The sequence below is a fragment of the Dermochelys coriacea genome, chromosome 3 (assembly GCF_009764565.3).
Source record: "Dermochelys coriacea isolate rDerCor1 chromosome 3, rDerCor1.pri.v4, whole genome shotgun sequence".
NCBI lineage: Eukaryota > Metazoa > Chordata > Testudines > Dermochelyidae > Dermochelys > Dermochelys coriacea.
The window spans coordinates 83,837,418-84,125,775 of NC_050070.1; the positions used below are offsets into that span (position 1 = coordinate 83,837,418).

At 41.3% G+C, this 288,358-nt stretch overlaps 1 protein-coding gene across 3 annotated transcripts; it reads left to right on the forward strand.

Moving 5' to 3' along the window:
* The first annotated feature begins 38,219 nt into the window (after window positions 1-38,219).
* Window positions 38,220-196,460, forward strand: FOXO3 (forkhead box O3). 3 transcript variants are annotated; one of them, XR_006279903.1, is made up of 5 exons: window positions 38,220-40,084; window positions 164,624-166,065; window positions 181,143-181,322; window positions 186,779-186,912; window positions 191,474-196,460. XR_006279903.1 is itself a non-coding variant. In XM_038394570.2 (3 exons), the coding sequence occupies exons 1-2, from the start codon at window positions 39,527-39,529 to the stop codon at window positions 166,028-166,030; spliced, it is 1,965 nt and encodes a 654-aa protein (XP_038250498.1). In that variant the 5' UTR covers window positions 38,220-39,526; the 3' UTR covers window positions 166,031-166,065; window positions 191,474-196,460. The 3 variants fall into 3 exon arrangements, 1 of the variants encoding a protein (XP_038250498.1); XR_006279902.1 differs by lacking the exon at window positions 186,779-186,912; XM_038394570.2 differs by lacking the exons at window positions 181,143-181,322; window positions 186,779-186,912.
* The last annotated feature ends 91,898 nt before the right edge of the window (window positions 196,461-288,358 follow it).

Genomic DNA, 288,358 nt, shown 5'->3' on the forward strand with positions numbered 1-288,358 from the left:
AGACACAGGCAATGAAGCATTAAAAGTGTTCCTCCTCTTTGCATTAATATATCTTAGGAAAGCTGCCTTTTGCAATGTTTGAGATCAAGACAAAGCATAAAAACTGTGTGCAAATTAACAGCATCGATAGATCCTTAGATATCTAGTTACCATTTATTCAATACTCCAAGTACACTGGTCTGCAAAAGGAAAATTGCATTTGGCAAATGTTTTGAATACGAATAAGTGTCATCAACTTGTTGCACATTGCTAATCTGAGTAAAGATAATTATCTTTCAGTGCAAGAAAAAATCCACACAAACATGTCCTGGATGTTCTGAAGAGGTCCATACTTTAACAGAAAAGCTTTAAGACCATATATAATATTTCTCCACAAAAAAGTGACACATTCATTTTAGTGATGGTTAATATTGAATTTTTTGTATGATTGCGCTTACATTTATGGTTTACCTATATTTCCTAAATAAATAGTAATTTTTAACATAAGAATGGCAATACTGGGTCAGACCAACGGTCCATCTAGCCCAATATCCTGTCTCTGAAAGTAGCCAGTGCCACGTACTTCTGAGGGAAGGAACAGAAATGGGCAACTTTGAGAGATCAGTCCCCTTTTATCCAGTCCCAGCTTCTGGCAGTTAGAGGCTTGGGGACACCTGATGTGTGGGGTTGCATCTCTGACCATCTGGGCTAATAGCCATTGATGAATCTATCCTACATGAACTCATCTAGTTCTTTTTTTAACCCAATTGTATGTTTGACCTTCACCACCTCCCATGACAATGAGTTCCACGGGTTGACTGTATCTTTCGTTTATTTTAAACCTGCTGCCTGTTAATTTAATCAAATGACCTCTGGTTTTTGTGTCATGTGAAGGGGTCAATAACACTTCCCTATTCACTTTCTCCACACCACTCATGATTTTAGAGACCTCTATCCTATCCCCCGAGTCGTCTCTTTTCTAAGATGAACAGCCCCAGTCTTTTTAATCTCTCCTCATATGGAAGCTGTTCTGTACCCATAACCATTTTTTTGCCCTTCTTTGCACCTTTTCCAATTCTAATATATCTTTTTTTGAGTTGGGGAGACCTGATCCGCACACCGTATTCAAGACGTGGGTGTACCATGGATTTATATAGTGGCATTATAATATTTTCTGTCTTATCTATCCCTTTCCCAAGGTTTCCTAACATTGTTGGCTTTTTTGACTGCCACTGAACATTGAGCCGATGTTTTCTGAGAACTATACATGATAACTAGTGAATTATTGATAAAACAATAATAAAACAGGATGCTGTGTACGAGCACTGAACCAACAATACAGAAACTGATATTTGCTAAGCAAGTTCAAGTATCATGTTAGAAAAAGTGATTGTCCTTTATGTTATTACATAAAATAGTTAGGTATCAAAGTGAAATGTCTCCAATTCCCTTCTGCTCTGTATAAGGATACTAGTGTTCCTTGGTGCCACCTGCTCCCATTGCCTTTCATTCTCAACCTCTCTCTACTATCTAGGGTCAAAACGTACCTTATCACTCCTAATGTTTATTCCCGTTAGATTAAAGGAAAATAAATCAAAGAGAAACTCTGGTATGACATCTGCTATTCAAGAGTGGAAACCAGCTTTCATTTTATAGGAATACTGCACATGTTCTGTGTTGAACTTCTTCAGATCTTTCAGTAGCCATTTTTACAGCAACGGTTTTTCTTCTTTCAAGATGTCTTCTTTTGGGGGGTGGGGGGGAGAGTTCCATTTCTGTGAGTTCAAAACACTATGCTTATCCCAAGGCATTCCATGGTCTGCTGTTCTTATACTTTGGAGTGTTTTATATTTATGAACTCTCACCACCAATGGGCATCACCAAAGTCTACCACTCAGCACTCTAATGCTGCCTTACTCTGTTGCCAGCTGGAGCTGCAGAACTTGACTGGAGGATAAGCATGAATAGAATGTGTTGCAAGGGTTTTCCTCCCTTCTGCTATGAAACCAAACCAGTACACACAGAGGCTGCTGCTTTTTGCCTTATGCTGTGTAAAGGGCTCAGTCAGCACTTTGTTTGTACAGTTCCCTTTGTACGGCCACTTTTGAAATCTGCATTCAAGCACACCCTCTGCTGATAGTCTGCTGGTCTTGCAGTGATTACTAAAAATTGTACTGTAAGTTAGTAATTTTTTGTGTTACAGTAACAGCTGGAGACCCCAGTCAGGGTTGAGACTCCTTTGTACTAGGTATGGTAAAACACTTCTGTGGTTCCAACAATCAGATGTAACTGCACTGTAATATTCCCTCAAGATTACACTACAAACTGTCCAAGGGAAGAGGAAGGGTGAGCGAGTGGTAAAGGGACTAAACCAGGGACTTGGGAGACCTGGGTTCAATTCTCTGCTGTGCCTCAGCCTTCCCGTGTGACCTTGGGCAACTCACCCTGTGCCTCAGTTCCCCATGCACAAAATGGGGAGAACAACCCGCCCCTACCTCCCTTGGGTGTAGGAGAATAAGTACATTATAGATTGTAAGGCGCTCAGATCCTACAGTACCAGGCCAGATAGCGGCCTGAGCCACATAGAAATAACACTTAAATTATGGCTCTAACCCCATAACCAAAGAAATCTAGGCTTGGAGCTGAAATTCTTTTCTTAATATGCCCTGCCCTGCCCACAGGTGTTTGACTTTAGTACTAAAGTCATAGATTTATATGTGTAAATTAAATTAAATACAGAAAAACTCTCAGTGGAGGCATGCAAGACACTAAATTGCATTACATTCATCCTCCGACATCAGCAAAGTTACAAGTGAATTGACTGTGCTTACGACACTATCTGTCGCTGTATACGCAGGCTCTTTCACATGCATTGATGACTTGATTTACTAATGGCTAATACAGAGCTGTTATAGCATATTATGTGTGTATACTCAGAGACCTTTTAATGGGATTTAGTGTCTTCATGGACAGTAATTGCTTCCATAGGCTTGAGTTACAGTTTCATTAAGGGACTCTAATCTGTTGATTCTTGAAATTAGTTATTGACACAGCAAAGTGATTTGAGTGATACTTGATACCTTAGTCAGGTCAGACTGACCCTAATAATAGCCTGACATGGTGCACTGTCGGTACTTTATAAAGCACAAAGTTCAATACCTTCTGTGCCTTGATTGCGGCAGCGTCAATCTCCCCGATAGTAAAGACAACCCCTCAGTGCTTAAAGGGCCCTAGGGTGAAATGGGCCACAGACCTGGGAAATATTTTCTAAAAAATGAGTTGGGTTGGTGAGGGGACTCATGATTTTCATACCGCCTGTGGGACAACACCCTCTGACTGGTTGCTTTCCCTAGCTGTCCCCCACATCCTGAGGTAGAGCAGCCAATCAGAGCTGCTGCAGAGCTCTCTCTCTCTCCCCCCCCCATCTGAAGCCAAGACTATTTTCATGCTGGGGAGGGGGAGCAGAAAGAGCTCAGAGCAGCTCTTCTCCCCCCTCCCCGTGAGGAATGGGATGGCTCTGCTGCTCCTCCCCTACACTGCAAAGCAGGGACTCTGCTGCAGGCCTGGGGAGGGAGATGAAGAATTTCAGAAGCTGCAGGAGAAGTGAGGTTGGGAGGTGCTGAATTCATAAGAAGATGGGGGGGGGACCAAACTGATGGGAGGGAGGAACTGATTTGAGGCTTAGGAGTAGAATTAATTACTGGCCGGGGGATGGGCAGATTGTGGGGGTGATGAGCCCTCCCCTTTGTTCAGATCACTTTAAGAACTAAAATTACTGACTCACCATCATACAGGAATTCTCTAACCACAGTGTGCAAATTCCTGCTCACTCATTCTCTCCTGCCTTAGAATCGCTCTCCCTATGGCCACAACTATGCTGACTGCCTCAACTTTCATTTTACCCTGCTGAAAAGAAGAAAAATGTCAGCTTTTCCTACCGTTAGAAGTAAACATTTTAAACCCAACTTTCTCTTATTTAATAATGAAATGGTACAGTTTTATATCTAGCAATAGCCTCATGGTGCTTGGACTTCAGCATTTACTTAGTCTATAGCTATTAGGTAAAATTTTCAAAAGCAGCTCAATGACTTGAGTCATTTTCAAAAGTGACTTAGGCTGCTACATCATCTTGACATTCAATGAGATTTACGTTCCTTAGGGCCTAAGTGACTCATGAAAATGGGACTCTGGCTCTTAAGTCTCTTAGTTGCTTTTGAAGATTTTACCCATTGCCTTTTAAACAGGAAGATCATTCAATGTAACATGTCTAGGTCTGTGTGTGTGATCAGGGGTTAAAGTAAGGAAGAGGGGGTGGAGCCTAGCTTCTCCCTTCTCTGCTAAAAGCAGAAGAGAGCTCTCCCATGCCCCTTCTTCCTGGCATTGGTTATTCACTGGTCCCCTCCCCCTGGTGCAGTGAGATCACCTCTCCTGGTTCAAGCTGTTTGAACCACACTGTGAAAATATTAGACCATACAAAGTATATGTGGAAATATTTACATGTGCGATTGTATCTGATTTAAAAAACATTCATATTTTGCTTGGGCTATAACATTCACAACTTATTAAAGAAAGAAAGCATGGTACTGGGAATCAGAAGGTAAGGGTCTTATTTGTGGCTCCCCACACTGAATCAGTGTGTGACCATCAGCAAATTACTTCAGCATCATGCCAAGACTGTGCTTTCACAGAGGGATGTGTAAGGTTAATTAATTAAAATCCATAGTAAACCTGATAGTTTCAGATGAAAGATGCTACAGAAATTCAAAGTAATAGAAGCTGGGTAGCATTAGGGGCTTCTAAACGTAAACTTTGCTACTAGTTTTATTTTTCATAACTTTCACCTAAGGAAAATTGACTTCTGAAAAAAATAAATGCATGCTGGTTGGTGTGTTTTCTTTACTTTTTTGACCTTTTCATCACTGGCATGTCAGATCAGGAATAGTATTCTATACTGTATTTAAAAGTTAATTTATATAGTATAATTCAATAATCCAGTGAAAATGTAGGATTAAACATTTCAAGATAAAATAGTGCATGTGGTATGCTATCATGTAGGACTGAAAGCCATGAATAGGTAGTTAGTCCCTCATGGTTGTAAAAAACATTTTTACTTTGGGTATATATGTTATTTTTCATAGTCATCATCTAGCTCCACCAAGTGTTGAGATCAATCTTTCTGCAGTGGGGGAAGAGGAGAAGATACTCTTTATTTCTAACCCCATTACATACCAACTGGCCCATAAAAGTACCCTTTTTAAACCTCTAAATATTTTAATATATTCAATATACATTGTACACATAAATTAAATGCATCATCCAGTGTGCTTCCTTAACACTTCAGAGAGAAATGTACTCTCTGCAATCGGGTCTTATCCTCTAGTTTTCCACAGACATTCTGTAGGAATATGCACCTGAAAAACATGCTCATTCCTGCTGCACTAATGGCAGGAAAATTGTGAGGTAGGCCTGCTGGTTTCTGGTTGTGTTTGGACTCTGAGAGAGCCATGTTTTTAGAAGTAAGGTATCAGACTTCTGTAAGAACTTGTCATATACAAAGCTTACATCACTGGGCTTTGCTGCTTCTTCCCCTTCAAACTTTGGAACCTGATTCACTCCCATATCCACCCACCTCCCACAGGGATGCTGGGGATATTCCCTTTGTGCCCATAGAGACTTCAATGCAATTCACAGCACCCCACAGAGACTGCCTGAACTTCCCTTCCATCCTTTTCAATGCACAAGTCTGACCTTGTCCACCATCCAAGGGAGCATGTCATTTTGAAATAATAGAATTAAACTTAAAAGAACATAATCAACTTAAAAAAAAAGCACTCGTCTTTCTGAAAATCTTCTACCTGCTATTGTTACAAGTAACACCTAACATTTACTATGACTGAAGTAGAGAAAAGAGAACAAAACATTTCTCTCCCCTCCCATCCCAGTTTGTTTGTGCACTTGGTGGCACTTTGTATATAATCAGAACTGTCCCAAAGTTCAATTGTATGGAGCAGGAGTTTGGTACTGACTCATCTCTATATGCATGTGACATTTTGGAATGCTTGGGTTACCTACGAGGAAGGCCATGCTACCCACAATTGATGACTATGGGAGCTACAGGTGCTGGGCATATCTGACCATCAGGCCCCTGGCAACTGAGACTAGGCACCCAAAAGTTGAAGAACCCAAAACAAGCCACCACTTGTGAAAATTTTGTCCTAGGTATTTGCCTTTTTTTCCAAAACTTTTTTAATGTATTTCCCGTTTTCAACATTTTGATATTATTTAAAAGTGTCACTTTTAAATGAAGAGAAAGAGCCTGACTACATTTTGCTAATAACAATGATCAAATGTTTATCTTAAAGAATGGAGAAGGAATTTTGTTGACTGGTTGCAAAAGGAACCATGGTTAAATCCAAAACACAATTGTATTTAATGAATTTTAAGAGTACAAAAATAAAATCTCCTTTTATTTCAATATCTAGAGCCTTTGTTATTTACAGGTATTTGATAACTGATTAAAAAATTCTATCCTATAGAGGTTCTTATACAGCCCTCCTCATGGTAGCTTTCCATAGTGCATTAAGCAACGTGACTACCGTATATCATGTGTGTAGTTTGAACTCTCTCTCATGGGAAGAACTGTGTATGCAGTGGAGAGTATTGTTTTGGTAGTATTTTATTGTTTTTTAAAAGTACACACTGCTCTGTGTTTGTTAGAGAAGGCAGGTACAAGTGCACCTTACACTTGGAGCGCAGGGTGGTGAGGTTTGTGCTATGGGAGTTGCCTTCCACCATATAGGACAACATTTTCAAAAACAGCCGCCTATTTTGGGTACTCGAGTTAGTGTCTTTCCTGACTTTTACAGATAAGGCCTGATTTTCAGAAGTGCTACACACCCATAATTCTAAGTACAGTCAGTGAGAGTTACTGGTGCTCTGAAAAATTGTCTGTTTATCCTTTAATTACACGTTTACCACTTATAGAAGGGCTGTGTATATTGTGATGGTGCCTATGGCCTCTTCCTTCTCTTATTTTCAAATAAGTTTTTTTCAAAATTTAAAAGAACCAGTAAGAAATTTATGGAAAAGGAGGATTATGTTACATTCCATGCTTTTCATTGGAATTTGCCTGCAAGTATGTTTAAGACCACAAGATGGCATAATCAGATCATTGAATATAGGGTATTAATATTTCTGATTTTAAACAGCTGGGAAGGAAGTGACTTCTTTCACTAGCCTGCAAACTTAATGGAAGATATTTCTTCTTATTCCTAACAAGTGAGAAAAACCATGCTGGGACCTTCCCTCTCTACTTCAGACTGCAAATAAAGGAAAACAAATGTATTGCATAATCATATTCCATTCTTTCCTGCATATACAAATTCTGTCTAGTGAGCACTACTGATGTGGTGACTGTAGCAGTATTATTGCAACAGTGGAATGTGTGTGTCAGACAGTATTGAGTGATGTGTGATATTGGCAGAGTATACAGGAGAAGTAAAGGGGAGTATTCCCATTGTCCCAAAAATAGACATTGCAACATGGATATCAGCATTGTTTCTTGTTGCTATGTATGGATATATGAAACAAGAGGTGAAGCCAAATGACTCTCTATATTTTAAATACTGAATTTTAGCATCTATAACACTTTGCAAACTAATTATCATACACATCCTTCTTCCAAGGAAGATAAATACTATTTAGTTTTCTCATCTGTAAAATGGGATGGTAGGGTGGTAAGATAGCTTGACCAAAACAGGGCATCACTGTCAGAGCCAGGATTGGAATATAGCAGTCCCTTGCTCCCAGACTTGTGCTTAAATCCACTAGATCATGCTGACTCTCCCAACAGTGACCTCTCTCTCCTTGTGACTTTGATGTCAGCATAGGAAATGGCCCAGCTACAGAACATGCAGTGCACAGTGTCATCAGCTGCAACAAGTTGACACAGCTGCAAGGTGGTGTGAGCTTCTCTCAAAAATTGAGGTATCTTTGGCCATGGGTTTAACAGACTCCCAAATCCAATCCAAGGCTGTGGTCTTTAGGAATAAGGTCAGTGACAAACTTTCAACCATAGTGATTAGTTTATATTTTCAATGTTACATTTGCCAGGAAAAGGACCATAAATTTATTTTAAAAACTGAGATTTGCCCTGACTTCATTATATTCAGTCCCAGAATTCCAGGGATCTACAGCTCTGGGCGAGGAGGGAAGAGATGAACAGTTATGAACAGGTTGGGCCTATATGTATGAATTATTTTAATAGAGCCAATGGTGGGCTAGGCACTTTACATCAGATGTTAAAACAAGTGTTGAGCTTTCCAAAGCCAACTTGGGTATTTAACCATGCAGCCCCAATGTCATTAATGGGAACGGAGTGGCTAAGTCACTTAGCCAGCTTTGAAAACCTCAACAAAGGTCCTTATCCTATTCTATGTACAATCTAAATAAGGCTGATCCAGGTAGGAAGTGTTTCAGGTGACCACAAAGGAACCACTCAACTTGCTGAAAGGCTAATGCAAACTCCAGGGAAAAGTTAATACTAGGAGATACATGTAGGAAGGGGAGAGTGAAAGCAGGCATAGGGAAGTCTACCTATAGAAGGGAAGTCTACCCATAGAAGCCCTTAGAGAGAAATGAAAATAGCTGAAATAAGTAGATGAGTGAACAAGGAAACATGACTTTGTGTATACTTTGTGTAAACAAACAAAATTACACCAATAATATACTTGACTTATATAATCAATATCTGATTCTAATGGAAATGACCCTGCAAGGCACTGAGTATTGGCTAACTGCTCAGGCCAAAGGAGGAAACAGAAACAAATTATTAGCACGCGTGCGCGCACATGCACACACACACACAAAGCTTTTAGACCTAACTTACGAGAAAACAAAACCAGGTGAAAATACTGTATTCTCAAACTGGTCCCTTTTGCCCCTTTGGTGGCTTGCCCACAAGGAAAAGTACCTTTGCGGGTTTTTCAAACCACAACAATTCTGTAAAAATTCTCCATGATTCAGAAATATAAACACACACAAAACATACTTAAGGGTCATGTAGTGAAAGGAATATTGCTGGAAAGCCTCACTGTTAGGAAGAATCTGCCACAACAGAGGTCTAATATTGTCTAAAAACAAGGAAAACACTTTTTAAAAAGGCAGGACTAAAAATAAAAAGGGGTAGAAAATGCAATATTTTGGCAGGCAAGAAAGATGGTCAAACTAAATCGAAGGCGAAATAAAGAAAAAACACAACTAAAGATGTGAAACAATAACTCTCTTTATAGGGCATCTTTGAGGAAAACAAGGATTCCAATGCTGCGAAAGAGCCTGAGACTGAACATCAGATAATACTAAATTCTATTAAAATAGAAAAGAGGCACATTAACAAAACAAAAAGAAAAGGAGTACTTGTGGCACCTTAGAGACTAACAAATTTATTAGAGCATAAGCTTTCGTGAGCTACAGCTCACTTCGAAGTGAGCTGTAGCTCACGAAAGCTTATGCTCTAATAAATTTGTTAGTCTCTAAGGTGCCACAAGTACTCCTTTTCTTTTTGCGAATACAGACTAACACGGCTGCTACTCTGAAACCTGTCATTAACAAAACAAGTCAATGAATTTTGAGAGAATTGATTTCCCCAGATAATTAGCTGCATTGCTGGGGTAACCAGATTGGAAAGGCCAAGGAACACAAATCAGCACACCGAGGGATGTAGAGATCTGCTACAAACTTGTATGGACATCAAAAAATTAAGACAAACTTGCTGTCCCAGAAAACAGGTTTCACTTTAACAACGTCTGTTTGCTGGACTCTGTGGTATCATGGAAGTATTTCTGCAACAACTGATTACTAGTGCTAATGTTCCGAGACCTGGAGGGCTTTCCACACCACTCAAAATAGAAAGGGACCTCACAATGCTGGCCCAAGAACTGGATCTAAGCCAACTGGGCCGAGCTATCATTTCTCAGTGATACATCAATTCCTCAGTGATACATTATTGTAAGAGTGACTGAAACCTGTGAACACCATGCAGAAAAAAAAACAGCATTGAGGAACCAACCACTTATTTTACCCCAGCTTTAACACTAAGGTACAAAGAGAGAGAGAGAGATAAGCCAAGAGGAAACTGAAGGAATGAAACAGTATGCTAAATTCCAGCCTAGACAGCAGAGGGGGGTATATTTTAACACCCAGAGGAAATCTTTACCCACCTGGAAACTAGAGATGGGCTCAACCAACAAGGCTGAGTTCCCAATTAAAAATTTCCCACTGTTTGGGCAGATTTCAGATTCATGGTTTTGGTTTGATTCCAGATCTAGAAATAGGGACCCAGTCATAAAATTACAGAGCTGAATGTCCCCTAAAGAATAGAAAATTTGAGTCTGGTTTGGATCACTCTACTGAAGACCCATGCAAGCCAACATATAAGAATGGCAGAAACCCTAGGCAGGACTTTACCAGGAGTTTAATAAATCTGTTTCTTTCCCTCTGTTCACAAATCCTACAGCCAGGGTGATCTGTTCTGTTTCCCCAGTTTGGAGGCTTATGGAGACAAAACATTGTCTTGCCACTCTCCAGTGCTAGGATCTTATATGTACCTAAACACGGGCATCTTAAATACCATGTCATTAACAGACCCAGGCCACAATACATTTGTAGGAGGGAGAACTGATGCATTTTGTCAAACAAATTATGAGAAAGAAACAGAGCCTGCTCCCAGAATTTGCTCTGGGAAACATCTAAGGCTTACCATGCCAGAGCTTATTGATAGACGGGAGATAGACAGCCTTTTTTATTTGGGGGAGGAGGCTAGAGTTAAAAAATAATAGCTGCTGAATATTACTGGAGTAATTTTGTACCATAACTAAATTCGTTCTCTTTTAATAAGTGAGATAAATGAGCTTCAGAACCAAACTCAGTGTTTCATTTATTTATTAATGCAGTCCCTAATTATTTGTGGGGGAGGGCAGGGGGAGCTAGAGCCCCAAATTGTTTATGCCCATGAATAATACAGTATATTCAGCTTGAGAGTAGAAGGAAAGTAAGGATACACTAGTTCCTAGGGAAATTAGGAAGTCTAGAGTACAGGCTGTTCCAAGTCTCTAGGAGATGAAATAAGAACAATCCAAAGGGAGACCACTCATACTCCAACATAGAAAAGAAGGGAACTCATGAATCTGAGAAAAAGGTTATATTAGAAAACAGATGAGGATAGTGACAGCAGAGCAGCATGGGGCTACCAGATGGGCTGCTAAGCATGGTGCCTTTTACACTCAATCCAATAAAATGAAAGAAGCTGAAGCCAATTGGCACAGGGTTTGTGGACTGGGAAAGAACTCTGTGCTCAGCATATATTATAAGGCACTGAACAAGTAGCTGTAAAAGATACACCTTTCTTAGAAACTTTGGACACATTTCTGTGTCAGTGTTTGGCCTTCACGTTGACTGTTTTCTTTCACTTTCATCTAAGTGCAGCTCTTCGATAGAGTTTAAGACCAGAGACCATTAGATCATGTGCTTGTATATTACATTTCATTCAGTTGCCCCTGTACGGGGTGCAATAAGTTGTATTGACTAAATCATAACTCATATTTGGCTAAAGCATATCTTCCACTCTTGATCTGGTAGTTCGTTCCTTTGATTTTTAGTCATCCTCCCTATTAGAAATGTGTGCCTAATTTCTATTTTGAATTTGTCTGGCTTCAGCTTCTGGCCATTAGTTCTTGTTAGGCCTTTCTCTGACAGATTAGAGAGCCCTTTAGTACCTGCTGTTTTCTTCCTGTGAAGATACTTGTATATTGTCTTGGCCAGAATTCAGGTTCTTTAACCTCTCTTAAGAGTGTCTTGTATGGTACTGAAAGGAACCCATTTCCTGTGAATACATTTTCCTATGATACTACTTTCATAGCTAGTTGTCTTTCTGTCTCTCTATGGCACACCTCCTCTTTAAGAGACCAAGCACCTCACGTGTGTATGCCCAAGACTGGTTGCTTGCTTCTGTGTACCACCACAAACTCTTGTTTTATCATTTTTCATTTGTAGTTAAGTGTCAGTGTGTTCTCTGGAATTGTTCCTCCATTATAGTCTTTCACGGACACTTTTGACTCTTCCACTTTTATGTGCTCCTTACATCTTTGCCTCTCCAGGCTTTTCTGACCCCAACTCTTCAGCTAAAAAAGTTCAGTACCCCTTCTGGGGTGTATCAAAGTTCAGGCCACTTTCCCAGTGGCTGGTGGGGCGGGCCCACATTCTACTCCGGGTCCCAGCCCAGGGACCCTATAGATAACAGCTGTCCACTACATCCCTTTAAATAAACAGCATTGCTGCTACAATTCCCTAAGCCACTTCCCTGTGGCCCAGCACATTCTTCACCTTTACCTCAGAGCCTTGTCCTATTTGAGTTCCAGCAGCCAGTCCAGAGCTCCTTCATGTTCCCCCCGGCCTCTGCCAGCACTGCTCTGTCCAAGGTTCTGTAGCTCCCTCAGTCAGTCAGGCGCACCATCCACTCTCCTCCACCTCTAGCAAGGAACTGATCTCTGCTCTGCTTCTTTTATATGGGCCTGCCGGGCCCAGACTGGCTGCTCCCTGCAGCCCTTCTGACTGGCTACATCCCACACAGCCAGTATAGGCAGCTTGGAGGACCCACTCCACTGCCCTTTTCTGGGGTGGAGTGTGGCAGAGTTGCAAGGCCTCCCGCAAAGGGGCCTCAGAGCCTAGCCCACCCCGTCAAAGACACACAAGAGTCTTTGGCCAACAAGCTAGCTGTCTATGAAAATACATGAATGGCAGCAGGTGAGTAGTTCATCCACAGAGATGACACTGTAATGAAGTCTAAAACAGAAGTTGTGCATTTGTTCTGAGGTAAGGTATCCAGCTAAAGGGATATAATAACTCCAATCTGCCCTCCTTTTAATGTGTGGGAAATATAAAGAGTCTCCTATTTATGTAAGTTATGTACAAGATGCTTTCCTTCTTGAATGGAGCACAGCATAACACTGAAAATGTAGCAGTTTGCTGTTAGCCATAGATGGCAATAAGATGTGACCATCATGAGCTAGAAATACCTGTTAACAGAACTTTGGCAAACACTAACAGCAAACCTTGTATCCTTTCCTTTTAAGAGCCACTAATTCAGGGTTTCTCTGCTTGAAGTGCAAGAATTTGACTCCTCTGTATAAATCCTTTAATAAAGTAGATCTGTTTTCTATTCCTTCTTACACCTCACAATTTAGACCAATATGGCACTTCCTGTCTGGGTCTACTACCTACCTCTGATCTAGTTTTAACCACTACAATAAGTCAGGAAAAGCTAGAATTGGGTGCATTCAGCAAAGCTTACTGTGACGGGGCAAGGCCAGATGGCTATAGAAAAGTAGTGGGAGATAGATATATTAGCTCCAGGCTAAACAAATCCCTGGTATCAGGATAAGTGATATGGAAGCTGCTCCAGGTCAATTAAGACACCTGGGGCTAATTAAGAACTTTCCAGAAGGCAGGGAGAAGGCTATGTTGATTGGGACATCTGAAGCCAATCAGGGGCTGGCTGAAACTAGTTGAAAGCCTCCCAGTCAGTCAGGTGGGTGTGCATGTCAGGAGCTGTGGGAAGAAGTTGCGCTGTTGTAGAAGCTGAGTAGTACACACCATATCAGGCACAAGGAAAGAGGCCCTGAGGTAAGGGTGAAGTGGAGCTTGAGGAAGTGAGGGCTGCTGTGGGGGAAGTAGCCCAGGGTATTGTACATGTCATGTTTCTAAAAGGTCAGCTACCATAGCTGATATACTATTAGGGTCCTTGGGCTGGAGCCTGGAGTAGAGGGTGGGCCCGGGCTCCCCCCCCACCTTTGCCCCCTGTTTAATCACTGAGACTGGGAGACAACAGAGACTGTGCAAGGAAGGATAACTTCTCCTCACCTCCCTCGCTGGCTTATGATGAAAATGACTCAGTAGACTGTGACCCTTGTCTCTAGAGAAAGAAGGGTTACGTGGAGGGTCACAGTGACCCTCTGAGGCTAGCGAAATCTGCCAGGAAACGCGGACCCTCGGAGGCAAGGACAGAGCTTTGTCACAACTGGTGTCAAAAGTGGGATTTTGTTCACAGCGTGGTGGAAGAAAGAGGTTTAAAAAAAAAGAAGAAAGTGCACTGGGGTTTTGGATTTTTTTTTGTTTTGGTTTTTGTTTGTTTGCTTTGTACCACAATGGAGGAGGTGGTAAGAGCTCTGGTACAAGCCACGGCAGCCCAGCAGTAGGCCACCCAGGTTCAGGCAATGGCACAACAGGAGTCTATGTGGCTACAGCAGAAAACCAACCAATTATTGATGAGCCAGGCACCCCAAGATCGTGCCCTCTTAAGAGAGGTGGTGGATCAGTTGAAGAGCCTCACCACCCAGGCCCGGGGGTCCGACGGGACACGAACCCTGAGGGCCACTGGTTGTCTGCCAAAGATGACATCAGGAGATGACGTAGAGGCATATCTCCTCTCATTCGAAAGGACTGATCAGCGTGAGGCATGGTCCCAGGAGCAGTGGGCCAGCATCCTCACCCCTTTTTTGTGTGGAGAGGCCCAGAAGGCCTACTTTGACTTGCCTGCCACGGATGCCACTGACTATACCCGTCTGAAGGCAGAGATCCTAGCACGATCAGGGTAACGGCAGTAGTAAGAGCCCAGAGGTTCTATGAGTGGAAATACCAGGAGAACAAACTCCCGAGGTCCCAGCTATTCGACCTCATACACCTCACACGGAAGTGGTTACAGCCCGAGGTGTGCAGGCCAGAGGAGATTTTGGAGACCCAGGTCATAGACCATTACATGCGGGGACTGCTGCCAGATCTCCGCAAATGGGTAAGCCAGAACGATCTGTCCACGTACGATGAGATGATCACACTGGTAGAAAGATGGATGACAGCCAGGGAACTGACCCAACTACCCAAGGAAGGCCCCTTTTGAAGCAAGCACCCGACGCCAACCCTGGAAGGTTGGGCAGCCAAACCCCAGGGGAGTCCTAGGTGGAAGAAGGTGGGGGGCCGAAAACCAGCGGGGACCTCAGAAAGAAGGGATTGGCCTGAGTGGGGGGAACCCTGGGACTAAACCCCCTCGGCCCCGGGATAGGGGAGTGATTAAAAGCAATTATAGATGTTATGCATGTGGGGAGTGGGGACACATAGCAGCACAGTGTCCCAGCACCGAGGAGCCTATGCAATGTAACTTGGGGGATTGGGAGGTCCCATGCTCCCTTATCCACCTCGCGGGGCTTGCATTAGCCCTGCATAATTACACCAGGCCAGTGAGGATAAATGGAGCAGAGACTACAGTGCTTGTGGACTCTGGGAGTGCTATCACCCTCATATCCTGGTAAGCTGGTAAAGAATAGTCAGCTGCTACAAGCCAAACACGTAGCAGTGACATGCGTGCATGGGGCTGTGTGCCATTATCCCACCATCCCAGTGGAGATAGAGGTTCAGGGAAATCCCACTGAGGTGACCATGGGCATAGTTCCTAAACTCCCATATCCTGTAGTCATTGGGAGAGACTATCCAGGGTTTGATAATTTACTCCCCCCCGGAGAGGCTGGAGGGAAGTGGGGACCCTGAGGACAGCGACTCGTCACCGGGGGAATGTCAACCCCCGATGTTCGCTGAGAATTCTCAGGATCTGTTCTCAGCCCCCCAAAAGACCCGGAAGACAAAAAAAGAGAGGAAGGCCGCGAAGGCCTTGAGAACCCGGATCCTGACCCAGGGCCAGAAGACCTTCCTAGTAGGCAGATGGACGCGAGCAGCCAACAGAGAAACTTCCACCACAGAAGGTGAGCCAGAAGCTGCCCCCAGCCATGACGGCGGCAAGCCATTGGAAGAAGCAGAAGCCGGCCCCTGGGAGCTTGGGCAGGTTAGTCCCGGGAGAGAGACTTTTGGGCGGGACCAGGCGGAGGACCCCAGATATGATAACGCCAGGAAAGAAGTGGCCAAGATCGATGGGATACCCGTGGATGGGAAGGTCCAGGGTCCCGGACCTTACTTTATAGTGAAGAAAGATCTCCTGTTCCGCATGGTGCAAATGCAGGAGCAAGAGATACAACAACTTCTGGTCCCACGAAAACATCAAAAAGCCATATTGAGTCTCGCCCACAGTCACCTGTTTGGAGGACACCTAGGGGTAGAGAAAACCCAGGCATGGATCCTGCAGAGGTTCTTCTGGCCAGGAGTTCATGAAGATGTCTGGCGATACTGCACCTCTTGTCCGGAGTGTCAGTTACATAGCCCTCACCTGCACTTGCGGGCTCCTTTGATACTTCTTCCAATAATAGAGGTTCCTTTTGAATGGATAGCCATGGATCTGGTAGGGCCCCTAGAGAAGATAGCTCGGGGCCACCAACATGTGCTTGTTGTACTGGACTATGCAACCCGGTACCCGGAAGCTGTTCCCCTGCGCAACACAGCTTCCAAGACAATAGCTAAGGAGCTAGTACAGATCTTTGCCCGGGTTGTGCTACCCAAGGAGATATTGACTGATCAAGGGACACCTTTCATGTCCAAGTTGATGAAAGATCTCTGTTCATTGCTCCATGTACAAGCCCTAGGACCTCTGTATACCACCCGCAAACAGATGGCCTTGTGGAAAGGTTCAATAGGACCCTCAAGGCCATGATCAGGAAAGTGGTGAGCTGGGATGGGAAAGACTGGGATACCCTATTGCCTTACCTCATGTTCGCCATCCAGGAGGTTCCGCAAGCCTCCACGGGTTTCTCTCCATTCGAACTACCATATGGGCGCCACCCTCGGGGCATATTGGATATAGCCAAAGAAGCCTGGGAAGAGGAGCCAAATCCCAGAAGGAACATAGTTGAGCATGTACTGCAGATGAGAGATCGGATAGCCCGAGTTACACCCATTGTACGGGAACACTTGGAGAGAGCACAGGAGACCCAACGAACCCATTATAACCACCAAGCGAAGCTTCGATGTTTCCAACCAGGGGATCAGGTACTGGTGCCCACAGCAGAAAGTAAATTGTTGGCCCAGTGGCAGGGACCTACAAAATAATCGAAGCCATGGGAGAGGTGAACTATAAGGTGCGGCAGCCAGGCCACCGGAAATCGGAGCAAATTTACCACATCAATCTTCTAAAACCTTGGCACGATCAAGAGACATGCTTAGTCATGCAGGAGACCCTTACCCAGGAGGATAACTTACATGAGCAAGTGAGAATATCATCCGACTTGACGCCGATCCAAAAGATTGAGGCAGCCGACTTGATTAATCGCAACAGAGATGTGTTCTCTACAATATCCTCACGATTCCCGGAGCCAAGGTAACACTGAGACCCTACCGAATCCCAGCAGCCAAAAGAGAGGAAATCAAGGCCAAAGTAAAGAAAATGTTAGAATTAGGGGTTATTGAAGAATCTTACAGACAGTGGTCCAGTCCAATTGTTCTAGTGCCTAAACCTGACGGTACCATGAGATTCTGTAATGACTTTCGCCGACTGAATGAAATATCCCAGTTTGATGCATACCCCATACCACACATCGATGAACTGGTTGACCAACTGGGTAGTGCCAGATTCTTGACTACACTGGATCTGACAAAAGGGTAGTGGCAGATTCCTCTGACCAAAGAAGCTAAAGAAAAGACAGCATTCTCCACCCCAGATGGGCTATTCCAGTACACCGTCCTCCCTTTTGGGCTATATGGGGCCCCAGCCACATTCCAGCGCCCCATGGATAAGCTGCTGCGCCCCCATACTAGTTATGCAGCTGCATACCTAGATGATGTCATCATCCATACGCCAGACTGGGGAACCCACTTAGAGAAAATTGAAGCAGTACTGCGTACCTTAAGGCGGGCTGGCCTCACTGCTAATCCTGCTAAATGCGCCATAGGGCTAGCAGAGGCTAGGTACCTGGGATATATTGTGGGAAGGGGCATAGTGAAGCCCCAAACGAATAAGCTAGAGGCAATTCAAAACTGGCCCTGGCTGACCCGAAAGAAGCAGGTCCGTGCATTCCTAGGCGTGGTAGGCTACTACCGACAGTTTATTCCCCACTTCGCCACTAGGGCAAGTCCCCTAACAGACCTGGTGAAGGCTCAAGGTCCAGACATGGTAACGTGGACCGACGCAGCAGAGGGGGCATTTACAGACCTTCGGACGGCCCTCTGTAATGACCCCGTACTCATAGCCCCAAACTTTAACAGGGAATTTATTTTACAAACAGACACTTCCGAGGTGGGGTTGGGAGCAGTTCTGTCGCAAATGGTGGTAGAAGAGGAACACCTGATCCTCTACCTAAGCAGAAAGCTTCTCCAAAGAGAACAGAAATATGCAGTAGTCGAGAGAGAATGCCTTGCTGTCAAATGGACTATGGAGACACTGCTTTATTACCTCTTAGGCGGCGATTTACTCTTGTGACGGACCATGCACCCCTCCAGTGGATGCAGCAGAATAAGGAAAAGAATGCAAGGGTCACCAGGTGGTTCTTATCCCTCCAACCATTCCAGTTCCGCATACAGCACAGGGCTGGATGCCACCATGGCAATGCTGATGGTCTGTCACGAGCATACTGCCTGGCGTCCCAAGTTGTCCAAATCTATGGTGTTGAGCGGGGGGTGGGGGGATATGTGATGGGGCAAGGCCAGATGGCTATAGAAAAGTAGTGGGAGATAGATATATTAGTTCCAGGCTAAACAAATCCCTGGTACCAGGATAAGTGAAATGGAAGCTGCTCCAGGTCAATTAAGACACCTGGGGCTAATTAAGAACTTTCCAGAAGGCAGGGAGAAGGCTATGTTGATTGGGACACCTGAAGCCAATCAGGGGCTGGCTGAAACTAGTTGAAAGCCTCCCAGTCAGTCAGGTGGGTGTGCATGTCAGGAGCTGTGGGAAGAAGTTGCGCTGTTGGAGAAGCTGAGTAGTACACATCATATCAGGCACAAGGAAGGAGGCCCTGAGGTAAGGGTGAAGTGGAGCTTGAGGAAGTGAGGACTGCTGTGGGGGAAGTAGCCCAGGGAATTGTATATGTCATGTTTCTAAAAGGTCAGCTACCATACCTGATACTATTAGGGTCCCTGGGCTGGAGCCTGGAGTAGAGGGTGGGCCCGGGCTCCCCCCCCCCACCTTTGCCCCCGTTTAATCATTGAGACTGGGAGAAAACAGAGACTGTGTAAGGAAGGATAACTTCTCCTCACCTCCCTCACTGGCTTATGATGAAAATGGCTCAGTAGACTGTGACCCTTGTCTCTAGAGAAAGAAGGGTTACGTGGAGGGTCACAGTGACCCTCTGAGGCTAGTGAAATCTGCCAGGAAACGCGGACCCTTGGAGGCAAGGACAGAGCTTTGTCACATTACTTTAATCCAGTTACATCCAGTTATTGGGTAGGTTATTTGTTTTAGACCCAAATATATCTGTATCTCATGGGTAAGTTTGGGCCTGCACAACACAATGCAATTCAAGTTTCTAATCCCACAAAACTTGTAGGGTTTTTAGATCCATTGTAGACATAGGAGACATCTGAGAAATCCAGAGCTGAGATCAAATTCCAAAGCCACAACTGCTTCCAATTTCAGGAATATTCAGATGAGGGAATGTTTTGAGACAAGATATCCCCCACCCATCTCACCATTAATTACTGGGTTAAGTTTTTTAAATCAGTCTTTTATTTTTACTATCTTATAAAAAGATATTTACATCTGGTCCAAGCCTCTCTCCCTTCCCACAGATGTTTTATTTTCCTGATATATTATTAATTTTTCTGTAAATTAGTGACATGAAAATGCTGAATCACAAACCCAAAGCTCAAAAAAAAAAAAAAAGCAATTCATACACTGAAGACCTGTGTCTTACCTCACTTCAGGCTTCCCTGTCTGCTCTTTGGTGTCATGTTCCTCATTATCGGCCTCTGTTGAAAGTTCATTTAATAGAACTGATCACTGACAAGTAATGAGAAATATGCTACATGATAGTTCAAATAGCTTCTCTCATATGAGAGGGCCCAACAGCAATGCAAGTGGAGCTGTTTCCAAAACGAGTCTGCAGCAAAAATTCAGTCATAGTACTATTTTTCAACCCATTCTCGAAATCAATATTCACCAGCATACCAGGATTCCATAGGCTGGGAATTACTGCAACAATGAAATGTTACTGCCACCTATAGGTAAGTAGTAGCATTAACATTCATAGAATCATAGAATCATAGAATATCAGGGTTGGAAGGGACCCCAGAAGGTCATCTAGTCCAACCCCCTGCTCAAAGCAGGACCAAGTCCCAGTTAAATCATCCCAGCTAGGGCTTTGTCAAGCCTGACCTTAAAAACCTCTAAGGAAGGAGATTCTACCACCTCCCTAGGTAACGCATTCCAGTGTTTCACCACCCTCTTAGTGAAAAAGTTTTTCCTAATATCCAATCTAAACCTCCCCCATTGCAACTTGAGACCATTACTCCTCGTTCTGTCATCTGCTACCATTGAGAACAGTCTAGAGCCATCCTCTTTGAAACCCCCTTTCAGGTAGTTGAAAGCAGCTATCAAATCCCCCCTCATTCTTCTCTTCTGCAGACTAAACAATCCCAGCTCCCTCAGCCTCTCCTCATAAGTCATGTGCTCTAGACCCCTAATCATTTTCGTTGCCCTTCGTTGTACTCTTTCCAATTTATCCACATCCTTCCTGTAGTGTGGGGCCCAAAACTGGACACAGTACTCCAGATGAGGCCTCACCAGTGTCGAATAGAGGGGAACGATCACGTCCCTCGATCTGCTCGCTATGCCCCTACTTATACAACCCAAAATGCCATTGGCCTTCTTGGCAACAAGGGCACACTGCTGACTCATATCCAGCTTCTCGTCCACTGTCACCCCTAGGTCCTTTTCCGCAGAACTGCTGCCGAGCCATTCGGTCCCTATAAAATTCATATTTTATAATGCAAAGTAGAAACATATATTGAACTGATCACATTCTGACTACAGTCAGGAAAGTTTTGGATTTTAAATAATTTTTTAAAATATCTTGTAACATCTAAGCTATATAATTTGAGGAAAACTAAATTAATTCCAGTAATTACTTCTGAAAGCGTTTGTTATAACATGAATTAAGTATTCACTTGAATGGCCTACTTTTGGCTGAACAACTATATTATGATGCTCACATGTCAACAATCTAGAGAAGTCTCATTATAAAGTCTAGAAAGACAAAACAAAAATAATAAAGTATGGACACAATGATCCTGTGTTTTGCTGTTTTAAACTAAAGATTTGAACTTACTCTTTGAAGTTACTCAGGTCCATTTTTGTTGTGATGTTTTAAGATGTTTGAAAGACACAAAACACTGACAAACATACCTCTGTCCTACATGATGGAGTAAATTTAACTTTTTTTTCTAAAATTTGCAGTAGGAACGAAGAGCCAATCAACTGGTTTATTGGTTGATGTGAAAACATATACATATCCCTTCCCCACTCCGCACCCCAAAATCTGTTCTGGTTCAAATGTAAAATGTAAAAATGAGTTTTAAACACCGCTCTTTTTCATTCATATTTGCCTTTAAGTAAGAATTTGGTGCTAATTCAGTAACTAGGTGGGTTGTATATGTATTATCTATCATTTTCTTCACTGAAATCTTTTAAAGAGAATTTTTTTTAGAAGTATAATTTCTGAAAGATATACAAAACAAAACTGAAGGCTCACGCTCACTGAGAGACTGTAGAGGTGACATTGCAAAAGAAGTCAAAATAACTCTACCATCAACAAACTAAAAATAAAACATGCTTTCTGTTAAAATCTAACTAGTCAGGCATCTACACCACACTCATCTCCATGCTATCGGATAATAAGGATTGGATAAGGCCACCCAACTGGTAAAGTTCTCTGCTGATACATTAGAGACTTGGGTCCATTTTTAGGTCCAAGCTATTGCTCTCCTGGCAGAAACTGTGAAGGGAAAATGCTCTGATCCTGAAGGCAAAGATTACCCCATGTCCTGTCACTCCACAGTGATTCAAATGGCTGAGACATCAGAGTGTTGACATGTCTGAAGGGAGACCTATCCAGGCTTATCTGGACAAGAAAGGTCACTGTAACACAGAACTGGGAGGGAGGAGCCGTAGAAATGATGTGTTAAAGACTGAAGAAAAATATTCCTCCATTGAGGTCAAAATCAAAGCAGACCTCTGGACAGCATTTCATAAAGAGGGAAGCAGAGGTAATTAAAAAAAATAGCATAAAATATGCAATTGAAATTATCACAAACTCATAAGCAAAAGACCCCTATTTGCTCATACAAATACCTTACTTTCATGCTTGGTTACAGTGACTGTACAAGTTGGCCTCTCCATTTGAAAACATAACCCTTGAAAGTTAAGGCATCTTAAATTCAAACCCATCAAGCCAAGTACTGTATCATTAGCACTGAATCTGTTTGTGTCTCAACCTTCAGATTATTTTAATATAGTTTGTTTCATACTAGTATATGTTGCATGTCCCATAAACACTATTTAGGAAAGTTTTTGTTGATGTGTGTACCATGTTTCCAAAGTTTTCCCACTTTATGGGCTTTTGTGTGTTGTCACAGTTTCATTGGTTCAGGGATGTCCCCTTTTTTTTCAACTGATTGATATAGGCAGTAATCTGAAACAGATTTGGTGACCCTATAGCGTTAAGTCATGCTTTGTGGTGCTTTATTCCTGCTTCAGAAGACTTTATGCATTAGTGGGTGTATAAAATTGCACCAGAGAAATTGAATACATACCGAAAAATAATACATAACTCCATATGGTCTTCATTTTTAAAAGTAGTACACTACTGTTTTAAAGCAATTTGTTTAATTTTCCAATTAAAAAGCTTTAAATAGATTTTCTAACACATGGACATGGACACACACACACTTCAAGAGTTCTCCCCAGTTGAGAGACTGGGTGAATTAACAGCTTTCATAGTTGAATGCTGTCCTTGGTCAGCTAGCTAGCAAGGATGCCATTAGCCTGGACAATTAATTTCTTCCTCCTTTTACTCAAAAACTGCTTGTGTCATCATTACTGCAAAGACACAGGACATAAAGCCTCTGCAAGCAAATTGAATAGCTTACACTCCTCCTTAAACCTCTTGTACTTGAACATATGTCAGCCCCAAACTACGCTCCCACCCTAGTTTTCCACTCTACTTTGCCAGGAAAAAAATCAATTTTGAAAAAGCAAGTCTTATATAATTCATCACTTATATATTTTAGGCTTAATGTCTATTTATATTATGAAATGTGAGCCTTTAGAAATGGCACCTTCTTTCTTGAAGAGACCTTTTCCCTGTGTATTTCGTTATATGCTCATCTCAATGACCAAAAACAAACAAAAAGGAAGAAGCAGTTGTCAGATTTTATTGTTTTTTATTCCTGTTAGCCCTTCATAGCTAAAACAGCTGAGAGTGAGCTGGATTATAGCTCTTTTTTGGTGCATTAACTATTGTTTACTAAATTGAAGGCAATAAGATTGCAGAGGTATCAATGAGGGCATAATGTGGTCTATAGAACCTTTATTATTGATAATGCACAAGAAAGGAAAAATTCAAGTTAATTAGCCAGATCCCAGGAAGAGTATGTAGGGCTGGCAATTAAACACACATACAAACCTATTCACTTCTAAATTAAGCACATTTAAAATGGAAGTCATTGAGGCACACAGAATAGATTCATAGATTCCAAGACTAGAAGGGCCACTGTGATCGTCTAGTCTGACTTCCTGTGTAACACAGGCCGCAGAATTCCCCAAAATAATTCCTACAGCAGATCTCTTAGAACAACATCCAATTGTGATTTAAAAAAATGTTAGTGATGGAGAATTCACTATCACCTTTGGTAAACTGTTCTAATGATTAATTACTCTCGCCATTAAAAAAAATCACCTTATTTCCAGTCTGAATTTGTCTAGCACAGTGGTTTTCAATCTTTTTTCATTTACGGACCCCTAAAAATTTTTGAAGGGAGGTGTAGACCCCTTTGGAAATCTTAGAAATAGTTTGCAGACCCCCATGGGTCTGTGGACCACTTGTTGAAAACCACTGGTCTAGCTTCAAATTCCAGCCATTGGATCATAGTATACCTTTCTCTGATAGACTGAAGGATCCACTATTCAATATTTGTTCCTCATGTAGATACTTCTTGATGGTAATCAAGTCACCACTTAACCTTATATTTATTAAGCTAAATAGATTAAGTTCTCTGAGTCATGTTATCTAATCATTTAATCATTCTTGCGGTTCTTCTCTGAACCATTTCCAATTTATCAACATCCTTCTTGAACTGTGAGCACCAGAACTGGACATGGTATTCCAGCACCAGTTGCATCAATGTCAAAGGTAGAGGAAATATAACCTCTCTATTTCTACTCAAGATTCCCTTTCATGCATCCCAAGATCACATTAGTTCTTTTGGCCACGTCACCCTGGGAGCTCAGGTTCAACTGACTATCCACCATGACTCCCATATCTTTTTCAGTCATTGCTAACAAGGATAGAGTCCTCCATCCTATAAGTATGGCCAATATTCTTTGTTTCTAGATGGATACACTTGCATTTAGATGTATTAAAATGCTTACACCCAGTTTACCAAGTGATCCAGATCGCTCTGAATCAGTGACTTGTCCTCTTCATTATTTACCATTCCCCCAATTTTTGTGTCATCTGCAAACTTTATCAGTGATGATTTTGTTTTTATTCCAGGTCAGGAATCCCCCTGGAAACACACCCTACTCAATGACTATTCCCTGTTTACAATTACATTTTGAGACCTATCACAAGTTTTTAACCCATTTAATGTGTGCCATTCCAGTATAACATTTTTTAATCAACTCAAACATCTTACAGAAGTCTAAGTATATTACAGCAACATTATTACCTTTATCAGCCAAACTTCTAATCTCATTAAAAATATTGAATTAGTTTGACATTTATTTTCTACAAATGCATTTTGTTTGCATTAATTACATTACTCCACTTTAATTATATATTTATCAAGTCCTGTATCAGTTGCTCCATTATCTTGCCCAGGATCCAGTTGAGGTTGATAGGCCTATAATTACACGGGTCATTCTGCTCACCCTTTTAAAAATCTGGTACATTTGCTTTCTTCCAGTATTCTGGAATTTTCTTCGTGCTCCAAGACTAACTGAAAATTATCTCTAATGGTTCAGCGAGCTGCTGATTTTAAAATGTCCAACCTTTGTAGCTTCTGTTTAACATCCTCCAGAGATATTAGTGGAATGGAAAGAGTGTTACCATCACTATATGATAAGACTATATCACCTGTTTTTACCTCAAATACAAAACAGAAATATTTATTGAACACATCTGCCTTTTCTGCATTATTATTGATAATTCTATAATTTCCATTTAACACCACTGTCAGGATTCTTTTTGTTCCTAATATCTTTTAAAAACTCCTTCTTATTGTCCTTAACTCTGCTGGCCATAGATTTCTCCTTGTAGTCTTCAGGGTAGTCTTCATTCAAATGTTTCCCTTATCAATTTTCTACAATTCCTAATGTCTAATTATGTTCATTACTATCAACTTCCCTTTTCTTCCATTTGTTATATATTGTTTTTTATAGCTACCTTCCTTTCCTCTTTAAGCTAGGTTGGTTTTTTAACCAGTATGGTCTTCTTTCTCAATTGTGGCTGTTTGGGCAACTAGTATGATGTTCTTAAATAATTCCCAAATATCTTTCACTCTTTTCTGATTGAATTCTTCCTCTGAGCTGATCTGGCTTGTAATTGTTTTCAGCCTTGTGAAACTGGCTTTATTAAAGCACCAAGTATATAACTGCTCTGGACTTTATTCTGTTATCACATTACAAATGTGATCAAGTCATGATGGTACCTAAGTTACCACTAATTTTTAATTCTGTGATCAGTTCCTCTTGTATCTATTATGACAGGGTCTAATGAAGAATTTCCCATGTTGGGGATCTCACACTCTCATTTTTACAGTCATTTTTCACAGGAGTAATACATTTTAAGTGGAATAGGAAAGTCACTGTTTCTTCCAAAAAAACCCCACAACAGATTTTGATTTCACTTGAAAAGATCAAGACATATTCATATCTATGAGACTGATCATGCTTCCATTATTTCAGTGAAAAGACTCCCACTGACTTCAGTGGGAGCTCAGCCAGGATTTTTAAGAATGACAGATTTACTGTATGTTCACTCAGAGCCCTAAATCCTCTCTCCATATTTCAGTGGTCAGACATTAAAGTTTAACTTTTCCCCTCGTTAAATATAATTACACTTTCAACATATATCACAAAACTTACAATCGTTTTAATAACACAACAACTAATACTGTAATTTCAAAACAAACCCCAACCATAACCAAATGAAAGATATAATATACAGTGAAGCATGTTTTAAGCAACTACACAAGGGACAAGCAAGCAGAGGATAGTCTTCATTCAAATGCTGAACAAAAATATACTAGAAACTCTGAGGGAAGCTTTAAAGTGTCCTGTTGAAGGTGGTCGTTAGTGCAAGTTTCCCTGTACTTTTAACATAGAATCATTTTCACTGTTACTATCACTAGGAATGGAATAAATCTTTTGCAGTAATTTACATAAACAGAGAGGTGCCTCATGTCTCCTTCAAATGGAGACTTTTATTTGGCAGTTAATTTTTAGGCAGTGTTTAAAGTCTCTCCTTTGAAGGATGAGAGAATTTTTCTGCAGGTGTTTCAATCAGAACAAGAAATGTGGTGGATTTACCCTCACTTGACGTCTTTAAATCAAGACTAAATGTCTAAAAGATATGCTTTAGCTGAACCACAAGTTATGGGGCTTCATGCAGAAATTACTGCATAGAAATTCTATGGCCTCTCTTATACCAGAAGTCAGACTAGATGATTATAATAATCTCTTCCGGTCTTAAAATCTATGAGACATTTAAAATATCCCTCATAATTTAATTCTCATTCTCCGTGTCCCAGCTGCCTAGTGGCCCTAAGCAGTATGCAGCCTCTTTCCTCTCTACATCTTGACTGTCATCTAAAAAAATCATCATAGTAACAGTTTGCTCTTTTTTTTTCCTTTTTGGCATCTAGTTAGCTAATTCCAGCAGTACTGCTGCCCCTTCAGTTAGAGCACCACCATCAGTACATCCCATTTAGAACAGGAACAGTCACAAGAGTAAAATGCCTGCAAGCTGCATTGAAACTATTTAAAAACACCATAATAGACACTCAAACTAAATGTATACTCAATTAAAAAAAAGGTAAGAGAACCAAAAAATGCCTCTATGACTAAACAACAGAGTAAAAGTGGCAGTGAGAGGCAAAAAAGCATCCTTTAAAAATTGGAAGTCAAATCCTACTGACAAATGTAAAAAGGAGCATAAACTCAGGCAACTCAAGTGTTAAAATATAATTAGGCAGGACAAAAAAGAATTTGAAGAGCAGCTAGCAAGACACAAACCCAGCAAAAAAATTTTAAGTGTATCAGAAGCAGGAAGCCTGCCAAACAGTCAGTGGGACCACTGGATAATTGAGGTGCTAAGGGAGCACTCAAGGAAGAAAAGATCATTGCAGAGAAGCTAAATAAATTCTTTGCGTTACTCTTCACTGTGGAACATATGATGGAGATTCCCACACCTGAGCCATCCTTTTTAGGTGACAAGTCTGAGGACTGTCCCAGATTGAGATGTCAGTAGAGGAGATTTTGGAACAAATTGGTAAATTAAATAGTAATAAGTCACCACAACCAGATGGTATTCACCCCAGTTCTGAAGGAACTCAGTAGTTCTGCAATTTCATATCTAATTGTGGTATGTAGCCATTACTTAAATCAGCCTCTGTATCAGATGACTGGAGGAGAGCTAATGTAATGCTGATTTTTAAAAAGGCTCCAGTGGTAATCCTGGCAATTACAGGCTGGAAGCTCTAACTTCAGTACCAGGCAAACTGGTTGAAACTGTTGTAAAGAACAGAATTGTCAGACACATAAATGAACATGATTTGTTGGAGAAGAATCAACACTGCTTTTGTAAAGGAAAATCATATCTCATCGCTCTATTAGAATTCTCTGAGGATGTCAACAAATATGTGGACTAGAGTGATTCAATGGATATAGTTGTACTTGGATTTCCAGAAAGCCTCTGACAAGGTCATACACCAAAGCAAATTAAGCAGTCATGGGATAAGAGGGAAGGTCCTCTCTTGGACCAATAACTGGTTAAAAGATAGGAAACAAAGAGTAGAAATAAATGGTCCATTTTCACAGTGGAAAACGGTAAATAGCAGGGTCTCCCAGGGATCTGTACTGGGACCAGTGCTATTCAACATATTCATAAATGATCTGGAAAAGGAGGTTAACAGTGAGGTGGCAAAGTCTGCAGATGATACAAAATTATTCAAGATAGTTAAGTCCAAAGCACATTGAGAAGTGTTACAAAGGGATCTCACAAACTCAGTGACTGGGCAACACATGGCAGATGAAATTCAATGTTGATAAAGTAATGCACACTGGAAAACATAATCCCAATTATACATAGAAAATGATGGGGGTCTAAATTCACTGTAATCACCCAAGAAAGAGCTCTTGGCATCATTATAGCTAGTTCTCTGAAAAGATCTGCTCCATACGCAGCAGCAGTCTAAAGCACTAACAGAACATTAGGAACCATTAAGAAAGGGAGAGATAAGACAGAAAATATCATAATGCCACTATATAAATCCATGGTACGCCTACCCCTTGAATACTGTGTGCAGTTCGGGTCACCCTATCTCAAAAAAGATATTAGAAATGGAAAAAGTACAGAGAAGGGGAATAAAAATGATTATGGGTGTGGAACAACTTCCATATGAGGAGAGATTAAAAAGACTGAGACTGCTCATCTTAGAAGAGAGATGACTAAGTGCGTATATGACAGAAGTCTATAAAATCATGAATGGTATTGAGAAAGTGAATAAGGAAGTGTGTGTTATCCTTTCACATAACACAAGAACTAAGGGTCATCCAATGAAATTAATAGGCAAGCAGGTTTAAAACAAACATAAGGAAATACTTCTTCGCACAACGCACTGCCAACCTGTGGAATTCATTGACACAGGGGTGTTGTAGGCCAAAAGTATAACTGGATTTAAAAAAGAATTAGCTAAGTTCATGGAGGATAGGTCCATCAATGGCTATTAGTCAAGATGGTCAGGGATGCAACCTCATGTTCTAGATGTCCCTAAACCTTTAACTGTTAGAGGTTAGGAATGGACAACAGGAGATGGCTCACTCAAACTTGCTGTTTTGTTTATTCTCTCTAAAATCTCTGGCACAAGCCACTGTCAGAACATAGAATACAACAGAATCTTACCATTACACCACCTCAGGAATGAAGGTTGTTTGTAACTCTGAAATGTTCACAATTCTCAAGAACAAAACGTTATGGTTCTTTCAAAGTTTACAACTGAACATTGACTTAATACAGCTTTGAAACTTTACTATGCGGAAGAAAAATGCTGCTTTCCTCTTTTTTTTCTTCAGTAATTTACATTTAGCACAGTACTGTACTGTATTTGCTTTTTATTTTTTACTCTCTCCTGCTGCCTGTAGTTCCGGTTCCAAATTAAGTGTGTGGTTGATGGGTCAGTTCGTAACTCTGGTGTTCGTAACTCTGAGATTCTACTGTACTGGGCTAAACGGCCCATTGGTTTGACCCAGTGTCGCCATTCTTATGTTCTTTATAAGAGTTAGGTATGCGTGTAAGGAGGTGCAAGTTGACTTGCAACAGCAGATGAACAGAGGCACATATGACTGATGTGTGCACCTCACCAGGTTAGTTGAGCATGCATTATACCTCTTACCCCAGTTAGGCCCCTTCTAGGATACCCTCCCCCCCCCATAGGGTTGCTAACTTTCTAATCAAACAAACCAAACACCCTTGCCCTACCCCCTGCCCCTTCTCTGAAGCCCTACCCCTTCTCCAAGGCTCTGCCCCCGCTCACTCCATCCCCCTCCCTCCGTCGCTCGCGGGCTGGGGCAGAGGGAGTGTGGGAGGGAGTACAGGCTCTGGGCTGGGGGTGCAGGCTCTGGAGTATGGCCTGAAATGAGGAAGGAGAGCAGCAGAATACAGACCCTTCAGAAAAACAGACTTTGACTCCCTCAGGAAACTGATGGGCAGGATCCCCTGGGAAGCTAATATGAGGGGGAAAGGCGTTCAGTAGAGCTGGCTATATTCTAAAGACGCCTTATTGAGGGCGCAGGAACAAACCATGTGCAGAAATAACAGCAAATATGGCAGACAACCAGCTTGGCTTAACAGAGAAATCTTCGGTTAGCTTAAACACAAAAAGGAAGCTTACAAGAACTGGAAACTTGGACAGATGACTAAGGAATACAGATATTGCTTGAGCATGCAGGGGCGTAATCAGGAAGGCCAATGCACAATTGGAGTTGCAGCTAGCAAGGGATGTGAAGCTAACAAGAAAGGTTTCTACAGGTATGTTTGCAAAAGAAGGTCAGGGAACATGTAGGACCCCTTAATGAACGGGGGAGGCAACCAAGTGACAGATGATGTGGAAAAAGCTGACTGCTCAATGCTTTTTTTGCCTCGGTCTTCCCAGAGAAGGTCAGCTCCAATAGGAGCCGCAGAGCCAGCGCTTGCCGGCCGGTCTCCACCTAGGAGCCCGAGACATGTGGGCCGCTTCCCGAGAGCCACACGGAGCCTGCCAGCCCTGCGCCAATTGGACTTTTAACAGCCTGCTCAGCGCTGCCAGGGTCCCTTTTTGACCTGACAACCCTACTCCCCCTCCCCCCCCCCAGTCACAAGCCTAGTTCACACAGGCGCCATCGCTCTCCTCCTCTCCCTCTTAAACACAGGCGGCTTAACCCGAAGGTTTCCACCTGCCCCTGCCTCTTCCCCCACCCCCAAGTTCTCTCAGGCACGGAGGTCTGCCCCGGCCCCGGCCCCGGCCCCGCCTCAGGCCGGTGGGCGCTGTACAGCCCCCCCCTCGGGCCCGGCCCACGCACCTCCCACAGACACAGCGCGGGGCCACCCTGCCCGCCCGGGGAACCTCCCCCTCCCCCGGGCCCTGCCACGTGCCCCACCCCGGCCCAACTGCCGCAGGGCCCCCAGCCCGCTCTGCCCGGGCCCCCTCCTCGGTCACCGCAGGGTCGCGGGCGGCAGCAGCGCAAGCTCGAGCCGCCTGCCCCCTCCCCTCGCCTAATGTTACTAGCTTGTTTATTATTTTGTAATGGGCGGGGGAGGGGGCGCCCCGCACGACCAATCAGGAACGCCGTTGCCTGGACGGACGGCAGTGTCCGGCCAATGCTGGGAGAGGGCGGGTCCCTGTGATCACGCGCTTATTTATAGCATGACATCATCTGTTTGCACGCCGCAGCCGAGCTTGGTGGGGAGAGGCGGGAAGGGGCGGAGCTGGCGGACGGGCTGGCAGGGGGAGGGGCCGACGAGAAGGCGGGGGTGGGAGGGGAAGGTGTGGATAGTTTGCAGTTCGGGTAGCTGGTGGCTCCTATAAAGCCCTGAGAGGGCTGTGAAGAGAGTTGCCCTGCACTGAGTACAGTTCCTACTCCATGCACTGCTGATGCAGCCATGCCTGGTACAGCATATTGTATACATCCCCCAAGAAAGTGTCCATGGACCTGCTGCTCAGGGGTCAGGAGACGGGTCAGGCCAGCAGCTTTTAACTCACTGCCTTGTACAGCAATGCTACTCAAAGTGGACCGGTCCGCGAGCCATTGGGTGCCGGTCTGCGCGCACGTTGGAAAAAAATATTGCCGGTCCCCCACATCAGATAGCTTGAGAAGCACTGTTGTACAGTCCACTTTGGCATCCTGCTCAGTTCTTTGCAAATAATTCTGCTGCATGGGGGAAAGGAGAGGAGAGGGGCAAAGGGTTCCTGAATGCACTTTTGAGCCTCTCAGGTGGAAGGTGCTTTATTTATGTTAATAATAATAAATACATTGTGATATTTGTTCTATACAGCACCTTTCTTGGAACCTCTCAAAATACTTTACAAACATTCATAAATAATACCTCGCAACACCTCTCTGAGGCAGATTGACTGTATGCGCCTAGGGCAGGGATCATATCTTCAAATATCTAGGTAAAGGGGCATGTTAAATTATACTAATATGGTAATTAAGTAATAAACAGGTATTATTCCTATATGCGGTAACTGAGGCATAAACAGGTTAAGTGACTTTCTGAAGGTTACACAAGTCAGAGCCAAGAGCAGAACCACATTTCCTGACTCATTAGAGGAGTCCTGGTGAAATGAATAAAGCACCCAACCAAGTGATCAGAGCTGTCAATCTGCGAAATATTGAGTTAAAAAATTGACATTTTTAAATGTCTCATTGAATAACATACACAGAGCAAAATCTTCCACCATAGAGGTGAAATACTTCAGATATTGCCTAAAAATTAGTGCAAAAAAGAAGGACTCTCCTTTTTAAAGGCTGGTAGGTTTTAGCAGCTTAGATTAATTCCACTATACAAACTGAACTATTGCAAACCCCCTAGTATTAAAAATCCACAAAACAGGCCCCCCCCCCACAAAATCATGAGCTGTTAAAAAAAAACCTACATGTGGGTTTCTTTCTATTTGACTTCTAGTTTTTGAACCCTTAGAATACACACAGACGACATTTTCAAGCTTTTCTCTGAAACCATAAGGTCTAGGACTGTACAGTTGTTTTAAATTAAAGGGGAGATTTCATTTAATAGGACTTTAGGGTCTGGGTCTTTAACGAAAAACACCAAATATTGCAAGACTCACAATGAAATTGTGAAAGCTGGCAACACAGCTATTGCTTAAATTATATACACTTTGGGGTTCTTGTTTTAAATAAAATAAATGGTTACAAATCTACTTGTCCCACCTAGTGGATGGTCCTTTTCTTGCAGTCCTTACTCAGTCCAAACACTATTTGAACTCAGTAAGAGTTTTTCTTGAGTAAAGACTACAAGATTGAGAGCTGTGGTAAACTCTGACAGTGCAACCCCAGCAGGTGGAAAGCAGACTGGACTGTAATTGGGAATTGTAGCGTAGAAGAGATCTTCTCACTTCTCCAGTCTGCTTTATAATTCCTTGCTGAGATTTATATCTTTTGGGCCTTCTGCAATAGATCTCTTTCCCTTAGATTGGTCAGCCTGTCTACTGGAGCCAGCAACTGCAGTCTCTGGGGCCTGCAGACTGTCGAAGGTGGCAGATACTTTCTACTGGATGCAGGCATATTTGAGTTTAAAACTGCCCAGTTTTAGGGCCAGCCCTAAATTGGTAAAGCCACCCCTGCCCCCCATAAGGATATTTGGTGAGTTAGTAATCCACAGTCAAAACCCACCCTTAGTCTTCCAAATCACAGTGTTCATTGTTCAGAGGGAATGTTTGTGGGGCACAGCTCCTGTAACCTTCTCTGGCGAACCCTGGGCTCATTCACTGCAAAATTGGACATCAGCTTTATTCAGCATGCATATTTGTTGTATGGTGTGCAATGAACGAGGCAGGCTGACACACATTAAAAATTAGGACAAAATAAAATTTTTAGAGCTGCCTCATTATATAACTCTATCGTTCTACAGAGCATAGGAGCAGCCATCCTAGGTCAGATCTGAAGTCCAGCTAGACCAGTATCCTACCTCTGACATCCTACCGGATGTTTCAGAGCAAATTGCAAGAAACCCTGCAGTAGACGGCTATGGAACAGCCTGCCCATAGGGACATTTTCTTCCTAATCTCCTCAGTTAGAGGTTGTCTTATGCCCTGAAACATGAGCATTTATATTCCTTCCAAAACTATCTGAGTGTTTTATTTTTTCAAACCTTACTGTTATAACTTGGGACAGCTATTCTAGTTATCTATGAAGATATCCAATCCTTTTTTGAATCATGATGAGTTCTTGGCCTCAATTATACCTTGTGCTAATGAGTTCCACATTCTAATTCTTCACTGTGTGAAAAAACATTTATTTTTATCTTTTTAAAATTGCTGCCTTTAGTTTTACTTACTGTTCCATTGTTCTTGTACATAAGACAGGGTGGTGAACTGAAGTTTCTGATCTACCTTCTTACCATTAGTTATTTTGCATAACTTCATCCTAAGCCCTTGTATTAGTCTCCTCGTGAAGGTAAAAACTGCTAGTCTTTCCAATTTTGTCTCATAAGGAAGTTTTTCTTTGTCTTTTATCATTCTTGTGACTTGTCACCCATCTTTGAATCCCCTCTATTTCTGCTTATCTTTTTTGAGTTGGGGTGCTCAAAACTGAACACAGTATCCAGGTGAGGGTGCACTATTGATTTAAATATATCTGTACATTTAAAGAGTTTCCCACAATGGAGGAGGCTCCACAAAATAGGTAATATAACATCAGGTTGATTTTTTTTTAATAAGTTCTGCTGGATGGAGACAAATTGCAGCCCTACCAGCTCTGCCCCCAACCAGTCCACTCCTCCCTACTCACTCACTGTATTCCCTCACCCATGCCAACCTCTGGATTTGTAGCTAGCCTTCTCCACAATTCAGGAAAGGGGATGTTGCCACAGAAGCTGCTGAATCCCACATTCCATGTGGGAAGAGTGGCATCACATACCTCTGTATAGAAGCATGACCCACCACAGTAAGTAGTTAGCTAGAGTGTGTGAAGATCATATGCAGAGAGAGCACCATACAGGAAAACATAGCTCTTCCTTGAAGAGTTTTCAATCTGAATAGACAAAATACACGGGTAGATTCTCAAAAGGTATCAGTGCTGGTCTAATTCTGCTTAGCCACTGAAGCCAATGATAAAACTCCTGTAAACTGAGCCCTTTTGAAAATCCTATCAATGGAGCTGAGGGAATGGATGCAACATGTGAGCAAAGTGAGTGAGCAGTTTTATGTTTGGCATGTGCCAAAGGACATGTGTGTGTGTGTGTGCGTGCGCATGTGTCTGTGTGTTTATGTTGTAATGAGAGATCCGTTAAGGATTTTGAGATGAGATATGGAAGAAGTGGTGAAGAAGTGAGTTTTAGGGAGAGACTTGAAGGAAGAGAGTGAGCAGATCATGAAGACTTTGGGCTAAATTCTATTCAGTTTACATGTTGAATTCAGTGGGTCTACTCCTGGGATTGTAATAAGCAGCTTTTAGCCCTTTAACTCCTTTTTTATATGGAGGTCTGTGCAGGTAAAAACTGTAGGTGTTAATTTAATTTTTCATTCTTCCTCTACACCGCAACAATGAAGACAATAAATTCTATGTGGAGCTATGAAGAACTGGTGAGTTGTAACTCCCTTTGGTAAAGACTATATGGCTGACATGTCAGTGGACTTTTAAAAGGAAGGATGATCTTGTGGTTAAGGCCCTGGATTGGGACTCAGGAAAATTAACTTTAGTTCCCAGCTCTGCCATAAACTTCCTGTGTGTCCTCAGAAAAATCACTTAATCTCTCTGTGCACTAGTTCTTCATCTATATAATAGCAATAATACTACTTCTTGTCTCCTATACTTTGTCTATCTTTCCCGTTTGGATGGTAAACTCTTTGGGACATTATCTGGCTCTTACCATCTATACATATTAGCATACATATATAGTGTATATAGCATCTAGCACAATGAGGCCAATCTCTTTTGGGGTGCCCAGCATGCCAGCATAACTATGCCTCCAAATACATTGGTAGGGCAGAGTCAAAGTTATCTCTGCTTCCTACCCTCTCCTATTCCACTGCACGAGCAAGGGACATAGCAGCTCTGCATAGCCTGCTACCTCTCCCCCCAACCCATGTGCAGGAAGTGGAGATACATCCCTTAGTGTTCTCACCATTCTCCATTAAATATGAATTTTCTTTACAACATATTTCTGTCTGATCTCTTTTGAAAGGTATTTATTGACGCAGAAGATGTGCCAGCCAATTTCGATTTTAACAAATAGTCTAGTTCATAGATTTCATAGAATTTAAGTACAGAAGGGACCATTTTAAAAAGAGATTCTAAGTAACTAAGCATTTCAGTCCATGCCAGGACTGTGCCCCGGTAGTCAAGAAGGAAGCCTGGTCTCTTCTTGTGATGTGAATCTGGGAAAAATGAAAGTGGGCCTAACTCTACTGGTAACTCTGGCAAATTAATTCCAACTATACAATGCTGGTCTCATTGAATACTGAGCTATATAAACTTTTCTTAAATAGGATAAATTATGTTTAAAAATCTCAGTACACACCTCAGTCACTCGATAGTCCAGGGGAGGGAGAGCCTATCACCTACAGGTCAATGGTTCCAGACTGTGAACTACTGAAGGCCCTTACCATTTAGTGACTGCTCAGAGATGAACTGGTGGGCTAAACTCTTTTTAGAGTGTCTAGCATCATGGGGTCCTGAACCATGATTGGGGATCCTAGGTGCTACCACATTATAAATAATACAAACTAATAATTAGCTTAGTTCTCAGCTGACAAATATCAGTATCACAACTGTACCCTTGGTGATATCCTTACCAGAGTCTGAACTACCCTTTAATTCCTGTAGGTGGCCTCTGCAGACATGCTCACAGAGTCAAATCTTGATGATCCTAAATGAGATGTGTGTTAACTGCATTGAAATTTCTCTTTGTTGTTGGAACCTATGTTTATCCCAATTAATTCAATGTCCCCATTCCATCAGGAAAATTGAGGATTACTTGTATTCATATTAAAATGTACTAAGTCTTGTAGTTGACATCTAAATTATATCCTATATCTGTTTAAGTTTTGTCCCCTATAATAAAATAATGGTGAAAGACTCCTAATGGGAGCCACTCAGATTTGCAATGGAGACAAAATACATAATTAGGGCCAAATTCTGAGCCATACCCAGTTTTGGCTTACTGAGAAAGGCATGCCGCATCAGAGCCTCACTTTTTTATAACCATTTAAAATCAAATTATTTCAGACACTACTGCTAATCCATAATTATAAATAAACCAAGGATAATTTTATTTCTCTTCTGAGCTAATTCTATTTTTTTCTTCTGCCATGAAACACATTAGAAGCAAACCTATTTTTCAATAGGCAGTTGTCTATAACTGGTACTTGGGAAGATGCTATTTTTGTATGAAATCGAATTTTAAAAAGTAAATACAAATCTCTGCAGTACTCATACATTTATGTTGCTATGTTGTATATTTATACCTACATTTATGTTACTAGTTCTATATCTGGTATTACCCATTGGCTTTGCCAAACTGTAGAAGTAATTAACAGAGCCTTCCACTGAGCTAGTTAGGAGTGGTTTCTATTACAGTATGTACTCCAAAGAGGAAGTCAAGTGGAATTATATGCATATACATACATGTCTGAACATGTTCCCCTAGTCACTCAAAGTGTGGAATGAAATTTTGAAAAGACACTGACATGTTATATTTGGCGTAAAATATAGGTTTTCTAAAAATAACTTTTAAAAGTTTAAAATCAAGAGAAACAATTCTATGAATGTAGAACAAATATTACAAAGAAAACAGTTTTTAAAACAAAACAAAACGAAAGCAAAACAAAACACAACAAAAAATACCTTTGTTGTGTTTACAACCCAATAGTGAAATGATTACAAACAATATTGAAATAATGTGTTAGTGGATGAGCACCTAAGTGAATGTGACTAAAATTAACTATAAACAGAAGTGACACTAATTAGTCTATTTACATTGTCCAAGATGAGATAAATGCAGAAAGTAAACAAACACTATAATAATAATAATACAAAAATACAACGTTGCACTTTTACAGCAAATTCTATATGACAATCTCAAAGGACTTTACAAAATAGTAATCAATTATACCCCATACCTTCATTATGAAGTAAATACATATAATCCCTATTTTACAGATGGGGAAACTGAGGTTCAGCAAAAGAAGTGACATCTTCAAGATCACACAGAGACTGTGGCAGAGTGGATTAATAAAAAAAAAAGTAAATTAGATGTTCTCCCATCCTCTAGTTTGAATAATTTAAGATGTTTGTCGCCAGGCACTGGGCTTTTAAATATTATATAGTTAATAGGGTGGTATCTCTTTAAGTCTGTATAGATTTGCAATGTGATAGAAACCTACCTGGCCTGATACCATATGACACACTCTGAATGTCCTGACTTTCGAGGAGTTAAAGACAGACTATTAACAGAGCAGTTGCTGTTGACAGAGACAGATCTATACGATAACACAGGTTTCTGTAGTAGCTTGGAAACTTGCCCCTCTGCTTGCGGCTTAGCTCATCAGCCCTCCCAGTGGGCGGGGACAAGGCGGCTGTCTGGTTAGGTTGAGTCTCGCTGCGTGCGTCTATAACTTTGTGTTGCTTGCTGCTGCTGGTGGTTAGGAGAAGGAATGTGGAAGTCAGTAGAGTGCAGGGTGACAGGCTGGTCGGGCGAGCTGCACCAGCAGCATTATTGCTCCCTGGCAGATCATTTGCTTTTCCCCTTCTGTTTACAGAGGTATCGTGCGGTTGTTTGCTTTCTCCTCCTTTGCCTTTAAAGGGAAGGCGACGAGAAGCTGAAGACGCAGCAGCAGGAGAATCAGGAAACCATGCACCAGCACTGCTTTTTCCTCCTGTGAATCTGGATCTTTATTTTTGCTGGAGAGGGTAGAGGTTGCTGCTGGTTCTTCCCCTTCCCTCCTTCCCCTGCCGATGTGTCTTCCTCTGTCTCTTTTGCCAGTGTTTTTTAAATGACTTGAGCGGAGGGGGGGGGGAACTGTCAAGATGGCAGCAGCAGGAGCAAGGAGGTTATGAATGTGGTGTTGATGCTGGAACAAAACCCATCCTCTTGGCAGCCCTACGGAGGGCTTAAAGCTTCTGGACCTGTTGGAAGACTGGTGATTTGATTTGTTTTTGTTTTGCTTTCCTCGCAAGAAGGGTAAAAAATCCAGAGTGGCTTTTTCTTCCCCTGTTCGATTGGTTGTGAAATTTAGTTTTGTATATATAGATCTATATATTTTTTGGAAAGTGGAATGCATAACTACGGCAAATGCTAGTGTGCAACTGGAGGTACATTAAGACTTCAGCTCCCTCTGGGGCGTTTTGAAGGAGGAAAAAGTCATCAATGTAATTTGAAGGACCCCTCTCTCTTTCCCCCGGACAGAGAGAGAAAAAGGAAAACGTCTGCCAGAGCAGCCGGGAGCAGGCTTGGTGGTGTTGGAGGGGTCTCTCTCCGATGGATACAGCGTGATTGCCAGTGGAGCGCTTCTGCAGCTGCATGGAGTGAAACATAAACAAACACACACCACTGAACTGCACCAACTCCACTGCGTTTGGGCTGCTGCTGGCGCCATCCCCCCACCCATCGGGATCCAGGGGCGCATCTGGAACCTCTGGCCTCGCCTGATCCCTTATTGATCGCCTTGTGATTAGTAGTAGTTGAGTGTGTGTGTGTGCGCGCGTGTGTGTGTGTGTGTGCACTGTCTGCTGGGAGAGGGGGCGGGGAAGGCAGGAGGCTGCAGGACTTTAATGGAGAGTGGCATGTTCACTCGCTCCCCCCTGCCTGGTAGGCACTGATCCGCAGCGGCAGGAGGAGGACTGGGGTCCGGACCCGTCTGTCCCATCGCAGCACCAGGAGCAGCAGCAGCGGGAGGAGGGGAAGCCAAGATGGCAGAGGCGTCTCCCGCTGCCCCCCTCTCCCCTCAGGACGTGGAGCTGGACCCCGAGTTCGAGCCCCAGAGCCGGCCCCGCTCCTGCACTTGGCCCCTACAGAGGCCTGAGTTGCAGGCGAGCCCGGCCAAGCCCTCGGGGGAAGCGGCCGCGGACGCCGCCTCCATGATCCCCGAGGAGGAGGACGAGGAGGAAGGGGGCAGCTCGCCCATGGCCATCGGCAGTGGCGGCGGAGGCGACGCGCTGGCCCCGGAGGAGGCGGCCCGGCTGCTGGCCCCGCTGCCCGGCGTCGGGACGGAGGGCTCGGGCCAGGCCCCCGGGGCAGCGGCCGGCGGGGGCGGCGGGCTGGGCGGGGGGCAGCCGGCGGCGGCGCCGCGGAAATGCTCGTCCCGGCGGAACGCGTGGGGCAACCTGTCCTACGCCGACCTGATCACCCGCGCCATCGAGAGCGCCCCGGACAAGCGGCTCACCCTGTCCCAGATCTACGACTGGATGGTGCGCTGCGTGCCCTACTTCAAGGATAAGGGCGATAGCAACAGCTCGGCCGGCTGGAAGGTGAGGGGGGCCCCGGGGCGCTGGAAGGGGGCCCCGGTGGAAGAGGGCAGGGGGCCGGGAGGCGCCCCGGGGGGCAGGAGCGGCACTGAGGACGGGGGCGAGGGAGGCTCTCAGGCGGCGGCCCCGGGGGAAGGGTCCAGAGAGGGTGCCCGGGAGGAGGCAGAGGGGGGTGGGGAGGGTCCCCGCGGGGGAGCGCGTGCGGGGAGGGGGAGGGGGAGGTGGGCCGCGCTCAGCCGGGGAAACCCAGTCGCCGGCCCATGTGCGGCGCGCTGGTGCGGAGGAGCTGGCGTGGGATGGGGCGGGCTGGCGCCCTGGCCGGAGGGGCGCCGTGTGAGCGAGGCGCTCTCGCCCGGAATTAAAGTAATTAGCGTAACGCTGAGGAGCCGCGTTTCAGTGCGGGGGCCCGTGGAGCACAACACTTCGCTCCCAGCCCCTGGCTTCGCGGGCAGCGGGCTCTTCCGCGTGCCGGCCGAGGGAGCGTGGGGAGAAGGTCTTCCCTGCCTGCGAAATGCAAGAAGCCGATACTCGCGAGAGACCTTGGACTCTTGGGCCTCTCAACCATGTCAGCTCCTCGTCTTGCCACCTTCCTCTTCCTTGGAGTGGCATCTGCCAGGCAAACTCTGCCTTGCACGGCTCTCCAGTTAAATATTAAACGCGGGCGGCACCGGAGTCCAATGAGCTTCCTGGAAAGCTCTGGTGAGACTCCTCTTCTTATTGCTTGGCTGGCCGGGCCCCAGCACCTGCTGCTGACTGCACCGGTAGCTGATGTTTGCTGATTTGAGAGTGACCCAGTCTGCCTCCACTATGTACTAGCGAAGCAGGCGGCTTCTCGGCTGGGAGAGGGGCTCTCTGTTTAGCTGAACTTGGCTGACTCCTCTCTGTTGGCCCATGTCAGTTTCTTTAATGCTCGTGGCACGTGGTTTAAAGGGGGTGTGTGGCGCGGCCTCTGAGATCACAGGTTTCAGAGTAGCCGCTTTCAGAGTAGCAGCCGTGTCAGTCTGTATTCGCAAAAAGAAAAGGAGGACTTGTGGCACCTTAGAGACTAACAAATTGCTTAGAGCATAAGCTTTCGTGAGCTACAGCTCACTTCATCGGATGCATTTGGTGGAAAAAACAGAGGAGTAGCCGCTGTGTTAGTCTGTATTGGCAAAAAAGAAAAGGAGTACTTGTGGCACCTTAGAGACTAATACATTTATTTGAGCATAAGCTTTCGTGAGTTACGGCTCACTTCATCAGATGCATCCGATGAAGTGAGCCGTAGCTCACGAAAGCTTGTGCTCAAATAAATTTGTTAGTCTCTAAGGTGCCACAAGTACTGCTTTTCTTTTTTTCTGAGATCACAGTGACCCTGCTGCAGCCAAATAAAATGCCCTGCTACGTTAACTGTTGGACGAATTGACTCGGTGTGCTTAGCCTGATGTGCTTAAATGGACACCGTCAACTTGAAATCTAGTCAGTTAAAAATGAGTTAAGAGTAATTGCAGGGACTGCATCTGCATTGGAATCCCCCTGTAGCTCATGAAAGCTTATGCTCAAATAAATTTGTTAGTCTCTAAGGTGCCACAAGTACTCCTTTTCTTTTTGCCAATACAGACTAACACGGCTGCTACTCTGAAACCTGTCAATTTTTGTGGTTTTACAATCGCATTTTCTGAATTTGGGGAAAAAAAAGTCCCCCCCCTTCCCTTGTTCTGCAGAAGACTCAGCCAGACCTGAAGAAGAGCTCTGTGCAAGCCCGAAAGCTTGTCCCTCTCACCAACAGAAGTTAGTCCAATAAAAGATATGACCTAACCCACCTTGTTTCTCACAGAAACAGTAAAATTAACTAAATACAGAGGAAACAGTGGGAAGACTATACACAGAATGCTGTCAAATGATCAAAACAACAAACTGAAAATAGACAAAAATATTTTCTTCAATTTTTTTCAATTATAGGAGTCTTAGCTGTTGCATGTGACAGTAGTAGGCCAAAAATACACAGATGCAAATCTCAGAGTTCAAATATAGAATTACTACTAGTTTGTCAAGAAAAATTCAAATTCATCCCTCCACCCAGAAAAAGCCAAGAAAGGTGTATGCTTTTCTTTATAAAGTTAAATTAATGGTGGAATTCTTTAAAGGGTGACTTCTCTGAATGTTTGGAATTTTTTTCCTGGTATGTTAGTGCATATAGGGACATCATCAATTGAAAAATCACACATATCTGAGAAATTTCTATTTACAGTTTTTACAGATCACACCTATGATTACTATAATGTAAAGACATTAGAGGAAAAAAACATTTTCCAGATTGTTTACTTTGTGCGTGTGAAAACACATTTATATAGTCAGGCTTTTGCTTTTGAAGATCACTTTTAAAATAAAGGTCTTACTAGTAGCTAATATTGGGTAGACAACATTTTAAAAGTACTTTACAAAAAGTGTTTGCTTTGGTATTGCATGCTCATCTGTTAGTATGCCATTTGCTAAAATGCTATTTATTTAAATGTTGCAGCTGCTTAGTAAGAATGGGCACTTGCACGATGTAGTGCTGTTTACAAAGGAGGGAAGACTGCTTCAGTTAAATTTCATCATGGTGCCACTATGTGCCATTTATGATTGAGCGTCTTAATGGATGATAGGAGGAGGATTCTTGAGGAAGTTTTAGCATACAGTAATATATAGACGTTAACTTTCCTGCTGAATCTCCTTATTTGATTCAAATAATAGAGAGCTTACATTATATAAAACAAATGAGTTGGAAATGTTGTATAAGCTGGAAAAGTCTCATATATTCTTATGCTAGTAACCCATTCTTATGTTTTGATTTCTGAGTAAGACATACCACTAGGAAATTAATTTGAATACAGATGCAGGATTTTCACCCTCCCAAATGGAGCATTACAGGAAAAATGTTTGCACTGCATTTGGCTCAGGCTAGGGAAATATTTTAAGGAAAAAGGCCAGTTGTTTAATTCAAGACTGATATCTTAAAAACAGATGCATTTTAAAATTGGATGCCTATTTTATATATTGAATTTGATGAGCTTCCACAAGCATGACAGAGAGTGTGATAAGGCTTAAATCTAATATGACAATCCTTGCTTTCAAATATATACCTATGCCCTTTGTGTTTCATACCTCAGCTGTTCTATCTTATCTGCTATGACAAATCCAGTCTTTTATTGAATACTTTGAGTTTTCAGTCAATGATATCAAATCAAATGGAACTAAACATTATAAAACAACCTATAATGTATAGGGTCGAATACTACTTCCATTGAATTTGGTGGCAAAATTCCTACTGACTTTAGTGGAAGTAGGATCTGGGCCATCATGCAAAGTGCTAACATTGATTAGTATGCTTAATACGCTTGCAGTTTTTCTGACAATTTATACTTTTAATTTGATATTGATTCCATTTCTGTGCAGTATTAACTGGTACTTGGAGCTAATTAAAATATTAAAAAACTTGGATCCTTTGAGATTTCACTGATATAATTTAGTTCAGAAGTTTCTCACTGGTCTCTAAAATGAGCTTCATCAGAAGATGAGGTCACATTAGAAGCTCAAAATCTTGTTTATGGTTGAGTGCAAGTTGTCTTTGAAACAGATAATAACATGTTTGATTTTCAAAAAGAAAAGGAGTACTTGTGGCACCTTAGAGACTAACAAATTTATTAGAGCATAAGCTTTCGTGAGCTACAGCTCACTTCATCGGATGCATCGGATGCTGTAGCTCACGAAAGCTTATGCTCTAATAAATTTGTTAGTCTCTAAGGTGCCACAAGTACTCCTTTTCTTTTTGCGAATACAGACTAACACGGCTGCTACTCTGAAATGTTTGATTTTGTTAGCAATCTGTGCATATGTGTGTGTGTGGCTGATAGGAATGTGATAAAGTAGGGGAAGGAGAGGTCAGGAGCTAATAATCTGCCAGGCATCCCAGAACAGAGATTTTAATTTCTGACAGGATTAGTGTTCTTTTTAAGGTGTGCATATGCACTTAAAACAGGGATCTTTCTGTTTCTTGACTGGAATATCAGTTACTTTATATGGAAAAAATCCTGTTAGACTTCATCTACATCTGAAAGGATTTGTTTCCACGGTAGCTTGGAGAGTGATTCCCAGCTCCTGTGTGCTAGCTCCACTTGAGCTAGCATCTAAATAAAGAAGAGTAGGTGCAGCCACAGAGGTGGTGTCTTGTGCTGGCTGCCTGAGTGAAGTCCTGCCCAGTGCCCTGGGAGTGTATTCAGATGGCTAGGCTGAACTGCTGCCCATTCTGCTGTGGCCACTCTGCTCTTTTTAGGCGCTAGCTCAAGCTGAGCTAAGGAGCATCTACTTGTGTTGGGAATTACACCTCCCAGCTGCTGTGTAGACATACTATTTGTATCTAAACCACAGTAAATGAATATACACTGTTTTATCATTTTATTTCCCTCATAAGTATGGGATATAACTGTTTAAAGGACATATGACTAAGCCTTTCACTTTGGACCTTGGGAAAAGTGACAGGGAAACTGAGATTTCAAAATGATAGAGATTTGTGTATGAGAAAGCCTTTTACCATAGTCTACAATTAATTTGTGTATGAGAAAGCTTTTTACCATAGTCTACAATTATTTTATTATATAGATAATTTGAGCTTCATAGACAAAGAACACATTTATCAGTGTTATTCCCCTTTTGCATCAAAAGGGGAAACTGTCATTTTAAATAAAGGTGAAAAAGATAACTTAGTTTTATTATCATACATATTATATATTAAATATTAATTTTGTTTCCAATGTAATCAGCAGAACATACTTCATAAAACTATCTTACATTATTCTCCCCCAGAACAATGACTTTAAAAGCTATAAATTAAAATTACAACTATCATTCAACTGCTTTATTTTTTTTTTTTGCCTAGGGCATTAAAGCAGAAATGAATATTCAGATGTGGTTAGGAAGACAACATTATGTTTCCTCTAATTCAGATAAGATTTGTCCAGTTCACACACCAACAGGCTGATTTGTCCTCCCCCTTCCTCCCCCCCGCAACCCATTGGAATGTTAGCTTATCTAACGGTGGTTGGCAGCTAACTAGTGCAGTAATATATAATAAATCGTCCTAGATGCAGCATACACTCTAGTATACTCACATGCAGGTCTTTTCAATACTGACCTATATGTTTCCAGACCACCCACAGTTATTTAGATATATGATTCAGTATCTGCTCACTGCTTTGAATGGTGATAAAAGTGAGTATTTTAGTATTTGATGTCTATGAAAAAAATGCTTTGATAGAAAGAGACTGTGCTTGCTCTGTTGTACAGAAGCACATGTCCTGATAGCGTCTTGTCAGTGCACAATATGTAAGACGAATCTTATCATTACTACCACAGAGGTTCCTGTTCACCAGACTTGCACGTGTTCAGTTTTGTAAATGAAAGTATCTAATGCCACATCAAAATGCTGCATTAGAAATATGCATTCACAAACTCTGTGTATTAGAACAGATTTTTATTAACTTTATACATTGTTCAGTAACTTTCTTTGCTCAATATTTTCCATCTGCCCTGAAATGGTATCTTCAGGCACCTTTGTATGTAGGTTGGAGGAATGTGCAGTTTCACTGTAACTTCTGTAAGTACTTTGGTGTCTCTTGCTATAGTATTATTTTGTAACTTCTTATGGCAATACTTTGTGAAACTCAATCCTTCCTCTACATGAAGAGTACACTAGAGGGACTATTTTCCTCTTTATTGAGCAGAATCCTAAGACTGTGAAATTGGTTCTTTATGAACATCTACCAGTAATTCCCGAGTTTAAATGTAGACCATTTGTTTTGTTTTATTTTTGTATCATGAGCCTAATAGTTTTCCACATGTTCGTTATGAAGAATAAAGACCAGTTACTAGTATGTGTAATTGTTTTTGGAAACTCTGTTTAAAAGGTGACACCAAACATGAATATACTATAATTCAGCTTTGTTTTTAGTGACTGTAAAACCTACTTAGATGTTGTAATTGTTAAATGTCACTGAGGGCTTGTCTACACATGGAGTTACTCCATAATAGCTATTCCTGATTAATTCCACACGTTGACACTCTTATTCTGCAATAAGCATGTTTCATTCCAAACTATTTTAATTCACTTCAAAGTGGATTAAGCTAATTCAGAATAAGGCACTCTTCTGTTAGAATAAGAACATCCATGAATGCAATTAATCAGGTATAGTAATTGGCAATAGTTAATAAATAGTTTAAATTTATATCCTGCCTTATTCTGGATTATTTTTTATGTGTAGACAGAGAGTCCCACACATCTTTGATATGAGCCTCCGTCTATGAGATTTAATTATCCATCTAGATATCTGGTAAATGTGCCAGGAATATGTAATCAAGAATAGCTGTTCTGGAATAACTCCCCATATAGACAAGCCCTCAGTGACATCCAAGGTCAGCACCGTTTTGGAAAGACTGTGGGGAGGCAGCAGCACCAGTCTCTTCCCTTCTCACTTCTCTTCCAGTAGGAACTGCACTTAGCTTCTCTAAGGGTATGTCTACACTACCCATGTTATAGCGTGGCCACGGCAGCACCCACGTTACAGCTCGGCCACAGCAGCGCTGTGACATGGGCAGTGTAGACACGCTTTATTGCCAGGGGAGAGCTCTCCCGGCGATTAAAAAAAAACCACCCCAAATGAGCAATAAAGTGCTGTCTATACTGGCACTTTTCAGCGCTAAAACTTTTGTTGCTCAGGGATGTGTTTTTTCACACCTCCGAATGACAAAAGTTTTAGTGCTGAAAGTGGAAATGTAGACACAGCCTAATAGGAGCAGCAGAATTAAATTTACCAGAATTGCATCAGTTGCACTCTGTGCACTACTTCCCTTTTCTGGGACCCAACTATCTAGAGTAATTGTTTTTCAGCTTTGTACTATATTCTTAATTTTTATGTGAAATCTAAAGTAGTTTAATGATTCATACAGAAGTGTGTGGACAAGGAACTGTAGTATGACTGTTTAGATAGCCATTTAGTAAAGCACTTAAGCATATGTTTAACTTTAAGCATGTGAGTAGCCCTTTGGGACTTCTGCGATATTACTCGGATGCTTAAAATACATGTTTCAGAGCTTTGCTAGATCAAAGCCTTAGTGTGTTGTGCTTCGGTGAAGTATTTAAGTGAGTTCGGTCAGTGTACTCAGAATTGAACAAAATAAAGAGACTACACAGTTCCTGCCCAAAATTCTAAATTGGCAGATTATACAGTTCTCATATCAGATGGATGGAAGATGATCGACTATTAAAATGGTAAATCTTTTTTGCTTTCTTTTTAACCTTCCAGCAGAAGTCAGAGGTAGGTAATAAGGCACATTAACTAATGGTCATGACCATCTTACATCCTTATTTCATCTTATATCTGTTAACTCATCTACCTATGCTTTAGATATCTGAATAAACTACATTAAAATTGCTCAGTTTCTCCAACATGTGCATCCATGTAGTAGCTATTGTAGGTGCGATGGAGCTATTTGACAGTGTTTCTCCAATCATGTTCAACTGAGGAATGCCTTTACTGAAGGGCCTTTCTGATACAGATGTGTCTGCCACCTCAGTTGATGTCGCTATCCCCAAATAATCACAGGTTCTGAAAATGTTAAGTGAGGCCCAAATAGCGTTCACAGCAGAGATAGTCAGAGCTCTTGATAAGTATGCAGAATGGGCCTACCTGATAACAGAACACTCTGGGGTTTGGGTTGCTTTCGGTATGACTACCGAAACGTATTGCTGTGTTTAGTAGCAACTTGTCAAGTTATGTGCAAAATCATTCAATTCAATACTGCTTGCTTAGCACCACTGCAGTTTAATGACAATTATTTATGCTATTTTATTTTTGTACACTTTCCTGACCATTACTACACGCTATAGTTCTCAGTCCTGTCTAGGCTAGGAAAATGTGGTGTGTTCAGCAAACATGATAGCTAACACGTGTTAATTAACATGTTTTAAACACCAGGTAGCACCTAGGGTAAACAAAGACAGGGGCCTAGTTTTCCTTTACCCCGTGGCCCCTTTTAGAGCTTAGAGAGATTAAGACTCTTTACACTCCCATAGAGATGTAAACCGGCCTTAATATAAACCAGAAACAGGCTCAGCAGTGTTTAAAAATGTGCTAGCAGGTTGTTGTGAACCCTAGATTCCTTTCTAGAGTTGACCATGACCAGCTAATATGTTACTGAACATATTTTGTATAGTGTTGTATAATGGTAGGTACAGAGTCATGTTTAAAAACTTGTTAGCTAACATGTTTGTTTTCAAACACAACTTATTTTCCTTGTCTAGACTGGACCTCTATTTACCTCTATATTGTTGTATATTTATCATTGTGTTCTACTCTGTTCTCATGCTATGGCAGGTTGGCCTCTGCTTTTCTACCACATGGAATAAATGATTAAGAATAAATTATTTAAATTGAATAATTTTGGAACATCGCTTTCATGATCTAAAGGCATTTGTTTATTTTAACTAGAAGACCTTCTGTATTAGTTTGATCTATATTCCTCTAACCGTACACCAGCATCCTTATAGGCTAAGAGCGTGCACTCGTTGTATGTCAGCATGGGACTCTAGCTCTAGACAGAGATTTCAGATCCTACAAAGGCCCCCCCCCCTTTTTTTTGGGCAAGGGTAGTTCTGGACCTGTTCGCCCACTTGATTACCTGTAAGTAGAGTTTTTCTTCTTTCTGGGTGCTCAGTCAGCACCTGTACCCCAACATTAACAGTCAAATTCAAACTTAAAATATTGTTTATTGAAGAACTTAAGAAAACAAGCAAGAGAAGAATCTGAGTGTAATTTTGTTTAGCTGTGAGAGATGAAAAGCCATGACAGTACAGACTTTGATGGTATGTCTACACTGCACAGTTAACTCATGTTCTTACCCGATTTATAGCATTAACTTCCTTTACTATGCACACAGAAAAACCTCTGGCCTGGGTTTGGGGTGATTTAAGCCCAGGCTAGCTTACCTGACTGGGGGTGCAGGTTAGAGCCCAGGCTTCACTTTATCTCAGTCTGGAATCCATCCATTTTTCAGTAAGGATGGATATAAAATCACTCAAATACTGATATTCCTCCAGTTCCCTTCCCAAATTCCTTTTCAATTGACACAGTTGACTGGGAAAGAATCCTAGAACATCTCAGCCCAAAGAGCCATGGATTATGCACTCAGATGCACATGAGTAAGTGCAGAAACAATGAGGACACAGTAACACAGGTAGACCTTTGCTATGGAAGTACCCAAACCTGGGCTATACTAACTTGGGTGCTCAGACCTGAGTGACAATCACCTGCGTTAACTGTGTGGTGTAGGCCTAGCCTGAGACTTAGTTTCAAAGCTAAAAGTTTGTAAATGTAGAATTTACTAACTATTTGCAAGCTCCTCCTCTCTCAGGGTGAAATTTCTCCCAGTGCTGAGGTTCAGCACAAGGCTCTATGCACTACCTAAGCCACACATAAGTCCTTAATATAAAATGTAAGTGATGTATAGAGCTTTATGAGTAGGGGCCTACTTAATTCTCGATTTTGCGGATTTCACTGAAATTGTGAAATACAGGATTGTTTGCTAAATTAACCTTCAAAATATAAATATGTATTATTCATAAATGTGCTGCAAAACTTCTGTGATTACCACAATGCACAAACAGTTGTCTATAATGCAATATCACTGCAAGCATCATAGTGTATAGTTGATTGAGAGTGTCTGTCAAGTTGCATGACGTAGACTAAAGTGAGCACGACAGTCATTATAGTAGATCGTAGATTGAGAGCGTGTCAACGTTTATGACAATAAGTGAGCACGAGAGTCATCAGGTTGAGTGAAAGGATCATTATTGCATATAAAGATGGCTGACAAATCAAAAAAAGGCAAAAAAATTTCTACTTTTGAGTCGTGTGAAGCAGTACCTAGTAAGAACCTTACATGCAGACGGTGGTGAATTGTTTTGTTCATCTTGCAACGTGACTCTAGGTTTGTTAAGAAAAAACACGATTGATCATCATTTTGATTCTGAATCACCTATGAACCAAAAAGCAGAGGCTACAGATCAGAACACAAAACTAGCGACGGTGGCCACAATGTTTAAAAGAACAACGGAAACTAGTTTAGGAAAAAGAAGCCTACAGTGGAGTTAGTGGAGGCCTTCACTGCTGCCAACATATCTTTAGAAACAAATGGATAATCTGAAATGAAGAGAGTACTTTAGAAAACACGTACCAAATGCTCCCATGTGCAAACAAATTTTGCCAAGGTTATCTAGAAGAAGTAATTGCAAAGCATGTTCAGTCTACAAAATCTGTGTTGGTGGAATATAATTCCATTTCAGTTGTAGCTGATGGAGAAAAAGATGCACAGGATATGTACTTACTCCACTTTTTATTTGTACCTGGCAGCTGGAAAGACGACTGTATGCCTGTTTTCCTAACAGAACCATTCAGCTTGAGCCGATAAATTTTTCAACTAAATCACAAGCTGTAGTAAAGGTTGTTGTAAACTATGGCTTAGATTTCAGCAAGGTCTCAGCATTTCTCTCTGACATGATGTACATGTGCAAAGCTTTCTCTGATGTACTACAAGGAACGATGTCCAGTGTAATTCATGTTACCTGTAATGCACATTTCCTTTTAATGGCCGTTGATCTCTTGTGCACACATTTCCTTCATGTGGATATGCTGGATTCTTCTTTTAAAAAAATATTCAAGCATTGTCTAAGCTGAAAACTACAATTCAAGGAGCCCATGGCCAATCAAAGTGGTAGCCAAGCAGTGATGCTTCCACCTGAAGTGATTACAAGGCAAAATTCATGGTTTAATGCAGTTGCTTATCACCATGCAAAGAATATTAAATACTACCAGCAGCACTTTATGTGTGAGGCGCTTGAAATCACATCAGGCACACAGTCTTTGCCTAAAGTCTCTGAGCAACGTTGAAGACCAGGTGAAGTTTGTGGCTGAGAATGCAGTCCAGTTCATGCAGTTTCTAACATGGTTTGAAAGCCGGCAGGTTTTGATTCACAAAGCATACAAGAAACTAATAGATCTGATCCGAGATATGGCATCGCAACAACTTTCAGACTGGCAAACTGAAAATAGCTGCAGGCAAGAAGTGTTCCAGTAAATAGCGGAAAAGTTAAACCACTACTACAGGTATGATCAGTCACTTCCACCTCTGTTTAAACAACCAGCTGCTTACTTTTTGAGTGCCGTTTGCTTTTTCAACCCAAATGAAGGGCCTTTTTTGTGTTTTGACCCTGAGGTAAAATTCAAGCAATTCCTGAGTGGGAGAAAGATAATGACAATGAATGTGCTTACCTGACCTTTGTCAAAGAATGCCAGATGCCAGTAAAAGTAACTGAGTTTTGGGACTCTGTTTCTGATTGGTTTCCAAATCTCTACAAGTTGGCAAAATGCTACCTTACAATTCCTACCAATTCTGTGGATGCAGAATGTGCAGTTTCAATGTATGGACAGGTATTCACCCCACTGAGACAGAAGAAATCAACTGTAACTGCTGGTGGATGCTGCATGCTGGTGTTTAACAATTAAAATGGACTATTTTATGTAAGTAAGCATATATATGTATTTCTAAGCTTTATATACAACTTTGTGTATTATACTTTATTATTACTAATTCATTTAGTATCCTTCTTTATTCAGGGCAACTTACAAAGGTGATAGTAAGTATAAGGGGGTAGCCGTGTTAGTCTGTATCCACAAAAACAACGAGGAGTCCGGTGGCACCTTAAAGACTAACAGATTTATTTGGGCATAAGCTTTCGTGGGTAAAAAGCCGACTTCTTCACTCCTTGTTGTAAAGGTGATAGTAGTACAGTACAATACTTGTTGTGTATATATACTGTATGAGCACACCCCTGAAATTTGCTATTTATGCCATGACCAAGTTGTGAAAAGTGTGTGATTTCTCTGCCATTTAAGTAGACCCTTACTTATGAGGGCTCCCAGGGTTGGGGTGAATTTCATCCTTGATACAGCTTGCAGCTTGGGTAGATAGTCAGGCATCTTCCAAAAATCAGAGGTTGTTTTTTTGGGGGGGCTGGGAAAGGGGGTTGGGGGAGTGTTTTGTCTTTTCCCCTTATCTTTATGGAGAGTTTTGCTGTACAAGATACCTGCACGGTTAAACTGTATAACAGTTTTCACCTGTATAGAACATTTTAGTTTTAGAAGAGGTAGAATCATCTGCCACAACTTCCTTTTTATTCAGAAGGAAGTAACCTATGTAAGTCCTCTTAACTTATTCTTCAGTATAGCTGTATAGTATATACAATTTCAGTCTGTGATTGTAAGTGTTGCTATTTCAAGGGCTCACTGTTATCCGTGCTGTGCTGAAAACTGTTTGATTACTCATTCTGACAATACAGTTCCCACCATCCCCTGTTTATCCACATAGATCAGAAGTCTCTGCCTGGGGGGAGCTGCTACAATTGGGTGCAAATTCTACTGTTGCTTCTTTGTACCCTGCTCAGTCATAGTTAACACCTGACAGGGAATCTGACCAATGTGCATGGTGTGTTCATAACCAGAAACATAGTAATGAGTCTCCAAAGTCTCCATAATTAATGTGCTTTGCTAAACTAGACTAATACTGAAAATAGTAGATTTACTTTTTCTGCAAGCATAAACATAGAGGGTTCAGAGGCTCTCTAGTGAATGCCATTTACAAATATCTCAAAGGAAATTTCAACTTGAAGTCAAAAGGAGCTTCCTGTGCTCAACTTCCGGTCCAAGCTGGGCACTGAAAAAACAGAGACATCCAAAATCAGTGGTCACTCTTGGAAATGTTGCCTTCAATCTATAAAGACACATTTGTGTTCTTTGTGGATCAGGTTGTATGGATTAGTCCACTCTTCACCATGACTACTACCACCAAGATATTTGATTTCCAATCTCTAGTACTAGCTATCCCCAGCACCATCCCTGCATTTCATCTAAACCCTTTCTCTGCATCTTTCTCTCATTCAGTTATAATTTTGATTCTGTCATCTGTATCTGTGCAAATTTGGAACGGTTGCTTTGTCCAGTATTATTCTGGCAATGCTATCAATTAGGTGGTATCAAAGAAAACACAGTCGTACTTGTGGGCATCACAACAAGGATTTACTGTTAATAAGCAAAGCATAGTTTACAATGGTCTGAAAAAAGTCAAGAGCTTTTAATATGTGTACTAGCAATATTTTCATTTAATTCAGAGGTGAATATTTCTTTTAAATTCTTCAAAGTTTAATCCATCAATCTGTCTTTTTATTGATAGTTTCCCCAGTACATCCTGATCCTCTAATCAGCTTCTTTCGGTATAACTGCAGCAGTCATGAACAAAATGCATCTACATCTGGATCTCTCCAGTTAAATCATTCAGTTTCAGAGATATTACAGAAAATGTTGGTTCATCCTTTCAGACAGCAGGATAGGTTTCATGTCAGTCTTTTTCTTCTTCGTCTTCCACTTTGTTGCTGAGAACCTCGCTTTAGTTTCTTGTGTCTACAAATTCAAGGACTTGTAGACATCCTTCTGCTTGGTGCTGTATTGGTCAGTGCTTCTCTCAGTTGTTTCCAACAGTCTCAGAATAAAACTCCAAATGACTGAGGCCCTAGTCATGCAATGAGAACAATGTATACACACCCTGGCACCTCTCTGGAGCCACATTATCTGTCCAAAACCATTTGGCAAGATCAAGGTCTTGGACTCTTGGAAGAATTTGTACTTAGCAGCTTGTACTTGAAAATTTCTCCCTGAGGGAGGTAGTGTTATGAAAATAATCCATCTGGAAGTGTGTAAGCAAGTTTTCCTTCCTCACCCCCACTGTTACCTCTTTTTCTGCCCATGTTTTTGAATAGAACAGTGCTCAAGTTTCTGCAGTTTTTATTCAGAATATTTGCTTCTGGTCTAACAGTTTGACCTAGAGTATTTATGGAAGTTGAATTTCCTGGTTCTTAAATTCTTGCTAAAGGATGGGCCTAGCAAGAATATAATTCAGATCAAAACTTTCCCAAAGTTTGTGCGAGTTGATGCCTGAAGTTCTTGTATAGACCCATCTCTAGCATAAATATATGTTTGCTGGCACCTCATGGAGGCAATTTACCTGTTGTATTCATTGGTTTCTTGATAAGCCCAGTACATAAAGCTGCCTTCTGATAAGAGGAGAATATTGCAATACAAACAATGTCTTTGTGAGGCTTTTAACAGGGCTCCTAAATTGTCACTTTTTCTCAGATTGGTCACGCTCTGGGCACAATGGTGTGATTTCTTGAAAGCCTCTCAACTGCCATTTGTTTTCCTAGACTGCTCTAGACTTCAGCTGACTTTCAGAAAATTTTCTAGGAATTTGCAAGAGGAGACAGTGCTGTTTCAAGTCATTGCACAAGATGTGTAAACTGAGACATGTAAACTCGCCATCCCAGTTTTATGCAACAAAATCTGTTCTACTAGAAGTTTCACTATATTCTGAAACTCAAAAACCATTTGTCAAACAGATCAGGTTTCCAACTGAATGGTAGTGTTTTATTCATCAAAATTATAATTTTATTTATTTCCCATAGCCACCTGCTACTTTTCAGTAGCTTGGGCTGTAAACATAATCAAATTAAAGAGGCATTTAATCTATCCAAGAGTGTAAAATTGAAATTGTCTCAGAGAGTTGAATGGCTAGGACAGGAGATTTCAAATTCTGTTTATGCAGTGACTAACATCTCAAAATCCAGCAGTATTATTGTTGCTGTTGTTGTTATGCTGACAGTATGTGCATCACTCTGTAAAGCATGTACAACTTAGCTCAGCCACAGAAAAAGCAGTTCAAATTAAAATAATATACTAGATGATTGCACATGTTTGCGATTGGTTAGAAATCCCATATGGGGTACTGTTTATTAAAAGTCTTTGGGGAAGGGAGTGTGTTTTAAGGAGGTATTTGAAGGGCAAAGGGAGACCATTTTCAATACAGGCAAAGTAAAGCTATTTGGGGCACAAGGAGGTAGTGATGTAGGAGGAGTGAGAAGAGGAGTATGAACTCGATGCAAAAAGTGATTAGCTATGAAGTGTCTATAAATCAGATATACTGGACCTGGAGGTGCAATTTAGAATACATGGCAGAATAAAATTGTTACCTAATCTAAAAAAGTAATTCCCCCAGTATCTTTAAAAATTCAAATATATTTAAAATATATGTTGAATGTCTCTCACCACCCACTCATGTCCTCCAAAATGCAAGTGTTCCTTGCCCCTGGTATTTTCTTCCCTCTCCTCTAGGACTCAACAACATATCAACCATCCTTGGTAGGTGAGTTGGTCATGCCAGCTGGACAGAACTTTTCCTGCACATACCCGTAAGACTTCATTACAATCTGTGGGAGAATGTGTACATTTTTTTCCTAATTTTGCCTGCCATTTCTGAATGTGGAAGAGGAATCCAAGAAGATAAATACTGTGCGTGAAATCCTAGTCCCAGTGAAGTCAGTGGAGCCAGGATTTCACTGCATGTGTGTATAATTTTAAAATGAGTACTGCTAGGTAGCAAAGCTAGGTCCGTGTATGGTAAGAACAGCTCCATTTCTACATTTTAGATCCTGGAGGGAAGAAGATGATGCTAATTGCAAGAAAAACTAGTTGACTGCTTTGTACTGTGTTTAAAATGAAGGGGAAATAACACTGATTGAATGACCTATTTTGGCTTCCTCAAGATTATTTTTTTCAATCTTTTCCTGTGCATTGTATGATACATATTTTGGATCTCGCATAAATTAGTACCTTTATTTACTAAGAATTTTGGTCTTAGAGCATTAACTGTGAAGTTTCCTCTGCCATGTGACACACTGGCAACAGTTTTCCTACTTCTGTGAAGACTCCTTGCCATGCAACACACTGACAATAGTTTTTTGTACAAAATAGTGACCTGTTAGGAATTGTATAAAATAGGGCAATGAAGGAGCCTAATTTAGAGGTAGTCAGAGCATAAATCAACACTTCTGTGTGCTTGCAACAGTAAAGGCCAACGTAGAGAAATATTTCCTACATGGTAAAATGACGCTTATAACATGGCCAATTTTTGCCTGTTTTTCATGCGAACAATAAAAAGCGTATCCCTGATACAAAGGCAACCTGCTACCAAATTTTTAAGTCAGGGACACTTAAAGCATGGGGACACTAGAGCTTCTCAAAAAAACTATTGTAAGATTATTATTTTTTTAACATGAGCAAAGCAATGTCTTTATCCCTGAAGTCATTGTCAGAAACAACTGAACAATTTTTGTTAAAACTTTAAAAACAAATTAAAAATATTACCTCAGCAGCTGCCAGCATGGGAAACTTTAGCTGTTAAAGTTTGGCATCGTTATAAGCAAGTGGAGACAGGGTTTTATAATGGGAAGTGTTGGGCAACCTTAAGTATAGGCAGAGCTACTAGTACCACCTATAATTTACAGTTTTACTTATGAGTAGTCCTGTTGCTTTACTTATGAAAATGTGTAGTTGCTTGAGTAGTTGTATCCATTTCATTTGAACTACTTGTATAAGTAACAAGGTGGATAAAAAACAATGAATTTTTAAAAATTGATTTTTAAAATTTAAATAGGATTTTTTATTTAAATACAGGTTTATATTTTTTAAAAAAGCAATTTATAATTAAATCTGAAATTTTGACAACCTGTGGTAAGGCCTAAATTTACTATCATCTATTAAAATAATTTAAATTAATTAGAGAATAATAATATTAAGCAGTACATGTTTGTTGCCAATTTTTTTTTAAAAAACAGACCACTGAACAGGGGAAGTCACTGGTTAAACACCTGGAACCAGGGTTTATTGAAGTGCTAAACCAGCTTTTCACAGCAGTAGCCTCTTTTGCAGGTGCAAAGAGAATAGATTTTTTATTTCAGTCTGTTAAACTAGTTCAGCTCAATTCAAATTTAGGAAATCAATGGGGAGTTGAAAAAGCAGGAAAGCCTGTTTTCCTCTTCCAATATACGAATAAAAACCAGGGGTGAGAAGATGAGATCTACTGGTTATAAAATCTTGAAGGGCATGGTGACCAGAAACAATTTGTTCTGTTCACTAACTACAGATAATACTTCCTTTGTTTAATAATTCATTTAGTTTTAAATGCAAAACATGTTTTGATAATCTTTTTGATAAACTTTTTTCTTATGAATCCAGAAAGGTAGTTTTATTTAACTAATACATAAATTAAAATGCTGTTTTTGTGCTTTTTAATTGAATTGTAATTTCTGTCCAAATAGAGCTCCACACAAATCACAAGTAAAAAAAAAATAATCATCCAGTAAATAAGAAATACATCATTCACCATTTTCTAACATAATACAAAGTTTAAAAATTAAAAAAAACAAGTAAATGTATGTTGTATAATTGCTGAAATAAATGTGTATGGATATAGTGTATTCTCCTGGTTAGCAGAAAGAAGCACCAAATCTAGTGTAAAAGCTATATTTATATTACAAATCAACATGTTTTTATGGGTACCAACTAATGAGAATCAGCTTTTCTTTAGGAAAATAACTAGGAAGTACAAATGCAAAAGAACATTAAAATGGATACAGTAAATCAAGGTTTCCTGTTTGCTGATTTAAATCATGATGTTAATGTCACTTTGATTTCAATCAAACCACCCTGGGAAGTAAGGATTGTTTGTATGAAGGATGCAGGATCAGGCCCTAAATATGCAGACTTAAATTTCTGTTTTGCTGCGGCTCTTCGCTAAACAGTGAAAATCATCTAGGATAGTACTTCAGTACTCACAGCTCAGAGTACAGAGCAGTAGTTAAACTATTGAGCAGTTAAAACAAAGTCTTAGAATTCTATTCCTTGTCTGCTTTGTGACAGATGGGAGTGAATTAATCATAGTTTCCTCCAACCTCCCCATAATTCTGGGATACATTTGTTAGTGAAGGGAAATACTTCAAGTAAAAACAGACTTAAAAACAACAGGTTTCAGAGTAGCAGCCGTGTTAGTCTGTATTCGCAAAAAGAAAAGGAGTACTTGTGGCACCTTAGAGACTAATAAATTTATTAGAGCATAAGCTTTCGTGAGCTACAGCTCACTTCATCGGATGCATTTGGTGGAAAAAAACAGAGGGGAGATTGATATACACATACAGAGAACATGAAACGATGGGTTTCATGAACCTATCCTTGCAACAAAGCCCGTTGCCAACTCTGTCCACATATCTATTCAGGGGACACCATCACAGGGCCTAATCACATCAGCCACACTATCAGAGGCTCGTTCACCTGCGCATCTACCAATATGATATATGCCATCATGTGCCAGCAATGCCCCTCTGCCATGTACATTGGTCAAACTGGACAGTCTCTACGTAAAAGAATGAATGGACACAAATCAGACGTCAAGAATTATAACATTCAAAAACCAGTTGGAGAACACTTCAATCTCTCTGGTCACTCAATTACAGACCTAAGAGTGGCTATCCTTCAACAAAAAAGCTTCAAAAACAGACTCCAACGAGAGACTGCTGAATTGGAATTAATTTGCAAACTGGGTACAATTAACTTAGGCTTGAATAGAGACTGGGAATGGATGAGTCATTACACAAAGTAAAACTATTTCCCCATGGTATTTCTCCCCCCCACCCCACCCCACCCCACCCCACCCCACTGTTTCTCAGATATTCTTGTTAACTGCTGGAAATAGCCTACCTTGCTTGTCACCATGAAAGGTTTTCCTCCTCCCCCTTCCCCCCCCCCTGCTGCTGGTGATGGCTTATCTTAAGTGATCACTCTCCTTACAGTGTGTATGATAAACCCATTGTTTCATGTTCTCTGTGTGTGTATATCAATCTCCCCTCTGTTTTTTCCACCAAATGCATCCGATGAAGTGAGCTGTAGCTCACGAAAGCTTATGCTCTAATAAGTTTGTTAGTCTCTAAGGTGCCACGAGTACTCATTTTCTTTTTCTAAAAAACAACAGGTTATAAGCTGAACTGCAGAAGCCCTCCATTTGCCACCCTCTTGCCTTAGCAAGGCCATAGGCAGCTGTCTTTGCTATTTTACCAAGTTAGTGAAAAGGACAAGTGAGAGTGGCAAGGCTTTGAAAGAGAGAAATCTACATAAATGGCCACTTGTGTCAATTCATAGTGATAGAGCCAAATGTGGCCTTAATGTAAGTGGGTGCCACAATGAAGTCAGCAGATTTTGTCTCATAAAAGCCCTCACCTACTTTGTCTGCTATGGTGTGTATTCACTGCAGAGTTACCTGGGCTCTTACTTTAGTGCAGCCCCCCAGTTCCCACACACTAACCTTTTATCTGGGTTTTAAACATCAAAGCCTAAAAAAGGTGACAAAATATGTTACATGTAACAATTGTTCTAATATCAATGGTGAGGGCTTTGTTTTCAAAAACAATTGGTGGGAAGAAAGAGTAAGAGGAAGGTCTTTGATAATATGCAAAGTATAAAGATATAGAGCCCATAGCCAATGCACAATCTATACCTCCCTTTAGCATATAGCCTTTTAGTCTGCATATTTGGAATAGGAAATACAAGGAGATTTTTTCCTGGCAACTTCCTGTTTTCCTGAACTCTTCAACCTCTCCTCCTACCCTTATGCACTTTCTTGATAAATACTACACATATGCATGAAAAACTGAGAGCAGTTTTTTGAGATAGGAAATACAGAGAGAGTCAGTCTGATCCCTTATCTAAACCTGCTAGGTGATGCTTAAATATGCAGCAATATACCCCATGTATTTGGGTACAGAATTTGTTCCTTTCTTTCTTAGGGCCTGACCCAACTCCTATTAGGCCATGGTTACATTAGAGAGTTTTCAGCTGTGCTGAAAGTGTACCAGTGTCTCCATGGCACTTTTATTGGTGTAATTTATGTCGCTCAGGGGGTGGTTTATTTACAATCCTGAGTGACATAATTATGCCGATGGAAGGTATAGTGTAGACAGGCCTTAGAGTCAAGATTCTTGTTGACTTTGTTGGGAGTTGGATCAAATCATTTAATGGTAAGATCAACCATTTATTTGCCTTTTTTTTTTTTTCAAGTACAGACAATTGCACAGAGTTTGCATGTTTTAAATCTCTTGTTTTGAATCTTTACGTACCTGTAACTTCATTCAGTTGAAATAGTGTGAATGAGCACATGCACAGGTATATACACAATTCAAAGTCAAAGCTGTTGTTTTCCCCCCTTAGTGTGAAATATATATTTTATTCGCTGTCAGTGCTCTCAAGGCCACTGTCATGGCTCCATAGGCTAAAGGGTTCACTTGTACTAACTGCTGTACTTCAGATGCTGTGCTTTAGCGCTCCAGACTATTGATAACAGCTGTTTAATCACATCTCTGGGTCATGATGTACTGGGATTTTCTTAGTGGCTGTGACCTTGGAGGGAGGGAAGGGAGGGAGGGATGTAATGCTTCCAAGAATTGGAGACACCCTGTGCAATTGAACATGCTGCTGGATCAATGACTAGCATTGGCGGGATTTTGCTGTAGGGGAATCTTACAGCTGCATCACAATCTTGTTATGAATGGGTGACTGTTAAGTGAGGTGGTTTACTGCAATATGGAGTCAGATACTTGTGCTTGGGAGGGAACTTAAACAGTAGATTTCTGCTAAGTATTTTCCTTGCAGTATTACAACACATACTCTAAAAGTTTTTTGCCATTTATATTTTTAGAAAAATATCATTGGGTCATCTGGAAATATAAACTTGGGATCTTGAAGCAAGCTAATTTGGGATAATGTTTAATCTACTATATTGCAGAAGTCCTTTACTTTTGATTCCAAGATGTTTTTAATGTTTGGTTTTGTAGTTTTGTACCATACATGTTTAAACTAAAGAAGGGAGAAAACGAACTTAAAAAAAGGGGGGGGGGAAGTTTTAGAAAATGCAGACTATAACAGTAACATCTTGTATTGTATTATAATGAAAATGATTAGAATCACTTCACATGAATATGTTCCGAGGGCCATGGTGACAGCAATAACCAATGCAGATGCTCTTGTCTTTTGGTAATGTGTGGGTGAATTTTTATCCTCTTAAAAATGAGGGACTAATAGCATTTTTGTGAACCACGCTATTACAAAGCAGGCCCTTTGCAAGTTTTTCTACACAAGTTTTACCAGTGTACCTCAATCTTTTATCTGCAGCACCACCGTCTATCCAGTCATTGCAAGTCTTGAGTAGGCTGCTAATCATGTGACATTGTGTGGTCATTTTGTAATGTACTAGGAAGACAGTACTAAGCTATTTTTAATTTATGACCTGACAGTTAGGTTACAAACTACTGCATTGACCACTATGCCCTATTAACTTTTCATGGTACATGTTTTTATAGTTGCACATGTTCGTTTTTTGCAGGTATATTGTGGAAATCTGACAGATCTATTAAGATGAGGTATTGTTTACATAAGCACTTTTGTAGTTTCTGAATTCCCAAGAAATCCCCTATGGAATTATAGTCCCATAATTCACAGTTGTCTGTTGTTTATTCTGTATGTAATTGACTGTCAAAACATTGCATTTAATTCAGGCACTAGTGGGATTTTCCTCAGAATGTCTTTGTAGTATTAAGCCAGTCAGGAGTTACAAATGTAAATATGTTTACATAGAAATGAGGAATGCATGAAAGCTGGCATTGCTTAAGCAGCCAAAAGCAGCATGATTAGATGCTGGAGGGACACTGAAAATGTAGGTTGCCTGTGTATGCCTCCAGAAGTAACTCCTAACAAGCAGTGCTTAAAATATTTTCCTTTCTAATATGCTATGTACTATGGCTATTTATACAAGAGGGTCAAAAAGATCACAGGATTAGTTTTGATAATAAAGCGGGCAGATGTTTCATTAAAAGGCTATCTTTTTTTCTCTGACAGTGAAACCTAAGGATTTTAAAATTGTTTTTAGGTAATTTATTGGATATAACAATGTAGCCATGGGCTTTAAAAAAATACTTAATCCATCTCTACTTTTCTCTTTGTGCTTAGAGAAATTTAGTCTGTATCTAAACTGGCCTTTGTTTTCAGTTTTCCTGAGCAGTAGCACTGTAGCCAACAATAACTGGGAGATCTCTGACGTATGTGTTTCATAACTGAAAGTTAGGCATTCTTCACAAACTATCATATTTAGTGCTGTGTGTATGGGTACACACACACAGAGAACATTGTTTACTTCCTCTGTAAGTACTGGGACATTCAGTACTAAGAAGTATGATATGCTTGCACAAACATTGGGCCAGATTTATCTCTAAATCCTATCTTTCCTTTCCAGTCTTGGAAAGTGATTAATCTGCAATACACAGTTTGTTCTTGGATTGCAGTGCATTAGTCTCTAATCATTTACAGTTTTACAAAACTATAGAACTAAGTTAAAGAAACATTTCTGTCATGTATCCAAGACTGGACTGAGGCTTTAGTAGTAACTAAAATTTGAGAAGCAGGAAATTCTTCTATAGACCTTTCTGTGATTTTAAAGCTATTTTGTTTTTCTTTGGATTGTTTGCCTGTACTTCGAGGGGTCCTTTTTTTACATACTTTTTTATAATGAAAAGATTCACTTTTAAACTGCAGATAAATTATTTCTGCTGTAATACTTAAATGAAGCCAATGTGTCCATGGAGAATACTGTGTAGATATTAAAACACAATCCAATTACTAGGATGTACCCACAGGTAATTTGTGTGTGTGTTTTAATAACTTCTATTTTCCAGCCTTCACACCGTGTATTGAAATTTATTCCAGTTCAAAAATGTTAACCTATTCAGCTATAAATATTACCACATCTGTGCAACGTCAAAGATCTGATACAACCAGAAAATCAAAGAAATTGAAAGTTGAACCAGAAAACCCACACTATCTCAGTGGTATTAATGCCTTCCATTGTGTCTTTTGTGTTTGTTTTAAATTCTGGTTCCAGGGCGCGGGAGGAAAGGTTTACAAACCAGAGTCAGCATACTATGGAATGAGATTAGAGCATCAAATGGGATTTTGAGTTTTAACTGTGAATTTCTATGTTGTAAACCAGTAGTTTTTCTTAAATAGTTAATGGCATGTAGACCACTCTGTTTTTGCAATAATTTTGCATCACTTTCCTACAGCCCAGAGAGATTTTTGTTAATGAACTTCGTAGAGTTGTCATGTAGAGTCTTTAATGATAAAGTCCAATGGAATTTACATGCAAGGAAAAGGAGCATTAAGGATCATGTAAAGTAGTTGCTTTTAGGAAAATTACAAACCTGTTTCTGTAAACATTGAGTTGTGAGTGTATTTATATACACATGTATCCTGCTGTATTTGATGGATTCAGTCCAAGAGGAGTGGAAGATAGCGTCTGGTGGTTTGAGAAGGATATTTGGCTTGATCCTGTGAAGTGCACGTACCTTCCACTGCTGTGGTGTTTAGCATTTTTCTGGATTTCGTTTTGTTAGCGTATTGGTACAGTAATAATATTTAGCAGTTATATAAGTAGCAATTGTGAATTGGCTCTTAATGTGGGTATTGGTGTAGTGAATATTTAGAGATAGTCAGCTGTACTAGAGAAACATTTCAGCTGCAGTAGCCACTGCATGCCACTTCAGGTACATCTACACCGCATACTTCTTTCAGTGGCATGTAGAGTACATACCCACAGAGCGTCTCCCACCTGCCCAAACGCGTATAGACAGCAGTGTAGCTGGTAAGTTTAGGCAAATAGAGTGAAGACATGCCAGAAGATGTAGGTGTATATGTGAGTATATACCCTGCCTGCTCTCTACTTGCCCAAACTATGTCCTGCTACTGGAGCCTTTCCCCGCCGCACTAAAAGTCTCCGGCAGAAGGGGCAGTGGAGAAAGGTTCTGCCAGCTCCCCGCTGCTGGAGCTGGAAGTGAAAGGTTGCCAGAGCCTTTCCTCGCTTCAGTGAAAAGCTCTGGCAGTGGAGAGTAGCTGAAGTTTTTCCCCGCTGTCTTCCGCCCCTGCCAGAGCCTTTCCCTGGCACAGGTAGCTACACACCACAGAGTGGATGTAGCAGGCTTTACACTGCAGTGTGTAGCTTCACATACCCTACACAGGTTTCAGAGTAGCAGCCGTGTTAGTCTGTATTCGCAAAAAGAAAAGAAGTACTTGTGGCACCTTAGAGACTAACAAATTTATTAGAGCATAAGCTTTCGTGAGCTACAGCTCACTTCATCAGATGCATTTCGATGAAGTGAGCTGTAGCTCACGAAAGCTTATGCTCTAATAAATTTGTTAGTTTCTAAGGTGTCACAAGTACTCCTTTTCTTTTTGCGAATACCCTACACACTGTCAGTATAGATTCAGCCTTCCCATTCAGCTGTGTCCACTTTATATCACATTAGAACTTGGTCTAAACCTCTGCTTCCTTATCACACTTTAGCTGTATGACACAGTTTGAGCCCTCAGATGAAGGCATTCAGCAGGACCACAGAGTCTCAGCATCAAGGTAGGGAAGGAGAGTTTAGAGTCTGAGTTCCTAGAGCCTGAAGTGCCAGAACTGGTACAGACACCAGTGGCTGGAAATCATTTCTGTACCTTACATGGGATCATTATGGCCCATAATTCAGTAGTAGATTGCATTTTGTTTTTTGGGAACCATTACATGTTACATTAACTTCTCTTGTGGTACACAGATAGAATCTGTCATTTAACCCTCTCCCTTCCCACTTTGGCATTCATAGCTGCCAAAGTGTGTGTACTCCTCTTTCCAGAAACAAAAAGTGGGTATTCTCTGGTTTCAGGCAGAGGTAAGAACCAGCTCTGTACACAGTGGTTTGCTGGTTTACACTGGGGTTTACACTGAGATTTGCTCCAATGTAGCTACACCAGCTGCTGGTCATCGATTAGATTAATAAGTTAATAGAATCATAGATTCCAAGACCAGACAGGACCATTGTGATTATCTAGTCAGACCTTTTGTAAAGCACAGGTTATAGAACTTCCCTCAAAATAATTCCTAGAGCATATCTTTTAGAAAAACATCCAATCTTGATGTAAAAATTGCCAGTGATGGAGAATCCACCAGGACCCTTGGTAAATTATTCCTATGGTTACTTACTCTCACTGTGGAAAAAAAACAAACACTTTTTTTACAGTCTGAATTTGTCTAGCTCTGTCTTCTAGCCATTGGATTGTGTTACTGTAATCGGGTCAAATCTCCAGTGTAGACAAGATCTGAGATACCCAATAAATTATCTAGCAACTCCAAAGAAGACCAGAGTTGTCATTCCTGATATTTCTAAGTTAAAGGGGGAAAAAAAACTTTAAAATGCCTTCAGCTTTTCTTTCTGCAACATAAAGAAGCAAAAATGACTGAAGCCTAATTTTTTTCAAGTGATTTATAGATCAGCCTTAAGGAAATTTGTTTTTTAATTATAAATGTCTAACCAGGTTAAAATTTAATTATGAAGGCTTCATGTCATATTAAAAGTTAGTTCTTTCTCGCTATGAGTCCAATCCTGAAAGGTGCTGAGCACCTTCTAAAGGATGCTGAATGGGGTTGAGATTGAGAAAATGAAATCAGAAATGCGGGAAAGTTACTTCAATTATAAATAGCTGTGGTAGGAAAGTAAATGTTTGTGTGTGTGATAGTACAGTACCTACCATGTGTATTTTAAGAGAATCAAAGAATAGCAGCTGCACTGAAATGCTTGACAGTAAAGTCCAATATATTCTAGAATTAAAAAAATCTCTGCAGACACTGGAATTCTCATCTGAAACCTATATGGTGTGAGGCACAGACTGTTCTGTACTATGAAGTGAAGACTGCAAGTGAGTCTAAGAACATGAAGCTCTGGTAACATGATACCTCCCGCACATATGGTTATATGCATTTCTAGCACCGCCCTTCCTCCCCCCCCAAAATGCCTCAAGAATTAGAAGAAGTTGGTAGTTCTGCTTCATTGCTGCATAAGTGGGGATTATAATTTATAAAGCTTTTTTGCTGTGTTGTGAGCTGTGTTCGTCCCAGGATATGAGAGACACAAGGTAGGTATTATCTTTCTTGGACCAACTTCTGCTGGTGAGAGAGATCAAGAAGAAGAGCTCTGAAGAAGAGCTCTGTGGAGCTCAGAAGCTTGTCTCTTTCACTAACACAAGTTGGTCCACTAAAAGATATTAACATTGTTTTACCCCAACGTACCTGTTGAATTTTAGATTTATAGAACCAGGAGACACCAAAGCTACAAGAAAACAAATTTCTCAGAAAACAAAATTCTTAATACATTGTGAGATCAAAAAGGATCAGAACCTAAACTAAAGTTTTGTCTAAAGTTCAGGTTTCGGTCACAAATTCAGGAAGTTGTACGTGAAAATCTGCCCGGACACCGTTTCCTCCATCAGTGTTCTTCAGCTAAAAATAATACCTTGAGCGATGGCCATGAATAATATAGCATGGGTTAAATTCTTGTCTTATATCTAATTAAATTGATACAACTTGTCAAAGTAGAGGGAAAGGATAAAGGTAGTAACATGAATGCACCTGAGGGATGTACAGCTTGCAGTGTTCAGTCAGAGTTTTTGGAACAGCACCCAATGCTGAATTGCAATCTAATTATTTAACTGGTAAAATTAAAAGAATGTGGATCTAGCGAGACTTTTAGTATTTCTTTTTTAAAATAAAAATTGGGGAAAATCCATGTCTGGTGAAAAGCCCATTGACTTTAGTAGAGTCACACCAGGGGTGGAATTGGTCTGTAATCTTTAAATGCAGAACAGAAGGATTTTCACTTGACATAAACTTTATTTTAAAGAAACTGTAGAATATATTTAAAAAATTTTGGTCAGTCATTTTACATTTGATGCAAGATATCTTCTCAGCTTCATGTGCTTTAGTTACTGTCTTATTCTAGCTTACTGAACAATGATCAGTGATTGCAAGCAACCTAACTTTTCACTGTAATTTTTTAAAGGAGTATTTGCCAGTAAAATAAAGTTACATAGTGGACAAAAAGAAAAGGAGTACTTGTGGCACCTTAGAGATTAACAAATTTATTTGAGCATAAGCTTTCGTGTTCTACAGTTCACTTCACTGCATCTGATGAAGTGAGCTGTAGTTCACAAAAGCTTATGCTCAAATAAATTTGTTAGTCTCTAAGGTGCCACAAGTATTCCTTTTCTTTTTGCGGATACAGACTAACACGGCTGCTACTCTGAAACAGTGGACAAAGTAACATGCTAAAGTTGGCAAGGGAAACTTTTTATATTGTTGGCCCAACTTTACAGAGTTCTTCGAAAACAGCATGGGGGAAGAGTGGTGCATGTGTTTATCCCTTGAACAATAACTAAGGACGCTAATAACTAGTGAGATAGTGTTTATCACACCTGTTTTAGTTTCTGTGTTACTAAACACAGAGAAGAGTTAAAATATTTTGGTACTAGGATTTATCAGCTACACCTGGGGCCTCTTATCAGAATTCACCATTTGTTGTGGATTTGAGAGGCCATATGAGAAACCATTTAAAGCAGCACAATTCCTAAAAGAGCTCTGATCATGGTGAGTGAAAGCAGTAATCTCAGAGACCTAAGGGGATAACAACAGTCAATAACATGGTGGCCAATCTTTAAGGTTAGTCATCACATGTTTAGGATTGAGACAGGGTTATTTTTTGTATCTGTTCATGTTGGAGAAAAAATTGATGTGTGCTAAATAGATTTTACAATGAAGTTAGCCTACATGTGTGATAAGTAATGTATACCACAATGAAATTAAGCTAAATGTGTGATAAGTAATACATATTGTAATGAAATTAGACTTCACAAAAAAAATGGAGAGACAGCTTTATTGTTCTTGTGATAATGATGCAATGCCATTGACACACTGGTAAAGGTTAGCACATTCTATGATAGCATATAACATATACAAATGTAACCAAACAAGTGTGGCATGAGCTAAAAGCTTTGTGTAGTTGGAAAATTTTACTTGGAGAAGATATTTGTACATAACAGCTTCAAAATATTTTTCAGGTTGCATTCAATTTTGATGGAAAGATGTTTGTAAAGACAGAAATTCGGGACCTAGTCTTGCAAAGTGTCTCAAGTGTCTACACCCTTAAATACGATTGCAGTCAATGAGTTGGTAAAATGTCATTCCTTGTTTTGTAAAATATTTTTGATTCGGACAGGCATTTTTAAATAGGCAAGATTTCAGATATGCCTTTCTTCAGAGCAGTACATGAGGAGGAAATGATTGTATGAAGTTAAGATATATTTATTACATCCATGTTTGTAATTTCTTCCAAATCTCCTCAGCATTTCCTGCCTTTTTAAGAGTGTCTGCTGTGAATTTTCATTTGTACAGATTTTTTTTCCCTATTCCAACTTCCGATTTCCTTGTGTGCTACTATACATGAGGGGTGGGGTTACAAAAAGGCCCTTCTGTTAAGTAATACATAGAAAATAGAAATCTAGTGTGCTTTTTAATTGTTTACTGAATGAATTTTTGAAGTTGTGTGCTGCCTTCCAAAAGTAGAATGAAGTATAAAAAAGATAATTTAAAACTAAAGAACATTTAAAATTAAAAGCTTAAGCACAATAGAGCAAAAATGAATCACTGTTTTTTTAATGGAATTAAATATTTGTTGGGGAGCAAGAAGAGAGTTTTTGTATGTGTGAGTGGGGGGTGTTTGTTTTAAAGAGATAAATGGATAGCAAATGCTTTTCAGTACATACAGAAAATATAGAGTAGGTTTGTGCAAAAACATGTTTTATAGAAGTTTTAGTACTGGAGAGAATTGCTAGATTGAGTGCACAGGAAATTGAAATATTTATTCACAGAATATGCAGAACAAAGGCAAACCACTTGACATTGTCCTGCCCCTATTCCTCAACTTTTATCTGAATGAATCATTTCTAGGAATGGAGGAAATTTAATCTCCATACCCCATTCAGTCCTCAGTCTTTTTGCTACAGTTGCCAATTACTGCCCAGTTATATTGAGTTTTGGGACAAGGATGCCTGTCTATCTTATATCTAAAGCTCTTGCTAACTTGGAATCAAAGCACCATCTACTGGAAACTGGATTAAAACAACCAACTCATTTTTTACAGGCCTCTGAACAGCTATCAGACAGTGACTAGCAGCAACCTGGCAGGATTTCATCTGATGCTCTAGAAATGAATAACTGTTCCATTATCAATTCCATCTCTTGACTCTGAACTTTGCAGTAGGTTCTGAACAAAAATATTATTTTACCCTTTTTTTTTTGAGGTCTGCAGTGCTAAGCAGAGCTACGCAGAAGGTGCAACATTAGATTTGGTTGAATTTGGTTTATATTTATTTTTGTGAAGAAATTTGTTGCATAAGAGTTCTTTGAGATTCCTTTTCAGTTTCCCACATGACTAGTTTAAAGTAGGTTGGTGTTCAGTAAGAGCCAGCTGTTTTTCCCCCTTCTTCTTAACTGCTAGGGCCATGCTGCTCTTGTTCTTACTGCCTCTTCCAGCTCTAAAAATACATAGAGCAAATCTGAGCTGTGCTGCATTGGCTGTTTTCCACAGGCTTCTGGTCATTCCCTCCCCCTCACCTCATTGGCCAACTGGTTTTAGCTTGGCTCAGCTGACTGGGAGTTAATATAGGTCAGTATAGCAATGTGGAATTGACTAGCTGTTCTCATTCCCAAATCCAGCTTTGTTTAATCTGGCATGTTTCCAGCTCTTTCTAAATACTACTCTACACTTAGAGCCTATGTGGCATGACAAGATTGAGCCACATAGGAATAAAGTGTAAATTTGTTGTGTCTTTTTCATTTAAATAAGTAGCATTAGAAAAAAATTAAAACCACTGTTCAGAAATATTTGTAAAGCCCCTTAAATAAGTGCAAGGCTCATAACTGTAATTGAGTGGAGTTGAGACATTAGCACAATACTTTCTGAATACACAAAATGAAGATATTGTGAGGAAATCTAAGAGTTCACAACCTGATTAGCAGAGATACTGAGCACCTGCAGTTTCCACTGATTTCAGGAACTCTGGCTGTTCAACACCTCTGAAAATCAGGACAATAGTTTGTACTTCAGTTTGAAGACATCAGGGATTGGGTGGATGTAATTGTAGGCAGAATTTGTTTCCTAGTAAGTAAAGCTAACAATTTCTGTAAATCTTGTGGATGGATGTACGAATATTTTTATGCTAAAAACTGAGTTTTAGTAAATCAAGACATCAGTATTTTTAATTGATTCTAAAAGATTCAGTGGGTAGTTTGAAGCTCATGTTTCTTTCAGTCTCTCTTATAGAGAGAGTGAACACATGTAGCATAATATTTTGCAGGCGGTCCTTGGTGTGGAATGCAAATTATTGTTTTTTTGTAGCAAGTGAAGGAGAGTAAGAAGGTTTTCACTAAAGCTGTCACCTTTGTGTTCTGCAATTAACCTACATTTAACAAATGGCTCGAGAGGGCTGACAAAGTTTTCTAAAAGTAATGTCTTTGGCTGTACAATTGTTGTGTGAAAATGCCATGACTGAATAGCTTTGATAGCCTGCATCTGTCAAACGACTGTATGCAGGGAAAGGTTTTTGTTATGTGTCTTCCCATTGTTTACTGCTGTCTCCTGTCACCCACCATCTCTATCCCTTTTGATAGTGCTTTTTGTAACTCTTTTTTGAAGGATGGATTGATTGTAAATCATCGATTTTTATCAACTTTTCTGTTTGTACTTCAGTTATTTTCTAAAGAAAGGTGCGGTCTCGGTTGACATAACCATTAAATCATACATTCTTAGTATGTTAGAAAATGGTGAATGATTTATTGCTTATTTACTCAATAATTAACTTTTTGCTCATGATTTATGTCAAGTTGCATTGGGACAGTAAATGGAATTTAATTAAACACACAAAAACAGCATATAAAAACAAGCCCTTCATACAATATATGACCTGTTGTGTCATATTTATAAAGCATGATCTCAAAAATTTCTGTTTCCCCAGATTTTTCTTTATGTAGAAAAGCAACCTTTAATTCAAAGTTTTTGATAGAGACTCATGGATTCAGCATATTTATCTCTTATTTAGATGTTTTAGGAGATTTTATGTTTAGGCCTTGACATATTTTGTATTAAATTCAAATTTCATTTTAAGCAGGTTTACTTTTAAAAAGAAAACCATATAATTTAAATAACTAAATAAAAAAATCTGATTTTTAATTTTTTTTTCAAAACAAATAATTTTTTATTATCACCCTACTTTTTTGTTATATGTGTAATTTAGAGTGCAAGTTCTGTGGGGCAGGGACCCTCTCTTATATGTCTGAAGAGGGCTGTGCATTCCAGTGGTGCTATCGGAACAGAGTTACCCAGGTCATTTACAGAGTCACTGTTTTGTTACTCTTTTTTGTTTGGTGTCTTTCACAGAAAACATACTTTATTCAAGAAATAATCTGCTGATATTGAGTCTGATAAAAAATGTTTCTCCAGCTTTGTATCATCTACTCTGGATACAGTCGTAACTCTTGGGTATTTCTGTTCATTCTAGTGGAATGGAGACAGAATTCCATTGTTCCTTTCAAAACTGAGACCTTGTCCTCGCCATTCTCTTTTTCTTAAGCTTTCCCATACTTTTCACTGCCAGTGTGGCTCTACCCACAGGTGTGCTAGTGTAGACAAGCTGTCAGTTTTTTAACCAATGTGTTTAATCTTAGCTTTAGCAAGGTTAGATGACATACTAGTTAGAACTAGCTCTTTCACTATTGCTAGCAATGGTAGGAAATTACAAGGGGAAAAAACAGTTGGTGCAAAGACATCCATAAAGCTCCTCCTGCTGGCATGTTTGCTGAACTGAGAACACTCTCCCCAGTAGGTCCCTCTTCATGGAAAAGAGCAGATGTTTCCACCTCTGTTCTCCTTGGGCTTAATCCTAGCCCCACTGAAACCAATGGAAAGATTTCCATTGACTTTCGTAGGTTTTGGATCAGGGTTAATGGGAACCTCTTACAAGGGATTCTTTTTCTCTTTGTTTTCCCCTAGCATTTTACATTTGGAATGGAGTGCAGTACTTGAGGCAGATTAGCTTTGCATTAGAAGTGTTCTTTCTGTGCTACCTCCACCAGCAGACTTCAGCAGTTCTTCACATGCCCCAGCAGCTGGTGATCAGTTTGGAGAGAGAAGCAGAGCAGTTTTTGAACTAATTCTGCCTGACTCCATAAAGTCACCAAATCTGTAAGAAAGTTCAGATAAGGGGAGGAAAGCTTCCTCAATGGGGTGCTGTACAGGCAACCATCAGAGTTGGCTTTGCGGAGGGCCTGCACACTTGTACTTGGTTTTTCCTTTTACTGTCTCCCCAATTCCTGGAAACAGTTACTCACACACTCCATGTACCCTCCATGCTGGATTGACTGACAGCTATCTGTCTGTAATCCAGTTATAAAGAGGAGACGGAACTCGGAATGTCCTGTGGTAGTGCTTGTGTACCTTGAACACTTAAGTCTAGGGTTACTTTAAAACAACAGGTCCCTAAGTGCAAAGTGGCTTATAAAGGAGGCAGGGCTCACGAGCAGACCTTCTGTATTCTTTCATTTTTACCATATTTACTTCCAATGTGCCTCATTATTCCTAAGCAAGACGATGTGTGGGGGTAGTAATATAGATAGTGTGCAGAAAATCAAGTAGTTGGCTCAGGATATGTCTTAGCACCAGGACTCTTTCACCTCATTGAAGCCCGGACCTTTCTGTCTTACAAATGGGCAAAACAATAATGAAAAAAAAACCCTCAGTCTTGAAATGGTGAACCAGAGTGATTTATGATAGCAAAATAATAACAAATTACTATTCTTTATTTCTCTCTCCTTGGGTCCTGCTCCTAGGGTAGCTTGTGTAATTCAATTTTCAGTGGGTATGTAAAGCTGTGAAGCAAGAGGTCTAGCAGTTTGTACCATACTGCCTGCCAGGAACTGTTGCTTCTTCTTAGCTGTATTCTGGCAGTAAAGAATGCGGCCTGACCAAACAAAAATATAAAATAAAGCATTATTTCTTAAGGTATATTGCAGTCAGAAGTAGATGTGTTTTTCACCAATCCTTTCCTGATCTTGAGACAGGTTCAATGGATGTTGCTCCCAATCTTTCACAGGGTTCTCCTAATAGGAATTGAAAATCTTCTAGGAAGACATCCAGGTCAGGGCTTGAGTCCAAACTAAGCCCCTGAAAAGGATGATCCTAAATAGATGTGATTCTCTGACCAAATGGTGCAGTTAAATACACTTATTGCTGTTTCAACTTGCCTCTTCCATCTAATCTCACCATTCAAAGTACTAAATACCAAGAGTTGGGGCCACATCAGTCGTCAAATAAGTAATCCTAGTCAAGGGTATAGGTACTCCCAAGGTCTCTGGAAAAAATAATAAAATTTGTGATACTTCAGAGCTTTCTGATTAAAAACAAACAAACAAACCTGCCTATTAAAAATCCTCTCCCTTTTTTCAAGGGGCTTAAACTGAAAGTATGTCTTTTCAGAGAAGGCCCTCAAGGATGTATCTTATCTGACTTCCTCATTATGATCCACTCTTCCTTCTGTGATGAACATCTCTTGTACAGTGTTTAGAGACAGTTCCCTCACCCACCCCACTTGAATTTTTTAGGACAATTCTATCCTTTTCAGCCACTTTGTTCATTTGGAGTTAGTGTTGCACTTTCATAAGATATATAACCAATTCAAATCCTTCTTCACCATCTCTGATATACAAAGCAGATTGGCTGGCTCTAAAGACAAGAGAAAACAAACGTGTTCCCTTTTCCTTCTGGGCCACTCCCGCTTTGACCAGACCATTTCAAAATGTCTTGTATATTCTAGAGTTTTTCATCTTCCCTTCTGAACTTAAATTTTGCTGGCATAAAGGACACAGAAGTTTAAGGACATATGGCATACATAATCATTTAAGTATTGTTGTCTAATATGGTGTGATCTTAATAGATCATTTAAAAGTGAAGGACATTTACAGTTAAAGGTGAGGGATCTTTACTGGCAGGGCCACTGACGGGTGGGTGTGGGTGTGTGTGTGTGTGTGTCTCGAAAGGGGTAGCTGCTCCAGGGCCAGTGAGTTTAAAAGGGCCTGGGGCTTCCGGTCACGGCTGGTGCTACCATGCCCCACCCCTTCCGTCCGAGGGCCCCCGCCTCCCCTCCCTGGAGGCGGTCCCCCTTACCGGTAAGAGTTTAATATTACTTTCACCCCTGTGTGTGGGGAAGCTCTATGATAGTTTGCTTGATCCAGAGCAGAGGCTTACTATAAGAGCTGTACAGGTCTTTAGAGCACAAGAACCTTTAAGCACCTTCTCTAGCATAGGTCCCTCAATGGGAAACCAAGTAGGTTCTATCCTACCAGGTGAGTAGTAGTTCTCTTCCAAGCCCTGTACATCCAGGCCAGGTCACTTTTTCTAACAGATTAGCTAAGTCAATAAGATCAAGCAGCTCCTAGAGGCTACTGATCATAGCTTTGCCAACGTCGAACAATGTACCTTTCCAACTATAGTGAACCTGATTTAATAGGATTCCGTTTTCTCCACTACTTGCAGTGTCTCACCTGAGACTTAAGTAAACTTTCACTTCTTGGTCTGAACCATTCAGAGGTTCTAGCTCCAGAGTGACCCTGGATAAAATATGATTCCTCTTTTTCTCCATGATGTTACCGTAAAATTCCGGTGTAGACATTTTTTTCCACAAGGTCTGAAAAGGAAGTCACTTAGGTTCAAGTCTCAGCACTACATACCATGCAACCTTTCCTCTTCTGCAGCAGTCTTCAGCTTCACCCAGCTATTTCTCACTGTTTTGTAGCTGTACCTCACAATTACTTACCTATAAGATAACATTGGAGCCCAGAATGCTCGAATGTGATATTACAAGTCCTCATTAAAACTTCAGTTGAATGTTTAAAAGAAACATTTTCATAGCTTACAATTCTAACTCTCCTGTCCCATGACTTTCAGTTCAGTAGGAGGGTTAAGTTTGTTGGATTATGTTGTTTCATTTGTAGGACCCTGTTTTCTGCTGTCTGGATAAGATGAGATCCATAGATCAGTCCTAGATTGTGCCGAAGGTGACCAGATGTCCCGATTTTATAGGGACAGTCCTGATATTTGGGGCTTTTTCTTACATAGGCTCCTATTACCACCCACCCCCGTCCTGATTTTTCATACTTGCTATCAGGTCACCCTAATTGTGCCCCACATACAAAAATGAGCTCATTTAAAGCAGTCATTTCCTTCTTTCAATCATAATCTTTTGACCACTTGGAAATATATTTTCATTCTCAGGAAAAAGTTTGTACAGTATCTTATATCTAAACCATTCTAATCTATGGAGGACGTTTCATGCCTTTCTCATGGTGTCTGGCAGTATCCTGAAAGGACTACATTATCCTCCAGGACTTACGTTGCCAGATGGATTAAATGACCCCATTATCCAGACATGGATGTCAACAATCCAGGAATCTCTGTTGACATTTTGTGACTAATTCTGCTGAAGCTTTGCAACATGATGGATGGATTAACTCTGGCCCTCTTTAGAGGAAACCCACAGTGTTTCTAAATGGCCTTCAAATACGTTCTTTTCCTGTGCATTACAAAATAGAATTGCTATTTTTGTATACAATTTTTGGGCAACAGATACTTCAAAATACTTAGTGCATTTGAGGATGAATATGTGTATTAATAATTATAATTACATCACAGTAGAGTGAATATTCTATAGAGATAGGTGAAATTATTTCTTCTGGATGGAAGTAATTTCTGCATTTAAATCTAATTGAATGAACTTTAGAACATCTTTTAAATCTAAGACTAATTCTAGAGAATTACTCAGTGGTTAGTTGTATTTGACCTACTGTCACCTTTCTGTTTTCTTTGTTTTTAAAGACAATTTTCATGTTTAACTATTTTATTAACCTCCTTATGTGGATTGAGGTCACAGTTCGCTACACTCCTTGAGTTATGACTTCTGTCCAGAGTAGTGAATTCAAAGCAGGAGAAAAGCAAAGGTTTTCTTGCTTGTAATTTTGACCTCTCCTACTGTGGATCCACTAGTATGACTCATCTAGAATTCAGTATATGTTTGATTAAAACAGGATACTCTTTTGCATCCTTTTAAGTCAAGACAAAAGGGCATGTCAAATGGGGCTAACATGCACCAATGACTTTAGTTATTTAGAATTTTAGACTCCACTTTTATTCAGGCTTTTCACAAGATTTTGGGGGAATCAATAGGAACAAACTAACAAATAGTCTCAAAAATGAAAGAAATTTATGAAAAAAATTGTTTTCCGCTACAGTCCTGCAAGCACTCACATGCTTAAAGTTAAGCGTGTGAGTAGTTCCATTGCAGTCATTTTGGTGTGATAAGGGAAGATAAATATGGGGGTACAAAATGAACTGGGGTAGGGCTAGCACCCCTTAGGAGCTTGGGGAATCCCTACCATTATATATTTTAAGTGACTTTAAGGATTTAGTTGCTTGGCACATGAAATTAAAGTGGCAATCTCAAGAGCTGCTCTAGTTAAGGATGGCCAGTATTAACACAAGAAACCACTCTCTTTCAAGGAGTTCATAATTAATCTTATTATAATTCAGTTGTGACAACTTAGTCCATGTTGGAACCTGGCATACAGAGTCTCAACCCAGAAGTGAATGTGTTTTAAATTGTTTATAATAAGGTATGGAGGCTCCTCCATAAATGTATGGGGTTTCTTATCCCCCTCCTATAGATTCCATTAGTGGAAAAGCCTGCCTCATAACAAAGATATTGTTACAAGTAAATACAAGTGGTATGTACGTTTACATGCTTGCATCTTGAGAGTATTCGATAGCTTCTCCTCCAGCTCCCCCCACCTTCTACAGTCTTAAAGTAAACCTTGAATTAATTGATTTAAATTGTCTTGGAAAAATTCCAGTGACTGGAATGTGCGTGTCTCTGTTTTTCTCTTCTCACTCAGAAATAATTGGACAATAATAATAAAAAAAAAAAAGAAAATGTATTGCCATTTGAAAGGTGCTGGTTTGACAGGCCTGGAGAATGAAGTCCTCTTGTCAGCAACAGGCCAGGTACAGCACATGCAGCAGCAGTGCAATGTTAGTCTTTAAAGTGTCACCGGACTCCTCGTTGTTTTTGTGGATACAGACTAACACGGCTACCCTTCTGATACTACATCTCCAGGAGTGAAAGGGTAGTTCAGTCTCCAAGGCAACTCCCTACTTGACATTTTTGATGAGATTGTCAACTATGGAAGGAGTTCTTATCAATCAGAGTCTTGTTTACTAGGAATGGAAATGAGGCCACCAACTCATTTCACACATACCACCACTAAAACTGCATTAAAGCATTACTATGTGTGTGGCAGGGGGCACTGAAATATCCATTGCAATGCATTGGCTGTGCTACTGGTTCATTTAATGGTAGATTATTAAATAGCCTGTCCTGGCTGGATGTAATAGCTCAGGTCTCGGGGTGAAAGATTCCCTATCCACCCATAGTTATCCAGTCTCCAAGTCAAATAAAATGGTTTAAGCTGAATCCACACAGCCTGTCTTAGCTCGAATGTCAGACTGTTCCCCCGACAGACCAACTGGCACTACCATTGTTGAGGTCAAAATTTTTGTATGTGGATGGGAGTCAGGTTAGGGGCAACACTCCAATAATAACTCAAGGTAACTTTGCAGTGAAGAAATAGCCTTAGTTTACCTTTTTGGCAATTTTTAATCATAAAAGGCTGTGTGCAGTTTGTGTTGAACAGCTGTAGTCTATTCCTATACCTTGCAATATCTAGGCACCAGAAAGTGAGTTTAGGATGTAGTTTGGGAGATAACTTCAATTTTTTTCTTTAATTCTTAATTCATTTGATATTTTGGTCGAGTGTAACATGGATATTTAGTATCATATCGATCTGTCTTATTTCCCAGACATCCCTGTCTCAGTCTAAATACGTTAATTTACCCTATTGAGTACAGAACCCAAAAAGCTCAAAATGTAATCAAAACCACAAAAAATTAGATCTTTAAAAGTGCTAATTTTAAAAGCATTTAATTGCTTATGTTAATAAAGCTGGTCACTATTTACTATCTCTTTACTTAAAACTTTGTTTTGTTTTGTTTTTTGCTTTCAGGAATCCCTGAATCGGCTGCAGCAGATTTCATAATATGTTATTGTATTGTGTACTTATCACTGCCTCCTGTGAACATTTTCAAAGTATCCATTAGTTAAAACCTTCTCTCCTCTTTTCCTTTGCACTGACTGTCCTAATGCAGTCTTGGGACACTTGATAAATCCTGGCGATTACTCACTTTCTTTTAGTTTATTTGTTTGGTTAGGCATTACATTTCTCAACAATGACCCCTCCCGTCTGAATAAGGAGTAAAGTTGACTGGCTCCAAAGCAGTTACATCCTTTTTTTTGGCTTGAAGGATAGTGACTATAATGTTGGACTTGAGAGTAAGGGTAAAATCCCCTTCTCTAGTAGTTTGTTATGATAACATTATTAAGATTTTTTTTTTAGAGTGGCAGGTAGTGAAGAGTCACAGGTGAGGAAGGATTTTTAATCAAATGGATCAGTTGTGGGTTTGCATGTGCTGCACACAGTGGTGTTTGTGGTGTCCGTGGTTAACTCTCTCAGAGCTTTGAGTTGAAATAGGTGGGAGCAATTTAGTAACTCAAATGTGACTAAAAACACTTTGTACTAAATAAAGTTGTGGTTTTGTTTTGTTTTTAATTTATCAATTGAGGCCTTCTCTAGCCATTTACACACACAAAGTTTTCCCAGTATGACCTGGATTGTTCTTTGGGTACAAGTTTTCCTTAAAAGTTGATATTATTGAGACCGTCAAACAAAGGCTGAAATCTTTAAGTAACAATGTTAGCAGCTTTTTGGCTGTTGTAGATAACCTTTTGCCCTTATTAGCTGATTGGGTAATTATTGCCGTAGGTCACCTTTTTGTGTCAGGGTTGTGGGTTTGGGTTTTGTTTTGTTTTTTTGGTGGAAGAGCCTGTCAAGCATAGAAGGAGTCTCCTTTCCATCTGCCATGCCCCTCATTCTGGAGAACAGGGGGAGGGCAGTTTCTTTTGTAAATACTGTGTGCATACACAAATCAATTCCAGTTCCAAATGCCTGTTTGCTAACTATGTATGGTTGGATTTTTTAGTTCTTTGGCTCTCCATAGTATTCTCAAATAATTGCCATGCCTTTAATGCCTTTAATTTTTTGCATCTTTTAAAAAATAGAGATTAATGTATTACTTACAGACAACTGTTGCAGACTGTACACTCAGAGTTCTCTTCTCACAAGCAACCTGAGCATTAAGCTAATTTAATCAGAAAATGAAAGCCATGTTCTTCTCACTGTTCAGGAAAATGGCTGGCCTGAACAAATCTGTTCATTAGCTCTGCAACTTGCTTTAATTTCCTCTCAGCCCAATTACTGGCTGAAAGAAAAACCCCATAAAATGGTCTCATTCACATTATCCAACTTTGCAGACTTAGTCTAGAAAGATTAAACTTTTGTTCTGGTATTTGCTGCCAAGGTATTGCAATTTAGTGGGGAAAAATAATTCTTTTATGATGGGTGTGAATTGAAAGCTATTTAGAAAGAGTGAAGTTTCTGTTACCTCTCCTGTATATGTGTGTTATGTGTAAAAAATGTGTATATACCAATTCTGGTTTTTAACACCCCCTCCCTTCTCAAAAAAAAAAGTTCATATGTAAATCAACACTGGCTTTATGAGATTTTTGAAACCACACAATAGCAGAAATGGCTCAAATTTAGCTGCTTTTCCTAGTGCTCCCTATGACCACCATTGGACAATAAGGGGGGAGATTTTTCAAATGCACAGTGAGTTAGGAGCCCAACTCACATTGACTTTTAGTGGAAGTTGGGCACCTATCTGCCCTTTGTGTTTTTGAAAATGTCTCCCTAAATGATTTGTCTCCGATTTAGTAATGGGGATGTATTTTGGGAAAGGCTTTTAGCTAGTACTTTCCTGAATTTCTTACCAGAACTAACAAGCAGAGCCGTACACTGATTTTGCAAGAGTATTTGACTGGGTTTAATTTTTGTTAATGCTTGTATTTGGTTTCTTCAGTTACAAATACCTGTATTCTCAGTTGACATTTGCCTGAGTAAATACTTGAAAAGTTATAAGGAATATTATGCTGGAACTCATGGACTGAGCTAGCCTGTTTCTCAGGTTTCACAAGGTTGAGGGTGGGGGAGGTGTGTGTGTGTTGGGGGGGGGGTTGGGGTTGGAGGTGTGTTGCTGGCTTTTTCTACCCATCCTATAAGGAAAGCAGTCTGAAGAGCTGTAGTCATTTAAAAAAGGAATCACAGTTAACTCTCCTAGGTCAGGACAGGTCCAAGTTGCCATCTCTTTTTCCAGAACTGCTTCAAGCACTGCTAAAATCAGACTTGATACCCAAAGAGAAATGCTTTATTTTACTATCATAAAGGGCCAGATTCTCATTTACACCAAGACTCCTTTGTTCTGTTCTGGCACAATAGAGGGGGCTTAAATTTTATATTCACTGCCAAAGCAGTGTAAAAAGGGGCCTTAGGGAAATGAGAATCAGGCCCAAAAGCATTTAACTCTTTATGCTGAGTGGTACATACTCACTTGAGTAGTGCCATCGATGGCAATGGGACTTTTCACATCACTACTACTTAACATGAGGATGTGATGCACAATTGTGTCCACTTTTTGAAATCTTCCTTACCCCTCTGCTCACCTTGTGTACCTTTATTGTTTATTTCTTCTCCATTTAGAAAATTCATCTGGAGAAGACAATTAGTAGGTGGTAGAATACTTTTATCTGCTCTTTACGGTATTTAAGACATATTGTGACTTCTTTTCCTTTACCAGAAGTGTCTATTGCTCTGTTTTAATGATAGATTAAAATCTACCACCCAAGGCTTTCATTTTGTTTCCTGTCTGAATTAACCAATAAATGTAGGGACTGCTCATGTTAGTAAAGTTACTCACATGCATAAGTATTTTCAGGATTGGAACCCAAGACAGAATTTCTACAGTGAATCCATCTCAGCAGGAAAAGAGACTAGTCTGTATTGGGGAAGGATAAGTAATGCAAACTAAATAAAGTCTAAATATTTTTTTCCAAGACTTCATAGTAGTCCAGTTATATGTGTCCTGGGAATTAAGATAGGTTTGAAAGCTCTAAATGACTTGTTTTGATGAGGCAAGGGAGGAAGAGAAGAAAGGAAATAATATGATTGGATATTTTCTTCTATACAGATCTGTTGCAAATTTTCCTACTGAAATAATGGATAATGGTTTTGGATTGTTGATGGGAGGTGTATACATGTGCAAAATCTGGAAAGAGTATTTTTGTTTTCTGTGTAAAAATCAATCTTTTGTTTGAAAGTGGCCATCTGAAGGAGTATGGCAAACAATGCTATCATAGTGCATCTTCTTTTTCTTTGGGTGCAGTTGTCACTAGAGATTTATAACTCTTTTCTTGGTTCATTGTTCCCTGGCCAGTGTGTACTCTCCATTCAGTGGTGCCAGAATTAAGATGAGGCCTGCCTGTTTCAATAAGGCTGCTTTGTTGTCAAGATGGCAGTACTTGTATAGAAATTGGATTGACTCCAACTGAGCTTGCACGATACACTGCAAAACTATTGTCATATGATCCTTTTATTACTAAGAAAAAGCTTGTTCTCTTAAAAAGAAAGAAAGGAATAATTATTTTTCTGTTTTCTTGTTAAGTGGAAAAAAAGTCACCAGAAAGATTTTCTATGAATAATTTACTGCAAATTTGAAAACCGTGCCTTATTATTGAGTATAATAAAGAGATCAGATTAAATGGACATTAATGTAGAAATATGATGGAATCATATATAGTTTATCTTATTGAACAAGAGCTTTGATTAAATAGAATCAAGTAACCAGTGTGTACACATATGCAGTTTAACCTCAGAAAGGAGGGGATGGGAGATGAGGTGTGTATGAGTGTTAAAGAGAGAGATCGAGAGATCAGTGTGTGCTATATGCCATTGGGGTCTCTGTGTAGTATAGTTCTTTTACCTATGTGTATATTACCAGTGGATACAAAAGGGGCATTGTCAATTTGCTTTAAGTGAGCTCTTTGGGGAAGGGACCATCTTTTTGCTGTGTGTGTTTATATAGCATCTAGCATAGTGGGGCCCTCATCCATGATTGGAGTTACCGCAGTACAAATAAATAATTAATAATAACAAAACAACAACAACAAAGTTTATTTTAAAAAGAGATATTACAAATTGGTAAATAGAATTAATTTCAATGAAAACAATTAAACAAAACTAAGCATATCCCCCTCATTGGAAATACAGACAATAGTATCAGGCTAGTGCATGAGAATCAGAAAGTGAAAGTGCTGACAAGTCTAGCTTTATTGTCCAAGCTGATTGCAAAGCAGAAAGTAACCATACAACATGCTCCGTAAAAAAAAAGTTAGATATTAAAATTCTGTCAGTCTTAACAATTGAAGTTCTCAATAACACAAATAAGGGATTTTGTTCTTTAAAAACATGGAGAGGGAAATCAGTACAGTACATATAAGTTAGTAGGAGTTCAACACATTTAAGGAGAACAAAATATCATTTGATAGCTAGATGGTATATTTTAAAATAGAACTCTCCCCTGACTTTTTATCTTTATCTATTCACAGTAAAAAAGTAAATGCACTTTGTACTGCAAAGCAATGTTAGCAAAAGAATAGTAAGTTACCATAGTGGTAATGCGAGGTGGAGAAATTACATTAGATTCACATGCATTTTGTTTCTGTGTCTTTTTGTTTTGGAATGATTAATGAACTCTTGTTGTCAGGAATCAGGGCCTGCAGCAGAGCCAGTCTCTGTGCAATCTAGCGAGCGCAGCTGGCCTGTAGTAGGCTGCCTGATTGGCTGGAAGAATCAACAGGCCGGCTCTTAATTCCAGCAGCACTTCACTGGCTTCTGAAAAGCATTCACTCATAGCTGCAATTGCCCATGCCTTGTTCACAGTCCTGCTTGCCTTGCCCTCACCCCTACATCCTGCTTTGATCCCAGCTTGCCCCTGCCTTGCCAAACTCCAGGTAACCTGACTCTTGGCCCTGATTTCAGCTTTGACCCTTAGCTCTGGTGCCTGTCCGCTGACTACTGCCCTAAACACTAGGCAAGACCGCCCACGTCCCAGGCACTGACACTTATATAATTGTTCAGGAGAATGCCTCCTTTCATGCCACGTTTGGTGATTCTAATGAAAGTTTCTTCTTTGGGTTTATGTTTACTGCAAAAGTGTGTGCAGTGAGTTCTGATAATGCATAGATGGGAGTTCATAGATTTTTAAAGCCCGAAGGAAAACGTATGATAATCTAGTCTGACTTCTTGTTTAACACAGACCATAGAATTTCACCCAGTAGCGTCTGCATCAGGACTATAACTTCTGATTGAGCTACTGCATATCTTTTAAAGACATCCAATCTCAAGTTGACAGCAAGTGATAGAGAATTGACCATATCCCTTGGCAAGTTGTACTGTTAGTTGATTCCATTTACTGGTAAAAGTTTGGACCTTATTTCCATTCTCAATTGGTCTAGCTTCTACTTCCAGCCATTGGATCTTGTTATACCTTTGTCTGCTAAATGAAAGAGACATGCTACTGTGAGAAATTTTCTCTTTGTGTAAGTAGTTATGGATCAGGATTGAGTGAGTCACTTCTCAATATTCTCTTAAATAATCTAGATAGATTGAATGTCTTAACTTCCTCACCGTGAGACAGGCCTTCTAGACCTTGAAATAATTCTTTTCTGAATTCCTTTCCAGTTTTTCAACATTGCGTGTACTTCTACATGTATGATTTATTATACTTTTGTTCTAAGCTTTTTTTAATAAACTGAAATGTCTGAAATCCTATTTATTCTTCCATTAATAAGTTACTACTTTCAAGTACATCTGTACACACAAGAAAGTATAATTTGTATTTGGCAGGCGTGGAGCGAATGTGTAATAGATGCTGTACAATTTTTAACTGATTTAGGAGTCAGGAAGTGTGTAATTCATGGTCATTAGGTAATGGGAAACTAATATGTGATGTTTTAAAAACTTGGGCCTAAACCATCCCCTCCAATAGGAGGAGAATAGTTATTTGGAGAAACTCCCACTAAGGGTAGATCTACACTGCACCCTCCTTACGGTGGCATATAGAGTACATCTGCTGCACACTCCCCTTGCACGGGTATGAATAGCAGTGGAGACAGTGAGGCATTGCTTGAGGGGATGAAAGAACCGCCTGAACCCAGTGAGTATGTACCCTACACACCCAAGCAATGCCTCCCCTGTCTAGACCGCTGTTCTTAGCAGTGTAGTGACTTGTTGCCAAAGCCTTTCCCCACGGTGGGGAAAGGCTGAGGCAGTGGGGAAAGGCTTTGGCAGCTCTTTGCTGCTGAGGCCTTTCCCTGCCAGAGAGCTGCTGAAGTCTTTCCCACCGAAGGGAAGGACTCTGGCAGCAGGGAAAGGCTCTGGCAGGCAGGGCCAGATTAATCTTTTGTGGGCACTGGTGCCCAGACCGTGGCCCTGCATCCCTGCGCTCTGCCCTGAGGCCCCGCTCCACTCCCCTTTGCTCCAAGCAGGGCCGGCCCTAGCCATTTTAGTGCCCTACGCAGCCCCGCAGGCCTTTGGGGGGGGGAGTATGGCCCCAGGCCTCCGGTGGGTGGGTAATCTGGCCTCCACGGGAGCAGAGGGCAGAGGGGCAAGGGGGAAACCGCCACCTGGCCCCAGCCCGCTCCGCTCTGCTCCCCTGGCTCTCAGCCTTGGGGGGGGGAGGGGGAACCGCCCCGCAGCACTTGCCGGCGGCGCGGCTGGGAGTCAGGGGAGCGGAGCAGGCTGGGGCCGGGTGGCTCCACTTACCACACGGTGAGTGCAGGCCCGACCCCTGCAGCAGTCCTCCGGGGAGCGGGAGCAGGGCTGGGAAGAGGCGGGGCGGGGGCTGGGCTGGGGTGGAGCAGCAGCAGCTGCGCAGGGCACCAGGAAATGTGGTGCCCCAAATTTCCTGGTGCCCTACGCAGCTGCATACTTTGCCTATAGGTAGGGATGGCCCTGGCTCCAAGACCCCAGCTCGGCCTCTTCCCCTTAAGGTCCTGCCTGCTACGCACAGGGGGAGGGGGTGGAGAGGAGCGAGGTGGGGAGGCGTCAGAGAGGAGCGAGTGGCGGGTAGGGGCTCAGGGGGAAGAGGCCGTGAAGGGGCCTCAGGGCAGAGCGCAGGCGGAGCGGGGGGGTGAGGCCACGGTGTGGGCGCCCGGGGCCCCTTTTGAGTGTGGGCTTGGCACCAGTGGTGCCATTGTAAACCCGGTACTGCTGGGAGGAGGAGGCCGCAGGGAAAAGCTCCAGTTCTCCGCTGTTGGGACATTTCCCTGCTTCCTCCCCGGGGCAGAGCCTTTCACTGACGCATATCGCTATACATCACAGTATGGCTGCAGCTTGCTTTTCACTGCAGCATGTAGCTACACATACCCTACATGCCGCCACCAGTGGTGTGCTGGGTAAACATACAGTGAATTATATGGAGTTCTAGACTCTTCATCCCCTTGTGGGGCAGTGGAAGGCACCTCCAGGCACATAGATGATGTGAATTGCAAGGAAATCTCTGGGTCTCTCAGCAACTACGTGGCTAGTAGAGTTGAGCGAAATTTGGGGGAAACTGATATTTCAACATTTGTTTTCATCTCAAAACAGTTGACATTTCAAAACTTTTTGTGGAATGGAAGTTCTGAAACATTACAGTTCAGAAATGTTGATACATTTTGTTTTGACATTTTTGATCAACACAAAACATTTCAGCATTTACAATGTTAAAATGTTTTGTTTCACTTTATTGAAATGTCCCAAAATGCTTTGTTTTGAGTCATTTCAACACTGAATTTACATTTCCTTATGGTGCATTATGGGAATTGTGATCCAGCCCCCATTCTGTTCTGTGGGCCAGGCTCCCTGGCCAAACTACATCTCCCATCGTGCACCATTTAGCTCCACCAGAAAGAAATCAGTGCGTTGCCTTACAGGAGATATAGTCCTCCTGGGAGTTTGGCCCACAGGAGAAAATGTGGGCTGGAACTACAACTCCCATAGAGAATTGAAGTTGAATGTTTTATGAAACTGATTTAAAGAAGATATGTCAGGTCAATTCAAAAATGAAATATGCTGATTGGGGTCAAATTGACCTGAAATGAAATATTTCATTTTGATTTTCCTGAAGAAAAATCAGATATTTTTGGCAAAATCAAAATTTTCCCATGGAAAAGGTCAATTTTCTGAAAACTGCATTTTCCTTTGGAATTTCATTCTTATGGAAAATTCCTGACCACATCTAATGGCAAGCTTTTTGACTTTGCTATAGGCTCTCTTGGAATATAGCTCACTGAGGAGTTGTGCTATGATTGACCTGCCCTTCCTTGTAGGGTTAGTGCTGAAACTCTCAGTATTATTTTCCTCTGGATTTTCCACTAGAAGGTCTGTGTGTTTGCTGGAGGATGATACAGTACAGACGAACTGTCCTCCAGCTCAACCCACCCTCTAGACTGACATGACACTCCCAATATATAGAACTACAACCATACAATATTCATGACTCTGAACTTCCGCCGCTGTTACGTTTGTCTTATTTGGCCAGTATATTCAGAAGATTCATTTCCTCTGTGCAATGCAGCAAAGAGCTGATATGGTCTTAGTTTTATGACATCACACCCATGAATTACAACTTTTGATTGAGGAGAATAGTGGAAAAGAAGTAATTCTAAAATCCATTTGCCCTCTGGACATGGCTTCTCTAATGATTATTCACACCAGCTTCATCTTCTTTGATTCTTGTCTGTCAGATCAACAGCTATGATGGGACCAAATTAAGGTTTTTTTCACCACTTTCTATATCGTACTAGCTTCATAGCTTCATTCATCTTTAAATCTTTTTGTTCTTTTCATTCTTCTCTGTATCCAACGCATCCCCAGTCTTCCTCTGTTTCTAATTCCTTGCACTCTGGTATGTATTGCCATATATGGTATCCTTTCTGGGTCCATTTATGAGATGCTGCTATCTTTCTTGAATCTTCTGTAAAAGTGTTGTTTACCGCCCCAGCTGTTTTCTTATCCCTTCTTTTTTATTTTCTGCAGTCATAGATTCATAAATTCATAGATACTAAGGTCAGAAGGGACCATTCTGATCATCTAGTCCGACCTCCTGCACAACGCAGACCACAGAATCTCATCCACCTACTCCTACGAAAAACCTCACCTATGTCTGAGCTATTGAAGTCCTCAGATCGTGGTTTAAAGACTTCAAGGAGCAGAGAATCCTCCCTGAAGTTATCCGTGCCCCATGCTACAGAGGAAGGCGAAAAACCTCCAGGGCCTCTTCCAATCTGCCCTGGAGGAAAATTCCTTCCCGACCCCAAATATGGTGATCAGCTAAACCCTGAGCATATGGGCAAGATTCACCAGCCAGATACTACAGAAAATTCTTTCCTGGGTAACTCGGATCCCATCCATCTAATATCCCATCTCAGGGGATTAGTCCTATTTACCCTGAATATTTAAAGATCAATTACTTACCACAATCACATTATCCCATCATACCATCTCCTCCATAAACTTATCGAGTAGAATCTTAAAGCCAGATAGATCTTTTGCCCCCACTGCTTCCCTTGGAAGGCTATTCCAAAACTTCACTCCTCTGATGGTTAGAAACCTTTGTCTAATTTCAAGTCTAAACTTCCTGGTGGCCAGTTTATACCCATTTGTTCTTGTGTCCACATTGGTGCTGAGCTGAAATAATTCCTCTCCCTCTCCTGTATTTATCCCTCTGATATATTTATAGAGAGCAATCATATCTCCCCTCAACCTTCTTTTAGTTAGGCTAAACAAGCAATGCTCCTTAAGTCTCCTTTCATAAGACAAGTTTTCCATTCGTCGGATCATCCTAGTAGCCCTTCTCTGTACCTGCTCCAGTCTGAATTCATCCTTTTTAAACATGGAAGATCAGAACTGCACACAGTATTCCAGGTGAGGTCTCACTAGTGCCTTGTATAATGGTACTAAAACCTCCTTATCCCTACTGGAAGTACCTCTCCTGATGCATCCCAAAACTGCATTAGCTTTTTTCACAGCCATATCACATTGGCAGTTCATAGTCATCCTATGATCAACCAATACTCCAAGGTCCTTCTCTTCTTCCATTACTTCTAATTGATGCGTCCCCAGCTTATAACTAAAATTCTTGTTATTAATCCCTAAATGCATAACCTTACACTTCTCACTATTAAATTTCATCCTATTACTATTACTCCAGTTTACAAGGTCATCCAGATCCTCCTGTATAATATGCCGATCCTTCTCTGAATTGGCAATACCTCCCAGCTTTGTATCATCTGCATACTTTATTAGCACACTCCCACTTTTTGTGCCGAGGTCAGTAATAAAAAGATTAAATAAGATTGGTCCCAAAACTGATCCCTGAGAAACTCCACTGGTAACCTCCCTCCAGCCCGACAGTTCGCCTTTCAGTAGGACCCGTTGTAGTCTCCCCTTTAACCAATTCCTTGTCCACCTTTTGATGTTCATATTGATCCCCATCTTTTCCAATTTAACTAATAATTCCCCATGTGGCATGGTATCAAACGCCTTACTGAAATCTAGGTAAATTAGATCCACTGCGTTTCCTTTGTCTAAAAAATCTGTTATTTTCTGAAAGAAGGAGATCAGTCTTGATACTCTCAGTATTCCCTTCTGCCAGTTCATTTCTGCAGTCAAAATCTTTCGTTCATTGCCTTTCTTCATACTCCAGCATTTCAACCCATACAGCAATATTGATATGATGGTTGTCTCAAATACAGTACACTGATTCTTGTTTTTATCAAAATGTCTTTAGCCTTCCAGATCTTGGCTAGCACCTAGTATGATTCTTCTTTTTATGTAATCTTCACAATTCGCATCCTTTGGTATTAGTCCTAGAACAATTTTCCACTTGATCTAGTTCTTTGTCTCCAAGTTTTATCTTTGCCTCTTTCTCTTGTCTTCCAATTTCCTTAATTTTTGTCTTCTCCATGCTATTCTTCACTCCTAATTTTCTGCTTTCCGAGTCTGCGATATCAATTATTCTCTGTAAATCCTCCTTGGTCAATGCGGTGACATCAATATCGTCTGCAAATCTAAGGTTATGCATTGTCTTACCACATAGCATGACTCCTCCCATTTCATCTCACAGTGCTGTAGACATTATTGCTTCCAGAACAAAGTTGAACAAATGTGATGATAGTGTGCATCCTTGTCTCACTTCTACAGTCCTGAACCATTCTGTCAGCTTCTTTTCTACTCTTATGGCACTCATTGACTTGCTATAGATGTTTTCTATCAGCTTGATCAATTTTGGGGGGATGCCATATGTTCTCAGAACTAGCCATAACCTTTTCTGCCAAATGCTATCAAAAGCCTATTTGAAGTCTGTAAGGTTGTAATAGCTTTGGCTGTGTTCTGTATACTTCTCTGATATCTGTCTTATCACAAGTAATTGATCTTTATATTTCATCCTGGTCTAAATCAGGCCTGGTTTTGTGCCAAAGGAACATACCCAGATTCATTTTTAATTCTTACCTAAAAGCTTTATGGTAGTCTTTCTTGCTCCTGATCAAACTTCTAAATGAAAACAAATATCTTTTAAAAATAATGCTATTATCTCATCTCATTTGAGGTTGGGCCTCAGCTTTGCTTCCAGCTGGGTGGAGGATCTGTTTTAATGGTGTGGCCTCAGCGATTAATAGACATAGTTGGATTCTCTTATTAGTGGTACATTTTCAGAAATGATTGAGTGGAACTGCTCAGCTGTTTCACCAGTAAACCTCTCTGGATATCTAACTGAACATCTTGATTATCTTTTGTCCTTAGTAATATATTGGCTCCTTAATGTCCCCTTTTTCTCTGCCATCTTTGAAGGTCACTTTGGTAGGTAGATGATCCACACCAGAGAAAGCTGGAAAGGAGGAAGCTAAAGAACAGATGATTGAAATTGCATTCTGAATCTGACTGATTGCAGAATAAAGAATTTTTGGAATCTTGTGTCAGAGCAGTGATAGAAGCAGAGAAAAGATTATTTTCCTCTGTTATGTCAGGCCTGAAATTCCCAGAAATTGAACTGTTCTGGATGGCAGACAGTTTGGTGCATCTGAACGGTCCCTCCTAAAATAGTGTCAAATATTTCTTGCTGCAAGGAGTTATCAGTCTACTTTATGAACAAGATGGCTTGGACTTGAGCCAGGTTTGCTTCTTCCATGAAGTCTGATATATGCCACTTCTGAATTGAATTCAGGCTGTTTTTCTTATTGAGGTACTAGAGGTGGATTTGGACCAATGGAGCCTGGTTGGCTGGTAAAATCATGCATGGGGAACTGAAGTGGACTTTTAGTAGACTGTTTAACACTCTTGGGAGCACAATTGTATCACTCAAATCATTGTTGACTATGACAATCTCAACAATTATTTTCTGTCTCTATGGTCATATATTGTTGAGTTTATGGTGAAGCAGTGTTGGCACTATCTTTACCTTTTATATTTCTTTTGACCCTTTGCAATGTGGTTCTTCGCCTGGATATAGTGCACAGACTGTTGATCTCATTGGCCAATTAATTCCTTTTTGGAACTGTACAAAGATCAAGTGTCCACACTGATTGTGTTAGAACCATTAGCTGCCTTGGATACTGTTGAAAATGCGTTGTTGATATGTTTGTGGACTCTGGCATGGATACACAAAGTTGCTTTTAATTGGTTCTATTAATTTCTCCCTACAAGGACCTAGAGGTTTTACCTTGAGGGCTCTGTTGTAAGGCATTCCATAGGCTGCTAGTGGGACATATATCAGGTCACCAGCAGAGATAGTGAGACATTTTGGGCTGCAGTGCCGCCAGTAGACTGATAAAAGTCAACTGTGCATCTATTTTAGATCCAGGAGGTATAGTCATTCAGCGTTCCCATAGTGTGTCTGAGCTAGAGGGTTGGACGATGAAAGTAAAATGACTGACACTCAATTCAGGTAAGACAAAGATGATGCTGGTCAGCTGGGAAGGGAACCAGAGGAGATCGTTATTTGAAAAGGGCATTGCAATATTCCAGCTGACCTCCTCCCCCCACACCGCCTCCAGAAATTAGTCTTCTGCTAAATGAAGATGGAAAAGGCTACTCAGCCATTGCTGTTATCTATACATCCACAAGCAGCTGAAGATCAAGTAAGAGCTATCTTTGCAATGAACTTCAGTAACAGAAATTGTCAGCTTTGATCAAGGAAATGAGGGCTAATTTTCTAAAATATAAACATGGAAAGTTAAATCGTTAATTGCTTTTGAAAATCATTATTGGGTGAATGTTCTTTCATGTCAAAATCTCAACTATTTATGAGAAGTGATAAATCTGGTTTGGAACAAAATGTTTAAAAGAGGTGGAGTAGTATCAGCAAATGGCTAATTCAGCATATTTTGCAGATCTGCAAGGTAAATAAGGATTCTGTCTGTTAGAGGCCAATCAAGCCCTGCTTCTTTAGTGTTGGGAATGTCTGTGTCAGATTATGACTAATTAGTACTCACAGCTAGAAATTCAGGAACTTTAGAGCTGGATTTCCTTGTGAAATAAAAGCTGCAAAACACCGTTTTTGTAATTTGTGTTGCAAATCGTCATATGTTAGTTTCTTTTTCACAGTTGCTAGATTGTAAATTAGTGATGCACTTTTGCAGCTCTGACTGAAAGGAAGGCTCTTAACAACCATTCTTTTGTAAATTGTGGTTTTTGTTTTATTTACCTCTCTTTTATGTTTGGTTTTGAATACAGTAATAGCAATGCAATAAAGGAAAATTATATTTTGTAAAGTTACGCTTATGAGTCATCATTGAACTGTATCTTAGTGGTTGTTAATATAACGCTATGAGAGATGTACAAAGTGCACTGACCAAAGTAGTCTAAAAATAAGATTTCTGCATTATTATAAAATATTGAGCTGTATGATCAGCATTTGTGGTAGCAGAGAAGGGAGGTAGTAAACTCAGAATGGTTCTCTGAGTTCTGACCATGAGTATAGCTATCAATCAGAATTTGTTATGATAATATGGAAAGGTAATGTAAAATAAGAAGGTATTAAATCTAAATACAGAAACTATTATTAGTAATAACTCTGTGTTCTATAAGCAAATGAACAATCAATGAGATTCAACATTACTATTAATTAACTTTCTTTATTATCATATCAATCCAAATAAATATTTTAAATAAATATTTAGTTGACATTTCCAGAGCTAAGCATTTGGTGAACAGAAAAAACTTTCAAAATCTTAAATTAAATACATATGAATATACACACTGAAATACTCTTTTAGTCCTCTTGATCTTTCAATGCCACTGTGATGCTAATATTCTTCTGTCTTCACCAACAAATAAAGAGGTCAATTTAATGTTTTAAGTTGATCCAAAGTTTGGTGGGGAACAGTAATTCTGTTTCCATGCCAGCATCTGGAAAGACTTGCTTCACTAGTCTGTGTTCAGCGGTGCTCCTCAGAATTTGAAAGGATGGAATTTTTCCCTGAGAGTTAAATTTCCTTTTGTCCTGTGGCCTTCAGAGTTCCCTCCCTGAGAATTACATTCAGTAGTCACTTTACAGTAATTGTTTCTCTTGATCACACTGCCACTGGACCACTGGACCTGACACACCAGTGTCAGGTAGCAATTTTCTGTGTAAGGAAAATCTTCTGTAGGGTTCATTTGTATTATAGCCTCAGTATCTTCCCTTTAAATAATAAAGGGGTCAGGAGGCTGCATGTGTGTCTATCTGTCTGTCCAGTATGGTCAATATATTATGGGCATGGGTCTGTTTGTCCAAAGTCTTCACTTACCTCCCTTACAGGGGATATAGAGAGAGACATTTTCTTTAGACTGAAATTTAGTTGTGAGAAGTGTAGCTTTTTAATTGGAAGAGTGTGGTTTTCATTTTCTTTGCAGTACACTTGATCCAGTTCTCTCCTCCAGCTTGTCCATTCAGGATAGTTTTGTTTATTATTCATTAGTCATTGAAGTTTATAACTTACCAGTTCTTGCCAGAATCAATTCAAGCAAGCTTTTCACCTACCCATATTTTCCCGAGAATGCTCCTTGTAACAGTCTGTGGGCGCAGCAGATGCTGCTTATCCAAGGCCAAAGAAGCTCCTCACTCCATCTTCTGCTTCTTCTTTATTCTTGCCTTTAGCTTGCAGTAGGTTGTGAGAATGGAGGTACAGTTGAAGAACTTGAGGAGGAGGATACTAAGGCCTGAAGTGGAAGAACCTCTTGCATGAAGTTGCAAGCGGTTTTGCCAACAACATTTTGACAGACTCTTCTGCCTTAGTGAGGACGTAAGAAATATCAAGGAAGGCAAAATACAATATAAGGTGATTTTTAGAAGTGGCAAAAAATACCAGTATTGGCTTTTGTATAGATTGAATCAGGCCCTCGCTCTCTGACCTTTCATTTTTTGTGTTTTTAAAAAGAGTTGAATCTGAATCAAAGCCTGCTAAGTGCCCTTTTATTTTAGCTAACTTCTTCCCTTTGTTTCATGAATGCAGCAAAGTTTAGCAGTTCTAATTGATAAGCTTATAGAGCAGGGGTGGGCAAACTTTTTGGCCCGAGGGCCACATCTGTGTATGGAAATTGTATGCAGGGCCATGAATGTAGGGGCAGGGGATTGGGGTAGAGGAGGGAGTGTGGTGTTTGGGGGGGGTGCGGTGTGCAGGAAGAGGCTCAAGGCAAGGGGTCAATGTGCAGGAGGGGGTGCGGCCTGGGGCTCAGGACAGGAGCTGGGAGCTCAAGGTGGGGTGTAGGAGGGGGTGCGGAGTACAGGAGGGGGCTCAGGGCAGGGAGTTGGGGTGCAGCAAGGAGCTCAAGGCAGGAGGTTAGGGGGCTCAGGCTGGGGTGTGGGATGCAGGAGGGGTTCAGGGTGTGGGCTTCGGCCTGGCGCCGCTTACCTCGAGGGGCACTGTGGTGGCAGCAGCGCACAGCGGGGCTGAGGCAGGCTCCCTGCCTGCCCCGGCCCCAGGGTGGATTTGATTTAAATCACTAGTCAGGAAGACTCTATTTAATCATGGATTTCTACATAAAAGTACATTCTTGTTGGTTGTTATAAACTTAATACATATTCTTCACAACTCAGAGATAGATGTAGGTTTCATTTTTAGAAAGTACACACCATATACTTTTTAAGTGATTTAAGTGAACTATTTCCAATTCAACAGGTTAATCATTAATATTTGGAGGACTTTCTTGCCATGCTATATTAGGAGGAGAACGTCACCAGACAGACATTTAAATTGTTTTATTTAACTAAAACAACAACAACGTTATGTATTCTGGATTTTTTTCTTCAACAGCAAACATATAATATTTTAACAAAACAAGCATGTGAATTTTTGAATTTAGTTAAACATTCAAGTTTTTAAAAATCAGGTTTGTTTTTGTTAAAATTGTTTTTAACTAAAATAGTTAAATGAAATATTTTATAAAAAAAAAAACAAAATTAAATCGACTATGTCAGCCAGGTCAACATGAGAAACTTAAAATATTGGCTTCTGCAGCTAACTCGGTTGTCTTCATCTTCATTTTCCTGTTTGGTCATAATCTGAAAAAGAAAAACAAGCTTTCCTGCTTTTTCAAGTCCCAAATGATTTCTCAATTTGGAATGAATTAGTCCAAAGGAAGAAAATATTCTTTCTACACCGGCAGAAGAAGCTACTGCTGTTAAAAGTGAGATTATCACTTCAACAGTTTCAGAATCTAAGTGCTTAAGTGACTTCCACCAATTCGCTGATGTGACTTTCTTTAAAACATCATCAGCAAACATATATTTCTTGAATGGTTCACCCTTAGTTCTGTAGTTTATTATACTTGGCATTATGAAGGGATGATTGCTGGATGTCCATATCATAGCCAACTCCTCTTCTTCAGCAGTTAAGGTTTGACCTTGGTACTGAGTATTGAGAATATTTGCAAGAAAATGAGCTGGAGATAGTGCTTGTCCCATTCGTTTTTTTAATGCTTGTAATTTAACTCTGTCATTGCATATTTCTCTTTTTAAGATCTCGCTCAGTTCCATCCAAATTTCAACAGCCATCAGCAATAAAACAGCTATTTCCCTGCATTTTGTTCAAGGCTACAGAAATAGGCTTCAGGGTACTCAGCATGTTTTCAACATTTCTCGTAAGCCCAATGTTGAGCACTTTGGCTGTGAGAGTGCCATCTATTTTTTCACGATTTTGTTCACAAACTGTCATCAGATTAGGCCAGTTCTTGATACAGTGCTCAAAACAGTCCACTACTGAGTTCCATCACACGTCTTGTGGGAGAGTTAGCTTGGTTCCTCCCACTTTTTTCAGAGCAACTGCTGCAAAGTGGTTGTTATGGAAGTATTTTGCAATTTCAACAACATTAGCCTTTATTTCTGGAACACTGAAGTCTTTGGCTAGGAGGTGCATCAAATGAGCACTGCAATGGTATGTTATTAGCTTGGGACTCTCTTCAGTCTCTTCTAAATAATTTCTTCTCATCTTGGATACATTTGCAGCATTGTCTGCGACCAAGCTGCATACTAGACGTTTGAATTTTTTTTCACAGTTTGTTATAGCTTTTACTGCTACATCTTGTAGGTATTCTGCTGTGTGTGCGCATTTCCTGATGTATCAATTGTTTCTGTAAGGTAGACATTCCCTTCTTCTGTTGTCACACAGGCACATACAATAGGATAATTGTGGACATTGCTCCACCCATCAAGACTCAGATTAACAATTTCACCCTCTAGATCCTTTTTACACTGCTCAATTGCTCTTTCATACACTTTATCCAGCAATTTGCCTGAGACATCTGCTCTGTTGGGTGGACTGTATCCTGGTCTTAATGATTGGACCATGTTAATGAAGTGTGGGTTCTCAATCATACGGAAAAGAGAGTTTGTTGCATAAACAAAACCAGGCTATTTTTTCATCATTTACCTCTTTTTGTAATCTGCTGGTTCTTATCACAAATTTATCTATGGTTGTTTCAGGATGATGGAGATTTTTTCTTCTTTTTGCTACAGGTGATATACTGTGGCTATGTGACATACATGATGTCACTGAAACACTATCATTGGCAGATAACTCTGAAACTGTAGAAAATGATGGTGATATTGAAGGTGGATAGTCTTCAGAATCCTGTATGTTGAGGATGGATGCTCCTAAACAAAATAAGTCAGTGCAGTTATTTAATTATTATTACCATATTACTCATTTAGTATTACTCATTGCACTTACTGATACTCAGTACTACTTTAAAGGTGAAATTGTAAAAGGAAAATCTGCCTATTTCAGCTATTTTTTTTTATCACAACTGCATCTAAAATTATAGTACTATAGAGTAACAACTATATTTTTTGCTCAAACATGAGAATTCAAGAATAGTCCAGAAGGAAGACAGGCAGTCCTTAAGAAAGAAGTATGAAATAAAAGTTTATCAATCTGAAGATCCTGCATGTTCAGACATGTTCCTTTCATCATTTTCAACTCGGCTTCCTCCTGAGAAGGAACACTTCTCATGATGTTTCATTCGGGCAACCAGGCCTTGCATTTCTTTGTTACACTGTTTGCATTTTGCACACATGCCTGTCTTACCCACAGGTAGAGGAACTTCATTAAAATATTCCCAAACTGGATCTCTTTTACGGCTTGCTGTCATTATAGGTTTCCCCATCTAGTGAGAGAATGGTATGGTAGATCTCAAATTAATGAAGGCTATACTCAGAAAGACCTCAACACTTCTGGAATATGCTCCTCAAGCAGTTTCACTTTTGTTTCTGCTGCCTGTCCCTCCCTTCTCACATTTATCTCCAGACTTCTTCTCCTTGTCCAGATCTATTCCACCCCCAACAATCTTCTATTCATTGAACTTTTTGAAACTTTGTACTTTTAGAGAGAGGTAAAGGATTGACTCTGTGTACACAAATTTGCAGAGGGACAATAAGGTTGAAGTCTGTTATTTCTCACCTCTATATATTATGTATTTATTTAAAAACATTTTTGCTGTTAATCAGCATGTTATCTCTGGAGACACAAATCCACAGTTTGAGAATTTCAAAACTAAGCATCTCTGATATCTTCTAGACTGAACACTGAGTCCCATTGGATATATAGAAAGATTAACCTAATAATCTATACAGAAGCCCTTGGATCCCCATAAGACTGGGTCCTTAATCCATGAATTATTGGAACTCATTTAAAAAACTTTTCTTAAACATTACATGAGTATGTTGTCTCATACTATAGAATTAGAATTTATAATCCCTGTTCCATGATGAGATATCTTTGAGATATAATGTATCTTAATTAAAACTATCTTTAGATAGGTTTTTTCCTCAAAAAGCATTTTATAAAAAAAAAATCGATTTTTTTTTTAATTTAAAAAAAATTGATTTTTATCCACCCTGCCTGGCCCCGCGTCACTCCTGGAAGTGACTAGCATGTCCAGCAGTGGCTCCTGGGGATGGTCTGTTCCCGGCCAATGGGAGCTGCGGGGGGGGGGGGGAGGACCTGCAGGCGAGGCCAGCGCATGGAGCCCTCTGCTCCCCCCACCTCCAGGGGCCACAGGGACTTGGTGCTGGCCGTTTCCGGGAGCGGCGTGGGGCCAAGGCAGGCAGGAGCCAGTCTTAGGCCCACTGTGCCACGGGGCTGGCAATCCCGTGGGCCGGATTGAAAGCTCTGATATGCCGGATGCTGTAGTTTGCCCTCCACTTTTATAGAGGGGCAAGGAGAATTTTGAAAAGAGAAATCACAAGGGTTAACTTCATACTTTACGCTTGTTTCCTCAGCACTAGAGATTCTGTTTATGCTGTCATTTATGGGTATAATTTGTTGAAAGCGAAGTATAGACATTGAACAGTTTATATGCAGTAATGGATATGACACTTCCAGCTGTAACTCAAAAAAGAGAGAAGCTTTCAAATTCTTTGCTTGGATAGTTTTTGAATATCATATACAGTATGTGAGAAACTCATGACAATTTTGGTTTGCTTGTGTCTTAATCCAAATCGACAGCTTTCCAAGTACATGACACAAGAGAGGTTACTACATGTCATTTAAAAGCAGTTTTCAGATTCAGTGCAGTTCCCATTTATTAGGGAGATGGGAGTGTAACAGGTAAACTGAGTAAATGGATTAGCTTTAAGCAGTACTATTGTTGGCACTGCCTGAAAATGGATTGTAAACCAAGAAGTCATTTCTAGCAAGTGCTATTCTTTCACTCTCTGATTAGAAATGAGTAACATAAATAGAATGGCATGTATGGAAATGATTCCTGCAGGAAAGTAGCATGTAAAATCAGTAGCGGCTATAGGTACTTGGGGCAAAATGTTCAAACATAATACCAGCCCCAAGAGAGGGGAAAGGGGGAGAAGCATTAAGCCAAGCGTGTCTCTGTCCATTTCTGACTGAATGCTTGAGATGTTACGGACAAATGACACCTTCCAGGCATGCAGCATTGCTATCTTCTTTTAAGACCTTCATGCAGCAGATTTTACCTTTAGCTGTTTTTAGTGGTTGGGTACTCTTGGCTTGAGGGGGAGTTACATGAAGAAGGTCATTTAGGAAAACGCCTCCTAATTACAAACACTATTGGTGAAGGGTAACCTATTTCTTGAGAGATGGGTTTTTTTTCTTATATGCTTCTTATAGAGTAACATTAATGCTAACATTCTTAGGGATAATATGATATTAACGTATAGCGACTGCCATTAAAAAGATAGTTTACACATATGTTCTCTACCGCAATAAGGATACCAGCCTTCTAGCACCCATTGCCCCGAACATGAGCGAGTGTGATTCCTCCCCCCCCCCCCGCTCCGAGCTGTACAGAAAGGATAGTGGAGGTAAAGTCCCTCTGCTTGTGGTGGCAGTAGTGGTGAGTTTAACGAAACAGGTGCTGGAAGAGTTCAGGTTATAAAGTATGGTAGTAGCTCTAGTGGTGAGGTGAGTTGGGGGGAGTGTTGATGGAGGAGCAGAGAGTATGCACTGTTGTTAGATGTCTTAATTTTCATTTTCTTGCTGGGTGATTTTGTTTTATGTGTATCAGTGAATTGTAGACCAGCTTTAACTGGCATACAACATTGTGGTTTTTGTATTAATATACATTTATTTTCAGATCCTGAAAGCATGGTAAGTATTTAACTATGTGACTCACTAATATCAAAAGGACTGTTTAAAAGTCACTTATGGTCTGGATTATTGTTACCTGCTATTGTTACAAGCAACAGCTAAGATTATTGTAAATGAAAGATATTAGAGAAAAACACTTTTTTCTCATGATTTTTTTAAATCTGTTTACTTTTGTGCACTTGATAGCACTTTGGACCTAAAATGAAGTGCATTGAAGTCATTTGGAGTTGACTTCAGAGGATTTGGGACTTGGCCCTTTGGGTAGAGTCGATTTTACTCTTTCCCCTTTATTGTCAGTTGCTTTCCTCTATTGTTTGTGTGGGTCTTTCACACAGCAGGGGAGAGAGAAACTCTTTAAAAATAGGACAATAGGATTTGTAAAACCACAATTGTCAGGGGATTCAGGGTAGTCCCTGAAACTGCTTTCAAGTTCGTTTGTTTTTAAATGACTATGTTCTGAGCTGACAGTGTCTCTTTGGTGTAAGTGAAGAGGGAGGGTTTTTCTAAATGTGCACAAATGGGCGTATCATGGCTAAAACACTGCATCTCAGACACTGAGCATAGTCCTACTATTTTTCTAAGGGAGTTGGAGGAATTAATATGAAAAGAATACAAACCAACAGTGTACAATTAGAACCAGTATTCAGTTTTTGCTTGGGAAAAAGAGAGGGTGGGGTAGAATAAGTTTAGGCATTTTGTATATAAAAGTTAGCTCACCTCAGATAATGCTACCTGTACACTAGTGCTTGAGACTTGCCCTTTCCCTAGTATAGCCTCAGTTCTGCAAAGACTTATGTACAAGAGTAACTAAGGTATGCCCACTCTGCTCACTTCTTTTAGAGTAGTGTAGGATACATACATGGGTAGACCCCCTAGCACAGATATAAAGAGGAGTTTCAGAGTAGCAGCCATGTTAGTCTGTATTCACAAAAAGAAAAGGAGTACTTGTGGCACCTTAGAGACTAACAAATTTATTTGAGCATAAGCTTTCGTGAGCTACAGCTCACTTCATCGCATGTATTCTGATGAAGTGAGCTGTAGCTCACGAAAGCTTATGCTCAAATAAATGCATTAGTCTGTAAGGTGCCACAAGTACTCCTTTTCTTTTTATAAAGAGGAGTGTAGATGGTGAGGCACTGCTTAGGTGAGTAGAGTAAAGATGTGCCTGAACCCTATGGGTATGTATACAGGTATATACCTTACATGGCTCTCTATTCACCCAAGCAGTGCCTCCTTGTCTACTCTGCTATTTTTAGCAGTCCTACTGCTTCCCCATTGCTGGAGCGTTTCCCTGCTGCCTCCCCAGTGGCAGAGCTTTTCACTGACACGTGTAGCTACATACTGTAGTGTGGATGCAGCTTGCTTTTCACTAGGGCATATAGCTACACGTTGTCTAGATGCCACCAATGCTGGTATGCAGTCATGTAAGTAGTGCCACTGAGCTCAATGGGATCAGGGCTTAAATGTCCAGATTTTGGAATAGGAGTGCATAACTGATTCTGATCAAACCTTAGACATTGATCCTGCAACTTATTTCATGCTGGTGGGCCCCTGCACCTATGCAATGCTCCATTGACTTCAGTTGGGCTCTGAGCAGGTGCAGGGGTCTGCCCACAGTTAGATGTACTGAAGTAACAAATACAGGGATCTACGTGCTCAGAATCAGTTGCAGGATCAGGGCCTAACCTTGCATACAGGAAAGGGGAGACGTTTAATATGCACATTCCTGAAGAACTGCTCTTCCTCTTCTCCATCTCACCACATAATATGAATGCATTGTACCCCTCCTCCTCAGACACCCCAAAGTGATCTGCATCTGTCAGGTTTGTTTCCACATATAAGTGGAAGAAATTCTTGCAGTTTCTTCAAGTATATATCACTCCCTCTTTTGCTGTTGCTCCATTTGAGTAAAGGGATTGAGAGTCACAGTAGTGACTCAAGCCAAATTAGAAATAGCACTATTCTTACAGGACCAAAAATGATAGGTAATCTATGGTATTGTCCTCACAGTATATTGTACTCTTTATTCTTGTTGTGTTTCTCCATTGACCTCATCGTCCTAACTTCACATTAAAAAAGACATTTAAATACTTGTTCTATTTATGGAGAAATATATAGGTGAAATGTAAAAATTTTCCTCACTTCTCTCTGGTGATAAAGAAAATGAAGTTTTGATTTGCATTAAATTGTGTATACACATCGATACTGGTATACACCAGGGAACAGACATTTGATAAAATGTTCAAGCCCTGATAATGGCTTGAATGTTTGGTACCCACCACAGTAGCTGTGGCCTGTAGCAAAGATAGAATTCCACATATTGTTAAGGATGTAGTTTTATTCAAATGTCTATCTTTTTGCTTTCAAAAAGGGAGAGCTGATCCAAGAAGTTTTTTCACATTTGGAAAAGCTTGGTTGGGGAAAAAATTAATCATTTAAAGATCTATATACTCACACATGATCAGGAATGGGTTAACTAAATGATTGAGTTAAAAAAGACACAATTAGGAGTAAGGTAGTTCCTTTGTTCCTACAGTTCATGAACCCGCATAGAGCTCTGTGTTGGATAAGGAGAAGTTAGAATTAACTGTCTTTTTTTAACTTGTCTATTAAGATTAATAGATTCTTAGAGTCAGTAACGACCATGTGACCATCTAGTCTGACCTGCATTAAACAAGCTATAGAATTTCACCCTGTAATTCCTGTATTGAGCCAGTAATTTTTAGAATTGGAACATTCTTTTTAGAAAAGACAAAGATTTTATTTAAAAGTAGTTTAATTAGAAAATGGGTAACCATTTAAAAATTGTCTGGTTTTAGCTAGATATCATTTTTTTTCATGGATGAATTTCCACCACGTCCACGTCCCCCAGCCTGCCCAAATTTAGCCTATTTACATACAAAGCATTTGGATCAGATACTAAATACAGTAGTAGCTCAGTGTTATCATTTAACATAACTTAGAAATGAAGCAAATTGAATAGCCACTTTTAAAATGTTTTAACACAAATCCAAAAATATGTGCAGTATTGTCTGCAAATAGAAGCTTTAAGTTACTTCGATATTTAACTCCCTGCAGTTCACAAACAGGACACAACAGCTTTATCAGTGCGCTGCAGTAGGTTAAAAGTGCTACCTGAATTGCATACGTTCAACTGTAATTTGTACAATTGCATCTTGCCTCTGCCAGCAGAATAATAAAGCAGTGTTTCATATGATTTGTCTCCTTTGGCAGCTCTGTATAGGGAACTTTCTGAAGCTGCAATGATTCATTTGAACTCCACTCCAAGCATTTAACGTGTCAAAGAATAGGAATTCGACCTAAATTCTGATCTCATTTTATGTAAAGAATGGATTAGTCTCATTTCATGAATGTTAATCAACCCATTTGTGTTCAGGTATTAAGATATTTCTGACATAACTGTCTTTTTATATAGAGAGTGAATTCAATTGACCTTTGCCTCTCCCTCTTCATTTCTATAACAAGAGCAGGAGTACTTGTGGCACCTTAGAGACTAACAAATTTATTTACCTCAGCCTAGACCAATCCACACAAGCAGTCCATTTCCTGGACACTACTGTGCTAATAAGCGATGGTCACATAAACACCACCCTATATCGGACACCTACTGACTGCTATACTTACCTACATTCCTCCAGCTTTCATCCAGGACACACCACACGATCCATTGTCTACAGCCAAGCTCTAAGATACAACAGCATTTGCTCCAATCCCTCAGACAGAGGTAAAAACCTACAAGATCTCTGTCAAGCATTCTTAAAACTACAATACCCACCTGATGAAGTGAAAAAACAGATTGACCGAGCCAGAAGAGTACCCAGAAGTCACCTACTACAGGACATGCCCAACAAAGAAAATAACAGAACGCCACTAGCCGTCACCTTCAGCCCCCAACTAAAACTTCTCCAGCGCATCATCAGAGATCTACCACCTATCCTGAAAAATGATCCCTCACTCTCACAGATCTTGGGAGACAGACCAGTCCTCGCTTACAGACAGCCCCCCAACCTGAAGCAAATACTGTCCAGCAACCACACCACCACACAACAAAAACACTAACGCAGGAACTTATCCTTGCAACAAAGCCCAATGCCAACTCGGTCCACATATTTATTCAGGTGACACCATCATAGAACCTAATCACTTCAGCCATGCCATCAGGGCTCATTCACCTGCACATCTACCAATGTGATATATGCCATCATGTGCCAGCAATGCCCCTCTGCCATGTACATTGGCCAAACCAGACAGTCTCTACGTAAAAGAATAAATGGACACAAATCTGACGTCAGGAATCATAACATTCAAAAACCGGTAGGAGAACACTTCAGCCTCTCTGGCCACTCAGTAAAAGACTTAAGGGTGGCAACTTTGCAACAGAAAAGCTTCAAAAACAGACTCCAATGAGAAACTGCTGAGCTTGAATTAATATGCAAACTAGATACCATTAACTTGGGTTTGAGTAGAGACTGGGAGTGGCTGGGTCATTACACATATTGAATCTATTTCCCCATCTTAAGTGTCCTCATACCTTCTTGTCCACTGTCTAAATGGGCCATCTTGATTATCACTACAAAAGTTTTTTTTCTCCTGCTGATAATAGCTCATCTTAACTAATTAGCCTCTTACAATTTGTATGGCATCTTCCACCTTCTCTGTATGTGTATATATCTTCTCACTATATGTTCCATTCTACGCATCCGATGAAGTAGGCTGTAGCCCATGAAAGCTTATGCTCTAATACAGTGTTTCCCAAACTTGGGACACCGCTTGTTCGGGGAAGGCCCCTGGCGGGCCAGGCCGGTTTGTTTACCTGCCGCGTCCGCAGGTTTGGCTGATCGCAGCTCCCACTGGCTATGGTTTGCAACTCCCACTGGCCAATGGGGGCTGTGGGAAGCGGTGGCCAGTACGTCCCTTGGCCCCGCGCCAAGTTTGGGAAACACTGCTCTAATAAATTTGTTAGTCTCTAAGGTGCCACAGGTACTCCTGTTCTTTTTGGAGATACAGACTAACACGGCGGTTACTCTGAAACATTTCTGTAACATTTTGTTATTGGAATACCTCACACAGCCTATTCCACTGAGAGGTTAATACCTCCTGATTATGGCTAAAGGCAAGACCCATGTAAGCATATGTTGCACGTTGCCTTATCTGAAATTGTGAAGGTGTGATTAATGGCTTTAAAAATTTTAATTTGGCGTGTCTTTCTCTTAAGTGGGGTTGCAAAGCCTGATAAGTGACTGCTAGATACACACACCTGGGAAATGGCACCAACTTCCTTAAACAGTTTACTGTGTCTCTGATTGATGTGCCCAAGAGAAGGAAAGAATTCTCAAGCTGGGTTAAAGTTGGAACACATTTTAAATCTTATTTTTTCAGAAGTGTATTTTCATATCTTACCCCCTTGGCCGTCAATTTGGTCTCTGAGGTGCACTCTCCTGTGCCCAGCTCCTGCTACACATCTCCTCTGTTGGGGCTTGTGGGATGGACAGATAAGCAATAGAGGAGTATATAGGGAACAGAGCAGGGAGTAGAATCCTTCCCACATTTTCAAGGTTGTTAGGTCAGAAGACAGATCTACCTCAGACTCTTACCTTTTTGAAATTCAAGTGTATATTTACTTTAGCAAATAATTCATGCTTCATGTATTAAAATTAACAAATAAGATGATATGTGACTGTCTTGAAAACGTACTGCCAGGTACATAAACTAGTTGATCTAACACAGCGGTTCTCAAACTGTGGGTCGGGCCTCCAAAGAGGGTCATGATTCCGTTTTAATGGAGTCACCAGAGCTGGTGTTAGGCTTGCTGGGGCCTAGGGCCAAAGTTGAAACCCGAGCCCCACTGCCTGGGGCTGAAGCCAAAGCCTGATGGCTTCAGCTCTGGGTGGCGGGGCTCAGGTTACAGGCCTTTGGCCTTCAGCTTTGGCCCCCCCAGCCCGGGGCGGTGAAGCTCAGGCAGGCTCAGGCTTCAGTCCCCCCTCCTGGGGTCATATAGTAATTTTTGTTGTCAGAAGGGGGTTGTGGTGCAATGACGTTTGAGAACCCCTAATATAACAGATATTCACACTGGGGAGACAGCATGGGCCAATGTATAAATCATCAAATTAAGAAACATAGGTTCAGTTGCTAACTCTTCCACTGACCTGCTGTCATTTCATTGGGCAAGTCATTTCACCGCTCTGTACCTCAGTCTCCCCATCTGCAAAAGAGGCACAGTGGCACTTCACTTAATCTGCTTTGAGATCTACAGGTGAAAAGCAGTGTATAGCAACTACGTCTTGTATTGCCATTCCATTTTCCTTTTTTAGCTTCTAGGATTCTAATAAGTGCTGCACACGTGCCAGGATGGGAAACTAGGAAATGGCACTGGTGGTTTATTAGTCTGACACTTTCACAATGCCATCTTTATTAATTTTACTAAGGAAGTGAGTTTTGGTTGGGAAAGTAAATAAAAATGCATCCTTGAACTCTAGAAGGTGAAACAAGATCGTAGTCAAGATTAGTCAGTTTATTGTTGGACACATTACCTTGATCATGTACTTTAACTTCAAAATAAAGTGTTTTATTTACCTGACATGATTAGTTTCGAAAGGAAAAATGTGAAGCATTAACGTCTGGCCAATTTCCCTGGGATATAGTTGTTCTCTTTACAGATCCATAAATTTATGTTGTTCCTTTTTATCACTCCAATGATGTTGAAACCAATTAGATTAGAAGCCACATTTATGGCCTGATAACCAGAATTCTAAGTAATTATTTATCTTGGAAAGCTCCAGTGATTTGTTTTTAGTTGTAACAATTCTGTAAATTTTTATATTAGGCAGCCAAATGTTGTTGGCTTAGAATACGTGTCCTCAGAACTGCTGTTTTTAACTTTTGGATTTTGGAGCAGAAGTTATGTCCTGTATAAAAGGCAAAGCTTTTTTTAACAGGTTCAGACAAAGACCAAACTGGTTATTTCATCACATAACATACATACTCAGCAGCTGATTTTGTTGGTTCCATGGTTACAACAACAAAACCAAAAATGTGAGTAGCCAGCTTGCATTTTTGTTATTCAAGGTGGAGGATCTTCCATAAAATGAGCTTTAATGGACAAGCAAGAAAAGATGAATTCCTGTACTTGTGCAATTGGAATGTGAAATCGGACTGGAAAAATACACAGGATAATTGGGCACATCCTGTACTTAGTGAATCACCAAGCTAGTGCAATAAACATTACTGCATTCAAGCATTGAGACCTGTATCCTTGCTCTGCTGAAAATGCTGGGGATAGGTTAGGAAAACGAATGCACTGAAACTTTAGCTACCTGCACTGTGTGCTGTGAAAGTTGGTTTTCTTTTGTATGTTTAATATTTGGGGGGTAATTTTGGATGTATAGACTTATGACTTAGGCACCAATCTAATCATGTCTTCCTTAGATCTGGTTAGAACAGGCCAGTGGAACTTGTGAAACAAATAGCATCTGTGTCAGTCCATTTGTAAAAGACTGCTGTGATAAAACATACGGTTCCTGTACACCAAAATATAAATTCCAGTTACACAACATACTTGTTAAAAGAACAATCTATTGTTCCCAAAAGTAAAAATATAAAATACGTACATCTAATGGAACGTCAGTTTGTTTGTCTGTTAAAGGAATAAACTTGTGAATATATTTAAGAAGTTATTGGGTTTATAAACAGAATGTTTTCTCTGTTATTTAAGAGAGCTAGAAACCATTACAAAGCTTAAAAACAACTCCAGACAAAATCTGCTCTTGGATCCACATGTGGCTCCTGCAAAGTCAGATTGAGTTATATATGCACATTGATGTAATAGGTGTGTATACAACATTGAGGGACAGAATCTGTCCTGACCATGAGGCTTGATCTGCAGTCCAGTTGATGGGATTGAAGTTTGCATCTCAGGCAATCTCTGCCTTCCAGCTGTTGCCAAACTGGTAGAGATGTTGACTTGCCTTGAAGAAATTCACAACCAGTCCTTAGCCATATAGTCAAGAAGGCCTGATATGGAAAGCTATTGGTTAAGAACAAAAGGGATAACTCTGGGATTCCCTCCATTTGCCTTTCTCACCAGAATCTTAATAGTCCTTTTAAAGAGAAACTTTGGGTGTCTTTTGTTGGCAAGTACCATTTCTGTGTCAGCCAGGGAGATGGCATTGTGCCAGATGCATATTCATTCCTATGCTCTGTGCAAGAGGAGGAGATAAGTTTCAGAGAGGATGCAAGTTATGACGTTGAGGGGGGTTGCACCCTTACAGTGAAATCCTAGCTCCATTGAAGTTAATGGCAAGACTCCCTTGCAAGACCAGGATTTTACCCTAATGTCTGGTATCAAGCGGCATTAAAGTCCTGGAGAATCTTTTTCTGTCACAGTTCTGCTATAAGCAGGGAATGGAAATCAGGAATGTAAGGAATGTAAGAAAAAAGGGTTTGAAAAAATCCCATAGCCTTTACTTGGACAAACCAAACATGCTTAGGTACTTCCTAATCATTAAGACAGAACAGTGCTTGTGGAATTTCTTGTTGTTTAATCTTTGTTCCCTTTTTTGTTAAAAGATTGATATTATTTTGTATTAGTTGGCTTCCCTTGGGAAGAAGGGAAGTGGACTAGACCAGCAGAGAATTCCATGCCGGTCTTGTAGCCAAAGACAGAATTCCCTCACAAACAAATAATGCTTGTAGGACAGAACATTAAATCTGGGGATAAAATCAATTTGCTGCACTCCTTAATTCAACACAAATGCATCAGCAGTACAGTAAGTGACTCATTTTGCAGTGATCTTCGAGTGGTGAAACTCTTATGTGCAACGTCTTCTATTCAGGCATTTTGTTTTCTAATTCTCCACTCCTCATTCCCAGAAACATGAATAATGTGTCTTTTAGCGGAGAGATGGAAATGTTCCCTGAGACACAACATGAGGGGTAGAGCATTCTGTAAATTGAGAGCTGAGTATAGCATTAGGGATAGGGGAAATACTTGGCTTGAACTGTTGCTCACCCCACAAATTAAACCCCAAAGTTTTGATCAAGTTCAGATAAGGTCACTCCCTCTTCTTGACTTCCATTGGAGCCCCAAGTCTCTTCTCCTCTGTAATCTACCACTCTGTCCTCAATTCCCTGCCTTTGAAAGACCCTTTTATAGAGCTCAGCAGCTGTAGAGGTTCCCTAAGCTGGGATCTGGACATGACAGAATTAAAGCCTGACTTGCTCTGGAGTACATAACATGTTCTGAGGTGCATTAATCTGTAGCATGTGAAAATTACATTTTGGGAGTCTTGGAAAACAACATTTACCAAAAATCTAAGGGGAAGTGGCCAGCATCTCTAAACCAGGTAAAAATCAGGGGCTTGATTCAAAGCCTGTTTTAGTCAATGGAAATCCAGCCATTGACTTTACTGGGCTTTGGATCAGGCTTCAGGTGAGGAAGGTGGTGTTTTTGGGGTGGAGAAGGGGTACAGTTAAACCTTGGCCTAAAAATCTACCAGGCTCAGGCTTTGTGACTAAGTGGAAAGAGAAAACTACCTTTCTATCCTTAAGTTGATTTGCATTCAGATTGAAATATGAATCAGACCTGATCTTCATGTTCCTAAAATTCAGTGAGGAAAATCCCATTTTTGAGTGTCTTTCTATTGTATACAGACCCAAATATAAAGCACTGCTATAACACATAAAGTATGTGTGGTGCAAATGTGACTCATGTATTTTATTAATATAAATGTAATGTAATTAATCTCCTGTCCATATGGCAGGTGGTGTTTTCATTAGGAAGAGAATAATCTGAGCTATAGGCTCAATGGAAGGGGGATGGGGATGGAGGAGATTCAGGTCATCTGCTATGGGTCCATAAATAGAAACTAACAAGGGAGTCCTTTCTCCCCTTGCATACAAAAACCTGTAAATCTGTTGCCTTTATTTTTCCATGAACAGATTATTCTTGAGTTTGGGATCTAGTGTATTAATTAAACCTTTCTTGGAATCATGCAGTATAACTCCTCATTTATGATGGTGGGTGAAGGGGCAGTGTGGGGGGAAAATAGATTTTATGTAAGAGAATTAAAATGTAAACCAGTATGGACAGGGAGATGAGATTAATACCAAATTTTCAAAGTTCTTTAGTTTATACCCACAGATAAAGTATTATCTGAACAAAAGCATAGATTATTTAGGGATTTATACTCACTTCCAAGATCTTGATTTTTTAAAAATAAATTTGTGTCAGAAAGAAATTCAGTTTTACATATACAATGAGTGGGATCGATATTTTCTAAACTAAATCAGATTGCTCTTTGTCCCTTTGTGTGGCATCTTCTGTTCCTGGGCAAAATGTTCTGTGTCCACATGGAAATAAGAGAATGATTTCCTCTTTCCATGCCCTACCAAGGCTTTTCTCGGCATAAACAGATATCAAAAGTACTAGCTTGAGCTGTGCCCTGGAAAGATACAAATGTTCTGGCCCAGTTCCAGGAATGTTCAAATGAGGATTAGGTTTTATATATTATCTGGTAATGTTCAGGACAACCTATCAGGGTTGCCAGGACAGGAGGGTGTTCACTTAGTAAAGATTGCAAGAAAAGAAGTAAACATACAAATTTATTTTTTTTTAAGTTTTGTAGGGGTTGATTGGAGCAGTATACACTCTCTCTTGAAATTGCATTATCCATGCATTCATGTACCATTGACACTGAAGTACAGAAGCCTAGAGTTTGTGTGGCAGTTCTGTAAAGGAGCAGTTTGTAGTCACACAAGCTTTTTTTACTCTCAGAAAAATTTTCATCAGGTAATCTGCAGGTCAGACGAGAGAAAAGTTAAATTGCTGTTCATCCAGAGCACAGTGCAGGAGGGTCCAGAGTGTAGTGTTTTAACTTATTTCTGAAAATGCACTATGACAAAATAGTTAACAGACGATATGTTTGGTGGTCACCTTTGATAAAACCTACTATTGTGAAACCACAGTAGGAGAGGCAGTCCCTTCAAAAACAATTGGGGAGCCTAGAGCCCAACCAGTGCCATCATGTCTATAAATACTACTTCCATGTCTGGAATCATTTTATTCCTGCCAGTTAAAGATGCTTTCCTCCCTCCCCCGGATAGTAGTAACACTTGAAAGGGAGCATTTAACTGGTATATTCAGTTATTTAGTATTGGGAACTGATGGAACCAAGAGATAATAAATAAAGCGTCCCGGGCAAATGGTTGAGTAGAATTTTGCAAGACTGTAATAAAGTGTGTTTGAGCCTTTTATAGACTTGTGCCTTGCTTTCAATTTAATCATCTGATTTATCCTCCTAACTTGCTCAGGTGTTATCCTGAAGAGCTAACTGTTCAATTCAGTGCAACGTTCCTGACCCTCTGCCTCCTTCAGCCCACTCTGCTTAGTAGGATCACTAACTGTATTTTGATAGGTGTTTATGCTTTAAATGTTATATATTTTTATTATTGTAAACAACAATCTGTTTCTCTGAATTAACCATGCCACAGGTCTTGTGTGTGTGTCGTGAAGGTCAATAGACTTGTCAAATACACTGTTGTAAATTCTGTCACTAAATCAATTGATTTTAATTTTAAAAAATACATGTTGCTCTTCAGAAGAAATGCACTTGGTCATGTAGACATGATCCCAATGCAAGAGAAATGCCTGAGAACTCTTTTTCTACCTACATTGGCCATTAATCTTAGCTGATAAGTTTTTGCTTTGTTGGTGATCAGATGGATTAAAATCCTCTGCAGAATCAAGGAGATTTTTATTATTAATACATTCTCAGTGTAGTCTGGTTTTCTGCAAAAACAATAACAGCAGAAAACTTAACAGGTAGCTGATGCAACAGGTGACAGTCATCCTATTTTACAGATCCCTCCATTTCTTTCCCACCTCAGCCCTACAGAAATATACAGACGCCCCGATATGATGGCAAAAACAAGACACAAATTTTTGTTCACCATTGTAATTCCCTAATGGCTGTATTCTTAGATGACATAATCACTTAGTGCACGCCCCGTCTCAAGGATAAGCAGACATAATTCATGGCAGGCAAGTCATTCATCCCTTGAGATAACTAGCAACTACACACCATAGGGAACAGGGAGATAAAGATACTATACATCAGCAACAGTAGTTCAAGGTTTCAACCTCTCCACCTCCTTCCTTGACCCCAGCAGTTGTCTGCAGTTGATTATTCAGCCATTTTCATTCTTCGTAGTGAATGCACTGGTAGCAGTGTGTAGAAGCAAATGCATTTTCAGTTTTGGCTATGCTTTCCAGCATTATATCAGTGAATCTGTATCTGAAATTATGTATCCCTGAATAGTTGAGAGATTTCATGTCCCCTCCCCCTACCCGCCCCCAATAGCTACAGTTCATAAACTGAAATCGACATCTGGAGATGTCCTGTGCTAAAAAACTGAAGAAGACAAGTGATAGGCTCAGCTAATGTTTTGTGATGACTAAGCCTAAATGAACTATTTTTTTTTCTTGTCTACACACAAGAGCAACAAAAGAAAGAGGAAGGGCAGGGCTTTCTTATGGGATGTGAGATTGCCGTGATGTGATTCACAATTTGTGTTGTACCTTTTATATGTGGGTGCTTCTTTGGAGTTATTTTTTTCTTGTTTGTGGTTTAATTTCTAGGGCTATTTTGCTTTGATTCAGCAACTCTAGATAGTACCTATTGTACTACTGTAGCTGGTAGTCAGGATTGGGAAGTCAAATGATGGTGATGATAAAAGCAAATATCTTGCAGTCACAGAAGGGAGTAGGAAGAGACGGAAGCATTAGTCCTGTTATGCTTGTGTTTGATATTGACGTCCCTCTCTGCACTTGTGTTATTCTGTTATCTTCAGAACTGTATTTCTGAAGAGAAACATTAAACAACTGCCAAGTAGAAATCAAAATAGTTCCACATAGTGTTCTTCATTTTAAAAAACCCAACCTGTTTAGATGAGCAAGACATTTTGTTTGACCATCCCAAATAAGAATTCTTATTACAAACAAATTAAAGGGATCTTTGCCTTTAATAGCTTCTTGGCCCATATGGAGAACATCTAAAAAGAGAATGGAGAATGGAGGTCATGGGACTGATATAATGTGTCTCAGTATGTAGCACCATATTGTGTGTACATTTTCATACCCTCCTGCGTGATGTACATGAAACATAAATTATGCCCTGAAGGATATGTCACAGCTTTCTCTCTTTCAAAATTTATAAGTATTGAATTTTTACTTCTAAGGTTAATTCTCATTACATTTCACTGTGTTATGTTTCAAGTGTGGTATCACAAAAAGAAGTGTTGGCAAGATTTTAAGAGTTTGACTGTTTTCATTTTAGTTATCATTTTCAATCGGTTTCTGTTTCATATGTGCAAGATCCCAGTAAAAATTCATTTGTATTGACATCTTGCTGTCTGTTTTATATACAGAGGGATGCCAACTAATGCACCTAATGCTTATCATCTTTTTCTTCTTTTCCAATCTCTCATTTTAATGTAAGGCACTCACATCTCAGGCTTTCTTTAAAATAAAGGCTTTCTGTCCTTTGATGTAGGAGCCTCCAGTATTTCAAGTGGCGCAATGGAGGTAACAGGGTGTGAACTTTAGGCATCATTCTCAAATAAAGATGCCACCTTTGACAGCCATTAAAGAAGGAATTTAAGAGAGGGAGAGGGTTTTTTATTTTATTTTAAAAAGTATTACAGCTGAAAGAATGGGAATTGAAAAGTAGGTGGTATTGTATGTTACCAGATTTTGCAAACATATTCACATTCTTGACTGATAGCCTATTCCATCAAATTCACTTCGAGATGCTCTTAGGAGTGTCATTTATTTGCGTCATTTTGTATTATTAGAAGCAGTATTTGAAAGCCTCCTAATTGGCCTCCTGTGTTTAACAAATGTCAGAAAACTTAAGCATGTCATTCTTGTAATATTTAATAATCTGAAAAATATGAGTCCATCCCTGAGCCTTTAATATTATTAATGTATATTGAGAACTGTGGATGATGCCCTCTCTTGCAAAGGAACAGGACTTTCGGGCTTGCTTCATTCTTCTTCTTGATTCTCCCCCTTCTGTAGTCTGTACCATTTTGTTCACTTCAAAATGTTACTCTCCTTGCAACTGTCATTGCAATAAGCACATTTGATGATGTAGAAATAACCTATCTTGTGCACAGTTTAGCTGACTCTGCATTTGCATGCAGGAAGTACTGCATGCGACCTTCAATCATTCTTGGCTTACAAAAGCCTGATAAGTTAAGAAACTTGGCCAGTGAGACATACTGGAGGCAAATACAGTTCAAGGTAAGAAAGGAGGATAGGACAGTTTACCATGTGACTGGGTAATAAATGTGGAAGGTGAGTGTATATATAGCATGGCACCTTAAATGGAAATCTATTAGAACAAGCATGAAGGAGCAAAATGGGCTTTCTCAAAAAATGTTAAAATGCTGGAGGTTCTTCCTAAAGGTGCTATTAATACTCAGTTGAGACACCCTGCTGGCGTGCCCTGTAGACTCATCCAGTTAACTCACAATGCTGCTGAGTTTTGCCTTATGTAGTCTAGAATGAAAGACAGATAATCTGAGGGACAGTATCATAAACTTTGTGCACAGCACTGGACAATGCAATGTATCATTCAGCATCTTCAACACAGGATCTGTACTGGTACTTTAGATGCACATATTGGTAGGTAACATTTTATTTTGCTGTGTTTTTAATGTTATCATTAAGTGTATAATGGAAGTGTGCAACAGGGCAGAGGAATTTTGTTTTGTTTTGACTTCAGTGCAGTTAAACTTAGGGCTGGGCAAATATTGTCAATCATAACTTTATTCAGCAAAAAAATAAATAAATGCAGATTTGGCATCACAAAATGTTTCCTAAATTCATCTCAATTTCACCAAATTGTTCACTTAGGAACAAGTTCTTTTAAAATCCCCCCCAAAATCAAAATATTTAATTTTGACATTTTTGAAAGGAAACATTTCAGTTGTTTTGATTCAGAATTTCATAGAACCATAGAAATGCAGAGCTGGAAGGGACCTTGAGCCCAGCCCCCGCTCTGAGGCAGGACCAAGTAAACCTAGGCTATCCCTGACAGGAGTTTGTCCAACCTGTTATTAAAAACCTGTAGTGATGGGGATTCCTGGGAAACCTGTCCCAGAATTTAACAGTGCTTACAGTAGGAAAGTTTTCCGAATATCTAATCTAAATCTCTCTTGCTGCAAATTAAGTTCATTGTCCCACCGTCAGTGGATATGGAGAACAATTAATCACTATCCTTTTAATAACAGCCCTTAACATATTTGAAAACTGGTTTCAGGTTCCCCCCTCAGGTTTCTTTTCTCAAGACTAAACATGACCAGGTTTTTTAATCTTTCCTCAAAGGCCTTTTATCATTTTTGTTGCCCTCCTTTGGACTTTCTCCAATGTATTCACATCTTTCGTGAAGTGTGGCGCCCGATTTGGACATACTACTCCAGCTGATGTCTCACCAATGCCAAGTAGAGTGAAACATTTACCTCTTGTGTCTTACTTATCACACTTCTGTTAATACACCTGAGAATATTAGCTTTTTTTTTTTTTGCAACTGCATCACATTGTTGACTAATATTCAATTTGTGATCCACGATAGCCTTCACATCCTAATCAGTTGTTCTCCATTTTATAGTTGGGCATTTGATTTTTCCTTCCTAAATGTAGTACTCTGCACTTATCTTTATTGAATATCATCTTGTTGATTTCAGGCCATTTTCTAATTTCTCAGGTTCATCTGGATTTCTAATCCTGTCTTCCAAAATGCTTGCAACTCCATGCAGCTTGGTGTCACCCACAAATTTTACAAGCTGTACCGTCCACTCCATTATCCAAGTCACTAATTAAAATATTGCATAATACCACACCCAAGACAGACCCCTGTGTGACTCCAATAAGTGCATCCTCTCACTTTGACAGCAAACCATTGATAACTACTCTTTGAGTATTGCCATTTGACCAGTTGTGCACCCACCTTTATAGTATTTCATAAACTCATAGATTTTAAGGTCAGAAGGGACCATTGTGATCATCTAGTACCTCCTGAACATTGCAGGCCACAGAACCTGATCCACTCCTGAATAGACACCTAAGCTCTGGTTGAGTTACTGAAGTCCTCATCTAGACCACATTTTCCTAATTTTCTTATAAATTCATGTGGGACTATGTCAAAGACTTTATTAAAATCAACTATATCACATCTACAGCTTCCGCCTGTCTGTGCTACACCGTAACCCTGTCAAAGAAGAAAATTAGGTTGGTTTGATTAATAGATTTCCATCTGAGAAGTGAACATTGTGATAATCTAATCTGATCTCCTATATAATACAGGCCGTAAAACTTCCCCAAAATAATTCTTACAGTAGATCTTTTAGAATAATATCCACTAGTGACATCAAAATTGTCAGTGATGGAGAATCCACTGTAACCCTTGGTAAATTGTTCTAATGGTTAATCTCACTGTCAAAAATGTAAATTTTATTTCTAATCTGAGTTTGTCTAGCTTCAATTTTCTGCCAGTGGATCATGTTGTACCTTTCTCTGCTAGATTGAAGAGATCATTATTAAATATTTGTTTCCTACATCGGTACTTATAGATACTCATCAAATCACCCCTTAACCTTCTCTTTGTTAAACTAAATAGATTGAGCTCCTTGAGTCTATAAAGCAGGCTTTCTAATTCTTTAATCAGTGTAGGTGTTCTTTTCTAAACCCTCTCCAATTTGTCAACGTCCATCTTGAATTGTGCATACTAGAACTGGACACAGTATTCCAGCAGCAGTTGCAACAATGCCAAATACAAAGGTAAAATAACCTCTCTACTCCTACTTGAGATTCCCGTTTATGCATCCCAGGATCGCATTAGCTCTTTTGGCCACAGCATCACACTGGGAGCTCATGTTCAGCTGATTGTCCAACCCAACCCCCAAATCTTTTTCAGAGTCAGTGCTTCCCAGGTCAGAATCCCCCCATCCCGTAAGTGTGAACTACTTCCTTTGTTTTTAGATACACACATTTCTATTTAGCTGTGTTAAAACACATATTGTTTGAAAACACAGCTGATACTCTGAAACCTGTTATAGTGTTTGCTTGTGTTCAGCTTACCAAGTGATCTAGATCACTCTGAATCAGTGACCTGTACTCTTCATTATTTACCACTCGTCCAATTTTTGAGTCATCTGCAAACTTTATCAGTTATGATTTTTATGTTTTCTTTCAGGTCATAGATAAAAATGTTAAATAGCATTGGTCCAAGAACCATCCCTCAGAGAACCCACTGGAAACAAACTTGCTTGATGATAATTCCCGTTTACAGTTACATTTTGAGAACTATCACTTAGCCAGTTGTTAATCCATTTACTGTGTGCTATGTTAACTTTATATTGTTCTAGGTTTTTTAATCAAAATGTCATATGGTGGCAAGTTAAATGCCTTACCTAAGTCTAAATATAATATGTTAACACTGTTATCTTTATCAGCCAAACTTGATATCTTCTTTTGGTGAGATTACAAATTAGATAGGCTCCATTTTCCATAAATCCCATTGATTAGAATTAATTACATTACTCTCCTTTAAGACTTTACCAAGTTACTCCAATATCAGCTGATCCATTATCTTACTTGGATTGATAGAATGATTTGTTCTTGACTAGCATGCTGGCTATTCCTTTTAACCTTATTATCCTCTAGGTGCTTACAAATTGATTGTTTAATAATTTGTGTGAGTAGCTTTTCAGATATCAAAGTTAGGCAGACTGATCTGTAATTCCCCAGGTCCTCTTTGTTTTTTTTAGATATGTATTATGTTTGTGCTTGTAAAGATATGTATTATGTTTGCGCTTCACCAGTCCTCTGGGACCACACCCGTCCTCTATGAGTTCTCAAAGATAATTGCTAACGGTTCCAAGATAACTTAAGGAACTAGCTTAAACATGCTAGAGTGAATTTCATCAGGCTCTGCTGTCTTGCGTACATCTCACTTGTCTAAATATTCTGTAACCCGATCTTTCCCTATTTTGGCTTGTGTTTCTTCCCCTTGTTAATATTAATTGTGTTAAGTTCTGGACACAATATACCCTTTCAGTGAAGACTGAAGCGAAATAGGTCTTAAACTCCTCAGCCTTTTTGTTGTCATCTGTTATTAGATCTCCTTCCCTGCTTAGTACAGGATATGCACTTTCCTTTGTTTTTGTCTTGGTCCTAATGCGTTTATAAAACCTCTTTTTATAGCCTTTTATGTCCTTTGCTAGTACACTCATTTTATGCCTCAGCATTTCTGATTTTGTCCCAACATACTTGTGCTATTCTGTTACAATCCTCTAGTAGTTTGTCCATATTTCGAGTTTCTATAGATTTCTTTTTGATTTTCCGGTCATTAAATATCTCCTAATGGAGCCATATTGGCGTCTTACTATTCTTCCTATCTTTCGTCTGCATCAGGATAGTTTGTGGTTATGCTGTTCTTATTGTCTCTTTGGGAAACTGCCCCTCTTCTGAACTCCTTTATCCCTTAGATTTTCTTCTCATGGGACCTTGCCTACCAGTTCTCTGTGTTCGTTAAAGTCTGCTTTTTTTTTAAAGTCCACTGTTCCTATTGTATTGCTCTCACTACTTTCTTTCCTTAGCATCATGAAATCTGCCATTTCATGATCACTTTAACCCAAATTGCCTTCCATCTTCAGATTTGCAACTAATTACTCTTGGCTGATTGGAATCAAGTCTAAAATGGTTGTCCCCCTGGTTACTTCCTCCACTTTCTGAAAACAAGTAGCTGTCCTTAATAGATTCCGGGAACTTGTTGGAAGTTTTGTATGTTGCAACATTATATTTCCAATAGATGTCTAGGTAGCTAAAATCCCTCATTATTCCCAGGTCTTGTGTTTTGGATATTTCTGTTAGTTGTTCTAGAAGTGCCTCCTCTTCTTGATTTGTTGGTCTATAATAGACTCCTACTATGACATCACCCCTATTTTCCCCCCTTTTATCTTTACCCAGAGACTTTCAACTGGTCTGTCTCTCGCCTCTTTCTGGGTCTCTGAACATATTTTTGATGTATAATGCAACACCTCCTCCCTTTTTTCCCTGCTTTTCCTTCCTGAACAGGCTATGCCCCTCTATTCCATCAGGAGGTTTATTCCACCAACTCTCTGGGATGCCAATTAAGTCATAATTTTGGTTACTTAACTAGTACTTCTAATTCTTCCTGTTTATTTCCCATACTCCTTGCATTTGTGTATAGACATCTAAGATGCTGATTAGACTTTTCCAACTGATTTTCCTCTTCTTGCTCCTATGACCCTATTGCAATTTTCCCATGTCCCTCCCCCAGCATCTAGTCCTCCGTTAAGGTTGCCTTTTTTTATGTTTATCTGTGGGCTTTTGTCACCTGCTCCTTTTGAATCTAGTTAAAGCTCTCACTAGGTTGGTGAGTTGGTGTCTGAAGATGCTCTTCCCCGATTTGGCCAGGTGGACCCCATTTCCTTTAATTGTATTTAAAAAAAATAAGAATAATTTAAGAATGTTCAAAATATAAATTAAACATTTTGTTTGACCTGAAATTAATTTTTTCCAACTTTTTGGTTCACCAGGAATTTTTGTTTGTTACCTGAAACAAACCTTGTTTTGAGAATTGTCAAAATTGCCGTTGGACCAAATAATATGTTATTTGTCCAGTTCTAGCTAAAATCTTAGGAGAAGGTTGTACTTTTTCCCTTTTGCAGGTGAACTGCACTCTGTCCCTCCTCCCCCGACACACAAACACATACACACACAAACCCTGACCTGCCTACCAATAAAATTTGCCAGGTGCAGATAAAATGCCCTCTGGACCTCTGGGAAGCATTATGCCTGGCTGAGTCACAACGTTTTCCAGAGCTCTCACTGCGCCAGTGATCTCCTTCACTATCCCCAACAGGAGCTGTACATTTGAAGCACAATAGAAGTTTCAACCTTAATGCAACGTTAACATAGTTCTTTGTATGTACTTGGTATTAAGGTTGTTCTTGGCATGTAGTTCTTTTCATTAAAGGCTACTGAAACTAACTGCTGCTAAAGAGGGGAGCAATAGATTAGATTTCCCAAGGTTCTGAGTTAGTTATAGAGGATACTCTAATAAGGATTGGAGTGAGTGTTCTGCTTTCTATGGATCTTGGAACACAATAATCTTTAAAATGTTAGACTTGCATAACAGGGCAGCTCTGAAGAAGGAAGTCATAGGTTGAGGACTCTTGAATATTGTTTTTTTTCCTGAATTGGCCCTAGGATAGAGGTAGAATCTAATGGGAAAATTATATCTGTTGGGACCTGCAGTCAGTTCAGTATTTGTTGGTAAGGCTCAAGGTACAGGTCACAGGTTTATGACTTAGATGAAAATGAATGTTTGCAGTGATTTTTGTACAAGGATTCCCCTTATGCTACATTCTTTCATTTCCAAGTACTTTTATGTCTATCTTTTGTAAAGGTTTTTGCCAAACTCGTTAGGACATTAAAATTAGCATTAGTTGCTTAAAACAAGATGAATACAAATGTATCCGATGTAGCTACCTTAGGAAAGCTCTGTAATTTTAATGCCATTTGTCAGTTGTTTTTAGGAAGGCTATCAATAAGCCAAAAATAGAGAGGGCAAAACTCAGATAACTGTTTATGGACTGATTAAAAAAAGATTACTACTAGAAGTTTTTGGAAGATTCAGTATATTCTGTAGTTACACGATATATAACTTAATGGGAGTCACATAATGTGTTTAGTTCTATAAAAAAAATTGGGTATGTTAAAATGTCTTTCTGTTGGTTGAAAAATAAAATATTAAATAAGCAAGTGCATTCTATATTGTTACTTTGTAACACCCTATGAGAATATTACATTTGGATCCAAAAATGTTTATGAACTGTACAGTGAGTTATTGTCTGGCTCTTAGAGAACCAAGGCAGAGTTTTATGCTGGAAGTGATCCGATTCAGGAAAAAACTTAAACATGTGATTATGATCATCCCAGTTCAGGAAAGTACCTAAGCATGTGCTTAATTTACATTCACTGCAGTGCGATTTAAGCACATACTTAAAACTAAACATGTGCATAAGTGCTTTCCTAAGTAGGCATCTTTTTCTGAATCCAGACTAAAAAAGAGAAAGCTACTTCAAACATTTTAGCAACTTCTTTTAATTTGAGTAATTTTTTACACATGGAAAATTATGGAAGCATTGATTCCTTTGGGTTTGATTTTCAAAAGAGCCTAAAGGAGTTAAGTGCCCAAATCCTATTGAATTTCAATACATCGAGAACTCTCTGAGGCCCCTTTGAAAGACCCAGCCTTTGTTTATATAGTAACAAATCAACCTGTGTTGCTTATTGCAACTCTCCGTACCACATTAACACTTACCTTGATGCTCATCCTTGGTTACCACATAAAAGGCTATTTATCTGCTTACCTTTTTGTCCAGGATTTCCAAATACTTGTATGTTTTTGTTGGTTGAAATATTTTTGTGGGACTCTAAGCCACATCAAAATCTTCAAGCTTCTTTAACATGTTAACAAACATTAATAATTGCAGCCCAGGGAGAAGTGTGGAGGTAAGAGAGATGAAAGGTAATTATTCAGCTACAGTGCCAGTTAGTTTCTTACAACTGAAGTGCCTTTTGTAAGTCAGTGAGATCTGGGTGGGTTTTTTAATTGAGATGTGCCTGAATCAAACCTCCCAATTGAAACAAACTGGAAAAATTGGCTCTGGATCTGAACTTTGCATCTAACCCCTTTCTCTTTTCCAAGATGAGCCAAAACCTTGATTTCAAACACCCATGAACTTTAGGAAAGTGGGTGCTAGATTGGAACTCGGGGTGCTTGGCCCAGCTATACTTCTTGTTTAGTTTTTATGGTGCCCAGTAAGAGCAGTGACGGTCACTTCACAGTGGCTATGTCTTTTAGTCACTGATAAACTTCTCAGTATTTCTCAGTAGGTGTGTATTACATCTGGGTAACTACAGAATATGATACCATTGTGAGAGAAGGTGCTGTAGAATTTTTAAATTAATGCTTTTAGAAGAGAAGGGGTAGCAGGCTTTGGAACACAGTGCGGTTATTTAAATTAATCCTTTTTAATTTGAGCCAAAGCCATGATAAAATCATAGCCAGCATTAATTAGCTCCAGACATTATATAAGCATAGTGCAGTCATCGTTTTTAAAAGGTACGAGGCTCTTGGGGTCTGTTGACCATGGCATGCAATGCCACATCTCAATCCAAATTGAAGGCAACCTAGATCAAGGCATGTTGCTTGTTGGGAACTAGAGTATCTCTGAAGTGACTTCTGTATGAAAAATGACAGTAACAGCAACGTTCCCTGCTGCTGGCAAAAGTTTGAAAACTCCTCTGTTACTCCTTTCCTGTACATATACAAAAACACAGCTAAATTCATATAATCGCATTTGTCACGTGTAATTTTTATTCTTTATTAGAGAACCAGAATCTAAACAAACATTTTTTTGGCCTGATCCTTTTATCATATTAAACCACTCCGGGAGAGATTTTTCAAAGACGCAAATGAGAGTTAGGCACCTAACCTTCAGTTACTTTCAGCTGGAGTCGATCACCTAACTGTCCTTGGTGCCTTTGAAAATCTCCTCTTAGGTTTTTGTCTTATTGAAAACATTCTCAATTCATGTATAAAAAGATTCATAAGTCTTTAGGAAGCCATATAAGTTCTTTGGGGTGAGGATCTTGGTTTGTTAATATCTGTGAAGGTCTTAGCAGACAAATTTAACATAAATAAATTGAATACTGGACTTAGTTGCAGATTTATTGAATTTATTTTTTGAGTCGCACATCTGATTGAAGGGAATGAAGCAGACAACAGAATCTTTTGATATTTTGCCCCTTCCCCTGTTTGTTTCTTCTTTCAGAGTTTGAGTTGTCAGAACTCTATCTCTACCACACTGCTGCACAAGGCCAGTATATGGCTCGGATATCTCAACTAACATCTGTGCAGAGCAGATTACAAGAAGAATTTTGCTGACTGGGATTTTTTAAGATGAGTTGAACCTATGCTAGTTTAGTACGTGTGTTCTATTTTTCAGCTTATTTTTCATTTTCTCTGGGTCCTGGCCATGCAATAGTCTGTATTCACAACTTGTTCATTTTTTCTTTATTTCATCTTTCTGATGTTTGTGACTTCTTCCTAAGCCTCTGATCCTTTTGCAGTTCCACTGCAACTCCACTTCTACAGCACCAAACTGTGATACATTTCTCAATTTTTTATTTACTTTGTTAATCAAAGTTGACCTGTGCTGTTACATCTTGGGGGAAGGGGGGGGGAGGGGAGTATTGACATTGGGAAAGAGTTTGAGAGTGTTTAAAAAAAATGTTACCACATGGGTAATAATCAGTTTTCATATAGTTAGGAGGAAAGTTATAAATGTCAGTTTATATCAGACTGTTTTAAAGGCAAGAGCCATGTTGAAGGGAGTGAAGAGCATTTCAAATGATATTATCTTCACTTCATATCTTGCATCTTTTCCTGTCCGTTTCTAATCCTACTCCTTGAAAGCAGCATAAAAACTTAATTTGCTCTAGTTTGGTGTTATGTTAAAGTCAGTGTCAAGTGAAAGTGTTTAATAATTTCAAATTGCACATGGAATATCACTGCAGGTTGTTGGATTCTTTTTGAAGTCTGAGGCTGTATGTTTAAACATTTAGTTACTTCCAAGAATCCTGGGCATAATAGGCCATGTTCTACTATTGCTCTGCATCTTGAACTCCTATTGTTGTTTATAGGAGCTCTGTCTAAAGGCTAAGGGGAAAATAGAGGCCATTGTATTTTTATAACTGGTTTTTTGGTTTTGGGATTGGGGGGGTTGTTTTGTTTTTTTTTGTGTGCAAGTTTGGATTTCCCAGCACTAATGCAGTAACTAATCACCACTGAATAACTGCTGCATAGCTATTTCTGCACCTGATTCCCAAGGGTAAAGTGATTAGAATAATGGATTCTTCCAGGTTTGTATTTTTACATGACACCTTCTATATGCTGTGTGCAGAGTTTATTTTTGTTTTTTAACTGAGAAGTAAATCAACTGTGTGCTGATTTTTGTGCTGCAGGCAATTTCATTTAGAGTTTTTCGTGCTCACACTTGCATTCAGTGTCAAGTCTGACCTTTTCAAACTTACTGTAAATTAAGTTGGGTGGGGAACAGAAGGGTCTAACAAGACAAAAATCATTGTGTCTTAGGCATGTACTGAAGTTTATTTATCCTTTCTTTACTGGAACTTGGAAAACATGCCAGGCTGCCTGAAATACAGGGGAAACACACAGTGAAATCTTCAGTAGTTATTAATATAGAAGCTCTTGATATGATGGGCGTCTCAAGTACATATCGGTCAACACATGTGCAGATGTTAAGTACAAGATTATACAATTCATCTGAGAGGGTTTAATACCGTAACAAATAAATGCAAGAAATAGTGGATTCCCTTCTTTTTTTGTACCTCCTTTCCATCTTTTCTACTCTTCTTCCATTTTTTTCTTCTTTGTATTCTTCTTTCAAGAACAGTGGTGGAGGATGGGGAAGGATATGAAAACAATGTGAACTATTGATGGAACTGCTGATTTTAATAGCACTTCACCTACTTCCATGCCACTTTTAGAATTCACTTTTTACACAATACTTTTTTTTTTATGAGAGTGTGTAATACGAATGCAGCTACAAATTGCTGCCATGATAGATGGAAGAACATGATAGAGTTTTAGGACTGCTTAGTACAAAAGGTAATTCATACTCATAATATTATATACTAAACTAATAAACAATCAGATTTTAATGACATCTCACTGTGAATTATTTTCTAGTGCTTATCAGCAAAAGATTAACATGGTGTTTGAGCTGCAGTTTCAGCTTGAAAGGGCAGTGTGTAGATCCTTCAGCTTCATGTTAATGAAAGGACACTGTATTCACAATGATTCCTTATTGGTATGATACGATGCTAAGAAAACATTCAGCAGATTCTTCATCAGTGATATGATCAGCTTTTAGTACCAATTAAACCTACATTTAGCTATTGATTCACCCCTGAATGGTATGAGCATTGCATCCTCTCTACGTCCGATGACTTCTGTGCCCAACAGCAATTCACACCAAGGGAAGGCAAGCAACCCTTCTCCAGAAGTTTTGGCAAGTATAGGCAGCTTAATTTCATGGTTTGGAATGTAGATGTAGTTTAATCTTATGCATGGAGCTACAGCAGAGGCTGCTTGGGGAATGAGTTGAATCATTTTTATCCCTTGAATGTGCTGGCCATGTCCTTTACTGGTCACTGCCACCAACTTCTGGGGCAGTGCTGGTCAGCGCCACCCAGCGCCAGAACAGAGGTTTCGTATTATTGAGTCAGTGCAACCCCTTTCCATGCTGACTTCCCACCACCGGGAGCCTCCTGCCCTTGGCAGAAGCTGACCTAACTTAGGGCTGAACTTTTGGCCTTTAGTTTTTTCTTCGGTCACTATGGAACCGAGGGCACATGTGCCTTTTTGGCCAATCCTTGAAATCCTGCCTTGCTTTGTAGTAAATGTATACCCTTCAGAATCTGAGATTGCTTGATGTAACTTCAATAGTTAAGAGACTTATCTGAACATCCCCCCACAAACACCAGCTCATGCCTTCACCCAATATATGCATGCACATACACACACAGGGTACTGGAGTTACAATCTATTCTTACTCGTGCCTAAAAAGCACTGTCCTAAGATGGGTCCGGAGTTGGCACAGGTAGGCAGACTTTAAGTTCAGTGCTCACGTAAATGGTGGTTCACACTGGTCAGTTAGTCTGTGTGTATCACGTATTCCGAGAGCAGAAGGGAGGGATACTGCTGTAAAAACAGCCAACAGGAGGGTGTTGGGGACGGGGTTGGAATCCACTTCATATTAAGTGGATTTCTTCCACCCTGTAAGGATCCAAGCGTACAGGTCTAGACCCTGGGCTGTGGGCAGCCTGGATCTCTGACATGTCCTCCTTGCCACCAAGGAAGATGAGCAAAGCAGCATCTCTCCAGTCCTGGTACACCAGGCCCCATGGGAAGTCCTGTTGGAGCACCCAAGGCCTGCAGCTGCCTGATTGACTCACTCCTGCTACTTAAGCCAGGAAGTGACCCAGGTGGGCTGTCCAATCAACTGTGAAGACTTGCTGCAGCAGCTGGAGCACCACCACTACCATCACCACCACCATCATTGGACCCTGCTCTTGCCTGCCTACTGCAATCTTCAAACTCTGTTCCTTGTCTGCTCCTGGCTTCTCCCTGCCCTCTGCTCTTAGCTCCCACCTTGCCCCCGATCCTTGCCTCTCCTCTGGTTCCTGCCCTGAGGCCTTGCTTGTAATCATTGGCTACCATTTCTGGCTCTGACCCCTGGCTCTGAGTCTGGCTCAACCCTTGGCTCTGGCATTTGGTGTCTGACCCCGACGCCGATCTTCAGCTTTGAGTCCTGGTTCTGGTTCTTGACTCTGGCTCTACCCCTGCTTCTAGTAATTGACAGCTGACTCTGGTCTGACCCCCACTTCCGTTCGCTGGCCTGCCTGCTTCACCCACTAGACCTGAATTCCTGCTCTGACCACTAGGCAAGATTGCCTACGTCTCAGTTCCTAACACACCCTTTCATTAGTTACTACTTCTGCTAAAACCCTGTTGTTCTTCCCACTCAGCATGTAACTTATACCTGCTTACTAGGGTTGTAAGTTACACTATTTATGTCCCTCTAAATCTGGCTCATAGTCTTTGCTTAAGATATTAAAATAATGATACGTTGTACCCTTGACTAATTAGAGCTCCACAAACAGGTCTCTGATAAGGCTGTGTTTAATAGAGACTTTTGTTGCAATGAGCTTTATTGACTATATCGAGATTTAACTTGCTTTTCTATGCTATTGAGAGAGTGGGTTATTTTGCATCATGCATTTTGAATTGAATTCTATTCTGGCAGTAGCTTAGAAGTGCTGTGCAGTGGAGAAATAATTGGGGATAATACATCTCTTGTTTTCCAAAATTAGAGTCTAAAAACGCAGCTTTATGCTGTTGGCTGGAAGCAACACAAAGATAGAGTAAATAACTGGTGTAGAAAGTCTAAACTTTGAAACTAATGCCAAAAATAAAATCAACCTACCTTTACTTTTTCCACCCTACATAGACGTTTCCAACCACATCAAGTAAAAAGGCTGAGTGGGTGTATTGTGTTTATCACTAAGTTATACATCGTACATTAGCTGGTATGTTTGTTTTGTTCCTGCATTAGTTTTAAAATGCTTTTGAGGATAGGGAAGATTATTTTAGAGAGATTGTCACATTACATATCTGATGATGTATCTCTTTTTTCCTGATTTTAGGGAGAGGGCTAGCAAAGACAGTGATTATTTTTGTGATTTTTTTCCCCCTCCTCCCATACACTTTTGATTGAAGGGTAAAATTATTGGAGTACAGAATTCAGTGTCAAGGTATTACCTGCTATCAGAGATGATATAAATGTTTTCTGAGCTCATGTTTATCTACAGCAACTGTCAAATGGTAACCATGTTTGTACCACCCACACTAGAATCCAAATGGGGTATCATCAAACGGATACAACCCATACTTTCTAGGGACCACATCTTGAAAATCTTTCTTGAATCCCCTCTTCTGGCCTTCGAACAACTCCCCAGCTTTGCCAAGTTCATCATCAGAAGCAAGCTCCCCACAAACTAGGACTCACCAACTCAAAGCGACATTAGACCCTTTCAGAACAACAGATGCAAAACCTGCAGACATATCTCCTGCTATGATGTTCCATACACCACCACCACAATACATCCTTCAAGATCCCTGGGTCTTATACTTGTCTATCACAATATGCAGTATACCTCCTCCAGTACATTAGATGACCCAGCAACAACCAGTCAATAACTACGCTCTCAAATGAACTCACACAGAGGAATGATATAGGACAAAACACCCTATCATCCGTGGGCGAATTTTCACAAAGTGATTGCTGTATATCTGACCTCTCAGTCCTCATCCTCAAAGGAAACTGCACAACACCTTCAAAACTTGAGCTTGGGAACTTAATTTAATAACTCTGCTAGACACTAAAAACCATGGACTTAACAAAGACACTGGTTTTATGGCTCATTACAACAATTTGTAACACACCCTACTGCCTACTAACTTAATTGCCCACTTCATTTTAAGTGGTCTCCTGTAGCATAAGTGAACTTCTTATACTTAACAATCTTTCCTAACTTGTATTTAGCTTAGACATTCTGGTTATCTTCCCCAGACCTGAAGAATAGCTCTAAGAAGCTCGAAAGCTTATTCCTTCCAACAACAAAAGTTGGTCCAGTAATAATAGTACCTCACCTACTTTGTCTTTCTCTTATGGTACTTAAGTCATTTTATATAGATAATAGCAAACTTTCTGGGTGGGTGCTCCCTCCCCAACCCCTGTGGGGGCTGATCTGGGCCCCGCCCTGCCCCCCTGAATGTTCCTTTGTGCCCCTCTGGGATGGCGTGCCCCACAGTTTGGGGACCTCTGGGCTAGGGGTTGGGTTGATACTACTGAGAACAATTTAACTTTACAGGTGAACGATGAGTATGACTAAGTTTGGGAACAGTATGATCCAACTACTTGCAGTACAAGAGTATTTTGGCCACAGCATTCTAAGGGCTTGCCTGTGTAGGGATACTCAGGAAAATTAATCCAGATACACTAAAGGTGTGAATTTAAACTGCATTAAATCCCTGAATGGACACTCAGACAAAATTAAAGTGGTCTTAGTTTGGTTTTGTTTAATTAATTAATTTAGCATAGACAGAGTTAGCTAAGAACAATTCTAGCAACCTTCTATAGATGGTGATAGACATTTGTAGACCATGTAGGTGGAGAATTTTAGGACCACTGCAAGATTTCTGCCAGTATGAACAAAGTTATGAGCTCAGTTGAGAAGAACGTTAGTGGATTTAGAAACATAGGACAAAGGAGACCTTGTTACCTTGAAGGATTTTAGTCTTTGAAGCATTCAGTTCAGTTTTAGGATATTAAAGTAGATAGGAGGCAAGTAGATAGGAGATTATATATGTAAAAGTGTGAGTCACTTTAGATACAGCATTGAGAGTCATCCACAAGAAGGTAACCAGTTAAAATATTTTCCCAGAAACTTTACAATAAACTCTAATTTCTAGAGGGTTTCCATGTTAGAGGTAATATTTTGGGGTGGGGAGGGGGAGGTAATGTTTTATCAGTTTGTGTATGGTCTTCTATTCTTCTTACCATCCAACCTCCTCTCCACCTCACAACCCAAAGGTTTATTGTATCATTGTGGTGATAAGGTGACTTTTTTTTTTTAACTCATAGCACACCAGTTTTTATGTGGAGGGGCATTCCATCTGTACTTCTTTGTCACTTCTCTGACCTCATGCCAATTACAGTAGTTGTACTCTTCTCCTGCCCCCAGTTTTGGATCCTTTTTTGCCTCATTAAGGGTGAAGAGTAGCTGTAATGTCCAGTTTTAAGGATCCCACTTGGCTGTTTAGGACTTGGAGTGACCACATTTCTGATGTAAGGTGATCTCTTCAGGAGCTAAAGGTTTACTCTGTTTTTTTTCCTAGACAGCCATGCCCTTGAGTAACTTTTGAATAGTAGTATTTTTTTCTGAAGGCCAGGAGGAGGATAAAACATAATATATGTACTTATCCTGGCTTTTGTCTCTGGGAGTGTACCTGAGTAGGACAAGTTTCTTCCGTAACTAGGGTAGCTGGATTCCTTCTTTGAGTTGACTTTTATCAATTTGTTGTCTGGTCATTTGATGCATTTTAATTACTGTACATGCACCAGAGGCAACTTCTGATTTTTCTAAATAAGTTAAATAAAAATTACATCTAAAGTGTAAATTTACTCACTGACTCAGAGCAGAATTTTAGACCTAGTTTTCTAGTCTGCTTTATTCGAGGAGAAACCTTCATACTTCAGCACAGTCCTTCCTTATGTTGGAGGATAGAGATAATGTCTTCTTTTGTCATCTTTCCTTGCCTTGGTCCAGGAGTACCAAGGCTAGAGGGATGGTGAAGAGGTGAGTCTATTTGTGGTTTTATTTATTTTGTAACCCAGCTGGTCTTCTGTGAGCCAGGGTTTTATTTTTATTAGTATTTTTATATTCTCTATTATTATTTGGCTTATTTCTGCTTGCTGTACAAAATGCAAAGATAAAGATAGACCCTGCCCCCCAAAAGATTACAGTCTAAAAGACAAAGAGAAGGAAAATCCAAAGGAGAGACTAACTTAATGTGAAGTACACAGAGCTGCTCTGTAATAGTTTGTGAATACCTAATTATTGGGATATTTACTATACTATATAATATGTAGGTTTAGTTTAAAAGCAGGCTGTTGGAAAAACAAGCAGGAGAACAAGACAGTGGCTCCAGATAAGACCCCTTTGGGTAAATATTTCCGGGGAAAGGAGTTAAGAGTCAATGCCTGAACTATTAACTGGGAAGATCTGAACTGAACTCCTTGTCTCCAGCCAGGTTACACAGTTTGTTTTACCAATGTTGGGAACCAACAGATCAAAAGAGCAACAAACAGTTAAAAAGTCTCTATCTGGAGAGGAGGCAGTCACTTGAGAGCTGAACACAGGGAACAGACTGACAACCAGAGACACCCACTTGGGGGTCTAAAGAAACTAAGCTCCCTACACGGGGTGGGAATAGTGAGTAGGCAGGGGTAGGTAAAATAGACATTTATATAGACTTTTTATTGTTTTTAAAGTCCCTTTTCTGTTATGTTTTGCTTTGTTCCTGTTGTTCAGAGTAAACAATGCTTTTGTTTGAGAAGGCTGCTTTGAGTCACTTTATTTACCACTGGTCACAGCTCCCAAAGGGAAGGACCACAGATACCTGAACCCAATCAGACCTTTTTGGGGTAAGCCCAGTTGATCCACAGGGTACTTCAGCCTAGAACTCTGTCTACGAGTGGAAGGACTGATGAAGGCACAAGGCTTGAGACCTGAGTAGGTGCACTTAGAGAGCAATGAGAGGTTTAACTAGCCCTGTAACTAAAGCTTAGGGTATTTTTATTACCATCACTATATTATTATTATTGTTGTTGTTGTTTTAGGATGAACTTGCTACTTATGGATAACACAAAAGAAGTGATTTTTTTTCTGCTCTGGGGGAAAGGAATTAGGAGACTAGGCATGGTCATATCATAAACTAGCGCCAGCCCCATTGTTAATCAGGTTTCCTTTGAGAGAGGAGGATGTTGGGTAAAAGGACTCCAGAAGGGCCTCTTCTACAACGTGCCTAGTTCTAGTTCTGTTCTTTTTGAGCAGGGCTCCTTTGTTATTTTCTGGGTCTCCTCTAAGAGTTTTGGCATTTTCAAAATCTACTTTTCCAGTATACGTGGTTCTTAGGTTTTCTTCTCTTCTTGCATTTTCCTACCTCTCTGGCTTTCCAGAGAAAAGGGGAATTAGTTGGCAGGCACCCATCCGGAGATTTCTTAGATTCATGTGATTTATAACTCAATTGCTCATCCATCCTGCCAATATTCTTTTTGAAAAGTCTTGTGTTACTTGGAGTCCTGCATGTTGTAGACCCTTTCCCCCTCCTTTTCTTTCCGGAAGTTTGTACCAAGGACTTTTTCCAACATTAGCCTCCTCCAGATTTGACATGTCCATTCCAAAAAATTTCATCTGATCTGCCTTCAATTTTTTTTTGTCCATCTTAACTTTGAACCCTTCGTAGTTAGACTGTGGTGTAGTGTTTGGTTTTCTTTCCAGTCTCTTAGAGGCATGAAATTAGTTGTTGTTGCCTCTGAGTATATGGTGTTTTGGTATATAGGTCCTTCCCTAGGGTCTTTTTCTTGCCTTGCATCTTTTCTTGCTCTGTGAAGATGTTTACTCTAATAGGCAGTGGCACCCTCTGGCTTTTGCTCTCTACACAACTTCATAAGGTCCTGCTGATACAGAATCCTTGTGTGAGTACAGCAGGTTTATCAGCCACAGTGAATGTTATAAGTGGAGAGAGATTTTGATGGAATTGGAGAGTTAAACATATCTTACTGCATATGGGCCCTGCGAAATTCTTCTCTGTAGTTAGCCCTTGGTTATCAGCTCCCATCAGTCATCATTTGGTGCAATGAGCTGCAGAAATCAAATTAGTAGGCAAGTCTCATTTGGTTACATCAATCAGAGGTGTTGCCCTCATGATGATATGCATAATCCTAGGTTCCCTCACTGCATAGTTTTTAATTTTAATTATGAGACCTGCTGTATAATGAGAGGATGGTGAAATGCCTTTGTTTCTGTCCTGCTTTAGTTTACTTTTGTTACCTACAGCATTGACTGAATTGTCACGTGAGGCAAGGGCAGCAGAGAATGTGTTTTTGTTATAAATGTAAATCCACTTACACCATGATACTGTTTAAAACAAGATGACATGACATGCCAGACAGAACCACATCACTCAATAGTTTTTTAGTCAGCCACTGTACCACTATATTACACATCAAGTGAAAATTATCACAAGACTGCAATAGGCCCTTAAAATTCATGGTGATTGTCATGTATGTAAAAATGCAGCTTGCTGTAAATGCTAATATCTAGAGTCGCATAAAGAACTGCTACATAAATCAACAGCCTCATGGTTGATAAAGAACAACCACTCAAGAATCCTTGCATGAATTTATTTATGTCCAGATAGCAGAATGCTGCTACCATTTCAACAAAAAGTTTCCATCAGATCCTCAAGCCTGTCATGTGAACCTCTTCCTCTAAACAGATACCATAACTAACTTGAAATACAAGATAAGATCAATCACTTTTAAGTTCTTTGTGGCACAGAAAACAAAGATAAGATGCTATTCATTTCTTGTGATGGGGATGAAAGCAGTGTACTTCACACATAATGTTTTGGAGTTTTTCTAATATAACCCCTTCCCCCCAAAAGTACTTATTGTGTCACATGTTATGATCTCTTGTGGTGACTCTTAACTTTCATCACTACTGCAAGTGCCAAAGTAATATCAGAGCAGAAAAGACTATTAAAACTAGAACTGGGCAACTAAACTTGGATTCATAGATTTTAAAGCCAGAAAGGATCATAGAATATATGATCTTCTGCATAACACAGGACATAGAACCTCACCCAGTAACTTCTGCTTGAGCTGTAGCATATCTGCTACAAAACATCTAGTTTTGATTTAAAGATTTCAAGTGTTGGAGAATCTACCATGCCTCTTGGTAAATTGCTCCAATGGTTAATTATCCTCACTCTTAAAAATGTTCCCTATATTTCTAGTGTGAATTTGTTTAGTTTCAGTTTCTAACCATTGGATCTTGTTTTACCTTTTTCTGTTAGATAAAATAATCCTGACCCTTCATCCGAACCTTCACAAAAAAAATTTTTTTTGAGTTTCTGGATCTAGTAGTTCTAGAGATCGCCATCATTTGGATTCCAGTAAGAAGCTAAGACAGTAAAATGGAAATCAAGTGATCTCATAGTAGGGTCTTATATTGTAAGTCTCTCACAATCTGCCTTTCCTGGTAACAATTGCTGTGTACCAGTTGAAGGATGGGAGCTCCAATCATTTTAGTGGTGTAAAGCATTTGTTTTCTAGCACTTATGGTGCATGGGGTATCTGGCTATATCTGTCCCTATTGTCATCAATCTAGCACTGCTTTTTAGATTTGGGAGAGAATATAACACGTTTTATAGGATTAGTTTAATTTCCAATCCTTGAAATAGATTTTAAAAAAAATTAAAAACAATTTTTGTTCTACTTTAATGGTCAATGTTAATCTGTAAAAATGTAGAGTACAGTACTTATACTACATGGTTTGATTATAATGTCAAGGGGTTTACGTGGAAGACTCAGCTATATGAATAAAAGATTGCAGCATGTGCATAATGGCATATGAGTCTTTGCTGTTAGATAGATAGATACCACCACAGCTACCCTCTCAGGCTCACAACAGGATCAGTCATTGTAATTTTTCTCAGTGGAACGCAATTTAAAGCCCAATTCTGCTTGTAATGGGAATAAAATTATTCTTTTATTTAGATGTTTTTTAAAAAATGAACTAAAGTAACTGAACTTTTGTCCCTTGCCCTGTAGGACCACAGTAAGTCTATGAGATAAATGTTTGTGCTTCATGGGCCAAATTCAGCTGTCAGCAGTGACTAAATGGCTGTTCATGTGGAGAGTTTTCATCTGTTGAAGTCAGTGGGAGTTGAAGTGAACTCTGCACCTCACAGTGGGCACTCAGCACACTGCAGGATCTGGTCTTTATTGAGACTAGAATTTAGCCAGGGTATTGGATTATTTTGCAATGAATATACTAGCAAAATATGCTGATAGTGATTCTTGAATCTTCTGTTGATAAGATTTTTAATTTCTCCCAATGCAAAAATAACAGTGTGAGCTAATGAAAAGGTACCATAGACTCCACTTTTGATGAATACTTGTGACTCCTATCAACAACATTAGCAGTAGTTAGTCAACCAGCATATGTCTATGGCAAGATGAAAACTAATGTTTGCTCAGACTATATAATTATTTGCAATGCTACAATGAACTCTCTTGGTTTCCATCTGTGATCGAATGGACTAGACAGGCTCTATATGTGCGGTGCTGGGGAAGAGCTATTGGTGTTGGTACATGTTGGTACTAGTGACATAGGGAAAGGTAGAAGAGAGATCTTGGAGACCAAATTTAGACTGCTAGGTAAGAAAGTAAGGTCCAGGACCTCCATGGTAGCATTCTCTGAAATAATTCTAGTTCCATGCACAGGGCCAGTTAGACAGGGAGAACTGCAGGACCTCAATGCGTGGAAGAGAGAGGGGTGTAGGGAGGAGGGTTTTAGTTTATTAGGAACTGGGGAAAAGAAGAAGCCTCTACAGGAAGGATGGGCTCCACCTTAACCAAAACAGAACCAATTTGCTGGCATGTAAAATTAAAAAGCCTTAGAGTTTTTAACCTAAGGACGGAGGAAAGCTGACAGGTACAGAGGAGCAGTGGTGAGCTGGAGCCGGTTCGTGTGAACCAGTTGTTAAATTTTGAAGCAGTTTTAGAACCGGTTGTTAACCCAGTTCCCTGCAGGGGGCGCTGAGGCTTTGATGGGCTCCAGCCAGGAAGTGATGTAATTCCTCCTCCGTCCACCGGGGGCGCTGTGCTGCAGGAGCCATGCGGGCTGCCGCCTGGCCCTGGGCACAAGCCCTGTTGCTGTTGCTGCTCCCCTGGCCCTGGGGCTCCCGCTGCTGCCTGGTGGGTTCCCGGCTGCTCTGCTGGGCCTGGGCTGCGTCCTGCTGCTCTCCCCGTGAGTACCCACCACCTTGCCTGCAGCCAGCCCCTGCTGCACCCCTGCCCTGCCCCCAGCCAGCCCCTGTCTCTAGCCACCCCTGCACCCCCTGCCCCCAGCCAGCCCCTGTCTCTAGCCACCCCTGCACCCCCTGCCCACAGCCAGCCCCTGCCGCACCCCCTGCCCTGCCCGCACCAGCCCCTGTCTCCAGCCACACCTGCACCCCCTGCCCACAGCCAGCCCCTGCCGCACTCCCTGCCCTGTCTGCACCAGCCCCTGCCGCACCCCCTGCCCTGCCCACAGCCAGCCCCTGTCTCCAGCCAGCCCTGCACCCCCCTGCCCTGCCTGCAGCCAGCCCCTACCTCCAGTCAGCCCCTGCCCTGTCTCCAGCCAGCCCCACGCCCCCTTGCCTCCAGCCAACCCCGCACCCTCCTGTCTCCAGCCAGCTCTGCAACCCTGCCCTGCCCACAGCCAGCCCCTGTCTCCAGCCACCCCGCACTCTCTGCCCTGCCCACAGCCAGCCCCTGCCGCACTCTCTGCCCTGTCTGCACCAGCCCCTGCCGCACCCCCTGCCCTGCCCACAGCCAGCCCCTGTCTCCAGCCAGCCCTGCACCCCCGCTGCCCTGCCTGCAGCCAGCCCCTACCTCCAGTCAGCCCCTGCCCTGTCTCCAGCCAGCCCCACGCCCCCTTGCCTCCAGCCAACCCCGCACCCTCCTGTCTCCAGCCAGCTCTGCAACCCTGCCCTGCCCGCAGCCAGCCCCGCACCCCCTTGCCTCCAGCCAACCCCGCACCCTCCTGTCTCCAGCCTCCACCACACCCCTGTCTGCAGCTGGCCCCACATCCACTGGTGCCCTGCAGTTCGCAGGGCAGTAACCCTGCACACCTGCTTCAGTGAGGGGGCAGGGAGCAGCTGGGACCCACACATGTGCACACCCTAGGGTGACCAGACAGCAAGTGTGAAAAATCAGGACAGGGGGTGGAGGTAATAGGAGCCTATATAAGAAAAAGACCCCAAAATCGGGACTGTCCCTATAAAATCAGGACATCTGGTCACTCTAGCACACCCCCAGGGCGTGGCGGGGACCCACATGTGAAACAGAGCTCATTTCTAGTTCAGGCCCATCTTTTTAAAAAAGAACTTTAGGCAGGGTTAAATACATCTGTATTTTCCCGGACGGGTTAGGCGTTTTGATTCTTAAATTTAATTTAAATTTTAAAAATTCCTCCCGGGAAAATACGGACATATGGTAACCCTCTTGGTACAAAAAATACATACTGGGGCACATCCCTTAAATCAGAACTTTTTATAGGGAACCGGTTGTTAAGATTTTGGCAGCTCATCACTGCAGAGGAGCACATGGTTTGAACACAGACATTCCATAGGGGAGGATCTATTAACAAGTATTCTCTATTCTAGTAAAGAAGAGAGGGTAAAGTACAGGTGGTAACTGAAGAGAAACAGTCAAACAAAAAAGAAGTTCCATTGAATTACATCACATGAAGGCAGACAACTAAAAAGCGATAGTAAAAAGTGCTTATATACATGTGCTAGAAGTCTAAATACTAAGATGGTTAAACTTGAGTGCCAGGTATTAAAGGAGGATATTGATATAATAGGCATCACAGAAACTTGGTGGAATGATGACAATCAATGGGACACAGTAATACCAGGGTACAAAATGTACAGGAATGATAGAGTAGGTCACGCTGGTGGAGGAGTGGCACAATGTGTGAAAGAAAGCATAGAGTCAAATGTTATTAAGATAGTAATATCTTAAATGATTTATACTGTACCATAGAATCTCTATGGATAGAAATTCCATGCTTGAATAATAAGAATATAGCAGTAGGAGAATACTACTGACCACCTGACTGGGATGGTGATGGTGATTGTGAAATGCTCCGGGAAGTTAGAGAAACTATAAAAATAGAAAACTCAATAATAATGGGGGATTTCAACTATCCCGCTATTGACTGGGTACATGTCACCTCAGGATGGGATGCAGAAGTAGAGTTTCTAGACACCATTAATGACTTCTTCTTGGAGCAGCTAATCCTGGAACCCACAAGGCAGTTCCTTATTTAGTGCTAAGTAGAGCACAGGATCTGATCCAAAAGGTGAATATAGCCAAACTGCTCAGTAATAGTGACCATAATATAATTAAGTTTAACATCGGGGGGATGAGGAGATATCAAAGAGGCTAGTTTAATGGAAATTATAAAAGGAACAGTCAAAAGAGTGAAATGTCTCCAAGCTGCATGGAAACATTTTTAAAAACACCATAGAGGCTCAAATTAAGTGTATATCACAAGTGAAAATAATAAGAGGACCAAAAAAATGCCACAATGTCTAAACAACAGAGTAATAGAGGCAGTTAGAGGCAAAAAGGTATCTTTTTAAAAATTGGAAGTCAAATCCTAATGAGGAAAATAGAAAGGAACATAAACTCTGGCAAGTCAAGTGTAAAAGTATAATTAGGCAGGACAAAAAAGAACTTGAAGAACAGTGAGCAAAAGACTCAAAAACTAAAAGCAAAAAATATTTTAAGTACATCAGAAGCAGGAAGCCTGCCAAACCAACCAATGAGGCCACTGGACAATTGAGGTGCTAAAGGAGCACTCAGGGAATATAAGGCCATTGCGGAGAAGCTAGATTAATTCTTTGCATTGATCTTCACTGCAGAGGTTGTGAGGGAGATTTCCAAACCTCACCCATTCCTTTTAGATGACAAATCTGAGGAATTGTCCCAGATTGAGGTCTCAGTAGAGGAGGTTTTGGAACAAATTGATAAATTAAACAGTAGTAAGTCACCAAGACCAGATGGGGGTTCACCCAAGAGTGCTGAAGGAACTCAAATATGAAACTGCAGAACTGCTAGCTGTGGTATGTAACCTATCATATAAATCAGCTTCTGTACCAGTTGACCGGAGGATAGCTAATGTGATGCCAATTTTTAAAAAAGGCTCCAGAGTTGATCCTGGCAATTACAGGGTGGTAAGCCTCATTTCAATACCAGGCACATTGGTTGAAACTATAGTAAAGAAGAGAATTATCAGACACATAGAAGAACACGATTTTGTGGGGAAGGGTAAACACAGGGAAATCATGCCTCGCCACTTTATACTTTGAGGGGGCTTAACAGACATGTGCACAAGGGGGATCCAGTGGATGAAGTATACTTATACTTTCAGAAAGTCTTTGACAAAGCCCCTCACCAAAGAGTCTTAAGCAAACTAAGCAGTTATGGAATAAGAGGGAAGATCCTCTTGTGGATCAATACCTGGTTAAAAGATAGGAAACAAAGAGTAGGAATAAATGGTCAGTTTTCACAATGGAGAGAGGTAAATAGCAGTGTCCTTCAGAGATCTATACTTGGACCAGTGCGGTTCAACATAGTCATAAATGATTTGGAAAAAGGGTAAACAGTGAGGTGGCAAAGTTTGTAGATGATACAAAATTACTCAAGATAGTTAAGTCCAAAGCAGACTGAAGTGTTACAAAGGGATCTCACAAAACTGCGTGACTGGGGAACAAAACAGCAGATGAAATTCAATGCTGATAAATGCAAACTAATAATGCACATTGGAAAACAATCCCAACCAACTACACATACAAAATGATGAGGTCTAAATTAGCTATTCTCATTCAAGAAAGAGATCTTGGAGTCATCGTGGATAGTTCTCTAAAAACATCCACTCAATGTGCAGTGCCAGTCAAAAAAGATAACAGAATGTTAGGAACCATTGGGAAAGGAATAGCTAATAAGATAGTAAATATCATAATGCCACAATCTTCTAAATCCATGGTACATCCATGCCTTGAATACTTTGTGCAGTTCTGGTTGCCCCATCTCAAAAAAGATGTATTAGAAGTGGGAAAGGAACAGAAAAGGGCAATAAAATGATTAAGGGTTTGGAACTGCTTCTGTATGAGGAGAGATTAAGGACTGGGACTGTTCAGCTTGGAAAAGAGACAACTAAAGGGGGATATGATAGATGTCTATAAAATCATGACTGGTGTGGAGAAAATGAATATGGAAGTGTTATTTACCCCTTCACATAACACAAGAACCAGGAGTTGCCCAATGAAATCAATAGTCAGCTGGTTTAAAACCAACAAAAGGAAGTACTTCTTCACACAACACACGGTTAACCTGTGGAACTCATTGCCAGGAGATGATGTGAAGGCCAAAAGGCTAACTAGATGCAAAAAAAAGAATTAGATAAGTTCATGAAGGATAGGTCCACCAATAGCTATTAGCTCTGGGTGCCCCGAAGCCTCTGACTGCCAGATGCTGGGACAGGATAACAAGGGATGGATCACTTGATAATCGGCCTGTTCTGTTCATTCCCGTTGAAGCATCTGGCTTTGGCCACTGTCGGAAGACAGGATTCTCGGCTAGATGGACCATTGGTTTGACCCAGTATGGCCGTTCTTATGTTCTCATTTGCTTCCCCACTAGCAGAGTATTTTGTCTCATGGTTATTGTACGTTGCTCCCTCCCCAGCCTTCGCTGCTCACTTTTGGGCTGGCTCCACATGACCATGCTCCTGGCAGACTGAGAGTTGCAGGTGCCTTGTATTTCTATACCTCTTTTATCCTGAACTGGCTTCCAACTACTAGGAACTAATGGAAACCTGGGAGTGAAACGAGTCAGATGTTCTTAATTTGCTGGGTTGTTGCCAAAATCTGTTGGCAGTCATTCTATTCTGTATGCATTAAAAATGAGTTACTTACATTTTTCCCCTTTTTGCTACAATTGTAATGTAAACATGCAAGCTCTAGCTTTGTGGGTTTTTGGGGCAGAGTTTGTGTGTTGGATTTCAGGCAGTCTGAGAAATGGGCCTGTTTTCCTACAGTCATTCTGTTTTTTGTCACATGTGACCACAAACAGCATTATATCAAATTAAAGTAATGTTCTGATTCATGGGAAGGGAGGGGTAGCTAAAGAAAGCTCTTTGTGTCTGCTGGCCAAAATCCCACACAGGGTGAATGAGGTTGAATTGTTGAGCAATTTTATGGCATTCTAATTTGTGATGATAATTTTTCAGAGTATATATTATTTCGACATATGGCAGCAATCCAGTATCATTCCAGCATCCTTTGATGTATAAATGCACGTAAAGAGTACAGTAAATGTTGTACCTTGCACCAGGTACAGAAATAGGTTATGAAAAAAAACAGAACAATACCAAAATGTGACTAGTTCAAATTAGTGTCTGAAAGTATATTGAGATAATCTTTCTTGAAAGGCCTTTGAATTTCAGACTATGAACTCTTTGCCTCTTGGCCTCTTGGCACACACACATTCTTTCTCTTGGAAGATTCTGAGTAACAGTTGCCCTTTTTTCTTTTTTAAATACCCTGGAATCACAGGACTTGCATATTCTGTTTTTCTTGTTACAGGTCTAAAGCCGTAAAGACTATGTCAAAGTAATGAAGAGAACATTGTGTACTGAATAGAAGAGGTGGGAAGAGGGAAGAGATAATCTTGTCTTCAAGCATAGGACTTGATCCTGCAAACCCTTTCTCATATCAGGAGTTCTGTTAAGGTGAATGGGACTTTTCACATGAGCAAAGATGACTCTCGTGAGTAAGGGCTTGCAGATCAGGACCACACTATGATTCTGCTTAAAATGTTCTATGTAACTTGGCCAGGTTTTAGGATAACAGTCATAAAGTGGTTTAAATTAGGTGAAACACCGTTAAAGAATACTGTGGGTACAAGGAGTTTATTAAGTAGAAATGACCAACACTGGGGTCAAACTCTGGAAAAATGTGAAATGGCTCCCTGAAAAGGACGCACACATACACTGCAAAAGCAGAATTAATGTGCAAGTTGGCAGCATTTCTAAGGAGCCACATAATTACACTGTTGCCAGGAATCATCTGCACAAGGGGCCCAATTTTCTGTTCTCCTGCATCTTGTGAAGTCATTTAAGCTAGTGCGAAGTGATTGCATAGTACACTACCAATCAGAATGGTGGCAGTTTCCCCCTACTATGCACTCACTGTGCACTGGTGTAAATGGCCAGATAGTAAGTTCTTTGGGGCAGGGACCAACTTTTTGTTGTGTGTGTGTGTCTAGCACCTAGCACAGTGGAATCCTGGTCCATGCCTTGGGCTCTTAATTGCTTTTGTAATATGTATAAGTAATAATAATAATACATAAGGTGCAGAGTAATGGAGACTCAGGCCCAGGGGCTGCCTAATACATAATAAGTACATATTGTGCTTCCTAATACAGAGGGCCTATGGAGTCTCCTGCTGGACATACGTTTTCTGGCATGTGCCTGTGTGTAACATCTGCCAGAATATGGCCCCTTGTAAAGTAATCTTGCTAAAATATAGCTCATAAGAGACTCCATCTTCTGGGTGCTAAGGGCATGTTACTCAGGTGCCCAGCACCATGTGAGATTGGGTCTCTGGAGAGAAGGAGCTCCTTTATCCTTATAGCTGGCAGGTGGATTGTTATTTTGACTTTATCTGATTATAATGCACTCATGGGAGCGGGGGGAGGAATTCTTAAATGTTAATTAAACAAGGGAAACCGAAATTCCCTCTACTCCCGTCAGTAGAGGCAGAACACCACAGAGGGCAACAGCTGACTAAGATAGCAGCTGCTAAGGATGCAGGAAAATACAAGTTTACAAGTTCCCCATCTGTTCCCCCCCCCGCCCTTTGTTGATAACACTGATATTTCTTCCACTGAAACCGTATGTGGCTATCACTAACCATTTTCATGAATGTTCAGAACATGCTGAAAGACAGGGATATCGCCCAATCTCATTCTCCTTCTTTATATTTCAGTGGAGAAAGAGAGCTAGACTGAGATGGGTTGTCCAGGGTCATCTTATTACTTATGATGATGGCAGCAATTCACAAGCAGCTGACTTGTTAACCTTATAAAAAGATGACATTATATTGCATTTAGCTCCTCGAGAGTAACTCGGTGGTCACTGTGCTTCTGAAGGACTGCTAGGATTATATGATAGCTGTGATTGGATAAACTTGAAGAGATATTTTCTACTGAAAATAATTAATATGGTATATTTTCACCCTGTGCAGAGCTTGAGACAGAGCCCATTGAAAGCTCCTGTTAACTTGAGTGGCCTTTAGATCATGTCTGTGACAGAAATTGGAAGCCAGATATATTGTAAAAAAAATTATTTACATAAGTAAGGCCCTCATCTGACAAAGATTTATGCATATACTTAGCTTTTAACACCCTGTGAGTATTCCCACTGAAGTCTATGAAACTACTCATGGTGCCTAAAGTTAAGCACACACATAAGTCTTTACAGACTCAAGACTTAGCTTTGTATAGTGTGATACAGACAGGGCCAATATAAAGAGAACCCTGTGAACAAAATGGCTTTGTATTGGCTTTGAACAGTCCTATTAGTGGAAATTCTTGAGTATCGCATCTCCATAGTTTTACAAATAAGGGAAGCAAAGGGACCCCAGGAGAAATCTATGGCCATCTGAGTTAGGGACAATAGGAAGGAGTTTTTTAAGTATGTTAGAACAAAAAGAATCCTAGCAATGATATTGCTCCATTACTGGATGAAAATGGTAGAATTATCAATAATAATGCAGAAAAGGCAGAGGTGTTTAGTAAATATTTCTGTTCTATATTTGGAAAAAAGCAGATGATGTACTCATATCATATGATAACACTTTTCCCATTCCACTTGTATCTCAGGAGAATGTTTAACAGTAGCTACTAACATAGACATTTTTAAATCAGTAGGGTCGGTAACTTGCATGCAAGAGTTTTAAAAGAGCTGGCTAAGGAGCTTGCTGGACTATTAATGTTGATTTTCAGTAAGTCTTGGAACACCTAGATGAAAACTAATCTGCCAATATTTAAAAAGGGTAGATGGGCTGAATCACATATCAATCTCGGACAAAATAATAGAGTGGCTGATATGGGACTTGATTAATAAAGAATTAAAGGAGGGTGATATAATTAATGTCAGTCAACATGTGTTTATAGAATATAGATCCTGTCAAACTAATTTGATATCTTCTTTTGGTCAGATTACAAATTTGATTGATAAAGGTACTAGTGTTGATGTAATATACTTAGATTTCTGTAGGGCATTTGACTTGATACCACATTTAATTAAAAAAAGTAGAAAGATATAAAATTAACATGGCACACAACAAGTGGATTAAAAGATGGCTAACGGATAGGTCTCAAAATGTAATTGTAAATGGGAAATCATCATCAAATGGATCTGTTTCTAGTGAGGTCCTGCAGGGATCAGTTGTTCACCCTTTGGCTATTGTGACAAAGCTCTGTCCTTGCCTCCGTGGGTCCCGTGTTTCCTGGCGGATTTCACTAGCCTCAGTGGCTCACTGTGACCCTCCACATAACCCTTCTTTCTCTAGAGACAAGGGTCACAGTCTACTGAGCCATTTTCATCATAAGCCAGCGAGGGAGGTGAGGAGAAGTTATCCTTCCTTGCACAGTCTCTGTTGTCTCCCAGTCTTAGTGATTAAACAGGGGGCAAAGGAGGGGAGGGGGAGCCCGGGCCCACCCTCTATTCCGGGCTCCAGCCATGGGACCCTAATAGTATCAGCTATGGTAGCTGACCTTTTAGAAACATGACCTCCTTCCTTGTGCCTGATATGATGTGTACTACTCAGCCTCTCCAACAGCACAACTTCTTCCCACAGCTCCTGACATGAACACCCACCTGACTAACTGGGAAGCTTTTAACTAGTTTCAGCCAGCCGCTGATTGGCTTCAGGTGTCCCAATCAACCTAGCATTCTCCCTGCCTTCTGGAAAGTTCTTAATTGGCCCCAGGTGTCTTAATTGAACTGGAGCAGCTGCCATTTCACTTATCCTGGTACCAGGAATTTGTTTAGCTTGGAGCTAATATATCTATCTCCCACTACTCTTCCATAGCCATCTGGCCTTGCCCCGTCACACTATTTAACATTTTTTATCAATGACATAGAAGAAAACATAAAAATCACCACTGATAAAGTTTGCAAATGATTCAAAAATGGAGGGAGTGGTAAATAATAGAGAGGACAGGTCACTGATTACCAAATGATCCAGATTGCTCTGAAACTTGGTGCATACGAACAATATGTGTTTCAATACAGCTAAATGTAAATATATGTAACAAAGAATGTAGGTCCTGCTTTCAGGATGCGGGACTCTGTCCTGGGAAGCACTGACTCTGGAAAAGATTTGAGGATCATGGTGGATAATCAACTGAACTTCCAGTGCAATGAGTTCCCAGTGCAATGCTGTGACCAAAAGGGCTTATCCAGTATTTGGATGCATAAATGGGAATCTTGAGTAGCAGTAGAGAGGTTATTTTACCTTGCATTTTGCACTGGTGAGACCACTGTTGGAAAACTATGTCTAGTTCTGGTGTCCACAATTCAAGACGGGTGTTGATAAATTGGAGAGGGTTCCGAAAAGAGCCATGAGAATAATTAAAGGATTAGAAAACATGCCTTACTAATAGACTTAAGGAACTCAATTTGTTTAGTTTAACAAAGAGAAGCTTATGGGGTGACTTGATTACTGTCTGTACTTATCTATATAGGGAACAAGTATTTAATAATGGGATCTTCAGTCTAGCAGAGAAAGGTATAACATGATCCAATGGCTGGAAGCTGAAACTAGGTAAATTCACATTGGAAATAAGGTGTACATTTTTAAGTGAGAGTAATTAACCATTGGACCAACTTACCAAGGGTCATGGTGGATTCTGACCATTTTAAAATCAAGATTGGATGTTTTCCTAAAAGATCTGCTGTAAGAATTATAATTAGGGAAGTTCTGTGGTTTGTGTTACACAGGAAGTCAGACCAGATGATAACAATGGTCCCTTCTGGCCTTGGAATCTATGAATCACAGAGATCATGAGATCATGATTCTGGATATTCTCCATTAAAGTCTGTCTTACAAAGGTCTTGGTCCTGTAACACTTAGCATGTGATTAACTTTAAGTGCATGAGGAATATCATTGACTTCCCTTCCCTCTGAGGGCAGCATGTTGGGCATGCATCGTCTTATCTCGATAAGGCATGGGGCCACGACCCCCAAGAGGCCGAGCAGCGGCAGCATCAGAGAGCATATGCCTTCAAAAGCTTGGGGGCCGGCAAGTGAACATACAAACAACAACAAAACCAGAAAAGCAAACGTTAGCAAGATTCCTGCTTATTTTGACTTTGTTTTTGTGAAGTGAGGAGACCGAAGGGGCATACATTTTGGATGAGTAATGGTAGACCAGATTGTCTGGAACAGCTGAACATAAAGGATGGTAGTATGGGAGCAGTTTGTGGCAACTAAACAAAACCTAACAAGTGAAAATGAAGCTATCCTATTTTAAACTTTTAAACTATTTTTTGTTGTGATGATAGTGTCTTGGTTTAATAGTTTTTTTGGTTTGTTTTGTTTTTTTGCATGATATACTGTTGTTTGTCTATCTTGTCTATTGTAATTATAAGTTTTTGGGGCAGAGACAATGTCATATTCTTTATTCTTACAATGCCGAGCACAGGGGTTGGCAACCTTTGGCATGCGGCCCATGAGGGAAATCCGCTGGCGGGCCGGGATGGTTTGTTTATCTGCAGCGTCCACGGATTCAGCCGATCACGGCTCCCACTGGCTGCGGTTCACCGTTCAAGTCCAATCGTGGCTGTGGGAAGTAGCACGGGCCGAGGGATGTGCTGGCCGCCGCTTCCCGCAGCCCCCATGCGATCAGCCGAACCTGTGGACACTGCAGGTAAACAAACCATCCTGGCCTGCCACGTGCCAAAGTTTCGCCGATCCCTGGCCAGCATAATGGTGCCTCCATCCTGACTGGGGTTTGCAGATGCTATTAGAATAAATTAATATATGATAGGGATGTTGTTTATTGTATGCTTGTATTAATGTATCACAAAGACCACAACTGTTTACAGAATCAAGGTCCTGAAATGCATTACCTTGCATTCTGAGTAGAGTTCTGGATCTATCAAACATTAAGGTCTAAATTTTGCCTTGACATACATTCCATGCAATCCTGTTGAAATCAGCATGTTTTGATTGTGAACTGAATTTGGTCCTAAGTTATTCAGTATTTTACTTCACTTTTAAAAAAGGCCTGAAACACAAATATTAAGTTACATAAATATTAAGATACCACTATTGTCCTAATCTCAGTTTCAAAATAAATGATTACGGTGTTACAGGTTCACATTTGCAACACGAAATGACTCCATTCATCACTTTGCTATTCAGGATTTGGTGTCAGGGTGTGGTGCTAATAATGTGTTGGAAGTATTTAAACGCTCTGATGACCTAGCTTTAGAGTCAACACTTAACCTACAACGATACTAGTTTCTCAAGTAAAGTAAATAGCCAATGAAAATAGACTTTCCTTACCTGTTCATTTTGCCTTGACTCTGGGGTTTCCTGGTTAGTGGTGCTTCATGCAGAACAGATACCAAGGGAACATCCTGCTTGCCATATTAAAATGGTGATTCACTGAAAGTATAGTAAGTGTCACCTTCCATGCTCTCTACTGTGTTGTAGTTGGTCTAGTAAAAGATATTACCACACCCACCTTCCATCCTGGCAATCATGAGGCATATTTTACCTACTGTGGTTTAAAAAAAATATTTAGTGAAACCAGTAGGTTTGATTAAAGCAAAAACAGTTTCTGAGATGAATCAATAACGAGGAGTCCTTGTGGCACCTTAGAGACTAATGAATTTATTTGGGCATAAGCTTTCACGGGCCAGAACTCACTTCATCAGATGCATGGAGTGGAAAATACAGTAGCAGGTATATATATATATATATATATATATATATATATATATATATATATATATACATAGTACATGAAAAGATGGGGGTTACCAAGTGAGGGGTCAGTCTAATGAGACAATTCCATTAACAGTAGAATACCAAGGGAGGAAAAATCACTTTGAAATGGGCCACCTTCATTACCACTACAAAACAGTTGACAAGAAGGTGTGAGTAACAGTTGGGGGAAATTAGTATGGTAAAATCAGTTTTTATAATGACCCAGCCAGTCCCAGTCTTTATTCAGGCTTAATTTGATGGTGTCCAATTTGCAAATTAAATCGTCTGCAGCAGGGGCCAGCAACCTTTCAGAAGTGGTGTGCCAGTAATACACTTTTAATGTTTTTAGAAGGTCTCTTTCCGTAAGTCTATAATATATAACTAAACTATTGTTTATGTAAAGTAAATAAGGTTTTTAAAATGTTTAAGAAGCTTCATTTAAAATTAAATTAAAATGCAGAGACCCTCCCAGACCGGTGGCCAGGACCCGGGCAGTGTGAAAGCCACTGAAAATCAGCTCGCGTGCCGCCTTTGGCACGCGTGCCATAGGTTGCCTACCCCTGGTCTGCAGTTTCACATTGGAGTCTGTTTTTTGAAGTTTTTTGTTGAAGAATTGCCACTTCTAAATCTGTAATTGAGTGACCAGGAAGGTTGAAATGTTCTCCTACTGCAGGGGTCGGCAACCTGCGACACACATGCCAAAGGTGGCACGCAAGCTGATTTTTACTGGCACACTACTGCCAGCCGGGTGAACGGCCCCACTCAGCCTGCTGCCTGCCTGGGTGAACGGAACCCCAGGCCAGCAGCGGGCTGAGCGGGGCCGGTGGCCGGGATCCTGGCTGGCAGGAGCCAGCGGATGGAACCCCAGACCAGCGGCAGGCTGAGCAGCTCAGCCCGCTGCCGGTCTGGGGTTCTGTCCACCAGCCCCACTCAGCCCACTGACGGTCTGGAGTTCTGGCCGCCAGCTCCTTGCCAGCCAGGGTCCCAGCCATCTGCCCCTCTCAGCCCACTGCCGGCCTGGGATACCAGCCGCTGGCCCCGCTCGCCTCGCTGCTGGTCTGGGGTTCAGGCCGCCTGGTTCCCTGCCAGCCAGTATCCGGGCCTCCAGCCCAGCTCAGCCCTCCTGCCAGCTTGGGGTACTGGCAGCCAGCCCAGGGCTCTGCTCCTGGCCTGGGCCCAGTGCTCTGCAGCCCTTATCAAAAATTACACTACAATTAGCTTAAAAACTTGAAAACTTAAAAACTTTGTATATTACAGTAATCATTAAAAAATGTATACTGTTAATAAATACATAGGTTTGATGAAACAAAGTAGTTGTACTTATGTGCCTGTGCTTAATTTGTGTTTTCGATGATTGATTTACCTTCTAAACAAATCTCACATGTCTCGCACCTCCAGAAAGGGCATTTGCACCCCAGGTTAAGAAACACTGCACTAAACTGATAAGATCTGCATTTTAATTTAATTTTAAATAAAGCTTCTTAAACATTTTTAAAACCTTGTTTACTTTACATAAAACAATAGTTTAGTTATATAATATAGACTTATAGAGAGAGACCTTCTAAAAATGTTAAAATATATTACTGGCACGCAAAACCTTAAATTAGAGTGAATAAATGAAGACTCGGCACACCACTTCTAAAAGATTGCTGACCCCTGTCCTACTGGTTTTTGAATGTTATAATTCCTGATGTCAGATTTGTGTCCATTTATTCTTCTAACTAGAGACTGTCCAGTTTGGCCAGTGTACATGGCAAAGGGCCATTGCTGGCACATGATGGCATATATCACATTGGTAGATGTGCAGGTGAACAAGCCCCTGATGGTATGGCTGATGTGGTTAGGTCCTATGATGGTGTCCCTTGAATAGATATGCGGACAGAGTTGGCACCGGGGTTTATTGCAGGGTTTAGTTCCTGAGTTAGTGTTTTTGTTGTGTGGTGTGTAGTTGCTAGTAAGTATTTGCTTCAGGTGGTAAGCGATGACTGGCCTGTCTCCCAAGGTCTGTGAGAGTAAGAGATCATCCTTTGGGATAGGTTGTAGATCCTTGATGATTCGCTGGAGAGGTTGGGGGCCGTAGGTGATGGCTAGTTGCATTCTGTTACTGTCTTTGTTGGGCCTGTCTTGTAGTAGGTGACTTCTGGGTACCCTTCTGGCTCTGTCAATCTGTTTCTTATCTTCACCAGATGGGTATTTAAGTTTTAAGAACACTTGGATTGTGTGATGTGGTCTGGATAAAAGCTGGAGGCATGTAGGTAAGTATAGCGGTCAGTAGGTTTGTGGTATAGGGTGGTGTTTATGTGACCATCACTTATTAGCACTGTAGTGTCTAGGAAGTGGATCTCTTGTGTGGACTGGTCCAAGCTGAGGTTGTTGGTGAGGTGGAAATTGTTGAAATCATGGTGGAATTCCTCAAGGGCCTCCTTCCCATGGGTCCAGATGATGAAGATGTCATCAATGTGGGTCTGGTAATATCTTTTATTGAAGCAACTTCAGTCGGTGAGAGAGACAAGCTTTCGAGCTACACAGAGATCTTCTTCATGTCTAGGAAGCATAGAGTGTCACAGCTAAATACAAGGTGGAACAGATTGTTTAGCATGAGTAGTCAACACACATTTCAAGGGACCATTCAAGGTAAAGTGGCCCCTTTAGTCAGTCATAGGGAGGAAAGGAAAGGAATGAAAAGAGTGGCAGCTGAGGGTTTGTTAGTGGGTTATGTATTGTTGTAATAAGCCATAAATCCAGTGTCTCTGTTCAGTCCATGATTTTTAGTGTCTAGCAAATCTGTGCATTTAAGCTTCCAGGCTTGTCTTTTGAAAGTGTTGTGCAGGTTTCCTTTGATGACTGGATAGGTCAGTTATAGAGACTAGATACTAAAAATCATGGACTGGATTTATGGCTTATTACAACAATCTATAACCCACTAACAACTTCCTCCCAGCTGCTTCCCCTCACTTCCTTTCTTTCCAGTGACTGGAGGGGTGTTAATGGGCCACCTGGAGTGGTCTCTTGAAATGTTAACCACTTACGCTCAACAGTCTGTTCCGCCTTATATTTAGCTATGACACATAGTTTTACCAACCTAACTTCTTTCACTCCTCCCCCATATAAATAGCAATGTGTCAATGGGAGAGCTTCTCCCATCAACAGAGCTACCATCTCTCATGGAGATGGATTAACTACGTTGACAGGACAAGCTCTCCTGTCAGTGTACTAGCATCTTCACTAATGTGCTACAGTTGCACCGCTCTAGTGCTGTATGTGAAGACAAGCCCTAAGCTTCCCAGACCTGAAGAAGAGCTCTGTGTAAGCTAGAAAGCTTGTGTCTCCCATCAACAGAAGTTGGTCCTATAAAAGATATTACCTCACCCACCTTGTCTCTCTCATATCCTGAGACCAACACAACCACAATAACACTGTATACACCAAAGTGATAGTCAGTCATACAGCAACCCCATCTGCCCTATGATTTTTAAAAAGGGTTCTACATACACAGATTAAATACTGTTATTCCCGAGAGTGTGGAGAGTGCATAACTGCGTTTAAACTATTAAATGGGACAGGATAGTGGTGTTCTTGAGACTGAAAGCTCTCTCCAGATCTCTTACTTTTTTCTCATGCAATACTGAGGGAAGTTGGAATAAAGAGTACTAAATAGGACTGTGTATCTACTGTCTCAAACAATTTCAAAAATGGTTTAAAGACATTTATTGCCCCACTTGCACCATTTGACATACCATGCATTTAACGTGTGTTTGCTGAAACCAATTATAAACCCATTTTAAAATGTATTTCCCAAATACTGTGTTTAAAACTTGTTTCCTAAAATGGGGAAAATCTTTACTGTAGACAGGGCTTGGGTGTTCTCTAACATACTGGAGTGGAATAATTACAGCTCAAGACGAAAACTAGTTGATTCCTATTTTTAAAAACATTTTAATATTTTATAGCTAGCATTACAGCTTGAAGATGGTGCAGGCTACATACTTGTTGGTATCCTATAGTCACCTTCAGCTTTTTTTTTTTTAAAGGGGAGATGCCCATTTTTCAAACTGTTTAATTCACTCATCCATCACTTCCATACCAACTTCTCAAGCTCATTCAACTGTTTGGCCTCCTGTAAATAATTCTGATTACACTTCTGCATTTCTCACACAGGAATAAATTCCTGTGGGAGCCATCAGGAGTTTTTGCTTGAGTAGAGACCACAGAATCAGGACCATTGTAAAAATAAAAATTTAAAATTACATTTCAAACATTTCCTTAAGTTGTTTTGCATCATGGTCTTGGGGTTGTCATACAGACTGTTACTATCGCTTTGCCCATGGCCAGCTGAAATTAATCATATTTTAAGATCCAAAAAAAACCATTTAAAAGTAGATCATCTTTTCTGGTTCAGTAATAAACTAATTATGTGTTTTAAATAGCTCAGAATAGGGTTCCTGATTCAGTTTAGTCTTCCTAATAGAAAGGCCGAGGACAATGCAGGGGTAGTAAAGCCTCTTGCTTGGAGAACTGTTACTCCATGCCAGTTTTTGAAGGGCCTGTACAGGCCTGCTGAAACTTGGTCAGTTTACAACGTATTGATCTATTTTTCTAATCGGTCACATGTTAGCTATATACTGTCACCAGATTTGAAAGTTAATATGTGCAGCTGAGTGCTTCTGATTAATACTGTCCACATATTTAACAATCTATTGCTGACCTGCTATTTCAGAGTTAACTCTTTGCTGAACTAAACTCAACACATTATTACGCTTTTGTAAATCAGGCATTCCCTTTTAAGGGTTGCATTGTTAATATGATATATTAACCAACATAGAAACCATGAAAAAGTCAAAATTTTGCCAATCACTAGAACAGATGTCTCCAGTTGGGTATAGGGAAAAGGAGTGGTAATCTCAGATGTTCTTGGCACATGTTAATACTTTAATGACCGCTTTTTTGCCATTACCCCTAATTGTAATATCACTTACTATTTTAATCTTTCGTTACCTTATATAGTGGTTAAAATATATACATGATTGTATAAAACTGGGGTCTGATCCTGCAAGTCAGCAGGTCTGTTTGCATGAGAGAGGTACTGGGATTTTGGGATGCTTATAAATACAAATGAGCTGATTATTTTTATTCTTTACCTCCTACAGTATGGTTAATCTTGTTATAGAATAGCTAGTTTAGTCACGTTTCATAGGCGTGGTACATTTCAGTAAAATGTGTGTATTTATAAAGGGTGGTTATAGCATTGACTCACCTTAGTGATCGTTCATGTAAAATTAATATTTCTAGCAGTGGATTATTATAGGCCGTAGCAGCACTTACTCACATTTATTTAGAACAGTATGAAAGGACACCTACATGTTCATCTAAGGAGTCAATGTATAGTAAAGGCCATATGTTGAGAAAGAAAGAAAATAGCTATTTAATACTTCAGTTCCCACAAAAATGTGTGAGGTATTTGCTATGGTGGTTTTCTTTCTTTCTTTTTTAATCAGTTAGAGGGAATACACTCTTGTAGTTTAAAAATCTGCAAGCCAAGAATTTGCCTTAGAATAAAACTGGAATGTTTACATGATGCACAGCCCAAAGATAATTCAGTCTATTGGAATTCTTTCATTAACTTCAGTGGGCATTGGATTGAGCCCATGGTGAACAGGGTAAGTATTTTTGAATATTACTGTATTGAATAATGTTGTGATTAGTGATGTGTGTGCCTGCTCTTTTCCTGGGACTTTCTTGAATTGAGAGTGAGAATTGTGCTTTCCTATTGTGGTGCTATATAAACATAATGTGATATAATCTCAGAGGTTATCATGGAGAAAACATTTTAACTAATAACTATTTTTAAAAGAACAGTAAGACATACATGCTAATGACACTGATCATAAGTAGGGATTCAGAGTTTCTGTACAACAGTTCATCATATCAACATCTTTGAGGATCTCCATGGTTACTACAGAAATTAACGCTTTGTTTTTAAAAGAAATTGTTTCAATCCTTTTCATTGTGAAGAAAACCTTTTGTGTGAGACCGGTTCAGATCCGCCTCATTGAGTCAGCAGACAGACACACTGAGAACTCCGTGAGCAGTGAGTTCCTCCTATTCATCTCAGTGAGTTAAACCTGAACACTAATGATGACTGCTTTTATATCTACATTAACTCTTTCACTGTTGATCATTTTAGTAAAAAAATCAAGCTTTTCTGGAACTGAGGGTAGATTTAGGATTGTTAGCAAATCTCGAGTATAGTAACATCTCTCTTCCAGCACACACACACTCTGATTCTTGGACATAAACATTAAAAATGAATCTATGACAAAAATCAGGAAACAAGAACATACGTGTAATATATAAAGGGACATTATGTAGGGATTCTGATAATTGGAGTTTCAGAAAAGAGGGTTTTGGATTAATGGGCGTATACTTACTATACAACCCTCTTATAAAAAAGATTGGTGAATAATAGTTTACTAATGAAAAATAGTGAAGGATGTGAACTCAGGTAAGGGTTTTAAGATGTAATAGCACCAAATTGTTAGGTTCCACCCATTTCAACCAAGTGCAGAAAACTGCAGAAACCTAAATTCGGCAGCAAGGCCCTTCCCCTCCCCTCCAACCAACCGTGGCCTAATGAAAATTCTGCAGCTGCCTGAAATGCAAAGAGAATACATGCATCGGATACAGAAGACTTTGATTAATTAAAGGATATAATGCATAACAGTTGATGCTATAATAGTAAAATACATTAGTAAATATTTCATATATTTCTCACTATTCCATAATTTCCAGTTTGCTGAAGAAGAATTCAGTGCGGGTGTGCACACCTTCGGGTAGGGGGATTGGCCAAACTGTGCTTTAGAACACGTTGCTCTATCCTGCTTCTCCTCCACCTCTTGTCTGCTAAGAGGGGATTGGCAACTCCATCCCTCCCCATCCTGCTGATGGTGAGGGAACCTCCCTCTTCTCCCCCCACTCCACATCCAGAGGGGGATGTTTTGGTGGCTTCTTCATCCACTGAAGGACACTGGGTCTTGATCTTGACAGCAGAGTGCTTCGGTAGTCAGCGTTCTGTGTGCTCTGCTTTAGCTCAGTCTGTTGTATCAACTGTATAAAAGACAATATGGGGTGTATCTCACAGTATGGGCTATATATAACAATTACCCAGAGCTGTGGGACTCTGAGCAACATACATGTTGCAGCACCTGATGCCAAACTGTTATTTCCAAACACTTAATTGTTTTCTAAAATACCAAAAGATTAATAAAATATAGATTGATAAAAACATTGTACTAATCAGTAGGAATCCACCCAAAAGACTGCCTACAGTGTCTGCAAAATGGATGGTGTTCTCTTCAGCCTTGTTGTTTCTAACCGCGTTTACAAAAAGTGTATCTGCAGATATGAAAAAACAACAACATATATTGCATCCAGTAATTTCAAGTGACATTTGAAACAGCAAAGATATCAGACCACTCCTCCAAATCAAGCTTTTTATTATGGCAAATCAAACTCCGCCTTCATTGCAGTGACCCTGGTAATCTGAACTGGCCTGGTTTACTTCTCAGGGTATGTCTACACTGCAATTAGACACCAGCAGCTGGCCAGTGCCAGCTGACTGGGGCTTGTGGGCCTCTGGCTAAGGAGCTGTTTAATTGCAGTACAGACCTTCAGGCTTGGACTGGAGCATGAGCTCTGGGGCCCTGGAGGGGGAGTGTCCCAGAGCTTGGGTTCCAGCTGGAGCACAAAGTTTTACACAATAATTAATATAGTCAGCTGGCATGGACCTGCCATGGGTTTTTTAGTTGCACTGTAGACATACCCTTACTTCACTAGTTTTATCTCAGTGTAAAATCATTTCCTTCAATGGAGATACTGTGAGTTCAGTATCAGGCCCAATTTATTTTCATTTATTAAACTATTTTTACAGGGCAGCTCAGTTTAGCAGTTGTCAGCAAACTTTCTACAAGATACAGCTACTTGTTGTTTAACCAGACCTGTTGGAGGACAGCATGCCGGCCAAATTCAAACCTGCTGCAACTCTGTTGAAAATAATAGTCACACCAGAGATGATTTTGCTCATAATTTTTAAGATTCTGTTTAACAAAATGGCTGGCTGAAGGTGTTTTCATTTCTAATCCTTTTTCTTCTCTATAGTACCTCCTAATAAATGTAAAAAACTGGATTCCCTCAGTTTCTTTACCCTTGGATGTGATTTTTAAAGTTTGAAAAATATATATATTTTTTTAAATACAATGGGAACTGGAAATGTTTCATTTTTGAATTTTGTTCAAGTTAAGATTTCAAATAGGAATTTTATTACAGGGCTGTGATATATACCAGAAAAGATTTTAATGTATCCAAATATAGGGTCTGTCCTGCCCGGTGGGGAATCTATCTAGGTCCTGACTGCACTCAGTGCTCATTGGCTTCAATGGCAATAGAGGGCACTTAGCATGTCAATAGGTACCCAGCACCTTGCAAGATCAAACCCTGATAGCAAATTTTTATTCGTAATTGAAAATAATGTTGTGATCTTTAAGTATTTGCATTCATGATCTAGTGTGTCTGGATGGGGGTGGATAATGGAGCTCTTGTTTACAAGACCCCTCTTCAACTCCTGATTAAATTAGTTTGGGGCGGGGGGTGTGGTGGATTAGGATGACCAGATGTCCCAATTTTATAGGGACGGTCCTTTTTTTGGGTCTTTCTTATATAGGGTCCTGTTACTCCCCACCCCATCCTGATTTTTCACACTTGCTGTCTGGTCACCCTAGTGTGGATACAGATACTTTATTTTTACACAGTATTCTATGTTAAAGTGTGTGTGTGCAGTTTTCTAATATTGACAGGAATTGCTGGAGTGCTCAGCCAAAAGGAAAAAAAAAACCTTCTGAGAGCGGCTTCCAAAGTCCAATGTGTACCGGAAGCACAGGTTTGGCTGTGTGGAATGGAATGTTCTCTGTACTCCTCCAAGAACAAAACCAGCTGGGAAATAGGCTACTGAGACAATTTCTAAATCTGAAAAAATAAACGCCGCACAGCCGTTGCCATCTCTCTTCATGAAGTTTACTTCACTTTTCGGCACATTCAGTATATTGTGGTTTTTTTAGGGTGAGAGGTTATTTCTGCTTTTTTTTTCTTTTCTTAATCCTCTGACTTTTTGCTATTTGGTCGTCCTCTAAAATTACATTATTTACATTATTGAGATTTACTTCACTCCTTTCCCCCACTCAGTGGAAAAAAGTAAACTGAAACCAGCATGCTTTACTAAAAGCAAAACAAATGGTAGTTATTTGAGTCCTCCTGCGGTCATTGGATGGCTGTCTGTAAAATAACTGGAAATTTTGCTGCTAACTGGAAGTGTGATGTGTTCAGCCAATTCCCAGACACTTTTACCCAGTTTTTTGTGTTGTTAGAGTAGTAGTTTTAAATGTCAGTGTTTTTAAAGACCAGGGCAGCAGCATGTTTTAGTGATAATGTTGTTGTGTAAAACATTTGATTAAATATATATTTAACTAATTAACTAATATAACTGTTTTGCTATGACTTCCCTATTGTACCTATACTTTCAAACACTGTGTAAGAAGTCCTTTTCAGCAGCTAAATGGGGAGGGAGTAAAACTCCTACACATGGGAGTTTCTTTCTACTTACGCTGATGTAAGGGAGCAAAAGCCAGCAGAAAGTACATGTGTAGGGGAGCTAGTTTCCCCAGCTCTAAGCAAACTTTCCCATCACAATATGGCACTGTTGGGATCCTCACTTTCAGGTGGACTGAGGTCTGTAGGGTAGTCTCCCATCTGACCATAGCAGATTTCAGAGTGTAAATCTTCACTCCAATGAATGTTGCTTCAAGCAGTTCTAATTATCCCCTTGATGCCCTCTAGCTTTTCGAAGAGTAGGAGAAAGGATGTGCGTGGGGGAGAGAGCTAATTGCAGCAAGGCTCTCTCCTGGCTCCTCTCTTAAAACTACACTCAGAAATACCTCTCTCGAGAAGAGAATAAGAAGGGAATTCCACAAAGCAAATTTTTCGGAGTTCCAGCTGACTTTTTTCTCTTCCTGTGATTTTTTTTCTACAGAAAGGTATGCTTGGGTCACCCCATCATCTGGGGCTTGCAGAAAGGAGCCCATGGCTCACTTTTACTTTATTTCTGCTCAGAACTTTAAGTGCAATAACCATTGTTAACTGTGTATAAAGGACTGTTCTTTCACTACATGTACTGAACATCTGTTGTGATTCACAGATTTCATCAGATATTGAGACTAGAAAATGAAACTATATCAAGAACATTTCATTTGTGTGTGTTTGTAATATCTATATTTCATGCTGATACACAGTTTAGGGAGAGAATATGGAATGCAAAATCTAGCGCTAATGCAGCGTTTCAGATTGAGAAATCGAGCATTGAAATGTGAAGAAGTCTCCAATTCTGTATTTTTTTCCTTGCCACTTTAACTGCTTTAGGTAAACATTAATAACAAACAGGAATATATTTTAAAAATAGGTTTATATTCAACAAGAAACACAGGAAATAAAAATTACATACGTGTAATATGGTTGAGTTAATGTTGTGGGAGAAAGCTTGATTTGAACTTTTACTTCTGAGTGCTTAGTTTCTTTGCGTCAGCAATGCATTAACACTAGTTATTAATACTAGTTATTATGTTGCATGTCCCCTGGTATTCTTAAAGGAAAACAGGGACAGAGAAGATAAAATGTTCTTGAGTTCTTTGGTTTCAGAGTAGCAGCCGTGTTAGTCTGTATTCGCAAAAAGAAAAGGAGTACTTGTGGCACCTTAGAGACTAACAAATTTATTAGAGCATAAGCTGAAGTGAGCTGTAGCTCACGAAAGCTTATGCTCCAATAAATTTGTTAGTCTCTAAGGTGCCACAAGTACTCCTTTTCTTTTTGAGTTCTTTGGATCTTTTAAATTTCTTGAACCAGTCCTGTGGAGCTATGTTGGAAAGGTCCTTCCAGCACTAACAAGTTGGCTCTTCACCGAGTAAAACAACACTGTGTAAAAGAGGTGGTTAAAGGCAAAAACACATCCTTTAAAAATTGAAAGTCAATTTCCTAATGTGGAAAATAGAAAGGAGCATAAACTCTGACAAGGCAAGTGTAAAAGTATAATTAGGCAGGACAAAAAAGAACTTGAAGAACAGTGAACAAAAAACTCAAAAATTAAAAGCAAAAAAAAATTTTAAGTATATCAGAAGCAGGAAGCCTGCCAAACCAATCAATGGGGCCACTGAATGATTGACGTGCTAAAGGAGCACTCAAGGAAGAGAAGGCCATTGGAGAGAAGTTAAATGAATTCTTTGCATCAGTCTTCCCTGCAGAGCATATGAGAGAAATTCCTTCCCCTGAGCCATCCTTTTTAGGTGACAGGTATGAGGAACTGTCCCAGATTGAACCTCAGTAGAGGAGGTTTTAGAACAAATTGATAAATTAAACAGTAATAAGTCACCAGGACCAAGTGGTACTCACCCAAGAATTCTGAAGGAACTCAAATATGACATTGCAGAACTACTAACTGTGGTATGTATCCTATCATTTAAATCAGCTTCTGTAACAGAGGAATGGCGGATAGCTAATGCAATACCAATTTTTAAAAAATATTCCAGTGATCATAGAATCATCATAGAATATCAGGGTTGAAAGGGACCTCAGGAGGCCATCTAGTCCAACCCCCTGCTCAAAGCAGGACCAATCCCCAATTTTTGCCCCAGATCCTTAAATGGCCCCCTCAAGGATTGAACTAACAACCCTGGGTTTAGCAAGCTAATGCTCAAACCACTGAGTTATCCCTCCTCCCCTGTAAGACTAATTTCAGTACCAGGTAAATTGAAACTATAGTAAAGAAGAGAATTATCAGACACATAGATGAATACAATTTATTGGGGATGGGTCAACACAGCTTTTATAAAGGGAAATCATGCCTCACCAGAGGAGTAGAATTATTTGAGGGGCATGTAACTTAGTCTCAGCATTCACCAGCTGTACCTCATCATGCTAATCTTCAGGCTTTTTTTTTTTCCCCAAACAGTGGCTTTTTAAGAGCTAAGTTACACAAGTCTCTTTTTATTTTTAAGTGAGTGGATTCCTTGTTGCGTTGTTGATAATTTTCAGCCTTTTTTTAAAAAATAAATAAATAAAAGGGAGGGGGGGGCTTTGAAGATTTAAGTTGCACAACTCTCTTTTTATTTTTAAAGTGAGTGGATTCCTTGTTGCGTTGTTGAGAATGATAAATTGATACCACATGTTGCTTCCAGACAAAAAAGTCTCTGTATTCCTATGGAAGCACTTGCAGCTGGTGTCTGAGTTAATGGATGGGCTCCACAAGGTAAACACAGTTTGGAAGAGACTGAAACAGACACTGGCTAGGAGGGGCGGAGAAATTCTTGCATTTTTAAAGACATGGGGATCTGCCAGTTTTGCTTGATGAGGATAAAATGCTGAAATACTTTACAGTTGCAAGCCTTTGTGGCAAGGAGCAGATAGATGTCTATATCAAATCTGGTATATAATATTTTGGAAATGATAAAATGCCCTGTATGTAATCCTGCCTTTTTGTAATCCTATCAAAAAATGATCAGAGAAATAAGTTATCAGGACATAATAGGTACACTCATTTTCTAGAGCAAAACATAGCTGATTTTTTGAAGGAAGACTAATTTAAGGAAGTTTTATGCAGTGGATAAAAGTTTGCTCATTAAAATTTGAAAATATAACTCTGGGTTCTATAAAAGTATTACCTCCTTCAGTGCTGTTGATCTGAGCACTGGTTTGCTGATTCATTATGAATGGACCATTGTATGCTAATGGGCCTTGTCCTAGCATACAGCATTTTGTCCTTTTCACATACAAAACAATATGAAAAAATTAAAGGTTGAGATACATAACAGGCACAAGAAAGCACACAGCAAAGGAGCCAAGGAAGAGAGTTTTACACTCCAGCCCCATTTTCATACCTCCACTAGATAAGTTTCATGCCCCAAGCATTTCCTCCCACCCATGTGGCCCAACTCCACCAGACTTCTCCTTCCAGAAATGGTCTATAAAAGGTCTCCTCTCCCCCATTCAGAAATCCCAGCAGAGTTCTTTAGCCACTTGCAGCAGCAAGAGCCACAGTTCAGACACAGCAGCCTCCTGACTTCATCTGGACTCTCTTCTTCCTGGACTTTTCATCTTGACACTGGCATCTCCAGTTGCGTCTAACATCTTGCTGACTCTCTGACATGCATGCCCCCTTGCTGCTAGGCTCACTCCCCCCTGCTCATCACGCATCTCATCAGGAACACTGCAACCTGTCCCAGCTCCAATTCTGCTCAGTACCCATCTCAGCCTTTCCCACCCACTAAAATCCATAATCACTAACACCGGTGTTCAAATAATTGAGTTACCTGTAACTTTGAGAAGTGTGCAGCCAAACAAAGCCTCAGCATTTTCTTATTTTCTTACCATCATCTTACTTTCTCCTCATGGCATCTTTCCTATTGTTCTTCATTTTTGTGTTGAATCTTTATTATTTTTATTCTTTACTACTTGTAGCGCAGAAGTGCCTACATCCCCATTGAAGGATTGGGACCCTGTTTGCTAGGCACCTATACATACACATAAGTACTCTATACATTTGATTTTAGACTGTAAGGACCACATATTCTATCTGTTAATAAAATATATAGCACACTTTGGGCACCGTAGACAATAAAGGGAGCCATGCACTGTATTTTTTCTATTCTGTTCTTATCCAGATCCTTATATTGCACCCATCACTGAGGTATCTTGAGCCCCTTTCACTGATCCATTAAACAACATGACTAGCATCTGTCTCATGCATATGTCCTCCAGGACAGTGCCACGAGAGTGCCATTATAGTATCTTTAAAGCGTCTCATTCGGTGGAAGGATTTGTTACATTTCCATCTTAATGGCTTAATTCTGCTCCCATTCGCATCAAAGGCAAAACTTCAATTGATCTGAATGGGAGCTGGATTGAATCCTCACTTGGCGTTTTCCTGTGGGAGGTCCCTTTGTGGTTTGTCACAAGGATGATATATTTCTAATGCAGATTTTTATGAGTGAATATTTTTTTCAGAATCTTTTACATTTTTTTTATGACAGTGATATAAGTCCACGTGACTCTTCAGAAATCCTGTAAAAGAGAGGGTCACTCCCACTTTACAAGGTGATGGACAGATCCTATCGCCTTTGCTCATGAGACTAATCAGTTGCATTGACTTTAGTGGGAATGCTAACAAGAGAAACACTAGCAAGATCAGGCCAGAATTCAAACTGACTTGGATAGATGCGATACATGGGACCATAGTTCCAGCACAAGAAGGTACCAAGACATTGTAAAGAGAGTAATGTGGGAAGGCTACACAAAATAAATGTGTTTTAAGGAAGTATTTGAAAGGGGAATGGGAGGGCCCTTCGTGTATGGAAGCAGAGAGGAATGCGTGGAGCAGGGTTGGGGTGCGGTGGGACACAAAAGTAAATAGGCAGCAATTATGCTACAGAAAACAATCTTCTTACAGAAACCAGTAAAGGAAAACCAGAGCTGGTACGTAAATGGCACTTTGTATAACTTAAATGAAAACAAACCTCTTGGATTTTTCATAACCACCAATTTTCAGTGGAAAAATTATTTTTTTATTTGTGTAATACCAACACTGTGCCTCAAAGAGATGATGATCCATATAAAAATGCAAATTACATCTCCCTTTCCCCCATACACACACATTTAGGACCTGATCCTGTAAACTGCTAAGCTCTCTCTACTCCATGAAAATGCAAGTTGAGGCCACTCAGCATTTTGCATGTCAGGGATTTATGGGATAGGGTTAGAGCTGGCAAGCATCAGTGGGTTATTTTGCATTGAAAATGGGTGGGGATTGACATTTCAGGCAGTATGTTTGTATGTCTTAAGTTACATAAAGTGCTATTTACATACCAACTCTTGTTTTTCTTTACTGGTTTCCATAAGAAGATTGTTTTCTTTAGCATAATCACTAGCCAGTTTACTTGTGTGTCCAGTCTTTGTTGTGCTCTTGTTATAGTGGTTTGAGTGACTTTTTCTTACTGTTTGTGTGCAGTTAGGCCTGGGATTGCAAAGTGTCTGGTTTTCGGTTGGAAAGCCCGGTCAAAAAAGGACGCTTTCAGCTCTGGTCAACACCGCTGACCGGGCCATTAAAAGTCTGGTTGGCAGACTGGCAGACTCCCTACCTCACTCTGCGCAGCTCCCGGAAGCAGCAATATGTCTCTCCAGCTCCTAAGTGGAAGGACGGCCAGGGGGCTTCACATGCTGCCCCCACTCCGGATCCGCAGATCCCATTGGCTGGGAACTATGGCCAATGGGAGCTGCAGGGGTGGCGCCTGCAGTGGAGGCAGAACAGAGCCGCCTAGCCACCTCTACACCTAGGAGCCGAGGGATGTCACCACTTCCCGGGAGCCCTCCGAGTTAAGCACCACCCAGAGCCTGCTTCCTGCACCCCTGCCCCAGCCCTGAGCCCCTTCCACACCCAAACTCCCTCCCGGAGCCCGCACCTGCTCCCACACCTCTGCCCCAGCCCTGAGCCCCTCCTGCACCCAAACTCCCTCTGGGAACCCATATGCCACACACACCCCCTCACACCTCAGTCCCTTGCCTCGGCCTGGAGCCCCCTCTCACATTCTCAACCCCTCAGCCCTTGCCTGGAGCTCCCTCCTGCACCCCATACCCCTCATCCCTGCTCCCAGCCCAGAGCCTGCACCCCAACCCCCTGCCCCAGCCCAGTGAAAATGAGCGAGTGAGGGTGGGGGAGAACGAGCGACAGAGAGAGTGGGGATGGAGTGAGCAGGTGGCAGGACCTCAGAGAAAGGGAGGGGCAGGGGTGGAGCAAGAGTGTTCGATTTTGTGTGATTAGAAAGTTGGCAACCCTACTTAGGCCTGATCCTACAACTGGATCCATGTGGACAGACATAAATACTTCCTGCACAGAGCCCCATTGAAGCCAGCAAGGCATGGGCATAAGAGTCCATCCACATGGACCCAGTTGCAGGATTGGAGCATCAGGTAGGAAATGTTAGTTAAATTTTAAAAACTCAAATGATTTATTTAAGAGCCCTGTTGGGGGAGAGTGGGAAAGTGAGTAGTGGCATGTGGTTAATACATAATTTTACAAAATACAAATTTAAAACATATTTCTGCCGGACCCTAAATATAGTTAAAATATCACTAATTCAATAATAAAAAAATTCCCTCCTGGCTACACTGAGGAACTTTTATGCTGAGAATGAACCCAAAATAATTTTTTCAAGGCATTATAGTCCCTTGGAAATATAAGAGTATATAATTGAGATGCTGATACAAACTTAACTTTAGTGTCATTATGGAGTCTTGTTTGCTATGCTCTGCAAATTGTTTAAAAATAACAACTCCTGTTTTGAACTGTAGTTTATTGATTTTTCTTTTTCATGAGTGGTAAACAAGAATGTTTCTGTGGCCCATGTATGAGAAGAATTTGAGAGAAGTGGCGGGGCGGGAAGGAGCTCAGTTCTGAAATTGACCAAAAATACAACATTAAAAAATTTATTTACTGTCAACAAAACAGAAAAAAAAATAATCTGGGCTACATTTCTTCACACAGCCAATGTGTCTTCAGTTCACTTACATCAAACATCCCTTTATGTTAATAGTATGAATGCTAATGTGTTTATGAATAATTGTTTGGTTGTGTGTGTTCTTTGTCCAATTGAAACTGGAATCCCTTCAGAGCATTGTAAATGGAAAACACTTATTCTGGCTTGTTTGATTACAATGAGAGCCTGTTGACTTTCTCTTTTTAAAACATGCTGGTGGAACACATGTATTTGTATCCTCCACATAGATACAGCTGATCTTTGCCAATATTTTAAAAACATCTATGACTTAAAACTTATTCATATTTAATATACAGCATTAGTACAACTGGTTTGCCAAAATAATATGGCATCGCTCCAAAACTCTTTAACTTGCGTATAAAATCAAAAAACATACAAATTCTTATTAGCAGATTTCTTATGGTCTTTTTAGCTGTATTTTAAGCAGAGGCTCTAGAATGAGATTTTGATCTCAGTTACACTTGTGTAAGTCTGGTGTCATTTTACTTGAGTTACTGGGAGCTAGTTTTCTGGGTCTCTCTCAGGATTTTGTACTGGGTTCAGTCGCCATAGTCTGAAGTCATACCACTCTTTTGAGAATGCATAGGCAGAATACAGGACTATTTTTCATTTCTTGTGCCCAGTGTATCCGGTGGAACCTGGCAAGATTTGGGATTCATTGGACCTTTTATGGGTATTTCTGTTACTAACAGCCTGCTGTGCTAATGATCTTATTGTGCATAATGGCATTCCAACTTTGGGATACTATGAGGGATGCTGTGGGTGCAGGGAGCAACAGACTGGCTACCCTGTATATATAATTCAAATTCCAACAATGGAAAGAAAAAGTATGTCCCACCTCCAGTGTGCAGTTCTATAGGAGGAAGCGGGAAAGCAGTTGTGATTTGCAATGGAGTATTGTTATAATACATGTACAAAATTGCATTTCAGTAAAGAATACAAAGGTACTTACAGAAGCTGCAATGAGAGTAGACAGCCTTTCAGTCACTTTTATTGAAGTGTTTGCAGTTCTCATTTTGAAAGAGTTGGAACAATAGTAACTCATAATTTAATCTGTATGCAGGATATTTTATTCAGTCAAAAATAGAAGCGGTACAGATCCAATGGGGCTTAGCAGTTGGTGATGCGGTTTGTTTGTTTATTGCTGTTGAATGATTTGAAAGTCTGAGCAATCTACAGAGGGCTCAGTTGTCACGCTCAGCCCAGAAGAAGGGTGGGTTGTCAGGGTGTCAGTTGCAGCTCCCTCGTCCTGCAGTCCCCAGCCTGGGTGATGGTTACACCAGTGGAGGATGGGCCCAGCAGAGTGGAGCTCTGCCACATTCCTTCTCCCTGTCAAGGGTGAGGAGGGGTAAGGAGCAGGCTCTGCTTTACAGCAGCATGATATTCTCCACAAGGAAAACTCCCTGCTCGCAATTTACAGCCATTATCTGACCCCTGCCTGAGCAGCCCAGTGTTTTGATCGGATTTCAAAGTTTCGTTTAATTTTGGGCTTGCATGATTGAGATTAGACTAGCAGTGGAAATGGTACTTGCCCTGACTTTTTGTTGTATTCCTTTCCCACAGAACTCAATCCGGCATAATTTGTCACTTCACAGTCGATTCATCAGGGTACAGAATGAAGGAACTGGGAAAAGCTCTTGGTGGATGATTAATCCAGATGGTGGAAAAGGTGGGAAGCCCCCCCGGAGACGCGCTGTTTCAATGGACAATAGCAACAAGTACACAAAGAGCAGAGGCCGAGCAGCTAAGAAAAAGGCAGCCCTGCAAGCTGCACAAGAAGCTAGCGAGGACAGCCCGTCTCAGCTTTCCAAGTGGCCAGGGAGCCCAACTTCCCGCAGCAGTGATGAGCTGGACGCTTGGACAGATTTCCGCTCTCGTACAAATTCAAATGCCAGTACAATAAGTGGCCGTTTGTCACCGATATTGGCAAGTACCGAACTCGATGACGTTCAGGATGATGATGCTCCACTTTCTCCAATGCTGTACAATAGTCCATCAAGCATGTCCCCATCGGTAAATAAACCATGTACTGTTGAGTTGCCGAGGTTGACTGATATGGCAGGCACAATGAACTTGAATGATGGACTGACAGATAACCTCATCATGGATGATCTTTTGGACAATATAACGCTCCCCTCTCCCCAACAGTCACCATCAGGGGGGCTCATGCAAAGAAGCTCCAGTTTTCCATATGGTTCCAAAGGTTCCGGACTTGGCTCTCCATCAAGTAATTTCAACAGTGCTGTGTTTGGACCATCATCTCTGAATTCCCTTCGTCAGTCTCCCATGCAAACCATTCAAGAGAACAAGCAAGCTACCTTTTCTTCCATTTCTCATTATAACAACCAGACGCTGCAGGATCTGCTGGCATCTGACTCACTTAGTCACAGTGATGTCATGATGACGCAGTCTGATCCACTCATGTCTCAAGCCAGCACAGCTGTGTCTGCCCAGAATTCACGCAGGAGTATCATGCTTCGTAGTGATCCAATGATGTCATTTGCTGCTCAGTCCAACCAGGGAAGTTTGGTCAATCAGAACCTGCTCCACCACCAGCATCAATCTCAGAATTCTTCTCTTGGTGGCAGTCGTGCCTTGTCAAATTCCATAAGTAATATGGGCTTAAATGATACGAACAACTTGGGGTCGGCCAAACACCAGCAGCAGTCACCTGTCAATCAGTCTATGCAAACACTTTCTGACTCGCTCTCAGGCTCTTCTTTGTATTCCACTAGTGTCAACCTTCCAGTCATGGGACATGATAAATTCCCAAGTGATTTGGACCTGGATATTTTCAATGGAAGCTTGGAATGTGACATGGAGTCCATTATCCGCAGTGAACTCATGGATGCAGATGGGTTGGATTTTAACTTCGATTCCCTCATCTCAGCTCAGAACGTTGTCAGTCTGAACGTGGGGAGCTTCACAGGTGCTAAGCAGGCTTCGTCACAGAGTTGGGTGCCAGGCTGAAGGATCTTTCAGAAAAGGAGAAATGGGCAAAGCAGGTCAGTGTCCTGTAGACATGGTAAAAATATTTGGTTTGTTGTTTTTTATTGGTGTTTACCCTGAGTGGTTAATAGTTTGTGTGCATTAATGATATTAATGTGGTCTGTGGTGAATTTGTTGTATTGTGATATATATGATATAAGCAAACTTAGGAGATGTTGAGGAAGGGGAGGAAAAGCTAAAGATTGTAAAGATTTCAAGTTCAAAGTTCAGGGCTAACCCCCAGACCCCAGTTAGGCAGTTTCTTCTCAGCTGCAACACTGTCACTGAGGGAGACAGTGTCAAAAGCCACCAGCTTTTTTAATTTAGTTTTTAGAAATGTTAACTACTAATTAAACCAAACTTTTTAGTTACAAAAAATAATGAAAAACGAATTAACAGTGGAAGATGTGTGGTTTTAGGACTCATGGAACTTAGAAATGACTTATTTTTATATCACGCCAGACTGAACCTTCACCACAGTATACAGCCCAAGTAACCAAATAACTGGGATGATATGCAGGGATGGTTGGTGACAGAGGGCCCCATGGTGTATGGAACAGCAGTACAGCATAGGATAAGAGAGATTGCACTCATTGATCTACTCAATGCGTGAATCTGGTGCGGTAAAGTGCACAACGGATTGGGACTTAATCAGAGCTGTATTTTTGCTATACATATTTTTCACATTCTTTTCTCAAGGAAAAAAATGCAAAAATCATGGAATTATTACGAACCTGGGCCCAGGGAACAGCCATTTTAAATGTGTAAGGGGTAATCACAACCACAAGTCGCCACCTCTTTCCATTTTAGGGCTCAATCCTGTAATCTGTCCTATGTATGACTCCTAGTAACTTCACTGGGAGTTTCACTCGCATAACACCAGCAGATTTGGGCTGTAATATGTTCATGGTTAGGCGTGAGCCTCTTCCCATCTTTTTGAATTGACTACAGTTTCATGGGGTTTCTCCATATTTCTTTTTCTTAATAGTGGAAATTGTCAAGCTTGCCGCTGATATCAATGTGCTCCTCTTTGTTTCTGCAGATCATTTGGGTTTTCATCTGCATCCATACATCCATCTTCTTACACACACACATTCACTCTCTCATGTTATAGATTCCTCCTGAAGTGTCTTTTGTCTCCAATGTTTGTTTATTAGTGTACAGGAATAGATTTCAAAATACAGGAATCCAAAAAGTTAGTTATAAATTAGAGTGTGGAAATTCCATTAACTTCAGACTAACGTATAGAATACCCCAACTACAAGGCTAACAGGGGCATTCAGTTTGCGATATACTAGAAACTTTTTTTTTTTTGTCTTTCAAGTTTAACTTGCATAACGTGCTGACGAACAGCCCGCTGACCCTTGCTACTTGAGGTATTCTGTAGTTAATGGAGATTTCTTTCTCTAATTCATGGTTAGATGGTTAAGGAAAGGCTTTGAAGGTGGGGAATGGCAGTGGTGAGCGATGCTTCCAGCTGCATGTTTTGAGCATTGTAGAAGATATAGATTGATTTGTTGTCTGAAACAGAAAGGACTGTGCCATGTACAGAATTCCTTCATTTAGTCTTCAGAGGCCACTTCCGTAGATGTGATAGTTTGCTGCCCCCATCCTTTATCTTTTCTGGAAGAAAGGAGCTTCACTGATTTCTTTGCAGTACAAGCCAAACTCTTTCCACATGTCAGACTGCTGAAGTGCAAGGCCGGGAGATGGTCTTTGGAGAGAATGAGCCGAAGAATCTTAATCTCACCCTGCTGATCATTCTGTAGGATAGCACCTTGACAAGGCCGTGCATGCTATGTGGCTATTTACTGAAATTCAAAAGACTCAGACTCTCTTTCAGTTTCGTCTTTTAATAATTTTAAAAAAGAATGATTGCCGTCCCTCAGACTCTAGAACCCTTGTCCTTGAACTATTAACAAAAACTTCCAAAACTCCATACTTGTTGAGAGAGCTGGGTTTTTTTTGCGTTTGTTTGTTTCTTTTCCTTCTTAGTGTATACATAGTGTATTGAGTTAGAAATCCCAAATCTTCATGTGATGCATAAAAACAAAGCAGGAATGTTATCACAGTAAAATGTACAAGGTCACCGTTTGCCAACAGGCCTCACAAAAATAAATACCCTTGACAATATTGGTTGACAAAATGTATCCAAGGAAATGCCTTGACACCATGTTTTAGTAGCATCGCTATACCACTTACACGAAAAGGATATCTACATGGAGCCTTGGCTGGGCGATATTATAATAAGTGTTCTGCGCAGGAATATCTGCAAAGTTCTCTTAGCTGCCTCATAAAAGATTGCCCTTTGTCATTCATGGAAAGAATAGATGTCTTGATCTTTCCCAGGCTGAATACTCAGAATTAAGAAACTGGTACTTGTGTATGAAAGGTCTTTCTTTACAAAGGACAGACTTGTTAACTCTTGTTAACTGGCCACTTTTCTGTGGAAGCCTGTCACGGCCTCTGATTACTGGACCTGGTGCTATTGGTTTATTTCATATCAGGTGCAAGGGTAGATGTGGTTTTTCGTCTGAATTTACTGATTATGAATAGTTCCTGGTTTATTAAACAATCCCATTTGAGAATTTGCTTCCATATGAGTGTCTCTTATTTTGGTAAAAGTGTCTCACATAAAATATTATGCAGTAATTCTGCACTGCTTTTTCAATTATTTGTCTGCTTCACCATAGTTATAAGGAGCTTGAATTAAATGCTTCTCTAAGCAATTTTCTGATCGCAGTAAAGAATTTTTATAAGATTAAAACTTAAGAAACTACTTTTCAGCAGAATGTTTCAGCCATTGCAAACATGAAATCTGCTCCACAAAAAAGGCTGAGTGGGATTTCAAAACCAAAATGTATCACTTTCAACAGGTTTTCAACATACATAGAATACTAAGTACTAAATTTTCCATAAACCAGCAAAATCTCTTGGGAGTCAGTTTTTTGGAAAGAACAAATAGAGTTGTTTTGTTTATGCTTAGAATTTATTTTCTACGTGAGATTTTTTTTTATTTTTTTAGTCCAAAGACTTTCTTTATAGGGCCAATGCAAATGTGCAAAGAATCCAATGTTATGAATTTAGTTTATGTAGAAATTTCTGAGAGAGAACACTCCCTACTTTTGTTACACTGGCTATGTGCCTCTGATGGTAACCAGGACCAGCATTTCAGAGGGACCTGATTGGAGCATGATATAACAGTTGTTGGTTTTAGTCTAGAAGAAGGAAAGGGAGAGAATCAGTAAACTTTCTCCTACTTCATTCACTCGTCTGCGATTTCCTCCTGTTCAAACAGTTGAGGCCTGTGTTCCTTTTTAGCTCCTTTTCTTTTGTCCCGCTCCCAAAGGTATTAAATATGTCCCCCAACACCCTCAATAATCAGGACAATTTTTCAGTCACTATTTCCCTAACCTCTCTTTAGAGTACTTCTGATTGTTAATGTCTCTTCTTAACACCTGGGTGTCCCACAACAGCTCTTCTTTGTTTTGTGATTGTTCTCCCCCACTGAACACTCAGGAAGCAGTACTGACCAAAACATACCTAGAAAGCTAGAATGTTATATCAGAATGTCATGGGCTGGTGATCAGCATCTTGTGAAGAGAGATTTTAAATTTCTATTTCATCAGATTCCTCTAGGTTCCATAATATAGTTGCAGGGGGATTGAGTTGACTTGTTTAAAAATTTAAAGCAAAAATACCTCAAAAATTGGCTAGAGACGTTGATTTTTCCTTCATGCATCATTTAAAATGATGCATTCCTAGGTCAGAGAGTCCTGGCAAGGTCAAATAACTATAGTTGTAGATTACCCAAATTACAAAGGGTAACACATAGTGTTACATCACTGAAAACAACAATTACCTCTACAATATAGCAAATGAGATGAATTTTTGGGCTGGTTGTTGATTTGTTATACCTGTATTCACCAGTTAAGCCTCTCTGGGTGAAATTCACCCCTGTGCTCACACAAGGCTCCGTGGATCACTTAAGGCCCACTGAAACTCATGTTTAAAGCTTAAGCAGTGCATAAAGCCTCTACACTTGGATACATTTCACCCTTTGAATTGGAGAGGTTTGCCTAGCGAATGTTCCACAGAGAAGATGTTTTTGTCTTTGCAGAAAATAAGTTTGCTGCTGCTGCAGTTGAAATTAAGAAAGCAGAGATTGAGCACCTATTGCCCAAGGAGTCTGATAGTCCCAGGGCCATACGTGTTCCCTTTTCTGAAGTAAACTCCATCATGGGGATCACCATGCTGGCCAGAAAGAAGGTACCCTCAAATAAGCTTGTATCTTATGTGTAGGGTCAGCAGGCAGTAGTTACCTAGGTTTATATAGATGGAGATAGGATAGAGATTGCTTTCAAAATCTAAAGGATTTTAAAGCCACCAGGGGACTAAGGGATTTCAGACAGGCCCTTGGATGGCAGGTAGGATTCAGAGAAGTGGCACAAGGACCCCCACAGAATGCTGAAGGAACTTGATGGATATTTGTACATTTCTTGCCCCTATTGGGACTGGACCTGCCTAGTTTGTGGCCAGACTTGAAGGCAATTTTATGGGGTTGAAAAAATGCTATCTACTTTACAGTTCACTTACATTCTGATCTAAGTTATATTCAGGTCTTAGTTTGAATCAGCAATATCCTGATATTGATTATTATTATTATTATTTATTATTTATCATTTTACAATGCCCAAACACGTGGTAGGCACCTCACAGCATTGACAGAAGACATGATCCCTGTCTTGAGGATCTTACAATTCAATAGGTGACATGATACAACAAGTGGGGATTGCAACCAATAGGTAATATGGGGTGCTGTGTGGGTTATAGCAACAAGATTACACAATTACCAAGATTAGTCTTTTTCCCATGCTGATTCAGTCATCAATTTGGGTTTTTTAATATTAGCTGCTATGATAATAAATTGTTGGCTCACGTGGGTATTTTACCAGAATTGAGTCTTCAGGAGGTATTTGAATGAGGAGAGTTTAGCAGCTTGGCAGACTGGAAGAAGGAATGTGTTCAAGCACAGAGGCCAATATGGAAGAAAGTCCCACAGGTATTTCTGTTCTGTCTTTTTCACTAATTATTTGTGAAACCATCACCTTTATCCATTAGTACATGTAAGACCAATATATTTTCTAACTGTTGTATAAAGCCAAACCTTTTCATGAGCATAAAATGAATTCTCCATTTTTAAAAAGATAATGAGGACTAAAAGGAATCATTTAAGTCCTAAACCTTGTTGTAACATATCTGTATTTTTGTATTTTTTCAGATGTATAACAGATTCTGATTTCTACTGCACATCATCAACTAGATATTTTATAGCTGTTTGCCAGTTTATCTATTAACATTTCTAAAGTGCTTATCACTATAGTATTACTGAGATATTTGATGACAGTATATGTTGCTCAGGTGAGATTAGAAACTGGCTCATTTTCTCTAAAATTGCAACTTAATTAGTAGGTGTGGATTTGACCTCTTTGAATATTAAATTTAATATTCATGTCTGCTTATCATGGCAGTGTTTTAGAAATAAACAATTAAATAAGGTTCAATTCTTCTTCAAGTGATTACTCGTGTCCATTCAACTTAGGTGTGTATGCTCGTCACATGCACTGGTGCTGGAAGTTTTTCCCTCAGCAGTATCTGTAGGGGACTGGCTCTGGCGCCTGCTGGAGTGGCGCACGTGTGTCGCAGCATATAGGGCACCACCGGCGCTCTCCACCCTCAGTTCCTTCTTGCCGCCAGTGACGGTGCATGGAACTGTTGCTGTTTGAGCTAGAGCTGTTGCTTTTCTTTCATTCGAACTCTTTTGCCTCTTGCAAATATTACTGTATACAGTTTCCCTCTAGTTTAGTTCAATCTATTTGTTAAGTTAGAGACTTAGTAGGTCCCTAAAGGGACTTCATCTTGGGATGGGGCATGCTCCGTTCCCGTGGCCTTAAGCCCTGTGACCATGCCCAATAGCGATCCACATAACAGTTGTTTACAGTGCTTGAGCGAAGGTCACATTAGTGATAAGTGCAAAATCTGCAAGTCCTTCAAGCCCAGGATGAAGAAGGAGCGTGACATTCGCTTGAAGGCGCTCCTGATAGAGTCTGCCCTTACCCCGATGCTGGAGCAGTGCTCTGATTCAGCCCTGAACACCATGACCTCAGTGTGCAGCGCCCCGCCGGTACCATCTGCGAGCCGGTGCCGGTCTCCTTCCATGGCTCCAGCCAAGAAGCCCAGGAAGACGGGGAGAGGAAGGTCTCAAATTTCCTGCAAGGGAAAGGACAAGTCTGGGATGGACCAAGGCCCTGTCTCAGGCACCTCTTAACCAGCTTCAGGATCTCTGGCCCCAGCTCAGGTCGAGTGGCGTAGCCCAGCCTGCTCCGCATCAGCTACCCCAGATAGCAGCAGAGGTCCTTGTCAGCTCTGGGTGCCATCGTTGCCAGAGGCCCTCCAAGCAGCAAAAAATATTATGTCCCTCCCAGTGTCGCCCACTCTGATCCCTTCTGGATCACGGTCCTGGGGTAAACCCACGTTGGGAGCAGCATAGTCTCCACCTTCCCAGCAGCACTCTCCGTCATGGGGGATGTCACGCCAGCGGTCTCCCCCTCACAGCCGACACGCTTCTGATCATGATAGGCAGAAGTTTCATAGCCCCATCCGGTCTTCGGACAAGGGCAGAGAGGCTCGAGGCGCTGCTCGCTGGTGACCGGGTGGAGTCCTCTGGAGGCACGTGCCCCCCGGCAGGAGTTCTGGAGTCAGTGCCCAGAGTCTCTGTGGCACCGGTACTGCTCCAGGGACAGGTAGATGGACCAGTGGTACCGTTCCCCAGAGCGTCGCCTATCCCCCAGGCCGGCGTCATCACACGCAGCTGCATCTTCTCAACGCCAAGCCCACTCTAGTTCCCGATCCCGCTCCACATCGCAGTACCACTCAGGAAGCGTGAGGCATAGCCTTTGGCCATCGCGGATCCGCTGAGCGTTGCCAGTCACCAAGGCACCGATCCAGACACTCGTTGAGGTCAGCCAGATCCAACTCTGGAAGGGGCGACCGGTCCTGATCGGGACAGAGCCACCAGTCAGCTCCGTCTTGGTTGCAGGGGTGGACCACTCGGGCTCTGGCTCAGGTTCGGAGCAAGGTTCCCTAGCAGCAAGACAGGCTCCAGCACCTACGGTGCAGACTATGTCAATGGCACCACAGCCAGACCTGTGGCCTCAGACTCCGTGGCAGGCACAGTGGTACCCATGGAACCCATGGGGGTTCCCTCAGTCCTCTCAGGCCACCTGCTCAGTATCCGGAACTTCGGAGAGACTGGCTACCCTTTCCCATCACCCTTCAGCCCAAGAGACCCTGGCTGCAGGCACCCACAGACACAGGAGGAAGTGGGTGAGCAAGCCGCCAGACCACCTCTGGTTGCAGAGGACCCCCTGGTACCAGCTTCCTTCTCATCGTCACCAGATGAGGCCATAGTAGGGTCCCTTCTACCAGTTCTCCAGGATGATGCTACGGCGCATCAGGGGCTGCTAAAAAGGGTTGCCGCCAACCTGGCTCCAACTCCAGGCAGAGGAGTTAGAGGAGCCCACAGACTCCCTCTTTAATGTTCTCTGCCCCATGGCCCCGGCCAGGGTAGTTTTGCCCCTACATGAGGGGGTTGCTAAAATTACAAATGTCCTCTGGCAAGCCCCCTCCTTCTTGCCTCCAGTCTCCAAGAGGGCGGAGCGCAAGTACTTTGTGCCATCCGAGGGCCACGAGTATCTTTATACCAACCCTGCTCCCAATTCCCTACTGGTAGAGGCGGTCAACCACAGGGAGAGACAGGGTCAACTCAGGGCTACTCCTAAGAATAAAGACTCAAGGAGACTAGATTTGTTTGGGCATAAAGTTTATTCATTCTCCAGTCTACAGTTGCGGGTGGACAACCATCAGGCCTTACTAGGCTGCTATGATTTTAATATGTGGCAGGCCATGACCAAGTTCGTGGAAGTCTACGCGTTTCCCCTGACCCCAGCTAGGGTTTGCCTATGCATACTAGGTCACATAGCGACATGTGCATATGTGGTGCTCCACACCAGACTTCACATGTGTCCCCTGCAGCAGTGGCTAGCGACGGTCTTCTCCCAGTCCAGGGACCACCTAGAGAAGGTCTCACCATCCCCACGATGGTATTTGCATCGCTGCGATGGTGAACCAACTCCAGGAAAGTCCCGGAAGGAGTTCCCTTTGTCAGCACCCCTCACTCAGTTGAGCTGGCTTTGGACACCTTGGACCTCGGATGGGGGGTGCACCTCGGCACCCTGCAGACCCAAGGTATGTGGTCCCTGGAGGAGTCAATGCTACTCATAAACGTCAAAGAGCTCAGGGCGATGCACAGAGCATGCACAGTCTTTCTACCTCACCTACTGGGCAGAGTGTCAGAGTCCTCATGGACAACACAGCCTCGATGTTCTACATCAACAGGCAAGGCAGAGCATGATCCTTGGCCCTTTGCCAAGAGGCACCCGCTTCTCGGACTTCTGCATTGACCATGAAATCCATCTAGCAGATCATCTAAGCAGGGACTTCTCCTGTCACCACAATTGGTGCTCCTCCCAGAGGTAGCTGGCATGATCTTCCAGAGGTGGGGAACTCAGCAAGTGGATTTGTTCACCACCGGGCAGAACAGGAGGTGCCACAAGTTTTTCTCCAGATGGGGTCTGGGCAAGGGCTCCCTCTCCGACACCTTCCTCCTGCCATGGGCAGGAAGCCTGATGTACATGCTCCCTCCGATTCCACTCATCAGCAAGGTCCAGCGAAAATCAAGAGGGACAAGGTGCAGGTCATCATGATTGCCCCAGCGTGGTCTTGCCATGGTTCAGGACACTGACTCTTGAACCCCAACCTCGGACCCTCCACGTCACGGCATGGATGTTGCATGGCTGAACCTGGATGAACGGGCCTGTTTGGATGGGGTCCAAAAGGTCCTCCTTGAGAGTAGAAAGCCCTCGACTAGGCAGACCTACCTGGCAAAGTGTGTGAGGTTCTCCCACTGGGTGACCAAGCGGGGCATCTCCACTTCGCATTCTTCAGTGCAGTCGATCTTGGACTACTTGCTTCATTTAAAGAATCGGGGCCTGGCGCACTCCTCTATTAAGGTGCATCTGGCAGCCATTTTGGCTTTTCATCCACCAATCCAGGGACAGACTGTGTTCTCCCATGACACGACGGTCAGGTTCCTTAGAGGCCTCAAGAGGCTCTTTTCTCAAGTCTGGTCCCCAGCCCCTCAGTGGGATCTCAACTTGGTTCTGTCCAGGCTCATGGGCCCACCCTTTGAGCCTTTGGCTTTGTGCTTCCTATCTCACCTGTCATGAAAGGTAGCTTTACTGGTGGTGGTGACATCGGCAAGGTGAGGCTCCAAGCTGCGAGCCCTGACCTCAGAACCGCCATACATGGTCTTCTATAAGGACAAGATCCAGCTCTGGCCCCACCCTGCCTTCCTTCCCAAGGTGATATCCGCTTTCCACATGAGCTAGGACATCTTTCTTCTGATCATAGAATCATAGACTATCAGGGTTGGAAGTCCAACCCCCTGCTCAAAGCAGGACCAATCCCCAATTTTTGCCCCAGATCCTAAATGGCCCCCTCAAGGATTGAACTCACAACCCTGGGTTTAGCAGGCCAATGCTCAAACCACTGAGCTATCCCTCCCCCCCATAGGTCTTCTGCCCTAAGTCCCATGAGACTAGTGAAGAGGGGTGCCTTCATGCTTTGGACATAAGAAGGGCTCTGGCTTTCTACCTAGATTGGATAAAACCTTTCCATAAGTTGACTCAGCTTTTCATCTCTTCAGCGGATAGGATGAAGGGCCTCCCAGGGTCCACGCAAAGGATTTCTAACTGGATCCCCTCTTGCATTTGGACTTGCTACGAGTTAGTGGGAGTCCCTCCACGGCCATTCATCAGAGCCCACTCGACTACAGCACAGGCATCCTCGGCGGCCTTCCTGGCACACACTCCGATCCAGGACATCTTTAGAGCTGCAACGAGGTCCTCGGTACACACGTTCACGGCCCACTATGCCATCACGCAGCAGGCTGGGTTTGGCAAAGCTGAATTGCAATCTACATGTCTGTGAAGTCCTTACCCACCTCCAGGGGTACTGCTGGGAGTCACCTGAGTTGAACGGACATGAGCAATCACTCGAAGAAGAAAAGACAGTTACCTTTTTCCGTAACTGGTGTTCTTCGAGATGTGTTGCTCATGTCCATTCAACGACCCGCCCTCCTTCCCCACTGCCAGAGTTTCCGGCAAGCAGGAACTGAGGATGGAGGGGGCCAGCGGCACCCTATATGCCATGGCATACGTGCACCACTCCAGGGCGTGTCACAGCCAGTCCCCTACGGATACTGCTGAGGGAAAAACTTCCAGCACCGGTGCATGTGGCGAGCACACACACCTAAATTGAATGGACATGAGCAACACATCACGAAGAACACCAGTTACAGAAAAAGGTAACTGTCTTTTTCATCTTCATCACAAATGCAGTGATTGGCAGCAGGAAATTTTGCTCAATAGATATTTATTTTTTACACTGTACCACAAAAGTGCACATGAATTAAATTGATTTGGAGGATACAGGACGAGATAAACTATTTTATTTGTTTGGAAAAAGAAAAGGAGTACTTGTGGCACCTTAGAGACTAACAAATTTATTAGAGCATAAGCTTTCGTGAGCTACAGCTCACTTCATCGGATGCATTTGGTGGAAAAAACAGAGGAGAGATTTATATACACACACACAGAGAACATGAAACAATGGGTTTATCATACACACTGTAAGGAGAGTGATCACCAGATGGCTTATCTTAAGTGATCACTCTCCTTACAGTGTGTATGATAAACCCATTGTTTCATGTTCTCTGTGTGTGTGTATATAAATCTCTCCTCTGTTTTTTCCACCAAATGCATCCGATGAAGTGAGCTGTAGCTCACGAAAGCTTATGCTCTAATAAATTTGTTAGTCTCTAAGGTGCCACAAGTACTCCTTTTCTTTTTGCGAATACAGACTAACACGGCTGCTACTCTGAAACCTTTATTTGTTTGGTGAACTTATGAGGTACTTAGGCTCCTATTGTGCAATGCAGTCCCTTCATTTGGACCATGCACCCTTGAAGAGTCTCATTGACTTCAGTGGGTAGAGTAGAGGGTAGAGCAAAGCGCACTATGGGGGTGTGATTTCTACAGCGTACTAACATCTTGCACATTAATTGGTCCATGTAGACACTGATGGAGTGTTTTAACATGGTGTTGTTTGAAACAGTACCATGTTAAAGCGCACTAGGGAACCTTTAGTTCACACCAGCAGGGGCTATATGGACCAATTAATGTGCAGCACCTTAGTGTGCTTTAGAAATCCCGCCATAGAGGACAGTACTATGTAGGCAAGCACTTGCCATGGGTATATGGGTCAGAAGTAGCAGACTCTATTGCATGATTCAGGCCTTGAGTTTATTCTCAATGCTGACAACCCATTCTTCTTCTTTCGTATGGGTTGGGTAGGTAGCAATGACTACAAATGTATATCTTAAGTTTGATAGCCAGCACATTGCCACAGCAATGTCCATGGATAAAGATTGAGTAAAATATGAATAAGGCTTGTGCTTCATTATTGCATGTAATAAATGGTATAGTTTCAATGCACTAAGTACCTACTACAAATGCTCTCAATTCCCATTGGCATTCAGTACCTCACAGGAGAGGTTCAGCACCTTGCAGAATTGGGTGCTTAATTATCGCATTCAGTACGTTATTTGTAAAAATGTATAGACATTAGTTTGGTTTTTTATTTTTACTCTAAACTGTGCTGTCAGTTTCTTCATATTTCAGGAAACATCTCCCAAAGATTGGCTTTTCTTTGTTTACTTTGTGCATATACAGCACGTTGCTTATAGTCTACTTCACTGTTGCCCTGAGTAGTAAGTAAGGGTCTGATCTTGCAAGGAATCTAGGAAATCAATGGGATTCTGTGCTGGTGAATTTTTATGCCTCCAAACTTTATGCCTCATTCACTTTCCATATCCCTTTGCAGCATCAGGGCCTTAGTAAGCTCCCCACCTGTTTGTAAAAAGAAAAGGAGTACTTGTGGCACCTTAGAGACTAACAAAACCACCTGTTTGTGTGGGTCATTTAAAGGTTATAGTAAGAGGAGAGAAAGAAATATGTTGATGATTAGGAAATGTTCTTGTAAACCACAAAAGTTTTGGCAGGAGGATACAGGGGAAGGTATAGCACCTAAAATATTTCTGACTCACTGTTAATGGGTGAGTATTTGAGTTGATGGTGTACTTTAATGTTAAGTGTTGTTTCACTCCAGGCAAGCTTTTACATATCAGGTTTGTGTCTAGGTGAACATCACATTCACCAGGTTTTGTCATTTATAAAAAATACCTTTATTTAATTTTTTTTGTAGATTACTGTAATTCCAATTAATAAAATGTACAAGTCCATGGCAGGGATGTGCTTATCATTAATAAATAAACTACACTAACAGTCAAATCATGGGGTTTACAGTCAACTCCAGAAGAACCATCCAGATGAATATGCACTGAAGGGAATTTCGGCCCTATGCACCCCACCCAAGATCTCTGCAAGGCACTAGGTATGTCCAAAAAGAGAGGAATCCTCCCTTTAAGACTGCAGAGCAACAAAGGAGACTACTCCGGCCTAATGCTGGAAGTGGTTCTCATGGTCCTAGCACATTCCCTGGTTGGGAGGAAGGATTCAGCTTATTAAGACCTATACAAAGTCTTTCAAAATAGAACTCAGAGTATAATGTCTTCATCTCAGTTTCAGTTGGACTTAGCCCCTCGCTCCTAAATGTCTGTCCTCTCTTTAAAATTCATTTCTTCACCCCATTCCCAAATGGCACTGCCCTTCTTCCCTGAGGGTCTGGCTTCCCTTCAGAGTTCCAACACTCTTCTGCTCCAGTTCCTGAGGGTCTGGCTTCCTGTTCTCATAGCTCCTCTTGCCTGGAGTTTGGCCTTCTCCACAGGCCTTCCCTGCTGATGTCTTTCCCCTACTGACTCACGGCCCTGCAGGAGACTTTTTACTCCCTGCTGTCTGCACACCTCTGCCAACAACCACCTGCAGCTTCTCCCCCTTTGAAAGACTCAGGTGCCTTCCCTTAAGCCTAATTGGGCAGTAAATAATCAGTCCAGCTGCATTGGACCCTGCTTGCTCATAAAGGGGCCAGTAACCTGTGACAGGCCCCAAAATATAATCACTGAATTGTTCACTACTTCTGCAATTGGTAGGTTGGCTTATCTGGAGTTGGGCTGGATTTTACTTTTTGTTGTTTTTTATTAACTAAGAAAAATAATCTGAATAAAAATCAGCATTCCCTCCATAGAATAGAGTTGTGAAAAGACAACTGCAAAACCAGAAATTTTCTAATGTTGCCTCTTTTTTTTCTGGATTTATTTTATTTTTATTGGTTGTATTTTATTTTTTAGTACAGTATGTTTTTGTCATGTGATTCAAGAGCAGTAATTAGCTGAAACTTGCCATCCCTGCATGCCATCCATGCTGGATTACAGGATGACATAATCTCAGCAGATGACAGCATAAACTGATATTTTTAGAACAGCCTGCATCAGTTGGTCTTCCAAATGCTTTCCTCTTTGTATCAACAGCATAAGGATTTTATTGCAGGATGGGTCTTCGCAAAAAAATTATCCTGTGAATGAGCTGTAGTGATTGTTTAGAACTGAAGGTTAGCATTTGTTCTGAAATGTCCTATTGCCTAATAACTGTGATAGTTACAAATTGATTTATTTTTAAAGAACATTGTGCCTTTTTTTAATAATCCTTTAAAAAACACAATTTTCTTAAAGAATCAAGCACATAGAGGTTCATTTTACATAGAGGTTCACAGGGTCATCCAACTGAGTTAAGGCCAAAAGGGTCTTTTTTTAAAAAACACTTTTTCATGTGAATTCTGTGCTTGATTAAGGTGATGGACAGTTCTGGAGACTGCTGTTCATTATGTTCACAGATAGGTACAGCACAGACCGCAACAGTTCAAGCTTCCCCACTCAGATACTGCAATAATGAAAGCCATGAGAGCCTGTAAATTGTGCTCTCAGTCTCCAGGAGCATTTAATCCTTGGTCTTTCTACTGAGATGGCCAGCGAGGGTGGCAGTTGTTGTGGGTTGTGTGAGGTGACATCTGTTGAGTGGTAATTGGCCTGAGAGCACTAAAGTCATTTCACAGAGGTCACGGCGTAGCTCTGAAGGTCTGAGGTCAGTTTCAAGAGAAAGATGCCTTTCCAGATTATTCTAGAAAGAACAGTGGATGTTTATGCACATTTTCATTCTAGGTTAATGTTTTCTCCAGTCTTTTTTCTTATATTGCCTTGTTTCAAAATTCTTCTTTTCCTGATTTTCACAGAAAAGTAATTGATTTCAAGGAGGGCTAGAGAAATGTGATGTAGTGGGAGAACTTTCTCTCTGTCGCATTTCCTTTTGAGTTTCTGCCCCTCTGGAGCTTGTGATAGACGAGATTGTACCTTTCCTCTACCATATCTATAGGGCGTGCCTTCCTTTTAGTGATTTTTGCTTGGCTTATTGTTCTGTCATTTTCAATTAACTTCAGCAGAAAATGGGAAGTCTGTATGGCAGGAAGGATCCTTTTAAAGAGATGCTCACTACCCTAATCTGACAGAGGAAAAGCATGTTATTGGTAAATACATGTGGAGTAATGAAGTGTAGATTTTATGTTTCTATTGCAATATAATCCAAAATTCACTATGTCTAGTTCTGCTGTCAGTCAGCAATATACTTTTTACCCTCTCTCTGCGAAAGTGGCATTTGTTCTTCAGATACAAAAGTGGTAGTAAAATCCTTCCTTCTACTTCATAGAGGCACTAGGATACCACTTCCTCTTCTTCTTAACACGTGTAGCAAGACCTGATCTCTCTCTCTCGTGTTCCAGAGAACATAGGAATAATCTACCATGCCAGCTAGCACACAATGTCTCATGCAGGGCATGATTACACTATCTTGCAGGCATATCTAAATCCTCTTCCTCCAACTAACTAACCTGTATGTTTGGTCAGCAGCATCGTGCCCTGCAACTGCAGAATGCCGGTAGTGCTAAACATGCAAGTTGAAATCCTGACCCAAGTCAATGGCAAAAGTCTCACTGAGTTCAGTGGTGCCAGGATTTCACCCACGGTTGATACCACTACTCTCCCCCTGTGTAGGTCTGTGGGGAAAGTCAGAGTTCTGCCCATTGAACGGTAAGATCAGAGGCTTCTCGGATATTGTAGAGACATAATGTCCTGTACTTAAACCTTTTTGAGCAAGTCAGTATAGTAGATTAAATACTGGCGTATGTCTCTAAGAAACAAATATATTACAGTACTTCTGCTGGAAAGCAAACAGAACTGTATATTTATGTATCTACATTTGCAAAAACTCATGCAGCAATTTGTTTTACAAAGTTTTTGTACTGGCAACAATGCAATGATATCTTCATAGTACTATATATGAGCCTGAATTATCTGTAAAGTACTTGGTTCTGCTCCTATTCAGATCAATTGCAAAACTCCCACTGAATTGAGTAGTTCCGTATCAAGTCCAAAAACATTACGGAAATCAGAACCTACATTTTGCTTCCATAATTGCTTTTTTCTTTTCCCAACTCTGCCACTCAGTAACTGTGTGACCATGGGCAAGTCACTTACCTTATCTGTGTCTCGGTTTCCTCATCTATCAAATGGGTATGTTGATCCTTATCTATTTCAGAGGGTGCTGTGAGAACAAGTTAATTAAAAGCACTTTAAAATCCTCATAAGGTGCTGTAAAGGTGTAAAGTATTATTATTTATTACCTAACTCAAATTAAATTATGAAATACACACAATAGGCCATAATTTCTTCATGATTATTTATTTATCTACAACACGTTATATAAGCCCTGTTGTCTATGGGGGACATAAAAGGAAGGGCCTTCATACACCATGAAGTCCAATACTTAATTATTTTTCCAGTGCAGTGAGTTTCTGCTATGCAAGAAAAATAATTATTATTATAGGAATGACAAGCAGCATCTTCTTCTATAAAGAGAAGGAAAGTAGAATTTCTTTGGTGTGATGTGCCAGAATAATGTGTACTTACTATAGCTCTGGGAAAGTCTTTAACTTCAGAAAGATCCCTCAAGATGATCATATGCATAGTTCGGGACAACATAAAATGCAAAACAAATAAATCCCTGTATCTGAAGCTGTGCTCAGCCGCGCAAACATAGCTACCAAATCCTAGCCCCCTATGGTGAGACCAGATACAGTAGTGGCTTGGATGTTTTCTTTTGTTTTTTAGTTTGAGAGTGACCTCCTGAATAAGCTTATTTCTGTGCAACATCTTACATTCAGTAAAATACATTTCTGAAATATTAACCAGAACTTTAATTGATGCTTTGATGGTGGTATGTTCTACAATGCTATTGCTTTGGAATAGCAGTAAAAGATAGGGTTACACTTTCATATTCCATATGCATGTGTAAACACCAACATAGGACCTTCCCAGCTCCCGTAGTCCTTTGTTCCCCTTAACACTGTCTCCTTAAATTCCTACACTGTTTTCTTGCTCTCTGAACTGGAAGAAAGCAAACCTGTAATGAGAAAAGTTTCAGGGGAAAAAAACCTACTTAGGTAGGAGTATGCCTGAAGTATCAGGTCCTCCAAAGGAGATCTTTAAAATTGCCATCCATCTTTCTTTCTGAGATTGTCCCAATTTTGAAGGAGTCGTCCCTTGCAGAATGTTAACAGATCCAGTATAACTTTCAGATACTATAAAGCATTGCCAAATCAAAATGTTACAACACAGTGTCATTTTGATGCAGTGTGATATATCAGTGCAATGTCATTATGACACACCGTATCATGACATCAGGATTCGGACTAACCTAATTGCCTTCTATGATGAGATAACTGGCTCTGTAGATGAGGGGAAAGCAGTGGATGTGTTATTCCTTGACTTTAGCAAAGCTTTTTATACGGTCTCCCACAGTGTTCTTGCCAGAAAGTTAAAGTAGTATGGGCTGGATGAATGGACTATAAGGTGGATAGAAAGCTGGCTAGATCGTCGGTCTCAATGGGTAGTGATCAATGGCTCCATGTCTAGTTGGCAGACGGTATCAAGCGGAGTGCCCCAAGGGTCGGTCCTGGGGCGGTTTTGTTCAATATCTTCATTAATGATCTGGAGGATGGCGTGGACTGCACCCTCAGCAAGTTTGCAGATGACCCTAAACTGGGAGGAGTGATAGATATGCTGGAGGGTAGGGATAGGATACAGAGAGACCTAGCCAAATTAGAAGATTGGGCGAAAGGAAATCTGATGAGGTTAAACAAGGACAAGTGCAGAGTCCTGCACTTAGGATGGAAGAATCCCATGCACCGCTACAGACTAGGGACCGAGCGGCTAGGCAGCAGTTCTGCAGAAAAGGTCCTAGGGGTTCCAGTGGACGAGAAGCTGGATATGAGTCAACAGTGTGCCCTTTTTGCCAAGAAGGCTAACGGCACTTTGGACTGTATAAGTAGGGGCATTGCCAGCAGATCAAGGGATATCGTTCCCCTCTATTCAACATTGGTGAGGTCTCATCTGGAGTACTGTGTCCAGTTTTGGGCCCCACACTACAAGAAGGATGTGGAAAAATTGGAAAGAGTCCAGCGGAGGGCAACAAAAATGATTAGGGGGCTGGAGTACATGACTTATGAGAAGAGGCTGAGGGAATTGGGATTGTTTAGTCTGCGGAAGAGAAGAATGAGGGGGAATTTGATAGCTGCTTTCAGCTAACTGAACGGGGGTTCCAAAGAGGATGGCTCTAGACTGTTCTCAGTGGTAGCAGATGACAGAACAAGGAGAAATGGTCTCAAGTTGCAGTGGGGGAGGTTTAGGTTGGATATTAGGAAAAATCTTTTTCACTAGGAGGGTGGTGAAACACTGGAATGAGTTACCTAGGGAGATAGGCCAGTCCTTGCTTACAGACAGCCCCCCAATCTGAAGCAAATACTCACCAGTAACCATATACCACACTACAGAACCACTAACCCAGGAACCTATCCTTGCAACAAAGCCCGTTGCCAACTCTGTCCACATATCTATTCAGGGGACACCATCATAGAGCCTAATCACATCAGCCACACTATCAGAGGCTCGTTCACCTGCGCATCTACCAATGTGATATATGCCATCATGTGCCAGCAATGCCCCTCTGCCATGTACATTGGTCAAACTGGACAGTCTCTACGTAAAAGAATAAATGGACACAAATCAGACGTCAAGAATTATAACATTCAAAAACCAGTTGGAGAACACTTCAATCTCTCCGGTCACTCGATTACAGACCTGAGGGTGGCTATCCTTCAACAAAAAAACTTCAAAACCAGACTCCAACGAGAGACTGCTGAATTGGAATTAATTTGCAAATTGGATACAATTAATTTAGGCTTGAGTAGAGACTGGGAATGGATGAGTCATTACACAAAGTAAACTATTTCCCCATGTTATTTCTCCCCCCCACCCCACCCCCCACTGTTCCTCAGATGTTCTTGTTAACTGCTGGAAATAGCCTACCTTGCTTGTCACCATGAAAGGTTTTCCTCCTCCCCCTCCCCCCCCCGCTGCTGGTGATGGCTCATCTTAAGTGATCACTCTCCTTACTGTGTGTATGATAAAACCCATTGTTTCATGTTCTCTGTGTGTGTATATAAATCTCCCCTCTGTATTTTCCACCAAATGAATCCAATGAAGTGAGCTGTAGCTCACGAAAGCTTATGCTCAAATAAATTTGTTAGTCTCTAAGGTGCCACAAGTACTCCTTTTCTTTTTGTGAATACAGACTAACGCGGCTGCTACTCTGAAACCTAGGGAGGTGGTGGAATCTCCTTCCTTGGAGGTTTTAAGGTCAGGTTTGACAAAGCCCTGGCTGGGATGATTTAGTTGGGGATTGGTCCTGCTTTGAGCAGGAGGTTGGACTAGATGACTTCCTGAGGTCCCTTCCACCCCTGAGATTCTATGATTCTTGATTTTTATTCAGTCAGGCAGACTGTCGTGTAGCAACCCTATGTCATCATAGAAGCCACAGCCACAAAAGTTGTCTTCTGTAGTAACTTCAAAATAACTAGCTGGTATTATTCATCATTGGAACTGTGAATATTAAGAACAGAATGTTAATCTGAAACCCAAAGAAAAGTATATCTGGAATAATTCAGAATAAAATATTACAGCTTTTCTCTGAATCTAACATCTTTCCAAAAGAATAGACAGTGAAATATATCACCAGTGAGAAAAATAACAAATATGCTCGACCGTTTTTCATTTTAAGAACAGTCCAATTATTTGTTTGCAGAGGAAAGAATTATCTGTAACTTGAATGAAGATGGTGCAAACTTTGAGCAACAGGTTTTGTGGTTTAGTGCTTGCCCTCTTTTCCCAAACTCCTTTAAAATTCAGCCTGTAGCCATTCAAACAGGCTGTTGCCCCGTGCATGTTTGTCCACCACAAAGAGATCTGAAATCAAAGATTAGTAAAACAAGCTACCTGTACTATCATATTTAATAAATGAGTTTCACAAAATGTCTGTGATTCCGTTGCCTTTCCATGCAGCGGTGAGACAAGCGCTTTTATTTTGTACATAGCTACACAATTCACAGTGATCACCAGAACAGTACGTAAATGCATCAGAATTCATGGGCATATGCCACTGAAGGTCAGGGCTTTGTTTCAGTGTCTCCCACCACCTCTTTCTCTGGGCAGATTACTTAACAAGAATTTATAGTAATGTTCTATCCCAGTTAGAAATACCCACAGAAGGTACTAATGTCTGTAATGGAGACCTATGAGTTGTGACATTTTCACAATAAAGGCACCTTAGTTAACCACATACATTAATTAGGAAGTTGTTTCTAGATTCCCTGTTCCAGTTCCAGGCAGTCCAATTCCAAGATCATAATTATTTCAGGGCCCTTAGAACTCAACTGTTACAAAGATTGTATTACTGATCATTCTGGTTACCCTATTGATAAACTCACATCCAGTTTCAGCAGGAGCACATTTGCTGTGCCTTGCACTTGGGGAACATCAGTGCGTCACCTTTCTATTCTGAAGAAGTTTCCAATGCAGCATAATGAACACCAGTGGGAACCAAAGGGGGAAAGCAGTCTGCATTAGGTAATGCTTTAGAGTTTCCCTCCTGATGCCTGAGTTGAGTTCAGGACTTGGGGGACTTAATTCCAATTTAACAGTGGTGGAATGATGTTATATAGTGGTAAATTAAATGTTATTGCATAGAGGGAAATCCCATCTCAAACAACCAAGTCACAAAGTATGCAAAGAGAAGTGGTTCATAACCTGTGGGGAGCAAGCTGGGGTGAATAAGACAGGAGGAGGAGGAGGGGGCAGAATGAAAGGACTGTACGTTTTCTGCCACACAGTCACTTGCAAGTTAAATACATTGAAAATACTGAAGCATTTGATTGATTGATTGATTGATTACCTTGTACCTTCACCTAGTGGAATTAACAGAGCCGTCATCTAGGATTCAAAATGTTAATTGCGTATTATAGAATAGAACATAGTCTTGAGCTATCTGTAATCAAAATGAATTTATAGTCAGTGATTTTAAAAATATGGACACTATTTGTTTAATATTGCATGCATGCACGTGCACACATACACATTCCCATTTGGTACAGGTTACACAACACTGTGGGAAAAAGTCCAGTGGCCCTTTTCGTTATTGTGGACTTCTTTGTGCAGAGGGCCAAAATCAGAGCTATCATTAGCAAAGCTGCTACATCTGCTTACACTGGTTCTGAATTTAGTGCAGGTGCGTGCATGTGTTTGCAGTACAGAGTTGTTGGTATTAACTCTGTAGTCAAGGGTGCACTGAGGTTTACACTTACAGTGAGACTAAAATCCCTCGGGTGTCGCACGTTGCTGGTTCAATTTAGTCTCCAAATTTGGCACAGAAACTCTTCAAGGATCACTGAATTTTCTGTTTGCATAGAAAACATTCAGATATGCTCCCTATGGGAAATTCTGCCAAAACCACGGAACTAGGGAGCCCACCTACCCATAGGAGCCAGAGAATTGACTGGGCTGGGGACAAGTGGGCAGGAGTCCAGGGAGTCAGCTAAGAGATCTGCTACTCAGGCCCACTACCTACTCACCTACATGGATTCCCCATTCCTGACACAAAACCCAGCCAATTTCTGACCTTCTCTTCAGCTGCCCTCTACCCGTGCCCTAACTCCATTTGACATTTTTCTGCATTGGTTACATCTGTTCACACTTCAGCTTTAATTATTCCTCTCACCTCTCACTGTCTCCATCAGTTATAAGGGAAATGGTGTGGATGGGACAGCTACTGGAGCCTCAATTGAAGATCGACCAACTTGTCTTCAGAGACTGTATCTCAGTAGCAAACTTCTGTGGTTCTCCAGATGGAGGTCCCACACTGACTGACCGGAAACAGACTGGAATGCCTGTTGAGGAAAGGCTTAGGACTTCCCAGGGATGCGGGGGGTGGGGTGAAAAGGAAAGAATGCCTATTGGTGCTTTAGGATATAGGAGGACACCTGTGGGCAGTGGAAAGGAGGTATTTACAGTTGAGTAGGAGAACTGATCAGCAGGGGGGTGGATGGAGTGTTGAATGATGTAACTGCTTATTTCCCTGTGTTTTAGTGGTGGGATATTGCAGTCTAGCCATCTTAACTCAAAGCTAACAAAGTTTATCATGGGCGAGTCTATGTATATGATAAACTGTAATGGAACAATGTTAAAGTCTATAGGTTACGAATTTAACCTACTTCTTTCTTTTTGTTAGTGACAGTCCAGACAGATGCTACCTTAGCTGCATGTTTCTCTTATTTAACACTGTCTCTTTGCTAAGCCTCATTCTAGCTATTCTTTATATTGCCCACTATATTGTTTGTAGTCTCAGAAGAGTATTTGATGGTGCAAATTACAAAAATTAGATATGTGATTGTCTATCCCTAGTATTTTCTTTTTTGTTCCTACTCTTTCTCAATACAATTTTGAAATAGTTTTTTTTAATGTAAATGCTGAATAACTTACTCAAGACCCGATTCAGTAGTATGCTTAAGTACATGCTTAACTTTTCAAGTATGAGAATAGTCCCTTTTGAAGTCAGTGGGACTTTTTACATATGCTTAAATGCTCTGCTAAATAGGGAACTTGATTTGATGCTGAGGAGTGAGTTTTTCTCCTATAATTAATTAGTAGTTTCTAAGGTGCCACAAGTACTCCTTTTCTATTTACAGAAGGTGATAGCTTCCAACCCCACCAGTACCAAGAAATTAATGAAAATGTGGGAGTATGAGACTGAAAAGGGTGTGTACTTACTGTACTATATAAATCACTGCCCAGATTATATTGTGAGTACTAGACCTGGCTCACTTTCATCAAATGACCTTTTGTGATGGCATCATCGAACATTTATTAAATGGAATCCCTGCTATCCAGCCAAATTACTGAATGGCAGACTTTAATTTACTCTTTAGAAATGAAAAAATCAATATGTTTATCCATGCAGAAATCCACTAATTCATCAAATATAGTCTATCTAAAAATACATTATTAAGGATGAAGCCAAATTTTGATTGAGTGAAACAATAATTCATCTGCTTTCCAAGGCATTCAGAATGAAGTTCTCCTGTAATGGTACATGGAGCAGCTGTCATTCTCTTGCTCCAGTAACCAAGAGGCAGAATTAAATTTCTGTCAGTCATTTGGTAGTATAGGAATAGGTCATTTTAGTAAAATGTTATTATAGAATCAGTGTCTGGCAACACAGCGGGTGGTGACTTCAGAATATTCTAGCAGCCAGAGATAGTCACTTGATGACAACATTCTAGTTCACTGGTTGATCTCCTTTGTTATTACGCACCCTGGAAATAAGGAACATAGCCAAATTAGATCAGATCAGTGGTCCATCTAGTCCATTCTCCTGCCTGATAGTGACCAAGACCAGATGTTTCAGAGGGGGAAAACATTTTCTTTTATCAGTTTTCATTTCGTTGCCTTTCAGTTTCATTAAATGTCCCATTGTTCTTTTATTACACAAAACACTATATAATTTGTGTTGGGTAAATTTTCAAAAGCATCTATGTGAAGTAGGAGCCTAAATCCCCTTTTCAAAAGTCAGCTAGGGCCAGATTTTTAAAAGTATTTAGTCCCCTAGAAATGCAGATAGGCATCTTTGTGCTTTTGAAAATCCCACTGCATAGTTATGTGCCTAAATACCTTTCAAAATCTGTCCCTGAGTGGCTTTGAAAATTGTCCCCTTAGTCTTTACCAGTCATAATTTTATATATCTCTATCACATCCCTTTACTCATAAGTGGGAAGCTGATGAGGACGATCTCATCACAGTCGCCTCCAGCACCTGACAATACAGCTTCAACCTGCCTGTGTTACACAAACTTATTTGTAACTTTTTGTTATCTTTTCTTATCCATACTTACTAGACTCTTATTTCCATGTTAACTCTCCTCTCCCATCAGTACAGGGTTAGTGTTAGTACAAACAGGTCTTTTCTAGCTTTTTAGTTACTTTGGCTTTTCTTCTTCTCACAAACATGATTACTCTGCAATTTCTTACAGATAGAGTAACCATAACTGAACACAGTACAGTAGGTGATGGCATAACATACATTAATATAATGGCATTAGAACATTTTCTATATTATTTTCTATTTCATTCTTTATATATCCTAACTTTTTATTTCCTTTTTTTGACCACAGCTGCACGCTGAGTAGAGGTTTTCATTGAGCTCTTCACAATGACATACAGGTCTTTTCCAGTAATTAATTTAGGATCCATCAGTGTAATTTATGCTTGGGGATTAGTCCTGCATATACAGTATAGCAGCTCCAGCATTGGGGGAATGTAGAGGTGAGCGTTATGCTACCTTGCACACCCCGACTTGTTCTGTGTGCTCCTCAGCTGTAGCTGAGGATGTGGCCCTTAATGTTTTTGATTATCACTGAATTTGTAGGGGCTTACCTGTTGGTCTATTGGTGGCATGTTGTGCCATGTGGAAGGTCTGAGTTCAGGGCTTAAGCGTTTAGTTCATTGCTCCTTCCACCAGCAGAGGCCAGAAGTACAGAGGAAGCAGCATCCTCAATCCCAGGGAGGAAGGGAGCAACTTGTGTTTCTCTTTGGCAGCATCGTCTAGCTCAGTGGTTCTCAAACTTTTTTTTTCCGCAGATCACTTGAAAATTGCTGAGGATCTTGGCGGACCACTTAATGATCTTTCCAAATGTTGTTCGTACCATTAGCTAACTATTATAAAGTGCTTTGATAAAAGCACTATATATAAAAAAAACTTAATAATAATTGTTTTTTGTTCTACAAATAAAAGCACACAACTTGTATTTTAATATCAGTAGTCTTACCTTTCTAATGCGATGGATGTGCTCTCTCTCCCCACCGCCACGGCACCCACAGAGCTGAGGCTGGGAAGGAGGGCCATCTCTCCCTGGCAGCCGCAACCCTGGAGCTGGGAAAAGTTGCTTCTTTCTCTGGCTGCCGCAGCCCTGCACATCCCAAATTCCCCCCACCCCCTCTTCTCTCCCCACTATCCCCTCCACCCTATCTCCTATTCCCCCCAAGCCACCACTTCACCTTACATGTGTGTCTTCTCCACACCTGCACGGCTCCACTAACTAGACAAGTGGCCCTTCATTCTCTCGTGTGTGGCCACCCAGGCACGCACCTTTGAGGGAACTATCTGCAGACCACCTGAATGGAGCTCGCGGGCCACAGTTTGAGAACCTCTGCTCTAGCTGATGCCTGTAGTGGTATTTACTGTCTGACTCAGACAGAAGTTGTGTCCAGCCATCTGGTGATGTTGGGAAGGCCCATAAGGGATGGTAGAGAGGAATGGGTAGAGAGTCTGGTGGATCCTTCTACCAACCATCTGGAAATATATTGCATTTGTAGAAGCTTTATTAGCTTTCCTGCAGTGTGTCTGTAGCCATGTTGGTCCCAGGATGGTAGCAAGGTCAAGTGGGTGAGGTAATCTCTTTTATTGGACCAACTTCTGCTGGTGAAATACCTCACTCTCCTTGTCCCCTGATTAGGTTTCTGTCATTCAGACTTGATCCGTAGTGTTCTTTAATTAGGAGGGTTGGTTTAGTTTTTGGGAGACGCTAAACCTCTAAACAATTTCACATTAATCCTTCCATGCCAGAAGCCAGCATTTGCTTGATGCTTAGGGTTGTTATACAGTGTACCATGTTTCCGGCAGGAGAGCTCTGAGCTTGCTGGTTCCAAACGGTTAATGTTTTCTGTTGATTTCAGGTGGGTTATTTTTTATACCTAATAATCTTGTTTTCTTTTCTTTTGTTCCTTCTTCCTCTCCAGGCCCTTAAACTGACATGAGACCTAAAGAGAGAACCCTTTGCCAAATCTGCTGTCAGCAAGTGGACAGTGATACCGTTTACAGCTTATGATCTTTGTGAGCCCTGCATTACTTTCCTAATGAAGCAGAGACTGTTAATGGCCCCTTACCCAAGCGAAGAGCCTCCTTTTTCGGAATTGAACTCGTTCTAAAGTATGCAAAATCTTCCTTTTATGGGATGGTCAAGCACCAACTGTGGAGACAATGTTCAGCACCATCCTGTTGAGAACACACTGTGTAGCCTTTACAGTAGTTATTTGTCAATGAGTATGTGGTGTTTCAATATATTAATGGTTTATGGGTTATTTTACGTTGGCTTCTATTTTGGGGGGGGTTCCCATCTCACCCCTCTAACCTTCAGTTTGTTTTGTTTTTTAAAGATGTTTTAACCATTTTCTCTTTCTCTCCTGGTGCATCTGAAATACAGTGTGTGCACAATGAAAGGCTATACTAATTACCATTACCCAACATAGCTTCAGACATCAGCACTGAGTATGTAGCATTCATTACACCAAGCAACTGACTGAAGTCCAGAGAGAGGTGGCTTGTGGGTTTTGTTTGTTGTCTTTTTTTTCAAACCTTTTCTTCAATTTAATGGTACATACCTTGTTTTTCATAAACAGCAAACCACAGCTGATTACATAATAAGAGAAACTAGCAAGGTTGCTAGTCCTGTCCAGTGTTTGTAAGGACTGAGAGAGGGTTCCATTTCATCGTATTTACTGATTCAGCACCTGATTTGATTTGATCTGATCAATCTCACCTATTGCATTATGTTAGCAGAGCTGCCCTGATGATTGCAGTGAATAGAATTAGTCTGCCTCAGCAGTTTGGAAACTGGTTGATCTTAAAACAAGTAATAAGATAAGCTGTCCATCCATTACCAAACAAGTTGAATGTAACCACTTGTGAGGATATGGTTTAAAAAGAAGAGGGAAGTAAAATATATGACATTGCAGAAAAGATAACTTACAGTACATGCATCAACAGTGACTTACAGTAGAGTCATCAGAAGTTCAAATGCAGATCACTGCAGGGTAAATTACTACATCAGTGATTTTTTTACATACATATCCTTGATAATTTTTTCCTTCTCACTATGCGTAATCCAATCTGAAAGAAGCTGTAGAAGGAAAGGCAAGAAAGTAATGCTATACAAACATCTTTTCATATAAGCTTAAATTGTAATTGGATAAATGACACTGAAAGACAAGGCAGTTTTATATGTTTTGCTTATATGGGTTTTCTTTTGTAAAATGAATAACAATGAATGAATAATAATGAATAAAAGGTATGGTGCTGCTGTATAGATTCTCTCTATAATCTGGAAAGCTTGATTACTTTTTATTACTATTTTTTTGTGGGGGGAGGAAACAAGAGGAGGAAACACCAATGGTACATAAGAACTTGGTATGAAGACGCTCTGAATAGGAGAGTGTATACATACTTCTCCAAAGTGATATATGAAGACTTTTTTCTTTGCATAAAAGCATTATGCATATAAATATATAAATATATTTTATTATGTACAGAAATGGATCATTATGCATGGATGTTACGAAAACAAACTAGCATTTTAACCCAAAGTTTCAGTGCATGAGTTCCCACTGACACATGTACCATGCAATGTGGAGTGACTCCCTTTCTCTGCCACCACCACACATGCACGCATACACACACACAAACTCATACACATACATTTGTGGGCCCCATCTTGCTCCTTACTTTCCAGTTTCCTGAAGTAATATTGGTGAAATAACAGCTCCTAGTGTGATGGAAATTTTGTTTTGTATTGTAACCTCCTCATGCTTGTGCTCTTCTATTTTATAGATGAACCTGTTGATTTCATCCTGCCCTTTACTGAATATGTAAACTCTGTGCAGTTGTGATTATAGTAGACCCGTAGCATATCAAGCAGCTAAGAGTTTATCATTTTCATTAAGTGAAACAACATTTTTTTAATTAAGGTGGTCTATTTATCAATGGCAGGGACTAGTTTATTATTTTTTCTTTATCATCAGAATTAGTTGATGATGCACATTACTGATCTCCCCAGTTGAGGCGATATTTCGGGTAACCAGCTACCCAGTATGACAGTGGTGTACAGCAGTCATCTGTTTTAGGGGTCAGTTCACTTACAGGAGTCCAGATGCAGGCACCTTTTACCAAAGTTAGTAAAGAGCTTTACTGCAAGCCTTCACTGTACTCGGTGTGTATAACAGTATCTGTCAGGTTTTTGGTACATCATTAAATGTGAATTAAACTGAGGGTGTTTTTCTTTCTTTGTCTTCTGTGGTATTGTGCTTGCTAATTGAAACTTTTTAATCTTAAAGTCTCACTCTCTGATTAATAGGAGGGCTGTGCACAAGTACTCTGGTACAAAACAGGCTTTGTGTTTATTTCTGGTGTGACATTTTGTTGAACTATCTATTGTCCACTGGAGGATGGAATACATCGTAGCACTGTCATAGAGCAAGCAGCAGATTCTCCCTTTCACGCGGTCTAATTTAAGGCAGGTTACAAATACATAGGTAGTACAGGATTCTGGTACTGTATCTACCTACCATATATATCTACTGACTGCACCTTTTTTATTTGGATTTCTTGGAGAAATATTGGACCAACCTGTCTGCTCATGTAACTTAAATGGCATAGTGCCAACAGAAATTTGGCCCACTTTATAGAGTAGAATAACAAAACATATTGGGCCAAATTCTGCTCTCAGTTACGATGATGTAAATCTGGAATAACTGATGGTAGTGAGTTACTCCAGATTTACAGTACTGTCTCTCCCTGATGCACAACCCGAGCACCCAGTCTCTGCTCTAGGGATCTTCTTGGGAGCAGGAACAAGGAATCCTCCTCTCCAGGCCACTCCATAGCTGGTACTCCAGCATCAGAGCAGGAATAGCCTTAGCACTGCCTTGCCTGTGTGCCCCTCCGCAGCGGGAAATGGCCATCAGATCCATGTAGCAGCAGATCCACCAACTGTGCCCCATTCCCAAATCCCTTCTGGGCAGTACATACTGAGGTGAGCTCCATGTCTTCAGATATTCAACTCCTGCAGGCTCACACTGCAGCAGAACTGCCCCTTTTCTTCCACTACAGGCAGAACCTGCTTGTACCCATTTTGGAGGACAGGATTTATGCCAGTGACCAGGATTTGCCCCATCGTTCACAGTTGCACACAAGGAGATATGGCCCAATGCTGCAGTCTTTAATCAGATGAAATCTCCCATTAAATGGGCTTGCCTGCATAAGGACTGCCGATCGTGTTGTTAGAGTCCTTTGTTAACACCGACAAAGTTCTGTTTTGACGTCATGACTACGGCGACAAAGACGAGTAATTTTATTTTTTCTTGGTACGGAACTAATATGTCTAATGGAAGGGAAAGACTGCTTGTTTGAACAAACTGGGCTAAACTTTGTTACTGCAGTGTTAATGCAGCGTGACTCCCATGAGATCAGTGGAGTTACGTCAGATTTGCAAAATATGGTCCACTTTTTTTTAGAAAATGAAGAAATACCAGTTGGTTCAGAGACATCCAATCAATGTCAGAGAAGTTATAGAACCTTTCAAACAAAATCAAAATCAAAGCACAAGCAAATAAGGGGCCCAATCCTGCTCCCACTGAAGTTAATGAGAAAACTCTCATTGGCTTCCACAGTGCAGTTTTGGCCTCCTAGTGTTAGGGGAAAAAGCCTGCACTACCTGGGGAGGGATGGACTAGAAAAACGAAGAGGTTTTTTCTCTCTCTAATTTTGGCGGCCAACATTTTCAAACGTAAATATGTGAAGTTAAGCACCTTCGGCTGGAATTTTCAGAGGCATAAGGGAGTTAGGTGCTCTGCTTTCATTGTTTTTCAGTGGGAGTAGGGTGCCTCATTCCTTGAGATCCCTTGGAAAATCCCAGGCCTAAATGTATATTTAGGCACATAAAAAGGGCCCCAATTTTCAGAGGTGCAGAATAGTCACATCTTTTAGAGAATCCAACGACAGCCACGGGGACTGAGCACCTTTGCAAATCAGATCACTTATTTAGGTGCCAAAGTATGGATTCAGGAACCCCATTTTTGAAACTTTGGCCTTTGTTCCAGGAATATTTTCGAGCATTAACACCCCTCCTCCCCCCAAAAAAATCGTGCCCAACAGATAAAGTCTCAGAACACATGCACAGGTTATTGTTTAAATTTTGAGTTTTAAAACATTCTAAAAAGGGTAGTGCTTATGCAGTTTAGACAAGTCTGCTTTTATTTAATTTTCTTTGTGAAATATCTTCTCATATGAATAGCTAGTTAATAGGCCACTACCTAACTCCAGAAAAATTTGTACTACTGCTTTACAAAGCTAAATGTTAGGACATATATTGCTCTAAAATTATGTCATTGATTGGCAATCAGTTTCCTATCATTGTTTTAGTACATTATGTACACTGGAAATGCCAACACATGTGCAGGAGGACCAGATGCATTTTGTTAATATGGGGAGGGGGAATGATTGTACGTTTTGGCTTCACATGTTAAACTTTTTTTAAAAAAAAAAGTTGCATGATTGGAAAATAACATGTATACAGTATCTGTACAACTGTTTTATCTGTTTTTGTTTCACCATGTCAAGCCATATAAATTGGAAAAATATTAAATCCGCAGCCTTTATGCATGGCTGTCTTTACATATTGAAGAATTAATTTGGGCTTTCTTGCACTTTCATGTTGCATTCTTACTGAGGATTTTGTAAATTAGTTGCTGCCCTGGATGAGTATACTACCTTACTACATAAAGATTGGAAACACGTTTGATTTTAAAATCTTCCCCTTTCCAAATGAAGTAGAGATGCAGTGCTTACTCCACTTGGTGTTAGTAGATATTGCCTTGTGTATTCCATTTTCAATTGTAATCTAGTTTGTAAAAGAGATGGTGCCGCATGTAAATAAAGCATAATGGATCTCTACATTGAATGTGCAGCTTTGTTTTTGTCATTCTATTTTATTACATTTCAGACATTTAAACCTAGAAATCTGGAGGGAAAAAATAACTTATAAATTTAACTAAATACAGTTGGGTTTTGTTTGGTGGAGGGAGGGGAAAAGGGGGGGCTCATCAAAGCCCATTGATGTCAATTGGAATGCTTATTTACATAGCCTTCATTGGACCAAGCCTATACTGAAGAAATTATTTAGTCCAAGTTTGAGACATTAAGAACGATAGGGCAGGGCATTCTCAGTAGCAATCCCTTGACTCGGGACTATTCATTCCCATGAAAAATGCAGCTAAACCCAAAACCAGGCACATTTATAAAGTTTCTTATTCCAGGCTCTGGGGTCCCTGGGTTCTAATATATATAAAACTAAATCCTGATTTCTGCACCAAAAAAAGTAGCCAAACTTGATGTAGGAGTATTGCACAGAGATTAGGGAGAAATGGCAGCAAAGCTATCCTGTGGCCACCACTGCAGTCCTGAGGCTGCAGTTCATACTGTTCATATGCCCTCTCTCTCTCTCCAAGGATCAGTATCCGGTATATCAGCTAAACAACAAATCCACTGACCCTATCCCCTCTCCTCCCTGGCATGCCCTCCTTCCCACCCCCGCACCCTGATTGCCTTTCAGAAACAGATATCCCAAAGTCTATACCTCCCTCATGTCCTGCAGAGCAAAAGTAGATTGGTTCCACTGTACCTTGAGCCCCCTGTAGGCATGGAGGAAATACTCCATGCCTGAGAAATATCAGGTATAAATAAGAGGTGTGAATACTGGAAGCAGAGATCTGCATGGGCCTAATTTTTAGGCCTGACCTGGACCCAAGCCCACCCAACCTGAGCCTGACCCTCCACCACCCCCACAATCCTGAGGCAGTGCAGCCTCTCCTGCCGGTGGAGTTGGTGCAGCAGCAGCTGCATGCCCTGTTCCTGCCAGCCACCAGCCACTGCTGTGCTGTGTGCACATTGTGGAATGAGAGACACTGTGACTCCTCGGCACACTTGCTCCACAGTGCACACAGCACAGTGAGGTGGCAGCAGCCAGCAGGAGCTGGGCACACAGCTGCCATCATGCCGACCCCATGTGCAGGAGGAGGAAAGCTGACCCGAGCCCAAGTGGGTCCAGTTGTTTTACCACCCAACCTTGACACTTGTAGTCAGCTCCTGTCAATTTTGGGTCAGGTGGCAGGGCTCTAATTAGACGTGTATTCATAAAATATGTTGCAGAGTTATGGAGTTTTGAGGATATGTATAGCCCAGTTGTGAATGTGCTAACTCTGCTGATAAAATCATAGGATCCTAGAAATGTAGGGCTGGAAGGGACCTCAAAAAGTCATCAAGTCCAGCCGCCTGCAGTGAGCCTGGCCCAAGGAGACCATCCCTGTCAGCTGTTTGTCCAACCGTTCTTAAAAACTGTCACTGATGGGGATTTTACAACCTCCCTTGATAACCTATTCCAGGGCTTGATTACCCTTATAGTTAGAAAGTTTTCCTTAATATCTAAACTAAATCTCCCTTCAGGCAGATTAAGCCCATTACTTCTTATCCTACCTTCAGTGGACATGGAGAACAATTGACAATCCTCTGTATAACAGCCCTTAACATATTTGAAGACTGTTACCAGGTTCTCCCAGCAGGCTTCTTTTCTCAAGACTAAACCTGCCCTGTTTTTAACCTTTCCTGATAGGTCAAGTTTTCTAAACCTTTCATAAGTTTTGTTGCTCTCCTATGGACTCCCTCCAGTTTGTCCACATCTTTCCCAAGTGTGGTGCCCAGAATTGGATGCAGTACTCCAGCTGAGGCCTCACCAGTGCCAAACAGAGGGACAGTTGCTTCCTGTATTATAAATACAACACTCATGTTGCTACATCCCAGAATATTTGCTTTTTTTTTTTTGTAACTTCATCACATTATTGGCTCAGATTTAATTTGTGATCCACTGTAACCCCCCCCGATCCTTTTTATCAATACTACTACCTAGCCAGTTATTCCACATTTTGTAACAGTGCTTTTGATTTTTCCTTCCTAAGTGAAGTACTTTGCAATTGTCTTTAGTGAATTTCAGTTTGATGAATTCAGACCAATTATTCAATTTGTCAGAGTTATTTTGAATTCGAATCCGGCCCTCCAAAGTGCTTGCAACCCCTCTCAGCTTGGTATCATCCACAAATTTTATAAGCACACTCTCCACTCCATTATCCAAGTCATTAATGAAAATATTGAATAGTACCGGTCCAGACCCAAGGCGGACCCCTATGGGACCCCACTAGATACTTCCTCCCAGTTTGACTTTGAGCCATTGATAATTACTGTTTGAGAACTGTTCAATCAGTTGTGCACCCACCTTATAGTAATTCCATCTAGAAAACATTTCTCTAGTTTACTTACAAGAAGGTTATATGAGACTTGTCAAAGACCCTACTAAACTCAAGATATATCAGGTCTACAGCTTCCCGCCATCCAGTAGGCCAGGAACCCAGTCAAAGAAGGAAATTAAGTTGGTTTGGCATGATTTGCTCTTGACAAATCCATGCTGGGTATTTCTTATAACTCTGTTATTCTCTAGGTACTTACAAATTGATTGTTTAATAATTTGTTTCAGTATCTTTCCAGGTATTGAAGTTAGGCTGACTGATCTGTAATTCCCTGGGGCCTTCCTTTTCCCCCTTTTTAAAAATATGTACTATGATTACCGTTCTCCGGTCCTCCACGTGTTCTCAAAGATAATTGCTAATGGTTCTGACATTGCTTCAGCTAGCTTTTAAGTACCCTAGGATGAATTTCATCAGGCCCTGCAGACTTGAATACATCTAACTTATCTAAATAGTCTTTAACCTGTTCTTTCCCTATTTTGGCCTGTGTTCCTTCCACCTTGTTGTTAACATTAATTGTGTTACAATTTACCTTTGTAGTGAAGACTGAAGCAAAATATGCCTTAGACACCTCAGCCTTCTTGATGTCATCTTTTATTAGCTCTCCTTCCCCACTAAGTAGAGGGCCTACACTTTTCTTCATCTTTCTCTTGCTCCTAATGTATTTACAGAACCTCTTTTTACTGCCTTTTATGTCCCTCGCTATGTCTAACACATTTTGTACTTTAGCCTTTCTGATTTTGCCTCTATGCCTGTTCTGTCCTTTTGTATTCCCTCCTAGCAATTTGTCCACATTTTCACTTTTTGTAGGATTCCCTTTTGACTTTTAGATCATTAAAGAGCTCCTGATAGGAAGGATAATAAGAGACAAATATGGCTCTATCTTTCCTTTGCCTGGGATAGTTTACCATTGTACCTTTAATATTGTCTTTTTGTGAACTGCCAGCTTACCTGAACTCCTTTATCCCTTAGATTTTCTTCCCATGGGACTTTACCTAACAGTTATCTGAGTGCGTTAAAGTCTGCTTTTTAAAAGCTGCCCATGCCCAACGTTAATGCTGCCTCTAAAGGGGATTAAGAGTGGATATATGGTTCTAGGCCTCCCGCTAGGAGGGAATTCAGAGGTGCTCAAAGGCCAGATCCAAGTCACGACCAGAGAGGCAGCAGGCATTGAGCATACAGCCATTTGATTGCAGCTCTGACCTCTCTGTACTCCTGTTACTACCTGTGTCATAGCTGATTGCTGCTCTGCTCCAAACAGGCTGCCTTCCAGGTGCTGATTGCCTGTTGGTAACAGCTGGAGGAAGCGAGGGCTGCTCAGGAAGAAGCTTAGAAGTAGGAGATACAGGGAATGGATGCCTTTCCTCACTCAGGTCATGCCATAGTGACACAAGCAAAGGGGGAGGGGCACAAATACAGCAGGGTGATTCATTCTAGCAGACACATGCTCTTCCACAGAAGTCCTTTGTCTGGGGCAACATATACTTTCTTACCAGCTCTACCTCATTACCTAAAGGAAATTTCTAGAACCAAGGATTCTGAAGGGAAGAAGCCAGCACAAAAGTAAGGTGGGGGGAAAGCAGGCATCCTGCTCAGAATTGGTGAGGAGATATGGAAGGCTGTTTCCACCCTGGAGGTTGGGAGTGGACCAAAGTTTTTGTGGAATCCGCAATGCTGATGTAGCTAGGCTTTATGTTTTTCAAGATGTTGGAGATCCATGGTAGAGCCTCCAGCCTCAGGGTCTCACCCACCTGTGGAAAAGGTCTTATGCCCAGACTAGCTTGCCAGTTCTCACACAGTGATTCTTCCCTTAGGTTATAATTGGAGGAACCGGGCACAATAGCAGTTAAGAACTAGGAGGCCATACACACTGGGATGGTAAAAGAAGAACATGGGATATGTGTGTGTAACCCAGTTTTTAACTAACAAACAAAACTTGATGATAGAAACCAAAATGATAAATACAGAGAACAAAATGAGAACTGGTGGGAGAGAGGGATAGGAAAGAAACGCCTTCCTCTGTCTGCAGCATATGTGTGCAGGTCACTTGTCCGGATTGTCAGGGTATATCTCACTTAAGCAATTCCCTGCCATTGCAGGGGGTCTTGAGCTCTGGTGCACTTTGGTTCTTGCTATTCTCGGCTAGTAGTCTAGTCTCCTGTGGGCTGTAATGCCTTGGTGTCATTTCAGTTCCTGGGTTAGGGTGCATGTGCTGGTGGTGTTGGTGGCCTTATACAGGAGGTCAGATGAGATGATTTAGTGGTCACTTCTGACCTTAAACTCCATGACTCAGCTTTAGTTTACAGAGCAAGCAGGAGAAGACTTTGTTTAGAAAAATGGCTTCCAGTAGTGGGACTGAATACGCCAAGAGATTGCTATCATCACCATTTACTTACAGTGCCCCAAAGTGTCTGCAGTGCTTTAAACGAATAAATAAAAAGATATTGTCCAAGCCCCAAATTGCTTACAGCCTCCATTCAGACAGGACACGAGTGAGACCAAACATACTGCAGGGGAGAGGGGAGCTCAAGAGTAAAATCATGTGGTCACTTAGGTTTGTTCTGTGATTATCTAAGAGCACCCCCATGCACATCCCAGCCATGCTGGGGTAAGCCTATTGACCAGGGTCAGGAGCAGTGTTAGCTGGGCAAGTTTCAGGTCTGCTGTCTATCAAACCAGACAAAAGCAGAGCCTGGGGGTAGGCTGCATGACACTAGAAGTAGCACCGTTCACCTGCCAGTCACAGGGTCAGTGACCCTGGAGCTTCAGGAACAGGGGAAGGAAAAGAGGCTGAGCACAACAAACAAACAGTAGTGCCAGTCAGAAGGGAGCAGGGTGGGCCTAGATATCATCAGCCAGACAAGTAATGTCTTCGGAGAAGGCAGTGAGATCAGGGGAAAGTAAACTTCTGAGGGTGCCTCAGTGAGCCCCACTATGAATGAGTTGTCTGTTAGAGCCCTTGGGTGATTGTGGAGGGAGGAAATAGTTTGGGGCTTTGCATGTTTAGTGTTCCAGCCAAGCCAGAGTGGGCTGTATAAAAGCTCCTAGAGCCTTGCAAATTTAGCAACTGCTGCAGGATGAGACAACCTCAGCCTTGGCACCCAGCTGCCCATCACTGGGTCGTGGGGCTCAGCCAGACCAGCCAGCACCGCCAGGGCCCCAACTTGGACAGGGGCAGTGGTGCCAATGGGCACCATGGCCACAGATGCCTACCCAGATGGGAACTTGTTCGGTAGCTGCACCTAACTCTCTGGTGGTGGAATCAGTAAATCACTGGGAACGACAGGGCCAGCCCGCGCCCACCACCAAAAACAAAGACTCCAGGAGACTGGACTCCTTTGGTAGAAAGGTTTATTCCTTGGCAAGTTTCCAGCTCAGAGTGGCCAATCACCAGGCCCTACTGAGCCGACATGACTTTAACTTATAGGGGTCTCTGCCAAAGTTTGAACCACTCCTCCCAGAATAGGAAAGGAAGGACTTCAAGGCTCTGGTGGAGGAACGGGTGGTGGCAGCCGCAAAAGCAACCCTCCAAGCAGCATCCAACGCAGACGATACAGCAGCCTGTTCGATGGCTTCCGCCATATCCATGCGCAGAGCGTCGTGGCTCCTCCTGTCTGGGCTGTCGGTGGAGGTCCAGTCCGTCATGCAGGACCTGCCATTTGACGGAAAAGCATTGTTTGCAGATCAGACGGATGTCCGCTTGCACGGGATGAAGGATTCCCGTATCACCCTGCAAACCTTGGGACTCTACATGCCTCCAGCTAAGGACAAGGCCAAGCCGCAAACATCGGCTCAACCTGCACGGAGCAGATATGAGCTGCCATATAAGAGGCCGAGAGACCAGAAGCGTCGGTCTCAGTGTCAGTCCAGCTCTTCCCCACAGCCCGGGCCCTTCAAGGGCAAGAAGCAGGGAAAGAGGTGGTTTTGACTATCTGCACGGGGGTACCAAGGCAGTTGCCAAGGAGACCCCCCTATTAATAAAGTTGGGGTTCTGCAATGCTTGTCTGCTTTCTGCATGGAGTGGTCCCGTATAACATTGGATCAATGGGTCCTCAACACCATCTCCAGGGGCTACACTTTGCAGTTCAACTCACCCCCGCCGAACCACCCCCCCTCACCAATGGGCTTGGGGGACCCGGAACATGCCCACCCTCCTAGAGCAGGAGGTGGAATGGCTAATGCACCTTGGGGCAGTGGAAAGAGTACCAGTAGAATTCCAGGGAAAGGATTTTTACTCCCGGTATTTCCTGATCCCCAAGGCAAAAGGGGGTCTCAGGCCCATCCTGGACCTGCCGGATCTCAACCGCTTCCTGGTCCGTTCCAAGTTCCGCATGATGTCCCTGGCCTCTATTATCCCCTCCCTGGACATGGGAGACTGGTACGCGGCCCTGGACCTTCAGGACGTGTGTTTTCACATTCACATTTTCAAGGGGCACAAGCGCTTCCTCCGCTTCCTAGTGGGGTTAGACCACCACCAGTTTACATTCCTTCCATTTGGCCTATCCACAGTGCCCAGGGTTTTCACAAAGTGCATGTCCATGCTGGTGGCCTACCTCAGATGGCAAGGGGTACAAATCTTCCAATACCTGGACGATTGGCTTCTCAAGAGCAACTCTTGGGCCCAGGTAAGGGCCCATGTGGAGCTGCTCAGGTTCACATGCGCGGATCTCAGCCTAGTGGTGAACGAGATCAAATCAACGTTAGTTCCGGTACAGGTCATAGAGTTCATCGGGGCGTTGCTGGACTCCTCCAGGGCCGCAGCATCTGTCCCGCTGGGCAGGTTTAAGGCCCTATGAGACCTTATCACCTTGGTCACGGAGTTCCCAGTGACAACAGCAAGAGCATGCCTTCGGATCCTGGGACATATGGCGGCATGCACACATGTGGTCCGCCACACCAGGCTACATCTGAGGCCCCTCCAGCTCTGGCTAGCCTCCCAGTTCTGCCAGGCTTGGGACGGGCTAGACAAGGTTCTCACAGTCCCGTCCCCGATACTTACCTCCCTGCAATGGTGGTCTTACCCAAACAATATGCTGCAAGGGGTTCCCTTTCGAGAGCTGACCCCATCATTAGACCTGCTGTCCAATGCGTCAGACTTGAGCTGGGGAGCTCACACAGGGAGCATGCAAACCCAAGGGAGGTGGTCGGCCTTGGAATTGTCCCTCCATATAAATGTCAAGGAACTCAGGGCAATTCGTTTGGCGTGCATAGCTTTCAGCACACACCTTCGCGGCAAGGTGGTCAGGGTCCTTACAGACAACACCCGACGGTGTACTACATCAACAGATAAGGTGGGACTCATTCCTCAGCCCTCTGTTTGGAAGCCCTGAGCTTATGGGAGTTCTGTATAGCCCACGATATCTCCCTGTGAGCTTTTCACCTGCCCGGCATCCGCAATGCACAAGCCGATCATCTCAGCAGAATTTTCTCCCCCCAGTACGAGCGGTCGCTCCACTCGGAGGTCGCTCACCTGCTCTTCCGAGAGTGGGGAGTTCCCCAGGTCGACCTCTTCGCAGTCTGCCAGAACTGGCAATGCCCAAAGTTATGCTCCAGGGGAGGAGCGGGGAAGGGGCGATCTCAGATGCCTTCCTCCTACAGTGGTCAGGACAGCTGTTCTATGCCTTCCCACCATTTCCCCTCATCGGCAAAGACCTGCAAAAGGTAAAAATGGACAGGACGTGTGTCATCCTCATAGCCCCAGCGTGGGCCCGCCAGCACTGGTACAGGACCCTCCTACACCTCCTAGCAGCCCCCCAGAGGAAATTGCTGCTTTGCCCGGATCTCCTCTTACAAAATGGAGGCTGTCTCGTGCATCCCAATCTAGCCGCACTCCACCTGACAGTGTGGCTTCTCAGTGGCTAGGTGAAGAGGAAAGGAAGTGCTCGGAGGAAGTCAGGAGGGTTCTCATAGAAAGCAGGAAGCCATCCATGTTGGATTATATTAAAGAAGTTCTGTATTAAAATCACAAATGAGTTGGATTCCCCATAGTTTTAATATTCCAGGGTATTACTAATTAAGAGGTCTCTTGGTTTTTGGTACTGTTTCTCTCCCTCTATGTGTGAAACTTGCAAGCTGCTAATTGTGTTAGTACATTCTAAGACAGAGTCTGTTCTGAAAGCAATTCTTTGTAACAACAACTACTCACACAGAGAGAGACTCAAAGCAATACTCTGTAACAACAGAAACAGCACCCAGAGACTCCCCGCCGTTTTCTTGTATTCATCTCGCTTTGTTAACAATTGCGATTAAAATAGAGATAGAGGATGTATGTGGATGGATGCTTGGTGTGGATAATAACTGAATGATCAGGGAGGTGCCAGCCTAAGAATCCAGTGTGCATCGGCTGAAGAAGGCGTCAAATGGAAATAACCAGAGGACCCCTGGAGGGCAGACTGGAATCCACCCAACAGCCTCAAGAATGGGAGAACCAAAGAACAAGATAACATCTGGCAGCACAGAGGCATCAGGAATGTGCCGTCTGCTGATTGATTCAGCAACAGCATGATGAAGCAATTCCCATAGACTGGCATAGGAAGAAATTCCTATAAAAATGGACTCTAGAAAGTGAGAACTTTGGGGTCTGATTCTGCAAACCAACTTCCAGAAGCATCAGATGAGCATCTGACAAGGCCCTGCTCCATCCTCATGTCCAGGCCACCTGGCCAGTGGCTTGGCATGATCAACTCTAAGGCTGGTAACAATGATAACAACCTTGCAGAACCTCTGTGTGTGTGAGTGTGTGTGTGAATAAATATGAAATTGAATGGAATGTTATAGCTATAACTAACTGCTTACTACGATGCTTTCTGTATTCCCAATAAATATGGCATTTTGCCTTTTCCCCTTTAATAAGATCCTGCTGGTTTTTATTTTATTGGTATAACATTTTGGTGGAAAATTGCAAAAGGGGGAATACTGGTAAAAAACCTCAGTTATTGTAAATATAGGTGTGCACACCACCAGCTCTATTGAGCTAGGCATTTCTATTGGGTTAACCAGACCTGCTGGCCTCCGGGAAGGTAGCAGGGAAAAACAGGTTAACCAGACCTGCTGGCCTCCGGGAAGGTAGCAGGGGACCTACTGGCCTCCGGGAGGGTAGCAGGGGAAAGTGTATAAATTAAGCTAAGATTACTAAAAACGATCAGGTTAACCAGACCTTCTGGCCTCCAGGAAGGTAGCAGGGGAAATCAGGTTGACCAGACCTGCTGGCCTCCGGGAAGGTAGCAGGGGAAAGTGTATAGATTAAGCTACGATTACTAAACCTAAGTCCTATTGTTCACTGAAGTATCAGGGGCAGGAAGAAGGCCTAAGGGCCAAGTTAAGCTACTCACTGGAATAAGGAGTAGCAGGTTCAGAGAATCTAGGCTGTGTCACTCGCTGACCTGTGCCAGGTGTGACGAGGAAATTTGATAAGCTATGATTTCAGAATCTAGGCTGTGTCACTTGCTAAGTAATACCAGGAGTGACAAAGAGATTGAAATATCCGTGTTAAGATGTTTAAAAGAAAAACAGGGTAAGCCAGTACCAGAGGGAGAAATGGAGTCAGAAGGAACCCCAACCTCACCTTTGTTTTAAAAAAAATTATACCTTTTAAACAAATCCTTCAAAAATTTGGGCACAGTCCTTGGACTAAACAAGCCCTAGCTGATGTCTGCACTATTTTGGACCTAGAGGATAGATTGGCTCAGTATATCCTCATATACAAATCTTCTAGTGCTGCCAAAAGAGATGCAGCAGCAATTTTGGTTGTCGTGGGAGGCATGTAAGGATTCTTACCTCCGCTTGTCTTCATGTAAAGAGGAAAAGGCACAAACGGAAAAGGGAGCAGACAATTGGAAGATGCTGGCTACAAATACCCAAAGTCAGCTGAAAATAGTGAAAGAGGCACTCCAGGAATGCAAAAAGAGAGAGAGATTCCTGGCAGACCAAGCTAAAGCCTCTGAGAAAATTGAAAGCGAGAATCGTGTGCTCCAAGGTATGGTAAATTTAGAAATTAACCTTGAAGCAGGGCAGAGCACCTGGAAATCATAGTAGTTGTGAATCACTAATTAAGAGTCTGAGACAAAAATTGGGCTTTGCCTCTAAACAGTTAGCAGCCATTACAGCAGGTGAAGGGGGAGAAGGTCCTATGTACGGCACCCCCAGGCATAATTCAAAGAGAAAAAGAGTAAAAAAAAAAACACAAAAAAGTAAAAACAAAGAAAACGTTACTCTGCAGAGGCTGAAGTGAATTAACAGCTAACTTTGTGAAAATGTTAAAAGGAAAAATGTTAGAGCCTTTTTTCTTTGCAGCCATTTTGAAGGAAAAATGGGCCCTTTTCCAAAGGAATGTCTGTAAATTAGTCAGGCAAAAATAAACTATCTGATTAAAATCATTTGACTATGGACAATTTAGTCAAATTTGCTAAAAGAACATAAGAGGGTCTATTGGAACTTAACTGCCTCAAATGTATAAAGGGAATGTAAGATGTAAAAAACAGAGCAGTGTGGAAGGGATGTTAAGGAAAAGAAAATGTGTATGTATTGATCTCTGTGTGTGTAAATATGTAAAGTTCTAAGGACCAATTGGTTTTGTTTTTGTTTTAAATAATGCCACTAAAAATCCACTTGACTCTTTAATTCAAAGTTGCAAAACTGACAGACCTTTTTGCTAGACACAGGTAATTAGTGTTGTTTGGCTTTGGGATTTGGCATTTAACCCTTAAAAGGTAACTCAATGCTTTACAAAATTTAAAATGTTTTTAAGTTGTGGCTGCAGCAGGGCAGTCAAAATCAGGAGAATAGAAAAAAAAATCTGGATTCTTTTTGTTTGTTTGTTTGTTTGTTTTTGTAACAAAATAGCAGATGAGAGCTGTAGTAAATAAATAAGAAATTAAAAAAGACAGTGCCCTTCTGAAGCAACAGCAGGGGTGAGGTGCACAAAACAAAAAGAAAAGGAATACTTGTGGCACCTTAGAGACTAACAAATTTATTTGAGCATAAGCTTTCATGAGCTACAGCTCACTTCATCGGATGCTTTCAAAAAGAAGAAATGTTAGAAATACTAAGCCTTAAAATGGCTCTGAGTAATCAGACTGTCACTTTGATAAAGGTACATGAAAACTCTGTAAGCAAAAAAAAAATAGTTACACCTTATGTAAAAATTGATATGGATAATGCTATAGAAGTTAAACTATGGAAGGAATGTTCATTTGCCCCAGAACATGTGCAGGGTATATTGTAGAAAGGGCAAAAGAAATGCAAACATACCATGCTACTTAATTAAAATGCTATTAGGGCTCCAAAGACAGCCACAATAGGTTGGGTTTTCTTTTTCAGATTGCTATGTATTTTGGAAGCAGAAGTTAAAAAAGTAATCAAAACTCTTGTGAAAGTTGATTATGTCCCTTTTAAGATAGTCTCTGAGCTGCTGATGGCTTTAAATCCAAAAGCAGGAAGCGTCTGTGAAAATGCAAGTTATCTAAATGATAAAAGAAGGAAAGAACTAGCAGCACAAAGGAGCTGCAGATAAAGGACATACCTGGTCAGTAAACAAATTGTCTAAATAAAAGGTATGGTATAACAAAAGAATTTTAATAAATGTAATGATAATAAGTACCCCTGTAACAATATATAGTGTGTATGATTTTTGGAAAAATCCTTTAAGGTCATATGGTAATGATGCTTCTCAGCTATTACCTGTAAATAAACTTAAAGTTTAACACAGCAGGAAAAACATTATAAACTTGGTCTGCTGTATAAGAAGGGAAACTGAGGTACCCCACCTCAGGGATTTAATGACTAAACAGTGGGATAATTTCCCCATAACCCTTAAAAGATAGAAGCCATTGAAACCTGGCCTGCCTATAGAACAAAATATGGAAATATGGAAAATATGGGGGTAATTCCTCTGTTTTGCCTGAATCAGCAAGGGTATTTGTAAAAGAAATATTTTAAGCAATAATCTGCCACCCCAAAAAGGGGTAGAAACATATTCTTTTGTCTTTCAGAAAATCAGGAAAAGCTGATGCCAGCTGAAGAGCAACCCAATACCATGAATCTACTGTCACAATAGAAATTGTGTTTTGTGTTCTATGTTTTGTCGTCTTCTTGCTAGCACTGTTGTGTGTTTAAAAAAAAAATACTGCAGACCTGCAGGTAATTAAAAATAAATTAAGCTCTCTGTCCCAGCTACAGGACAGCCTGATACAAAAACAAGTACATGCCAATGTAGACTTGGTCCAAATTGGTCTGGGTAACCTAAAAACCCGATGGACTCTTTGGCAATGGCTTAATACTACCACATGGCTTATGCATAAGAAAAAATTTAGAAATAGGAAACTACACAGCCATAGCTATGGGATGTACTGAAATGCAGATACTTGCCCTAGCTACTTTGGAACACAAAATGTTCTGGGTCATACTGGGAAATATTAAGGGTTTGATGCATTTGTTAAAACAAAGAAAGAGATCATTGTTTCTCACTTATCAATATGAATGGATGCAATATGTTTCCAGTATTGTAAAACCAGACTTGTTAATGGGAGAAATTGTTGTCAAAATTGCACACCAACAGTCCCTGGAGGCAAAAGTATTGAAGGTTAGCCCACTCCCCATATTACACATGGGATCCTTCTGGCTACCCTGGAACTCGAGCCATTGGGCTGGGGAGGGAGGGAAGCTATAGGACACTAGAGGTTGTACCGAATGGACTCTTCAAAAGTGGGTGTGCCTCACTTTGCCTGTTGCCCCAGAACCTTGTAGTAAAGATACATCACTAGGATCATATATGTGGGATGAATTGGAATCACAAATTCAAATTGCCTTACAATACCTTCTCTTGAATAGGCTACATAGAAAGTGACATTGACGATTATAAATCTTAGTATCAAAAGGGGGATTATGTTGGATCATATTAAAGAAGTTCTGTATTAAAATCACAAATGAGTTGGATTCCCCATAGTTTAAAATTCCAGGGTATTACTAATTAAGAGGTCTCTTGGTTTTTGGTACTGTTTCTCTCCCTCTATGTGTGAAACTTGCAAGCTGCTAATTGTGTTAGTACATTCTAAGACAGAGTCTGTTCTGAAAGCAATTCTTTGTAACAACAACTACTCACACAGAGAGAGACTCAAAGCAATACTCTGTAACAACAGAAACAGCACCCAGAGACTCCCCGTCCTTTTGTTGTATTCACCTTGCTTTGTTAACAATTGTGATTAAAATAGAGATTGAGGATATATGTGGATGGATGCTTGGTGTGGATAATAACTGAACGATCAGGGAGGTGCCAGCCTAAGAATCCAGTGTGCATCGGCTGAAGAAGGCGTCAAGTGGAAATAACCAGAGGACCCCTGGAGGGCAGACTGGAATCCACCCAACAGCCTCAAGAATGGGAGAACCAAAGAACAAGATAACATCTGGCAGCACAGAGGCATCAGGAATGTGCCGTCTGCTGATTGATTCAGCAACAGCATGATGAAGCAATTCCCATAGACTGGCATAGGAAGAAATTCCTATAAAAATGGACTCTAGAAAGTGAGATCTTTGGGGTCTGATTCTGCAAACCAACTTCCAGAAGCATCAGATGAGCATCTGACAAGGCCCTGCTCCCTCCTCATGTCCAGGCCGCCTGGCTAGTGGCTTGGCATGAGCAACTCTAAGGCTGGTAACTATGATAACAACCTTGCAGAACCTCTGTGTGTGTGTATGTGTGTGTATGAATGAATGTGTGAATAAATATGAAATTGAATGGAATGTTATAGCTATAACTAACCGCTTACTATGACTCTTTCTGTATTCCCAATAAATGTGGCATTTTGCCTTTTCCCCTTTAATAAGATCCTGTTGGTTTTTTTTTTATTGGTATAACATTTGCCCTCATTCTCCACCAAAATGTTATACCTGGACATGAGGAGGGAGCAGGGCCTTGTCAGATGCTCATCTGATGCTCCTGGAAGTTGTTAACAAAGATGAATACAATAAAAGGGCGGGGAGACTCTGGGTGCTGTTTCTGTTGTTACAGAGAATTGCTTTGAGTCTCTCTCTGTGTGAGTAGTTGTTGTTACAAATAATTGCTTTCAGAACAGACTCTGTCTTAGAATGTACTAACTAATTAGCAGCTTGCAAGTTTCACACATAGAAGGAGAGAAACAGTACCAAAAACCAAGAGACCTCTTCATTAGTAATACCCTGGAATTTTAAACTATGGGGAATCCAACTCATTTGTGATTTTAATACAGAACTTCTTTAATATGATCCAACATTCACATGCCAGGCATACCTGGCAGAGTGGTCCAGATTTTCCAGATTGGCAGGGGTGCGGGGAGCCTCCCCATCGGTTGCATCGCTCCAGCTTTCCTTGAGTACCTCCTGGCTGGTACCCGCCTCTGTCAGGGTACACTTGACGGCCATATCGGCCTTCCACCCGCCGGTGCAAGGCCACTTGGTCTTTTCTCACTCTATGACCTCTCGCTTTCTGAGAGGCCTAGACCATTCATTCCCATATGCTAGATCCCCCAGACCACAATGGGACCTAAACCTCGTGTTGTCCCATTTCACAGAGCCCCCCTTTGAATCCCTGGCCACGTGTTCCTGGTCTTACCTCTCATGGAAACTAGCATTCCTTGGAGTATCACATCGTCCTGACGTGTCTTAGAGCTCAGGGCCTTGACCTCGGAACCCCCATATATGGTCTTCCACAGGGATAAAGTCCAGTTTCGCCCACATCCTGCATTCCTCCTGAAGGTGGTCTCTGCCTTCCATATGGAGCAGGACATTTTTCTTCCGGTGCTCTGTCCTAAGCCCCATTCCTCCAATGAGGAATGCTGCCTTCATGCACTCAACGTGCATAGGGCGCTGGCCTTTTATCTAGATCGGACCAAGCCCTTTGTTGCCTCAGCCGAGCGTATGAAGAGGCAACCCATTTCCACGCAGCGCCTTTCTCGCTGGATCACCTCGTGCTTACGCACATGCTACGATCTGGCAGGGGTTCCCCCGCCACCGATCGTCAGGTTGCACTCTACAAGGGCTCAGGCCTCGTCAGTGGCGTATGTAGCCCATGTCCCTATCCAAGATGTATGTAGGGCTGCCACTTGGTCCTCATTTGCGTTTACGTCGCATTATGCAATCGTCTCCCAAACTAGAGATGACGCCGGGTTGGGCAGGGCGGTACTGCATCCTGGGAACTCATAACTGCTACCCACCTCCAACAGATATAGCTTGGAGTCAACTACTGTGGAATACACATGAGCAATCACTTGAAGAAGAAAGGACAGTTACCTGTTCCGTAACTGGTGTTCTTCGAGATGTGTTGTTCAGGTGTATTCCACATCCCGACCTCCTTCCCCTCTGTTGGAGTTGTCCAGCAAGAAGGAACCGAGGGTGGGGGGGAGTGCGCAGCGACCTTATAACGCGATATAGAGGCGCCATTCCAAGGGTCGCAGCAGTGCTCCCCCCATAAGGGTACTGCTAAGGGGAAAAACTTCCGGCACTGGTGCACATGGCAAGCATGCAAACCTATTGTGGAGTACACCTGAGCAACACATCTGGAAGAACGCCAGTTTACAGAACAGGTAACTGTCCTTTCTTACTTAAGACCGTAATGGGGTATTTTTTGTTTACCTCAGCATTTATAATGTGTATGTCACAATGGGGTTGTGGTGCTACTGTCCTCAATAAGGAGCGTGTTTGGCAGCTTTCCCCACTCCCTGTCTTCATCTGTTCTCTCATTCAGCATTTCCTGCTTCTTCTTCACCATGCCCTCCCTTGCATGGCCACAGATGGGCAAGGTCAGCCCCTGGAGCCTGAATTGCCTTTCCTGACATCCTGGTTCTTGGACTTGTGGGAACACCCACAGACAGAGCAAGGGCAAGATTTAAGCCCAGGCCTTTGCCCTTGCTCAAACAACAATTTGCCCAAAAGCTGGTGTGAAAGCAATAAGGTTGTATCCTGTGAAATTACAAGTCTGAGTCTGGGGAAAGGAGTATATTAGAAAAAAGCAAACTCAGTCAACTAGAAACCTTGCAAATTCTGGAGAGAGGTGACTCATGGTGAGTTCATTTAAGGACTTTGACATTTCAGTGCAAGGGTCACACTGCTTACCTTGGTGTTGCCATAATGAGAGGCATAATGATGTGACTGCTCTTTTTTGTCACTGTGCTTCCTTATTGCAGCATATAGTTCTTAACGAATAACTAGCTAAGGAACAGTTTTTTGGTTTTATTTTTACACTTCCTCCCCCAGAGTGGAAGATGAATTGAAAACAGCATCTCTCACTTCAGTGTTTCAGTCATGAATGGGACACAAGTTACCCAACTATGTGTCATTAATATAATTTATTTGTAGTAAAGTAGCACCAAGAGGCCCTGATCAAAACTGGGGCTCCATTGTGCTAGACCTTGTACATACACATTATAAAAAGACAATCCCTACCCTGAGGAGCTTATAGTGTCAAGAGATAAGATAGAGAAAGGAAATATTTATCCTCCTCTTTTCTTTAAAACAGAAATGAGGCAGAGAGATGTGAAGTAACTTGCCCAAGGTTGCAGAAGGTCAGGGGAAGTGACGTATCCACAAGTTTCATGTCAGTTTCCTTTTAGATAGTGGCAGGGGGAGCCACCCCCTCCTGCCTATCAGCTACCCCAATTGCATTTTGGCTTTTGCAGTCTCTGGCCAGTTGGAAGCTAACTGAGGGGATCTGATTCACCCCTAATGCTTTCAATGCCATAATATCATCCCCCAAAAACAAAGAATCCGGAGTATCTGACAAAACACTGACAGTCAGTGCCCCAACATTTCCTGGGTCTGAATAGAAATCTGGACTGTGGGGAGACTGAAGGTTTTGCACCAGGAACTTTAACCCACATTTCACACTCTGGGAGCATCTGATGAGGTTTCACAGCATGAGGCTTAACTATAGTCTTGGCAGTGCCAGCACTCCTCCATCCAGTGAGTGTCTCCCCATTAACTACCACCTTCCGCTCCCACTAACAATCCGATGGATCTGTGCCCGGGAGGGTGCAGCATGACATTTGGGCAGTGGTTAGGGATGTGAATGGCTCAGCATGAATTTATATGCCATCAACTAACTGGCTATGTGACTCCCTCCCTACTGAGATTCAGGCACACAGTTCACTTTGTGAAGCTGAGGTGCAGCTGGCCTTTCCAGCACTGCACATCAGGGGCCATACTGGGCACTCCTGGGCCATACTGGTCACATATGGAGCACCACTTTTCCTCACCCGTCCAAGGACTTCTTAGTGGTGGTTTCCTTACCCACTGGCATGGGTGTCAGCTTAGGCCTGATCCTTGTCCTCTGATCCCATTCCTTCCCTGTTAGTTGTTCTGGGTTTGATAGAAAACCTATCTGCCTATTGGTCTTTCCATTATCCAGCTATAGCTACATCTCTAGGATTTTTGCCTATTAATCATTACTTATGGTTGAAGTGGCATAGTTTACAGAATTGTTCTATTAATTTGTAAACCTCATTGACCATGGTAACCTCCCAACCAGTTCCTCATTTCTTTATATAACCCCTAATTAGAGTTGAACCTCAGCACAGATCATGTCCCCTTTTTTCTGAACTCTCCAAAACCTGTCTGTTTCATGGGTCAGTTTAAACTTTGGCATCAAAGCTTGTCTACATAACTCATAATCTGTATAGTTCTCCCTGTCCATAAGGGTGAAAATGTCCAAGGTATTTGTCCCTGACAGTAATGGAGCCAGATACCATACTATGTCTGCCTTCCCCACCTTATTCAATTCACACCCCATTTCAAAAACATTTAGAAACACATCCATGTCATCCACCTCTCTAAAGTAAGGAAATAGTTTGGAGTTTATGCCACCCACCAGGACAGGTACCTAAGATCTGGCTTCACCTTCCAGACTAAGGTCCTGCTGCTGCAGTTTCTCCATCTCAAGCTAATACAGACAGTCCTTATTCTTCCCTTCTCACTTGTGCTGGTGCTCCTGATCTGTTCTGTCTTGCTCCCGGTCTTTAAGCTGTTGGATTTCCAGATGAAGTCAGTCCCTCTCCAGCTGTATCCTCTCTTGGTCCACCTGTGGACCTATCCCTAATTCCAGCAGCAGTGATGCACTTGGGCTGGACAGAACATGGTCTGCCTCTGTCAGCTTCTTTCCAGCCTCCCTCCAGGAAGGTGGTGCCAAAATTTTCCCAACTTGCTGGACCCTCTGCCAGTGGGTTGGATGTTCCTGAACTATCATTCCTCTTCTGGTCATCAGAATATCGCAAGTCAACTAGCTGTATCTTTTGTCTGGTTCTCAGGGTTGAGCTGCCTTTCTTTGCATAGCTCAACCAGCTTACCTTTCTTCAGCTGTACATAATCCATTTTCCCATGTCTCTTTTTCCTATTCCATTCCTGAATAGACTATTGAGGCTGTTCTTTGTGCTCTTCCCTTCTAGTGTATTTGCTTTTACCACTGTTGGCACTTATGCAATCCACACATGCTGCCACCATAGATGTCAGGTCACAGTTCAGGGCTATTGCACCTGTACTCCCCCTCTGTGGACCAGCATGGGCTCCCAGCTACTCAGCCATACCTTTCTTGGCTGGAGACCTGTGTGTGTGTCTCACCAAGAGGTTTTGTGTGTGTGTGTGTGTGTGATTACAAGTTCACAACAGCTGTTAGATCAGAACAGGTCCTTCCCTTCTTCCCCCCCCCCCCCCCGCCATGAATTGTTCCTTCTTTCCTTTATACAGTTTGGGCCTTTGATCTTGTCCTCATGTAACAGGTGATCAGCAGATAAAGATCCCTTCCTCAGGCAAAAGCTTCAAAAGGCTGAGTTCTTGCATAACTAGAGGGGGAACATTTGCATACACCTCTCCCTAGAGATTTTCTGGGAAACCTGCTTAACTTTGTCCCACAAGTTCATTCCTGTTTGGCACATTGTTTCAAATAGTCCTTTGAAGCGCATAACTGTTCCCAGGCTTTACATTATTCATGTCGCCCCCTTCAAGGAGTTACAGTACATACAATCCCACAATAATACATAAACTTTGCATTTTTAGTACAATGGAATCCAAAGCTAATCAAACTTAATTCAATAAGGTTTTTCAAGGATATTGCAGGAAATTTCATATCTGTCACAGATGCATCTACTGACAAATCTTTTCTAGTATAGATTAGGCCTTAAATATCGTTTTGCACAAAATAGCAAGGTTACAGCCTTCAGTGGACTATTTGTTCTTTTTGAAGGGCTGTGGGGACTCTAAAAATTATCCCTTGTGACTGGACTAAATTTGCCCCTCCATCCCACATTCCATGGGAGATAGTCCCTGTGTTGGTCCCTATTCAATTTGCTCTTAGTAGGGTTTAGTCACATTCTGGACTGAGAAAACTAACATCCCTAGAAAACATGAAAGATAGCTCAGACCTTTGTAAAATATTACAGGATGTTTGTCTTTGCTTCTTTGGTGCAGCCCTTGGCTGTACATACCTTAAAAGGCTTAAGGGGGTGAGGTGTTGGCTCCACTTTCCCGAAATCTGTTTTTTGGAATTATTAAACTGATCTCTACACAATTCAAGCTCGCACATGCAGAGGTACAGAAAAATAAATTGTTTCTCACTTTGTGTGCTTGACCCAGACCTCAGAGACGCACCTGTTTTGAATAAACGTATTTTCTTCCAAATCTGATTGCTCCTCCTTTGGAAGGCATCTCTTCTTGCTTGTGAAATTTTTCCAGCCATTCAAGAGTCTGCCACCCTTCTCCTCAATTACTTGTTCTTAAGAGAGAAGCTCTCCTATCATTAGAGGGAGCTAATTCTGTTTGTTCCCTTTTGTCTCCTTTTCTTTCCTCTCTCCTGTTAGGGTCAAGCTATGTGCATGACAGAGACAGAGATAAGAGTGGGATACACAAGGGTGTGGACACTTTTGAATGTTCTGGCTGCCTGTTGAGCAAAGTAACTAGAGAGAACTTTTCAGTGTACATCAGTGTAGCAGAAGGTATGAAACAATAAATGCAACAAACCCTTACATTTGTCTCTTCCTTCTGCACAACGAGCAAATCATGTTGCTAAGTAGTGGTAAATAATAAAAAATGTTTGCATGTAATCCAGAACTTCCATTGACTGATCAAATCAAACTTGCATTCCTGTGCATTTATAAAAAAGTGTGTGTGTGTGTGTGTGTGTATCCTGCTTCACAACCATCCATAGTCACAACCAAGGGTGGGCATGACTATCAGCATGGAATTTGTGGCATGCTCACCTTCAATAATTATCTGGGCTGTAATCTATTACATAGAACGGCTGACCTCAGATCACCTTAGTTTTTCTGAATTGGAAGCCTCCTACACAACATAATGATCTCATGGAAGAAATTAACAGTTTGGGGATATTTTTAGACTGACCTTTTAGTGACCTATGAGGGAAATTGTCAAATTTGTTTTTTCCATGGTAATAATCAGTCCTTGGTAAATAAATGTACCAAATTTCAAGGCTGTAGCTCTAAAGAAAATGTATATCATAAACAGATTTGATTAGTTCACAGTTCAGGAAAGACCTCTTAAAGTGTCTGATTTCCAGCCACCTCCCTTGACATACCTGGATGTATACTTTTCTTGAATCCAGTTAATCCACTTCGTCTCAGACACCTGCAATATATACTGAGACTGATAGCACAAAGCCAAATTAGCAAAAGCAGTAGGTAGGCAGGATTTGGTATCTGGAGTGTGGAATTGTAACTGTTATTTCCTCTACTTATATAGTAACCTACATAGCAGAACCTAATTTATCTGACCCTCTTATCTGAAAACCCCAGTTATATGAAATTGAGCTAGGTCCCTGATATGCTTTATTTGTAATGGAAAAAAATATTTTTGTCCAAAACCTTGTTTATCCAATGATGAGTTTCTACTACATACATCAGGAGCTTCATCAACAAAAGATGTGTACGTGCTAAAATAGTTGAAACCACTGTTGTTCAAATTACAGTTTCAAATGCAACTGTATAAGAAACATATTGTATTAATCTAATTAAATTCCATAAACAAAAAAATTATTTAAATGGGACTAAGGTTGGTTAAATGTGAAAATGTCATAATTAAGGCCTAAAATATAAACATGATGTGTAAATAACTTTGCTTATTACAACCTAATTTTGGAAAAATGTATATTTGAAGGTAGATGGCAAAGAGTTTAAACTATATGGAAAATAAAAAGGATAATAAACCAGCCATAGTTGGCAAAAATGTGAGATACTAGAAATTCTTAAATATCCCATTTAAAAAAAAATTTTTTTTACTCATATACACTAAGAGATTCACTAGAAAATCCCCATAAAATTAAATCTTTATCCACAGACTACATGCTGTAAATACTGGGGGGGGGGGGTGATGGAGAGGATACACTGTCTTTTCATACAAAACAGAGAATTTGAATGGCTGTTTTAAGTAAATAACTGAACCCAACCTTAATACAGAAGGAAGAAAAAGAGAAAACATAAAGGCATTTCCATGCCTCTATTATTCTTGTGAGCATTGTGTAGTTTGTGATGTGTGTTTTCTTTTAAAAAACAGCCTTTCCTTACTCATGATGACTAAACCACTCAATGGAGACAATAAACATTAATACGCTGGCTAGCTAGAGGTTTTTAATTCCTTTTCCCAGTAAGAAGATATTCAGCATGAACAAATGAAGTCTTTGTAGACCTACTGCTCATGTGACTTAAACTAGTGGTGTTCATAACCCATGCCAAAAGTTTTGAAAGACTAGAGTATCAACCTTCCAAGTCTTATTCTTCATCCTTAATTACCCCAACAATATCTATATGAATAATATGAAAGAAAATATTTTCCGATGTAAGAGCTTTACAAACCTGTAATTAATTTAGAAAGTATATAAATGATAAATTTCTACCAGCAAACCTGCTTTGTAATTTGAAAGGTGTAAATTACTACAATGTAAAGGGTTTTTTTAATGTTATGAAATTACTTTAATGATCATCTCAAAAGAAATGAGTGTGTAGAACAGTGGGTAGATTAGGGGAGTTGGTAATACAAGCTAGAGCAGGGATCGGCACCCTGGCGGGCCGCGTGCCAAAGGTTAAGTCCCTGGGTGGGATGCACCAGTTTATTTACCTGCCGCGTCTGCAGGTTCGACCAATTACAGCTCCCACTGGCGAAAGTGGCGGCCAGCACATCCCTGGGCCCGCACCACTTCCCACAGCCCCCATTAGCCTGGAATGGCGAACTGCAGCCAGTGGGAACCGTGATGGCTGAACCTGTGGACACTGCAGGTAAACAAACTGGCCTGGCCCGCCGGGGGCTTATCCTGGTGGGCCACTTGCCAAAGGTTGCCAATCCCTGAGCTAAAGACTTTCACTTCAGTCACTGTTTCAAATTTAGCCCAGATTGGAGTTGGCTTCAAGTTCTAAAAGATCTGTTCAGCCTATATGAACTGAATTGGGCTCATTCCATTTCCTGGAGGGCAGGTTCTAGTTGTGTTTGCCTTTTTTTAATATGGAGCAATTAATTTTTATCTGTAATAATTATCCAGGCACTTGAGGAGAGTGTCAGAACCAGAGAAATGAAATAGACATAGGAGTATAATCCATTTTGCATTTCTACATATTAGAATTAAACATTTAAAACTGGTAAGTTTCACCCTTTTGTGTAAAAATGATTCACTTGAGTAGTAAATAATAATAATCAAGCACCACAGGCACGTAAAGAGATTTTTTTATATTGGCCAAGCACTCCATAATAAGTCCCATTGAACAATGAAAAATTCACAACAAAGAATTTAAGGGAGTTTTCTTCCTCCATTTTTTAAAGAACTTTGTTTAAAATGAACTGTAATAGAGTCCTTGGTGGTTTCTCATTTGGGGGCGTGGGGGAATCTGACCATGCCAAATTAGCTATACTGGATGGTCACTACCTGGGTCCCATTTCCCACTCTTTGTGGGGGGAGGGGGAGTTCTGCCCTTTGTGGGCCTCCTTAAGTCTTTCCAGCTGGAGGATCAAAATGAACGCCACTAACCCCCATGCATTCAGAGATACTCCCTCCCTGCAGTCCCAGCAAGCATGGGATGGAAGGGGGGTGGTGAGTCTATAGTGCTGCCAATGATCCAGCCCCAGGCAATGGGTTTGGGGAAATCACTCTGGCTGGGTCTGTGAGACCATCTGAGACTGTCTGTCTTTATGTTGGGAGTCTGCTATACTCTCCTTAAGGTTGGGGTGAAGACTTCCTGCCTAGGAGTTCCATCCACAGCTGCAGGAGTTGCTCCTGCAGTCTGCTGCTTAAGGCAATCCTGCTCCTTCCTCCCCTGCTAACTGCAGTTTCCTCCCTGTTAAAGGCCTCCTCTCTATCATGCATGATTGACAGGACTGGAGGGACGGGGCTAGTCTGGCCATCAGGTCCTCTCTGCCCCTTTCTCGTCCAGGTGGGGTCTATATCCTCCACCTTAAAAGTGACACAGAGGTGTTGCTCCTGGTGGTAGATGTGTGTTCTTTATCCATGACGGTGTTCGTACTCTGCAAGAAGAAATCAGCATTAGCGTGGGCCCTGCCAGCCCAATGAAGCACCTGGAATCAGTATGGCTGAAGGGTTTGATACCAACAGATAATCTTAGTGTTGATGTCTTTCATTGTGTGTAGCTATCAGAGGGACGTGTGGTCCATGACTAGCAGAGAGGGTTTCCCAATAGCTAGTAGTACCATGTATCAATGGCCCACTTCACAGCCAGGCCCGTTTTCTATCACAGAGTAGTCTCTTTCGTGCAGGAACAGCTTTCAGTTTAATTATAATATGGGGTATTCCTCTCCCTCAATGGTCTGGGATAGCACTGCCCTAAGTCCAACATCTGATACATATGTCTGGAACATAAACTCCTTTTAAGAAGTCGGGGTTGAAGAGCCCGGATCATGACACAACACCAGCTTCAACATTTTAAAAGGTATATTACACTCATCTGACCACTGCACCTTCTAAAGTCTCTCGTTTCTTGTCAGGCCCGAAAGTGAGGCTGCAATGGTGGCGAAGTCAGGCATGAATTGCCTGTAATATCTGGCCAGATCAAAAAATTGCCTAACTTGTTTTTTGGCCATGAGTATTGGGTAGCTATTGTACTTTGTCCACAAGTGGGCGAATATGCCCGCCTCCCACCACATACTCCATATATGATCTTGCTGTTTCTGAATTTATACTTAGCCGGGTTGGATGGCAGGCTGGCTTTGGAGATTGACTTTAATACTGTAGTGATGTGGTGTAGATGTGGTCCCAATCTGGGCTATATATTACTATTTTGTCTAGATAAGCTGTGACATAGTGCTTATGTGGAAGGAGCACCCAATCCATTTGCCTCTGAAAGGTTGTGGCCTCCCCATGAAGTTCAAATGGCATTGTGAGAAAGTGGTATAGTCCAAAGGGTGTGATGAACATTGTCTTTTCCCTGAAATCTGGAGTCAATGGGATCTGCTACTAGCGTTTTGTCAGGTCACTTGTGAACAGGTACCTGGCTGCCCTGTGCTGTTCCAGTAGCTCGTCCACCTGTGGCATAGGGTATGCATCAAGCTTCAAGATAATGTTGACCTTGTGGAAGTCAATGAAAAACCTTGTTGTGCCATCGGGCTTTGAGACAAGAATTGTGCAGCTTCACCATTCACTGTGGGATTCCTCCATTATGCCTAGTCTAGCATTGCTTGGGTTTGGTCTTGACAATGTCCCACATCTTCTTGGGTAGAAGTCCAAGGTGTTCCCTCACTGTCTGTCCAGGGTTGGTCACAATATGATGATACGTCAGGTGAGTACACCCAGGAAGGAAGGGGAATGCTTATATCAGCTGATCCATCTGGGCTTTTTGTTCAAGCATCTCTCCCAACTTGACAGCATTACCAGACTCTGTTGTTGGAATCTCAGGTCCTAGTTCCAAGTCAGTGGTGAGGTGAGTGATAAGGAAGGCTTCCCTGTCACACCAGGCCTTTAGTAGGTTGACATGGTAGATTTGGGTGTCTTTTCTTTTTCCTAGTTGTCGTACCTCATATTCAATGGGGCCTGTGTGTCACAACACCTCAAAAGGCCCCTGCCTTCGGGCCAGTAGCTTGGTCTCTGTGCTCAACAATAGCAGAAGAACTCAGCCCCCTCCCCCCAGTTTGAATTCTTGTAAATGGGTCCCATGATTGTACGTCACTGCCTGATGTTGCTAGGTCTCCTGTAGGTTCTCACGGGTAAAGGCCCCCAACGTTTTAAGGTGCTTGTGCAACTGAACGACATATTGGACTAAGTTTTCTGCTCATGGTCCCTGGCTTTCCCAGGAGTCCCATAATAAATTGAAGATGCCCTGCGGGCGGGGCTGTTGGTCATATAACTGGAAGGGGAAGAAACCCTTTGATGCTTGGGAACCTCCTGGATAGCAAATAATAATAGGGGCAACAGTTGATCTCATTGTTTGAGGTCTGTGGTGACAAACCTCTTCAACATCCCCTTGAGGGTCTTGTTAAAATGTTCCATGAAGATATCTGTCTGCAGATGGTAGACCAAAGTTTTTAACAAGCCTCTCTTCAGGAGACAATCAGGTTGGACATAAGGTTGGGTCCCTGGTTCGTCAAGATTTCCTGTTGCAGGCCTACCCTGACAAAGAGTTTCATTAACATGCTTATGTTGACAGATCACAAGGGAATGGCATCTGGGTAACATGTTGCATAATTTACTATTACCAATATATAGTGATAGCCTGCTGAGCTCTTTTCTACGGCACCAACTAGATCTAATCTATCCTCTCAAAGAAAGTTTCAACTAGGGGAAATGGGACAGGAGGTGCCCATTTGACCCTCACCAAGCCCCTAAGAGTTGGCAGTCCAGGCAAGATGCAAAGTAATCTGCAACATCATGGAACACCCCAGTAAAAGCAAGTTGTGAAGTGATCAACTGTATTCTCCCTCCCTCGACGTCCTGCCAGGGCCGGCTCTAGGTTTTTTGCCACCTCAAGCAAAAAAATTTGCCGCCCCAAGCTCAGATGGGGCTGGGGCTCGCAGGCGGTGCTGGAAGCAGAGGGAATGATGTCACTTTCTCCCAGCGCCTGCAGGGGCTTTACCCCCTCCCCCACCCAGCTGCGCAGAGAAGCCCCAATATAAGGGGTGGCACGAGGCAGCGCAGCAACCAGAGCGCAGGTGAGGCAGCGCAGCCCTGGCTCCCCAGCAGACTCACCCTCTCCTCCCCAGGTAGCGGCTGGGCCCTGGCAGCTCAGCATCCCGGGGCCAGGGCTTCCCCTTCCTGCTGCGGCCAGGGGCACGGCGCCCTCGCCCCGTCTAAGTGACACAGCTCCGAGAGCACAACTGCCCTGAAAAAAAAGGATGGCCCAAATGCCACCCCTAGAAATGTGCCGCTCCAAGCATGTGCTTGCTTTACTGGTGCCTAGAGCCGCTCGTGTCCTGCGCAGGGAACCTCATGGGCCAAGTGGAGTACCTCCTGCATATACATTTTGGGGACTAGCAGTTGGGCCCTAGTTTCTCCAGTCTGTCTTGCTCACTCTATACTGTACAATAAAGCCATTGTTTCTCTCTGGGGGTCTATGACTTCCCTGTTTACCACAGCTAACTGGTCATATGTGTGGGAGAGGGTGGGATCCACTTGTTGTTCCTGCACAAAGTTGGTGTCTCGGGCTAGAATAGCTGCATAGTCATTATAGATCTCAGCTTTGGGCGGAGGGCTTAGATGGAATGAGGGTTGGGCCATGGTTTGATCGTCTATCTCCAGGGTTTTCTAGTTCACTCACCCCTACCTATGAAGGTTCTATAGTGGAGTGACTTTGGTCTGGTGATTGTGGGTTTGCTTGTTTTGCCAGGACCTCACTGAAACGCTCCCAGTCCCAGCCTAGTATAACTGGGTAGGCCCTACACAGATGCTACGCCCATCCATATATTCACTGAATATACCCCCCTGGCTCCAGTTGTACTTGCTGTGTGGGGTAGGGCCTTACATCCCCATAGAGGAAGATCATTCCTCTTGTGTTGTTCCCTGGGTCTATGAGTTGCAGGCGAATCTGGATCTGAGTAGATCCTGAGTCCATCAGCCCTACTACTTTCTTAGCCTCTACCCATGCTGGGAGTACTTGCTTGGTGGGGCTCTTCTTACAGGTCCTAGATTATGCAGTCCATACTTGCCTACAGTCACATTCCATATAGGGACAGTCCCTTCAGAAGCGGCCTGCCTGTCCACAGGAGAAGCATTTCCCGCCTAATGGTGCATAAGCCGGGGGGTGGCATATACTGCCATTGCCTGGTCTATCTGGTTTCTCTGGGATTACAGCAGGGGTTCTACTATGGGAGACTAAGGGTCCTTTATAGGTGGTAGAGGGTTCTGTCAAGCTGCCCTCCTTTCTGGTTGTTCCAGCGTGGGAGTTTAGCTTTTTCTCTGAAATTGGGGGTCCTTGTGGGACCCAATCAGGACTCATACCTTGCATTGCTGGTTCTCAGTGAATCTCTCAGTCGCTCTGAGTCTGACCTCTGGGCATGTCGGAGAATGCTTTCTCTTGTGTTGCGTCTCCCAATATTAATCTCCTTGTGATACAACCCAGGGTTTGACTGAGTTGTGGCTTCCACTGCATTGCTACCCAGCACCCCACTCCCTCAGTGTGCCTGATTGCATCTGCTCCCACCTCCCATAGGGGATGAAGAGGAGAGATTTTAAATGTCTCTGTGCAATAAAATGCAAAAGACCTCTTCACAAAAAAATAACATATCCAAATCAAATGAGAATGGGCAACTCTGTGATTGACACCTTTCAGCCCCTGCCAATTTATTCTAATCCATAATCTGCCATGCTCATAAAATTTAAAATCACAGGGGACATTGTTCTGCTGGTTTTGTCAACATCCAGGACAGGGCATTCTAGTCTAGCATTTCCATTATTTACAGAACAAAATTAAAAACCACTGTTTCCTAGGAAATTAAATGACACTGTCTTGTACGGTTAAATTACAATTTTTAAATAAAGTGAGGGAAACAACTGGTGAAGTAGTAACCAGTAGATTTTTTTAGGCAGTGAAGACTGGAAACTGGTGAAAACAGCTCCATGCAAAGATGTGTATGTACCACTTTTTATTTATTGTTTAATTGCCCCACCGTGCTAGAGGCAGCACTGATTTGTAAGTGCCTACAGTTCCTGGCCTGAACAGCTTCAGTTTAGGCTCTGTTCTTGCAATGAGCTTCGTTTCAGTGTATTCCTGTATGGACGCAGAACCCTATTGAATTTGTGTGGCTGGTCGCAGTGTATAAAGTTAAGCACCTGTGTAAGTGTTATCAGGATCAAAGTCTAAGACAGACAACTAATAAAAGGTGATTTTCAGAGCACTTGCAGCTGTCACTGATTTCAGCTGAAGTTGTGGCCATTCAATACCCCTGAAAATTAGCCCCTAGTTGTCTCAAATTGGACACTCAAAACTCCAGACACGCAAAGTTAGTGAACACTTTTAAAAATGTGGGTTGTAATGTTTCGGCCTCTCCCAGAAGGGTGGAAATATAATATAGAATTGTGATAAATATGGCATAATTCTTTAGGGTGTTTTATACTTCACAGTGCTGTACACGTAATATTTATTTATAAAAATACATGTTTCTTTCAACACGTGCTATAAATTGGCCACGTCCACAGGGCTATCCCAAAGTTGCCAGACAAAAGACATGTAGTGTCAGAATGCATTAACAGTAACATTAATGCGGAGGTCTGTGGCAGTACCCCAAGGAAGTTCAATTTCATGTTATAGGTAGCTCTAGTGTGTGTTGCAAAGTAAGCAGTGTGATCGAGTATTGCTATGGAGTATGGACAAGCAGAACAAACGTAATAGGTAAAACTGTTGAAATAAAAACAACAACCTCCTGTGCTTTAGTCTGCATCCAGTAATAGCCTATGATTTTTAGGAAAGATGGATCAAAGATCTGTGGAGTGCTGCTGCTTTCTTGCTGACTGCAGGGGACTGCATTAGTAGGGCTGCTGAATTTTGATAAGGACTGGTATTTTAAAAGAAGCTGACTGATATGATAAGATACCTACCCATTAACTTACTTGACCCACATTTTAAGCAGTTTAGTAGTATTTCTTAGGCAGAAAGAAATACTGGATTTGAAGAAGGCTGTGAGCCTAAAGGAACCTACTTCACTTTATTTTCCTTTAGTTGCTTCTGTTTAAAAAAAGTGTGTAATTTAGTATGCAGTGTTGTTGTAGTTGTGTTGGGCCCAGGATATTAGAGAGATACGGTGGGTGAAATAATATCTTTTTATTAACTTTGGGCTTGTCTACACTACCACTTACTTCGGTATAACTTAACAAGCTTCTCCAGCCGACATACTACCACCTCTCGCGGAGGTGGAGTAATTAAATCGACAGGAGAGCTCTCTCCCATCAGCTTAGAGTGTCTTCAGTCCATGATTTTTAGTGTCTAGCAAAGTTATGAATTTAAGCTCCCAGCTCATCTTTTGACCGTGCTGTTGTGCAGGTTTCCTTTGAGGATGAGGACAGATAGGTCAGATATAGAGACTAGTCACTAAAAATCATTGACTGAATAGAGACACTTGATTTATGGCTTATTACAACAATCTGTAACCCATAACAGCCCCCCACCCCAGCTACTTTCCCCCTCTTTCCTTTCCTCCCTATGACTGAAAGGGATGTTAACAGGCCACTTCACTTTGAATGGTCCCTTGAAATATGTGTTAACTACTTATGCTAAACAATCTCTTCTACCCTGTATTTAACTGTGACATTCATACAAAGAAAAGGAGTACTTGTGGCACCTTAGAGACTAACAAATTTATTTGACAGGTTTCAGAGTAGCAGCCGATGGCATCCGATGAAGTGAGCTGTAGCTCACGAAAGCTTATGCTCAAATAAATTTGTTAGTCTCTAAGATGCCACAAGTACTCCTTTTCTTTTTGCAAATTTATTTGAGCATAAGCTTTTGTGAGCTACAGCTCACTTCATCTGATGCATCCAATGAAGTGACCTGTAGCTCACAAAAGCTTATGCTCAAATGAATTTGTTAGTCTCTAAGGTACCAAAGTACTCCTTTTCTTTTTGTGGATACAGACTAACACAGCTGCTACTCTGAAACCTGTCATTCTGAGTACAGTTTTCCAGACCTGAAGAAGAGCTCTGAGCAGCTCAAAAGCTTTTTTTTTCTCACCAATAGACGTTGGTCCAAAAAAAGATATTACTTCACCCACCTTGTCTCTGTAATTTAGTAGTCATTGAAAGATAAAGGACTAACTGCATGAGCTACATCTTGCAATAGTCCAGGTGGGGACAGTGCATGTTTCCATTCACAACTCTGCCAATGCAACCTTCAATTCTCCTCCAACACCCTTAAAATACTAGTCCAGGGTCTCTCCTTAATAAGACTGTCAATTGCACCAAATTGTAAGATGGTTTCGTGATATATACAGTACTGGAATGAGAATGCCTTACTCACTTTCATTTGTGGCCCAAGCAGATTTTATTAACCTATGTCTTTAGCAGTGAAAGGCTACTAAAATAACACAGACCTATTTTTTATATTTCAAGACCTTAGGTGTTTTTTATCCCATGCTCTCTTTCCTTTCAGAGCACAAAAAGCCTACAGTTTTGTGTTGCTTTCAAAGTTAATAATTCTCACTATCAGCCAGAACTTGGTAAGAGTCAGAAAAGCCAGTCATGGAAGAGCTAAAGTACCCCCCCAAAACACTTGTAATTTTGTGTCACTAAACGCTTGGAGCCAATTTCTACCCTCACTGCTATATGTGCAACCCCTAAGGCAGAGGTCTCCAACCTTTGGGGTGTGCCCTCCTAGGGAGCAGAGAGGAACGTTCAGGAGGGCGTGGCAGAGCCCAGGCCAGCCCCCACAGGGGGCAGGGAGGAGCGCCACCCGGCCCTGCTCTGCTCCAGCTCTGCTCTGGGTCCAGCCTGGGCTCTGCTCTCAGCCCCAGTCCTGACCACAGCCTGGCCCCCCCAGCTACAGCCCCAGCTCCCAACTGCAGCTCCGCTTCCGTCCCCCGGCCTGGCTCCCGACCGTGGCTCCCAGGGGTGTGCAGATAGATTCCATTACTGGTAATGGCGTGGGGGCGTGGTATGACAGAAAAAGTTTGGAGACCACTGCACTAAGGGCAGGATTTGACTCAAGCTGGAGTAACTGGGGTTGGAGAAAGGAGGGTCTAGCACAAAAACAGCATCTGAATTACTCTCTGGCCACAATTGTAGCCCTCAGGCTAGAATAACTCCAGCTGCTGTACAGGACAAGGGCCAGTGAATCTACATAGCAAAAGATCCTCCAGTGGTCACCTGGTTAATCCCTGTTCCCTCACCTTCCAAACTCCCCTGCATAGGAAAATGTCTGGAGGCCCGATTCCCAGAGATACACTCTGCAATGCACAGGATCACATATCTGAATGGATAGAGCTGGAATTAATTGTTGTAGTAGTTCCTAGCTGTATCTTATGAGTAAGACTACAATTTTGTCATGGATATTTTTAGGAAATGTCATGAACAGGTCATGGGCAATAAATAAAAAATCACAGAAGCCGGTGACCTGTCCCTGTTTTTCATTAAAAATATCCCTGACAAAATGGGGAGGCAGGCTCAGCACCCACTGCTGCTGGGGCTCCTGGGCCCCGCACCACTGTAGTGAGTGGGAGCTCTGGGGTCCCCCTGTGCGGTGGCTGAGCAGCTCTGGGGGGGCCCTGCCTCCCGTGGCAGCAGGGAGCTCCAGAGGGTTCCTACTACCTGCGGTGGCAGGGAGCCCCCAGGGAGTCCCCCGCTACCTGCCAAAACTGGGAGCTGCAGGGTCCCCTTGCTGCCTGCTGTGGCTGGGCAAATGTGGGGGGGTCCCCCTTCCACTCCTGTGGCTGGACAGCTGCGGGGTCCCGCCACCAGGGTGGGGATTGGGAGCTGCAGGGGGGGGCAGCTGGGAGCTCCAGCCCTGGGGCAGAAAATGTCATGGAGGTCAATGGAAGTTACAGTTGATTTCACGGTTCTCACAAAGGATGACATTCACCCTCCTCTGTCTCCTCAGCTTACACCCCACTTCCTGTAGTGGTTCTATTGTGTCTCGGGTCCTCCAGGACCAAGGAGAAGGGTTCAGGATAATGATGATTTTTTAGGAGCTTGGATGGATTTTGTCTTTAATGTCAGTTGGTTGGCTAGGACTCAAGGCACCACTAAAAATGTAGAGTTTAAACCTAGGAATTGTCCTAGTGGATGAGACCATCATGCCATCAGATCTAACCAGTCTCCAGAAGTGATTCATGCCTAATATTCCTGAAAAGCATCCATCCATCTCCTCCCTCATTCTTTTAGTCCATAATATACATAGTTAATTACTTTTTCAATGCTGTAATATATCTGTGGAAGCCAGAGGGGAAATCCTTTCCTGACCCTTACAAGGTTGATCACTAAGCTTCCAGAAGCATGAGGTTTGATTACTCTGATCTTAGCTCATGTAATTATGTGAATATTGTTAATGATCATAAAATTATCCACTCCTTTGCTAATATCAGTTAGCTTTGGACTTGACACTCAGCACCAGTCTTTAAACTTTAATACTTCAGAGGGATTTTTACATGTTGGCAGTAAGAATTGGATATGAACAAGGTGGGGCAGCAAGTTATAACCAGAGCATTCTTGCACTTAATTTTTCCACATGCTACTTTCAAGATTGGCTACTCTTCATGATTTCACATAATACAAATGTGAGAATACATTATTTCTTCCTAATTGTAGTGACTGGATAAGGAAAATTAATCCCTCATAAAGCCATTCTTTTTAGTCTGTTAGAAATTAAACTTTATTTCCAGGACTTGTAGAGTGCTGGGACAATTTTTAATGGTGACTGGATCTTTTGGCCTGCAATCAGAGTCTATCTATGAGGCCTCTTCTAGGATTTCTTAGTATGAGAGTGGACTATCAGTTCTGTAAAATTAAGACCCTCTCTGCGAAAGACCCCACAGAAAAAGTAAAAGGTTATTTCCAAGAAAGCCTGCTCTTATGAAACTTTGTAGTGTGCATACCTATATAAATATAGGGGAGCCCCTCAGTAAATATAATTGATGGCACACAATTAAAATAACATATCAACTAAAAAGTCTCTCATAAATTTTGTTTGTTTTGCTCTTGTGTGTTAATGCCTTTGTTTTACACTTGTGGTCTCCTTCCTGATACAAAACAATTCCAGAATCTGGTTTATATAATTGAATAGTAAATATACTAGCCGCCATACTGCACATGTGCAGAGCCATAACTAGGCCTTTTAGCGCCAAGAGCGAGCAAGCATATTTGTGACCTCTACCATTTTCCCCCCTTCGTTTCTCCACCCCATTTTTCCATCCCACACGGCTTTGCACCCTACTCGCCCCATCCTGGTTGTGGCCCTGCACATGTGTATTTAGTCACTGCAGTGTCTGCAAGATGAGGTAGCCTCTGAAGAACTATAAATTACCATTCGATATACCATGAAACAAGTAAGAATCAATATGCTAATTAATGAGTCAACACTTAATGGTTTGTTCTGTCTCTTTGTTCTGAGATACGTATCTATTTATAGACACTGTGCATGCCAGATAATGGGTGCTTTGGCTGCACAGTGTTCCTAGAAGTCACAGAAAGAAATCTAAATCAGCAGTGAAAAAGACCTGTTAGATCACCTAGGCCATCCTACTACTGCTGCAATTTTGTTCTCTTGGACACATTTTCTAGTGTTGTGGCCAGTCGAGTTCAATGCAATCTTAGAAGGATGAATTAAACAAGACTGGGCAAAACACAAGAAAATGGAGGGTCTTCCTCCATTTCCATTAACCAATTGGTAAAATGAATATTATTGGTTAAATTAAAATGATTAATTAGTTAAGTAATAAGTTAATGATTGTGTATTTTGGATGTTCATTTTACCAATCATACACTAGGATCCAGTCAGGTAGATAAAACCAGATAATGGAATGCAGATGTCAAATGTGACTCTCTTTCTCTCTCTCTCTCTCCCATGCAGTAGCACCTAAGAGTCCCAGTCATGGATGAGGACCTCATTGTGCTAGGCACTGTACAACACAGAAGAAAAAGACAGTCTCTGCTCCAAAAACCTTACAATCTATGTATAGAAGACAAGATGCAACTGGTGAATACAGAGTGACAGGCAGAGAGAGCACAAGGAAACAATGAGACAATACTGTCTTTGAAGTCACAGTCTATGTTTTCACAAAACAGTCTTAACATGGGCTGTGAACTGTGACAGTGCCGAGTCCAGTGAATTGTGGGCTGAGCAGTCACAGAGCTTGTATTCAAGACCATCAGTGAGCCTCCTATTTTGGTGCAGTCAGCTTTCTGACTCAGTGTTAGCCTGAGACTGGGTCATGAATGAGAGCCAAATAGATGCGGCTCAAACAAGACATGACCGAGATGATGCAGGGAAGTTGGAGAAAGTAACCAGAAAACAGAGTGAGGATGTTTCTGGTGTTTGTTATTTAAGATCACAGTTTGAGGGTATTGTTAGAGTCTCCGCTACAGTTTAGACAGGTAACTGAAAGACACAGTGAGAACATAATGTCTGGCAATTTCATTATTTCTGGACTGTTCAAATTCTTTTAAAGTTAAAGTTAATCTTTTAAGGTGTTTGCTGCAAAGTCTGATTAGCCAAAACATGCACTGGCCATTGTGAAGGTTGAAGACCTCTGGAAGGGTATTGCATATTTGGATAAGATAGTTAATTGGGAGAACTTTGATGCATTTCATCTTCCTGAGCACTCCTAGGGTAGATAAAACATACTGACAAAGGGAGTACACACACAACTGTCAGTTCTCCATTTTCCAGATCTTCATATGGATCCAATAAGCTTTATGTGCCTACCTGCAGTTGCCAAAACCTCAGTCACAAAATTTCCTACCCATAAGTAAAATCATTTTACTCCCCACACCTTCTGCAGGCAAAATCCTGCATCATCCCCCTCCCAGCTGTCATTCCTCCTGGTAACCTCAGTCACAAGCAGCTCAACCCAACATACTATTGGGCTCCAAGATGCTTACAAAATCATTCTGCTCATCCCCGTTATAACACATGGTCCCTCAGAATAATCAAGACTCTTGTGTATGCCTTCCCTGAGAGATCTGGGATCACCCGTTTGGAACAGAGGGATGGCAGTGTGGGAAAGTAGATGGTTCTGTGCTATAAGACTACTGAACTTTCAGTACCAAAGGGGTAGGTAGTTGCTAATATGCTGCAAGGTTCGGCAACACTTGTTTGTTTTCCATTGTAAGCGGGAATCATATAGTCCATATGTTTCCAGGTAGCTGTATTTTAAAATAGAATGGCAAGTGGTTGTAAAGCTGTAAATGCTATTTAGAAAAAACATACCAGAAAAATGGCATTTCAATTCCATTTCCTCACTTTCATATTCATTTATTGTGATTATCCAAGCATTTCTCAGAAACATGATCTAGTACAAAGGTTCTCAGACTCTATAGCGCAGAGTGGACCACTTCTTAATGCAAAGATTTTCTCATAGAACTCCTCCCTTCCTATTCACACTTATGTGGACTATTTCCCCGTCACTGGCAAGCATGTAACAAGTGTGTTGCAACTGCTGCAACTGGTCACATGGAGAAGTAATAGTAGGAAACTATGTCATGTAGTTAGATTCTTTTAGGATGATGCAGCAAGTAGGAATATGGAGATGAGTCAGGCAGCATGTGACACACCAACTCTGCATTGTCCTCTGTGAATTGTCATTGGTCCATGGACCACTGTTTGTAACCTTGGGCGAGTTACTTAACTGATAACTTACACATTATACATTGAGTCTCTCCATGTAAATGCAGCTAACAATCCCTTCAGTATCCCACTTCCTGGTTCTCCTTTTTCTCTGGGTCTTAACTCCCAACTATTTCATTCAAACAGGATAATTATTGTTATTGTATCTCCAACCACTATAACACCCTTCATTAATACATCCCTTCACTGGCTAGGAGCCTGCTTTGGTGCCTACACATTTTACAACTCATCAGCGAAGCTGTCCAGCCCCACTATCTCTCTGTGGTATGAAAATAGGTGCTTATTTTAACCCAGATACTACAGGGGTGGGTACATTAGAAATGCAGATAGATAACATACAGTACAGGCAATATCCTACTCTGGATTTTCCTGCTCCTGATTACTCATTCACTCCATCCAAGCACATAACTGGATGAAATTACATTTCATCCCATAATTTGATACAAGAAACAAGAGAATGATACACTAATGTTCTAGGGCTGCCAACCCCCTTTCCCTCCCAGTTTTAGATTTTTAACCATTACTATATATCCAGAAATGGTACACTGAACCAAGACTTTAGTGTACCCTCTATGGTGGCTCTTTAAGGTCTCACTTCAGCAAAGCACTTAAGCAAGTATTTAAATGCATTGTTCAGTAGGGGCCTTATTATGAAGTGATTGCTTGGGTCACACACAGATGATGCAGCTTGCACAAAGGTTGGCTTTATAGCCTGCACAAGCCCTTCCCATTTCCAGAGCGGAGTCTATGACTTAGTTCCACCTAAATGCCCATATATGGCACCTGGGTCTTTAGAAATGGCGTGGGGGGGGGAGGAGAAAGGCACTGAATGTATTGTGGTTCCCCCCCAATCTTCCACAGGAAAAGGATCAGTTAGCTAAGAAAAAAAATTAAAGGGGCTGCCTCGCATGAAGCTGAACTCTTGGCTTCCCATTCTGAAACACAGCTGGAGCTGTCACTCAGGGGAAAGGCCTTAGGGGGCTCAAGAGTTCTTTCCTTCCCTCACTCTTGCAAATAGTAATTGGAGGTGGAAGCCACATTCCTGCGGGGGAGCAACCTTAGTAGCTCTGCTGTGGTGACGCCCTTCACCAGCACCTCCACCCATGTCAGTGAGTCATGTGCCTGCGTCATGAGCAACTCCCCAGTCCCAGGCACAGAGAGGGTGGGTAGCTCTTCATTCATTTTGCATAGGGCTGACCGTCTCATCTCCCCTTTCCTCACCGCACCTCAAAACAGGTTGATCCAGTGCACAAACAACACATGTGACCTCCTGGAGTACATCGACAGTGCAATTAAACGCCCACGGCAAGGCTGTCCCAGCTGACTCAGGCTCGTGGGGCTTGGGCTAAGGGACTGTTTAATTGCAGTGTCAACGTTCAGACATAGGCTGGAGCCCGAGCTCTGAGACACTCTCCATCATGGGGTCCAGAGCCTGGGCTCCAGCCTGAGCCTGAACTTCTACACAACAGTTGAACAGCCCCTTAGCCTGAGTCCCTTACCCCTGAGTCAGCTGGCATAGGCCAGCCATAGGCTTTTAATTGCAGTGTAGACATACCCCTGAAAGCTCACCCTCTCCAAAAAGTATCATACATTTGGAAAGGAATAGGGCTATTTGTTAAGTTATACTATAAAAAATTAAAGGAAAATCTAAGTGTTCAAATGTCTCTTCAGAAGCCAATGAAATCCATGCTGCTTTTAAAAAGTACTTTGAGAAATATACCCAAATGGGAAAAAAAATTCTCTAACGTCATTTAAGATGTGCTGGCAATGCACCCGCCTGGGGAAGATAATTGTTTTCTCTAACTGCTAGGGTAACACTTTTGAAAGGATTTGGAAAGCAGAGCTAATTCATGAAGTTGGATAGAATGAAGAGCAGATCTGGGGGAATCTTTTCTTGCTTTGGAAGCTGAAACAATGATTATAGCTTCATTCAATGAAAGTGGCGGGGAGGGGGAGGGGGTCATCATCCTTCTTTCAAATGACTCATTGTACACACATGCACATATAATATCCTGAGCAGGTCAGTTGCTGGCTGGTTGCTAGAGCTCCAGGGAGAACCAGAAGATGGGTTCTGGTGACACTAGCATTCTGTGAGGAAGAACTTCAGCCCTGAGGTAAGGGTGAAGAGAAAGGGGCTATGTGGGAAGGGGCCTAGCGAATAGCAGCAGCAACTATTATAGGAAGCAGCACCTGGCTGCTATTTATAGGGTCCCTGGGTCGGGACCTAGAGTAATGTGGGGGACTGAATCCCGCCACTGGCAGGGTGGTCAAAGCCCTGAGAAGGGGATAAGCCTTGTTTAGAGGCCCAAGTGAAGGGCAGGACTTAGAGTCTCCAGGGAGAAAGCCCAGGGGATACTGCTCTTTATCAGGGCAAACACGGACTTAAAGCTAGCTCGGAAAGGGCTGAGGACTGAGCCCAATAGCTCTGCTGCGGTGGGGCCTTTCACCAGCACCTCCACCCATGTCAGTGAGTAATGTGCCTGTGTCATGAGCAGCTCCCCAATCCTAAAGGCTAAAGACATTACCAAGGGCACAGGGACTGGCTCTGTTGCACATTTACCCTGGAAGGGGTTTGTTCATTCACATGTTGACTCTGCATGACTTGGCCAGAGGGCTGAGCCACTGGAGACCCACCTGATGAGGGCAAGGGCTGATGGGACACCGTGAAAAGAGAGAGTGCAGGTTCACACCCACTCAACAGGAAGCGCTCATGAGAGATGAGTGTGCACTGTCACAGAGGGGAGGGAGAGAGGTCCAGGCTGGGCACACCCCAACAATGCCTCCCCCTCCCTCAGAGATGCAAAACATAGCCCCAGCAGCCCATTCCCCACTCAACCACTTAAATAACAGCCTTCTCCTGCTGCCATCTAGTGTAATTAGACCTGTAGCTCAAACTGTGCTGCAATGCTGAACGGTCAGGGTTCAAACTCTACTGATGACACATGAAAGGGGGCTGTTGTAATTGGACATAAGTGAATTTGTTTCAACTTTTTCCTTCTAAAAAAAACCCACTTTGGATATTACATACAAAAAAATATGTTGAAAGGATGTTGTTTAGGCTGGAAAATCAAGCACTGTAAAATTAGGAAATGCCAGATCTACACATTCCTACTGGAGAGGGTCATTTCTAGGCGAGTGGGAGTCTCACAGGTTTTTTTATTCTGATCTGAATAAATCCCACTCCTCATGTCTCCCTCACTGTTCCAAGAAAGACTGTCAGACACTAAAAAAATGTACAGAGAGATATTGGTTTACTTACATGTAGGAGACTGGAAACTCTGTGAAACAGAAGAAACTGAGCTTCCTAAACATGACAACAAATTAATAAATTACAATAAATTAAAGCTACAGAAGAAAACCTCAAAGAAACCTATCAAAAATGGGTTGATAGACCAAACAAAATACAAATACTGGGCTTGGTGTTAGAACATATACACAGAAGTTGTGGTCCAGAGGTTTATCTACAGAGTCTATTGAAAGGTGGTAGCATAGATTTGAGATCTTAAAAAGCCATTTTTCTTGAAAGAGTAATCTTTAAACAACAAGGTGTAAAAACAGAATCTCTGTACACACTTATGCTGTTATATGGAGCTTGAACTCCCATTTATTAGGACATCCTGAATCTAATGGAGGCTCTATTGGGACATCTCCCAAGGAACAAAATTAGCTTAATAAAACTAAAACAACGAGGAGTCCTTGTGACACCTTAGAGACTAACAAATTTATTTGGGCATAAGCCACCTTGATTGCATTAGCCTCATTAGCACTACAAAAGTGATTTTTCCCTCCCTTGGTATTCACCCCTTTGTCAACTGTTGAGAATAGGCCACTTCCACGTTAATTGAATTGGCTTGTTAGCACTACCCCCCAACTTGGTAAGGTAACTCTCATCTTTTCATGTGCTGTGTATTTATTCCTGCCTACTGTATTTTCCACTCCATGCATCTGATGAAGTGAGTTTTAACCCACGAAAGCTTATGCCCAACTGAATTTGTTAGTCTCTAAGATGCCACAAGGACTCCTCGTTGTTTTTGCTGATACAGACTAACACGGCTACCATTCTGAAACTTAATAATACTGTTAGTCACACAGACTGTTTAATTGGGACAGTACTTGCATAAATTTTACTTAATGGGGATACGTTCAGCCACTGCCAAGTGAATGAGTGGTGTTTATCTAGGTGTTAAATTGCTTTAGAATTCCCAGCTTTGATTGTTTTTTAATAATAGTATTTGCCACATAATTATTAAAAGAAGACTATACTGCCAATAAAATAAAGTCAGTGCTTGAAAGATAATAGCATGCCTAACCCCCCCAGGTTCCTTTGAGCCATCTATGCACATGTGTAACTAGATTCATGTGAGTAGTCCCATTGATTTCAAAATTCACTTGAGTGTAGTCATGCACATGAACAATTGTCTGCGGGACTGGATCCTTAATTCAGACAGAGACATAATTCAAACTAGAGCTAGTTAAAATGTTGTGGTGGGTTTTTTTTATGGACAATGGGGTGGATTTTTTTTTAAACAGACATTTTAGTAAAAAATTCTAGTTTTTATTGAAATTCTGCAGGTTTTCATCATTTTTTTTTCAGTTTCAGCAACTAAAAACTGAATTTGTTTTGTTCAAAACTGGAATGTTACAGTTTTTGATCTTTCAGTGGAAACCTGATAAATCTTAAAAAGCTATTTGAAAGTAGATGGGGAAAAAATTGCTTCCATAAAAAGTGTTCCTGGGACAAATAAATTTCTCAGCCAGCTCTAATCAGGACATTAAGATATCCAAGGAGTGGGGAAGCAGTTGAAAGGATGCTGCTATATCATTGATATGCAAAGTAATTCAGGCATTTCCAACCATGAGGGTTATAGCTGAGATGGCACATCAATTCCATTGCTCCTCCCTCTCAATCTAGTTGTTCAGTTTAATTGAGAACATCTGGTGATCTAAATCAAAAAGTTTCAAAACTATCCAGTTTTTCTCATTTAAAATTCTTGTGTATTAGATTTTTGTTTACTCAGAACCCCGGCATAAATTCTTTATATATGAATTCACCAGTTTGAAACTTTTTTCCTTTGGGCTAAAGTTATTTCATGTGTTCATATTATCTAAAAAATACAAACATGGTATTTGACTCTTTTTTTCGTCAGACTCTTAGCTAGGCAGTTAAAAGACTGTCAGAAAACAACTTTTGCCATTTTAAAAAAGTCTGTCATGCAGCCTTTATTTTAAGCTTCAAGAGTGCATTGATTTTCTTTGGGAAATATTTGAATAAGAAAATGTTTAATTTTGCTTTTAAACATTGTTATTTTGCAAATTTTGAAATATTCTCTCTGGTTCTTTTAGCCCTGAGTTCTTTTAGAAGCAAAAATATTTTTATCATAACCTGCATTTGTGCTCACCCTTCTCAATTTATTTAATTTTTTTCACTGATAAGAATAATGGAATATATGTCACTTTCATCCAGAAGGCCAGTGGAACATTAAAACATTGAGATAGATGCATATAAAGAGGCGATTTCACTTTTCTTTCAACAGGAGTGAACAAAGACTCAAAAGCCATCATGTGGTCTAGTCTCTACATTATAAATTAAGCTCAGGGATACGCCTAATTTAGGAAGCTCTTTTATATTAATGCTTTACTAACTAATGCTGAAATGCTTTATTAACGAAAACTAAATAAACTGAAGGATGGCAATAAAAACAAATGCTCACCCATCCAGAGCACAAAGGAAAGCATGCTGCTAATTCATTTCTTTAAATTTTGTAGCAAGGCATAACAACGTTGCCATATGGTAAGGGAGCTTCACTCTATAACAACTTCTATATTCCTGGCAAGAATCAGCCGCCCTTTGTTTAAAGAAAAAAACCCACAAAAGTTGGTTGCACCCAATTTGAGTCCCACAATTTGGAATGTGTTTCACAAGAGATGAATCTGTGAAAAAGCTCTATGTAAACTCAAAAGCTTCTGTCTCTCTCTCCAACAGAAGTTGGTCCAATAAAAGATACTACCTCACCCACCTTGACCCTGTAAAGTCTCAATCTGTAAATCTTGTTGATACTTTCAAAGTACACAAAATAACTTGAAACTCAGGTAAAATAAGAGGGTGATTAAAAAAAGAATATAAAGAGGTGATGGCATTATTCTAGGGGTTTGTGATAGAAGTAGAGATAAATTCTTTTCCTCTGTCTATGAAACCCATTGCAAATAATCCAGATCTTAATCCAAATCATGAACCAGAGAGCTTTAAAGTTTGGGAGCGCCATGGAATACATATGGTTGGCCACCTATTCAGCAAATAAATTTTTCTAACCTAGTTAGAAATCAAAACTAACTTTAACTGGCTCACTCTCCCATGGTTCCTGTACTTTCAAGTTAGGCAATATGATTCTCAAATTTCTAGAAAAGCTGTTCTATGCCGAAAGCTAACTTTAATAGAAGCAATGACATCTGGTCAACTACTGAGAGCCTCTCACTGGAAAAAAAAAATTGACCAGCTGTAGAGGATTGATTCAAGAAGATATGGGAGGATATTGTTATGGAAAAAATAATACACCAATTATGTATCCAGAAAAATAAGCAGAGGACTAATAGATACTTAGATATTTGGTTATCATTTATTCAATACTCAAAGTATATTCACCTGCAAAAAAACTAACACACTTGTCCATTTTTTTTTAATATTAACATTTGATAGACAGGCCAAGTTTGAGTGTGTATAATCAGAGATTTCACCCAATTTAATAAAATCACTAGAAACAATGTGTGAGAGCTGTGTAATGATTCTCACTCAGTAATGTGATAACACCTTGTTAGAGAGATCCGATATCTTTATTCCTATATAAGGTCTCATTATACAAAAGCTCATTGTTGTGATTAATTTTTTGTTTCTGATATTTACATGGCAAGGATTTGTAAACCTGCTAATACTTCCTAAATAAATAGTTAAAAAAAGAGGGGGTGGCAGTAGAATTGGTTTTACCTGGACTCTCTTTCTAGATCTAAAATTAGATATAATCTACAGTGACTCGAAGAATATTGTCAGACTGCATACTCCAGATTGGATGGGGCTAGAGTTACTGTATATGCTTCATTAACCTTAGAACCTACCAATTGCCTCAACCTTCCAACTTACACAGAAGGGGGTGAGGTATATTTGTATGGCTAGTATATTTTGAAGTGACAATGGGTGCTTGTTTAAATTTTGCTTTTAACCATACTCCTTATGACCCCTGCTCTATAGCAAAAGTTTGAAGAATGTTGCCCATTGGTGCTGGTTGCTGGCTCCTGCATTATACCAGTATATCCATTACATACAGTATCTCCCCAAAACAATGAGGATATAAAGTTTTTAGTGTAAGTAGCTTACAACAACAAAAACTGTGCAATATTTATTGCACAACATATTTTCTATTAAGTAACATCAAGAACAGCACAGAATGATCCCCAAACCTGAGCTCCCTGTCTGTTTCCTCTTCTCTTTCTGTTTTCATCCTGTCTCTCTCCTCTTCTCCAGTTTCCTTTTATCCTCACAACTTCCTTTTTCTTCTTTCCTGTCCTTTCCCTCTCCCTGCCCTAAAATTCTCTTTTCTTACTGATAGATCAATCGGGTAACATCTATCACCACTTACTGCTTCTAACTCAGTAGTGGGTCCAGTCGTGCTGTGCAGGCTGAGAGAATATGGACACCAGGCGTATGTCTACACTGTAATAAAAAACCCACGGTACCAAGTCTCAGAGCACAAGACAGTTGAGACCCACCTCCCATGTGGAGTTTCAGAGCCCAGGCTCCAGACTGAGCCAGAATGTCTACATTGCAATTTTCACCCTTGCAGCCTGTGTCCTGCAAGCCTGAGTCATTTGACTCTGGCTCTGAGACTCGGTGCCGTGAGGCTTTTTTTTTATTGCACTGTAGACCTACATTTGATGTCTATGTTCTCTCACCCTGTACAGCTCAACTGGACTCACAACTGAGTGTGGAGCAGTAAGTGTCTGGTGATGCTGGGACCAGCCAGTATGCAATGGAAATGCAAATAACAGTGGAGTCTAAGATCAGCTACCCCAGTGGACTTGGTCCTGCTTCCAGGGAAATCAATCAGTTTTGCCAATGACTGAAATAGGCACAGAAGCAAATCTGTGTTTCGTAATTTAGGAGTGCTTTATTGAAGTTAAATTAGAAGGACACCTTAAAAAGATTAATTAGACATTTTCTAGTGACATACTGAAAGATACAGGCCTTTAAGCAATGGCCAACATTTTCAAACCTGAAATAGGAACTGCAACTGTTCAATACCGCTAAAATCAGGCCACTTATTTAGGAGCCTAAATATGAATTTAGGTACCTAATTTTGAAAATGTAGGCCTATGTTTTTAAAGATCTTCTCCTTAAACCAAAATAAAGTTAACCCTTTATTACATACATGCCAATTAGAACACACATTTTCTTATCACACATTTTGGCACATATTGATGTATATTTTCCATATAAGGTTGCACTTCAGGTTTAAAAAGGCCATTCCTTTTACATATTTCTGATGGATTTTAATTTTAGGTGGATTTTGTAGGAAGTGTTATTTCCCCCCATTTTTAACCCCACATCATAGATAATATTTTTAATCTCATTTGGGGATTAGGGGATCAGATTTGGGGATAATGAAGGATCTGATTTGGGGATCAGATCCTTCATTATTGCAAAACACTTGAGATGAAAAAAACAGATTTTTTTTTAAATTTCCCTTATGCAGTGTATAAACCTTGTTAACCATATACAATGTGATTATCGTAGAACAAAATTTCCCCTATTTTCTTTATGTCTAATTTAAATGCTAGCACTTACTCCAGGTGCAGCTTGATATTAAAAGGACACTAAGGTCTTAAAAAATGACTACAGTACTTGCTGACGGATTAAGAATGTATCCCATTAGTCACTTTACATCTAAAAGGCAGAAACATTTCTACCTAGTAAGTGCAACAGCAATGGATGTCAGTTAGGATTAAAAGAGCTATTTTGCTGGCAATAGGTTCTGTTAATCTCTGTCAGGAATAGCCCATTCAGTGGTACTAATATCTTACAGTCTCTGTCCTCTGATTGCCAATAGGCGTGTAACTAAGTTGCTGTCAATGCTGCCCTTCATGAATATAGACAGAATACAGATTCAGAGCTCTCTACCCAGGAGGAGTGAAAGAATATTAAAGGTCAGTCCAATGGCAGCGTGGTGTGTGCCACTGTGCGAGAGAACTAGGTATGGAGGCAACTCTGAGATCTCTGATTTCTAATGCAATGAAAAAAGAGCGTGGCAGAGAGTCGATCCATTTGGTGTGCAGGAGGAATAGTCTGAGTCACCTGGTACCTAGTTTTCAGAGCTCCTTGCTGTGTGGCATCAGCGGCTGCCTCAGTGGAGGCAATGTATCTCATCTTCTTGGCTTGGATGGAAGGTCCCACAACATCTTCCTACTACTGATGTGGTGTGGGTGGGAAGTCAAGGGACTATTGAGGGAGAAAAATTTTGCTCTGCACATTACAAAGAATGAGAGGAAAAGGTTACTTACCACTGCAAATCAAAGATTTTGAAACCATAATTCTGGATGGGAAATAGACTCTAGTACACCTAGTTCTTCTGTTAATTTCTTAAAGCATATCTACCAGCTTTGGTCCTGTGCAGTGTAAAGCTACACAAAAAGAACAAGAACTATCCTTTCATTTGGGTAGCCCATTAACCACACCAAGTGTTCTGTACAGATCTGTTTTTTTACACTGAAAGCCTAGAAAAGAAAGTAAGAAAGAAAATAGTGATTTGGGGGGAAAGGGTTTATTTCATTTAGAAGCAATTTCCTTATTTGGAAATTATGGAAAAATTTGGAAACCTTATTATGGTTCCTTATTAAACCATCCTATTTTTATGTGTGCATATTTTGTTACGGAAGTTGTCTTGAAATGCCAGGAAAAATCCCAAATCCTATTTGCTAGATTAGTCTTCTGAGCAGCTGGTTTCACCGAGCTGAACCTTCAGTCATATGTTCTTCTTCTGGGTAGAAGCTACAATAGAGAGGTTCAGAAAAAATATGGGATATGTTTGCATAGTTCAAGGATCCTGTGCTGTGGGGAGATAAAAGTACGTTTTTCAGGGTTTTTTTGTTTGTTTGAGGGGATGAGCCCAGTAGATATAGGAATTCTCCTTCCACCTCTAAAGTACAAACTTACTTAGTTTACACATCACTATACTGCAGGAAAATCGTAAAATAAATCAGAGGCATTGCAGTTCCTTTCATAAAGTGGCATTTACTGATTTAAATTTGATACAGCTATGCACTATAAGCTAGTATAACAAAAACAGGTCCAGAATAAAGTGTGTCACTCAGTCTGTGTTTGCATTCTTGTAATCCTAGCAAAGTTCTTTAGGTTTGGAGATATCTTCCCTCCAGAACAGGCATGACCAACCTGAGCCTGAGAAGGAGCCAGAATTTACCAATGTGCATTGCCAAAAAGCCACAGTAATACGTCAGCAGCTCCCCCCTGCTCCAAGCACTTCCTGCCCACCAGCAGCCCTGCCAATCAGCTCATCCCACTCCCTCCCTGCACCTCCCAATCAGCTGTTTCATGGTGTGCAGAAGGCTCGGGGCGGGGGGTAAGGAGCGAGGGCATGAGAGTCTCAGAGGAGGGGATGGGACGGGGTGGAGTGGGAGCAGGGCCTGTGGCAGAGTCGGGGTTGAGCTGGGAGCACCCCCCGGCACATTGGAAAGTTGGCGCCTGTAGCTCCAGCGCCGGAGTTGGTGCCTATACAAGGAGCTGCAAAAAAATTCTGAAGAGTCGCATGTGGCTCTGCAGCCACAGGTTGGCCACCCCTGCTCTAGAAGACCTTCTAGGAAAAGGGACCTCAGAGCTGGTACATATTTTGAGTTCTTATTTAAAATATATGTAATATAGTTTAAGGCAGGCACTGTTCCCTCCCTCTCAGTGCAATTTGTTAACTAGACATTGTTTTACTTCTCGTTCGGTTTGTAAGGATAGATGTTATGGGCCGACTCCTCAGCTGGTGCAAATTGGCATTGTCTTCAGTGGAACTATGTCAGTTCACTAGCTGAGGATCTGGCCTAATTTTACTAGTAAGTAGGATTACCATATGTCCGGGTTTTCCTGGATATTGCCCCTTTTTTTTGATCCTCTGCCCTCTGTCCGGGTGGATTTTTCAAATAGGAGGCAATGTTTCTGTTTTTTGCAGAGCAGATATTGCAGCTCGCAAAGAGCCCTGATTGGTCCGCTTCCCAATGGTCACTCCCTTGCATCCGCATCTGATTGGTCCCTCCTACCCACCCCAGCTCCTAGCCCTGGGGAGAGCCCTGCAGGGAGGTGTGACAGACATCTGTCGCTGCGTCCTGTGCTAGCTGGCCTATGCCAGCCGCCCTACCACTGTGATGGAGCAATACTGCCCGCCCCCACTGCACAAGTGAGGCCCCAGATGCCCCCCAATACACTCCCCAAATACCACCTCTCAGTACACTCAGCTCTCCAGATCTCCTTCTTCTCCCCCAGCCCACATCAGTGTCCTCTTTTGGGGAGCATGAAACATGGTAACCCCACTAGTAAGTGAATAATTGGGGGGAGGGATAGCTCAGTGGTTTGAGCATTAGCTTGCTAAACCCAGGGTTGTGAGTTCAATCCCTGAGGGGGCCATTTGGGGCAAAAATTGGGGATTGGTCCTGCTTTGAGCAGGGGGTTGGACTAGATGATCTCCTGAGGTCCCTTCCAACCCTGATATTCTATGATTCTATGATTCTTAATAATTGCTCATACTTGTTAAACCTTTTGAGCATGCCCAGTGGCAACCAGATATTTCCAGAAACTTGATCAGGTTCATTTTGAGTGGAGTGCTTGTAAACTTAATTCTTTAAAAAAATAACATTATATCTTCTCTTCACCTTTAGAAGCTTTCTAAACATCAGGCTACACTGGGTATTGCATATGTGTTGAATACTCGTGTGCCTCTAATTATGAATGGCATGGTGCCCTGAAAGAAAGTCAGTCTGAAATTCTGATGAAGGTAAAGAATAGGAACAGTTTTATTTCAGTTAGAAGCATACAAGTTCCAGCCTGTTCTCCACTAGGTGGAAGAAAGAAACATAGACAATGTTTAAAGAAACACAGCAACTTCAAAAGCAAGATAGAGCACAACAGCTTTGATTTTTCCCTGGGAGCAAGAACAAAAGTAAAGGGAATGAAGACATTAGAGCAAGATCTGTCATTAGAATTTGTATGTGTGCATATGTAGCATACATATATGCCTGTGTACATTGCCAAATCTCTCTGCTTTACAGCCCTTTTGGACCAGCAGAGAAGAATTTCAGCCCCCCTTGTGCTGCTCCAGAAATGCAAAAGGCTGGAAAGCAGATTTGGCCAGCTGAGAATTGTCCTGGGGAGCTGTCAGATGGTGTGGAGTAAGTGTATTTGGCTATTGCACCATCCTTTCCCAATAGATCTTGGCAGAGGGGGTATGGTTGGAGTCCACAGTGCTTTTGGGGACCACTGTCAACTCTCATAGGGTGGAGTAGCCCATCCTGTGCTGGGGCTGCACTCATCTGTCTTAACAGGCTACCTGATGGCTCCTCCTCCTCCTCCAGTGCACTGAGTGGAAACTCAGCACAGCAGAGAACCTGAGCCAGTGATCGCCTTAGAATACTGTAAGAGCACATTGTACAATAGAAAGAGGTAAACATGCCAAGCAGCCTGCCATACAAACATAATAGGTCTGTTTTCACATTCACGCATGAAGATTATTTAGTTCACTAAATAAATGTAGTCAAACTATCACATAACAAGTAAAAAGTCATGCTTATCTGTTAATTGTATCAAGTCTTTTGTATGTAATACTGTAGAAATCCTATATTAGGTAAAATTCCTCAGCTATTCTGGTAGTTTTGTATGTAGTTTTTTCAAGAAGGGAAAGTTCTTGTTGATTATGAACTAGCCTTTTTTGATTTTTCCAGTAACGGAGGGGATGTTTGGATTTTCCTGTAAGACATCTCTTGGCCATTACTATAGCTAGGTGTAGACAATTTGATTTAGGTTTGCACACTTTTTTTCGTATGATATTGATTAAAGTATATTTAAGTGGAAACAAAAAAGCAAAAGTTGACACCACAAGGAGCTGAGCTGTTAATTCAAAGATATTATTCAGCAGTTTTTTCCACCATAGTAAACCCACTAAAGGATAAGCCCATGGTATATGTACTAATTTGCCTTTATGTGCACTCTTTGATAGTAAGGGAGAGACTTACAAACTTGTATAATACCTTACTCCTCAGATGCTGGCAACAAGCCTTCACACAATGTGAACCAAATCTGCCAAAGCTAGGAGATGCAAAGATCAGAGTAGGCTAAGGACAACTTCATATACATTTTAATTACTGTGGGCCAGATTCTGTCTACTAGAAATCCAGTGAAATAAATACCATGATTTGTTGAGTAAAGTACTACTTAGCAGGCATAAATAAGGCACAGTTCAGTGTGAGAAAGGGTGACAGAATCTGGCCCCTGTATTGGGTGCTAAGGTACGATAGTGATGGGTGACTTAGGGATATCATAGCTATATTAGATGTTTCTGGCATTGATGGTGACATTTAGAGTTCCTGCTAGTTTATATTTCATTTAAAGATATTGAATATCATAATTTGCAGGGGCATTTTATTCTCCTTTTAAGTCTTTCTTCCAGCTGCCTGGCTGCCATGATTGTCACTGCCTCAAAAGCTGGTCCTCAGTGTTTTATATAAAACTAAAATGAAAGCTGTTTAAAATGGTCTCTTATTAGCTGCTTCAGTGAAAGTAAGATCTCAAAGCAGCTCAGACCTTTGTAAGAGCAGTTGTCAGGAGACTGGGGGCGGGGGTTCATCTGAAGACTGATAGCTAGGTTCAATGCCTCGTTCTACCCACAACTTCCTGTCTGACTTTGGTAAATCACTTAATCTTTCTGTGCAGCAATTCTCCTTTTGTAAAATGGAGATGCCAGTACTTCTTTACCTCACAGTGATGTTGTGAGGATCACATCTTTAATGTTTGAGATAACTACCATATCAATACATAGAAGAGAGTTCAGTTTTTGTACTTAAAAATTTAACTAGGAAGTGCTGGTCAGTTCATAGTTACATTTTAGAAATACTGGGCCAGATCCTCACCTACGGCTGGGGAACACAGTTCAATTTTGTGATTATGTATGAAAAATAGTAAAAGTTGGAGAAGAAACTCCCCTGGTCTTGGGACTGATGTGTACAGGCTCCGTGCCCCTAGGGTGACCACCTTTTCCAAAGGCAAAAGCAGGACACATGCAGGAGACCTGCTCCCACTCCGTGGCCCCACCCTGCAAGGCATAGCTGGGCCATGATAAGAGCCACCCATGGAGCCTAGGCTGCTATGGGGAGCCCTGGACTCTCCACTTGCCTTGAGCAGGGAGCTCGGGTGCCCAAGAGCAGCCCCCGGCTAAGTCCCTGCCCTCCAGAGCATGCCGCCCAGGGCAGGTGGAGGGTCAGGGACTCCTCACAGTGGTCCAGATTCCCTGGGTGGCTCTTACTACTGCCCAGCCAGCTTCTGGCCTGGCTGTGGACGGGGCCTTGGGGGGAGAGGAGGAACAAGGGATGGGACCTCATGGAGGGATGGGGGTAAAAGGGTCACCTCACAGTGCCTCCCTTCCCCACCGGGAAGAGGCCAGCGGTGCTCCTGAGCCTCGAGCAGGCACAGAGCAGGCAAATGCTGTCCCGGAGTCATTCAGCCTGGAACCAGGACATGAACTCTGTATTTTGGGACTGTCCCGCCCAATTCAGGATGGGTGCCTATGTGCCACTATGTTCCATGGATCCTTGGCTGTGGAATGTGCTATGGCAGCATTATTCATACTGTATTGCAATAACTTGCCACAGAACTCAGAGCCTTATTGTTGCTAGCACTTATGGTTGCAAAGAAAACTTGTAAAACCTGAACCTGATGTAGATTGGTACAGTGTTGAGATAACTGAGGGAATTCACAAGTGGGCTGCTTCTGGAGCATAACGATGCCAATTAAAATATAACCGTTGTAACCTATTTCACTGCTGATCGTTTTAGCAGAAACATCCAGGTAAGTTGCAAATTACACACAGGTTTAAACTGCCTCTGATGCCTTCCATGGTGTCAAAAGCTTCAACTGTCCAGGTGCTAAAAACTCCAGCTTGTCCCCACTTCCTCACCTGACAACTTTTACAATACACTTCTACGCTGTCAGTTGAAAACTGAGTAGCCTGACCATTTAAGGGCATGCTACTAATAAACTGAAATTAATAGAAAAATAAATAACAGCTGGATTATAGCACTAGTTGTATTTATTCATTTAATTTAGCTGAAGCTGCCACAGAATCTCCAATCTGCAGAAAAACCAGGGGTCTTGACACATAATTTATGTCCAGATTACCACAATGAACATGGGAGCCTGGCCATGTTAGAGGCACACACCAGGCCCTTCCTCTGGAGCTCAGAGTTTAAGCTTTGCCATGATGCCTGATTTTATCTCATAGTGGTATTCATGTACATGCACCCTCCTAAGAAAGAAATATTAGAATGGCATGTGTTGTCATGTATCCATGTGTAAGCGGGGGAATAGTCCCGCTATTGTGGGGAACTTTCCTGGCTTCTGCACTACTCCAGTGAAGTGGGCTAGCGAAAAGATCTGAGTCCTCGCTCCCACTTCCTTTACCAAGTGGCCTCCCTGCCCTGGAGGACTCCCCTTCCACTCTCCTGTCTGGCAGAGTCCTCGTAACCCCAACAAGGCTGAGCCCAGGATTCCCCAACCCTGCTGTGGTCACCTAGGACAGGAGCTAGGTGTCCCCACTCCGGGGTACTCTCTCTGCACTGGGCACTTCTCTGACCCACTGACCATTACATACAAGTTAAAGCAAATGCAAGTTATTTAATCAACAATTAAATTTAAAAAGAATAAGGAAAAATGGGAAAGGCTAAAGGAAACACATCACCCCGCTCTGTGGCAGGGAACATCACAAACAGTGTCTCTGGAATGTCAGGGCAGTTCACAGTCTGCTCCTTGTAAATCCCAAGCCTTCTTCTCAGGCCCTGGCTGTGCTGCAGGGATGCTGTGGGCTGGACACTTGCTCTGGTGGTGGCCACACGCTCTCAGGCTCTAAGTGGTAGGACCCTTCTTCCCAGTGTCGCCCCCGCCCTGGGGTTATGATCCAAGCCTGGCCTGCAGAGCCATCTCCCTGTGCTGGGCCCGCTGCCCAGGGTCTCCCTCGCTCTCCCCAGCTGCTCACCACAACCAGCTCCGAGCTGCTCCAGCCCCAGCTCCACCACTCTGTCTCTGCACTGCTGCTGCTCTGCTTCCAGCTCCCTGGGCTGCTTCTTTGGCCCCTCTGCCTCTGGTTGCTACAGCTCTGCTCCCAGGACACGTCTGCTCTGCAGGCTGCTTCTGTGACTGCTCCCAGCACTGACCTGCTTCCTGGGCTGCTTTTCTGGCTCCTCTGGCTCTGGTTGCTGCAGCTCTCCTCCCAGGACAAGGTCTGCTCTCTCTGGATCTGGCCCAGCTCTGCTCCCCAGCTCAGCTTGCACCCCTGCTTTTTCTTTAGCTCAGCCCCACTCTGTCTGACCCAGGCAATTCCAGCTCACATGGAGGATGGGACCTCCCTGGCCTCCTGACTCTCTGATTAGCCTGCCCGTCCTGTCATTCAGGCTGACCTGGAGCATTGGCCTCTCCCCATTGTTCCTGGGGACTATCAGTCTCCAGGTCCTGATTTCCCATAGATCCTTCTCCTTTTAGTACTGGCAGCTAGCCAACCAAAACACTGAATGTTAGTAAAGGGGCAACAGTCCCCTTACACATGCAATAGCTGTCTCTCCTTCTTTAGGCCCTAAATCTTCTAAGAAAGTGCCTAACTTTAAACAGGTGAGTTCTCCTATTGACTTCAGTACGATTACTTACATACTTAAATTTAAGCATGTGCTCCAGTACCTTTCTGAAGTGGGGCCTTATTTCAGTTCCTCTTTAATAAGGTATGCTCACTTTAAAAGAATATTATAGACAGGGCCGCCCAGGGTATTCAGGTGGCCTGGGGTCTTCGGCGGCGGGGGTCCTTCCACTCCGTGTCTTCGGGGCACTTCGCCGAAGACATGGAGCGGAAGGACCCCTGCCACCAAATTGCTGCCAAAGACCCGGAGCGGAAGAAGCGGCGGTGGGTCCTTCACTCCGGGTGTGTTCGGCAGCACTGAAGAACCCCCTGCTGCCAAAGTCCTGCCGAAAACTCTCATGGGGGCCCTTGAAAACTCTCGTGGGGGCCCATGCGGGGCCTGGGGCAAATTGTCCCACTTGTTTCCCCCCCCCCCCCCCCCCGGGCGGCCCTGATTACAGAGGAGAGCAAGAAATGTCACAAGTGGAAACCTGGCTTTTTTAAAAAAGTATTGAGAGTATTGAAGGAAAACAAAGAACAAAACAAAAAATAGACATTGAGTTGTACTTAATGTGGCATAAATCCCTGTATTTTAATAGATGCCTTGGTTGTAATGCTGCTGTATCTTTCTGTATTCCCCTAGTTTGGTTATATATTTGAATAGTTCTGAAAATGTTATTAAAAAGATTGTTTTTGATTAACAATATACTGTGTAATCAAGGCATAGTTTCTATAGCTCATAGAATCTTCCCAATTACTGTATTGCTTTGTGAACTAATCTTCTCTTCGGTTTCCCATGTTACTGAAAGATCCTTGAATTAAATCACTGAGACTCCATAGTGAAATAAATAACACTACATTCCCAAACTCCTCTCCCAAGATGCACTGTACTCCATGTGAAACCCTGGATTTATTCTCTGAGGGTAGATTATTTCTTCCTTGTTTATTTCAAAATCCTGGTCCACACCCATCTTTTGGTATAGGTGTAACCTTTCCCTTCCAGTGTAACTAAATCTTTCTCCATGCTCCTTCCACTGCTAAATGAATTAATTTCTGTGCAAGGGTTCTTTCAAAGTCTGCCACTATCCTTTTTGACCATACTGTGGAACTTGTCCAAGTCAACAAAGAGGCAGCCTTTATCAGTGTGAGGCTGTTCATGAAGTGGATGGCTTCATACATTAGCGTGGGAGAATTGCCTTAACATAGTCTATTCATGCTTATGTGCCAGGTGCATCCACTTACACAACTCAAAAAGCTATTGCCACCCCATCCTCTGCTGCCAGGGACATTGTGTACTCTTAAGTGATGGGGCAAAGGCAGGACTGGAATCTTCTGTTGGAGGAAGTGGAGGGAGGGAAACCAATCTCAATTTCCATACTCCCACACAAATCTGCTATTTAGAACCTCTTAACTCTGAGTTGCTCTGCAATGCTGGAACTTTAAAGGGGGATTAGGGGCAAAAATGTGTGAGTTTGGAGCAAGGTTCTGTACTGCTTCACTGCCCTCAGATACTGTAAGAGGGACAAAGGGAAACTCGAATATAAATGGAGAGTGACATTTTCCTTGCATTGTCCACAATGAATACATTTGTACATGAACAAAATTGTTGGAACAAGACGACATGCATGCCTGATGTTGAAGAAAAGCCCATTTGTGCCTAGTACATTGGAGACATTGTTCTAAAATAGTTCATCCTTTTGTAAATATTGCCCCTGTGTTGGTGCCAAGGTTACTGTCGGTTTGGGTTATCAGCTGAGTAAGTATCAGTCATGCACGTGTTGCCTGGGAGAAACTTGAATATGTGCATCAGATTTAAAAGAAGAACAAATCCTTTCAAGGATCTTCCTGTTCATTTGTATTTAATCCTCCTTACTGTTCACCTTTCCCCACGTTCTTTGATTTACTCTGCTCTCCTCTATATAAGTAGGGTGTGTTGTGCAGTGTGAAGCACTGTAGAAAATGAACTGTCTTCCACTTTTCTTTGGGAGCAGTCACAGTTTTCCAGCAGTCATCATCAAAGCTTTTAATATAAGAAAGATATTTCATATGTATTACTGAGAGGCTCAACTTGCCACATCCCAAACTTCCTCCTTAAGACTTTTCTGTACATAAAGTACATGTTCTTTGACCAGGATTTGGCATGGAATGTGAATTTTGCCATTGACTTTTAATGTATACTGTATATACTTAGAAAACATGGCCCAAACTAGTCTGCCAGTGTAAATTGACATATATCCCACTGAAAGCAGCGGAGCTGCGCCATATCAATGGAGAATGTTGCCTTTTTATTTATTCCAGAAATAACTTAAACTTCCAGAAACAGAAACATTGATACGTTATGGAGTCATTTAGCCAGAATTCCATTATTGTCAAAACACTTTTCCCCTTGCAATTCAATTAATTTCTACTGCACTTCAAGCAAACCAGGGTACAAATTTAGTGACAGTTTAATTATTATTAATATTGACAGAAGGCCTCTTCGCTTCCTTCTATCCGTCTCATCAGTGTGTTATAAACAAATATAGAGGTTACAGACTTCGAAGTACACATGCTTTTAGACTGTAATGTTTTTGAAAAACCTATTGGGGACATTGGGCATGGCCACTAGGTAACTCGAGGGGATGGAAGACCACGAGTGTGATGAAGCCTCCTCGCTCTAGGCCCAGACCTCAGGCCCCTCCGCCCGGAGGCACTCACAGCAGCCACGCTGAGGATTTTGCAACAGTTTGTGGCAAGCGCAAACTGGCTGAAACTAGATTAGGCCAGATAGGTCAGATATGTCAAACAATGCCAAACAAAAACAACTCCATATATGGTTAAATAGATGGTATGAGGAAAAAGGGAACTAGCTGGTATACTGGATTGGCTATATGGGTAATCAGGGCAGCTTGCTATTGGATAAGTATGTTGAAGAAAGAATGTATAAAAGTATGTGTAACTACTTGCTCTGGTGTGCAGGATTTGAGATTGTTGTCTCCGTGTATCACCTGAAGCTTCAAATAAACTTTTCTACTTCTCCACCCCGTTGTGATTATTGGGCGACGCACACCGGGCAACGAACCCTGCTGTTGCTTGCCTCGGGCACTCTGTGCTGGCCGCCAGTTTTTGGCGCCCAACGTGGGGCTCGAGGCTTCTACACAAGCCTTGCCCGGATCCCTTGCGGGGCACCGGCGGGTGAAAACCCCGACCGATGCCTAATGCACACCAGTGCGTTTACCGGGGGCCTCGGAGGGGCATAGCTCAACCGGCCCCGTAGGGCACAACAGTGCAACGTGCCTGATAAGTGGAGAAGCGCTGCGGGCAATGGCGGGGAACCAGTTCTTCGGATAAGGTAGGAACCTCTTGAAATCCGGATTGTCTGCTCTGTTTGAACCTGGGGACGCCCAGAGTTACCTTGTAGGCATGGGACAGAGATAGAGCTTGGGAGGTAGGGCACAGTGTACGCCCCTAGAGTGTATGCTAGCAAATTGGAAGGTATTTGGATTGGATCCGATGACTAAGAATAAATTAAAATGATTCTGTACGGTTGACTGGCCTCAATGTCACCTAGAGGACCAGGAGCGGTGGCCATCAGGAGGGTCAATTAATTACAACACGATCCTCCAGTTACTCTTGTTCTGTCAGCGAACGGGGAAATGGAATGAACATCTGTATGCACACTTGTTTCTGGCTTTATGTACTCGAACAGATATCTTACAGCGATGTAATTTGACTCCGGCTGGTTCGGTAGTGACTAATGTTAGTCCCCAGACCCCCACCCCAACTGTAATGGCAGATCCGGTGTCCCCTTCGGCCCCTACACCCCCACCTGATAAGGCCCTAACTGTTGGATTATGTCCTTTACTCACTGAAACTAAAATCTCCCGTACTGCAACGGACGGGTGTCTGGCCACAACTAGGCAGGTCTATACTTATGTGCCCTTTAACCCTGTGGATTTGGCTGCTTTCAAAGCACAGGCAGGGGAGTTTTCCACCAACCCAAGCAGGTTTATTTCAGTTTTTGAGGGGTGTTTTAGCAGCCATAAGCCGGACTGGGATGATTGTAACATCCTCCTGCAAACCCTATTGTCTGAGGTTGACAGGTCGTGTCCAAGGCAAGGGAGGAGGCACAGAGACGGTATGACCGGGATCGTAATAATGTCCCTGACCCAGATGAGCAAGTCCCTCGAGCAGACCCCAGGTGGAATCCAAATGATCTTGCGGATATGACCCACCTTACCTCCTATAAGGAGTTGCTTTTGCATGGACTCCGTCACTCGGCTGTCCGACATAATAATTGGACAAACCGTATGAAGTAATGCAGGATCTAAAGGAAAGCCCAGGGGCCTTTCTACAGAGTATTCGGGACACGATTCGACAGAACACCAATGCAGACCCTGACGATCAGGCAACTGAGGCAATCATTAAGGGAATTTTTACGAGCAGAGCAGCCCCTGATATTAAGAGAAAGTTACAGAAAAAGGAGGATTTAATGGGCATGACCGTGGCACAAATCTTAGAGACTGCAAACCGAGCTTATAGTCTGAGAGAGGCAGAAAAGGAGAAAAAGCAAGTTAGAATGATGGTAGCAGCAGTACAGGCCGGCATAAAGGGAAGTGGCCAGAGAGGAAGGGGCCGTGGATGCAGATGTCCGGGCCCGCAGGAGAGATGACTGGGTCGCAACCAGTGTGCCTTGTGTTGACAAGAGGGACACTGGAAGAATGAGTGCCCAGAGAGGAATGAAAAGGGGGGCGCCTCTATGATGGCGGTGGAGGAACAGGAATAGGGATGTCAGGGGGGATGGACCGCCCTGCCCGCGGAACCCCAAGTAAAGATGCGGGTGGGAAGTTCAGAAATAGATTTTTTAGTGGATTCTGGAGCTGCACGAACTGCCATGAACCGACCCCTTCAGTTGCCGGTAGCAGATTCCCTTACCGTGGTGGGCGCCACAGCAGAGGCACCAAGTGCCCAGGGTATGCCCCAGCAGAATGCACTTTGGGAAATAGGACTATATCTCACAAGCTGGTCTATCTCCCCGAGTGCCCGACGCCTCTGCTGGGACGGGATCTACTTTGTTGCCTAGGCGCCACCCTGCAGTTTACTCAAGACGAAATAACCCTTACCCTACTCCCCGAGAATGCATGGATCATTACCCTTGCAGGTGAGCCCTCAGCTATGCAAGCCCCAGAATGGAGCCTGTGGGAAGACCAGGTGTACCCTCTAGTGTGGGCAGCGGGGGTCCCAGGAAAAGCTACCCACCAAGCCCCTGTTAATGTTCAGCTCCTGCCAGGAAAAGGCCCAGTGCGAGTCAAACAGTATCCAATTGTGAGGGAAGCCAGAGAAGGTTTACAGAACACTATAGATCGGTTCCTAACATATGGAATCCTCCGGGAACGCCAGTCAGCCTGGAACACTCCCATCCTGCCCGTACGAAAACCCGATGGCACGTATCGCTTGGTACAGGATCTAAGGGCGGTTAATGAATGGGTTAAAACTCTGCACCCTCTGGTTCTGAATCCGTATACCTTACTGGCTTCTGTAGGAGGCCAGCATACCCATTTTTCGGTCCTTGATTTGAAAGATGCGTTCTTCGCTATTCCCGTAGACATCCCGTCCCAAGAAATCTTTTCCTTTGAGTGGGAGGACAAAAGAAGGGTTAAAAAGCAACTATGCTGGACAGTATTGGCCCAGGGATTAAAAGATTCCCCCACCCTTTTTGGCCAGGCTTTGGTCAGGGATCTGGAAGAGTGAAACAATGAGGAGAAGCAAGGCTCAAATTGCCCTCCCAATGGTACAATTCCTGGGGTTCCACATAAGGCAGGGGGAGCGTCAGCTCTCCAGTGAAAGAAAGGAGGCTGTCTGCCAGGTTCCGTTCCGATTAATCGTAAACGACTCAGAGCCTTCCTGGGCTTGGCAGGGTTCTGTAGAATGTGGATCCCGGAATTTGGACTGTGGGCTAAACCCCTGTACGATTGCGTAAAAGGAGCAGATCATGACCCCTTCTATTGGACCCCCAGAGGCCAACAGGGCATTTAAAATCTTGAAAAGGAAGTTGATGGAAGCTCCGGCTCTGGGCCGGCCAGATCTCTCTAAGCCATTTCAGTTGTATGTACATGAATGAAAGGGAGTGGCCCTAGGAGTGCTCACACAGTTGTTGGGAGCATGGATACGTCCTGTGGCCTATTTCTCTAAGCATCTGGAACAAGTGGCAAAGGGATGGCCAGCATGCCTACAGGCAGTTGCACTTGCAGAAGCTGAGAAACTAACCTTGGGAGACACAATACAAATATATACCCCTCATATGGTCCAAGCCTTATTAGATGCAAAGGGAGGCCTTTGGCTCACCCAGGCTTGGATGGCTAGATATCAGGCCAACCTTCTAGAGAACTCTGAAGTCCCCTTACAGTCTTGCCCCTCCCTTAACCCCGCCACCCTCTTACCGGAGACTGCGGAACAGGAACATGATTGTTTAGAGATCATAGCTGCCCAATACTCCAGCCGTCCAGACTTAAAGGATATACCCCTCCCAAATGCAGATCATGAGTGATACACTGATGGTAGCAGTACTGTGATAGATGGGCAAAGGAGGGCGGGTTATGCTGTCGTGGCCCTCCATGACACTGTGGAAGCCGAGGGTTTGCCCGTTGGGACCTCGGCCCAGCTGGCTGAACTAGTCGCCCTGACCTCTGCACTCGAACTGTCAAAAGGAAAGTGGGTCAACATTTTTACTGATTCAAAATATGCTTTTGGAGTGCTACATGCTCATGCTGGCCTACGGAAGCAAAGGGGAATGCTGACGGCTCAAGGCTCCCCCATCAAGTACGGACCCCAAATCCTCCGGCTCCTAGAAGCCATACAACTCCCCTTGGAAGTGGCGGTGGTACACTGTAAAGCCTATCAAAGGGAAGATCAAGATGTGGCCAAGGGTAACGCCCGGACAGATAGAGAGGCTAAGCATGCTGCCACCCTGATATCCCCTCAGACTGAGAACGCCCATATGCATGCCCTTATCCCATCAGTGGGGGAGCTTCCAACCCCTCAGTACTCTGGGGTGGAGAGACAGCTAACCGACAAACTCAGTCTCCAGGAAAAAGAGGGATGGCTCCATTCCCGGAAGGAAGGTCCTCCTACCGAAGGGCCTGTTCCGGCCAGTACTGCAGAAATTACATCAAACCACTCACGCTGGCAGGGAAGCACGTATCCAACTGATGGGAAAATACTTCCGGACTCCGACCCCTGGCTACCCAGGTACAAGCGGACTGCTTAGTCTGTCAAAAGAATAACCCCCGACCAGGACATCCAGGGCCACCCGCTGCCCTGGAACCCACTCCGGGCCCCGGATGGGTGTGGCAAATAGATTTTACTGAGTTTCCCCGGACCCAAGGGTACAAATATCTCCTCGTCTTAGTGGATCAATTCAGTGGATGGCCAGAAGCCTCCCCATGCCGTAATTGCACTGCAAAAACAGTGGCCCTCAAGTTTGTTAAGGAGATCATTCCTCGCTTCGGACTCCCCACAGTGGATGGAATCTGACAACGGGACACACTTCATGTCAAAGATCGTCCAAAGCATCTCGAATGCCTTGCAGATCCCCTGGAAACTCCATATGCCTTGGAGACCGCAAGCCAGTGGCGTGGTGGAGTGTACCAATCAGACCCTTAAACGACATCTCTCAAAAGTGTGCCAAGAGGCCTCCCTGCAGTGGCCTGATGCTTTGCTCCTCATCCTGCTCCATGTCCGCGCTCTCCCAAAGGGTAGATTAGGGCTTAGTCCCTTTGAGGTTATGTTTGGAAGGGCATGGCCTATGAATGGCATACCGGTTCTGTCAGGGGAGTGGGAGTTGGGTAATGGCTTTTTGTCTCAGTATATGTGTTCCCTCTCTGCTGTTCTCTTGTCTCTTCACAGGTATACTAAAGATTCCCAGCCTCTCCCCTTGGACTCCCCCGTCCACTCCTTACAGCCCGGCGACTCCGTGCTTGTTCGTACCTGGAAAGACGAGCCTCTCCAGGAAAGTGAAAAGGACCCTACACCGTCCTCTAACTCTAAGGAGATCCATCACTCTCGTCTGAAGGCAGTACCCACCCCCTCGTCAGCAGAGCAGTGGACCGTCCAAACCGTTGACTCCTCATCTAGTGACGATCTCGGGCTAAAGCTACTGTTTAAGAGACACAAACAGCGGGCACGTTAATGCCAAAATGGGCCCACCCAGGAACTGGAAACCCTGGGCCGGGAGGATTCCGGTAATAATTACTTGGGTAATACTGTTAGTCTCTGTACTGTTATTTCCGAACTGTGCATATCAGGAGCATAACTCCTTTGTTTTACTTGCGCACCATGTTGCTACTTTAACAAACCAGACTGATTGCTGGGTGTGTACTCCGACTCCACTGTCCCCCAAAACAGGAATGCCCCTTGTCATGCTGCCCTTACCCCTAGCAGAATTAGCCGCCACCAAAGAGCAGGAAGATAAAAAACCGAACGGACTCGCCGTTCTGGAACAAGACCTCTTTGCAGCAAGCCACCTATCAGGACCAGGAGTATTCAATTGCAGTGTTCACTGAGGGAGTATTTTGTTTTACCCGAAACCAATATGATCACTATGGGTGTCCTGTGGGAAAGAGCTCCTGTGTTATTACACAGTGGGCCGATGGGTATTGGATAAAGACCGAGAGGGGAGGTCAGCAGTGTGGGTGTAATGGTTCCTCCCCTTTTGGGGAGACTCTTACGAATAATCTGACCACAAAAGGAGGGTCAGGAAATATAAATTGCCGTTCAGTTAATATCTCCAATATAGCAGGCCAATGGTGGGTTTGCAGCAGTCCCTATGGTGAGTGCAATTTGAACGGCACAACTGGAAACACCCCCACTTGTAACCAATCAGGAGGATGGGAAGCCCCCCTGGGGCATATGAAGTGTTTGGAAGAGCGGCCTTAAATATCAAGGGAACCCCCCTAAGAGACAGTCCTTACTGGGCCCTACAGGGTCACTATTTCGTATGTGGCCGAAAGGCTTACAAGGTGCTGCCAGCCAACTGGATAGGTAGCTGTTATATAGCTCATGGAGTTCCTCATCTTTCGATAACTACCACACTGCCCAAAGGAAAGATTAGAAATGCCCGAGATACTTCTGTTGAGTCACGAGAAGAGACCCTGCTACAACTGAATGCGGCATTGGAGGGCAATGCTAAGAATCCCCTCACAACTGAAAAGCTTGTAGGGTGCTCTATACTGGGAATAGCGCCACTGTTTACCGGGCCAGCCATAGCATGCATAGGCCGCTATACTGTAAGGCTTCAAATGGTACTTGAGAAAGTCGCCTTAGAGTTAGAGGACTCGATTAGTGATTTAGGGTCGGCAGTAAAAACATTAAATAAAGAGATACAGCAGCTCAGGACGTATTCCCTCCAAAACAGGCTGGCTTTGGACTACCTCTTGACATCCCAAGGGGAGGTTTGTGCCCTCGTTGGGTCCCGATGTGTGTATGTAATGGTAACAGTTATGAGGTCTATGAAAAGGTGGTACAGTTTGTTGCAAGCGCAAACTGGCTGAAACTAGATTCAGCCAGATAGGTCAGATATGTCAAACTGTGCCGAACAAAAACAACTCCATATATGGTTAAATAGATGGTATGAGGAAAAAGGGAACTAGCTGGTATACTGGATTGGCTATATGGGTAATCAGGGCAGCTTGCTATTGGATAAGTATGTTGAAGAAAGAATATATAAAAGTATGTGTAACTACTTGCTCTGGTGTGCAGGATTTGAGATTGTTGTCTCCGTGTATCACCTGAAGCTTCAAATAAACTTTTCTACTTCTCCACCCGGTTGTGATTATTGCGCGACGCACACCAGGCAACGAACCCTGCTGTTGCTTGCCTCGGGCACTCTGTGCCAGCAACAAACGTATACTAGTCAGAGTTCTTCAAAAAGATATTTTATGTTGTAGTGAAAGCACTTCAAGACAGAATAAGCTACAAACCATTTTTAGTCCAAAAATATCTTAGTTGTTTGATATAAATCAGTTGCTAATATAACCTTTTATTTTATTTAAAGTGAATTTTGTAATGTGGCATTACACCACCATGGGTTCGGCTCTGGTGGCTACAGTTTTAAGCTTAACAGAGTGTAAGTCACCTCTGCTACTTGCTTCAGATTTACAGTCTCTAGGAACACATAAAGACCAAGGGTAGTGACCACACACACATTCATTTTATTTAACATACAATGATTATATATGACATAACAGGTGAGTTAATCATAACATCATACAATAATGAACAATAAACTAAAATTATTGGCTACAGTAATATAAATCAGGTACTAATACTATTCCTTCCATCTAAGGAGTTTAAAGCTAATATTTACAAACATCAGTCCTCACAACTGCCCTACGATGTAGTTACGATAACACTTATTGTACAGGTGACTAGACTAAGACAATACAGAGATATTAAATTATTTGCTCAAGATCATATGGCAAGTCAGTGGCAGAGTCAGCAACAGATGCCAGGACTACAGACCCCCATGTCTGTGTTCTAACAATTAGACAATACTTCTATATGATGTAATACAAATTAGGTGATGATTTGGGTTAGTAGGTCAAAACTGTTTATTGCAAATTAGGAGAAAAGAGAGCTTGCTAAAATGAGACCATGAAGATAAAAACAGAAAACAAAGAGCCCAATTCTCCCTTCAAGACAATTTTACACTGGCATATTTCACTCATTTCTGATTCTCCCTGGGCTAGAGAGATGAGAGTAATCTTAAAGCTTTTATCCTATCCAGCTCCATGGCTAAGTGGATGGATCACCATACTGTTGTCTGGGACAACTCCTTTTGGGAGTTATTATGGGTCTCTTTCTCCTCAGACTGGGCACATTGCAGAAATGGCAATCATGGCCTCAGGAAATGCAGAGTACATTATTCTCCAGCATCTCCTAATGACAAGCTGAAGTTAAGTCCCCACAGTCTTTTAGGTAGCTAATGCCTTTGTGCCTTAAGGAAGGGGGTCAGGGCTGGGTGTGTGTGTGAGAGAGAAAAGAGAAGGTACCAGCTTTAATTAAAGAACTGGTTGAAAACAAACTGCATGATGACCGCTAGGACTGTCTTGTTCCCTAGTCTCTTATTTGAGAATAGGACCTCGGAAGAGCTAGCCTGGATGACAGGTAGAGCAGGCTCTTTAATATTTAGAACCTGCCTGCCATTGAAGATGGGGAGGGGGGGCAAAAAATCCCACCATCTGACTAACTTGTTATATAAATTGTTAAAATATTTATCTGTCTTATACTAGATGTGTAACAAATTCACTTGACAAGAAACACACGAGGCTAGACACAATAACCTGCCAAGAGACTTGCCACAATTGCTAGAAGTTTTTCTAACAGTATTTCATATCTGACTGGCCCTCTTTTTTTAAATCCCACTGAAGCTAACAAACCAAAACTTGTACCCTGCACAAAACAAAATCTATTAAACCTTTCTGAATAACTGATCGGAGAGAAAACCTGGTGAATAAGAAGGAAAAAAAATAGCATATACAAAACAATGAAAATCACAATCAGTTAAAAGACCAGTATAATGGGCCAAATTCTGTCCTTAGTTACAGCTGTAATCCTATTCATGTTAATGGGGTTGAATCAATGTAAGTGACAACAGAAATTGACCTACTAACAGCAGAAACCTGCTGTTTAACTATTTGTATTAAGTGTTAGCACTACATACTGTACCTCCTGCTTTCTGTGACTACCTGACAAAAGGAGGAAGAGTAGTAGTAAGAGGAGTGGCTGCACAACAACAGTACCTGTCTCTTACCTCATCAGTGTGCTGGGTAGTATGTAATTTTACTTCTATGCTATTTATTTTAAAAGCAGTTATCAAGGCAGTGTGGTGGCTTTTCACGTTCCAGGAAGCTTCTACCTGCAGCTGAATGTTAAAGAATCCAGAACCTGTCTGGTCCTTGACTATGTTGATTTACACCCTGTGTTGGTAAAGGTAACTGAAATATCACATTTTAAATGAGTGTGTGTCTTTCTAATGATCCATGACGGGTGAACCCTAGTTGTAGGACACTGTCCACATTATGAACACTGACTTCATAGGCACCTCCTCTCAGCAGGGAATAGGTTAGCTATTCTTTGACTGAGGCAGTAGGATTGCTTATCCATTATGATGTTAATGCCACCACATTTCCCCCCGCCATTAGCAAATTGATGAAATTTGTTTTGAGACCAACAAAACATTGTGTTGTAAATCCTGGAAGAAAGCATGTTACTTCATAGCAAACTCTGGCCATGTCTACACTACAAAATTATGTCGACCTAATTTATGTCAGCATATTGCCACCACAGTTATTAAATCGCTTGTGTGTGTGCATCCTTGTCTCCTTGTGTTGGTGATGCATGTCTTCACCAGGAGTGTTTATATTGATTGTACTGTCAGTATGGGGCATTGTGAGACAGCTCCTGAAAGCCAGTAACATTCCATATAAGCAATGCAGTGTATACACTGACACGGTCAACCTAATTACATTGACCGTGACGCTACGCTGCTCGGGAAGGTGGTGTTACTAAATTGGTGTACAGAGACACTTACATCAGCGGGAGACAAATTTAAGTGAAGACACTTCCACGGCTAGGTTGGCGCAAGTCACCTTATATCGACCTACCAGGCCTCTGTTTCAGTTATCTCTGCAATGTGGCTCCTTATTTAACCTCAGAATATTTCTGCATATGAAACAATCCCTGTATATCCTAGAAGAAATCAATCTTCTTGCTTCTGTCCCGTGAACTCTACATATATGGATAACAATTTGTATTGGAGAACCCCAGTGCAGATATAAGTTTTAATAAAGAAACACCCAACAAGCATAGTGACACTTCCATTTCATAATATCCCTCTCCAACAGAATTGTTGTTAGCATAAAGAGCTCGGCAAAAGTTGCACAAGTTCTCCTGCCAAGCCTGCGGGCAACACATCTCAACATTACTATAAACTGATTAGAGATTTTTCTGTTAGAAATATGACTTGATGTATTGAGTCCAATATCATTACTGTAATTTTTTATTTTTATTTTTATTTTAGTGAAGTGCACTTTCCCAAACCCCGTCAGAACCTTCAGTAACACAGGTACAGTTGCATGAGGGTCAGACATTAGCACTGCATATAGCAAAATGGTTTTTAGTCCATCTGAAGTTGGATATGCCATGCTACCCTGTTTTCCCAATCACGTGGGAAATGGGTTTAAGCTTCTTAATCAACTCCCTGACCAAGAGGAAAATTAATATAGTTGCATTTAGAATACTGTCCCCCACCCATACCCATAAATAATATTCTGCGCTTATATAACACCACTGATCCAAGGCCCTCAAAGCATCTTATGGTGGAAGGTGAATACAATTATCCCTATGTTACAGATGAGAAAATCAAAGCAAAGTGTTCACTCAGGTTCATGAAATAAGTTAAGGGAAGAGTTGAGAATTATACAGTTCTATTTCTACAGTGCTTCGGTGATTCTGAAAATGGGAGTAAGGCGCTTTTGAAAGTGTTGCCCTGTGTCCCCGTCTTAAAGAGTTTACAGTTCAAGAGATGTAATAGGGAAGTGATAAATTCTTGAGGTAGTAGGAGAAAGCGAGGGACCAGGGCTATGGCAAGGGGATTATGCAGTTGTTAAAGTTACTGATGCACATCTTGAAGATTACCAGACTCTTCATCCCCTACTTTATCCATCTGACTGTATAGCAGAGTTGATCTATGGCATCCTTCCAATCAAAGTTAAAGATTTTGTAGTTTGTGGTGGTAGTTTCATCTTGTTTCATGTTGGAATGGGAATTTTGGAGGGGGATATTTTTCTTCCAAATTTCATTGAATCTTTTAAAAATCAAGTAATGTTTATATGCTCACTCCTGGGTATGAAGGCCATATAATTTTAAAAAATAATCTATTAGCTTGTTTTTGTAAAGAGAGTAATGAATATATTATTTCATTCCTACATAAGATGATTTTGACCCAGATCTTGAAAATTTGATCTCCATATAGGATTATCATGTGACATATGGCCTAGTCAAATACCCTTTTTATGTGACCCATGATATCTGATGACATTTGACTCCTCACCTATTATATCCTTCATGAATTCTGCTTCATTCTAGTTGCTTAACCAATTCTACTTTGTGGCAAGAACTGTTATTAATAAACTTTTAAGTCATGGTATCCCATAAAGAGAGGAAAAAAGTCTATAGTAGCACAGTGTCCAGGGATTCATCTTTCAATTAATGTCTTGCTTCATACTTGGTACCCAGGAGTTACTGAATATTAGTAAATTCTATGTAGTTCTGTGCTGATAAAATACTTGTATGCACTCAGTTTAGAATTCAACTAGACCAGCCATCTTTCCACAAACAGCTTTCATTTGAATATCATTTTGGATACTCTCTCCAGTGTAAAAAGAAAAGGAGTACTTGTGGCACCTTAGAGACTAACAAATTTGTTAGTCTCTAAGGTGCCACAAGTACTCCTTTTCTTTTTGCGAATACAGACTAACACGGCTGCTACTCTGAAATCTCTCCAGTGTAGTTACCTGGGGTGAATACCTGGCCCCTGTTGAATCAATGGGAGTTTTGTCATTGACTTCAATGGGGCTAAGATTGCACCCTGGTGTTTTCATAGATGCTAAGACCAGAAGGGTCCATAGTGATGATCTGTTGTTGTTTTTTAATTATATGGCCTTCATAGCACAGGCCATCAAAATTCCCCCAAATAATTCATAGAGCAGATCTATTAGAAAAACAACCAATCTTGATTTAAAAATTGTCAGTGGAGGATCCACCACGACTCTTGGTAAATTGTTCCAATGATGAATTACACTCATCATTAAAAATTTACACCTTATTTCCATTCTGAATTTGTCTAGCTTCAACTTCCAGCCATTGGATTGTGTCATACCTTTCTTTGCTAGATTGAAAAGCCCATTATTAAATACTAGTTCTCCATATAGGTACTTAGACTGTAATCAAGTCACCCCTTAGCCTTCTCTTTGTTAAAATAAATAGATTAAGCACCTTGAGTTTATCACTATAAGGCATGTTTTTAAATCCTTTAATCATTCTCATGGTTCTTCTGTGAACCCTCTCCAATTTATCAACATTTTTCTTGAACTGTGGACACTGGAACATGAGTTAGGCAGAACAAAGAAATCTAACAATCAAGAGAAATCAAACATTTTGATTCTAAGAGTAAGTGCATTGAGTTTGTTTCTATACAAACATAGCAGAACACTGTTAGAAGTTGCTATGGTATGTGGTCGAAATCAGCAAACTTCCCAGTTTTTAAAGCAAATGCAAAGATGTTCACAAAAAGCAGAAAATCATCTTGGGAAGATGTGCATTTGACTCCAACAAATCTCCCTCCAAACCACGTGAAAACACCACTAAGAAATGTAGGATTGTAAACGAAAAAGACTGTAGAACTGCAGTGTGGATGGACTCATCAGGGATTTAGGGGCGTCAGAGTAGTCAAGGCAGGACCTTGAAGGCAGGGAGCTTAAAACATCCCAGATACATTTGTCCTTCCTTGTTAGTTTTGATGTACAAGGTTTATATGGCTCTGGCCTAGCATCACTTTTCTGGTTGGTGGAGAGGCAGTTTCAGTTCCACTCTCTATCCTTGAGTCCAGCCATAAATGCTCTTCTAAAGACAATTCATCTGGGGTTAAATATAAAAATTCAGGAGCATTGACTATCTGCAAAAGACATCCTACCTTACTGCTCAGGAATGGTAGAAAAGGAGGAAACAAATTTTAAAATAACCAGCAGAATCCTAAACCAAGTTGCTTCATCACCCATCCTTGAAGATGATTGTAACTTTGATACCTTATGTGTGGTATACACTCCTACTCTGCACTTCAGAAGCTGATTAAGCTAATGTACACAAAAGGAATTTTTCTGTTGGTGTAGGATTACCACCTCCTTGAACAACATTAGCTACGTCAACAGAAGTACTCTTCCTGTACTGGGGTTTATGTTGGCACAACTATGTTGATCAGGAATGTGGTTTATTCACCACCACCACCCCAGACTGGTGTAGCAATGCCAATATAACTGTTCTGGGTAGACTAAAGTCTAAGTGAGCAGCTACAGCCAGAGGGCCTAGCTAGCTTGCATACCTAGAGTGAGAGGTGTGTGGGAGTGAAAGCGAATTTTCAGCCACATCTCCCAACCTCCACCATGATTTCTTCTGACTTCTACCGCACCCAAAACTGAGCATTGAACTTTCTTCCAGCATGCCCTAATTGCTCACTTTGAAAATCCCCCTGAATAGGAATAATTCAGTCTCCAAATACATGGGTGCTAGTATCATTGGCATCACTAGGTGTTACACACACATATCCAGAAGAGAATTGAGCCTCCAGGCTCTGATTTTCAAATCGTGCACACAACTGTGTAAAAATATGCAAACTGTGTGGTGATTTACACAAATGTGCCACACTTTTGGATTCAACAGGGTGTACAAAAGTGTGCATAAATGCAGAACCTGGTGCCTATAATTACTGTGGTTGGGTGAACAAATTGAGAAATTACAAATGTCCAGTTATGAATCTGACTATATGCATATAAAGATACTCAATTTGTGCATGCAATCACTGTAACTACTTGTGCAATTAAGCATGAAATTGGGCACCCATATTTTGCACACTAATTTTGAAAATCAGGCCCTCTGTGTTGTAGTAGTATTCTGCTATTTTGTTTTCATTCTGAGGCAAGAAGGTTGCATGACATTGAAACACTCCTGCAACAATAAATAATTATATATTTACAAAAAGGGCCATTTTTATTTTTTAAATGTTTTAAAGTGCCAATTTCTGCCCTCTCTTATGCCTGTATCTGAGCTCCATACAAAACTAGATTTCTCTTAATTGAAAACAATCCCAATACATTTGTAGCAGAAAAAATTGTGACTTATCTAGTCAAATATTTTATTTTTCAGTCTTATTTTTTTCACTAAGATCTCTTTGGTCTTAACATGCCATGTGTAGTTCGACAAATTCTGTTTCTTTTAAACTGAGCTGATTTCACCTTATTAATTTTTTCCATCTTCTCCAGTTTTGGTGGTTCCCAAGCACCTCCTTACTTATATTACAAAAGGAAATCCTCATAAATCCCTAAAAGAGCTTAGGGCAAAATTGAGTAGCTCTCTACTTAGTTAACTTTTCTTCACATACGGCTATGCCACTGACATCAGTGGGAGCGCTGCACAGGGAAAGCAGAGTCTCATAACAGAGATTCACTCTGCATATCTAAGAGGAGAAATTTGCTTTAAATATCCCTTCCCCACTCTGGCCCATGTTCCTTTTTAATGGAGTTTATTGTTGGATTTCATTATCTAGTACATCTTCATTACAGCATTGGTTCAATCTGATCATTCACAGGTATTGGAATATTAAACAGAAATACCGTATGGGAAAATGGAGTTCTCGTCTTTAATGTTGGCCTGAAAACATATATTTAATTTGCACCGCACGTCTTCTTTTTCAAGGAGATTTGGAGGGGCAAAAAAAATTTTTAATACAGCTTTAAATATTTTTGTTTGTCCATTGCTGATTATCCATGTAAAATTAATGTATATAATAAAAAGACACCTGAAGTTTGGATCTTTCTTTCATAAAACAGTAATTTCTGCAGATGAGGTTATAGGAGAAGCTCCTTTACTGTTTTTCTATAATGACAGGTTTCAGAGTAGCAGCCATGTTAGTCTGTATTCGCAAAAAGAAAAGGAGTACTTCTGGCACCTTAGAGACTAAATTTGTTAGTCTCTAAGGTGCCACAAGTACTCCTTTTCTTTTTGTTTTTCTATAGTAATTCAGCTTCTGGCAGACTTTGATATGTATGTATTAGTCTGACCTCTTTCCCTCAAACACCCCCTCACCCCCCAAATCTCTGCCACAAACACATGCATGCACACATACACACCATCAAAATAATTTCAGGCCAACTACACCATGTATTATAAATTTGGTATCCCTATTATACTGAAAGCAGACTGCCACCTATGGGTAAGATTTAGCATTAGCAGATATACTGATCTTTTGAGTAGCATTCTATTATTACAAGTTGAATTCATCACAATGAGTAATTATTCTAGCAGAGCACAATCCCAATTTTTTGTTACATATTTTGTCTACAGTAATTAATTCTGTTCCTGTATAAGGTGAATAGTAAAATGACCTCTTAAGAAAGCATTGGCACCTTTAGAATTAATAGAAAGCTGGTAGAATATTCTTGTTTTTCTTATGACGGACATTTACTATGTAGGATCATCCTAATTCCCTATGCAAGGGAAGGACTTGATGATATAAGGTGAGATACATTATAATATGTGTAAATATGTTAAACAATGATACAAAAAATGTTTTTAACCCCATGTGTTAATATTTAATTTTTCTAGCATTTATATTGCTCATGTATATAAATATCTCTTATGCAATAAGTATATGGCTTATAGAATTCTGTATATAACTAATGTATAATAATAATAATATGCAATTGAAAATCTTTTTTAAAAAAATTAAGAAAAGGTAAGTGTGGGCAGGGGGATAAAGAATAGATAACTGCCAGGCATGATTATGGAAGTCTTGATTATTTGATAATCAGCCTAATTAGTACCGACTTAGAAAACTCAAATGGAAGTACAGTGTGAAATGCAAACTTTATTGTATTAAAATATTTCTTTCCAGGTCAGTATTAAGGTACTTAAATATATTGATATATCTGTGTATCTCTGGCCACTAGAGAGGAAACACTACTAGAATATAGCCACCATGCTATACTAAAGAAAAGGAGTACTTGTGGCACCATAAAGACTAACAAATTTATTTGAGCATAAGCTTTCGTGAGCTACAGCCCACTTCATCGGATGCATTCGGTGGAAAATACAGTGGGGAGATTTATATACACACACAGAGAACACGAAACAATTGGTTTTATCATACACACTGTAAAGAGAGTGATCACTTAAGAAGAGCTATTACCAGCAGGAAGAAGGGGGGAAAGGAGGAAAATATTTTGTGGTGATAATCAAGGTGGGCCATTTCCAGCAGTTAACAAGAAGGTCTGAGGAACAGTGGGGGATGGCGTGGGGGGAGAAATAACATGGGGAAATAGTTTTACTTTATGTAATGACTCATCCACTCCCAGTCTCTATTCAAGCTAAGTTAATTGTATACCGTTTGAAAATTAATTCCAATTCAGCAGTCTCTCCTTGGAGTCTGTTTTTGAAGTTTTTTTGTTGAAGGATAGCCACTTTCAGGTCTGTAATCGTGTGACCAGAGAGATTGAAGTGTTCTCCGACTGGTTTTTGAATGTTATAATTCTAGACATCTGATTTGGGTCCATTTATTCTTTTATGTAGAGACTGTCCAGTTTGACCAATGTACATGGCAGAGGGGCATTGCTGGCACATGATGGCATATATCACATTGGTAGATGCACAGGTGAATGAGCCTCTGATAGTGTGGTTGATGTGATTAGGCCCTATGATGGTGTCCCCTGAATAGATATGTGGACAGAGTTGGCAACAGGCTTTGTTGCAAGGATAGGTTCCTGGTTAGTGGTTCTGTTGTGGTGGTGTGTGGTTGCTGGTGAGTATTTTCTTCAGGTTGGGGGGCTGTCTGTAAGCAAGGACTGGCCTGTCTCTAAAGATCTGTGAGAGTGATGGGTCAGGAAGCCCTTGAGGAATTCCACCATGATTTCAACAATTTCCATCCCACCATCAACCTCAGCCTGGACCAGTCCACACAAGAGATCCACGTCCTGGACACTACAGTGCTAATAAGCGATGGTCACATAAACACCACCCTCTACCGGAAACCTACTGACCGCTATTCCTACCTACATGCCTCTAGCTTTCATCCAGATCACACCACACGGTCCATTGTCTACAGCCAAGCTCTATGATATAACCGCATTTGCTCCAATCCCGCAGACAGAGACAAACACCTACAAGATCTCTATCATTCATTCTTACAACTACAATACCCACCTGCTGAAGTGAAGAAACAGATTGACAGAGCCAGAAGAGTACCCAGAAGTCACCTACTATAGGATAGGCGCAACAAAGAAAATAATAGAACGCCACTAGCCATCACCTTCAGCCCCCAATTAAAATCTCTCCAACGCATCATCAAGGATCTACAACCTATCCTGAAGGACGACTCATCATTCTCACAGATCTTGGGAGACAGGCCAGTCCTTGCTTACAGACAGCCCCCCAACCTGAAGCAAATACTCACCAGCAACCACACACCACACAACAGAACCACTAACCCAGGAACCTATCCTTGCAACAAAGCCCGTTGCCAACTCTGTCCACATATCTATTCAGGGGACACCATCATAGGGCCTAATCATCCGATGAAGTGAGCTGTAGTTCACGAAAGCTTATGCTCTAATAAATTTGTTAGTCTCTAGGTGCCACAAGTACTCCTTTTCTTTTTGCGAATACACACTAACATGGCTGTTACTCTGAAATGTCTCTTTACAGTGTGTATGATAAAACCCATTGTTTCATGTTCTCTGTGTGTGTGTATAAATCTCCCCACTGTATTTTCCACCGAATGCATCCGATGAAGTGGGCTGTAGTTCACGAAAGCTTATGCTCAAATAAATTTGTTAGTCTCTAAGGTGCCACAAGTACTCCTTTTCTTTTTTGCGAATACAGACTAACATGGCTGCTACTCTGAAACTCGTACTGTACTAGGCTGCATTAAAATGGATGTCACTCATCTGGTTTTAAAAAGTAAAGTACAAAATAGTAGTTAAAAATCTAGAAGATTAATATACATACTTTTTGTGATGGGTTCCCCCTGGGGTGCCAGGGTGTCACACTTTGTTTTTATTTCAAGGAAATATAACTTTGATGGACTAACCAGAAATTAACTGTAAGAATTACATGTTTTTCTCTTTCTTTGGGTTAGCAGTTCTATTGAGGGAATGGTGGTTAGGAAGTAACTTCCAAAAGAGAAAATTAAATAAACAGCAGCCAATAAAATAAGGGTTTCACATTTTATTTTAAAAATATCCCTTTTTTAATAAACCCTAGTCACAGGCTCACTCAAAAGGTACTGGTTGTGTGTTCTTCTTTATTAATTATGTAATTCAGCCTCTCTGAAAAAGATGAAATAAATGTTACTTTATAGTTTGTCTTGAAATATCTGTTTCCAATATCGAATATAGTCTCAGTAACGTGTCTATAAACCTATAAAATACTGTAAACTGTGTATATGTTTCTTTGATATTGGAGACATTATCCCAAATCACATTTCATGCTAACCTTCTCAAGATGGAATGCCCCATTTTGTTCTATAGAACTCAGCCATTTGTGCTAAAATATTTGGGTGTTAATAGAGCAAAAATATTTTATAGCAAAATGTACTCTGGTTTATAGTAATTTAGTTCCTGTCCGCATAACTCCTTAGCACTAAAGGAACATGTTTGAGAAATTACAGAACCAGCACTTCCAAATTCACACTCTTGTATCCAAGCTCTCATACAGTTATCCAGAAACAGTTCCACATACTATCAGACTAGTCTGAACCTGAACAACATACTCTCCTTTGATCCGACGTTCCATGTTAAACATCGATTACCTCTTCCTTTTACCATGTAGGGATAGTTAAGAACAGAATATGGACTATATGAACATCTGTGACAAATGGCTTATCTCAGCCATTGTGGTCTTTCTTGTTTAATCTCTCATTGGAGAACTACTAAGCAACAAATACCAGTACCTGCAAAAGGAATAAAATAAAAGAATATTTTTCTCATGAACCAATCCAAAACCTGACTGAATATGAGTCTTTATTTAAAACAAAACAAAAAATCCTAAAACTTTGAGTGCACTGAAAGGTAAAAATGCAGTAGAAAATTGTTAAATCAGAAAATCTGTTAAAAGAATTTAAGTCAAATCCTCTGTTGCACTGGCATTTTACTGAGTTATTCCTGGATATATATCAGTGTAAATGAGAGTAGAATTTATTCCTACGTTTCCAGTATACCAAATCACAATATAGTCCTACTTCAGAGCCTTCATAATTGAGGCCCTGTTAAACAAATAGGTTGTCTAAAAAAATACCATATTGGTGCAACAATAACCAACTAGATTACTATGCTATTTCAGTCAGTAAATGATCATCCTGTAGGAAAGACAAGAAAGTAAATATCAAGCAGCCTTCCTAATTATTAGCTTGGAGTTCCTCTTGTCAATTTCATCTTTTTATGAAGGAACAAGGAAAATTTCACGTTCTTTCCAAATGAGTAAATTCTGAATTACACATCGTTTAAAAGACCAACCCTCCTTTTTCTTGTTTTTGTCAACTGCATCTCATAATGTATAATCTAGATTTTATAACCTATCTAAGGGTTGATTATGATTGTGATTATGATTATATTCTGTTTGATTACTCATTATGGATTTTTATCCCCTTAAATAATATTTCAGTATTTTTTGACATTTTTGTATTTTTCATCAGTCTTCGGTAGGTCTGTTCCAAAAACAGTCTCTTTTTGGCCTATTCCACCTTTGTTATACTACTTGAGTGGCTGTGTACAGATGCTTTTAAATATAAAAAAGCATGTTTGCTTTTTTTGTGAGGAGCAGGAAGCAGATCAGTTTGTGACTTGGGAGAATGTATGCAAATTGTTGTTACGAGAAAAGAAAAAGGCTATGTTTATAATAACATAGCCTATAATTGATGGAGAGTGAAATATACAATGAACTTTACAGCAAGAGTATGGTTATGATTTGCATGGTAACTAAAACAATAGAGAGCAGAGCTGAGAGCAACTAGCAGTAGCAAGTACTTGTATTACGAAGAAATGGAAAATCGTTGGAGAAAGGACTTAGTACCATCAATGTCAGAGTGATTTGAAGGAAATGAACATATATATTCCCTTGTGATATATTATGTATTAACGCAGAGGGCAATCTGAGACATTAAAGAAGATATGGAACCCACATTTGATCTTAAATTTGTTATTACATAACTATTTTATATTGTTCATGGTAAAAGTATTTTGAACAATCTAAGTCGGAATATTAATATGGATTTATAATTTCAGAATGTTTTATTTGCCATCTTTTTGTGTATTTATTTTTTTGAAATGTATAGCTCATATTCAGAAAAGCATACTAAATCCTCATGTTAATGTTATTCAGACTTTTGTAATGGGTAAAATCTCAGACATGATCAATTCATTGGAATCAATGCTATCTGAGACTACCTAGATCAGACTTTTCTGGTTCACATTCATGCAAAGAGAAAACTACTGTTGCACTGACACATTTACAGATTAAGAGTTCCGTTGAGGAATAGCTAGAAATGGTGGTTCAATCTTGTTGCTATTGTGTAAAAAGAATAATGGGAATGAAGATATTATTTATGACATTGTTTTTCTCAAAGTCTGAACAGGCAGTGGCATGCCAGTGACTATTATCTGTTCCCACTGTCTGAGAACACCCTCCCCCACAACTTTAATATTATAAAATACCAGTAAAAACAAATTAATCTAAATTGACCTGGAAAGAAAAAAGACTTGGATTTGTACCTTCATTATTTTTTGCCTTTTTTTATTATGTATAATTTTTTAAGGTGGCTGGAGATTTTTTTCCACTTATTTCTTACAATAGAAATTCAGGTCTTGTCTGACTGATTGGAGAAGTAGTAGGATTATGACACTACAAATAACAAGAAGGTGAAATCTGATTGAAAAGGGGAGTGATTTTTATTCGGACTGTCTAAAACTCCTTGTGCTGGACCTTTAGCTGGTCTAAATCAGCAGAACTCCACTGAAATCAATCAGTTTATACTGATTTACACCACCTGAGGATCTGGCCCAGTATCTTTGGTTAGCACCTGTTTACCTAAAACAATCTGGAGGAAAGTCTTTTTAATCGAGATTAAAGCCCTAAGGTAAAATTTTCAAAAAAATTACTTTTTAAAATGGAATTTAGGCACTTCTGACAATTTTACACTCAGTTCTTGGTTGGCCCGCACCTTGTGTATAGTCATTTATACCAGTGCAAAGTGGGTGTAAAATGCTACCATTCTGTTCTGGTTGTGTTTTATACCTCCCTATGCTGCTAGAAATAGCACAAGATTCAAGGCAACAGAGAACTGGGCTCTCAGTGCCTTGTATACTTAATTAAGGGCTGAGTATACTCCCAGTACTTATTTCTGAATGATCTGAGAAGTCCTCCAACAGAAAATGGGAAAATGAGACCTGACACTCCTGAAAACAGTCAGAATTTTTTTTGTTACAGTCAAAAAAAAATAAAGACTTCATTCAGTATGTCATACAGAAACAAAAGATGGCACCAACACAGGTTGGATTTTTCCAGAGCCCTTCTAAAAAACAAACTTAAATCTTCCCCTTTGTATCTAGCATTATATAGAACTTCTCAGCTTTAAAGAGATAAAAGCTTAATCCTCACAGCACTCCATGACATGGGTTTTATTCTCATTATGTAGGTAGAGAAACTGAGGCAAAAAGGTTATGTGACTTGCCATAGGCCACAGAGGAAGCCAGCACCTGGGCTTAGAGCCCAGAAATTTCTTAACCCAGTTTTGGCCACACTTCTTACACACACATTCACTTTGGGGGCTCATATTGAGATCACTTCAATGTTTTTAAGATTTTAAATAATGTATTAAAAGACTGTGTTTTAAATAAAAAAGAAAAACACAAGAAACACAATTTAGAAAAAGTTGAAAGGCATAAGGTAGTAAATAATGGCTACATGGGAATTTTCTGAACAACATAATTATGCTGGTTAGTACATTCTCTTCTCAAATCTGGAGACATGACTTAGATAGCAAGTGAAATGAGCTAGATTGTCTCAGTCTAGATTAGATCTAAATGGATTTTTATCCATCTCACAACAAAACATGATTTGACATAGAACATAGTTCTTAAACATAAGTAAAAGTCTGTGTTTAGAACAGGCCCAGGACATAAGAAGCAAGGAATTGCACATCAGGACTGAGGTAATAGATGTAATTGTATGGGAAAGCTTCCATAAGTGGGTTTTGTTCTGAGTGCTGTAAGTATTTCACTTTTATGAGGACTAAATCTCTCTCTCTCTCTCTCTCTCTCTCTCTCTCTCTCACACACACACACACACACACACACACTTACTTTAAAAAAAGAAGCAAATGATTATTCTCTAAATTGCACTTCTGATTCCCTATGCTATGTACAACATTCATGCTTTCATTTTTTGTATGATGTATCCATAATGTGGCATTTATGTATATACTTGAGTAGTTGCTGTCGTGCAATCCATCTGTGTGGCACCTTGTGAATTCTAGCTTTGCTGACTAGGAAATCAAAAGATTCTTTGTCGTTTTGCATTAAAGAATTATTGCACTTTGGCTTCTTACAGGTAGCTAAGCTTTTTCTTTGTAGAATAATGACTTAAGATTTTCAGGCAACGGCAGCATACTCCATTCCAACCTATCACATAGTAATTTGGGTTCTGGATCCTTCACTTGCTTTACAAAAGTCCAAGGACTATGATAGGATATACAATACATTTATCCCTTTGTGTTTTCTTACTATTATTATAAATATTTTCATCTTGTTCTTTTTTCTTAAAATTCACAAGGTATGGTTATTAAATCTCAGCAGACTGGTTAACCCACAAGTCATCAGTAATTTTTTACAAAAGCTCCATGAAGAAAAACACAGTGCAGCTACACTCAGTTTGATATTTATGCTACATTTCACTGCCCCAAGGATGTGACTATTGTATCCCTTAAAACAAAGGAGAAAACTGTAGCTTGAACACTTCACTCCAAATCTTTTTTTCCCCCAAACAGATATTACTACATCATGTAGCTAGATATTGAGTCCTGTTACCTGATGAAGCCAGAAAATGAACACAAGGAAAAGAATCCATCCACGATCTTTTAAATGTACATTAAAAAATATATTAAGATCAGCATAAAAATAATTCACTGACAGGGCATGAAAATATTATAATACACATGACAGAGCTTTTATGCCTCTATGTATTTCCCTCCCTTAGTGACAGAGATGTCATTGGACTCTAGCAACAGCAGAGGCAGTGCTGCTATTGGGTAAAAGGTGCTGGCTTATCCCTTTTGGTAGGTAGAGGCTAGCTGCTGTAATGGCCAATCAGGTGTTTTGTATCTAGGAGAAATATGGTATGTACAGCTATTTAAATCCAACCACAATGATGTAAGCAAGGGTGGCTGTTGTAAAGGGGGTGGGGGGAGAGGTTAGTAATAAGGCAAACTGAAAGGAAAATCTTGTCAAGTTGAATTATTTACAGTGCACTGGCTAAATCCAAGTGGAGATGAACATAAGTGACCCACGACACCTGCACACTGAACCAAAATGTTAAAGCCTAATCGAGGCACCCTTCTATCTGAGGGTTTATATAGACACACATTCTCGCTCCCTAATTTTGAAATAGTTTATAGCAGCATGGTTTCTCCTGATGGTAATCTTTAAAATTAAGCATTTGGATTAATATTAAGGCTGCTGTTATAGCTCACTTTGAAACACATGTCCAATCTGGTTTGCGCACTGTTTACATGAAGCTTTTAAAATGAGCCATGTTCCAAACCTCTTTTAACAGAGAAGTTAAAGGTGCTATTATGCATTCAAATTAGCCCTGCAATCATGATGCATCTTTTGGGGCCAAATTTTACCCTATTTTACACCAATCCTGCCTTCGGAGACTGGGCACCCTGAGAAACCTTCAGTGACTTAAGTGGTGTCGCACAAAGTGTAAATCAGGGCAGAATTTGGCCCCTCATGTTTCCAGCATTATATTTTATTTTACAGAGATGTATGCCTTATCCTTCAATATTCCCTTGCTGAAACAAGGCAAACATGGACTCAGCTCAGAAATACCGGATAGAGAAAATGCCCCAAACAATTACGTTATTTTAAAGATGTGTAATTGACAAATACTTATTTATACTATTCTGACTTTGCATAGTGGATTGACGTGAGATATATTACTCTAGCCTGTCTTCCTTTAAAATTTCCCACTGTTGCTACTACAGATTCAGTTCTCATTTGGTAGGAATGGCAGGCGAGCTAGATGTAGGCTACTAGACGCCTCTGGCCACTAGTAATTTGTCTACACTAGTGATCCCATTGTTGCTAGCAACATTATGCAGGTGGTAGCAAGGGGGAGAATTTTTTTTAAAAGGTTAGTGTGGACAAGATTAAAAATGTATGCAATGGGACTGGCCTGATACAAATTATCTTGTAATTAGCACTCTACATTGGCACGCCAGAGACCAGGATTGGATGTCTGTGCTGGTCTCTATCTCCACAGGCTGGTTGTGCCTGTGAATCAGTGGTTTGCTGGATCTGCAGTGACTAATAGGATCAGTTAAGGAAGATAAAGACATTGCTAAATGATTTCTTTGAATCAGTCTTCACTGCTAAGAATATTGTAGAATTCCTACTCTGGACCTGCTCTTTTCTGGTATTAAACATGGAGTACTCAGAGATGAAGGTGTCAGAAGTGCTAGAGAAAATAAATAAATTAAAAAGCAATAGATCACCAGGCCCAGTTGATAGACATCGAAGAGTTCTGAAGGAGCTTAAGTTAGAAGTAGCTGAGCTGCTAACAAAAATATGCAATCTCTCATTAAAAACAAATACTGACCTAGAAGTTTGGAGGATAGTAAATGTTGTACCTATTTTTTAAAAGAGGTTTGATGGGCGATCTGTGGAATTACAGACCAGTAAGCCCTACATGTAGACATGGAAAATTTGTTGAAACAATAATTAAAAAACAACAACAAAACACCTGGAAAATCATGATATGATAGGGTCTATCCAGCATGATTTCCTTCAAGGAAAACAATGTCTCTCTGATCTCTTAAAGTTCTTTGAATGTGTCAGTAAAGAACTGGATAAAGGAGAACCAGCTGACATAATTTATTTAGACTTCCAAGGTTCTGCACAAAAAGCTACTAAAGAAACTAAGAAGTCATGGATTGAAAGACAAAATATTTATCTTGGCTCAAAAACTGGGTAGGAGACAGAAAGCGGAGTGCAGGATTGAATAATTAATATTCATCATAGCAAAAGGTTAACAGCAATGTATCTTAAGTTACTGCACTAGGTCCTGAGGTCTTTAATATATTTATCAATGATTTGGAAAGGGAAATGTGTAATGAGATAGCAACATTTGCAGCTAACATAGTTATCCAGGTCTCTCAGAAATTCCATTTTTGTCCTGAGTAACCTGAGCTAGTTAGTTGAATGGGCAAAATGATGGCAAATGAAATTCAATGTAGATAAATGCAAATGCTCATTGGAGGGAAAAGAATAAGCCACTTTTACACCTCGCCTGGTTCTAAATAAACTCTATCAGAAAACAGCTAGACATCACCGTGGACAGCTCAATCAAGACCCTCCACTCACTGTGCGGCTGCAGTTTAAAAGAAACAACAAGATGTTAGCATGCATATGGAATAATAGAATGGTGATAATACAAAGAATATCACAATGCCTTTGGCTCAATGATGCAGCTTCATCTGGAATACATGCTAAAAGATGCACTTGTGGACCATCCCATCTCAAAAAGGATGTTGAAGAACTAGAGGGGGTCCAGAGAAGAAAGACAGAAGGATCAAAGTCCTGGAAAAAATGTTATATGAAGAGATTGAAAAATTGGGATTGTTTACCTTTAAAAAGGAGATGACTTTGAGGGAATATGATAGAAGAATATAAAATAAAGAATGGTCTAGAGAAGGTATATTGGAAACTTCTGTTTTCCCTGTCTCATAACTCAAGAAAAAGGGAACATTCAATGAAATTATAAGGCCGGGGGAATTCAAAACCAATAAGAGGAAATACTGTTTTACATAAAGTATACTTAGACTGTGGAACTCATTGTCACAGAAAGCCACTGAGGCCAAGAAGTTAACAAGATTCAAAAAGGGACTGGATAATTATATGGATATCAAGAATGTCCAGAACTGTCATAATTAATTATAACAAATTTTGGAAGTGATATTAAACCCTGTGCTTCGGGGCTTTAAGATAGTCTTTAACAAATAGAGATCAGGATGAGACAATGTGGGAGCAGATTACCCGACATCTTCCTACTGTGAGGTTCTTATACTTTCCTCTTCTCAAGCACCCAGTACTGTCCATGGTCTTAAGGTACATCTACACTTTAGCTGGAGGTGTAATTGCCAGTTTCAGTAGACAGACATGTGCTAACTCTGATCGAGCTAAAGTGCTAGCAATAGCAGTGTAGCTGCAGTGGTGGGAGGCCCTAGCTTTCCTGCATACATACCTAACATAGATTCATAGATTCATAGATACTAAGGTCAGAAGGGACCATTCTGATCATCTAGTCTGACCTCCTGCACAGCGCAGGCCACAGAATCTCACCCACCCACTCCTATGAAAAACCTCACCCATGTCTGAGCTATTGAAGTTCTTAAATCATGGTTTAAAGACTTCAAGGAGCAGAGAAGCCTCCCTCAAGTGAACCATGCCCCATGCTACAGAGGAAGGCGAAAAACCTCCAGGGCCTCTCCAATCTGCCCTGGAGGAAAATTCCTTCCCGACCCCAAATATGGCAATTAGCTAAACCCTGAGCATATGGGCAAGATTCACCAGCCAGATACTACAGAAAATTCTTTCCTGGGTAACTCAGATCCCATCCATCTAATATCCCATCTCAGGCGATTTGGCCTATTTACCCTGAATATTTAAAGATCAATTACTTACCAAAATCCCATTATGCCATCATACCATCTCCTCCATAAACTTATCAAGTAGAATCTTAAAACCAGATACATCTTTTGCCCCCACTGCTTCCCTTGGAAGGCTATTCTAAAACTTCACTCCTCTGACGGTTAAAAACCTTCATCTGATTTCAAGTCTAAACTTCCTGGTGGCCAGTTTATACCCATTTGTTCTTGTGTCCACATTGGTGCTGAGCTTAAATAATTCCTCTCCCTCTCCTGTATTTATCCCTCTGATATATTTATAGAGAGCAATTATATCTCCCCTCAACCTTCTTTTAGTTAGGCTAAACAAGCAATGCTCCTTAAGTCTCCTTTCATAAGACAAGTTTTCCATTCCTCGGATCATCCTAGTAGCCCTTCTGTGTACCTGCTCCAGTTTGAATTCATCCTTTTAAACATGGGAGACCAGAACTGCACACAGTATTCTAGGTGAGGTCTCACTAGTGCCTTGTATAATGGTACTAAAACCTCCTTATCCCTACTGGAAATGTCTCTCCTGATGCATCCCAAAACTGCATTAGCTTTTTTCACAGCCATATCACATTGGCAGCTCATAGTCATCCTATGATCAACCAATACTCCAAGGTCCTTCTCCTCTTCCGTTACTTCTAATTGATGCGTCCCCAACTTATAACTAAAATTCTTGTTATTAATCCCTAAATGCATAACCTTACACTTCTCACTATTAAATTTCATCCTATTACTATTACTCCAGTTTACAAGGTCATCCAGATCCTCCTGTATAATATCCATTCAGACTGTACTCAGCCCCTCCTATCACTTGCACTGCCACAGCTACACTGCTATTTTTAGTGCACATGCTTAATCAGAGCTATTGTGGGTACATATACTCAAATTGGAGATTATACTTCCAGCTCAAAGTGTAGACAAACCCAGAGACGGGATACTAAATGATATGGAACTCTGGTCAGCTTCACTATGGCAATTCCCTTGTTCCTGTGTAATACAGTGAAAGCAGGTAGCCTGATCCTGACCCATTGGAAGCCAAGGAGAATTTTACCACTGACTTCTAGTAGCATCAAGACAAGAGGGCCTAACACCTGTTGAGGAAAAGAGAGTGCTTTGCACTGCTCTCTAGCATCCCCTATTAAACAGGAAAGCATCCCTTGTTTATCTGTATGCATGAGCTTATGTGCTTTCCTGAATCAGAGACCAAGTAAGACATGGAGTGATGGACTCCACAGAGAATGCTCTCCAGCCAGCCTAGACTCTAGGAGGTGGTTGTGATATGGAACCTACAGGGAGGAGAGCAGAGACTTCCAAAGACATACAAAGGAAGAAGCCAATACTATATTATGGACTGAAATAGCACTTTCAAACAGTGCATAATATTTACTTGAGACTATATTTAGCCACTTTCAAAGTGTCAATTCAAATTTACCCAATACAGTAATTATGGACAAATAATAATTATGGACAAACCTTTGTTCAAAACTAATATGAATGCACCTTAAAAAATCTGTGGATTAATATCTTATGATAGCACAATAAAATAAGCTAAGCAAATTAGACAGTCACCTGTCCGTCATGGTCTAGATTATACTTAGTCTTGCCTTTTGTGCAGGGGACTGGATTCTCAAGGTCTCTTCCAGTCCTATCATTCCATGATTCTATGGTTACCTAACAGAAGCAAAATAGCTTTAACAAAAAAAAATTAAGAAATTCTTATTTCAATATTTCTCCCAAATATAAATTCTCTGTATGAAATCTTGATGAAGATAAATACTTTGCATTTCTATAGTAGCTTTTGCCTAAGGATCTCAAAGTGTTCTACAAATATTAGTGAATTAAGCTTCAGAACAAAGGCCCCGGAGGTACTGTCAGAATTTTAAGGCTGGGTAAACTGAGGTACCGAGAGGCTAATACTTACTAAAGCTCACAAAGAAAGTCAGTGGCAAACCAGAAATAGTCCCCAGAACTCCTGAATTAGTCTTATAGTCTAGCCCTTAGAACTCATTTCTGTTCCTGATTGGTGAGAGATTGATCTTTTCCCCATCAGTCTTTTTTACAGATTTTACAGTAAAGGCTATTCTTTAGTCTGGTGTGAGACTCAACTGCCCTCAAAGTGCAGGATGGGGTCAGTCTCTGCTCTGTTTTTAAAATAGGAGGGAGATAAACCTATGTAAAACATTCTGAGCAGACACAGCAAAGCATTTCAATTTTTATATGTGTTTTCTGTGGGAAATCCCCAATTAGCAAGTGCTATAGGCACCACTGCATCTTTCAACGGCCTGGATCAAAAAATTTTATTCTTAAAAATTAATCACAATTTATTTGGTGATCCTCTGACTGAAGAGAGAGGGAAAGAAAGAAATCTTATGTGACAGTTTTTTGTTATTTTTTCCAAGGGGGCAGGAGCAGAGCAAAGGGAGGGTTTAAGCACAACTAGCCTTTTACTCCCATTTTAGTCAAGTTACTGACATCCAAGCTCACAAAGAAAAAAAATCCCCAGAAGCTGACACTGTAAAAACTGAAGAGGCATTGGTACAGTACTACAAAGGATGGCAGGGCTGGGTTCCATCTTATTTTCCTAGCTTTCATCGGCTGCAACAGTCTGTTTATTTTACATTTGGCGTAGTGTACCTATTTACGTTTCAGTTTAAATCATTTGTAGGAGAAAAAATAAAATAAAAGAAGCATATGCTGTCAAATGAGCCAGTCTTATGTGCCGATGGACACTAATCATTGTCACTTTCTTTTAAAAACCGTGTTTTGGAACCATGGAGATATTCAAATTTAACACTTTCTTCCAGGAAAAGCAGCTACTAATGATTAAAACTAAAACACAGTTTCTCTTTGTTTAGGGAATCAGTTTATAAAACCACCTTTAGATCAGTTTGGTAGATCTAAGGCAATTACTCTTATTGGATAGCAGTTTGTCAGAAATATCACAGTGCATTTATTGTAGATAATTCACTACAATTTGATCTGATTAGCAATTTCTAGCCAGAAAAGGACTGCAAGAGCAGGACTAGGAAAGCAACACAATTATCAATTGCATCTTTCCTTGAGAGTGCTGATGGTCATGTTTTCGAGAGAAAGTGTCCAGGTTCATAGGTGGTCTCCTGTTTCAGACACTCTAATTGCACTCTCTCTCGAAGTAATTATCGTACCTGAGCTTGCATTTCTTGTGCATCCTAAACTCCCCCTTGAGTTAGTGGGAGTTTGCAATGTACAAGAAATGCAGAATCAGACCCTATGCCTGGTTTACTCTAGAGAATTAAAATTCGAGAATACTAACCAGTTTATGTCCACCCAAGCATGTCTTCAATACAGCATGTGTCCACACACAAAACTGCTCCCAAAAATGTAAGGGTAGCCATTATGTTGTCTCCACTGGTGCAGTGCCAGTGTGGACAGGAAGCACTGGAGCAATGAGTCCACAGCTGCAAACAGTCCTCCGACCACCATCTCACTGGGGCTTAGGTGGCCTGTCCAGTCTACATTCTGGCCCCTCCTATACAGATGCATGAGCAGGAATGTTATGTCATATTTCTCACATGTATTGCCACCAAAAGTGCAAATATTTTTATTTTCTTACTTGTACAGAATATAAGGTTTTGTCAGCTTGTGGGTATTGGTCTGTTTGAAAGCTTGTGTAATATTTGTCACTATATGTAACATGATATATTTTACCATGTGATTTTTTTTTAATTAAAAAAAAACACCTTTGGTACAAAAACTGAACAAATGAAAATTTAATTTGATCCTGGGGTCTAGGAACAGGGTGGGTGGAGTGGTAATTTTTACATTAAATACCTCAATGGGGGGGAGGGAGTAAGTGTCTCCCCTCTGTGATCCAGAAAGAGAAATCTGAGGCCCCATCTTGCAAGTTGCTCCACACAAGTGAACCCCTGCACTCCACCATAGAGATTCATTGGCTTGTATAACAAACATCAGAGTTCACAAACACAGAGCTGCTTGCAATATGTAGGCCTGAGTTTCTAAACTGCTGGAAGAAAAAATGGTGAAAACACCTGACAGAATGCCTAGGGCCAGGGCCAGGGCCAGGGCTTGGGATGAATGAAGGGCCCAAACTGGTATTTAAACTTTCTGTCAGTAGAGAGGAGGGATGCCTGTGATGCAAATCCCCAAGTTAAATTGCTTGCTTTGAAATCGCTATCAGAAGACAGATGAAGTTAATTTTAAATGGAGCTACAATATAAGGATGACCAGACAGCAGTTAAGAATACCTTACTCTCAGTCGTCCCAGAGGAATGGAGGTGGATGAGACCTAGAAAGTTAAACCCCATGTGGCGAGGGTCTATAGGAATTAAACAGAGAGAATTTAAACCACCTATAGCAGTGGTTTTCAGCCTGGTTTCACAGACCCCTGAGGGTCCACACCCATGTCTAAGATTTTCAAAGGTGCTGCACTTCCATCTGAAATTTTTTAAGGGTCTGCAAATGAAAAAAAGGTTGAAAACCACTATAGCACTTTATAGGAGGGATTGTATTCTCAATTTCTGCAGAAAGGATATCATTCCTATTAAATTCTATAGAGTTCTAAATTCTAGAGTAATGTCTTATAGAACCTTTTTTTTGTTTGAATTCTGGTAATTTCTATAAAATCTTCCATAGAAGGAAGGGGAATAAAGAGGAGTGCACCAGAGCAGTCACACAGCATGTAGATGCTTGTCAGCTCCTTGGTCTCTTGCTGTGTGTGTATGTGGAGAGGGGGGAGGGATTTTAAGATTATCTTTCAAAATTTGCTGCCACAGTTTTTACCCCAAAAGCCTGAAAAACCTATTATAGCTGTCATAGATTTTAAAGCCGGAAAGGACCACTATCATCATCTAGTCTGACCTCCAGCACAACAGAGGCAATGGAACCTCACCCAATAATTTCTACATCAAGCCCATAGCTTCTATTTGTGGTAGAGCATATGTTTTAGAAAGACACCCAGTCATGAGATCCAGTCCTTTCATAATGGGAATTTTTTCTCTGCTGTATGTTTTATGCCTTATAGCTACTGTAATAAAATGCTTTAATAATCACCTCCACCTTAGATGGAATGCTTCCTTAAGACATTACCCAGGAGATGTTGTATGTGAAATTCCACTAGTGGGCCAGAGAAAAGTGTTTGAAACACAGTCCTCAATAATAAGTTAAATCCTTTTCCCATGCCAGATGAGCCATGATGAGCAGGCCTGCTGCAACTGCAGCTAGTGTGGAGGGGCAGGCCCAAGGCACGGCTTCGCCCAACTCCTTGTGTAGTCATAGGATGACTATGAGCTGCCAATGTGATATGGCTGTGAAAAAAGCTAATGTGGTTTTGAGATGCATCAGGAGAGGCATTTCCAGTAGGGATAAGGAGGTTTTAGTACCGTTATACAAGGCACTGGTGAGACCTCACCTAGAATACTGTGTGCAGTTCTGGTCTCCCATGTTTAAAAAGGATGAATTCAAGCTGGAGCAGGTACAGAGAAGGGCTACTAGGATGATCCGAGGAATGGAAAACTTGTCTTATGAAAGGAGACGTAAGGAGCTTGGCTTGTTTAGCCTAACTAAAAGAAGGTTGAGGGGAGATATGATTGCTCTCTATAAATATATCAGAGGGTTAAATACAGGAGAGGGAGAGGAATTATTTCAGCTCAGCACCAATGTGGACACAAGAACAAATGGGTATAAACTGGCCACCAGGAAGTTTAGACTTGAAATTAGATGAAGGTTTTTAACCATCAGAGGAGTGAAGTTTTGGAATAGCCTTCCAAGGGAAGCAGTGGGGGCAAAAGATGTATCTGGTTTTAAGAATCTACTTGATAAGTTTATGGAGGAGATGGTATGATGGCATAATGGGATTTTGGTAAGTAATTGATCTTTAAATATTCAGGGTAAATAGGCCAAATCGCCTGAGATGGGATATTAGATGGATGGGATCTGAGTTACCCAGGAAAGAATTTTCCGTATTATCCGACTGGTGAATCTTGCCCATATGCTCAGGGTTTAGCTAATTGCCATATTTGGGGTCGGGAAGGAATTTTCCTCCAGGGCAGATTGGAGAGGCCATGGAGGTTTTTCGCCTTCCTCTGTAGCATGGGGCATGGTGGACTTGAGGGAGGCTTCTCTGCTCCTTGAAGTCTTTAAACCATGATTTAAGGACTTCAATAGCTCAGACATGGGAGAGGTTTTTCATAGGAGTGGATGGGTGAGATTCTGTGGCCTGCGCTGTGCAGGAGGTCAGACTAGATGATCAGAATGGTCCCTTCTGACCTTAGTATCTATGAATCTATGATTTGCACCATAGGGCATGATACCAGAGTACCACTCCTATGAGAGCCCAGGGGACCTAATTCTTGTGTAACTATGTAAAACTGGTATAGTTCCATTATCTTCAGTGGAAATACTCCTTACTGGGAGTGGGGTAAGAGCAATGAGAATCAGACCTACAGAGTTAAGTTGTGTCTGGTCCTTCAGCAGGTTCAAGGAGGAGTAGATTCTTTCCTCCCGCAACTGCCATGCATACTGGAGCAAGAGCCAGACACAATTTGGCTTCTTGTAGTTAGGGACCATTTGTTTTGTTTTGTTGAACTTTTTAGATGAAAATATCATATCTAAAGCTCTCTGGCACAAATTGACTATCCCACTTTCTTCTGCATTCTTAGAATAATCGTTTGTTAGCAGTCACAGTCACTCAGTTGTGTTTGATTTTTGTGTCTGGGCATGTACTGCAGGAATTCTATGATATTGTGGCAAAGCTATTTCAAACTCCTACTGATTGTATTTTCTTTGAGATTCACCAGCTACTAGGCATATTGATTTTCTAAGCCCACAATTTTAGCACACTCTTTTAAATGTTGCCATCTGGTTGTGCCATCGCAAAACTCCTTTGCAAATGTAAACTAAATTGTAACTTTCTCACATTAAATAAATCTTGCGCAAACAAAGGCTAGGAAAATCATACTATTCAAGTGTCAAGTCTGTCTGTAACTTGCTGAGAGGAATATAGCCTGCTTGGCCTTTGATCCACACTACCCCCTAAAAAGAACAGGAGTACTTGTGGCAGCTTAAAGACCCTAGGCTGCCCAAAGTCAGATTCTAGTGGCTGGTACTGCAACCCAGAAGCATCCACTGTCTGTTAGGCCAGCAATTCAAGAAAAGGGAAAAGATATTAACCTTCCTGGCACTGGAGACAGGTATGCTATAGACAACATTCTTCACGTATAACTGTCAGGGTCAATACATATTTGGTAAAACCAGTTTTGAAAAACTAATATTTAATTCTTTATATCTAGCAGAAGAAGGTATAATATGATCCAATGGCTGGAAATGGAAGCTAGACAAATTCAGACTGGAAATAAGGTGTACATTTTTAATAGTCAAAAGAAAAGGAGTACTTGTGGCACCTTAGAGACTAACAAATTTATTTGAGCATAAATAAAGCTTATGCTTTCGTGAGCTACAGCTCACTTCATCGGATGCATTCAGTGGAAAATACAGTGGGGAGATTTATATACATAGAGAACATGAAACAATGGGTGTTACCATACACTCTGTAACAAGAGTGATCATTTAAGGTGAGCAGGAGAGCAGCAGGGGCAGGGGGGAGCTTTTTGTACTGATAATCATGGTGGGCCATTTCCAGCAGTTGACAGGAATGTCTGAGAAACAGTGGGGGTTGGGGGATAAACATGGGGAAATAGTTTTACTTTGTGTAATGACCCATCCACTCCCAGTCTTTATTCAAGCCTAAGTTAATTGTATCCAGTTTGCAAATTAATTCCAATTCAGCAGTCTCTCGTTGGAGTCTGTTTTTGAAGTTTTTTTGTTGAAGGATAGCCACCCTCAGGTCTGTAATCGAGTGACCGGAGAGATTGAATGTTCTCTGACTGGTTTTTGAATGTTATAATTCTTGACGTCTGATTTGTGTCCATTTATTCTTTTACGTAGAGACTGTCCAATTTGACCAATGTACATGGCAGAGGGGCTTTGCTGGCACATGATGGCATATATCACATTGGTAGATGTGCTGGTGAACGAGCCTCTGATATTGTGGCTGATGTGATTAGGCCCTATGATGATGTCCCCTGAATAGATATGTGGACAGAGTTGGCAACAGGCTTTGTTGCAAGGATAGGTTCCGGGGTTAGTGGTTCTGTTGTGTGGTGTGTGGTTGCTGGCGAGTATTTGCTTCAGGTTGGGGGGCTGTCTGTAAGCAGGGACTGGCCTGTCTCCCAAGATCTGTGAGAGTGATGGGTCGTCCTTCAGGATAGGTTGTAGATCCTTGATGATACGCTGGAGAGATTTTAGTTGGGGGTTGAAGGTGATGGCTAGTGGCGTTCTGTTATTTTCTTTGTTGGGCCTGTCCTGTAGTAGGTGACTACAAGATCTCTATCAAGCATTCTTACAACTACAATACCCACCTGCTGAAGTGAAGAAACAGATTGACAGAGCCAGAAGAGTACCCAGAAGTCACCTACTACAGGACAGGCCTAACAAAGAAAGGTGGAGTTTCCCTTAAATAGCCTTCTAGCTCCATTTAAGTTTTATCATCTGTGTTATGGACTTTCCCGTCACCCCTCCCCTGGTTCTTGTAACACAGACAGAAAGCAGACCGTCCGAAGTGCAGGCAATGCGATGTTTATTGGAGTTAATCAAGCAAGAATATCCATAGTTCTGCACACCAGTAGAGCCTTTTTCCCTGTGTCCCTGTTTCCACCTCCTCCTCCTCCTTAGCAAGCCCAAATATATTTGCAGTGCTCGCCCCTGGTCCCACCTCTTACAACTTATGGTCATATTCCATTTTGGAAAGTCTGGGGACTTCGGTACCACCTCTTTTATATTCCATGGGATGGGTAGGAAGTGATGATGTGCTTCAGTCAGGGACAGGCAATTCTTTGGCTTTTAGTGTTTCTTATACCTTCCCCTCCCATATCCCCCTAATCCCTCCCAACTGGTTGCTTGACCTTTTCTTGGTAGAGGAGTTGAGACAGGACTGTCCTTCAAGTGTACGCTCATATATTAAACTCATACTCTACCCAGCAACATGTTAGATCTATTCCTGATCTTTTCTCATTATACTAACAAACCCATCTGGCTGGGCAGAAGCAACACACAGTGTCTT

Excerpts from the sequence above, each read along its gene's own strand:
- FOXO3 (XM_038394570.2), top strand. The coding sequence starts at position 39,527 with ATGGCAGAGGCGTCTCCCGCTGCCCCCCTCTCCCCTCAGGACGTGGAG. Across the intron at positions 40,085-164,623 it reads ACAGCTCGGCCGGCTGGAAG|AACTCAATCCGGCATAATTT; the intron begins GTGAGGGGGGCC and ends CCTTTCCCACAG.